The following is a 247720-nucleotide window of genomic DNA, read 5'->3' as shown; positions in this document are numbered from 1 at the left end:
GACTCAATTCGAAGCAAAAACACGTTGAATATGATTGGTCAATCTACCTCTCCCAGTGAAAGATGTTTTAAGTATTACCTTTAATAATGTTTTCAACTAATTAACAACTATTATCCCCCTCTACAACTCATCCTTTCTTAAACTCTTCTCATCTTTGCTTTTCTTTCAGTGTAATACAATTGGAGAGCGCAATATATATACATATATATATATATATATATATATATATATATATATATATATATATATATATATATATAAATATTTATATATATATATATATATGTATATATATATATATATATATATATATATATATATATATATATATATATATATATATATATATATATATATATATATATATATATATATATATATATATATATATATACATATATATATATATATATAAATATTATATATATATATATATATATATATATATATATATATATATATATATATATATATATATATATATATATATATATATATATATGTATATATATTGCGCTCTCCAATTGTATTACACTGAAAGAAAAGCAAAGATGAGAAGAGTTTAAGAAAGGATGAGTTGTAGAGGGGGATAATAGTTGTTAATTAGTTGAAAACATTATTAAAGGTAATACTTAAAACATCTTTCACTGGGAGAGGTAGATTGACCAATCATATTCAACGTGTTTTTGCTTCGAATTGAGTCTGTTGGGATTGATTTTGAAAACTTTTATTGCGCACTTTTTTGGGAGGCTCATAGTTGTGTACTTGCATACAACTCCAGAGTTGGTTTCCCCAAATACTATAAAAGAGTCCTTTCCAGTTGAAGTAACATAATTCACCTTCTTCAGTATGCGTTTCATCAAAAATTGGTTGAGGGAAAAACGAGTCGTCTCATCAATTTCCAAATCTAAAAGCTCTTTATTTCTCCAATTGAGATGTTGAATTTTAATAGATGGCTTCGGGTGTAACTTTGTTGTAGTATTAGAGGGTTTTTTTTTGTTTAGCACTTTTATATCTCGTTTCTTGCGTGGAAATACATTGCCAAACAGCAAATCTTCACAGTCAGTCTCTTCATATTCTTCAAGTGATTCATTGTGGACAAAATTATATTTATATAGACCACTTTGTTTATTTTTGTTTATTGTATTTTTAATCTGGTTTTCCTGATCCATTTGTTCTTGTAGAAGTTGGGCAATAGCGAAGTCCGAATCACATGTTTCTGACAGCCTCTTTGCTGTCGAATTTAACATTCCATTACAAGATGAAATACTGGCGTCCATTATTAGAGTATGTTAAAAACTTTTATTTTTACTGGAATGACAATATTACTTGTAGTGTTATTCAGTAGTTGCTAAAAAAAGATAATGACAAAACTAAAACATTGGTTTTAGTTAAAGTTCACACAGCTATTTACTTGCAAATAGATAACACATATGGATTTATATAAATAGATAACGATGTTATCATCACTAAGGCATACTAATATAACAAGATTAAATCTGATATTATTGTGACTTATTTCTTGTCAAGTTTTGGATTTCGATATTGCATCAGATTGTGTAACACAGGGTTTGGAATTCCGCACATTTTGCTTGACACATAGATATGTTTTCATGTTACCTATTCTGTCACGCATTTCACAATAAACCGTGTTTTTTTCCTTGAGTATGATTTTTCCCATATTTTATCATTTTTTTTAATGAATACATACAGTACTCTACAGATGTGAGAGTTTTCCTCTTACAGTTTCAAAAGCAGTTTTGTCCGCCTCCGTAGTGTAATGGTCAGCATGCTCGGCTACCTTTCTAGAGGTCCCGGGTTCGATTCCCAGGGGGGGTGAAACACATAAAAGTGAATATAATTTATATTTGAAGTACTAACTTCGTGATTTTCCATTAAATAATTTAAATTTTAATTATAAATACAAGTGATTTTTTCACTCCAATATTTATTCAATATTACCACGGACTGGTACCTGAAACGGAGGGCTGATCACTTTTCCTTCATAAGTTAACTATCAAGATAACACTGCGTTTATATGTAGCAGTGCCGTATGTACCAATGGGGTGCGGATAAGGGTTTAAAGTGGAGTTTCAAAAGCATGTATTCTGCACAAAAACTTCGTACCAAGCGCACACTCATCTTCAACATTGGGAATGTTTGCATGGATTAAATGAAGAAAGAGGAAACCCCGGCAGAAGGGTAACCTTTGAGACAAATGGTTATTGTTTTTAATATATACTAGCATTATATAGGTGTTTGTATTGTATATCAATTAGGCATAAGGGGTATACTCAATATACAAGACTTGTTTACTCAATATACAACACTTAGTGTTACACCTGTGTTAGCACTATGTTCAGATCAACTGACCTGTACATCACTCAAAACAGAAGCCAGTTTTGATGAATAAAGTTTTTAATAATTACCAAATAAAGAACCCTTACAGCTTTTTAATATGGATTAAATTATGTTTAATAGGGCCAAGAAAAAGTAAGAACTCAATAGTTGCTTTAAGAAGTTTTATATTTTAAATTTTTATATATTCACATACTTAATTTATAATTAGATTAAAACCAATATTTTTAGCTTTTCCACTTTTTTTATTTGACCAGTGACCGGGTTTCGTCGTTACCGACATCATCAGACTGGTCTGATGATGTCGGTAACGACGAAACCCGGTAGCTGGTCAAATAAAAAAGTGGAAAAGCTAAAAATATTGGTTTTAATCTAATAATAAATTAAAAATGCAATTCCATCACGAAGTGTCAGTGGATAATATAAATCTATTCACATACTAATTAATACATTATATTATTTTGATTTAGACTGTAATATTAATATAAAAATAAGTGCTATGATTAATAAATACTTAATTAATTGCATTTTTTAAATAAATAAAAATAATAAGAACAGAACAAAGTTTATTTATATATTTTACGACTTTCAATTCCAGTTATATTTTCAAACAACTGCTCGGCTGTACCAATTTGCATGTTTTTCTTCATAAAAAAGGTGGTAATTCTGACACAGTCTCTTAGCAGGAAATATAAAGAATCAGGATGTTCTGGTCCCACTAGTTGTGCAAAATTTAAGAACCAAAAGTCCCCTTTGTGAAGTTTCAAAAGCATGTATTCTGCACAAAAACTTCGTACCAAGCGCGCACTCATCTTCAACATTGGGAATGCTTGCATGGATTAAATGAAGAAAGAGGAAAATCCGGCAGAAGGGTAACCTTAGACAAATTATTATTGTTTTTAATATATACTAGCATTATATAGGTGTTTGTATTGTATATCAATTAGGCATAAGGGGTATACTCAATATACAAGACTTGTTTATTCAATATACAACACTTAGTGTTACACCTGTGTTAGCAATATGTTCAGATCAACTGACCTGTACATCACTCAAAACAGAAGCCAGTTTTGATGAATAAAGTTTTTAATAAATACCAAATAAAGAACCCTTACAGCTTTTTATTATGGATTTAATTATGTTTAATAGGGCCGAGAAAGAGTAAGAACTCAATAGTTGCTGTAAGAAGTTTTATATTTTAAATATATATATATATATTTATATATATATATATATATATATATATATATATATATATATATATATATATATATATATATTTATATTTATATATATATATATATATATATATATATATATATATATTTATATATATATGTATATATATATATATATATATATATATATATATATATATATATATATATATATATATATATATATATATATATATATATATATATATATTTACATACTTATTAATACATTATATTATTTTGATTTAGACTGTAATGTTAATATTAAAATAAATGCTATGATTAATAAATACATACTTGATTAATTGCATTTTTTAAATAAATAAAAATAATAAGAACACAAAGTTTATTTATATATTTTACGACTTTCAATTCCAGTTATACTTTCAAACAACTGCTCGGCTGTATCAATTTGCATATTTTTCTTCATAAAAAAGGTGGTAATTCTGACACAGTCTCTTAGCAGAAAATGTAAAGAATTAGGATGTTCTGGTCCCACAAGTTGTGCAAAATTTAAGAACCAAAAGTCCCCTTCGTGATACAATATGTTGTCTTCAGAGAGGTCTCCATGAACTAGTCCGCCTTTCTTGTACAAAGCATTTAAGAATCGGACAATTTTCCTGTAAGCCTCTTTCCAATTCCATGGCCAGGTGATTTGTTTCAAAGTTTGGGCTGGCGTTCCATAAAAACCTATAAAAGACATGACAACAATATGGTGCCTAATATAAATGACGTCGGGACAATTCAATCCCAGGTTTCTTACTCTGATCAAGTTGCTTTTTTCTTTTTCAGCCCACATTTGTGTAATTTTTGTATAATTCGATGCGGAAATACATTGCTGAAATGTAGGATCAAATTTAACATATTTTTCTTTCGTTTTAAAAGTGTTGGGTGTGAACTTAAATATTTTTATAGCACCTTCTTCATGGAGGCTCTTATTTAGAGAGAACTTAAATGCAGGGTTAATATACCCATGTACTATAAAAGATTCCTTTCCACTAATAACACCAGTTGCCTTCTTTAGAATTCCTTTGTTTTTTAAATCGTTAAGTGAAATTTCACTTGGCTTATCAATTTCTAAAAGTGAAAGTGCTGTCATTTCTCTGTTTTATTTCATTTATATCCTTTAGGTCCAAATGTACCCTGGAAGGATTGGAAATGTATTTCTCATTTAAGGCAATCACACCTTGTTGCGTATGTGGAAGTACACCACTACACTCAAATTCTTTCTTTTCACTTTCAATTACTGTTGTAATGCGTGTAAACAATTGTTTGGCTGTCTCGACCTGTGAAAGCTTCTTTTTGAAGAAAGCTGTAATATTAGTGCAGTCTCTAAGTAAGAAATCTAATGAATGAGGATGTTCTGGTCCTACGAGTTGAGGGAAGTCTATAAACCAGCAGTCCCCGCTGTGCCACAGTATATTCTCTTCCGAGAGATCTGCATGAACTAGTCCTCCATTCTTGTACAAAGTACTCAGGAAATTAACGACTTGTTTATAAGCAAAGTTCCACTGGTCTGTTTTCCAGACCATCTGACTTAAAGGTGGTGCCCGTTTTCCATTTTTACCTATAAAAGACATAATAACAATGTGATTCTTTATACTTATGAAATGGGGACACTTCAATCCGAGCTTTTTTACCATGACCAAGTTGTCTTTTTCTTTGGCAGCCCACATTTGTATCACTTTTGGAAAATTCAAAGCAGAAATACATCGCTGAAATGTGTATTCGACATACTTTTGTTTTGTTTTAAATTTGTCGAGTGTGGTGTTGAAGACTTTGATTGCACATTCTTGAGTTAGCTCCCTAGTTCCGTACATATGACGGACCTCCCCGTGCACTACAAATGATTCAAATCCTGTCGCAATAATGGAATTCACTTTCTTCAGAATCCCTTTTCTCATAAATTCATTGAGTGAAAAACGAGTTGCCTCATCAATATTCAACACTGAAGCAACTTTTTTCCCATCTCTTCCATAATTATTTTTTATTTCAATAGATTCTTTAGGTTTCTGATTTACTTTAGAATTCCTGGTTCTTTTGGTTAAAACTTTTATATCTCGTTCCTTGAGTGGGAATACTTTGTCATCTAATTCTTCATAATCTTCTTCATACTCAGACTCTTCAAACTCTTGAAGAGATTCATTATGAACAAAATTATATTTGTATACATCGGATTGCTCGATTTCCTCTGTTTGATTTTTGTTCCGGAGTTCCTGGTCCAATTCCTCTTGTAAAAGTTGTACATTAGTAAAATCTGAACTGCATGTTTCAGGGAGTCCTTCATTTACTAAATTTGAAATATCACTACAAGATGGACCACTCGCGTCCACTTTATGAATAAATCGACATTTTCCTTTTATCTTGAACGACATTACTGATAGACGACGAAAATTATTGAAATGTCGAATATGGAAATTTTCTAGCTACTTTGTTGACGATCGAATCAAACTTCACTTACAATTACGTACTTTGTCTTACAGATCACAGACTACTTATTATATGTTACAGATAACGACGATGCAGTCAGTGCAACTCCAAAGATTATATACTAGGATTATATGGCATGCCCACAGACTAACTAATTTACATGCCCCCTATCTTCTTATAAAGAGTGCTGGATTTACAATCTTGATATCATTTTGACATTCGTTATTGTTTTCATAATGTCACAGACTAACTATTTTATAATGTTGCGTAGCCTGTAGTGAATTTCACAACAAATCGCAATATTATTGCAAGATTTTTTATAACGCTAGGGATGGGAAGATTTTTTCCGATATTACACGAAATGTGCAAATCGTATTAGATAGATAGATAGGTACTGCTAAAGTTTGACTCGGTTCTACAAGTTTTTTTGGTAAAATATATTTATCTTATCACCGTTTATTTTTTGGTTTCGTGTCATAAAACCATTGAGTTCAAAAGAGTTGTATCAATAGAAGAATATAGGTTATACACAACTACGTGAATATTTATAAAACTTTTAAATAACAACCTTCCTACAGATATTAAAATTAAATGTTAAAATGCTTTTTACAAAAATTAACCGAAAAAAACACAATAAATAATACAAAAAACAACTATTATATCATTCATAAGTATAAACTATGAGTGTAAGTCCTTATCCAAGCACAAGAATCTAATCTCTTTTTTGGAGAGGATCAGAGTAACAAATTTTAGGATATGTTAAAATTAGAAATGTCTAGCAAATAAATAAAATTATAATATTATTTGTAACTATGTATATTAAATAAAAAAACTGAATGACAAAGTGGGTTTTTTTCTCACATGCAATATGTTAAACTTAATAAATTTGTTTTTGGTTGGTCGGAAGATATTGCTTTTTAGCAATAAGCCCGCCAATGTACTTATTTCTTTTCTGTACATGTAGTTTATCCCTTTGAACGCGTTAAGCAAAAAATAAAAGTTGATTTGAAAAAAGCAAATTTTCCATTAAAAATAAAGTATTCTATAAAATTCCTTTTATTTGTTTACTTTAGTCCATGGCATATAAAAGCCATTGACTATAGTCCATGACTTTTACAAGCCATGGACTATAGTCGATTTACATGTTAAAGGGTTCAATAAATAAATATATAATTAGATCATGGACAAGTTTTCAAAGAAAGTAATAGGTGCTTATAATACAGTAACCCAGGGAAAATAAAATTTTTTGTTGCATTAGCCATAGGCACATTTTATTAATTTTTTGACATCTCAGCATATATTTTGAGTTTTTAAAAAAACTCCTAAGTGGAGAAAACCCAGGTTTGTGAACACACTCAAAATGAGATTTTATTTACTCCACTTTTAGTAAAAAAAAAAATGTGATCATAATTATTGCAAAACGAAATTAAAACATAAAGACTTCTAAAATATGCTTTGTATTATTCTACTCTCCATTAAATACTGAAATGTATTTTGTAGTCCGAGCATCTTTTACGGCAAGAGTAAAATAAAAAGTGTTGTTTACATTACTCGGTACCTCTAAATATAATATTATTATTTACTATGAAATAATAATAAAATAAAACAAAACTATACTTTCAGATAACGATTTCAAATTTAGTTAGCGCATGGCTTTTTTTTAAATTACCTAACATTCAATTTACTCTGATATCTCCTATCTCTGTTATAAAGAGTGCAAGATTTTTATTTTTATTTTGACACTCGGTTTAATGTTGCTTATCCTGTAACAAATTTCACAACAAATTGCAATATTCTTGAAGGATCTTTTATGACAAGAGTAAAATAATGTGTGATGTTTGCATTGCATGGTTCCTGTAATTATTATTATTTGCTGTAAAATAATAACACATTAAACAATAGTTTTCATTAATTAAATAAATTACTAAGTGTAAACAAATTCATTATTTATTTTAAAGGCATTTTGGGAATGAAATAAAAGAAAACAACAATACAAAGTTATAAATGTTTAATATTTATCAGAGAACCATCTCTATATAATCCGCCAACATATGTGGATTTGGTCTTTACAGTTTGGCATTTATATTCGTGGAAGATTTTTCCAACATTTTATTCTTTTATATACATGATTAAATACATTATACATATGTATATTAGTGAGTATTTTGGCTTGTAACTCATAGCCTAGATCGGGGGTGGGGAATCTGCGACCCTAAGGGCGCATTCGGCCTCTTGATACAAATTAGTTAGTCTTTGGCTTCTTGGTTACTTTGGTACGACCTTTTGACTTGTGCCAAATTTTTATGAAAAATAAATCTGAATTTATTTATGTATAGAAATTCGACTTCCATATGTTTGTGTCCGCAAGTCAAAAGTAGTTGAAGAATTGATTGGAATTTTTTACAAACCCATCCCTATATTGAATCAGATAAATGTATTTGGGTTTTAAAGACTTCCTAAACTTACTAGATACTTACATGTTCAATTTGATCACAAATATAATACCACCAGATTATTGTTTAAAATAGGTACAACAAATAGCAATAGTTACATTTGAAAAAAATGAAGATAACAATAGAATAAAGAAATGTACATTAAATATAAATTCATGTCCAATAATAATTAAATTTTAAGTTACAAAAAAACTTTTGCGTCGATTTAAAAAAAATATATTAAAAATTACACAATAACAATATTGCTTGGTAATTCCAATTAAATATTACCGTAATCTATGTATTCCGTGAATTAATCGGAAAGAAGGGCGAGTCATTAGCAGAGATTGTAAAAACCAATATTCGCAGTATTGCAACGTTTCCTGGGAATGTAACTTCTGTAAGTATGGATTTACAATATGAAAATTTAACATTATTTTTCAAAGGTCTCTGAAAAACCTAAAAGTACAGCTTTCCCACTTTACCTAAGTGATTCCACTGCAATATTTATACACATAATAATATATTCTGGGCTGGTACCTGTCCAGTACTGATTACCTTGGCTTCCTAATATTGAAGATCATGTTAACAGTGTGTTAATCTGGCACAGTACCTTATTCACTATCGAGTATAGTAAAGGTCAGAAGGAAGATAAGTTTGCAAATATTGATTTTCATTACCATTTTCAACATGGGAAATGATAGTACGAAGGATGGGAAGTGCAATTTGTACAGTAGTTCCAAGTAAACATCTCTACATCGGTAAATGATAAAAATATTTATGGTAATTAAAATGATTCATAAAAAATCAGATGGGTACAAGGATTTGGGATATGAAAATGATAATCAAATAGTTTACCGATAAAATATTGTTAATGCCAGTTAGCTAAAGATTTTTTCCTGTAAATCTGCTTTTAGCAAATATGAGCAAGACCTGGAAAAACTTTATGCTTTGGAGCAATCCAAGGACACTCCATTTTTTTAGATCAAAAATAGTTTGCTGCGGGTCGGGTCAATATTTTGTCCATGACATTTACAATAAACTAAAACTAATTATTCGATTTATTTTTCATTTACATATCTTATGACTTTCCATTCCAGTTATATTAGCAAACAATTGTTCAGCTGTGTCTATATTTGAGATCTTCTTTTTGAAGAAGTTTGTAACATTGATGCAATCTCTAAATAAGAACTGTAAGGAATGGGGATGTTCAGGTCCTACAAGTTGAGAAAAGTTTATAAAGTAACAAAACCGGTCCTGTATTAGTACATTCTTTTCAGAGAAATTCCCATAAACTAGTCCTCCATTTCTATACAAAGCACTTAGGAAATTAGCAACTTGTCCGTAAGCAATGTTCCACTGGTCTCTTCTCCAGGCCATTTTACTTAAAGATTGTGCCACATATCCATTATTTCCTAAAAATGACATAATCACAACATTGTTCCTCATACATAAATAGTTGGGGCATCTCAATCCTAGGTTTCTTACTCTGATCAAGTTCCTTTTTTCCTTTTCAGCCCACATTTGTGTTATTTTTGAGAAATTCGATGTGGAAAAATATTGCTGAAACTCAGGATCAAATTCAACATACTTTTGTATTGTTTTGAAATTGTTGGGTGTGATTTTAAAAACTTTTATTGCACACTCATCATTAAAATAACTCCTAGTTGTGTTTGTAGGCTTAATTTCCCCGTGTAATACGAAAGATTCCTTTCCAGTTGCAATGATGCGATTTGCCTTCATTAGTTTGCTTGTCTTTTTTAATTTGTAAAGTGAAAAACGAGTCGCATCATCAATTTCCAAAATTTTGTTAACTATCAAGGTATTTTTTTGAATTTGAGTAGATTCCTTTACTTCCGGTTGTTTCTTGGCAGTATTATAAAGGATTTTTTTGGTTAAAACTTTTACATCTCGTTCCATGTATGGAAATAGTTTACCATAGTCAAATGATTCATAATCTTCTTCGCAGCTAAATTCATTATCATTATTATAAACGAAATCATATTTATGTAGTCTGATTTGTTTGATTTCATCCCTTTCATTTTTATACGAATGTTTCTGATATTCTCGGAGGATTTTTTTAATTGATTTTATTTTGTCAATCCATTCTATGGGGGATGATTCCCCTTGTAGAATTCGCGAGATCGTAATATCTGTATCACACGATTCTAGGTCTTCATTCGACAAAGTACATATATCATTACAAGGTGAACCACTGGTGTCCACTATATGAGTGTGTCGGAAGATTTCTTTTCTCTGGCATGCCATTGCGAGTCACAAAAATGATTAAATTAAATTTAAATTTCTCGATATAAATTTTAATTTTGTTTGGTTAATTCACAACTATTTACTTGGAATAAGAGGCAATATCCACTATAAAAAACAATGCTGTTATCGTCTGTCGCAAGTTTCACCACAATTTTGAAATACTGTCAAGCCGGAGTTTGTTTTTGTTGACACATCGAGTGGTGTCAACGTTCCGTAATGTTGCCTATTCTGCTAGATATTTCACAACGTCTAGAACAAAGATTATATTGGTCCAGAAATTATTCGCAACTGACGGCTGTAAAAATTTTGAATCGTCGGACATTGGTAAGAAGTAGGTAATTCAAAAACACCAAAGAAAAAATATTACATAAACTACTACTACCATCACGCCGTTTCCCAGCAGGGGTAGGCAGAAAGGATACCTGACATACACTCCTCGCCTCCTTCACATCCATACATCTAGTCATACATGCCCTCCGGTTACGCAGACTTTTGACACCGCCAGATTTTAGGTTCTGATTGATCTGATCGTGCCAAGTCTTTTTCGGTCGTCGGCGTTCTGTTTTCCCTTTCACATTCGCCACATATATTTTATTACATTACTTACATTTCAAATATTACATAAATATTACAGCAAATAATAAACATAATAAAATATATGAGATTATTTACCTTTAAGCAGCTCGATATCAAGTGTCAAACTTTTCGTCCTGTGCTGGATTATTTTACATTACAATATTTTTGACAAAAAAAACATGTTTTTGCCTATTTTCTGAAGTGAAACTTTCGGAAGTCGCTCGGATATCTATTATAGATGTTCACAGTACACAATTCAGCTTACTTTTTATGTTTTTAAAGTGTATTTACACCAAAATATTAGCATTAACGGACTCGCGGCAGAAAATTTGGCAGTTGTGACTTATCATGAAATACCAAGGTGCTCTATATAAATTCCTTTTTAGTAACTTTGGCGAAGTTTATAATAAATGCATATTTATCCCGGAAGCTGCGGATCGCAACTATTGTCGTTTTTTTATAAAGGTACCGTCATATATAATCTTTGGGTACCGTTGACTGCGGATCGCATGCATAGTCGTTTTTCAACTTTACGTACTTATATCAACACCTATGGATATTTTTTTGCACTTAAATTTGGTTTGAGGCATAGATCAATTAGTTCTCTTTGATTTGGTGTCATAAAATATCAAAATTATGTTCATTTAGTGTCAACTTTATCGTGAATACTTCCGGTCGGCTCGTGCTCGGCGCGTGGTCTTAGTATCGTTTAGTCTGTTCAATCAGTTTAGGCGATCTAAATTATCATAAACTTTTTTCATTATAATTATATTTATTAACTGTGTGGAACGAGAAGGGTATTATAATAAACTAACAAGTGATTGTGTAACACGGTGTTTTGTGATATTTTGTACTATTTTTTTTATATTTATTATCGTGCAATGCTTCGAATACTGGAAGCATTTTTTTTATGTTATAACTTTTATCGTCATAAATATGTCTCTACGTATTAAAATTTATACGACAATAACGAAAATATCATATTTTTCTAAGAAACAACGATTCTGAAAACAAAAATGGTGAAAGCGATCATTACCAATACGCGAGAAAAGGCATAAAGTCTCATAATTTTGGTATCCCACATGCAAAATGCATTTTTGTTCTATTCCCTGTTTTGAAGATTTTCACAAAATTCATTTCCGTTTTTTAATGTAAACTTTAATTTAAAATATTTTTCTAAATTTCATTTTAATTTACAGTTATTTTTTAAAATAACGTATTAAAAAAAAAACTGCGCGCACGCAACGAATGGACTATACGACAGCCGCGTCTTCTATACAACAGCCAAATTTTCTGCCGCGAGTCCGTTAATGTTAATCTTTTGGTGTAAATACACTATAAAAACATAATAAGTAAACTGAATTGTGTACTGTGAACATGTATAATAGATATCCGAGCGACTTCCGAAAGTTTCACTACAAAAAATATGCTCTTTTGTCAAAAATATTGTAATGTAGTAAATATTGTAAAATAATCCAGCAGGGGACGAAAAGTTTGACACTCGAAATCGAGCAGCCTAGAGGTCATCTGGCAACACACATCGTTCTGTCAATGTCAGAAAAGTTTAGAGTATATAATCTTTGATTTGGTCTGTGGAACAATTTACAAGCAATACAATTCGTAAGCCTTTGCAAGCATGGCTGATGAGGTGTCAACTGGTTCTATCGAAGTTCCCGGAGATGGGCAGCCCAAGACGGCGAAACAGCTGGAAAAGGAAGCTAAAAAGGCAGCAAAGCTTGAAAAGCTTCAACAGAAATTAGAAAAGAAAGTTGCCAGTCCAGCTGTTCCCAAAGAAAAATCGGAAGTAAGTGCTAACCTAAAATTATGGTGAAAGTAAAAATACCTTTGTCTATTTTCTAATAACTGTTGCGTCAGTTTATATCGGATTTAAGACATTCATTTACTAATTATTTTATGCAATATGGGGATATTATCATTTACAATTACGAACTTCTATGATTATCAGTGATTATGATTTACGATTTTAGGTAGGTACATGTGTGGGACATGTAATGTTCCTAATATTTGTGCAATTAGTGATGATACAATTGTGAAAAAGAGATTAAGTTTTCACAACAGTAATAATGACTATTTTTTCAAATATAATAATTTTAAGTATTGTAAATATAAACATATATTTACAAAAAAATAACCATTACTTTACGTCCGTTGTTATTTTCACTAAATTTTATCCAAATTTCGATTTATTTATTGACAATTTAAATATTGCAATTTATATATTGCATTGGACAATTTATATATTGCTGTTTTCCTTAAAAAAAAAATCACCTCAAGGGCGCTTTACAAAAAACAGGATGAACTCAGTGAATTATTTAATTATTTTAATATGTTATTTTAACATACAAATAGTATATTTTAAATTGATCAACAAAGTGACTGAATTTCTCGTTAAAAATACAAAATTTACCACACTTTATACGTTTGAGAAATTTTACTAACATAATGAAGATATTGCATACTTGATTATTTTAATTATTAACACATTTTGTGAAGGGTATTTCTACCTGACAGGTGCTTATCTATTGGATGGTTAATTGTGTGTATTTTTAATTATTATTATGTTGAATAATTTGATGTAATTCTTGTCGAATATTATTTATTTATTTATTGATGAATGTATATTTGAATAGATTTCGAAATGTTTTTTTTTTAGAAAAAGGCAAAACCTGTGAAAGAGAATGCTTTGTACTCTAGCAACACTGCCGAAGGAGAAAAAAAAGATGTCGTCAGCCAGATGCCAGATGCGTACAGTCCCCAGTATGTTGAGGCAGCATGGTACAGCTGGTGGGACAAACAAGGATTCTTCAAACCAGAATATGGGGTAAGTTGTTATTCTTCTTTTTAAAAAAAAATCTAAATTAAAATGTAACAAAAATGCTTTTGTTAATCTTACAAACGATGCGACGGCAAAGAACAAAACCATTCAATCTATTTATAGTGATCATTTATAAATAAATATCATGATGTATATTAAGATTGTAAATTTTTTGGGGGACCTATTTTTTTGATGTCAGGACTGAATTTTTATTACTCATCATTATTTATTGTGATACATGGGTACCATTTTTTTCCATGCATAGTTAACCTTTCCGTGAGTACAATAATTGATGTCCGACTTTCTCTGGGGAGTGGGTTCTTTTTACATGATTTTAATTTTTTTTTCATTAAATAAATTTTTTCATTATGAAGATAGAAATTATGTTAAAATAATTTTTCAAAAAAAACGCTTCTTCGAAATATTTTTCAATTATAACAAAATTACACACAAATATCCACAGATGTCTTTGCGATACAAGTTACATCATACTAACTGACAGACGGACTTCGACGTTCATTAACGTCGATACTCCTTTAAGGAAAATTCGCAGTGACATTCATTTATGTCCATACTCCCGGACAGGTTAAATACGAGCCATATATATCTTTTTCCTTGGTAATATTTGTTTCTTTTTTCTTAGAGAAAATCGGTGCTGGATAAAAATCCAAAAGGCACATTCATGATGGTGATTCCTCCTCCAAATGTGACCGGCAGCCTCCATCTGGGGCATGCCCTGACTAACGCTGTGCAGGATGCCATTACACGATGGCATCGCATGAGTGGACGTACCACGCTGTGGAATCCGGGATGTGATCACGCCGGAATCGCCACGCAGGTGGTTGTGGAGAAGAAGATTTGGAGGGAGGAACAGAAGACGAGGCACGATTTGGGCAGAGAAGCATTTGTTAAGCGGATCTGGGATTGGAAGAATGAGTGAGCTACATTTTTTACTGTTTAGGCAAATATCACTAGCTAACAAACAATAGTGACGGCACAACAATATATTTAAAAATAAAAATAAAAGTATTTGTGTGTTTAAAAAAAATACTTTCATACTATTTCTGTGAGCCTAAGCAGCTCATTAGAAATAGATGACAAATTGTAGTAGAGTGGGTTCGAACATAGAAACTCTGACTCAAGAGTCCGGGACACTAGCCACGTGAACACAACCCGACACATTATAACATCTTTATCTTTTCCATTGCAGTTATATTTACAATATGTTTATATTTTGAGCAGAATAGTAGTGATCGGTTGATTACTTTTTTTCTTAAAATAAATATTTTGAAATGCCTATTGTTAAAATAATTGAATACAATACCCTGATTTGATCAAATATTGTTTACAAAAATTTGAAGATTAAGTAAAATTTAACATTTATTTTTCGGTAAAATGTTTTCAGAAAGGGTGGACGGATTTACGAGCAGCTCAGATCTCTCGGTTCATCGTACGACTGGTCCCGCGCTCGGTTTACGATGGAACCATCAATGTGTAAAGCCGTGACCGAGGCGTTTGTCCGACTTCACGAGAGTGGAGACATTTACCGAGCCAATAGACTCGTCAACTGGTCCTGTACACTGAAGTCAGCCATTTCGGATATCGAAGTAGACAAAATGGAGCTTTCTGGAAGGACAATGCTGTCTATCCCAGGATATAAGAATAAGGTATTTTCTTTTGACTAGTATTATAGACTAAAAGAGCCAGTGTTTTTGCCTAGAATTTTCACTCATGAATTACATGAAATTGTAGTAACTTAAACATAAAGAGTAAATCCACACGAGAAAGCATAGGCTGTAAAACTTAAAAGGTACTGAGTAGAGTCATGATAAGCGGTGTTGCATAAGCCGTAGATAGATTTCGGAGTCACTTGGATGTTAGGTAATTAAAAATAGACTAAAAGAGAATCGATATCTAATCATTTGATTTTCTTATAATAATAAAAAAATGCATATGGAAAATTAAATATAGTAATCTAACATCACTCCACTTTTTTTTCATGACAGTGTTTAAATATTTGTAATGTTTTATTTTATTAGTGAATGATTTATGAATCATCTTTCAATAAATGTGTCAATTTGGTTTATTTGACCAACTGAAGAGAGGCCTTGATTATTGTTTATATATGTAGAAGAAATCAAATCTGTGATTTCCAATTTTATAACCCGACTTTATCCATTTTTAAATTTTACCTATTCAATAATCAGTATTTTAATTACAAAGCATAATGGATGTTTAATTTTTGTAATTTAATTTCGTACCTACTTTCTCACGTATTTCCTTGCTTATGATGTGTACGGCTTCTTCTTCTTCATCTTATTCCTCATTGCTGAGGGTTGTGACCCTTGCAGAAGCAATGACTCTTCTCCAGTTATCCCTTGACTGTGCTGCACATAGCGCTCCAACCACTGAGGTGCCTGCTGCTGCCTTAAAATAATGCGTGTACGGTAATGCGTGTAGGGCTTATATTCAGTAAAATAACTTTTATTCCATCTAAGTAACTGTGAGGACCGAATATGATAGTTGGCCATGAATTATTTACGGGAAGTTCTATGCATTTCCTTTAGTGATGAGAAAACCATAGAAAATTCAACAATAGAAGATGGACTGTCACTTGCTTTGTAATGCAATATCAGACTTTCCGATCCACTTCTAAACTTTCACTACTTTCTTTTTGTGTTTGATTTATATTTTTTACAGCCTTTATCAACTTTATCCCGAATACTAACATTTCTCTTGACAAGTCCCTTTGACTTACAGATTTGATATCATTAATTTTATTAATTGATTCGGCAGTCACTTTGTCTTAAAAATATATCCATTTTTAATTTACGTTTAAACTGCTGTGTACTAACCAAAATTATTTTATTTTCAATAGTAAAATATATGTCCAATCCAATAGTTTACCTATGGGATCTCCTCTGTCCCCAATTCTTGCTGATATTTTTGTAGATAACTTGGAAAAATCTTTCATTGTAAACATCCCCTACTCAAATTTGTTAGCTCCTACCCCCTCTTCAACCTTCAACGTCGTAAGGACCCAAAATTTGGAATTAGCTTCACATACGGTGTTTGAAAATGATGCGGAATGCATCGAAACACGTGTAACAGTAGATTTTAAGAAAAAGTGGTATTTACTAAGTAAAACATAAATTAAAAATTGATATCATTATTCTGATTTCTGCCTCGCGCCTCATATCGTTGTCTTTTTCTCCTAAAAAATTGACTCTTCAATAACTAGGTGGAATTCGGAGTCCTGGTGACCTTCGCCTATAAGGTGGAGGGTAGCGACGAGGAGATTGTGGTGGCCACCACGCGTGTGGAGACCATGCTCGGGGACACGGCCGTGGCAGTGCATCCCCAGGACGAGCGCTACAAGCATCTGCACGGGAAGTTTGTAGTCCATCCCTTCTGCAAGAGGAAACTCCCCATCCTGTGTGATGACTTTGTAGAGCTTGGATTTGGAACCGGTAATGTGTTGATAATCTAGCATTGATAAATAATTAAAAATAGTCAATACGAACTACTTTTTATATTCCTTTGAAAAGAAAAAAAAAATTATACATTGTATCTATACATATTACAATGGAGTTTCATTAAGAAATATTTATAAAAAAATATAAATAATATAATTAATAAATAAATAATACGATGTATGTATCTTTATTTTAGGTGCCGTAAAAATAACCCCAGCGCATGATCCTAATGATTACGAAGTCGGCAAGAGGCACAATCTTCCGTTTATTACAATATTCGATGGAGAAGGTCGCGTCATTGGAGACTGTGGTCAATTCACGGTACAGTTTTCAATTTTTATAATACATGAAGATTTAGAGTATATTTTATTTAACAATATTTCACTGATGATATAAATATATGTAAAAATCTAAGGTATTCAACTCAATTATTCATTTTTAAAAATACATGGAGGTGAAATAATAACCATTTATTTGGTATGGGTTGCAGGGTATGCTTCGGTTTGACTGTCGCCGTGAGCTAACAAAGGAGTTGCAAAAGTTAGGCTTGTACAAGGATACCAAGGATAATCCCATGGTGGTGCCGTTGTGTAATCGCTCCAAGGATGTAGTGGAACCTCTCATGAAACCACAGTGGTGAGTGTGACATCTCTAAATATTTTTAAGCCTAAAAAGACAAATGGCCTCATGAACACATTTCAGACGGGTGTTTTATACGCCAGCGGACTGCTGGCAACGGGATTTGATAATTATGTACATTTAGTTAAGACCTTTAAAAAAAACAAAGAAACTGTTATATAATATTCATATAAAAACATTGGATAATTCCTTCTTTTCTGCCTTTGAAATGAGGTTGGCGCAGTCTTACCTTGTAGTCATCCCGTCTTTATGCATAAATTGGCCGAACGAGTAGAAATATCTTTCCCGCCCGAAGTGTGTTGATATTTGGCCAATTTTTATAATGCCATTTTTACAAAATAATAACTTGAATAGCTTAATTATTTTTTTACTCCCTATGTGGAACATAAAATGTCCACCAACTATCTATAGACTCTTCTGTCAGCGTCCAGCTCCTTGACATCCTCACAAGCCAGACCCGCATCTTGTAGTTCAGACTAGAACTGCCGACGAATTATCAGCATCATGGTCATCCTGAGCTGCGGGTAACTGGAAAGAGCCAAGTTTAATTATGGTTGTCAGGAGGCATTTGGAGTACATGGCCTAGCCAACTGAATCACCTTTTCTTGGCAATAGCTGTAATCATAGATTGCTACGTTTTACGCCTTATCCCCTTATTCCTCGCAATGTCAAAACACCCCACACCTTAAATTTGTCACATACATCTATTCTTAAGGCGCCATGTTTCACAGCCGTATAAGAAAATACGAATAATGCAGACATTGATATTTTACTGTTAGTAATTTTTAGAGCAAGTCCTTCAGATTGATTATTACTTAAACTTAAATTTATCAAATAAATTTAATATAAAACCAGGTATGCTTTAAATGCGCAGGGGCGAAATAGAAGGAATATTTTCGATTAGTAGAAGGCAACTGTCTTGGCTTGGCAATGTGTATGACTGGTCTAAGATCGGAGGAGTTCAAAGCTGTTTCAGACCGCAGAACAAGAGGCTAAAGTCCTTGTGATTTTCAATACTTGAGGGATCAGACGGGGCACACAATGCAGAAGATAATATATTTTATATACAATTCCAGGTACGTAAAATGCGACAATATGGCCGCATCTGCTGTGAAGGCGGTGAAGAGTGGAGAACTCAAGATCATCCCGGAGACTCACGAGAGGACATGGTACCATTGGATGGACGGCATACGGGATTGGTGCGTGTCTCGCCAGCTATGGTGGGGACACCGCATTCCCGCCTACCAAGTCACCGTACTCACTCCTGAGGGACAACCTATGGTACACTTGGATTTTTTTTTAGCTTACGTCAAATTCAATAACTTTCATCAACTATATAAAATAACCCCAAGAATAGTGATTTTCATTTTGGTTTCTAGTCACATCATTGTTTCTTCAATTAATGTATTCGCTACTTATTATTTGAGAATAATGTAAGTCAATACTTAGCTTTACATACATTAAGAATATCTTGTTTGTATGTTTATTGTTGGGTGATAAAATAATTTATATATTGATTTTCCAGACTTATTAGTAATATGTTTGTCCTATAATAATATGTAATAATAAATTTGGAGAATTTATATAGCGCCATTTTCGTAAAATATTACCTCAAGGGCCTATATATTGAGCTTTTGAAAGGTTGGACTTTTATATATTGTTTGTTCCTTTGTATACTCAAGGGCCTATATTTTGACCTTATGAAAGATTGTACTCTTTTAAACATATTATTCGTTCCTTTTTATACTATAAAAAGTACGCAACATACAATGGGAATGTATTAGATAATATAACTTAATTACAAATTACTTGTAATGTTTCTGGTAGACAAATCCCACGGCAGTTGTTAAAGTGATCCGTCCAAGGAAGAGGAGACATAGGAATATGAGGAAAGCAGCTCCTAAAACTAAAGCAGTATGTTGTAGTTTACTCCTACGTATTGGTAGTAGTTCTCTACTCGCATGGTGTGTGCCTTTGAAATGTGTTTGGCCATTATTATTGTGAAATATTTACGCATAATTTTATCTTAATCAAATATGTATAGAAATATTTATTAGCATACTATTTTTGTGGAATATTATTTATCATTGTTGGTAAAGTTGTGAATAGATTTAATGCGCACATTAAGTGCTTATTCACTTGCTTTCACTAGGCTTAAAGCTATTCACCACTTGGATAAAGTTTTTTGTGAATATACAGAGTAGAACTGTGTGTTTGTATGTGCTAGTGAAACAATTTTTATATATATATTTATATTCTGTTGTTACTATTAACTTACTATTAATCCCATGAGCTTAACATTCAAATGAACATTGCAAAAAATGCGCAATTGCTATTCAGGTATTTCCGATGTTTAATTCATTAGAAGTACAGGTTTTGTTTATGGATGTATACTAATATTTTTTTAAAGCACGGTTGATTTAAAATTTACAAATCCGTAATCCTTTCCTCTGCGGCTTTTGCAATTTGTACTTTTTTTTTTGGAAATACACCTGGTTAACAGGTTAAATGTACCTATATCTGGAATAACAAATTTCCCTTTAAGTGGAACGAACGAGTGAGGAAAGAACGGTAAAATAAATTTATGAGGCGAATGTAATTGGAAAAAGGAGCAGAGAAAGACCGAGAAAAACTTGGCACAATCAGGTATGCCAAATACCAAAGCGGTCAGGTTAGGAGTCAAAACAATCAGCGGGTATGTATGAGAAGATGCATGAACGTGGAAGAGGCAAAGAATGTTTGTAAAGACAGAGTGGTGTGGCGTTCTATTCTCTCTGCCTACCCCAGTGGTGAAGCGGCGTGATGGTTACCTAGTTTTTTTTTTCAAATTTCCTTCGGGCCAAATGTCCGGCAATGACGCATTTTCCCAATAAAAATTATTGATTCTTTTTAATCGTTCGTAAATGCATAAAAAAAATATTCAAATGCATATACAAAATAGATTGGGAATTAGAATTTTAGAATTTTTCATGACTTATAACAATTACAATTATAAAATATATTTAAAAAGCAGTTTCAATATTAAGTATAAGTATTTATTCAATGATCTGATTATGTATTTGTTCAATAATTATAGATAGTAAAAAATACATAAAAAAATCATGTAAAATTTTTTAGCATGTAAAGGAATTATTTAAAAACATTATTTAAGATTGAGTGGAATAATTAGTAATGTTTAAGTAGGCAGGAGTTATTAACAATATATGTAGTGAAAATATGCAAAGAATTATAATAAAAATGAGAAAAAACATAATAGTATAAGATAACATAATATCTTAAAAAATTAATGTGAAACCTATGAAAAGAAGATTTACAAAGAAACATCCTATATTATTTTATAAACCTGTGTAGCTTTGTTTTGCTACTTAAATACTTTTTGCATATTTTGTGCACAATTTTTTTTTCAAATCTGTGTAAAAGTGATAGCCTTTTTTGCATGCAGAATTTTTGTTATAGAGAAATGTAAATGAAAAATAACTCAATTTACATTACTGGAAAATTTATCCTTTCCAATTAAATAATACAATGAATAATTTCAGACCAGCGATGAAGATAATTGGGTCTCAGCCAGATCCGAGGAAGAAGCTCTGAAGAAAGCAGTCGCCAAATACAATGTGAATCCATCGCAGATCAGACTACAGCAGGACCAGGATGTACTGGACACGTGGTTCTCCTCAGGACTGTTTCCCTTCTCAATATTCGGCTGGCCGGATCAAACTGATGACTTGAAGGTAACAGGAAAAAAATAATTTCAATTAAACTTGGTGCATAATTTGGCTACAATTAACAATAATTGGATTTTTTTAATTTTAATGTTAAGGTACCCTACTCTCGGGTGATTTTCTGAGTTAATTCTGTAGAAAAAATCATATTTTTTGTACAGAATTATGAAAACAATGTTAGTTGTATTCATACCTGATTTTTTTTGCCATAATAGGTGCTTTTAGGATGGAACTGATGTACTTTTTCATTAGTGTGTTCCCTCTCTCTGTCTCGCATGAAATATTTTTGGCACTGGGTTAGCGCAATGGTGCGGAAAAAAGACACGTATCACGTACGCTCATATGTGTGGGGCGGTTAATTATGTTTGTTAGGCACAAAATCTTTGATAGAAGGAGCCATGTGAACTTATTTCCATTGCTCACTGTTTGTGAGTTATCACTGTGGTAGACACACAAATTTCCACTTTATAGTTACAAAGATTTTAACTGGACGTGTGCTATTTGTATACTTTGCACCGGTACCACATTTTTGCTAAGCCATTATTGGTGTCGTGTTGGCAGAATGTACCTCCTGCAAATAATGAATAATTTATTTCAATTTAAAGTTTTATAAAATATATTATTTTGATTATTGATTTAAGTTTTACTGGGTAAATACCAAAATCTATTGTGACACGTGTTTCGATTCATTCGGAATCATTTTCAAACACTATAAATACGGTGTTTGAAAATGATGCAGTATGCATCGAAACACGTGTCATAATAGATTTGAAGAAATTGTGGTATTTAAGAAATATTTACCAAGCAAAACTCAAATTAAAAATGGATAGATATTACTACAAAGCGATTGCCGAATCAATTAATGAAAGTATTTCTATGAACTTGAATTTTAGGCATTCTACCCCGGTTCGCTTCTGGAGACGGGCCATGATATCTTGTTCTTCTGGGTGGCGAGAATGGTATTCCTCGGGCAGAAACTTCTCGGGAGGCTTCCATTCAAGTAAGCTACACAACACAGTGTTTAGTGTACAGTATTTCGTCTAGTAAGCTGGTGTTAACCTTTCCGGGAGTACAATAATTGATGTCCGAGTTTCTCTGGGGAGTGGGTTCTTTATACATATTTTTTTTTCATTAAATCTATGGATATTATTTTTTGACATCTCTACATAGATGAAGAAGAATATGGATGTCTGGGCATTTACGCGGCTTACGACCGTCATAGGCTGGTTAAAGTGATCACACACATGTAACATTCACCAATTCTACCCATGATTGACAATCACTTGAGACATCTATGGCGGGATAAAAGCCCTGTAAATGCCCAGACTTTTTACCATTATCATTACCATATTCTTCTTCATCTTCGTTGAAAAAAATAATAAAAAAATAACTCCAGATTTGTGAAGTATTTGGTCACACTCAAAATGTTGTAAATTAATGTTAATAAATAATATGAATCATGAGAATTTACTAAGCAACAAGGCTTGTTTTGATTCCAGAGAGGTGTACCTCCATCCCATGGTGCGCGACGCCCATGGCAGGAAGATGTCCAAGTCCCTGGGGAACGTGATAGACCCGGTGGACGTGATCCGAGGCATCTCCCTGGAGGCGCTCCACTCGCAGTTGGCGGACTCCAACCTGGACCCCAGGGAGGTGGACAGAGCCAAGCAGGGCCAGAAGCAGGACTATCCCAACGGCATTCCCGAGTGCGGGACGGACGCCCTGAGGTACGTAATGTCATATGCCCGCTGTGGAGCAGTGTGTAGAGCTAGGATGGCGAACCAGAGACCCTCATGATAAATCATATAACCCCAACAAACTTTTAGAAAAGATTATTTTTTATTTATCCTCTCTCTAGCTTGAACTTTTAGATAAGATTATTTTTTACTTATCCTTTCTCAAATCAATATTAATATTCCCCATTACATTACTCGAACGAACTAATACTGGCTTCTTTTCCCCTTAAATCAGTGGTTCTTAACCATATTGGAGATACCAAACCCCACCAGTTTCATATGCGCCTTCACCGAACCCTTAATGGGAAAAATTTATTGCTAGATTGATGTATTCCTTTCAAATAATACACTAGATCCTTGGATAAATTAATAAATTGTATGTCATATCAAATACTTTTCATAATATCGTACAATAAGTCGGGTGTGTGTTTTGAGCTCCGCCGAACCCTGGAGACTGTCTCACCGAACCCCTGGGGTTCGTACGAACCCAGGTTAAGAACCACTACCTTAAATGATCAGAGAATGTAACGCAGTATCAAAAGGCTGCTCGCTAGATGTGTTTCTACAGCAATGACAGCTATACAACACATTATCCCCTCACTCCTTGACATATGTAACTAACTTGCTAACAATGCCTAATTAACCACTTCTGTAATCAACCTCTTGGAAAAAAGTGGGTCAAAAAAGCCACCTTTTTTCACTATTATGTTTTTTTTTATCATATTTTGAAATATAATAAATCAGTATAAAGCAGAAATAAACAATATTAGAAAGAAAAAAAAAACAAAGGAAGACTGGATATATCTAGACTGGTGGAGGAATGACCCGAGCTGGATTTGGGCAAATCACTATAAAAAGTTTTGTGTACGGTGTGCCCGAACTGAATTCGGGCAAAACACTGTGTCAGCAAAATACCTACCCGAATTGTATTCGGGAAAATCACACAAGGGGTTAATAATTATTATAATTATGTGAATATAATCCTGGATTCAGAACTCACATACAAATGAAAGAGTCTCTGCTTAATAAAAACTTTCCTTATCCCACCATAGATATCTCTAGTGAACTCGGGCATGCTGTGTTTTGAGTTTGATCAATATATCTAGAAGTTTCAAGAATTTGAGTAGTGTGATTGTCAATAAGCATAAGTAGCCCAAAGAGACAGATAGAAGTGCTAAGAATTAAGATACATATATATTTTTATTCATTCCCTTTCTATAATGGGACATTCTGGCGATTTTATTTTCCACTTTGACGAGAAATTTTGATTGGGGGGCGCCAGACTAAAAATGTTTGGGAACCTGTGATGTACAGGAAAGTATCTTTTTGATTAGTTTATATAAAATCATAATATTATTATGAAATATATTATAAATATTAAATATATTTGTCCGCCTCTGTAGTGTAATGGTCAGCACGCTCCGCTACCGTTCTGGAGGTCCCGGGTTCGATTCCCAGGGGTGCATCAAAAGTGATTTTTTCACTGAAATATTTATTCAATATTACCCTGGACTGGTACCAAGCGGAGGGCTGATCGCCTTTCCTCCATATGTTAACGATCAAGATAAGACTGCGTTTATATGATGCAGTGCTCTATTCACCATTGGGGTGCGGATAAGGGTTTGAAGAAGATGAAGATATAAAATTATTGATATTCTTTAGATTTGCACTCTGCGCCATGACTCAAGGGCGCGACCTGAACTTGGACATCCAGCGCGTCCAGGGATATCGCTTCTTCTGCAACAAGCTGTGGAATGCCACCAAGTTTGCCATGATGTACCTCGGGGAAGGAGAAGTATTCCAGGTCAGACATCTACCAGACTTCAAAGAAAGAAGATAGTCATACCTCATACCCTTTCAGACAGGTCACTGACTAACAATCGCTATCTTGATATTTTCCATTGCATATTAGTCACTTGTGTTTATGTTTTTTTTAAAATGGTTTTTGTACCTTGAAGTGACTCAGTGTCACAGTGAAACCACCTTGACAAGTTCTTAAGCCAAAAGATACGGTGTTTCTCTTATAATGTTATATGTACGCCGTGGCGTAGTTGAGTAGACGCTCAACTGTGAAACTAGCATTGCGGCTTCGATTCCCGACAATAGCAAAATAAATTCAAGAAAGATTTATTTTCAATTGGTCCGGGTGTTTGTGATGTATTTTTCACATTTACCTTTCCTATCCTTATTATCCTACCTGCAGACAAGCCTCTAAAATAGAAGCTTTGCGGGTTATTCCTTTAAATAAATAAAAAACTAAAATTTTAAATCTCTCTCCTCTTATTAAAAGACCAAAGTACTCTAGCTTTCTTTTTGTTGTTCTTGAAGAGTATTGTTTATAATTTACCTCTATTTCTCCATATGTCTTACAAAATTGCCAACATTCTCAACCCATTATATTTTGGCCACTCTTATAGCACCACATTTAAAATGATTCAATCTGCTTTTTGTTATAATTGTATATTTTTTATTATTACAGGTGATTGAGCCCACAGTGCCTAGCAGTTTATCTTTGATGGATAAATGGATGCTGTCCCGAGTGTCGAATGCCGTGTCTACAGCTGGAAATGGTTTTAAAAACTATGATTTTCCATCAATCACCACAGCTTGCTATAATCTGTGGCTGTACGAACTCTGTGATGTGTATTTGGTGAGCATATTTTATATACTATAAGAGAGATTGTACTTGAGAGTTTTGCAATGCCATCCATGAAGAATCCACCAAATAAAAAATTGAAAACTATTTTTTTTTGAGTTTCTTGTATTTACGCATTGTTTGCGGGAAACGCTTAAAAGGATCCTTAACATACTGTTGGTAGAGAGCGAGAGACGCTTATAAGCGTTCTATTTGCTTACTTTTGGTATAGCGAGAGATACCTAAAAACATTGTACAGATCGGAGTTAGGTTTGTGGTTACTTGTGATTAGTATACAAACCTAATTAGTATACTAATTATGGTTGGGGCTGATAAAAACCGTCCGCCAACAATGTGTTAAGCTTAGTGATTTTAATTTTGATAAAAAAAATTATGATGTTTGAATGTTATCTTTCAAAAGTACATTATGTTTAAAGATCATCCATCATTGCCAAAAATAATCATATTTAAGTCACTTTTCAAAATTCAGATCATTGATGTTAATTTCCTTTTTTTAATTACAGGAATATCTAAAACCCGTGTTTGCGAGTGGCAGCGAAGTGGATATAAAGAATGCAAAGAGAACGCTGTTCACGTGTTTGGAGTTTGGGCTGCGACTGCTTAGTCCATTCATGCCTTTCATCACAGAGGAACTTTACCAGAGGCTGCCCAGAAAGGACACTTCCGTACCCTCAATATGTGTGGCCCCATACCCGGAAGTAAGAAATTAACGATGATTAAGTAAAAATATGTTTTATATTTAGATAATTATATATTAAAAAAAAGTAATGCATCTCAGGTTGTGAAAATACATACATACTACAAGAAATTGGTTAAAGTTATGCAATAATTGAAAAACATCCAGTTACTAACCCCCTAATAAAATTATTTTCATTTAAAGTAGAACCATTGATAATCACATATGATTTTTTATTATAATTGACATAATAATTTTGTTTGACACATGGCAAATTAACCTGTTTTACTAAATCAGTATGTAAAGTTAAACATTAAATTAAAACATTGTTGTCGGGCAGTTTTTTCATCAACCCCGACCCTAACTATACTCAGACAGTCTGCCGCCGGACCCTCAGTATACTAATCACAAATAACCAAGAACGCGTTTAAGCGTCTCCTGCTCTCTACCAACAGTATGTAAAAGATAGTTTTAAGCGTGTCCCTCAAACAATGTATTAATATAAAATAATATACAGTCAAGGAAAAACTCATGGGCATATGTTAACTCAACTAACAGAAACATCTAGATATCGTCATTGCAGATGGAGGCAGTTTTTTCATAGTATAAAATGTATATTGTTTTTATCAGGACAAGGACTGCAACTGGCGCAATGAGTCGATAGAACGCGATGTGGAGGTGGTCATGAAGATGGTGCATTCCATCCGCTCCACCCGCTCCATGTACAGTCTGACCAACAAGCAGCGCACCGCCGCGCACGTCAAGTTCTCCGGCGGAGACTGTCCCGAGCTGGTCAGCATCATGGCCGGGCTGGCTCCTCTGGCATACAGCGACCTGGGCAGCGGAGACGCGCCTCCGGGGTGCGCCATCCTGACCATATCCGACAAGATCGACGTGCATCTCGTCTTGCAGGTGAGATACTCATTCTTAACCACTTAATGCTAGGGTTTTTTTATAAAAAGTGTTTAAAAACGTCACTTTTTTTCAAAATGTTTCATTAACAGTTTATTCACTTTTCAAATAAAATATAACAATTTAAGCATTTTTAATTTACAATTACGTCTACAATATTTTGTACTAATTCATCGTTAAAAAAGGGATTGAAAATTTTGTAATTAGAACGCATTTGGCATACGAGCGTGACTCGCTCAAAAGTATGAAGCGGTTTATACATACATCCCTATTCTGGGTGTTATTTGGTGCAATGCTTCTACTCTTGCCACTCGTCCTTCCATCTTGCCAGTGAACACTAATTTCTCTTCTAACAACATATCTTTATAAATTTTAAAGGTATCTCAACTTGATTTGAAACATGTATTAAACTTCCCTTTTTTATGAAAGAAGATAGAAGTCTGAGCATCCCAGGGCTTACGACCTGGCATTCGGCTGACTCAAGCGATCACTTTATACACTTGTGTAACATTCACCTTTCTGCAGTGAAGCCACATTTTAAACTATTTCAATTCGATTCATCGTATTCAACTTTAGGGTCCAGGTCTCAGAGCCATATAGCAATACTGACCACACATATTTATCACAAATAATTTTTTTTTAATAACACAAAAATTAAAACAATATACCTGATAATAGGCGGCCTTCACTGAGTGTAAGACATTGATTTTTTTTCCAGGGCCTGATTGATCCATTGAAAGAAATAGCCAAGATGCAGAAGAGCTGCGAGCAACTCAACCAAACTATCTCCAAACTGGAGCAGGCCATGAAGGTCCCGGATTATGCTACCAAAGTTCCTGCGGAAGTCCAAAATAATAATAGTGAGAAGATGAACCAATCCAAAGGAGAGCTAGAAAGATTACACGCCGCTATGGAGTCCCTTAAATTGATGTAAACTTATATTAGAATCATAGTTAACCATGTCCTTTATTTATTTTTCTAGGTTGTGAACCAATTAAAAATTAAATTATATTTAAATATAACATGTATTTTATTTATTATTTTCTCTTTCTATTAAGCGTATCCATAAAAGCAGTAAAAAGGAGAAAAATTTACGCATTCGAAAAGTGGTGCTGTAGGCGCATGCTCCGAATTCCATGGACAGCTAGACGCCCCAACAAGTCTATTCGTCAGGAATTGCACTTGGATAGCTTGACTCTGGCCATTGTATGTACATGACGGATTCTTCAGTTTATTGGATACGTTGCCACTGGCAATGAGGATAGCCTGGAACGATTGGTAGCCTACAGGGGATGAAAGGGGGAGAAAGATCCCCCACACGATGGACCGATCAAGTTAAGACAGCAGTAGTCACCTCGGTGGTTGGAGCGCTATGTGCAGCACAGTCAGGGAATAACTGGAAAAGAGTCATTACTTCGACAAGGGTCACAACCTTCAGTAATGACGAGTAATACAGAGAAGAACATAATGTTTGTAAATCAATCTCTCATGGCTAAGAATGAATTACACATCCTACTCGCTTGTGACATTCTGGAATGTCTTCTTCTCGAAGGGGGTTATCCTGTTAGCTTCGAGACCAGAAGGCTCCATCTGATTGATCATCGTCCATGCGAGTTCTCAGTATCTTCGACATGTCCCATCACAGCAGTCTTTTCCTTCAACATGTTCCCAAAAAAATTTGGAGGATTCACAACATTGGGTTGTCCAAATCCTTGTTCACTAATCTGGGCTTCTCCACTTTTCTTTACTCCACAGTATTTTTACAAAAATATAAAAATAACTACCAAAAAGAATAACTAAATTGGAGAAACCTAAATTTGTGAACAAGGATTTGATTACACCCAAAAATATTGTGAATAAATAATTTGGTCAAATTATAAGCTGCATAAAAATTTAAAATCATGTTTTCGGGCGTGTTCCATTATGTAAAATAATCCGGTTAGGATCTTGCATGGATCTAAATTAAAGGGTCTCTGCTACATAAAGAGCCTCTTCAAACCATCCATAGATAACTCCAGTGGACTTAAACATAAAAGCAACATGATATTTATGATATATGTAAGAATTTTTTTGAGTAATGTAGTTGTCAATCATGAGTAGAATGGTGAATATTACATGTGTGTAAAGTGATCCCTTGACCAGCCTATGATAGGTCATAAGCCCTGTAAATACACAGACTACCATATTTTTCTTCATCTATGTTGAGATATCAAAAATGTAAATTGGAGGATTATAATAATAATATATCAAAAACATAAACAAAAACTATGATCCGTATAAAATAAACAATTAAGCAGAATAATGAAACACATTTAGTCAAAAAAAAACTTCTGAAAAAAGAACATCACAAATCGCTCACTCCTTTCAAGAACGTCATAAATCAAAAATCGTCAATTTTCAGTTGTGCACGTTTTCAAAATGCCCAGAAAATGTACTATATGTACTATGCAAAAGCGGCATATTTTTAACTTAATATTTACCCGCTACAGGGCAGAAAGTGTTGTTTTTGCATTTTGAAGAAAAGGTATTGTTTAATTATTTTTGTAAATATACTAAATAATTTTCAAATAGAGAAAAAACCTTCAGGTTTTACCTAAAAAGATCTGTTGCACAGTAAAAAGATCGATACGTGGATTGATATTTATTTTTGATATATTGTATTATATTTTAAAACTTTAAAAACGTTCTCCTGAGAAATCAAGTTTTTTGATTTATGACGTTCTTGAAAGGAGTGAGCGAAATGTCAAATAAATTAATAAACCCTACATGCAACATTTCTGACAAAGACAATTAATCATTAAAAGTAATATCAAATACCCAATATTACGTTATGATTTATTTGATTTGGGAACGCCAAACAAAAGTAATGAAAAAACAATGGTGGATCGGTTTTCAAGAATCAGGAAGAACCAGATTCAATTTTCAATAATCAATTTATTTAAATCTCTGAGATGAAAACTCTCCGATCTATAACCAGAAACACGTTGCGAGACCGCGTAAGAAACACTGATATCCGGAGAATGTGTAAGACGGAAGATATCGTGAAGTGGGGACGACAACGAAGGCGATACTGGAATGAACATGTAAACAGAATGTCAGAAAACAGACTTCCACGTATCGCCCTTCAAGGAAACCCTGAAGGATGTAGACCCCCAGGCAGACCTCCAAAAAGGTGGAGAGATAGCTGGCAGTCAACATCCCAAGAAGCAGTCAACATCCCATCCGAAATAACCAATGAATTTAGCAAGCAGAACCTTTTGTGATTATTTATCTGCCTCTATAACGCAGTAGTTAGCGCGTTTGGGTACCGTTCAAAGGTCCCAGGTTCCATTTTCAGGGGGGAAAAAATCAATGTCGGTATTTTCTTTTCCAAATTGTATTGATGGCTTATTTAACTCGTACCTGAAGCTAGAAACTGATGACCTCGCCTTAAAATAATTTATGATCAAGATAACACTGTAGAGGCAGTGTAATACCCTATTCACCATTGTGTGCAGATAAGGGTTAAAAGAACAACCAGTGTGGGGATGGGATTGCACATGCTATGAAGTGCTTCCTACTACCACATGTTCCTTCTCAGAAGAGCGTTAAAAAAACGGGGATAATTAAGTAAAATAATTTACTTACTGACTTGTTTTACATTTTATTCCACTAACGTTTGACAAGGATCAAATACTTTATCTCCGAGTTAGATTTTAAAATACTAGAAGAAATCTAAAAATGTTATTTCATGATTTACAATATTTTGAGTGTGTCCAAATGCTTGTTCTTAAATCTGGATTATCTCCATTTTGTTATTTTTTACACTTTTGACATTTCAGCATAAATGAAGAAGAATATGCATGTCTGGGCATTTACAGGGCTTACGACCGTCATAAGCTTAGCTAATCAATCCTATGACGGTCGTAAACCCTGTAAATGCCCAGACTTCCATATTCTTTTCCATGTTGAGATGTCATAAATGTTATTTTATACAATTTTCATGAATGTGTCGAGGATCGATGCGTTAATATAATATGTATTGTATTTTTCTTTGTGACAAAATTATTATTTTCTAAATTTGCACGCATCATAAAATGATCAAATACCACGGCATCGAGAATATACGAAAGTTAACTGCGTATTGAAGATAATGTTAACATTACATATTTCTGAAATTTTATTTCTAACGACTTCGGCGTTTTTAAACCAGGTGTCGGTCAGTATTGTTTAAAAATTCAAGTTATACAATAAACTAACATTTGCTTTAAGGGGGTACTCGCAAACACACAATTCAGTAAACGATCGGCTGCGCGAGAAGCTAGATGTGTCAGATGAAACCAGATGATATAAAAAAATTATTTTGTTTAGAATATATAATGAGAAAATAATTTTTAAAAAAATATTCTACCTTTCAATAACTCTTCTTTTTAAAACCATAAATTAATTTCAAAGAAAATTTTGTTTTTTCAATACAAAAACTGTGCTTTAAAAAAAAACAATTACTTTAAAAGTTGCAGGCTATCGAATATCCCGCCTTAATAAACTAATATGAAATATATTATAAAATGTATATGTATTACATAAAAGTAGAAGTGTGCGTAATAACGAAATCAATAAATTAATATGGTATTTGAGATCTCCTTATTCGCGCAGAACAATATGCGGAGAAATGCAGGAATTGTAGGAATTTATCGGGAAGGCCGGAGAAGCCGCTTTATTACATTCCTGGGCGGGAAAAGCATTCTAACGTCTCCATTATGGATTACAGCGATGGCGTCGTCAAATGAAAAATCCTATATACTTACCTACATTTCTTCAAATTATATCTAGCCGTCTTCTCGAATACCTATATAGAAGGACGGGGTATAAAAGTGGCGGATTACCAAACAGACGCCTCAAAATAAAATAACACAATGTAAAAACACTTTTTATTTAAAAAATTTTAACTTTAAAAATAGCCTGTTTGTCACATTTTACCAAAAACATTTAAAAATAGAGCAACTTGTCTTTTGAGAACTTCATATAAAATACGAACATAAAATACCGGTAAAAAAACTAAGATAGTGTAACAACGTGCGTAGTAAAACTACGTGCTAGTTGCCATTCCATTCTTTACATGTCTTGCCTCGGTGATCCCCATATATTGGATGTCTGTCGTAAATTTTACGAATGTCTTATAATCTAGGATTAAACGAAAAACCCGCAATGCTTATATTAGAGCCTATTTTAGAGCCTTCTCTGCAGGTAGGATAGTAAGGATAGGGAAGGTGAACATGAAAAATACATCACAAATGACTGTTCTCAATCGAGAGCCTGTCTCGAACTACGAGTATATGAAAATACGAACGATGGAAACATTACATAATATTCACTAAACCCTACGTCAAAATTAATGAACTTCAATTATCGAATACTTACGCACACATTCAAATTATTTCCGTATACCTACCTACATAAAAAGTATTACATTTCCCCTAGGTGTCATTTACTTATGAATAGATAATAAAAAATGCGATAATTTCAACACAATATTGAAAAATTTCAAAAATTTATTTTATAAATAATAAATTCCGATACGCCTCTGCTCCGTAGTATAAATAGGAAGTACTTGGAACGAATGCTTTCAGTCAACCACGAACCATGTTTGGGAAATTTCGAAAAACTAAATAAGGCAAAAATATATTATGATCGATACACTTTTATGGATTGAATATCACTTTTAAATATAAATTTTACAGTACTGTAAGCTACGACAAATTAAAAATAAAATGGCGTCTTATAAATTTAGTGCGGTTTTAATTTTGAGTTTTGGCTTCCTGGCAGCTTCATCGATGAATAATTTGGCATGGAATAACGTTAAAGATGAATATGGAATTATTAAACGCCAATATTCAGGTATGTTTTAGAATATATTTAGAGGTTTTTTTTGGTTGAATAGGCCTGAAAAATACAGCATGTCCATAAAATAAGAATTTACAACTTCTTCTAAACCTTATTTGCATCCAATGATGTATAGGGCACTGTATAGTGTAGAAGTAGTGTTATCTTGATTGTTAAATACGCGAAGAGAAGGTGACCAATCTTGCGTTGCAGGTACCAGTCCAGGGTAACATAAAATAAATTTAAGGGTAAATAATCACTTATATATTTTTTACCCCTCCCCCTGGGAATCGAACCCGGGATCTTCAGCACAGTAGCCAAATGCGCTGACCACTACACTATTGAGGTGGATGAATATATAACTATGTAGCTTTATATATTTTAAAAAAAATCGGTATCTTTTACAAAAGTTTTATATCAAAAAGTGTTTTATAATATTTTCTGGAAAGGTTTGAAAACAATATTTCTCTAAAGTCTATAAAACATATGCTTTGTTTAGCTCCGTAATGTAGTGGTTAGCTCGTTCGTATAGCCAATAAAAATAAAGTAAAAATGCTTTAAAAAAATAAGATATTCAATAAAAATAAAGTATAAGCCATTTTGTTTAAAAAAATAACATTGTCGAGATTTTCAGAATCTGACAAAATAAAACATAATAAAGGTTAAAAGAATTTCAGAAAAAAAGTGAACTCTCAACAAAATAAAAGTGAACTGTAAGCAATTAAAAATGCAAAAGTTATTTTATACCACAAATCGGTAGTGTAAAAGCAAAGGGGTCTGTCAATTTTTTTATTTTCTAAGTTTGTTCCACAAAATGTCTAAAATAGTATATTCCAAAATCGAATATGGCTGTAGTTGCAATATTTATTTAGTTTTATTATGATATGTATATGCAAAAATACATAAAATAAATGAGTAGATTTCACTAGTTTGTTTTTGCTCTCCTGTAAAATTTGGTCTGAGACAGATATACCCCTTTGCCTTTCCACTACCGAAATAATCAAAGTTTTTTTTCAATATTAAATTCAGGTCGGGCGGTACAGATTCCAACCCCAGTGGCAACTATGGGAGAAGGCGATGAACCAAAGGGAATTCAGCACCATGGTTCCATGGCTTGGATTGGCGGGTCTGGAATAAACGCAAATGCCGCTCATGATCACGATTCGAAATCTGGGGAAGTTATATGTAAGTTCATAAACGATCATTGCACGTCTAAAATAAAAATAAAAATGAAAAATGTTGTGCGTATTGCTCGGCACGGTATCTCCTTGCGCGTAATACATTAAAAATTAAATCAGATTTATTACCTTTTCAAAAATCTATATAAATTAAAACGTAAATATTTGTTCAAAATCTAAAATATCCTAAAATAATTCACCGATTGCTGTGAAATATTAAGACAACGTTGCATTAAAATACGCGCTTGTTTTTATAGGCTGAGACTAGTGTTTTTTTTTTAAACTTCATTGGCAGCGCCATCTGTTGTACGTAACAGCAATAACGCATTACTAAACATTGCTCATGACGGACAGCGTGCTTCTTGACAGCCACTGAAATATTATGTAGCCAAAAGCATTGTAAAATTAAACGTATCGTAGTCGTACAGGAGAAATTGACCAATTAACAAAACGTAAATTGTTCAGGAGGGCCATTTAAGTCACTTTTGCTTGGCAAGAAAATAGACATCCATGCAGTTAGTCATCTTTAACAAGTCAATATATTATACTTCCAAGTTATCAAATAGTCAATGATCACGTGTTTGTAAAAAATGCACTTGGTCACTTTCTCCTGTATGACTACGGTATTAGAAATGTGTGTTCGTTCCGATGAGAAAAAAAACCCTGTCTATAACTTTTTCAAATTTCTGTATTTTTTCAGCTGACTCTCTGTACACAAGTCCCTCTATGCCATACTTCGTACCTTTGGACGTGGACAGTGACATCATTCTCTCCTGGGGAGTGAGCTACAAGGAGAGGAAGGTGTCTTTCAGGGTCAGCTTCTCCAAAAACGTTCCCAAGTTTGACTGGTTCGCTATAGGCTGGTCGGACTATGGGGACTTGGAGTCGGCTGACTTCTGCCTGCTGTGGTTCAGCTGGGACGGCCACGCCTTCCTTCAGGTAACAATCTAACCGAAATGCGTAGATAACATCTTCTGATGAATAGTTCAGCCCACCTTTATATTGAAATTAGTTAGGTATCATCTATCTATAGCAGGGATAACGAACCTTTTTCGCATGTGGGTAAATTTGATTTAAAAAAATCCTTTTCGTGGGTCACATAGGTTGAGTCATTAAAACATAGCCTACAACTTTTGAGTTAGCTTTGAAGTTCACAAGCAATGGTGTGCGTGGCCACCACCAAAACGTGGTGTAATGGTTACCGTGTTTAGCTACCGTGCTGGAGGTCCCGGGTTCGATTCCCAGGGGGGGGGGTGAAAATAAATATTAGTGATTTTACACTCTTATATTTATTTAATATTACCTGGACTTGTCCCTGAAGCGCAGGAGAGATCACACATCAAGATAACACTGCCTATATACGATGCAGTGCCCTATGCACCTTTGGGTGCGGATAAGGGTTCGAAGAAATATAGTTATTATTGTGGTTAATAGTTGCTGGTGTTTAATATTTTGATCGCTTTTAATTTTTTTTTATTAAATAAAAGCTTAAATAAAAGTAATATAATCTAAAAGATTTGATGATTTTTCACGCGGATCCTTCATTCGCCATCCCTGATCTATAGTTAGGATAATAGGGTTGACTCTTAATATCTTAATTCAGAAACTATACGAAAATACCGTTTATTCTTCTCGGTAATTGAAATAACAAATGAAACTAAATAGATAGTAACTTTTTTTCTTATGTTAATTGGTCGATGTTTATGTACAGGATACCTTTACTGACGAGGAAGGGATTTTACGTAAAGACAAGCACAACGACTGCCTGGAGTCGAGTTGGAGTAAACCGCAAAGGATATTCAAGTTTTCTAGATACTTCGATACGTGTGATAATGAGGATTATGTAATTGATGTAAGTACACATTACTACAATTGTTTCGCCTTGTTAGGGCATTATCAAACTACTGTCGTATGATAATGTCCTAACGTCACGTCCTATTGTCACGAATTTTTTTTTTAATATCAAAATATACAGCTAAATAAACTGAAATCAGTTTTTTGAGTTTAAAATTTAAAATATAATATGTAGTTTTACAAACTAAACGCCAAATTGAGAAATAAATTTAAATGATATAAATATGTACTAAAAAAACTAACTAACCATCACGCCGCTTCCCCGCAGGGGTAGGCAGAGAGAAACGAACACCACACCACTCTGTCTTTGCAAACATTCTTTGCCTCTTCTTTATTCATGCATCTCCTCATACATACCCATATTATTATTTTTATATTACCTATTATTATTATTATTATTATTATTATTATATGTACTAGCACCTATTTATAAAATATCTTCTACATTCATGCATCTCCTCATACATACTCATATTATTATTTTTATATTACATATTATTATTATTATTATTATTATTATTATATACTAGCACCTATTTATAAAAGGCGTAGGACGCAGCTAATCTTGGTCACAACTGTCGTCAAGAAAAGGTGATTCAGTTGGCTTGGCCATGGACTCCGCATGCCTCTCGTGATCCTTAATCAAGCTTGCATCTTTTATATACAAGGCATCAGGTTCGCGCCGCCCAGGACGACCACTGCTGACAATTCGTCAGCAGTTCTCATCTGAATTTCGGGACGCGGACCTGACTTGGGAGGATGCAAGGGAGCTGGCGACCAACAGAAAGCCTGGAGACAGTTGGTGGACTCCATATGCTCCATATAGGGAGCGGATATGGTAAAAAAGACGAATAAGTATTTTTTTACTTTTTGTACATTTATTGTGTTTTTAACAATATTCCTGTTTCAGCAGATCCGATTTAATTAATTTCTTTTTTTTTTAAATTGAGCACCCCATATTAAAAAATGTTGTGGTATATTGTCAGGTACATTTCTATTTCTAAACACGAAAAACGGATTTGGATATTTTTTTAATGGACGATAGTCGGAAGATTGGATACAAGGAACCAATGGTGATAGTATTGGCTAAAAATTCAGAATGGAATGTTGGGAAGCTATGATACAAACGATGGCCATTGACGAAGTGGCCAAATTCATAGTTCAAAATGTTATTTAAAAAAGGTCATTATTTAAAAAAAATATTTTTAAAATACCAGGGTGGCACGACGCACTTGGTGTGGGCTCGCGGCGTGGGGCGCCTGACGTCTCCAGCGCAGGCGGCGCCCGGCGCGCGCGGTATGGTGCGCGCGCAGCTGCTGAAGGGCGCGCGCGCGCCGCCAGCACTGCCGCCCGCCGCGCGCGCGCTGCCCGTGCTCGCCAGCGCCGTGCGCGTGCCCTCCGCCGACACGACCTACTGGTGCCACGTGCACGAGATGCCCGCCTGGCTGCAAGAGAGGCCCCACCACATCATACGAGTAAGTACACATGAATGTGTCCAATCTTTTGTTTTTACAAATGCTGGATTAGCTCATTTTCTTTGCTAATTCTTTGTTAGCCTTCTGTCCTCCACTGCTGGATATAGGCCTCATCCGTATCTTTATAAAATAAAACAACTTTGTTTTTGACCACTTTTTATTGGTACATTTTTTTTCTCCAACCGGTTTCAACAAGAACCTTGTCATCATCAGGGTTTAACATGTACGGTTTAACAAACCGGTTAGAGAAAAAATGTACTAATAAAAAGTGGTTAAAAACAAAGTTGTTTTATTTTAAAAAGTTTATAAAATGTGCCACAAAGTATCTGCGAAAAACATTCAAGAAACTCATCCGTGTCATTTCATTTTTTCGGTCTGTTGCTGTTTGCAGCAAGTTTCTATCCCCCCACTGCGGCTATGTCGTCGGACCATCTTTTTATGGTCTTCCGACACTTATATTATTTTCCCAAGGTCTCCATATCACAATTTTAGGGGTCCATCTTGTTGGACCCTGTCTCGCAACATGTCCAGCTCATTGCCACTTGAGTCTTGCCGCGCGACCCATCATATCCGCTATTTTGGTTCTGTTCCTTCAGCTTTACTTTGGAGTTATTTATATCAACATTTTTTATTGATATCTTGACATAGATTAAGAAGTCTATTGAGGTGGGAATATGGGAGTCTGGTAATTTGCAGGGCTGTTAGGTCGTAAGCCCTGTAGATGGCCAGACTTCCATATTCCCACATCAAAAGACATATTTTTCTATGTTGAGATATCAATAAAAATCTAAAAGTCTTGCCATGCCATCAATCACGAAAAAAAAAGTCACGAAGGACATTTTTGGTGCTCTGCTACCATATGACGTTACATAGATAAATTGAAGATTTCCATTTAACGAGTGTTTTTGCTTATAATAATTCTCAATTAATTACATGACATAATTAAGTTCGATTTCATCGTGAATTTATGATGTTAACTTGAAAATTTATTACTATTTCAATGATTACAGTAGGTATTTCAATGATTACAGTTTTCTTGAAAATTTTATTTTCAGTTTGAATCCCAAGTAACTAAAGGGAACGAAGGTCTGGTCCACCACATGGAAGTATTCTACTGCGACGCTCCGCGAGACACGATCATTTCCAGCTACCGGGGTTCCTGCTTCTCTCCAGATAGACCGGAAGATACCAAGGTGCTAACAAAAATACCCTACCTACATTTTCAAATCATATTATATTTCAAAAACACTTGGAAAAGTGAAAATAAAATTCAGATTTCAAACACCATTGTTTCCCTCCAACGCAAAGGAAAACCCTAGACATACACAATAAATACATGCAGATATATTTTTGTTTATGGTTCACCGTTAAAGGCGATTCTCAACCTTTAACACTATAAACATTTTGTTATGATAATACAATATGATTAGGAAAAAAAATGCACAAAGCATTTGAATTTTACCCATATTTTTTGTGTACATGTGAAAAAAAACTTACTATATTGTGATTATTTAGGTATGCACTAAAGTCCGCGCCGCTTGGGCCATGGGGGCCGGTCCATTTGTATATCCTGAGGAAGCTGGGCTTCCTATTGGTGGGCCAAAATCCAACAGGTTCTTTATGCTGGAAGTCCATTACAACAATCCAGAAATGAGATCAGGTAAAATATTTCACAGTTTTTGACATAATTGTAACTTATTTCAATAATAAATTAACAAATGTCGCGCTTTGTCGTACCAGAACTGAATGTTGAATGAAATTAGTCTTGGCTATCTTTTCAATCTAAATTGTTTTCGATGATATCATTTATCACGTATAAATGTTATATATAATACATATCATGATAAGTAGGATGATTTTTTTTAGTGGGAGAATAATTATTTGATGAATGTAGGTACTATCTACCTGGAAAGTAGAAAAAAAACGTTACTTGTATTTTTCTTCTTACCAGGGTGGGTGGACAGTTCGGGTATTCTAATCCACTTGACACCAGAGTTGAGAAGGTATGACGCTGCTATCATGGAATTAGGTCTGGAATATATAGACAAGATGGCCATTCCACCAGGACAAATAAAGTTTCCACTTTCTGGATACTGTACCGCGGACTGCACCAATATTGTAAGTATGGTAAATATATTGCATCGGCATTGTTGGTATCTAGTTAGTTTCTAGTGAGATTATACTATGAATACAAATTTGACCAAGATAAATTTGGAGTATGTACCATATTTACAACTTATCGCTTCTTGGCGATTATTTATTATTTATTTATTGTTTATTTAAACTTGATAATTTCAGGGTTTGCCTTCTGGTGGAATATATGTATTTGGCTCTCAACTCCATACTCACCTTACGGGAAATAAGGTGGTAACTCGACACTTCAGACATGGAAAGGAGTTGCTAAATCTCAACAGAGACAACCACTACAGCACTCACTTTCAAGAGATCAGACTGCTGAAGAATCAGGTTAAAATCGAACCGGTAAGACTTTTAATTGTTTTATTTATTTCTCATTCAAATTCTAAATTACAGACTATTTGTATTAATACCACCATTGAAACTTAATTTTCAGGGTGATGTCCTCATTACAACTTGTGACTATAATACTACTGGTCGTGACAAAATGACTTTTGGGGGTCACTCCATTCTAGATGAAATGTGTGTTAACTACATGCACTACTATCCTGCTAGTCCACTTGAAGTTTGTAAGAGCTCTGTTGGGACGAAAGCTCTCGCTAATTATTTCAAGTATTTAAAGAAGTAAGGCTTTTTTTAATATCTCTATTTTATATGCATTAAGTAGGTGACATAATATAACATTAACATTATTTTAGATGGGAAAACATGAATATTAATTTGAATGGGACGGTAAGAGAAAAGTACGGCAGCGTTGATAAATGGCCCCCAGCAAGAGTTGAATTGTTGAGATCTCTGTATGAAGAATCTCCCATCAGTATGCAGTGCAACTCTTCCGACGGCTCGAGGTTTCCGGGAGAATGGGATAATGTTCCACAAGATGCTATTCTTACACCTCTTCCCGTAAAGCCAAGAATTTGCCCAGATGACGATTAACATGCTTTGAGTATCTAAGACACGAGTACACCTGAAATTCTGATAAAATAGTATATATATTAAAGAAGGTACTAGGAAAGTTCTGTCGTATTAGATAGTGTAGGTAACATTAATTTATTTAAGATGTTTCATTTTCAATTTCCAACTTTGCATTTTTAAACCATGTCTTTCCATATGTTTAACTTTCGTATGAAATCCAAGCATACGTAAATATTAGGGTAAAAGAATATACTCAATTTCTTCTGCTGAACTAACTGACCAAATAAAATATGACAGGTCTTTCTGAATAACCTATTATTTTATACAATGCAAATTGTTATACTAAATTTAGTGATTGGAAAAAAATAAATATGAATACATGTAGCCAAAGCTGTTTCTGAAAATTTCCCCGACGATTACGATTATGAATATGAAAACGATTAATAAAATCTTTCTAGCAATTCATGAATAAACAACAAAATTCAATAATACATATTTAGTATTCCTTAAAAATGTAAAACTGTTCGAATTACTTTTATTACATTAAAATAGTAAGTGAATAAATATAGTATTTTAAATACCAATATTATACACGTATCAAATGCAACATATCCATTTTTAAATCGTCAAGACCCAATAAAAATATGAATATAATATTATAACATATGCTTTGATCGACGAACAAAGTGTTTACTTATTGAAATTAACTAACTGTTGTGTGAACAATAATATTGAAGTATAAAAATGGTATATAATATTGAATATTTATAACACATTATATCAAATACACGTATTATAAACATTCGAGTTTTTTCAATGAATACATGTTTATTTTTTGTTTTATATTTAATTTATATAAATCACATACGTATTTGAGAAACAATATTTGTTCACACATTTGGCAAACTGAGATACTGGCGTCACATTTTTCTTTGTTTATCGATAGACCTACAGATTTTACTCATAAAACATAATTTATCCCATTTTCACAATGAATCTGTGTTTTAAAATAAATTCGCATTTTCAGTTTATTTAATAAACGACACTTGTTGGGAACTCTTGTCAATCATTCTTGTCATGCAACAAATAATAATAAAATAAATAATATTCGATAGTGGATTGAATTTATAAATAACATCTTAACTATTAACAAAAATAATACACCCTAAAAAGATGCTTTAAAAAAAAGTCAGAAATTTCTGACGAGTACCAATAATTAATAAATTTGTGACGAATTAACTGAGTAGCTAAGTGGCCAATGAGATAACAAATGCTGTGTGATAATTTTGAAGTAAAATAATTACGTGATATTTTTTATGTTAATTTTTTGAAATCATAATAAACGATATATATTTTTTAATTTATCAAAATAAAATTTTAAACCTTCAACTTTTTTTCAAAAGCTCATGTGAAAAACGTTAAATATATTTGTCAGATTCTATTTTATTTAAAAAAATATATATATACGAGTACATGCTAATAAATAGCTTCCCCTTCTTACTTTGTTCGGTGAAAAAGTGCCGTTTCTCACATAAATAATTCATTTATTTTCACATTGTATATTTACTAGTTCGCATGGAAATAAGAAGTATAATATTCCAAATTACTTAAATATTCTCAGATTGAAATTATTTGAGAAAAAGGAGTAAATTACTAGGATAAAGAAAATAATTGTAAAGTGGTTAAAACTCATTCAGATTATGAAATAAAGGTAAAGTCTGAACGTTTTTTTTAAAAAGAAATTTACAGTGATCTAGGAATTTGGATTTATTTCAAATTACCAATGAATGTTTCGCTTCACATAATTATAGAGATGGTTTCATTTGGATTTTCAACACTTAATACAAGTATGTATATATTCTTTATAGTTTACCGAGTAAAGATAAAAACTAACTAAATTCAGAATTACTTTTTTTTAATGTTTTTGTCAAAGAATTTATAAAATTCACGATTTAGTCAATGATAAAAACAAATGAAATTACATAACGAATACAAAGAGCGTAGTGCTATTTAAAAAAAAATGATTAAAAAAAATCTACATAAGTAGGTACCCACTGAATTTTTTATTTGTTTCTGTAGTCTATGGATATCTTCAGCCTGTGATATCTCGCGGCCATCTTTGATTCCTGCGGTAGGAAGGGTATGAAGGGGAAAAAAATAAATTTTTCGATAGACCTTGCGCAGTAGCTATTTACCGAATGACGTATCCGAGGACCTGAATGGGCTAATTTATGACGTCATGCGCAGAACAAGACGAGTTTAAAAATACCTTCTATCATTTCAACTGTGGTTTACCCCCTCCCCAACCATCAAAACATATGATTTCGGTAGGTAAACAAAACTTCACCAAGATGGCCGTTTTCCCGTCGGCTATATAAATAGTTAGTCTGTGCCGTCGGCTTGCGGACCATTCCATTATCACGGGTATTTTTTTTGGAATCATTTGAAATAAAATGGTTTATACAAATATTATTAGTTTATATCATCTCTGTTTTGTTTCAGGTGTAAGATTTCAACTAGGCATTCTATATCAATCCAAAAGGAATCAATGTTTCACTGCCAAACATATATTGTGCAAGAAACGTAAGTTTAAATTATTTGCTGATGTTTATCATTTCTGCATTATCACTTTCATTATGTTGTGTAACGTTAAACTAATGTTTTTTTAAAATTATTATTTATAGTTTGTATGTAACTCAGAACTTCGTATATTTAATCTTGAATTCAACCGAATTTAGACGGCCATTTTACTACGCACTTGTTTTCTCCGGTTAATTTTAAAATTATTCAAAATATTACATATTCACGTTATTATATTTTAATTGTAATGGTTTTTACAAATCTCTATTTTGTTTCAGGGTGTATGGATAAGATTTCAATCAGGCATTATATACCAAAACGAATCTTCGTTTTTGTTTTTGAGTTTCGAGAATCCAAATCAAGAATTGATGTTTGAGATATACATTTTCCCTGTGAACGAACGAACGAAGGGATGTTATTTAATATCAATGCGCTAGATTTAAATTTATCACTAATTGGATCCTTCCTCGACCTGCCTCTGCTAAACGAGTATTCTTTAGCAACGAAATACGACGTAAGTTAATTATCTGTTGATGTTTATTATGCTTATTTTATTAGCTATTTTTTTGTACTATGTTACACGCAATATATATATACAATGACAGATTTAGAAGGGTTTGAATATCCTGATTTCTATAGGACAATACATAACAATGCTGAAGTGGTGAGGAGGATGTTTTACAATGGGTAGTTGCAGTCATCAAGAAGTACTTCTCCTTGTATCATGATTGAAAGTGAAATAGCAGAAAAAGGGAACCTTAGAAGAGAGGATAAAAGCGAAGATAGCAAAGAAGAAACAACACTGCAAAAAATTAAGTTTTCAGTGTTAAGATCGCATCTCGATGATCTAATAACATTTATCAACTACTCGTCAGATAACGAAGTTCTACTATATTGTACGCATTTTCGTAAATTTAGAGGGTTGATTGAAAAAAATTTGTTGTTTTTTGAAAGAGTGCAAACAAAACATTTCAAAGCAGGATTACTGAAAGCGTATCGATATCAAACAGCAACATCACTTCACGACGAGTGTTCGAAGACAATATTTTTTTTTAGTTTTGCATTGTTTATTTATATCTAAATACAGTGTTCATATTTTGAACAAGAAAAAAATGTTTATTTTAAACCTATTTTCTAACCTATTCTCTCCAATTAGTCCATTTTATCGAGGTTTTATTTCTCATATACATGTATATAGATTCTTGTGGCTCTACATATTACATACCCAATATTAATTTAATTATATTCTTACAGCTCTCCGTTCCGAGTTATCTAGTGCTAGCGGAGCACTCTAATTATTATGAGCAGCTAGCAGAGCCTCTTTGTTTACTCTTGAACCCCGGTGTATGTATCTTTTTCTTTTGTGGAATCATTTATTTTACTTCAATAATATTTTAAAATCAATATATTATGTCTTGGTATTAATTAAGTTAAATTTTTCAGCTCTTTATTCCGTGTTACCGAGTACTAGCAGAGCTATCCAATGGAATCAGCAGCTAGCAGACCATTTTATTAGCTACTGAACCATGTGGTATGTATCTTCCCATTAATGTAATTATCAAATTTCTTATTCATTCGTTCTCATACACACCTTTTAATATTATACACGTTTCTGTGGAATTCTATGTTAAAATATATTACTACTTTACATTTGATGCAATATAATTTATTTTAGGAGTACAGCCACCCGTTTTGTCAATTTTATTGGAGAATCGAGAGTTTCTAATCTGACTCCAAGGAATCAAAAGCTGAACATGGGCGATGAAGACGAAGAAGCAACTTCGATATGTTCAAAAGAAATCGACAACATTTGAACCATGGCACATGGCTGCTCGTAGATATAAAGAGGGGAAAGTATTAGTACAATACCTTTCGTTGTTAAATCTGATTCCTTATAGATTTATTTAATGTCAGATCAAACAATCGCATCGCCGTAAAAGGTAAATGATATACCTGAAAATATAAAGCTCTTGCTATCGCTTTATATACAGAAGGACCTAAGGGCTACAGGTTACTGGCTAAACTCTGCTTTGCCTTCTCCAGTAACCATTGAAAAATAACTATACTTAATTAGGCTGAAACCCGGCATTAATGACATATTATTTACCAATTTAAAAACAAAAGAATATAAAATTATATATTATTATTATGATATATCATAATAATGATAGATCAGTAAAAACTTGTACATAATTGTTATATTTTATGAAATGAGTCCTCATGTAAATTTCAATTTACGAAATGGATTTATCGAATTGCAATGTTTTTCGATCACACATTAACTATTAGGATAAAAGGGCTTTACACACCTTACAAGCAACCTCAATAATTTTCTTTTTTTGAAAGTGGTGCTAAACATGCAGATCTGAAGGGTATTGTTCTAACTACAAAGAAATTTATTTTATTTGGCCTTAAGCCTATAGCTATTGTATGTGATCAGGGTACCACTGTGTTATTCTAAAATTGTTTAAATGAGGCCGATCTTATTTATTTATATCTAAAAGTACATTTCTATAATATATAGGTCCAAGAAAACTCTTCAGTATTCCTGGTGACTTTACAATTCGATATATGTATTTAACAATATTTCTTTATTGATATGAAACATAAATACAATATTTGGTAATGCCTTAAGCACTTTCGTTTAAAGTAATGCACATTAGTTGTAAACAAGAAGGCTTTTTGGGACCTAGTTTAAGCGTTTGAGCACTACACTGAATTTTACTGTCCGGCAGTCGGGTTAGCATGAAAAAACGGATGATTGGCTTGTGCACTTGTCCGTCTTTCTCCGGATCGGTGCGCTCGATCGGTGCACGATCATGGTTAGCATGAACTCGATCACTAAAGCTAAACCATTGAAATCATTTTTATTTGCAATAACCGGACTGCCGAACAGTAAAATTCCGTGTAGTGCACAAGCGCCCTTAGGGCGTTTGTCCACTACACGGCATTTTACCGTCCGGCACGTCAGTTAGCGTTTTTAAACGACGATTGGCTTGTGCTTTACTCCATCTTTCTTCGGATCGGAGCTCTTGATAGGTGCGTGAACACGTTGCGCGTAAATTCGATCACGCTACACTGTCGTAGTCGCTTTCACTTTTCAAAACCTGACTGTCGGAGGGTAAAATTCCGGGTAGTGGACAAGCGCCCTTTGTGTGTGTAATTTTAAGTACAATAATAATTTTATATATTCCTGTAATATTGTAATTTTCTTTGATTTGATCCAGAAGGTTATATATAGGTTTAAGAGAACTAAGAGTTCTTCTAACAACTCGAGTATGTGATTGGTTCACCTTCTGGTTCAGTCAAAGTATGGATATAATAAACCTTTTTACCAGCTAAATGATTTTTTCATTTTTCAATTTCATTGAATAATGTCAAAATCAATATAGCCTAAATATGTCATCAACATAAAACTCTGTAAAATGCGTATTTTGCCATTTTCCTGAAAAGGCGGGAAAATGACGAAACGCATTTTACAGAGTTTCATGTCGATGGCATTTTTAGGTTATTTTGATTTTGACATTTGAGCTTCTTCTTTCTTTTTGTCTCTATAAGGTTGTCGAGTGCATCGATCAGCTGATTTTTCTGCGTAGGTTATTTTTTAGTGTGAATAGTGAGAATATTTAATTTTCTTGATTTTTTTCAACATGTATAATCATTTACCATACTAATTTGACTGAGATATCAATCTTTACTAGTATATAATCTTTGGATATCTTTATCCCGTTCGCTTATCACTTGTCAGTTGTCAAACTCACATCCGGAGTATACAATTAGTTATTTTGCAAGGAATATCAAAACAAGACCTCAACAGGCTCTTGACTAGAGGCGCAAATTTTCAAACTTGTGTTTGTTATTAATATTAACTTTTGAAAATGGATTCAGAAGTAGAAAGTATTATTATAAAGAAAGAAATTCTGCATCCAGGGAAAAAATATACGCCGCTTCGAGATGGTTGTAAGGTAAATATAATAACACATTAAAATTCTTATGGCGAGGTTTAGTATCATTATTGTTAAACATTAACTACTTAATTATAATATTCACGTTGCTATTATTAAAATCATTGTTCATTGTGAGGATAAAGATAACCAACCTTTATCTATTAGGTTATTGAATTTTCCGCCTCCGTAGTGTAATGGTCAGCACGTTCGGCTACCGTTCTGGAGGTCCCGGGTTCGATTCCCAGGGGAAGTCAAATAAATATAAGTGATTTTTTCACTCTAATATTTATTCAATATTACCCTGGACTGGTACCTGAAGCGGAGGGCTGATCACCTTTCCTTTGTGTGTTAACGATCAAAATAACACTGTTTTTATATAATGCAGTGCCCTATGCACCATTGTGGTGCGGATAAGGGTTTTATTATTTATTATTATTATTGAATTTTTATTTTCCATACAGTGAATCATAGTTCCAGTGTAATCTGGAGACATAAATATGTTAAAATGGAGTCACCTTTAAAAAAAATATAATCAGGACATGTCAAATTTGATCAGGCTGGCAGTCGAATAAAATAGATTTGATTTTTTAATTTTATCATATTATTTCTCATACTTTCGCAACAGAATTGGGCGGTTTTTGTTGCGACCGATCGCTCAAAGCTGATTGATCTTTTGATAAATAAATCATGTTTGATTTGGTTGCCCTATACTGCCTGCGTCCGTGGCGTAACGGTTAGCGTATTTAGCTACCGTGCCAGGGGTCCCATGTTCGAATCTCAGGGGATGGATGAATTTTTTTTAAAATTGAATTTAGACCTTAATATTTATTTAATTTTACCCTGGACTGGTCCCTGAAGCGCAGGAGTGATCACCTTGCCTTCATGTAAGTAATGATCAAGATAACATTGCGTAAATACGATGCAGTGCCATATGCACCATTGAATGCGGATAAAGAATTAGATTCTGTCCTAGTAAACCCTATGAAAAATCAGGTTTGTATAGGTAAAACCGGTACAAATAGTCACTTTATGTTAAACTCAAATATGTTAATACATACAAAACGTTAAAAAAAAACAATATTGTATGTTGGTTGCAGGTGGTCAATACATTGATTTCAGTGTTTAACACCGACTTCAGAAAATAAATATTTGAACCATGTTTCTTCCATTGAGCCACCCATATCAAACATTGTAAATTTGTTGTAAACCTTGTATTGGTATATTTTCAGGTACATTTCCATTTCCAAACCCGAAAAACGGATTCGGATAATTCTCTAGTAGACGACAGTCGGAAGATTGGAAACAAGGAACCAATGGTGATAGTATTGGGTAAAAAATTCAAAATGGAATGTTGGGAAGCAATGGTACAAAAGATGGCCATTGACGAAGTGGCCAAATTCACAGTTGATAAAAGTGTAAGGAATTTTTATAACATTTCTAATTAAAATTAGCCATTAATAAATCAATAAATTGATTGCATAAAAATTATTGCCCTATTTAATTATTTGTAAAGAAGTCTCTTATATAGATACTTATTATAACTTATTATTTGATTAACAGGACTTATCGCATTGTCTTCCAGTGATCAAAAATTATTTTTTAACATCACATCAAAGATGAAGAAGAATATGGAAGTCTGGGCATTTACAGGGCTGACGACCGTCATGGGCTGGTTTAAGTGATCACTTTACACACTTGTAACATTCACCAATTCTACCCATTATTGACAACCACACTACTAGTAGTGTGGTGAATGTTACACGCGTGTAAAGTGATCACTTAAACCAGCCCATGACGGTCGTCAGCCCTGTAAATGCCCAGACTTCCATATTCTTCTTCATCTTTGATGTGATGTTAAAAAATAATTTTTGATCACTGGAAGACAATGCGATAAGTCCTGTTAATCAAATAATAAGTTAATAATATATATATATATATATATATATATATATATATATATATATATATATATATATATATATATATATATATATATATATATATATATATATATATATTTATTTATATATATGTGTATATATATATATATATATATATATATATATATATATATATATATATATATATATATATATATATATATATATATATATATATATATATATATATATATATATATATATATATATATATATATATATATATATATATATATATATATATATATATATATATATGTTACACGTGTGTAAAGTGATCACTTAAACCAGCCTATGACGGTCGTCAGCCCTGTAAATGCCCAGACTTCCATATTCTTCTTCATCTTTGATGAGATGTTAAAAAATAATATGAAAATTACTCCTGTAATTGGAGATAATCCAGATTTTTTGAACAAGTATTTGGACACACTCAAAATGTTGTAAATCAACAATTAAGTAAATATCAGCACTTTAAAAATATATATTTGTTAGTTGCCTTGGAAAATTCTCCTTGCCTATTATGTACAAGGATTTATAGCATATTAATTGATAGGTCTTCAAAATGATAGTGGATGTGTATATTAATTTATTAATAAATGAATAAGGTTGATCCTTAAAAACAATACAATAGATTCAGCAATACAATGGACACAATTGATTCAATGTCTTATATATATTGGGTTGATGCAAAAGTTATGACCGTTTTTTATGATCCCAGGTAAAAAAAAAATTTTTTCTTAAATTATGAAAAATATCTTCTTTTTATGATTCCATTGTATAAAGGATGCTTTTCCTCTACTTTCTATTCAGTTTTGGCCTAGCCAGAGTACAGTAATGACCCCTTGTATTTTTTCAAAATGTCGCTCGATAAAGTGCATTTACGTCATTGTTTACTTTATGAATTCCATAAAGACAATACCGCGAGTGTGGCAACCAAAAACATTTGTGAAGTGTACGGAGCAGATGTCATCAAAGTTCGACAGGTACGAAGATGGTTTACAAAATTCCGATCTGGAGATTTTTCACTCATTGATAAACCACGTACCGGGCGGCCATTGAAGTCTGATGACGACAAGTTGAAAGTCATAATTGACACCAATCCACGTCTAATCATCAGGGAGATTGTGTCGATGATGGGAGTCAACCAAACAACCGTATTAAGACATTTGAAGCGTATGGAAATGGTTTCGCGGTACGACGTTTGGAAACCTCATCAATTGGCGACTGCCAATTTATTGGATCGTGTTTCAACGTGCGTTGCTTTGAGTGCGAGACAAAAACATGAACTTTTTTTGCATCGTTTAGTGACGGGAGATGATTAGTGGGTCGTGTACAACAACGTGACAAGAAAAAGACATTGGGCTATACCTGGACAAGCCCCATTAACAACTTCGAAGGCCGAAATCCATAAAAAAAGTTAAACTTTGTGTTTGGTGGGATGATAAGGGTATTGTGTATTTTGAACTCTTGGAACACGATCAGACAAGTACAACAGAACGATATTGTCAGCAATTATCCAAATTGAACATGGACCTTCAAAAGGATAGACCAGAATTGGTAAAAAGAAAAGGGGTAGTGTTTCATCACGACAACGCGAGACCACATGTGGCTATGATGATCCAGCACAAGCTAAATGAGTTAAATTGGGATGTTATCAAGCATCCACCGTATTCTTCAGATTTTGTTCTTTCTGATTTTCATTTATTCCGATCACTGCAAAAAAAATTAAATGATAAAAAAAAATTATACCATAGAGCAGGTAAAAACATCCCTTACTTCATTTTTCGCATCAAAATCCACGGAATTGTTTACTACTGGTATTAATAAGCTGATAGAAAGATGGGAGAAGGTTATAAGAGTTGATGGAAATGAAATAATTTATTAAATAAATAATACATATTAAAAAAAAAATTAAAAAAATTATATGTAAAAAACGGTCAAAACTTTTGCATCAACCCAATATATTAATCAAGATTTATCGCATGGCTCATTGATTTGTCGTATTCCTCTTGTCATATTTTCTAAATAAGACACCACATAATCAGAAAGATCGTTATGTCCTATTGCCTCATCAATTTTTGTCAACTGCATACCTTCTTTTGCACATTTTGTTTCCAATTTAATTTTTTTCTTCAATTATTCGGTGAATCCTATGCAGCAACTTATGCACAATGATAGTTATGATAAAGGGCTAAAGATGAAGAAATTCTTGAATAATATGATTATTTTCATTATTTATTTTCAGTTGGTAATTCAATACCCATTTGTGTCAAAAACTTTGAGAGACTTAAGTAAAGATGCTTGCGATAGGAGAAATCATTTTTGTGGCGTGTCTCTACAAAATGAGGGAATCGGCTACAAAGACTTAAATGAGCTTATTGCGAAACCGTGTGACCTGACATTTATAATAGGTAATTTAAAACTTAAATATCTTTAAAACTCAGTTACCTTTAAAACAGTAATACCAGATGGCGGCGGTACACAAAATGGCGTCATATATAAATCAGTAAACTTTTTAAAATCCTTCCCCAAATAAAAGCTTGCAGTTTTCGTATAATATCTGGCTGATCAAAAACCATTAAGCTCTGCTGCGTACCTGTTGCTATTACAGAAACATTGCTCCATCAGTTAAACCAATCGGATGGAGCAAAAATCTGCATATATGTTAATGTGCTAGAAAGAGACAGAAGCATGCTAGAAAGACAAAGCTCAACTCTATAAGGACCATTTTTGCAAAAAAGTCTTACACATAACAAAAAAAATAGCACTAAAATGTTTAAACCGACCACATATTTTGTCATGCTTTAATTCTAATTTCAGAATTATTAAAAATAGAATTTCCTGAAGATTATGAGAAAGATGCTTGGCAGTTGAGTGACTCGGAAAAATTGGATAGTATTCCCGTACTTAAAGAAAAGGGAAATGTTTTTTTTGGGAAAAAATCCTATAAAGAAGCAGCTGAAATGTACCATGAAGCAATAGCCCTTTTGGAACAACTCATTTTAAAGTAAGTTATTTAAATTAGATAAGGAATACACAACATTTTGGTCAGTGTGCATTACCGCCCATCAACTTTTTGGACGAAATGACATTTTCTATACTTCATCTTTTTAATTTAACTATCTTTTTATTATATTATACGATATCAAATTATATTTTTGTTGAAAATGATTTTACTTGAATGTCAGATACTTTATTTCATACATCTAATTCGCGAATGAATAAATGGGATAACTAAAAGATCCATCATTTAATTGATCTGGTCTTAATGAACAGATCACAATGCGTATCTTCTGAATCACCGGATTGTACACATCTCTAATGACTGATAATATATTAACCCTTCACTGCATGACTTTTTTTGCATGACTGCATTGACAGTTTGTCTTCGAGAGACAAGTGAAGTTATTATTTTGGCATTCAAAGCGCATCTTTTGGCTAAATTATGAACTATATCCTTGAGTTATGAATGTATCTAATCAGTAATAACAAAGAATGGTTGCTTATATTTTTAAAGGACGTTTTAACACTAACTTTTGGGTATGTAACAAATTTGATACACTATGCAGTGAAGGGTTAAACAATGCCTGTAGCATCAAGACATAACCTCCGTGAATACGGAGGTTATGTATCTTTGCTGATTGATTTATATTCTGATAGAATTATCAAAAAAATGGGTTTTTATTGTTTTATTTTTATTACTTATAAATTTCTGTTTTATAATTTGAACAATAATGTTGATTACAATATGTAATTAGATTTTCAGCTCCTTGGAATCGTATATAATGTTAATATTTTTTTTTAGAGAAAAACCACATGATACAGAATGGCAAAAACTTGAAGATATGAAAATGCCGCTTTTGTTAAATTATTCCCAATGCAAGCTGTATGAGGGAGATTACTATGCGGTTATTGAACATTGCACTACTGTACTCAAGTCTCAACCAGGTATAATACTTTTGCCGTCTGTAACTATTTAATTATATATTTTGTCTGCTTTTAAACTTTAAAATTGACAATTTATTGTCTCAATGGTTTGAATTTTCTTACATGTCTGTTATTGTAATGAAAAATTAATGCTTCTCAAGAAAATTACATAACTACGCCGCATGGTGTAAATATTAAAACTGATTTGAAACGAGGTGATCGGTTTAATGAATCTTTTTTATTAATTAAATATGCATGTATATATCACCCTTACAATAAGAAATTATTACATTTTTAAAGATATTTTTGTTATTATTATTGAAATATTTTTTTAGATAATGTTAAGGCTCTCTACAAAAGAGCAAAAGCAAATATGGCAGCCTGGAGTCCAAGTGCGGCCATTTCAGATTTTAAAAAAGTTATGGAGTTGGATCCAACACTCACAGCAGCAGTCACTAAAGACCTGAAGGCCATACAAGATATGCAAAAAGTCAGGGACTCCGAAGATAAACAGAAGTTAAAAGGATTATTTGGATAACATCTTCCTTGCATAAACAAAGACAAAAAAAAAAACGAAATGTCATACATTCCTAGCCATCCATACATCTAGTCACACATGTTGTCCGGTCACATAGACTCTTAATATGATTAGATCATTTAATATATTACCAATATGTAATGTAAAATATATTTTAAAATTGTAATCTATATATGTACTAACTATATACTATACGTATTGTAACTTTTTTATTTTGTAAATTTACTAAACTAAATTACAATATACCTACCTGCTACTATTTTGTAAAATGCAGTAAAGATGTACTAAATACATATTTATGATAATATTTAAAAAAAATTATAGGTTATTTATGTTATCTAAGACAGAGTTTATATAATTGAATTTTACCAACATGCATTACTATTTTAACTGAGATGACCATTTAAAACTGATTATGTATAATAATTATGTAATTACTCATTGCTATTAAAATTGTAAATTGTTTGAGGCTTGAGTAAATAAATTTTTCTTTTTACAAATTATGATCTAGTGATGTTAACTGAGTTGATTTAAAAAAAAATGTGTATATTTGTGGTTCCTGATTAAATTATTTTTCATCATCTTTAAAAATTTAAATGGTTGAACTATGTTTATATATAGTATGGTTTAGTTATAAATGTTTATTATTATCTGTTATGTTTTGTTTTATTACATTAGATGATTTAATATACTTTATTTATGCTCATAGGTGTTTTCCAGAAAATAAAAGCATGCATAATATGTATATGTACTAGTATGACACAAACATAAGTATGACTTGACTAAAGTACATGTAATCAATTACAGCGAATGCTCCATGGCAAGTTAGATTAGCAAATACAAATATCTACATTGTATCTGACGTATGCCGCTAGTGGCGAGAGACTTAATATAAAAATAGAAATAGTTTGTACTTCAGTATTTGTAAGCAACGTACTACCCCCTCAATAAAGACCGCAAGTCACATTCGGGGGGTCTCTGCTCATACTGAGGTAGAATAACATAGGATTATTACGAATAATGAAAATAGTATAATTATAAATGTAAATCTTGTATAATACTTATGTAAATCTTGTGTAATGCTCTGTGATGCGCACTGGACTGTGACGAAGTAGCGGAGTGGGGGTGTCCTTATATGTTCTAGAGGCATACGGCAAGTGATGCCCTCACTCCTTCTACACCGTGATTGGTCTGCATATTCCGATCTGCTATTGGTCGGGCGCAGCTGGCGATGCACACAGGGACGGTATATATAGGGGGTCAACCGCCATAATTAAATCAGAATATTTCTCAATCACATCGCTGCGCTTCTCTCTCTCCTCCTCCTGACTTCACCCACTGGACTATTCGACCGCCGCTACATCCTGGCCTTGGATTTTCTTTGGAGCTGTTTCATTCGGATTGTAATGATAACGCCGCTACCACAGACGGAGCGATACCGACTTTACAATCCGGTTGCCTTTTTCAGGTTGCAGTTGCCGGTACTATGTACATACTGGCGACACAAGGGGTCTCTTGGCAGCGATAAATCATCTCACTGGTAGATTTACCGTTGGCAGCCACGGATTTGATGACACCCGACTTGCGGTGACACCAGCACCTGCTGTATACAGTACCTTGTGGGAACGCGTGATTTGCCGCATCTCATACAAACAAACATATGACTTATGTTTATTGTTTTATTTTTTAATGAAATTATAAAATAATCTTCTATAGTATATATTTGTAATAAACAGGTTTATACAGCAACATTTTTAAATTATTAAATTAATTATTTAATAATATGATACTCGTATCATTATGGAATGCATATGATCAATAAGAAAAACAATTCAAAATATCAATAGTGCTTACAATATTCTTTCATTAAACATTAGAGAAGAAAAAAAACATATTAAACATCAGATCAGATATTTATTAAAAATTGTATTTACATTTATGTCAATAATACATAATTAATTAATAATTTTAAACAACTGCTTCCATTGTCTCGCCGGAATGTTTTTCTTCACAACTTGTTGAGACTGGTGAAGGCTTCGCTTCAGGACATTCTGCAGTTTCCATACTAGGCATTGTATTACTCTCTTGGTCAGCCATAGATGATAAATCCTAGAAATAAATATAATATGTATCTGTAAATACAATATCTTGGACTTGGTGGTCGAATGATACAATATGATAAAAATACCTCTTCTGGTAATCTTTGAAACAGCATGACCAGCTCTGTGTGCTTGGTGTAGGGGAACATATCCACGGGTATGGCCTTGGTGGCGATGAAGGGGTCGCCGTGCATGGTCTTGGAACTGGCGCGACCGAGGTCCACAAAGTTTTTCATGGCGGCTGTCGGATCACACGACAGGAATACCAACTTCTTTACCTGCTTCATCCGACGCAGTTGTGTGATAGCGCGCATGTCTGGAAAAGATACACGCATATTAATTTTGTAATTTCACAGCCTGTTTTTTTTAAATCCTCTTCATGACTGAGGATGCAGACTGCCATATTTTAATGCCCACTTTTATCTATATCTTATTGAGTGATATCATCTCGTAGTAGGAGCTTATATGCATTTATTTGGGTTTGAAAAAAAAATACTCTAGGTTTTGTATATTTGAAACATCAAAATTTACGCAATACTCACGTAAACCAGCTCTGGGAGGGTCCACAATGGCTATAACATCGTTGTTAGTAGCTCGCGTCACCACACTGGAAAGAATATCTTCCGCCCGACCAGCAAAGAAATCAGTGTTGGTAATATTATTCAAAACAGCATTGAACTTGGCATCGGTGATTGCCTGGGGGATTAATTCCAGCCCCAAGACTTGTCCACAGTGCTGAAAGTAATATAATATGTAGATGACTGGAAAAGAAGTGACTTTGCGAATGGAGGAAGAAAATTTTATCACAGTAAGAGCTCATTAATTAAAATGTATTTTTTTTAAAATATATAACAGACTAATTTAGAGGAAGAAGTGTCTGTTAAAGCTGAAAGTCCATTATATTAAAATAGGTTTAAAACTAAGCAAAAAATGTTAGAAAATAATATAACACTATTTAGATTTAAAAAACGATACAAAACACAAACAAAATTCCTAACCTATGCATTGTAACAGGGAGTCCCCTAATATACTATAGCTTTGGTTAGATGCAGTCAAGCAGCACGGCATTATCTGTCAAATAGTGCTCGACGTATGACGTGATTACCATGGCCGCATTTTTTTTATATGCGGCAATACTTGAATTTAATCATGTATAATATAAACAGGACGTTCATAATTTTTTTTTTTCATTTAACCGGATTTTTTGTCCGCTATATCTGAAGTTTGTTAAAAATACAGGTCTGTTAGATTGAGGTTTTACTGCACTATTTATGGTTTAATTTAGTGGTCGACATGCGCTTGCTTGAATAAAGATTAAAAAATGAATTTATTTTAATCGTAATACAAATATAAATTACCTTTGCAAAGCAGAGTCCAATAGTGCCGGTGCCGCAACAAATATCCACCACAGTGGAGTAGGATTTCGGTTCCGCTAACTCAATGGCTGTCTGATATAGTTTCTCTGCGCCGGCTGTGTTTATCTACAACGCAAAATACTGCATCAGAGCATAATTCGCACAACATTTCTACAGAAACAACAATATGTATATACATATAATGCGATTAGTTTATATATGTAATTTGAAAATCTAAAAAGTACCTACCTGAAAAAAGGCCATAGGAGAAATTCTGAAGTTGAGTCCTAGAATTGTGTCATAGATATGTGTATCACCCCAGAGGTACTCTGGGTCCGGTAATGGTTCTCTTCCTTGCCTTGAAATTCAGATTAATCAAAATGTATTGTTATTATGTATATAAATACAAATTATGATTGATTGAATAATAATGAAATAAACATATGCATGTGTTAGGGTATTTATCACCTCCGAGGAATATCAGATTTGTCTTTAAATAAAGGGATGTTTTTAGATTCCCTTAAAAATAAACCAACAATTTGATTCTTTTTTTCATTTTTATTTAAAAAAATTCACTTATTGAAAAAAAGGTTTGAAAAGGGGGTTTTTTATACATGAGGAAAATATGAATATCTGAGCATTTACATGACTTGTGACATGTTATTGGCTGGCTCAAGTAGTTACTCTAAGCACTTGTGTATATTAGCTAGCTTAAGTGATCACTTTTTAAACTTTTATTAAGTTCACCATTAATATCCCCATATTGCCTGGATTTTTGGAAGTTGTATATTGTAACTGCTTTCAAACGTCAGCTGGAAATGCCAGATGGAGTTGCCATCTATTGAGAGCTTTTTGAAGCACATAGCATTACCCTTTTTACTATTATAATAAAAGGTTGTAATCCCTGTAAATGCTCATACTCCCATATTACCTTTATATAAAAATATACTTAGACTCTGTTGAGATATCTATAAAATTATATTAATTACCTGCGAACAATTGCTTGGAAGTACAATGATTTGATATTGCCTTGTCTCGTTTCATTTAAAGTGAAATATTCCACTAACGATTTCTTTACATCTCCCACAATCTCCTCAGATAAATCCTGAAAGTAATTTTCAAAGGTTAGTTGCTAACATATGTTATTCCTGTTTAATCAATGAAGATTAACATACACAAAATGTTTCATTTATTAGTTTTATTATTACATACCTTAGGATTCAGTCCGATGACCAGCATAAGATCTCCAGAGCTGGCAGACTGTCGCACCATGAGCTGGGACCAGTTGCCGCTGTGATCTTCCGGGTTGTATGCCTTGAGGGAACTAGCTCGCACATAATCTTGGAAAACCTAACAAAAAAAAATATTTCAAAATTTAATGTTAACTTACCATACAAAACATCTTATTATAACACCGTTTCCAAAACTCGCCTAAATTTAAGATTTGTGTCTTTGGGACGTTAAAGGATGAGGAGGAGGTAACAGTCTTTACACATTTTTTAGCAATGGGAACAAGGACAACAGAGGGGAGGCTTTAGCCATTGTCCCATTTTTAACTATAGATTTATTGTGTATTATGGATTTCTAATGTTTCAAAATGTCGAGAGTTTAATAGGTTTATCCCATAAAAGTTGAGAACTATAACTAACAAAACAAAAAAATGGTAAAAAAGTGCAAACCTGCTATGTCATTGAACTTCCATGTATACATAATCGTACTATATATTTTCACAATTCTTAGCATAGATATCGCCTGTTTAAGACATTTTCAGTGAATAAAATTATTTCCATCTAATATTGATCAGGAATCATTTAAAAAAAAATATTTATTTGAATATTTGTTACCAGAACGGCTTTTTTCATAGCGTCAGATATGTGCACAAGTCGGTCTACCGGAGCCACTCCTGTAACACCAGTCACATAACTGCCAATCCTAAATCCGACAGTTGTCAACTTGGTCTCTGCATCGATGCCGACGGTGAATTCACATTTATTCCTGTAGCCGTCGATGGTCTCTGCAGTTCTGAGGGCCCCAAAGTCACACATCAAACCGTCGTACAGCTTTCTTTTTGCCTCGATGTACGGGCGGATGTTTTGGTTAGCTTTCCACAACTCATTGCCCATTTTGAGAATGACAGAGCGAACTGCCCTGTGTTTGAACTCGATCTAAAAACAAAGGTTACACAATGATAAATGGCGAATATAACGAAGAAATCTATTTTTGAGGTGAAAAGGTCAAAGAAAATCTGTTAAAAAGGTGGTAACTGCTTAAAATTATATTACCTAAAACAGAGATAAAACCTGAGGATGATAAGACATTTTGTTAATAAAAACATACAAAAACAAAAATCAGAAATGTGAACTATTTAGTATGCTTATGTGTATATTTGCTCACCTGTTTATCATAAGGAACATTCCAATATGGTGTGGTACTATCTTTAATCTGTTCTTCTTGATTTTTGTAATCCTTTTTACTATTCTTCGCTTCTCCTTCACCTTCTGCCTCAAGCTTCCGCTTCTTAACCAGAGGATCAGGTGTTGGCTGAGCTATCTTTAAAAATTCAAGAATATGCTTAGTAAATATTTTTGAAAACAATAATAATTTATTATATAACACTTTAAAATATGTATTTTAACACATTATTTGCAGGAAACGCTTAAAAGCGTCTTTTACATACTGTTAGTAGGGAGCGGAAGACACTTACGAGTGTTCTATTTGATTACTTTTAGTAGAGCACGAGAGATGGCATAAAACATTGTACAGATGGAAATTGGGTTTGCGGTTACTTATACTTAGTATACTGGGGGTCAGGCGGCAGATTGTGTGAGTTGATGAAAAAATTGCCCTACAATAATGTGCTAACTAGGATTGATAATTAATAATCATATATATAGTGACTTTCTTGGTCTGATAATTTATCTTAAACAGATGCACAATACATTCAGTTTACACTATCCACAGATGGTCTACATTTCCCTTGATTACATGTGGTGTTGGTATAGCTTAGTAGGAAATAAATTTGATTAATTTAGTATAGTGGGCAGGCAGGGCCCAATTTATGTGACTAATGGCGACTAATGGATAAATTAAAATCTTCTTCCACATTTTTGTTTACAGCGACACTATACTTTTTACTTTTCAGTATCCACATTATTCTTCTAATGGCATGTTGATGTCATTAAATAAATTAAAGAGTTGTGGTAAGAAATCTAACTATAGTTACTTTGATGGATGGTTCGGTCAGATGAACAACTGTGTGGACGATAAAAATAAAAGTTTGAGAAACGACAAATTTATAGAGTTAATTTGGAAGGTTTTTTTAAAAAAGGGTCTATTCTTTGCTGTACAATATGGATGATAAATGCCAAAAAGTGACTGCAGTGTTAAAGTTCAGTGGTCAGTTACCTCTTCCGAAAGTTCCTTATGGTCAAAAAAAATTTCACCCAGTCAGAATAGCAAAAATAAAGAATAAAAAAACGTAAAATACCTGAGCAGTCAACTCTTTTCCCTTCCATTTAAAACCATTTAGAGTTTCAATAGCCTTTTTCCTATCTTCTTCATTGCGGAAACAAACATACAACCAACTGCTTCCCCGACGAGGTGGTTTGATCTTTCCAGGATTCAATTGAAGTTTAATATTCAAAAGTTTTTTCAATTCCTATAAAATAAGTTCACAATATGGTGTACCCAAAACATTATTAAAGGACAAAAATAAATAATCAAACTTACACCTATTCCGTAAAACTTGGGCATGTTTTTCATTTCAATTTTGAAAAGTTCAGAGGAGAAACCTCCAGTTTCAAGGTAAGAAAATTCGTTCAGTTCCTTGTTTTCAGCATTATCCGCCTTAGGCGATGTACTCGGAGGGTCCACAACTATTGGTTCCTCCATTGTAGGAATTTTCAATTTATTATTGAATTTATATAAAACAAAATATTTTTCAATAAAAAACAAAACCACGCTATAAATGTAAACAAGCCGGTTTGACAGGTGTGAGGTTAGATTCACAATTGGCAATTGGATATTGACATACGGTGACCATAGACACATCATTTTTCCAAATAAGATTTGTAGTAGGTACCTACCTACGTTAGTACATTGTCTATTTTCATGAATGTACAACTTCTTTCGTTTTATATGGATGAGGTAAATTGGTAAAGGATATCCAATAGCCCGCAACTTAATTTTCTTCAAGCCTTGGTAACATTTAAAGTAATTGAGTTATTGATAGGTAAGGAGTTAAAAAAAATTACAAAAATATTTTATCGATGCATATTCTTTAAAAATTAAATTCCATTATATATTAAATTTCAATAAACACTAAAAAAAAAACATGCTCGGAGACACGACTGGCCCTTCACGCAGCTGGTCGCTTTGTGAATTGAATGATTTTGTGAAAAGTTTTTGGTACAAGTCTGGACAGCTGTTATTTACTACGCGATGTGTTGCTGCTTGGAAAACACTGCATACGTAGCACAATACAAAGCAGATAGGTATTTTCGATGTTTAAATGTTTGAGTATTTAAAAGTATTATGTAAAGACAATATGTTTTGGGTGTAATATACGACATTTAGAGTAGTGCTCCTCAACCTTTTTTCACTTACGACACATTAAAATTGATGCCTCAACGGAGCGAGCCGCGTATGTAACCCTGATATATTACAAAACATAAGTGTTGATATGTATATCTATTCCAAACCTCTTATTTTATTTATCTTTTTGAGATAACTCCATAATAACATAAGGTCAATGTTTACGTGCTGGTTGAGGTACGTACTACGTTTGTATTAGACTCTAATCCCCTATCATGTATACATGTTTTAATTTACTCAGACTTTGATCAAACAGTAGGTTTGATGAACACTGATTTTGTTAATTTAATTCATGAAAACATTCCATTAATGATATTTTTGTTGTTGTTGTAGTTTTCGATACAATAATAAAATAATTAAAAAAATATTTTATCATTTAGTAAGATGCTTATGTAAGATCAAACGCGAATACTCATTTAATTCCGTAAGGAAAATTGCTTTGAAAAGCTCTCAGAATTGGATTGAAGGGTCCGCTAATTTCAAGGACTTTGTACATGTTTTTTTATGTACATACGCTCGTATAATTTAAAATAAGCATGTTTGTATGGCTGTTTTTGTGAAAAATCACCTGTATTTATAAATCCTTTTGAGAGCGAACGTCCATAAAAATTAACATGAACTTCGTCATTTATTTGGCTTCCAATGCATCTAAAAATGGGACATCCTTACGTTTTCTTTAATTACTATTTTTAAACATTTACTGCGACTTGATCGATGATCTTTCTGAAGCGTGTTTTTCGATGATAGGTAGCTTTTATTTTCTGATCTATAAATAGATACGATGTAGTGATACGAGTAAGTCCATAATTTAGTTTAGCTGGATAGTACGTTAGCTACAATGTTTACAGAAGTGCTCTGTGCGATTTTGGGACTTTTGGTAGCATTTTACTTTTATTTTTCCCGGGATGATGGTTACTGGAAAGAAAGAGGTGTTCCTTTTGTGAAACCAGCCTTCCTTTTTGGGAACTACAAAGAGGTAGTACTGGGAAAGAAGCACATAGGAGTCGTTCAAACTGAATTATACAAGTGAGTATAAATAGGCTAAATGAATATTTACTTTTTATAATTTCCTCATGGGCATGATTAATATTCCGAGAAATAGTCTTTTTACTTTTTTATAACTTCATTTTTTACACTTTAATTGATGTAGATGACTTTTGTCTTTTTCAGCCAGGCAAAAATCGTTTTAGAGCAAATCTTTTGTTTTTTATCGATTTAATATTTTAATTAAATATTAATATTGTTTTTAGTGTAGGTACCTATTTTATGAAATTTTCCAAAAGATTTCATGTCTTTATTTTCTAATAAAATAAACGTTATTCAATTCCTTTATTTTTCATATTTTATGGGTATTAATTAAGTAATATTTAAAGGTATTTAAAAAAATTTAGGTACATATAATGAAAATGAAAACCACAAGAAAGTTGTTTTGCAGAGTATATTGCTACTGTTTTTTAGTCAACAAGACGTAAACAATTTAACAATCGGACAGCTCTGATAATAAAATAAATAATGTAATGAACTTAATCAGCTCAATTGGAAGAAATGAAGTAACCGCACACGATTACCATCCTGACATTGGCATAAGCAATGGACCCAGTTTAGACAATGTTTCATTCAAAGAACAATAATCCTGTTTTGTTATTGAAATCGGTAATGCGTACTAATTTTATGAATGTTACAAATTTCACATTTTTTATGTACAAAGAGATATTTGATAAACAAAAATTATTTAATATCCACTTATCAGTAAATTCTAGATTTGACAGCAAGTGGTTTTTTAAACTCCAATCTTGTCAAAATAATGATTAATTAATTATACAATGAATGAAATAATATAACTTTATTGATTTGGCGTTTGATTTGTAGAAATCCATATTTATGTTGTAAGTATTAAAATAAAACCCTGATTTGAGTCTACTAAGTTGTGGGTATTATCATACTACAGTAGTAAGTGGTAATGCCCTAACAAGGCGAAACAATTGTCACGGGTTTATTTTATTTATGTTAAAAAAAATATATACAACTTAGTAGACTCAAATCAGTGTTTGATTTTATACGAGTATATTATGTATATGTATATATCGTAGATCTATAATATAAATTACCGTTAATCACAATTGTGGTTGATTTATATTATTATAAAGTATTAAACGGTAATTTCCGGTCCATTTAAAAAAGTAAAATACTCTTACTATGTCATGTATATATGCTTTCCTGATCATTTTCCATCTTGAGCCATTCTTATTCAATAATTTCATGGATATTTTTTTTACAAAAAATATTTTATTGTTTATCTCTTTAAATATCATGGTTATTTATTTATGGTAATTACTGGTTTATTTTTTTTTTCGCTAATAAAGAGTAATATTTTGCAGTGAGTTTCCGAACGCTCGTTATGCAGGATACTTCAAGTTAAATGTTCCCGCTATAATATTACGAGATCCAGAACTTATCAAGGACGTTCTTGTCAAAGATTTTTACTCTTTCCCCGGGAATGAATTCCAAGTAAGTAATTGGTACAAATATTTTTACAATGATAACCCGAACAATAACTTTACATCCATCTAAAAAGAAGTACAATTTGAATTTAATGAAAAAAATGAAACTTCAATTACGATATTTGGATACAAACCATACTGTTTTTGCTAATGGATTATTCAAAAACGTTTTTCATAATCATTTGATCTTAACTTCAATATTTAGTTTTGTACAGTAGCCTTAAAATTTAAATGCTTACGAGGGAATTAAATATGACACCGATTTAAAAAATATTTTTTAACACAAGTTAAAAAAAAAAAAAATGGTACATTTTATTAAGCATAATCATCGGATTTCTGAAGCAATTTTTTGAAGCAAAGAAACGATTTTTTCATACAAATATGTGTGATGTTTAGTTTGCTTGTTTCATGGTTAGTCCCTACCCGCCTCTCTATCTTCCGCTTGTCTCTTCAACTCGGCGTATCCGCTACAACGCATGTCGGAGATTTAACGACGAGGAATCTGTTGAACAGATATTGGCGCCATGCTTACTCGTATCTTATTTTTTAAACAAGATACGAGTAAGCAAGATAAAAAAACATTAATTTCATAATCAAAAATTTGTTCTTAAATTAGGAAACTGTATAGTAATATAACATGTATGTATGTACATCCATGGGCGCTCACAGGTGGGGGGGGGCACCTGCCCCTCCTAGATTGACTGAAAATATTCAAATAATGTTACTTTTATTTATGTGTTAATTAAAAAAATTTGTTGCTACAGTATGCCCTTCATTACTACAGTGTCCTGTCCGTTCGTTCATCATATAAATACGCTACAGTAAATAAAAACTACATTAAAACATTACTAAAAATATTTTGCCCCTCTCCCTAGAAAAATTTCTGCGGGCGCCCATGTGTACATCACAGTTTTTTTTTTAAATATTTTTTTTGAAATCCGGGTCTTATCTGATTCACCCTAGTATTTATTTTTTTATTATTTTATTATATTTATTTCAAAACATATTACATACATAAGTCATATACACATATAATATTCCCGATGAGTAATTTCTATTTATCATTTTGGGACATGGGATTAAGGTTAACAAGACTGGAACACAAATAATAAAGTAGCAAAAAAATTTTTTTTTTAAATAACCAAAACTAAAACAAATACATGGCAAAATATAAAAACAATAAATAAGCATTAGAAAAATATAATAAATAGGCATAAGAAGCATATTTAAAAGAAATAAATGAGAAAAATTAAAGGTAAGAAGATAGTCGACACAAATACATATATGTATTTTCTTTGAATAAGCTCGGTTTTTCATGATTTTCACGATCTATTCCAATTTCCATAAAGGTCGACCCCTCCTGTGATCCATTGTTCGCCTCCAACCCTTTCGGCAAGCAAGACGAGGAATGGAAGAAGACCAGAGGACAGTGGTCGACCAGTTTAACAGTGAGCAAGGTGAAAGCCATGTACGAGGTTATGTGGGTAAAGGGAAAAATCATGGACGACTATATCAAGGAACATATCAAGCGCAGTCCCAATCAGCCCTTGGAAGGAAGAGAGGTCAGTGATATGATAACAATAATAAAAATAATAATCGTAATATATTTTTAAGATCAATGGTTTTTTTGTCCTCAACTGCGTCTTTTTCTACTTTAAAGAGCGAATATATCATAATGAGTCGAAATGTGATCCCTCAGACGAATGTGTGGCAAAACGTTGTCTGATAGATGTTCGAATGGTGAAAAAGGAAAGAATGCAAGGCAGAAATAAGTATTTTCTATATAATTAAGAAAGGTGTGTTGAGATGGTTTGGACATGTGGAACGTATGAGTCAGGAAAGAACGGTTAACCAAATTTATGAGGCAAATGTAATTTGAAAAAGAAGCAGAGGAAGACCGAGGAAAACTTAGCACAATCAGGTATGATTCAAATACTTGAAAGCGGCAGGGTCAGGAGTCGAAATATTCGGCGGGTAAGTATGAGGAGATGCACGAATGTGGAAGAGGCGAAGAATGTTTACAACGACAGGGAGGTATGGCGTTCTAGTCTCTCTACCTACCGTTTCGAAGAAGCAGTGTGATGGTTAGTTAGTTAATTAATATATCCTAAAAAACTACGGCAACAAAAAAAAAACAGTTTTTCGTAATATAATATCATATATTGTTTTGTTGTTTTTCCAGATCTCCGCTACTTTTTTCACGGACGTGGTTGTTTCAGCAATTTTTGGTTTGCATATAGATTCTTGGAAGGTAAAAGATAATCCATTCAGAAATATAACAAGGTCGATTTTCCAAGGCACATTTCTTGACGGATTTATTAATCTCTCCCTGATCATCGCTCCCTGGTTGAGCAAAATATTTAAACTGAGGTTAGACATTTCACTGTCTATACATTAACAGTTAACATGGAGGGCTAAATATTTGACACTGTATTAAATGTTTTTATATATTTCCTTTATAGATTTGTACCTAAACACATCGAGGATATGACAAAGAAAATAGCCAAGGATATAATGGCTTGCAGTAACGATACCAGTATGCTTAAAAATGATATTTACGAAGTAATGAAGAAATATAATGACCTAGATGCGAAAAATGGTAAAAGTGAAATATTTAAATAATTCATACTTTCTCGGCTGTAACTTATTAATTTTAGGCAGTGTTGAAAGCATTTGATTTCATTTTGTCGTAATATATTGCTTTTAAACGTGAATTCTTTAATGAACTAAAAAAATATTTCTGAACAAATATATAAGTACTTGAATTATTTTTCTTTCAGAAATTTCTGTTATGGAATTAGCTGGTCGTGTTTTTGGATTCTTACTAGATGGTACAGAAACTTCAAGTGGAATTTTCGGACTCATGATATTTGAAGTATGTTTATTCCTATTTAAAAATTGGTTATATTGTTAATAAAAACACACATAATGTATTTTTAAAATTTACGTAATATATTTTTATTCCTACAGCTTGCGTCCAATCTGGAAATTCAGAAAAAACTTCGGGCTGAATTAGACGCAGCCGCTCCAAAAGACGAAAATATCCCATTTGATGTATTGATCAATCTGCCCTATTTGGAGATGGTGTTTTCTGGTATGTAATCTCAGACTATTTCATAGATACGTTTTATTTGGTTGATTTAAAGGTGTTGCTTTGTAGAAGTAGCAGCCAGTATGTTTCAGATTATAATAACTATAAGAACTTAGGAGATCAAAGCTAGGAGGATGTGGGAAAACGAACAATGTCACCGCTTTTACATAAAAACGTTTTACAACCGGTTTTTCACGGAAAACCCATGTCTACTGTCAATTGACGATCATGAATGATGTTTTACTGATTGGAACAGATTTCGCCATTTGTTTTGCGAATATTTTTTTATATGTGGTATACTTAACTCTAGATCATATATCTTTGGATTATTTTTCACAATGACCCGATTGATCAAGAAAACTGTACTTTAGGGGTTAAGGCCCGGTATTCGTTAAGTCGTAACTTAAGTTTCTCTAAATCCAGGTAACATTTTACATCATTGATCTTTTTCTTAAAATAACGTTTTTGCATTGAAAAAATAAGTTTTTCTTCGAAATAATTATATTGTTTTGAAAAGAAAAGAGTTATTGAAAGGTCATGAGTTAAAAAAATCCATGCATTTTCAATCCATACAAAAACAAAAAAATATCCAATATAGATTCTTTAAAAAAATCGGGCGTTCTTTAAAAAAACTCGTGCAGCGCTGACTGCGGCTGAACGGATTCTGATTTGAATGTTTTAAATAAGTTTTTTTTAATTACCTAACGTCCAAGTGACTCTGAAATCTAGCTACGGCTTATGCAACACCGCTTATCATGTCCCTACTCAGGCTTCAACTTTATACGTTTCATAGCCTATGCCTACTCGTGAGTGGATTTACTCTTTATATTTAAAGTTACTATAATTTCATGTAATTCATGAGTGAAAATTCTAGGCAAAAACACTCGCCTATGACGCTTGAGATAAGCTCGAGATCTCAGCCTTAAATACACGTATGTTTGTCGTTGTAGAAACCCTTCGGTTGCATGGTGCTCTGCTCTCCATAAACCGAGTATGCAGTAAGGAGTACGAGCTGCCTCCCGCTACGCCAGCAGGGCAGCCGGTGAGGGTTCCAGTCGGGATGACCGTCACGATCCCAACATACGCCCTGCAGAAGGACCCGCAGTACTTCCCGAACCCAGAAACCTTCGACCCGGAAAGGTTCTCCCAGGAGAACAAGGATAGCATTAACAAATTCGCTTACTTGCCTTTTGGAGGGGGGCCGAGGATTTGCATCGGTCAGTTGCTGATTTTACTTATCTTACTATACGATTATTTTAAATTTTACACAAAATAATCGTACATCTTATTATACAATTATTTTAAATTTTACTTTTCGATTCTTCCACCTTTTATCCTGATTCATCCGAGGTATCCCTTCTTTCTCAAATTGGTCTTAATTCACCGGAGGTTTTACTAACCCTTAATTACTTGCACGAAGAAAATACACAACTGCTTATTATTTATTATATAAGATAGTAAAACTTGCTTATTATTAAAGTGCTTTATTGATTTTATCATATATAAAAGAAATAACATGAACTAAATATCAAATGCGAAGCAGAAAATGCTTCATTTTTTTTATGCGAAATTGCTTTGACCCCATGCGAGTAATTAAGGGTTAACAGATAAAAATATTTACAGGTGTTTTGTTTCTTTAATCCGTTTTCGCTTGGAAATAGTGCAAAGGACACTGTATCGGATAGAAGCCAATCATATGAAGGCAAGGTGATCAGTCCTGCGCTCCAGATCTGAGAAAGTAGTGGAATATGTATTATATATTTGAAGGCATAAAGATATCGTATACGAAGGACATTACTATGAAGGTATATCCTTCTTATCCGCACCCAATGGCGCATAGGACACTGAATCTTATCGACCCAGTGTAATCTTGATCGTTAATCGTTACTTACATGAAGGCAAGGTGATCACTCCTGCGTTTCAGGAACCAGTCCAGGGTAATATTAAATAAATATTAGAGTGTAAAATCACCGATATTTATTTTTACTCCCACCTGGGATTCGAACCCGGGACCTCCAGCATGGTAGCTATATTTGTAGGCGGACAAAAGGTAAATATAAAAGGAAATGAAGGAGGAATACTTTAAAACAAGATGACAGCAATCGTGTTTCGTAGTTGCATACTCGTAGCTTGTGTCACTCGGTCAATTCTGATTTTTACAATCCCTTAGGGGGGGGTCTTCAAATAGTTGGATGTAATTATTTTAATGGAATTTTTCGTTTTTCTTCCAGGGATACGGTTTGCTACAACACAGACTAAGGTGTGCATGGCCAAACTTATTCGTAATTACGAATTCACTCTCTCTCCAGAAGGACAACAGAAACCGGTCACGCCAGACCCCACGGTGTTTGTTTACAGAGCTTCAAAAAAACTATTGATCAATTTTAAGCTGCGGAAGCAGTAAATTTATAAAAAAATGTACAGCTGAAGTGGAAAATCTTGTAATAAAGATTTAAAATTGATTTTAATTTGTTTATTCGAATTGCCAATCATGGGTAGAATGGTGAATGTTACACGTGTGTGTAAAGTGATCACTTAATCAGGCCTGTGATAGGCCGTAAGCCTTGTTAATGTCCAGACTTCTATATTCTTCTTCATCCATGTTGAGTTGTCAAAAAATGAATACGAACGATTATCACTAGCCGAACTTCACAAGCGGCCAATCGATTTTTCATTAAAGGCATTATTCGCAATAATATAATTCATTAAGCGTCCGGTTGCCCTGAAAGCCGGTCGTCACATCACACCCGATTAAATAAAAATGTATTTGTTGGATTTTTTGTTGTTGTATTTATATATTTTTTATTTGTTTTTCAACTCCTTACCTTTCAATGACTCTTTTCTTTTCAAAGCCATGTAATTATTTTGAAGAAAAACTTCAGACTTATACTTGTTCTCCAAACTCAAAAGACCTTTGAAAGGAAAAAGATTTGAGACGATTCCCGGGATTAAGGTAAATGCAACGAAGAAGCTGAAGGACTCCACTAAAGAGGCGTTCAAGGATTGTTTCCAAAAGTGGAAACACCGTTGGAATACGTGTGTGCGTCGGGGAGGTGAATACTTTGAAAGGGATCCAGACATATGTATACGTAACTTCTAAATAAAGTTTATGACTAAACATTTTGTTTTATGACGTCAGTCTACGTATTTATTCAACAGGCCAAGTATATACAATAGGTATTAATGGAATTAGTAAGTTTCCTCATACCATATTCACATATTATATGGTTATATTATTGATACATCAATTAGATGATTTATTTTCTCCGTCATCCATTAGGGAGCACGTTCGCGGGTTCCTGTTGTGCACAAGGTCATATTCATCAGGTCATAGTGACATCCTAATATATCCATCATATACCTCGTATGCAAATTGCCACGGCTTAAGTGTTTTATTTTCGTAGCTCAATAAAAGGTGCACATAATAATTCATCGTTCGTTTTAAAAAGGTATATTAACTATTGACTGCAAAAATCGACTACAGTTTTACACTTTTGACATTAGCGTATTCGTTAACTAAAGATATTTGTTTTTAATTGAAGTGTAACTTAGCCAAAAGTGTTATTTACTAAGTAAAACTTAAATTAAAATGAATAGACTTTACCACAAAGTGACTGCCGAATTGATTAATGAAATTAAAGATGTTTGACCTAAAATAGCATCCAATGCAGATTTATTTGTTTTATTTGGTTTATTGAACTCCTCAAGTACTCGTTTTATTAATTTTAATAAACACAACTTCTTTCTCCAGTAGCCACAGTGACACGAGTGTTATTAAAATTGTCAGGGCTACAAAAAAACATATACCACCAACTAAGGCCCAGTGATCAATAGCCCGCAACTTAATTTTCTTCTTACTCAGGTAATATTTAACGTAGTTGATTTTTTGTTCAAAACACTGTTTTTTCGTAGCCAGTACTCACTTGTTAGAGAGTAAGTTAGCGGTTCTCGTATCATTTTATTTTTTAGAGAATTGGAGTAAAGTTATATCCAGTACGTAGTTATCGCAATATCGACCAAGGGTGAGTATTAATATCCGTAAGGGAGTATACCTTTTAATTTTGTTAATTTAAAGTTTGAGGTATGGAAACATTGTATCCCACTATGGTAATAATTGTATTGTTTTTAAAACTTATCGTGAATGAGATTTGGCCAAAATCTAGTGCATTGATTTATATTGAATACAAACATTTCGTATCGTTCATAATTACTTTATTTGAAGCATGAGAACAACAAAAATATTCGTGAATAGTAAGTTTTATTCATGATTTTTTTTAATCTATAATTATTATTACGATCTAAGAAATTGTATGGAAAGTCAGCCAGAGATCTCCGACGGCTCGAGTGACAAGAACGGATGGATCTACAGGGAGTGGTCGTGGCAACGTTTTAGGGGAAAGTCTCAGTTCGAAGCTTCTGACTATGGAAGATATGGCCACCTTTGAATTCATGAGACCCAGCCTCGAACCTAGAACAATATTTAAACATAAATAATTTAAAAATCATACTTTTTATAGATTTATCCCCCTTCTTAGTGCAGTGGTTAGAGCGTTGGCTACTATTTCGATTTTCAAGGGGGCCAAAACAAATATAAGAGTTTTTCACCCCATTTTTTTTCCTTGACTGGAACCTGAAGTGCATGAATCAACTTAACATTGCGTCAATTTGATACAGCCCCCTATGTAGTATCGAGTGCGGATGAGAGTTAGAGAAAAACAATAAATCATTTGATTGGAGTTTGCGTAAGTGATATGTCTGCATCAATGCTCTAATGTTAACAAAAATGAACTTATATTTTAGGCTGGTATGTAAAATTTAGTTAGGGTAAGTCGAGTCAGATTTATATCGATTCAGATCTGATTTGATCTGATACAAAATAGAGATACAAGTTTTACCAGTAATTGGAAAATAGCGCGGCGATTCTACAGAGCACGATGACTCGGAAAAATTTGAGTCAGAAAAGAATTCGAGGGAAACTGATGCTGATGTAACTGAGAAGAAGGGGCTGACAAGATATGATAGATGGTTCGTTGGACCATGCACTCATCTCTCGCGAAAGTTCAGGGACTGACTTATACACCACGGAAATCAGATTAAATAGCAGTTCAATGCATTGGATATGTACTTAAATTAATCTAAATTTACGTGTCTACTTTATACTCACCAACGCAAATCCTCGGCCCTTCTCCAAAAGGCAGAAACGCGAATTTGGGAATCTTGTCCTCATCTCGGAATCTCTCGGGATCAAAGGTTTCTGGGTCCGGGAAGTAGGCGGGATCGTGATGTGTTGCGTAGTTGCATATAGTGACGGGCATTCCAAGGGGTATTCTGAAAGGCTTTCCTCCAGCTACTGCCGGAGGCAGATCATACTCGCTGGTGCAGACTCTGTTGATTGTCAGCACCGCGGGGTATATCCTCATCACCTCTGCAAACAAAAGATTTGAGATATGTATAGCTAACTGATGTAAACACGATGTTTCGATCATTCAATATCATTATAGTTCAAATGTTTTTGAAATAAAGACGAGGCAGTGTTAAGACCGATGAAGAACTTGATTTGAAAATATGTATATGGGTATTATCTCAATAAAAACAATACACAGAAGGCTGACTCTTCTAGGTCTCCTTAAGAGTTAAAGAAAATGTGTGTATTAAAAATATTTTCCGATGTAAATACATTTGGTTAATGTCAAATAGAATATATTTTATGTCATAATACCATTAGTAATCATATCCAAATATTTATTTCCTTGAATTTCTTCAAATGATAACTGTCCCCCGTTGGCTGCTGCAGCACTGTTTAACTCATCGCGTAACTTCTTTTGGATTTGTGGATTAGCTGCCATCTGCAAAACAGTTGATTTTTAAAGATTTTTTTTTGGGATTCAATCACATATATTTTCAGTTTAATAAACAATTCGAAATAAAGATTCTATGTATTGAATTCGAACAACAGTTGTTATCTATTCAATACATCTTAAACATTGTATATCGAAGAGTCTTTTCCTGTTTTTTTCTCTTGAATACATATGTAATCCATTTTTATCAGACCTTTAACACTATTTAAAACATCTTAAGTGTTCGGTAAAGTAAAAAATAATTTAAAAATATTCGAGTGATTGGTTCTAATTATCACAATAAGATAACAATTTTAAATGATTGCTATAATTTAATTCACTAGTCGAAAACAAGTTGAAATATTACCTCATAAAGGAAAAAAGATATCAGACCGCTGGATGTTTCAACCCCTTCAGAAAGGAAACCGAGGACTCTTCCTGATACTTCAATGTAATTGGCTAAAAAAATACCATAATTATTGACAGTTAATTTATCTACATACAGTTTGATTTTGTAATATAACTATGGGTACATAACATTAATTTGATTTAAAAAAAGAGCATATTATTAAGGACGATTGTGGATGAAAATTTTTGAAATTTCAGAAAAACAAAAAATTAATATACAACAACAAGGGTCGCATCTAGGTCCAAGAACGTTTATTTTTTCATTAATTGATTCGGCAGTCACTTTGTGGTAAAGCCTATCCATTTTTAATTGAAGTTTTACATAGTGGTATTTAATATTTACTTTATTTATATTTCACGAAGTCAATTTTTTTAAAGCAGTAAACAATTTTATAAAATAAGAAAGAGTGAGCAAAGGTTTAACTTACCATCGCCATCTCTCATTAAGCTTTCGAAAAAGTCATTCGGTAAAAAGCCATGTTCCTTTCTTATGGCCACAATATTTTTAGCTATGTCAATGCACTCTTTCTCCACCCACGGCTTTACAAATCTGTGAATTAACATTAACACCATTATTTAAAATACATAACAAGTTGCATGCTTTTGAATAAAAACGTAATTTAGAAAGGCCTGGAATGAAAAAAACTACTTGGGGAGTGTAACAGAAAGAAGATGAATGTTTAGTAGTTTTCATAATATGTTATATTGGCTCCACGTAAAAGATTAAGTAATCGATTTTATTTATTACTTTATTTTCTTTGGGTAAAATAAGTCACATTTTGTATGTAAAACTCTTCATAAGAAAAGAATACGTTTTATTCATTTTCTGAATAGAGTTTAAAACAAAGTAAATGAAATAAGTAAACATTAATTGAGTAAGGATATTGTAAAATGACAAATCAGTGTAAAGCATTAAATATTATTAAGATATTTCTTATAATATTATATTTTAAATAATATTAAATATTAATAAATATTTTTATGATTATGTAATCTTATAAATTTAAATAGTGAGAGGTAAAATTTAAACAAGTTTAAAATAGTTGAAACAGTAGGAACTATAGAAAACTAAACAAGATAACAACAAATTAAAAGAAAAAAAGTAGAGCAAAAAACATATAAGTAAGTACATATTTAATATAGATAGAAGTCAGAGTTCTGTCGGTATTACAAGAATAAACCATGGTTTCTAGAAAATCATCCTTACACTTGAAATACAGGACATATTAACCATATATAGACAAAATAAAGGAGAAGAGTTAATTCTATGAAAATTGTAAAAAAGTTTTTTTCTTTTCTGTATTTGTGTGTATATTAATTAGGTTGAAATAGATAAAAACAATAAAAAACAATGTAAAAAGAACTCCACCGACAAGACACATAAGGTGGCTTGGTAGGTCCCATAAAAAGTGTTAATTATGTTTATGAATTTTTGAATTAATGTATATAGTATATGTATTTATATAAATATTTATATATGTATTTATATATGTATATATATATATATATATATATATATATATATATATATATATATATATATATATATATATATATATATATATACATATATATTATTCTTATATAGAGCAGTGATAAGATATAACCTCTTACCCAGTGCTAAAGTAAGAGTGAATCCACGGGGCAATGATGTAAGTGAGGATGCTCAATCCTTCCCAGAAGTCAGACTGGAAGAAAGAGAGCGCTATCCTCTTGAAGACGTTGTTTTCGTCTTCGAAAGTGTTAATTTGCAGCCCCAGCACTCCCGACACCATCACGTCTGTCAAGTATTTTACAGCAAGCTGAAATAATTCCAAGACATCCCATAAAAAATTAATATTAGTAACTGAGGTGAAAATTTCCAAAACAAAATAAAGAATAAAAATGAGTCTTGAAAATAGTGATTTTTCAATGAGGAAAATTGTTTTCATCGATTAAACGAATATAAACGGTCCTTAGAACCAATAAAGGGTCGACGATCAGCAAATCGAAAATAGAGTACCTGGCGTACCCATCACTTGAGAGTAACTTGAAAGAAAAAATATTAGGTCAGTTTCAATGAGTTCGTTGGGCGCCTCTACGATGTGGTTTTTTGAGGGGAAAAAATTCGAAACAAAATTTGGCATTGCTTCTAAGGGTCTTAAAAGAAAATGCTTTTAAACGATCAAACGAACAACTGTCCTTATAACCAATAAAGAGTGATATCGACGATCAGCAAATCGAAACTGGAGTAGGTATCTGCTTTACGCACCACTTAGTTGATAGTAGCTTGAAAGAAAAAGTATTACTTGTCTTGCTTCAATGGGTTCGTTGGGCGTCTCCACGATGTGGTTTTTCAAGTACTGGACCATTCTGGAGCTCTTCTCTTCCATCATTCCATACATCCCCTTCACCCGACTCGGGGTCAGCAGGGAGGACCATTGGGCTCTCCTCGTCTTCCACGCGTCTCCCATGTGGAAGAATGGGTTTACAGCAAGAAGTGGATCCTTCTCTGTATCGGTCTAGAAACAAAAACAACAAAGTGTGGCGGGTTGTGGTCCCGTGGTTAGTGTCGCGGACTCTTAAGTCAGAGTTTCTCAGTTCGAACCCACTCTACTACAATTTGATACCTATTTCTAATAATGAGCCGCTTAGGCTCACAGAAATAGTGTGAAATTGAAATATTTTTGTAAATAATAAAAACAAAAATATTACTCTTTTTATAAAAAAGGTTTATTTTATTGGAAGGTTTAAGGCCTGCTTAGTTATAGCATTAGAAAGTTAGAAAACAAACAGCATTTTAGATGTGTCGTTGACAGGAATAAATATCTACTCTAAGCCTCGAACCTGGATAACTACTTCTGATTGAGAAAGTCATCATCCACCCGGCTGTATAGAGTTCTGTGGGGATAAAAGCAAGACAAAATTGTACATGCAATGTGGGCTATATACAACGCAAGTACGTTTGCATTTTAAACAAATAAGTGACTCCCCCGACGTCTATGCGTGTTAATTTGGTTTAGAAGAAAATGTATCTGTGTACATTTTCTTCTAAACCAAATTAAAAACTAACTAACTAACTAACCATCACGCAGAGGAAGGCAGAGAGAATCGAACGCCACACCACTCTGTCTGTGCAAACATTCTTCGCCTCTTCTACATTCATGCATCTCCTCATACATACCCGACGATTATTACGACTCCTGACCCGGCCACTTTCAAGTATTTGACATTCCTGATTGTGCCAAGTTTTCCTCGGTCTTCCCCTTCTTCTTTTTTTTAAACATATTTTATAATCTAACAAGTAGAACCCTTTTTATTAAAAACGTATCAGTTTTAAAATAACTACTACTACTACTACTACAATCACGCCGTTCCCCCGCAGGGGAATGGCAGTTCCATCCATCCTCTCTGCCTACGGCAGAAAGGATGGATGGAACGCCACACTCTTCTGTCCTGACATACACTCCTCGCCTCCTTCACATCCATACATCTAGTCATACATGCCCTCCGATTACGCAGACTTTTGACACCGCCAGATTTTAGGTTCTGATTGATCTGATCGTGCCAAGTCTTTTTCGGTCGTCCACGTTCTGTTTTCCCTCTCACATTCGCCACATATATTTTCTTAGTCATTCTCTCGTTATTTCCATTCCATTTCCATCGTCCTTAGCCATTCGATCCACATGTCCATACCACCGCAAAGAACTCTTCCTAATATTTTCAATTATTCCTCGTTCAGCCTTACATTCCTTTCTTACATCGTCGTTTTTAATTCTGTCATACAATGATTTTCCACACATTCGTCTGAGGGAGCGCATTTCAACAGCGTTCACTCTGCTTTCATCCTTCTTTTGCCAGTTCCATGTTTCACATTAGTGTCGGTACTAGCAAATATGTATGTAATAAATAAGTAATAATACTAATAGAGAATAAAAAGAAAAAGAGGAAACAGGGTAACCCACTCCTTTGGGAGAGAACAATACAAAATTAGAGTGTTCCGATCGAATGTTGACAGAGCCAAGACCGAGTCAACACCCACTTCCACCGCGACACTTATGTCTCGATAAGCCATTGGAAGTTTCTGAAACTATCTTCTTTTGACGTTCAACCGTTAAACATCCAGTTACGGTGGTTGTAAAAGTAATGGAAGCATATCAAATAATGACCTCTCTACATTTATTATATGCAAAAAAACTATTAGATGCCTGTCGATAGTGCGAACAACATTTGTTCAATAATTTACATATGTATTTGTATATCGCTAGAGTTTTGTGAAAAGCTCGCTTGTTCTTACATGGAAATCATTCTCGGCGAAGTGGTTGTAATCCTTGACTAGCACAGCCTTGATGATATTCACGTCTCTGATGACTAAAGTTGGAGTCCTCAACTTGTAAAATCCGAAGTATGCAGCATTGTTGAATTTTCTGGAAAACCAAGAAAATGTTAAATGTATTTATGTATATATATATATATATATATATATATATATATATATATATATATATATATATATATATATATATATATATATATATATATATATATATATATATATATATATATATATATATATATATATATATATATATATATATATATATATATATATATATATATATATATATTATATATATTTCATGTAAAATATTATTTTGTCGTTTTTAGCATTTCTTTTTTTGGCGTTGGATTTGGAAAAATATATTCTGCAATCTGGCTTAAGTCAGTCTGGCTTAAACCAACTTTACACAAAACCATTTTTTGTGTGAAAATCTTGGCCGAAAGGTTGGTTGATATTGTTATTATTGTTTTGATGTATATATTTTTTTTACTGTATTTCTTAATAAATATCTTAACTGATATGAAAATTGCCCTAAACCGTTTTGAGTTTTTGGCATCTGTCATTTTATACTGTCCTTTTTCGTTCTAAAATGCAATTTATAGAAGTCGCTAACAAACACTCGTGTTTCTGTGTTAAATCTCAAATAATTCGTTTTCACCCGTAGCCCCAGTAAATTCCTCGACTTCTATATTCTTCTTCATCCATGTTGAGATTTAAAAATATCAATATTAACATTTTTATTTATATAGGTGTGTTATCGTAGACATCCTTGTGTAGCGTATATAGTTATAGATTAAAACATCGAAGGTTTAATCTATCAGATGTTCAAAGATAATATAAATAGGAAAAATAGTGTTGATAGCATCGGGCTTTTTTAGTTGTTTTCTGATATAATAAACATATCTCCGTTTTACAAAAATATACAACTTGTAGTTGTGTAATAAGTAGGCGCTTGGTGAGTAGAGTGACCAGCCATTAAATTCCGGAGTTTCCGAATTGGAATACTGTCAGACCTCAGATTTTTATTTGCATATTTTTTAAGGGAAGAACAAAAACGTTCACAAAATTTTTAGTGTGTCCAAATACTTGTTCACAAATCTGAGTTTTCTCTAATTAGGCGTTATTTTTACACTTGAACATCTCAACATAGAAGAATAATACGGAAGCCTAGGTACCTATTTAATAAAGTGATCACATTACATGCGTATTTGGAAACCAATTCTCCATTTATCTACATACATGTGGGCGTTTACTGGTCACCCTACAAATACAGATAATTTAATCGTAATATATTTTTTGCTACTATAAAGTCCATGACCTTTCATCAACTACCAAATAATTAAGAGTACATATATTTCATATCAATATGGCAAAATGAGTCTCACGTTTATACAGGAACTTAAATGGTGGCACATAAAGATGTAACAAATTGAGGTCTTGGGATCTCAAAACACTTTATTTATTTATTAAAAAGGATGTTAGTTTATGCGTAAATCCTGAAAAAATTAAAATGTAATTTTGTGAAAAACTACCTTGTTCTTCATATAAAATTGTACGAAAGTTTGAACTTTTCCTTGCCTCGAAAAACTTTGCTAAAGGGCGCAAAGAAGATACGAAGGCCGCGGAACTACGAATACGTAGTTCATAATAATGTACGTAATACATTTTTAATTCTTTTATGCTTGTCTTGTTTATTTTATAGTTCTATGCAAGCTGTGTGTTTCCATCTAGATGAGAAATCGATTGATAAGATTCTTACTTGTATAAGTCGTTATATATAAGCCCGAAATGCTTTTGTCCGGTTAGAGCCTCTTTGAAATTTCCGAAGAAAAATTTAGGAGGTTCGTTGGGGACTCCATGTTGCTTCCAGAATCCGTAGTTCCACGTCGCGTATAAATATATTCCAATTACGATAGCACCAATAATACCTAAAGTTATCACAAGAAACATCTCGAATTAGCGTAGAGCGATCAGAGAGAACGAATGGTAACTGAAAACAAAAACAGTTCCAATATAATACGATCGCCACTTGAGGCAATTGAGGGAGATACGTATATTATTATGGAAGATATTTTTATATATATCCGCATATAGGTTACACCTCGAGTTATGTAACGTACGACATACGTAAATTCGCAGCTACGTTAATGAACGTAAATTGGGGAAATCAATGAAAAATCTACGATCAGACTCATGGGATTCGGCGTATCTGCATACGTACCATCTATATTTTTTGCTTCCATCTTTTCTCTTCTTCATTTTTTATTGATTTTTAAATCTCGAGAATATTTTCGCCACACGTTTGTATAATATGAGTCCATATTACTTTTTTTTAATCCCGATACCCTTTTAAATAATTGTAAACCTGATATTTTTATTCAGTATTCACCCGGATTTATTTAATTTACCTCTGTTCTTGGTACCCTTTTACTCCATTCGGCAATACTCATAATGTAAAAAATCGATAATAATAAAAAAATAAAAAAGCGTGGTAAAATATAAACAAACAGTTTCAACGATATAAAAATACAAACCTATTAAAATAACACATTTTGTTTTTGATATACGGTTAGTGAAATATTTAATTTTCTTATAAACGTTACTCCTTTCATGTGGAATCTCCAAGCTCAATACAGCATTGGATGGCCATGAGCGAGGTCTATGTCTGGAATTGGACCACCAAAGGCCGATGTAGAAAATAGATTCGACTTATAAAACGGATTCTAAAAAGTAACCTACACGTAAGTCAAAGTATGTATTGGCGTAGTATGAATATTAATTTTATTAGTACCGCGCAATTTGGGTTATTCGTTCGTCGATTTTTAAATAATGTAATATATAAGGTAGCGCAGCAAAAAATACGATTGTACAATTTTTTGAAAAAATATAAGAACATGGGCAATGGAAATGTCATTTGAACAGATTAGTTCATGTAATAGAGGATAATTAATTTAACTACGTTTGCAATAACAGATTTTAATAAACGGATATCTACTTACGTACACACTGTGACAATCTGATGCGGTGCCCTGGACTCATCAGACGCAGATATGGCCCGTACGAAGAAGAATGCTTATTAAAGGGAAGGAATTTGAGATGGAGAGAATGAAAGAAAATTCCTCTAGCCAAATGATAATATTTATTTTGAATTTCATACAACATTATAAATTACAAAACTATGTTAACATATTACTAGATTTGACGTTTAATTTGTAGAACTTCAAATCAAACACCGATTTTTAGAGTCGACTAAATTGTATTTTATTATTAAAAACACATAAAAATAAAAACTGTAGTAATTTTTTCGCCTTGTTATGGAATTTTCAAACTTATGTTTAAAAACACCATTTCAAATTTTCAAATTTTATTTTCATACACATGAAACGAACCAAAAATGTTATTAATAAAAAAAAAACAAAAAATGTTATAAAAAAAACACCTTTGAAAATAAAATATAATAAAGTTGACTTAAAAAATCAGTGTTTGATTCTAATGTTTACTATGTTATGATATTTATATTTTTACATATTTGCAAGTATTAATTGATATCATTATCATTAACATGCACTTAAGAGCTACAGGAAACAAAAAAATAAGAGTACTTTCCTGTCGTAGAATTTTGTGATTACTATGTTTATTTTTCTTACACCATATCTCACTCCTCATCCTATAGTGCAATAGTTCGGTGAAGCTTGATAATTAATCATATGACGTCAAGATGACCAGTACTGCCTTATTCTTGTATATAGGAGTGGAGTACATTTGAAGGGATACATATATGAGAAAGGAAATTGAGAACGAATGGGAAAACTAAAATTATAACAAAAGGCTAGGCCATTGGTGTTGCATAAAGGTATTTGTACTACTTTGTGTAACTATGCCCTTCAAATGTGTACGAGTCCCTTGAGGTTATATGTTTCGTCCAAACATTTCTTCATAATGTGTAAAAAATATTTAAAAAAAACATTATTAATGATTTTCAAAAGCTTGTTACTCATTTTTTCAAATACATTTTCAAATAAATAAATTTTTCATCTCACCAACAGATGTCTCAAGTGAATTTCTAGTGATTTTTAATTAATGTTTTACTTAGTAAATACCACTATTTCTTAAAATCTACTGTGACACGTGTTTCGATGCATTCCGCATCATTTTCAAACACCGTGCTAGTGACTGCCGAATCAATTAATGGAATTTCTAGTAATTCAAGAATAATGTTTCAAAATTGGTTCATATATAGAACTTCCAAGAATTTGAGTGGTTGTCAATAATGGGTAGAATTGGTGAATGTTACATGTGTGTAAAGAGATCACTTAAACCAGCCTATGACGGTCGTCAGCCCCGTAAATGCCCAGACTTCCATATTCTTCTTCATCTTTGATGAATGTCAAAAAATAACATTTTTAAATATATTTTTGAGGAACTCTGCAGCCATATTTTTAATAAGTTAAAGATTTTTCATTTAAAATAAGATTTTATGAATTCCTAAAATTTCTTTCTGACAAGCAAATTTACAGAAAATATTAATTTATTTTGTATTTTAAAAAGCATTGTTAGCTTTATGGTATAGTAATATAACACTCTCCTTATCGTTCACTTTGTGTAATACCACTTAATTTTTAGTTGTGAATGATGAATGATAAGGAAACTGTTAAAATGTTATATAAATATTTTATTTGGAGAGCTGAGGTTGCAAACGTCGTATTCAAATGGTTGTATTTTGCAGTTTATGGAAGGTGAGCCAGATATCTCCAACAGCTCTGTTCATCATGACGTTAGGATCCACAGGTAAGGGACTAGGTTTAGTCCTGCTCGCTACTCTCAGTTCGAAATTCCTGACAATGTTCACAATACAAGTTTTTACGTTAGTCAAGCCGAGTCGCATTCCTGAAAACAAAGTTATAAATATAATAATAATGAGAAAAAAATATTCAGGGAAAACATCTGTGATTTTCACCAGTTTCAGGCACACCTTGACAAGCAAAGTCAAAAAACGAAAACAAAAAAATATGTTCGGTAATTCATCTAACAAAAAGCTTGCTAATATTTATGTTTGAAACTATGCGTACTTATTGAAAGCTGTCCCACCGCATGCCCAGATCTGATACAGAAGCATCTAGGCTTCCTGACAGATCTGCTCTTGCTAAGCATTTTTTTTAAAAAACTACGTTGCGAAATTTATTGAAAATGTGAAACAATATATAATTGTATCCCGATTTTACTGTGAATTTACATTTAAAAGCTTTCAATATACCTGTCACTGCCATTCTAAATAAATAAAAGATTGTAAGTCCATCACCAAATTTTCTAAAAGTTCCCCATTGTAGGCAGTGAAAGGGATTAGTGTTTAGTTAAATTAGTCAGCTAGATCCAATTCCGACTCGACGTTGGCCGGTACACAGACGCCCACAAACCCGACCAGCACAGCAGACAGACACGGAACAGTGCAAAGACATTTACAGAAAATGGACTGTACTTCACAGGATCATTTCTGTAGTACTTCCTCCCTCGTAAACTGTTCATACTATTAATTTGAAAGTCAGTCATAATCTAACTAACAAACTAACCATCACGCTGCTTCTCCACAGGGGTAGGCAGAGAGGATAGAACGCCATAACACTATGTCTTTTCAAACATTCTTCGCCACTCCACATTCAGGTATCTCATACATATCCGCCGATTATACCGATTCTTGACCTGACCTCTATCAAGTAATTGAAACCCTTGATCATGCCAAGTTTTCCTCGGTATTCCTCTGCCTTTATTTAAAACAACATTTGACATCATAAATTTATTTTACTGTTCTTTCTTCACTCATTCGATTCACATGCTCATACTATCACAACATAAAATTTTCAATTTTTATCGATAATGCATATCTCAGCCTTGTATTCTTTCCTTATATTAAACATGTATCATACATCGCTTACCGCATATAATTTAATTCATTTTCTAGACCCTTCAACGATCTTAAAATTAGTTACGCTGTTCTCTCCAATAAAGTGACTAAGCTCTTGTGTTTGGAGAGGGACTTACACTTATTATTTTTTGTTTATGTTTATTATTATTATTATTATTATTATATATATATATATATATATATATATATATATATATATATATATATATATATATATATATATATATATATATATATATTTATATATAAACACGGAGAGTAAGTTAAATCCGATATTTTTCCGAACTCACATACTCTATTAATATTTACAGAATTAAAAAATAATCGAATCACATACATTTTTGAAAATCTGGATCTTTCTGTTAACGTATCTCGGAGTTGACGCAACTCGGGGTGATGCTGCTATGTCACGAATTCAATTGTCATTCTTACCCACGCAAATCCTGGGACCTTCTCCGAAGGGCATGAACGCGTACTTGGGGTAGGCGTCCTTGGCTCCCTCGCTGAAGCGGTCGGGGTCGAACACGTCCGGGTCGGGGAAGTACTGGGGGTCCACCTGCGTGGCGTAGTACGGGACGGTGACGGGCATGCCCACGGGCACCTCGAACGGGGCCGAGCCGGGCACGGCGGGTGGAAGGGTGAACGGCTTGGTGCACACCTTGTGCAGGGTGAACACGGGCGGGTGGGTCCGCAGCACCTCTGCATGCAACAACATCAAAATGACAATTATATTTTTAAATAAACAGGGTTTTTTAAAAACACACCGTTTCACCCGACTGGTGGTGTTCGGCGGGAAGGGTAATTTTACCTTTACACTCGACTGTTTTAAGTTATTAAGTTATTTTTACGCATGAGTTTTGCGGCATCTTATGATTTCATATTGATGTATACAGTATGGTGAAATGTTATCACTTCTTTTCAGAGATGTTTATCTCTATTATGAGCTAATTAAGCCCACTGGTGGAGTGATATTTCGAATGCGTAGTTTATTTCGAGCTTGAAGACGACAGCAGTAATCGTTGATTCCTTAAGACCTTACTCTCAAACATAGAATTCATTAGGTGTCCGGCTGCGCTGAAAACCGGACATCACTTCACGCCTGATTTTTTTTACAGCATATTTACTGGATTTTTTGTTTTTGTTTTATTGAATATGTAATATGTTGAAAAAGTATTTTTATATTTTTTTGAACTCTATACCTTTCATTAATTTTTGTTTTCAAAACCATATATTTATTTCGAATATAAAAATATTTTTATAATATTAAAACCATGTTTTAGGAAAGAAAAAAAAAGCGTTAAATGTTACCTGGGTTTATCGCACGTAGGGCCTTAAAGTTAGCTATGGCTGCAAATGTGACATATTAAATCGTAACATTAAAAACAACAGTTTAACTGTTTTTTTTTTTAATAACATGGAATTAGTGAGTTTAGAAGTCCATAATATTCATCGGTTTTGTTCATATGTCGCTCACTCCTTTCAACAACGTCATATATCAAAAATCGTCAATTTTTTGTTGTGCATGTTTTCGGAATGCTCAGAAAATGTACTATATCCCAGCAAAAGCGGCATATTTTTAACTTACCCGCTACAGGGCAGAAAGTGTTGTTTTTGCATTTTGAAGAAAAGGTGTCGTTTAATCATTTTTTTTGAATACACTAAATATTTTTCAAATGGAAAAAAATCCTTCAGGTTTTGCCTAAAAAGATCTGTTGCACAGTAAAACGTTCAATAAGTGGCTTGATATTTATTTTTAATACACTTTATTTTATTTTTAAACTTTAAAAACGAACTCCTGAAAAATCAAGCTTTTTATATATGATGTTGAAAGGAGTGAGCGATGTAGTACCGATAGTTCTTATGTCGAAAAAATATATAAGGTTTTGGTTTTTACCTAAAACAACCATATCCAAATATGGCATGGAGCTTATGTGTTCGAAAGTAAGTTGACCATTATTAGTAGCGGCAACTTGTTCCAATTCCTCTCTCAATTTGGTTTGGATATGCGGGTTATACGCCAGCTAAAAGTGAAAACATAATTTTTATAAAATAGATCAGTGTGTAAAAATAAATACAAGTATTCAAAATGGAAGCCCGAGCTTTGAAAGCATATAATTTATATTAACCTCATATAATGTGAAGGATATGAGTCCACTTGAAGTTTCAATTCCATCCGAAAGGAACCCAAAAGTTCGACCAGCAACCTCCACTTCATCAACTAAATGCACAATAAATCTAATCAATTGTTTTATTCACTTTATATTCACTCATATTTCCCACTTCTATTTGAGTTAAAAATATAGATGAAAACATTATTTACATATTCAATTTGCTTATTAAAATACTTTTCATTTACGAGAATGGTTCTCAGCCACTTATGAAGCCTCTTTTTTTTTACCATAATCCGTATAGTTATCGTTTAATTTCATATGGTTTCCTGTTTTTAGTGGTTCACTTTAAAAAAGTATTATGATTAAGAAAAGTCTTAATTTATGTAATAATAATTAAGAATCGAAATATCTCAATGATTGAAAAAAACTGGACAAAACAAAAACACAGTTTGGCAAAAAAATAAGAAAATTTGTTGGACATGTTACACACCTGTTTCTTCCTTCATAAGGTTTTCGAAGAAGTCGTTTTTCACAAATCCATTTTTCTTTCTGATCTCGATGATATTTCTTGCGATGTTCAACAATTCTTTTTCGTGTTCTTTCTTTACAAACCTACGAAATAACAAACAATATATCACCTATTTTGTTATATGATTTTCTCATATTTTTATTTATTTTTTCTCTTTAGCATCTAAATAAACAGAAATATTACAAACTTGATACTCACCCAATTTTGAAAAAGGAATGCACCCATGGAGCAAGCATATAGGAGAGATTCAGCAGACCTTCCCAGAAGTCGGAAACAAAGAGTGACGTAGCAATTTTCTTGAAGATATTTTGGCCATCTTCGAATGAGTTTAACTGGAGTCCCAAAACTGACGTCACGATAACATCAGTGAGGTATTTCAAGGCAAGCTACGAAAACAATATTTAAAAAATGTAAATTCAGCTAAAAATGTGGAGGTATAGGCAACTGGTCGACTGCAATCGTCTGGTAAATCGGAAATATCTTTTTGGTCGATCGGATGGTTTTTGTATTTAAAAAATGGATGTAGATAGTAAGTACAGTATCTTCAAACCCTTATCCCCAATGGTGCATAGGGCACTGCTCATATAAACGCACTGTTATCTTGTTCGTTAAATACACGAAGGAAAGGTGATCAGCCCTCCGCTCCAGGGTTGAATAAATAAGTACAGCATACTCATTGATAATTACTTTATTCCTTGTGCAGTTATCCGTTGGTATAATTACTCTAAATGCAATTAAGTTTCTATCAATTTTTAATGTATGGATGTATTTTCAGCAAATTCTGGTGAAATTTTCTTTTTCCCATTTTTGTTTTTACATTTTATGTATAATAATATTACATTTTTCGCGATTTTAATAAGTACCTACGTAGTTTTTTCTAAGAATTTTCACTCAAAATTCAAATAAGTTGGCCACCCCTAATATGCAAATACTAGCAGTTGTCAATCGACGGTTCGTACAGCGGTGCTAGTTCCTTTATTAATTCTGTCATGCAATGATTTTCCACACATTCGTTTGATATGGATATTATTAAAAATATAAAATACCTCTCTGGCTTCTAACGGCTCTCCAGGATTCTCCGCAATGTGAGTATCGAGGTGTTTGACCATAATCTCACATCTGTCCAGCATGCCCCCGTACATCAACTTCACTTTGTTCATAGTCATCCCACTGGACCACTGTGACCTTTTTATCTTCCATTCCTCGCCACACAGAGCGAATGGATTAGCAGCCAAAATTGGATCTTGTTCTTTATTAACCTGTTAAAAAGGAGTTAGTTGCGAAAAGATGGAACAAAAGTAATTTAAAAGTCCGTAAATGAATTTAACTATTTTATGTATGCAATAACAATTCGGCTATCCAAACTTAAAACACAGTAAGGGACATTTTTTTGTAGTACGTTTTTTTTGCATTTTTGGACTTTTTAAGTAGAATCTACTTAGTCCTAAAATGCAAAAAAAAACGTACTACAAAAAAATGTCCCTTACTGTGTTTTGAGTTTGGACAGCCGAATTCCTCATGGGTTAAATATACCTACATGTATTTATGAATTTTTGAATTTTGTTGGATATATTGAAAATATTGGTAATTAATTGGTAGTTATTTTATTGGTTAAGAAAAAAACTTTATTTATTGATTTGGCGTTTAATTTGTAGAACTCCATAATTTCTATTTTAAATATTAAAATCAAACACTGATTCTCATAGTCTACTAAGTTGCATATTTAATTTTGAATTTTTTTTAAAATGTAAAAAAAAATAATGAAAATCGTGACAATTGTTTCGTCTTTTTAGGGCATCAAACTGTTTTATCAAACTGCTATAGTTTGATAATGCCCTAACAAGGCAAATCAATTGTCAATAATTTGTATTATTTACTATACGTCGTGAATTTTGATTTTCATATTTATAATATTAAAAAAAAAAACTTTATGAGAAATTAAAAACTGTCAACAAAAAAACTTAGTTCATTATTTATTAGGGGTTCAAAAACCGTAGTTATAAGATAATACAAAAATAAATCTAGCTCATATAATATTTCATTAGAAATTAGATCCAATTGGTACGTTTTTGTGAAATATGTGCTTATAGCTAAATATTTCAGCGTGTAATATACATTTTTATATAAAATTTGAGTGTATTGTTTGAAAATATGAAACAATTTGTAATAGAGTGATGATTTCTGGCTTGACATTCACACCGCTACTACGGATCAGATGCAGACATAAATATGAAATATCCATTTAACATATCGCTCACTCCTTTCAAGAACGTCATAAATCAAAAATCGTCAATTTTCAGTTGTGCATGTTTTCGGAATGCCCAGAAAATGTACTATATCCCAGCAAAAGAGGCATATTTTTTACATAATATTTACCCGCTACAGGGCAGAAAGCGTTGTTTTTGCATTTCGAAGAAAAGGTATTGTTTAATTATTTTTTTAAAATATTCTAAATATTTTTCAAATGCAGAAAAAACCTTCAGGTTTACCTTAAAAGATCTGTTGTACAGTAAAAAGTTCAAGAAGTGGCTTGATATTTATTTTTAATACATTGTATAATATTTTTAAACTTTAAAAACGTTCTCCTGAAAAATCAAGTTTTTTGATTTATGACGTTCTTGAAAGGAGTGAGTGATATCGCTCACTCCTTTCAAGAACGTTCTCCTGAAAAATCAAAAAACTTGATTTTTCAGGAGAACGTTTTTAAAGTTTAACAGTATAACACAATGTTTAAAAAATAAATATCAAGCCACTAACTGAACTTTTTACTGTGCAATAGATCTTTTTAGGTAAAACCTGAAGGTTTTTTCTCCATTTGAAAAATATTAGGTTTATTTAAAAAAAAAATTAAACAATACCTTTTCTTCAATATGCAAAAACAACACTTTCTGCCCTGTAGCGCGTAAATATTAAGTTAAAAATATGCCTCTTTTACTGGGATATAGTAGATTTTCTGGGCATTCCGAAAACACGCACAACTGAAAATTGACGATTTTTGATTTATGACGTTCTTGAAAGGAGTGAGCGATATTTGTAATGAGATTGAAAACCACTGATGCCGAATATTTTCTACCAAATTTAAGTTTCAAAGACAGTTTGTCAACAACAAACCAAAAGATAAGTATATTTTATGTTAACTTAGTAATTTATAAGACTTACATGAAAATCGTTGCCCGCAAACGAGTTGAATTCTTTAACCATAACATCCTTGATGATATCCAGATCCCTTATTACGAGTGTTGGGGTTCGTAACTTGTAGAATCCAAAATATGCCGCATTATCAAATTTTCTAGAAAACAATATTATATTGCATTATTAACTTTGTAGTTAGACATTTTACTTAACACGACCTACGCGATTTTTATAATTTTGACAATTAATATTTTTTTACAGATCTAAGTATGTCCGTCTCCGTGGTGTAGTGGTCAGCACGTTTGGCTACTGCGCTGGAGGTTAGGGGGTTCGATTCCCAGGGGGGTCTTAATAAATGTAAATGATTTTTCACTCTAATATTTATTTTATATTACGTGAATCGAAGGACTGATTACCTTTCTTATATGTGTTTGGCAATCAAGATAACACTCCTTCTACACATTGGAGTGGCCTTTGCACTATTGGGTGTAGGTAAGGGTTAGAAATAAAGGTATGTAAGTAGTACAATGATAGTGGTGTAAAGTGTTATTTGCATACTGGTGTACTGATCGTCCTGACGAAGAGACGGGTTCGTCTCGACACCGGTGAACTAAAATTTCGGAGAGTGATTTTATACTTGCATAATTCACATTTTGTTAAACAATATTATATATAATGCTTTAAAATACATCAAGGTAAATATATGTATTATATCAGTAAGTATAATTAATTATCATTTAATCTAAATACTTTTTAATCCACTTATCGCACATTATCACATATTACTCACTCACAAACAAACATATGGATTTTCTTACTTTATTAAGTAATTAGTGTAATGGGTGTATGGTATAGGCGAAAGAAAAAGCGTCGAGTCATGATCAAAACATAAGAAATGCCATGGGATAAAACAAGTGATTTTTAAAGATAAGTTATATTCAATTTCTTCCTATCTTTGTGAGGTTTGTCCCGTTTATTTACTTTGTGGAATCCTATAATCGATTCAATAATATCATACATCGTAAGTTACCGTGAATCAAAACACAATTCATTTCAATTCATTTATTTTTGCGACAAAATACATGGTTTTAAAACAAAAATAGCGCCTAAGCTAGGTAACTTGAGTAGCTGTGTGCATATACATCTACGAGTATGTACCAGTTAATGTAAATAGGCGCGGTCAATAAATCAGTGTTATATTGGGTTACATCTATTTTTAATTTTACTCATCCCATGAATCGGAAATTCGTTGTAACGTAATACCCAAACCGTAACTTCTGATGTATTAAAAAATATATTACCGCCTTTTTTATTATTACGTTTTTTTATTATTATTATAATACTAAAGATTTTATCATATATTAATACAAGTTATTATAGATTCACGTAAAAAATCATAGTAAATATTTATATGGGGGTTGCTATGATCAAAAATCGACAAAGATGAAATTCGAATGCAGCCTTATAAATAAATCAAAATGAAAAAAAATTCGAAAACCTAAACGATATTTTATTTATTTATAAAATGGAAAAACGCGTTAATCATGAGAAAAAGTTTGTATTAGACAAGTGAAAATTGCTCAAAAATTAATGTATGTACATATTAACATACGTTAGAAAAATACTTACTTGTACAAATCACAGTAAATTAGCCCAAAATGCTTTCGTGCAGTAAACGCTTCCTTAAAATTTCCAAAGAAAAACTTTGGTTCTTCATAAGGAATTCCGAGTTTTTTCCAGTAACTGTTGTTCCAAGTAAAGAATAAATATAACGTCAACCCAAAAAGAAATACTGTTCCTAGCACAATCCAAAACATCTCGGTGACCACTTAGATAGGCAAGGAATACAAATTATTATACTGTGGACCTTATTTCTATCAGTTTTATTCTTTAAAGCTGCAGATTAGAGGTTGCAGAGCCGACGATGCGAATACATTGAGAGCCAAACTCGACTGAGGCTTGTTAATCATTTCATAAAACGATCGCGAAAACAAATGCTTGTTGTATGTATATATGTATACATATACGGATTCTATTATTAGAATAGTCAAAATATTAAGGTATTGCGGGCCGCATTAAAACACAACAATGATAGATTTGACTCGGTGCAAATAATATACAGTTTGTCCCCAACCCACTAATATACACACACTCAACTATAATAATTTGTATTTCGGTAGTAATATAATGAGTATATTTTTACTCCCCTAGACTTCGAAATGTTCCTAACCTTAATCCTTTTAGGAATGTGAGGAGTATGTTTTTAAAAAATCCCCAAATCCCACTTTTCAATGCCTCTAAAGAAATTATGGAAAACCAGTGAGGAGGGAATAAAAATTCATTATTCAGCTACGCATCATACATATATCAGCAAGAATGGAAACAGTCATATTTTCAAAAGGTGAAAAATTACATATTTGCTGTATTTTTGAAAATCTGAAACTCCAGGATTAGGGAAATATGCGAGATCGAAGATGTCATTAGGTGTGGAAGGCAACGAAGGAGACAATGGTATACGCATGTTAGGAGAATGGAACTATCCAGACTCCCCCCCCCCACATCGCACTTCACGGCCAACCCCATGGTAGAGACTCCCGGGCAGACCACCAAAGATGGATCGAAAACTGGGAATCGACATCGCAGGAGGCTAATCCCTTTTAAAAACAGACCACAACGCCTACACCAAGAAGAAGAAGAAGAAGAAGAAGATAACTTATTTACATTTTACTTATATAAAACATTAAATGAGCATTTTAAATACTTGTGATGACTTATGGGTAGTACTATATGTAGTGACCTATCCTCTTTTATTTTATTGTAAGGTCGAATTCATCATGGATCCTTCATAAATATTTATTTTTTAGCGCATGTTACAACTTACCCTGGTTATTTATGTTTAGTTACCTGACCGTACAAACACTACTCAGTAGCCATAAATATAGACACATTATATACCATTTTTGAATGTGACAACTCACAAATCACGAATAAAAACATGGCAGAAAAGAAGAAAGGCAAGAAACGCAAGGAGGCGAGTTTATTTGTATATTTATTGTGTTAAATTACCTCTATACACTTTTAATTGAATTATTTAAGATTGTTTTACGAAGTGTTATTGATTTTGGTGATATAATAGTGTGTCCCGGACTCATAATTGTAATTGCGTATGACCACTGACGTAGATGACGTTGCGCACATTTAGAGATAATTTTCAGTTTACTCCATTGTCCATTCTTTTCGGCGTGAAATATTAATTTAGAATCATTTTCTTTTAAAAAACAAACATATTATCGGTTTTCGTAACATTATAAATAAAACATATTACAGGAATATCCTGGTTCGAAAGAAGAGGTTGACAAGCCAGCAAAAGTTGAATATGATGTAGCCAAATGGCTTCGCTCCAATGTTCCGACAAAGAAAACGAAATTCCTTAATCATCATGTCGAATATTTCACCGGTAAGTACATTTTCTGCGTAATTACTAACAGAAGAAATTCATGTAAAACAGAAAAATAAAGTGATGGCAATTTGATTTGAATTGCTCCGCAATATCTCACGAAACAAAGTGAACCACAAATGAACGTTAATCATGAAAATTTAACACGGTAAAAAATGGTTATTATAGTGTATGCAACGTTTGTTTCTATTTGTGAAATCCAAATTGATCAAACTGACAATATTTATGTTTAGCCTTATTTGAAAACCAAATGTGAGCTAGATGTTTTTAATATAATCATACCAATGGAAATCAATAAAAACAATGGCGATTTTGAAAAACAGAATATTATTTGCTTGTTTATAGTTGTCTGCTACTTTTTTTTCAATGACGGCTGTAGTCACCAATCAAATATTCTATGGAAAACATGGTTATGACTGATGGAAAAGCTTGAACAATTACAGGCTTTGGACTTCCGCACATAATCATTTCCTGAAAGTGTGTGCGAATGTTAGATGTTTCAAAGTAGAAAGACGTAAATTTATAAATGTATTTTTACCTTCTGCGCCAGCGTCATTTCAAAGACAGAAAAGAAGGAATTATCAGATGTTTATACTACTCTTTGTTAAGGTCTCAACTATATGTACATAATAATCAAATCACGTCACCAGCAGTCCGCAGGCATAAAAAATACCCGTCCGAAATATTTTAATTTGATGTTCCCATTTCGATCAGTCGAAATGGGAACTCTCAGATGAATTTGCAGCAAATTTATATTTGAATGAATAAGGAAAGAGCGTAAGGCACGAAATTAAGAAAGGTGTGTTGAAATGCTTCGGGCATGTGAATCGAACGAGTGAAGAAGGAATGTTAAAACAATTTTATGAGTCGAATCTAGATGAAAATAAAAGCAGAGGAAGACCAAGGAAAACTTGGCATGATCAAGTATTTCAAATACTTGGAAGTGGTCAGAAGTTAAAATAATCGGTGGGTATGTATGAGGAGATGTATGAATATGGAAGTGGAGAAGTTTGTTTGAAAAGGCGTATTGGTATGGCGTTCTGTTCTCTCTGCTCACCCTTGCGGAGAAGCGGCGTGATGGTTGCTCAGTTATTAACCTTTTAAATGCCAGTATGTAGGAGTGTAGCTGTGCACAGCAGGCCGTGAATTTTTAATCAAAATAAATAATTTTTAAATCTTATTTTTATAACTTAAAAACATTACACCTTGAAAGGATATTTAAATAACTTACCAAATTTATTCAATGTGCGATGTATTTGCTTCCCTTTACTTAGATAAACATATTTTAATTTTTCAGAAAATGTCAGGGTTGTCACAACTTGTCACATATGTATTAAGATCGATTGTTTTTTTTTTATTGTAAACAAATTTTTTTTTTGGTGAAAATAGAATTATAACTAATGTATTGTATTGTTCGAAACACGTAAATCAAAAAACACAAACAAGTTAAAAAATTGATAATTGCTCCGCACAAGTATCAAAAACTAACAAAAATCAATAAATCATAGTAAAATTATTGACGCGCGACAGATATCAGCAATATACGCGCGAAAATTGACAACCCTATTTTAGTGACTCTATTGTCTGTCAAACGAAGCTCGTGGGTGGATCTCTGTAAAATCGATAATATCAGAAAACTGTAATTTCATCTGTTTAGTGAAGTACTACAAAATCATCCCAATAGATATCTCTGTGTGTTCCATATTTTAAATTAATAAAAACACGGGACATATGTATGATACAGAGGCTCATAGACAAGCGAGAAAACTCGCTATTTTTCTATGGCTGGCCTGCTGGGCACGGCCAAGAATGCGAGATATCTCGCTCTTGACACAGAAGCGGTTAATGATGTTTAATTGTATTTCAGGAACCAAGGCAGTGGACGCTCTCCTGGCCTCCAAGTGGGGAATCAGTGAGACTCCACTCTTCGTGGAGAGAAATGATGTGGTCAACTTCCTTAATGAAATGCTTGTGCATAAATTCTTCCACCGAGCTAAGAAAGTGAGTTATTTGATGGACATGAATGCTATAAATAACCGTACATATAAATTTGTTCGCCTCTGTGATGTAATACTTAGCGTGTTTACCTACCCGGCTGTCCAAACTCAAAACACAGAAAGGGACATTTTTTTGTAGTACGTTTTTTTGCGTTTCTACTTGGTCCAAAATGCAAAAAAAAAGTACTACAAAAAAAATGTCCCTTACTGTGTTTTGAGTTTGGATAGCCGTACCGTGCTGGAGGTCCCGAATTCGATTCCCAGGGGGGGTGAAAATAAATATTGGTGATTCTACACTCTAATATTTATTTAATATTACTCTGGACTGGTCCGTGAAGCGCAGGAATGTCTTCCTTGAAAAACCTTGCCTTCATGTAAGTAATGATCAAGATAATACTGCATCAATATGATGCAGTACCCCATGCACCATTGCGTGCAGATAAGGGTTAGAAGAAGAAATATAGAGATACGAATTTTGGTATATGTAGTACATATAGCAAAATCATTGTTTTTGATATGGATATTTTTAGTCCATTTCCACAGCGATATATACCTTAAAAACTTGTTGAATATATTGAAAAGACTGTGTTTTGAGTGTTCATTTTATTTATTGTTTGGTAAAATAGTTGAGAATATATTATGCTAATATTTGTACATTGGGCTATCTCTTTATAGGTGCCAGTAAGTGAGCAGGAATTAAAAGGAAGGAGCAAAAAGAGTGATAAATCTGAGAAGGAGGAACCAAAGAAAAAAGATGAGGGAACAGCTGAAAGTCAAAATGAGGGAAAGGTAATTTTTGTCAAATCACATTTATTAGCTGGGCCAAACAAATGCATTATTTACTCACTATTGATAAAAAGTAACATAGGAAAAAAGTGTGTAAAATTTTTTAGATCTCCCAACAACAATAAAAATTAATAACAGTACTGTTTGCAGTTTAAAAAAGGGTTTCTATCATATTATTTAATCATTTAAAATGAAAAAAGATTTGATAAACAGTATTGCATGCAGAAAAATTAATTTTCTGATGTTTATTTGGAATTTCTCTATATTTTTGGCCATCTCCAACTTTTATGTACGTTATGCATAGTTAACCTCCTCTTCCTCTCTTGTCTGCTATTTTCCCCTCCTTTCCCACTTTTCAAGCATTGTGCTTCTAATCTTTTTCTTTGTTGCCAGAACTATATTTCTCAATGTTTTTTTCTTTATTTTTGTATTGTATTTGTTTTCTTTTATCAGGAGAGTAAGGGTGACACCAAAGAAAAGGATCAGCAGAAGAAAAAGCGTAAGATCCGTCTGGAAATGCACAACGACCAGGTGTTTGTGGACGGGCCCGAGGCGTACGTGTGGATATACGACCCCATCCCCTTCTACTATTGGATAATCGGAGCGGCACTCGTACTCGGCGCTATCGGGGTCTGCATGTTCCCCCTGTGGCCGCCTGGTGTCAGGTAAATAACTCATTACCAGTTAAATTTTAAACTCTTTTTCTTTCAATAACTCTTTTCTTTTCAAAATATTATAATTATTTTGAAGAAAAACTTTTTTCAATGCAAAAACGGTGTTTTAAGAAAGAGAAAAACAATTACATAAAAGGTTACGTGGATTTAGAAAAAAATTAAGTTGCGACTTAACGAATACTGAGCCTTAAGTCATTGTTTGTGGTAAACGCTTGTAAGCGTCTTTTACATACTGTTGGTAGAGAGCGGGAGACGTTTATAAGCGTTCTTTTGGTTACTTTTGGTAGAGCGTGAGAGATGCCAAAAAACATTTTACTGATCGGAATTGGGTTTGCGGTTACTTGTGATTAGTATATTGGGGGTCGGGCGGCAGACTGAGTATAATTTGGGTTGGGACTGATGAACAAAACCACCCGACAACAATGTGTTAATAATTCTATGTTTTAACTTAACTATACGTAATATTTGATACCCCATTCCTCAATCTCATGATTATGTGATGACACTAAAATCAATTCCTTTAGCGAGTTATTTGATAGGCAGCATATGAAAATCAAAAATTCATATTTACAAGTTTTTTAAATTCATTGTTTTGCTAAATAATGCAGATGGTGATAAAACTGTTGTTCCATGTTAGTAAAATATACCTTTTGTCAATAAAGTACATCTTTTGGTGATTTCAATGACACCTGAATAAATCTTAGAACCATGTACATAGCAACAAAACACATTGCACGTTACTTTGGAACAAATCATGATTATGTACATACTTTCTGTCACTGAATTATGCTTTTAAAAGAGAGAATGAGTATTACATATGTTGATTATAAATGGTAATGGATGATGAATTGAGTAATTGTGGAATAAATTGATGCCTGTTTATCGTTTTCGTTTTAGAGATTTCTCAAATCATAACAAATGTATTGCAATCAAAAATCAAACATTGAAAATACCCTTATGAGGCAAAATAACTGTTATTGAAATAAAAATCTCTAAGAGTCACAATAGCAGTACATATAATTTTCGTTTATTTCTATTATGAGCGTGTATTGACAGTTTTTATTTTTTTAAATTACCTAAATTCAATTTAAATTTTTGATTTTTTTTAATAGGTCAACAACGTGTTTCTTCAATTTAGTGATGTTGAATGTTACTTGTTTTAATTTTTATTCATTTCATTTAATGGTTGATATATTTAATATTCAATTTATTATATTTTAACCATCACTCAATTTATCAAGTCGTTTGCAAATTTGCACATTTTCCTCCAGTACATTTGTTTAAAAAAAATGTTGTTGAAATGGTATGCCAGTTCAATCAATAAGAACTGGTATGTAATATCTCAGTTGAAATTCTGTTTGAAACACTTTTGTGGTTGGTTACCGATTACAGATGAACATGTCACCTGTTTACATGAGAAAATGATTCCATCTGATTCATGGAATAAGAAAATTTGTAATCAAACATCTATGAATAATTATATGTTCACAAAATGTGATTTCTGCAAATACACACCTTAAGTTATTGAAGTTGAATTTATTTGACAAAGATGTAAGTTAACTTAGTCGTAATAATAATTATACTATTCCAAAATGTACGATGTCCTCAAAGGGACTATGAATTGTAACTGGTGCAAATTTGAAAGTGTGCTGATTCCAATGATTATATATTTAGTGTATATATCCTGACAGGAAACGCTGTTTAAAAATTATTGTATAAAACACATTAGAAAATATTTTTTCTCGTTTGTTGATTATATTTGACTGAAAAAAGGTAAAAACAGATATTTTCAAAAACTACAATAAATTAGTGGAAGCATGGCTTTTTTCAGTTATCAATACAATCACCTTTTTTGAAAGACTGGTATTAACACATTTAGATGGGTATTTTTTACTCCTGCGGACCGCTGGCGACGGGATTTGATAATGTACATATAGTTAAGACCTTAACAAAGATAATATTCATAAAAAAAATGGATAATTCCTTCTTTTCTGTTTTTGAAATAAGGCCAGCGCAGAAGATGAAAATACCCTTCCCATCCTTAAGCATCAATCAACCGTACAAGTAGAAATACCTTTCCCGTCCAAACTGTGTTCAGTAGTCTGGTGTAATGGTGGAACTAATAATCCCAACTGATGGAGGTATTTCAATACTGAAATATTCTTGATCTCCAGGAAGGGTGTTTACTACCTGAGCGTGGCGGCTGTCGGCTTCCTGGTGCTGATCATCGCGCTCACCACGCTCCGCCTGGTGGTATTCTGCCTGGTGTGGGCGCTGTCTCTCTCCCGTCACCACCTGTGGCTGCTGCCCAATCTCACCGAGGATGTCGGATTCTTCGCTTCCTTCTGGCCCCTCTACCAGGTTAACTAATTACCCATCTAACCAGATTCCTCACCTTCAATTCTTTACTTAGTCCTTATTTGAGCTTGTACTAGTATGTAAAGGCATGCAATGTCAAGTGCCCTAGTTATTGCTGCTATTTTCCTTTCCTTCTTTATTAATTTCAAATAAGTTTTGCTTGGTAAATACCACTATTTCTTGAAATCTATTGTGACACGTGTGTATGCATTCCGCATCATTTTCAAACACCGTAAATGATGCGGAATGCATTGAAACACGTGTCACAAAGATATTAAGAAATAGTGAAATTTACCAAGTAAAACTTAAATTAAAAATGAATAAATATTACTATAAAGTGACTGAATCAATAGTTGAAATAAATTATAATGTTCATAATTTTTGTGATCACAAGATTTATGTACGCAATTAATTAATTCACATATTTTTTGAGGATATGATAAAATGTATACGAAATATCCTATAATAAAGTACTATTTAACAATTGCAAACAATGCGCATTAGTTGAGAATAATATACCTAGAAAATTTATTTGATAAATTTAGTTGAGTTTTTTTTTTGTGCAGTATGAATACAAGGGTGATGGAGCAAAGAAAACAGAGAAAGGCAAAAAGAAAAAGAAAAAAGAGAAGTGCTCAGATGATGAGGGAGAAGGAGAAACAGAACCACTGCTCCCCACAAAGGAATCTAAAGGTCAACTTAAAGAAGAGGAAAATGACAGGTAAAATTTTCTAGCAGCTCTCAACTAATGGAATGGTGCTGTAACTAACCTCTCCACGGGTGACATTATCTGTAGATGAACTCTATGGATGGCTCTCATCATGCTGCAATTGTAAAACTGGCATCTGTGTTTTTGACACCTATTGTAAAAAGATCTGAGTAAAATATTTTTGTTATGTTATTAATCTGAGTTTTCTGATTTTTCCTATCCATTTTATCTTCTTCCAAATATTCCCTCAAAAATATTTCTAAATAAAATTCATGTCACATAATATGGCGACATCTAAATTGCTTATGGCATTCAATAATACAGTAAAAAAAAAGAGTAGAAAATAATTGAGGGCGCTGGTACACCAGCGCTACGGTTCTTAGAACTATAGTTCAGAACTACAGTACTAATGGAAACTCTGTGGCAACACTAAAATGTTAAGAAGATAATGTAAAAAAAAGACTAGAAAATAATTTAATTCATCTATCATTTCTTGAATTGAAACACTCAAATTAACACATAAAATAGTCACATACCCAAATGGCATTCCAATTTCAATGGGAATAATGCAAGGATAACTCAATTTGGTGTGGCCATTGTAAATATTGCCCATAGTACTTATTTATTTCATTTTTATTATTATCACCGTGAATTTTAGCCTCACAGTGATAATATGTTTGTAGTAATTATAATATTTAAATAATAATAAAATTATTAGTTTTGATAAAATAATTGAATTCAGTAATAATAATTGGAATTTCAAACTAATAAAATGAATAAACAATTTCTTGGACTTTACTCTCCACACCGTAAGCGGATTGTTCAAAATATGTTGATATTACGAGGTGATTACAAAGCTACAATGATATTTGTATTGTCTAGGGGTGAGAAAGGTGAGTCGCAGAATGAAGAAGCTCCCGGCTGTCCTCAGGACAACACGGAGAGCGAGTCGGAAGGAAGCCAGCGCTCCTCCACCGGGAAGGACTTTGAGATAGTCGACGCACAAGACGTAGACACTTCATAATAATCTCCCCACATGCATCCGTACCTAGCTGCCGCCCATCACTCCCCACACACTGCACACTGCACACTGCACACTTCTCTGCCAATCCCGTAATCATGTATATACGCAAACGACTTTGGAAACTTATTCTCGCTGTTCTGTGTCTATGTAAAAAACAAATACTGTACATATTTTCATGTACATACATAATTTGAAAACTCCATCGATAGCCGTTGATATTAGTATTAAGTATATATGTAAAATTAGGCAACTGTATGTACACTTATTCCTCCATTTACGCTTTTTTATACGCCGTCACTCTTTGATTCGTTATTTTAAAAAGCTATAGTCTACACAATATCTGATATTTATATCCAGTTGAACTATAGTTCACGCATAGGCATGCCTATAGGGCAAGGAGAAATATATGGTGCGGAGGACTGAAAAGTTGTTCACAAAGAATTTTAAGTAATATTTAGATTTTCAGAGCTTTATTGTTTTATATGGTCAAATCGGTATTATATTAAATAGTACCTATGGAGATATTGATAAATAACATGCTCAACGATAAATAAATAAATTATGCCATTTAAAAATTTCTATTGGATTAGTAAAATGGTTTACTGATTTGTTTTTTTTTATTATTCAATATTTATAGTAGATTTGAGCCCGTTTCAGAAAATTGAATGTTTCAGAATAAATGTAATTTATTATTTACATATTATTAAAATAACTCCTGTAATTGGAGATAATCCAGATTTTGCGAACAAGTATTTGGACACACTCAAAATGTTGTATTATTCACATAATTTTGCTTTCAATAACTTCTTTCTTAAACTGGGTAAGTGGAGAAATAAGTGTTTAGACTTAGATCTATCTCAGTGTGTTACAAATTATGTACTTTGTTTTGAACTTATTTGCAGCTGGTTTACAATAGATTGTTCGAACAACGGATTTAAATATTTAAAAGTCAATGACCATGTTATTGATTTTTATAAAATATAAGGAAGCTTTGTGAAATAAAATTCCTTTATAAGTATTATATGTAGAGTATATATGATTATATATTCATCTGTACATCTCAGATTACAAGGCTTTAAAAATCAATGTACACAAATTTATTAATAAAATATAAATTTTAATCGCCTCTTGCAATAAAAGCAATAATAGTAATATTTTGGAATAGTTTTGTGTATTCACCATTAAACTTGGCTAATTATAACACCACTTTTAAAAGATATATTGAATACATATACATTTTATTAAATCACTTATTAGATTCGCAAATATTAAAATATATCAAACACAAATCTAGCAGATTATAATATTTTCATTTGGTCTCAAACCCAAGTCTTACTTTCACGTTTCTACTAAAGTATAATGGGATTTTTATCTATGGACGAGCATCATTGATGATGGAAATATATTTTTTCCAAAGTATGGTTGAATAGTACTAAAACAATTCGCAAGTATTTTTAACTTATGGGTTAATTTTTATTGAATTGAAAATTATCTGCCGTCAAAATTAGTTACGTGAGGAAATGGCGGTTATTGGTAAAGTATCTAAAATCTTTTCTCTGGAATATTTAAAATGTGGCTAGGGACGGATGATCTTGTCATAAATAGAGAAATTATTTTAGACAAAATTATGAATAAGTTTAGTTTAAATAAAAACTCAACTCGCATATAATAGTCTGGATTTACCAGAAGGTGCTTTTTAATTCATTATTTATTGACGGTATTTATTTAATAGTATTGATGTTTATTTGCATTTAGTTTTATATTCATGTTTTCTTGGCAAATATACATTCAGGTGTTGATATAATAAACTAAAAACACATGTTTCTTCTGTTGTAAAGGTAACGAGCGGAACGTGTCGAGTTTTTCCGAGAAATTGTGGCCTTTATTTGTATTTTTTACAAAATGTCCAAACTCGGTATGATGGTATATTTTTTATAATTTTATAATATGTGTTTATGCTTTTTGTGTATCAATTGTGAAAGTCAATAAAATATCTAGTTACTGTTTCAATCTATGATTTTCTTATTTTGACATTCCGATTAATATGACCGATTACATGAAAATATGTATGATTAGAAAACTGAATTGCGCCATAGATGTGATTTGGTATTGTTTGAAATTTTTATTTCCTTGTAAATATGTGCCCTATAAAAAAAATATTTCAATCAATCTTCATGTCGGTGTCTGATGTTAAAAATAAATGTAAATTAACATTTTGTGCCTACCTTCTTTACTTTCCTGCAAAATACATAATTATACTTTTATACAGGAATGCCTCATTTAGTTCTACTTAAGTTAATCTGATTCAGTTAAATATTATTATTAGACTTATTCAAAAGTTACTTTTCTTCTGCCAAATATCATTGGCTAAATGAGATAAGCTGTCTGATAAGTTGTCCGCCTCCGTAGTGTAATGGTCAGCACGCTCAGCTACCGCTCTGTAGGTCCCGGGTTCGATTCCCAAGGGGGGTAAAATAAATATTAGTGATTTTTTCACTGTCATATTTATTCAATATTACCCTGGACTGGTACCTGAAGCGGAGGGCTGATCACCTTTCCTTCATGTGTAAACGATCAAGATAACACTGCGTTTATATGACGCAGTGCCCTATGCACCATTCGGGTGCGGATAAAGGTTTAAAAAAAAAAAAAAAAAATGAGATAACAGATTGCAATATCGATGACCACGAACTCCCAGCAAACATAAGGACAGTATAGAAACCTACACCGCTGCACTGTTCTGATATTTAATTAGTTTAATATGAGGTCACAATTCATTTTTAGTAATGCATATAAAAAATCTAGTAGGCATAGGGCGTTTGTGCACTACACGGAATTTTACCGTCCGGCACTTCAGTTAGCGTAATAAAACGATGATTGGCTTGTGTTTTTGTCCATCATTCTTCGGATCGGTGCGTGAACACGTTGCGCGTAAATTCGATCACGCTAAACTGTCGTCGCTTTTATTTTTTAAAACTGGACTGCCGGACGGTGAAATTCTGTGTAGTGCACAAACGCCCTATGCCTACTAGAGCTTGTGAGAAGCTTGTTAGAATGACTAAAGAAATGACTACTTAGTATTCTGTATCCCACTTGGAATCCAGAATACCGGATGCAGGAAGAACAAAAACAGGAGTATTTTTACAGTTATTTATTCTGTAAATGTCATGTAAATAACAATAGAAAAATATTAATATATTTAAGGTTATCATATGAATTTAATAATATATTTTTCTCAAACATATTAATTGGTCCTTACATAGTATTTATACTTACAAAAATATCAAGGAATCACATAAATGCTTATTACAAGATTTGTACATATGATTTTCATAAAAATGAACATATGGTAATTTTTCTTAATCTAATCAAACAACCAAAATGTCAGGTCAACAAGAAATTTCTCTTTCATTAAAATTAATAAATTGTCATTAAAAGTTACACACTTTTCCTTTTTTAATTGAGAAATCTTACTCAAAATCGCAACAAGCATTGTCAGATATTAAATCTATAGTTTATTGCATAAAAAGTTAAGCTTAACGATTTCAAAAACATCACATAGGACTTCCTTATAAACACTTATATTTAATAATTAACAATCCCGTAAAATCAATATTATGTATAAACATCTCATTGGCAGGAAGGCGTCTCAGAAAAAAATAGTAGTAGGCTTTTTTCAGAAATGTTACTATCCTAACAATTGTACAATACCTAACAGAGAGGATTTGTTTAAAAGTGAAAATCATATTCAACTGCTAAATTTATTATCTATGTGGATTGGTTAAACTGGATGAACCAGTTTTCATAAGATAAAGTAAAATGTTTCTTTAGTGTGCTGAACTGCAGTGAACTGAAGTAAAAATAAAGTCTCAACCACTGTGAGTACATTCTCAACGCTAGATAAATTGTACCATAAATGTAAATAGACCATAGAAAATGTAGTTTAGATAGGGGTTTTAAATATGATTTTTGTGAAGTGTATTGCCATCTCACAATTACCACAAACTGATAAATTAATCATTGGCGTCACTGAATTTATTTTTTACTTAGCAAGTGTTGCCACTGCCGTCAGATCTAAATTGAGATTGATTTGAATTGTTAAAAATATTCATCATCTTCAAGCCATCTACCTGTATAAGAAACTTGTCAAAAATATGGCACAAACTTAATTGTTAACAGACAGCTTATCTTAACTAACCTTTTGGACCCAAAATGCTTATTACCAAAACTGATTTCAATGTAGGTACTATTAAAATATTTAAAATGAAATAAAAAATATAAAATCATATTTATGTCACATTCTTCAATCCAATGTTAGTTCACATAAAATTATCAACACCAAATATTTTTATTCAGTTTGATTTTTCTGCATTACATGCACCTATTTTTATGCTCTTGAGCACGAATTTAACTTAAACTAAATAAATTTGAAATTTCATACACTTTTAATGTACTCCAAAGTCTCATTTATAAAATCAGCTATTTAAAACAGCATTTTTTTTCGAAATTCAACAAGACACTACATACAATAAAATCTTGTAAATTGAAATGACGAAATTTCTGGTTCCTCCTACACTGTTTTCATAAAAAAATTCCAATGAAAAAAAAAAGTTTGATGATTTACAATTCGAAACAATAATCCGTCTGAAATTCTAAATAAAATGATGACAATTTGTAAAAATATATATAAACTCGTAACAAAGATTATTGATAGGTGAACTATCATTTTAACCCGCTTTTTAAAATTTAATATGACCAAGTTTATTAACTGCTTGAAAACATTGCGACGCATTAGTATATGGAAAACGAATAAATAATTTTTTCTTAAATTTGTTAATTTGTAACTAATTTTAATTTTAAATTTTGATTACATCGATTTTGAATTAACAAGCCTTTAATATATGCATATTTATAATGATTTTTTTCCTCCCTTGAGATATCAGTTAAGATCTGTTAAGATGACTTATCTGTCAATGACAAAATATCATTACGGCACAATATTATTTGTCGGCATGGTAATGAATTAGTTTAGTATATGTGTATGAGCCGATTGTCCGGCCCCAAACGGACCCTTCCGCTGGCCAGCAGGCGCAGGGCGCGGGGGTATGCTCGGTACTCCGCCTGGTGGATCCTCTCGGTGAGGGTGTCCACCGTGTCGTCCGAGTGCACGGCCACCTTCTCTTGCACTAAGACGGCACCATCGTCAACACCGTCCTGGAAATTGCGGGATAAACAGTTCAGTTTGCGATTGGTTATGTACGATAGTCAGTGTAATCTGGCCAGTGAGCATCGGATATCTGCAAACTACTAGACTCCTGTTTTTTTACTACTAAAACAGATTACTGTTTATTAACACATTGTTTGCGGGAAACGCTTAAAAGCATTTACATACTATTGGTAGAGAGCTGGAGGCGCTTATAAGCGCTCTATTTGCTTACTTTTGGTGGCGCGGGAGATGTAAAAAAACACATACAGATCGGAAATGAATTTAGGGTTACTTGTGATTAATATACTAATTAGGGTCGGGGTTGATAAAAAAAAACCGCCTGACAACAAGTGTTTATATTATTTATTGATTCGGCATTAACTTTATGGAGTGACATGTTGATTATTTAAAAAAAATTAAACACTTGTATAATACTTGAGTTTTACTATTCACCTGTAGATGAAAACAATTGTTGTTTTTAAAACTAGTCGTGTGTAATGAAATGAAAACTCATTAAGTGGTATCAATGTGTTAATATGTCACACAATACATATTCGGGTCTATTAGTAATGCTCCAAGAGTAGTACTGTCCATAGTAGAGTGTGGAGTCTATGGGCGTTTGTCCACTACACGGAATTACACAGAATTTTACCGTCCGGCACGTCAGTTAGCGTTTTAAAACGACGATTGGCTTGGCTTCTGTCCATCTTTTTTCGGATCGGTGCGTGAACACGTTGCGCGTAAATTTGATCACGCTAAACTGTCGTAGTCGCTTTCATTTTTCAAAACCGGACCGCCGGACGGTCAAATTCCGGGTAGTGGACAATCGCCCTATGACTCCATGTGTTACGACTAGTACCGGATCTACTCACATCCACAAAGTGCACGCTGCAGCCGGCCTCCTGGTCCCCGGCCTCGAGCGCCTGTCGCTGCGCGTGCAGCCCCTTGTGTCGGGGCAGCAGGGAGGGGTGGATGTTGATGAGGCGGCCGCGCCAGCGCGCCACCAGCCGCGCGCCCAGCACGCGCATGAAGCCGGCCAGCAGGACCAGCTCCACGCGAGACTCCTCCAGCGCCACCATCAACTGCCGGTCAAACTCCTCGCGGACCTTGTAGTCCTTGTGCGATATCACCTGGACAGACAAAATACTAATCAGTCCCGTTTATGGACACTGCAATGAGCAAAGCGTTAACACGCTTCGAACGGGAAAGGTATTTCTATTTGTTGGTCGATTGATGCTTAACATATTTCGGATGGGTGCTTTTTAAGCCCGTGGACCACTGACGACGGGATTTGATAATTGTGTACATAAAAAACGACGGGACGATCATCTTCAAACCCTTATCCGCACCCTGAGTTTTTTATGTCAAATTTTCAAATTTATGATTTTAGCTTTAAATAATCGAATCCAAAAATCGAATAAGTCTTATAAGTCCATCCCAATGTGTTGTGTGGCTTCAGCCAACATACCACTCGCTCTACAATGTAGGCGTATCTTCACGAGGGCCCTGTATCCATAATTCCAACATGTTTATAAAAAATAAAAACATAACTTTGAAGCTCTCAAAAAAATAAATATTAAAAAATAGGAGGGTATTACAAATAGTAACGCAAAAGTATCACTGAGTAAGCTCTCTGAGCAAAGTTTTAGACCAAAACAAAGAGAAGAGGCCGGCGCAGAAGGTAAAAATACTATTCCCGTCCTTAAGCATCAATCGACCGAATGGGTAGAAATACATTTTTCGTCCTTAGTGTGTTAAAGGCGGGAAGGGTATTTTTACCTTTATTTTTATATAAATATTACATACCAATCTCTTTATTAAGGTCTTAACTATATGTAAGCATAAAAATACCTGTCTGAAATGTGTTAGTAAACTCATAAAAATACTACCAAACAAATTGTTTTTTTCTTTGTCCTGTTCTTTATGACTGTTAAAAGAAATATCCCAAAAAGTCTCCATTTTAGTGCTTTTCTACAGGTAGGAATTTAAGGATGAGAAAGGAAGACTTAATTTTGTAAAAATTGTTCACAATCATTGAGTTTAACATTGCGCAATTACGGCATATTTTATTTCTAATTCAAAACACTTTCTTTAGAACCGCGTTTCTTAGTTTAAGGTATTGCAGACTTTAATATGGTTTGTACATACCACAGATAAACAGTTAAAGGCAATGAGTAAATCAGTACGGGCATCATTATCACGGAAGTGACATGATTTACAGAATTTTTTTATTACATAATGACAAACAAGTATTTTTTGTTATATTACCTCCGTGCTTTAAAAATGTTATAAATGTAATAATTGACTGCTGATAAAAAAAGGCGAAACTTTGCCTGATATCAGATGTGCGGTACATCACGGCACCTATACTTTTATAACTATCCACCATTGACAAATACATACATGGATAATTCTATAATGTTACGCGGTGGAACGGCATTCCGGCACCTTTTTTAATGAATATATATATTTAAAAATTTTAAATTGAATTAGACGAAACAATGTTTGTGCTGTGTAATTACAATCCATATTTATAAACTTCGTTGAAATGATTTCAACGAAATTCAAATTTCGATATTCAAATATTCTTTACAATAGTAAAGAATATTTGAATTTTTTTTTTTTAGTAAAAAGCTTTAAATGAAGTGAGCTTCGGGACCTTTTTTGTTTAAAAGAAACCCTGGATAATTTTGTCTGGTATCCACTCTTCGTAGCCGAGTCCTGGTATCTGACGATGGTTGATACTCACCTTGGTGGCGATGCCAGCCTCCTGCGCCCTCTGCAGCCCTCGTGCATCAGCCTTGTTGCTGATGACCAGCACAATGTCGGCACAGATTCCCTGGTGTGGGTCACGTGTGGCGTCGATGAGCGCCTGCAAATTGGTACCGCTTCCTGATATCAAGACGCCCACCTGAAATCAAACAAATTAGTAACTTTTTTTTAAACCCTCATCCGCACCTGATGGTGCATCATATTTATAGGCAGTTTGATCTTGATCATTGAAGGAGAGTTGATCAGCCCTCCATTTCGGGTACCAGTCCAGAGTAATATATAATAAATACTAGAGTTAACAAAATCACTTATATTTATTTGTAATGCTCAGCACGCTCGGCTACCGTACTGGAGGTCCTAGGTTCAATTCCCAGGGTTGGTACAAGAAGCGCAAGGCTGATCACCTTGCTTTTGTGTAATTAACGATCAAGATAACACTGCGTCTGTACGATGCAGTGCCCTATGCACCGTTGAGTGCGGATATGGGTTTGAAAATTCATTAAAAAAACCCTGGACTGATACCTGAAGCGGAGGGCAGATCATCTTTCCTTCACGTGTTCATGATCAAGATGACACTGCATTTATATGATGCAGTGCCGGATGTACTATCAGGTGCGGATAAAGGTTCAAAAATAAAAAATAAAATATATTTCGCTCACTCCTTTCAAGAACGTCATAAATCAGAAATCATCAATTTTCAGTTGTGCATGTTTTCGGAATGCCCAGAAAATGTACTATATCCCAGAAAAAGCGGCACATTTTTAACTTAATATTTACGCGCTACAGGGCAGAAAGTGTTGTTTTTGCATTTTGAAGAAAAGGTATTATGTATTTAATAATTTTTTTAAATATACATACAAAATATTTTTCAAATGGATAAAAAAACCTTCAGGTTTTACCTAAAAAGATCTGTTGCATAGTAACAAGTTCAATAAGTGGCTTGAGTTTATTTTTAATACATTGTATTATATTTTTAAACTTTAAAAACATTCTCCTGAAAAATCAAGTTTTTTTATTTATGACGTTCTTGAAAGGAGTGAGCTAGGAGTGTTAGGTCACTCTTTCTATTGAATAGGGCGGCAAGAATAAATAGTCACCCTCTTTCTGGGCAGCATGGGCAGGCGCCGCACGTAGTCGAGCGCCTCGCCGAAGCCGCTGACGAGCGCGCGGGGCGCGTGGGGCCCGGGGCGCGCCTGCAGGGAGCCCACCACCATGGCGCCGTGCGCCCGCAGCAGGTTCATCACGCTGGCCTGCTCCTCGGGGGCCACCACGCACACCATGCCCAGGCCGCAGTTGAACGTGCGCAGCATCTCCGCGTCCTCCACGTTGCCGGCGTCCGCTATCCACGCAAACACCTGCAATCAACTGGAATCTTCAAGCTGGAATCTTCATATGAAAAAATAGTGAAAGACATTTGTACCATAAACCAAGCTAGGATTCGGAATTTTACGTGGTTTCCTCCCAGCAATTAACTAATGCTGAGAAGTTCCTGATTGGCCTACACTAGATTATCACACAATTAAGAGCCATATACTATATAGGGCAGTGCCCTATACACCATTGAGTGTGGATAAGGGTTAGAAGAAGAAGAAATAATAAATGTAACTCCTATCTACAAAAAAAAGGAAACTTCAAATAAACTGACAGAGTTCCCGACTTCTTGTAGAACATGTTTTTTTTCTTAACCACCCTACCTTCGGGTTATTTTCAGGCATATTTTTTATAAACAAGCAAAAAAATCACAACCTTTGTTGTCACAAAATATTGTCAGGTATGAAACCTGACAAAAATTTGTCAGTGTATCCGGTACGCATGAAATATTTTTGGAACAGATATCTTTTCTCGTGCATAAGTCATACGGGTTAGCGCGGAATGGTGAAGAAAAACCGCGCGTATCACGTACTTTCATATGCGTAGGGTTGTTAATTACATACTCTGTGGAGAGGCCATAACAATTGAAAATTCTACAGTTATAGCCTTATTACACGGTTATGGAACAACGCCATAACATGATTATGGAACACAGTGCAGTAGATAGATAGATTAGCCTTACAGCAGTGTTCATTAAGAATTTGCTGTCTTTTTTGTTGAGTTATCGTTGTTGGAATTAATAAGATTATATGTACTATGGAATTAATAAGATTATATTGAGATAAACCGATTTGCCAGCAAATATCGAAATGTCCGAATGCAGTAGATAGATAGCCTTACAACAGTGTTCATTAAGAATTTGCTATGAAAAAAACCTTTTTTTCTTCACATTTTGGGTAAATTATTAAAATTTTGGACCCAATTTGTGTCTTTTTTTGTTGAGTTATTGTTGTTGGAATTAATAAGATTATATGTACTTTTGAATTAATAAGATTATGTTTAGATAAACCGATTTGCCAGCAAATATCGAAATGTCCGAAGTTCATTAATCTTTTGTAAGAAGTATCTTTTTTGAATTATCGAAAGTTAAAAAAATCACTGAAGGGACCAGAATTTTGTGACTTATAATTATGGCAGAATTTAAATTGTTGGTAATGATTTTTGAAGAGTGATAATTAATGATAACTATTAGATAGATCTACTGACAGGGTGCACATTCCAGTAGTCCGCATTGAGACGGGCCTTCAAGTTTTCGGGTATGATGCGTGGAATGTTGTCTAGTAGACCTCCTCCCGTTATGTGTGCGATCGCCTTTATCTTGTTCATACGGATGGCTGGCAGAACGCACTGGGCGTATATCTTGGCTGGACGCAAGAACTCCTCAGCTAAAATTCAAAGGTAAGGTATCAATACATTAAAATCTTTCCCATTGCTAGTCTGTTATCTAAAATTTTACATGAAAAAGTTTTCACTTTACATCGTTAACCTAGCTGGATCTAACAGGGGGATCGAAATCCCCCATATATGAATTTTAATTTGATAATTTTAATATTATAAAGGCGGGGCCTGACCGGAGTCATTTCGCCGTAATGTAACACGTTACGATGTGAGCATTCATATATATAGTCAGTACGGCGTTCTGAGTGCAGCGTCCGAAGTCGGATGCTCGCAGCGATCGGCATTACGACAAAATGCTCCAGTCAGTCCCCACCTTAAAGCTACTTCTTATTTTTGTAATCTTAAAAAAAAATTTCCCTCATTTACTTTTTTAATTTAAAATCGTTAAATGTTTCAAATTATTGTTTTTAATAAACAGCACAATCAGTCAGTGCCGCGAGATCTACGTACTTATATATCATCATGTTAGTTTTTTGTGTGCTAGCGACATGGTATTCCTTTCACTCTAATGAATGTGTTACTATGAGAGAGCAAGACAACTAGTCGACTTTCGTTTGATTCGATTTCTGGCCTCTCATTCAGTCGCTACCTACCGTCTATGACTCAGTTGGCGGCTAGTTACTACTTGCTGCGAGCATACTACGATTTCCATACAAATATGAAATAGGATCATTTGGTACCCCGCTTCAGATCATGTGTAATTTTTGGACGATCAGTACAGGAAAGGTTAACATGGTAATTATAATGAAAAAATTATTAATCCAACCTAACCTTGCCTTCAAGTTAATTCGGACTCATGGAAATGCAGTGCCCTATTCACTAGTCAATATGGGTAAGAAAATTAATAAATACATTTTTTGTCGATGACTCACCAAATGTCAAACCTTCCTCACTAAATGGCGCAGGATCACTCAGAGAGTAATTATGCTTTTCCATTATTTTATGAATCAAGCTGAACCCGTTGCTGTGTATACCGTTGGAAGGCAGTCCTATAATGGAATCCCCCACCTACAACCAGACAAACGGTCCGAAAAAATTACAATGAATTAGAATAATTGACAAGCGCACAGATATTGCTTATGACAGTACATACATTGATATCATTAAGTTTAGGGAGGATTTGAGACTTTTCCACAACGCCCAGGGCGAATCCTGCTATATCGTACACTCCTGGGCTATACATTCCCGGCATCTCAGCTGTCTCACCTCCTGCAATTAAACAAAAAAATATATATATTTTTCAAAATATCAATTATTTTATTTTAACATAAATAATAAACAAACATAATTTTAAAAAAGTGTTATTACTTGTAACACAAGGTTGATTAGATTTCTTTAAGAACGTTATATCAGTGGTTTTTGGCAATACATTTCTTTTTGTTATTCCTAATTTAATTTTTTTTTTTGTTTTGTTCTGAAATTCTTCATTCTTAAGATAAAATATTGCAAATTAATTTAAATACAAAAAAGTATGCAGGGCTAACAACTTGGTAGGTTTACCAGTGCGAGCAACATGGGGGTTCGCTTGTTTTTTAGGTACCTACTCGTGACTAAGTAAGATATGAGTCACCGCACTAGTAATTGTTTGAGGTTTTGTAATTTTATTTCCTTATTATTTTTTTTATGGTAAAATCCTCACTATATTAAATTTTAAATTGAACATTATGTGACCAAAATGATTTTTATGTATAAATTATCTCTTGCATTGCCTTGGATAGGGTTGCAGATACACCATTTTCTTTTTCTGTGAGTGCCATGTCCGTTTTTAGGCATTGGCGCCCATCATGGCATTATACTAGTGCTTATACCTGGCGACACGAAGCAGCTATAAATTATTATAGTAACTCGTTGAATAAGTACCAACCCAAGAGAGCGCACTTAGCTTCCTGGCAGCCCCTGGCGATACCAGCGATGACCTCTCTGGCAACGCCCACGTCCAGCGCGCCACACGCAAAGTAGTCCAGGAAGGTGAGCGGTTCGGCGCCGTTGCACACAATGTCGTTGACGCACATGGCCACCAGGTCCACGCCCACGCCGCCGTGGCGTCCGCTCTCCTGCGCCATCTTCAGCTTGGTGCCCACCCCGTCGGCCGCCATCACTAGCACCGGGTCCCGGTAGGAGCCCTCCACCCCGCGCAGGCGGAACAAGCCGCCGAAGCCGCCCAATCCGCCGAGAACCCCCTCGCGAGTCGTGGACCTATAATTTTATGTTATTTATTGTTTCAGCATCCAAGACACGGTTGAATTATAAATAAAACAATTGTTTTTTACCACTTGAGTATTATATTGTAACAACTAGTTTAGGAAGCTACAGATGCTTCCATGTAAAGTTTATATTCAAACAGCTTTCATTGACTCGATGTCACTGTATTTCTTGTGACCTTATTTGTTTTGTAGCAGTGTGTAAATTCAATTAAACAATAGTCATAACAGCAATGCATTTTCATTCTAAATATTAGAGAGTCTGCAAAAATAATTGTTTGTTTCGGGATTATCTCTAATACAATGAACCCTTCTGACATGACATTTGAAATACACAAACGTCTCTATCCTTCACGAGCTAGCAGTGATGTAAAATTTGATTGAAAACTTACGAATGAAAGATTCTTTTCTATTATGGAAAACCGGTGGTAACAAAAGCATTTCATTTTATTTATTTAAAACTCATAAGGGTATATGGCATATGGAGATAACTCCACCTGATGGTGCATAGGGCACTGCATCACATAAATGCAGTGTTATCTTGATCATTAACTTATGAAGGAAAGGTGATCAGCCCTCTGCTATAGGTACCAGTCCAGGGAAATATTGAATAAATATTAGAGTGAAAAAATCACTTATATCACAAAAGCATACAAACTTCTTCTTCTTATTCTTCTTCTTTTTAATGGCTTTTCGCCCATCTTGGGTGTTATAGCCAGTGTCGAGTTATTTTTTATTTACACTTTTTACATTTGACAAACTACTAAACAAACTTAGATTACTAATAAAACTAACCCCACTAACAGGAATACTAACACTTGAAAGCATATATACATATAATTTGAAGATAAAATGGCGCTGAAAGAATATACCTGGCCAGTGGTTTGATGAGTTTGACCAGCGAGTCTCCTGCCTCGATGTCCACACCACTGTCCTTGTAGGAGAGGCCGCGGGCGGGGCGCGGGGTGCACGCTGCGGCACTGTGCGGGGCCATCAGGGGTCCCATGGCCGCACCAAAGTTCTCCACTATTACCTGATGGCTGCCTGTAGATACAAAAGACATTTGTATTAAACTTTTTATTTAATTGGAAAAAGGATACTGAACATACTTACACAAACATATAATAATAATAATCAAACTGTTATCCGCACCCCAATGGTGCATAGGGCACTGTGTCATATAAACGCAGTGTTATCTTGAGCGTTTACACATGATGGAAAGGTGATCAGCCCTCTGCTACGGGTACCAGTGAATAAAGGTATTGAATAAGTATTACAGTGAAATCACTTCCATTTATTTTACCCTCCTTGGGAATCGAACCCGGGACCTCCAGAACGGAAGCCGAGCGTGCTGACCATTACACTACGGAGGCGGACAAAACACAAACATAGATCTCCACTTCCTTAATCTGTGGCAGTTTATACTTGCAAACACATCACGATAATATACGATTAAGGCAGTGTTCTATACATATTTGGTTAGTTTCATACGGCCCTACAAAATTACGATTCTCATAAGGCAGGCGCTGTGGCGTAGTTGGGTAGACGCTTGACTGCAAAACCGGCGTCGCGGGCTCGATTCCCGCCAATTGCAAAACGAATTCAAGAAAGATTTATTTTCAATTGGTCTGGGTATTTGTGATGTATTTTTCACATTTAACTTCCCTATCCTTACTATCCTACCTGCAGACAAGCATCTAAAATAGACGCTTTGCGAGTTATTCCTTTTAAAAAAAAACAATCTTGATTCAGTTCTAAATAAGTACCTTAAGGTCACATAAAAGTAAATAGGTGACATTTTTGGAGATGTATGTAACGCCACATGGTTAAATATCATCATAATTATTGATTAGTCTACCGAGAGTTATTAAAAACACTAATTGGTGGAGTAGATTTCATACCATTGATTCTGTTTTCCACTTGGCCAATGACGTTGACAGGGATACTGGTAATAAGGCTCATCACGTTATCCACATCAGCTGCCGATACTACGGCCACCATCCCGACTCCGCAGTTGAATGTTCGAAGCATCTCAAACTCGGATATTCCACCTAAAAATTTGTATTCTTTAAACATCATACTAGCAACTTTGATGACTCTTCTACGGTAGTAAAAAATCTAGATAAAAAGGCTGAATATTTTAACTTTATTTATAATAAGAAATCATTAATACCTATGCGTCAATCAAAAATTAAAATTCAAAATAACATTTTCAAAATGTGATTCTGCTCTTGATTTTAGCCTATAGAATTTTGAATGTTACAGTGTATGAAGTGATCATTTTAAGCACTAAAAGACTAATTGTGAGCCCTGTTAAAGCTCTTAAGACGCAGATAAAGAAAATATGGTGTCTGGGTATTTACTTACGAACTGTATATACCCAGACTTTCATATTCTTCTTCATTTTGTTGAGATGTCAAAAATGTAAAAGTAACTCCTAAGAGGAGAAACCCAGACTTGAGACATAAAAGAATTGATATTCTATTTATTTTTGATAGACAATAATAAAGAATTAGGATCTAGCTTACAATCATTACATTATTTTTGACATCTCAACATAGATGAAGAAGTCTGGGCATTTACAGGGCTTGCGACCATCATAGGCTGGTTTAAGTGATCACTTTACACATGTGCATTCACCAATTGTACCCATGATTGACACTACTCTAATTCTTGAAACTTCTAGATATATTGATCAAACCTGTAACAGTTTGCACTGAGATCTCAAAAATAATATAAAAAGTAACTCCTAATTGGAGATAATTCAGATTTGTGAACAAGTATTAGGACACACTCAAAATGTTATATACAAACATAACGTTAACTGGCAATTGAGATAACGACTGCCTCTATAAATTACCCATAGCCGCGAGCCATCCGAACACGGGGTTTATGGTGAACTTCAAGGCGTCCAGTCTGACGATGACTCCGGGTGGCAGGACCCTGGGGATGTTCTCCAGTACCCCTCCTCCGGTGATGTGCGCCAGCGCCTTGACCTTTCCGCTGCGAACTGCGCCCAACAAAGGTTTCACATACAGTCCGGTCGGAGTCAGAAGCTCCTCACCAAAGGTCTTCCCATCAAGGCTGAAGGGGGCTATATCTTCGTACCTGCGTTTTTACGAAGAAGAGGATAAATCAACATAAAATATAACAAGGGCTAAGGTTGGGACAGCTTTTATTTAAATTTGATATAAGTACAGGAATAAACATTCAATATTCTTAATCCAGCGAAATGACTGGAATAAAATGACGGTACATCAGCTTTAAAAAACTATTTTTTCAAAACAAAGAAAAAAGAGAAACATTTGTGTTTTTATTATTAACACAAAAATATAAATTTCATACTATTTATGTGAGTCTAAGCGGTTCATTATTAGAAACAAGTATCAAATTGTGGTATACTGGGTTCAAACCGAGAAACTCTGACTTAAGAGTCCGCGACAATAACCACGGGACCACAATACGACTCTTCATTGTTAACATATTGTTTGCGGGAAACGCTTAAAAGTATATTTTACATACTGTTTGTTGTTTGAAAGCGGGAGACGCTTATAAGCATTCAATTTGCTTACTTTTGGTAAAGCGTGAGATGCCAAAAAACATTGTACAGATCGGAATGGGGTTTGCGGTTACTTGTGATTAGTATACTGAGGGTCGGGCAGCATACTGTTTGAGTATAATTAGGGTCGGGGTTGATGGAAAAATTGTCCAACAACAATGTGTAAATAGCTTTGAAAATGATATAATTAATAATGCAATGAGTCTTCAAAAAAATTTCTTTATTTGCAAAATACCTGTTAAAACAATAACTAAATGTCAAGAAAGTACTCACAGCGCCATCAAGTTATAAAAGGCTGACTTAATTCTAACAGTTGACAGTTGATAGTTCTTATTCACAACTTATACGTACAAAATTTGGCATCGGTAAGAGTTGATAATTTCCTCTCAGAGTCATTTCAAGTACAAAAAGGCGTGAGACAAGGGTGTATACTGTCTCCTGATCTCTTTAATATATATGGAGAATATATAATGAGGAAAGTACTAGACGGGTGGGAAGGTGGCGTATCAGTAGGGGGCAAAAAGATCTCCAATATAAGGTTTGCAGACGACACAACGCTAATAGCCAACAATGAGGACGAAATGGCTGAACTCCTCCATAGAGTCGAAATAGAAAGCCAGCATTTAGGACTTCAAATAAACAAAAGTAAAACCAAGGTTCTTGTCATCGACCGATTCGGCACCCTGATAAGGAACAATTCTTTAAGGGATTATGAAGAAGTCGACGACTTTATCTATTTAGGTGCACTCATTTCTAAAGACGGAGGCTGTGAAGCAGAAATCCGGAGAAGAATTGGAATGGCAAAATCAGCAATGTCTAGTCTGGCGAAGATATGGAAAAATCGGTCCATACTGAGGAGAACGAAAACCCGACTAGTGAAATCTCTTGTATTCTCCATTGCGCTGTATGGAGTGGAAACATGGACACTGAGGAAAAAGGAAAGACATATGCTGGATGTGTTTGAAATGTGGTGCTGGAGGAGGATGCTGCGCATTCCTTGGACTGCAAGACGCACAAACGTCTCCATTCTCCGCGAACTGTCAGTGACAGAAAGACTCTCCACTACTTGCAGGAAAAGGATTCTGTCTTACTTTGGGCATATCGCCAGAAAGAACGAGAAGAGTCTTGAAAAACTGGTAGTAACAGGTACAGTTGAAGGCAAGCGGGCAAGAGGACGGTCTCCAACAAGATGGACAGACCAAATAAAGGAATTAACCGGATCCTCGCTAAACGCTGCCATCAAGTTGGCCCAGGACCGGGAAGAATGGAGAGGACTTGTGCACCAAGTGCCTGACATTCCAGAAGACCACGACGCTCAGCATTGAGCAAGAAGATGAAGAAGAATTCTAACACCTAGGTGTGCGATGAATATGCAACACTGTGAATTATAACAATTCCAGGCAACTAAAGGATGTTTCGACTGATGTGAAATTGTTGTTGCAGAATTGCAACGGTAGGGTTAAATCTGATATTTCTTCTGGTGATAAAAACCTATTGTTTTATTGCGCAAGATTCTTAAGTTAAAATTAGTTACCTGGTGTTGGAATCGGTGACAACTCTCTGCACGAGGCTGTACCCGTTGCTGTGGACTCCAGTAGAGGCGAACCCGAGGATAATGTCTCCAGGGACTATGTTGGTGATTCGAGGGAGTTGGAGGTCATTTTCCACTATTCCAACTGCAAACCCGGCAAGGTCGTATTTGCCAATATCATACATCGCAGGCATCTCGGCAGTTTCTCCTCCTGTTCAAATGTAAAATACCCAAAAATTATAATTATATGATAAAATAAATAAATAAAATTTAAAATTAAATTCGTTAATACCTAAATATTGGACTCAAACATTAGAAATATTGAAAATCACAAAATAAAAAAGTAAATTTTTACTGTGGATAGAGGGTATTTTGTACACTTTAATGGATTTTTTTTATCATTAATATTCTGGTATTCTAAAATTTTTAAAATAAATTACACAAGCAAACATGATTAGATTATGGCTAAAACAATAAAATTGTTAAAAATTAGGTATTTTGTACACTTTAATGGATATTTTTATCATTAATATTCTGGTATTCTAAAAATTGTTAAATAAATTACACAAGCAAACATGATTAGATTTTGGCTATAACAACAAAATTGTTAAAAATTAGAAGCTGCAGCCCACCTCCCCTCACGGTTCGATGACATCAGGGTGATAAGATTATGTGTAAAGCATGAAGTCTATGATCTATGCAATTATATATGTATTTACATTTAACGCACTGTTTATTCTTAGAGAGCAATGACAAACACCTAAATTATAAAGTGCTCACATAACATTTTTTCAACATGATGGCCCTATTTAAATACTACATAACCCTAACAACACTCGAAAACTAGTTACACCATTGAATTTAGAAAGGAATAGAATCAGATGCAAAAAAGGTTGCTGAAGTTGATTTAAGTTTAAGATAATGACAAACCTAAAAGAGCACAGCCAGAGTCCTTGCAGGCTTGAGCGATTCCTTCCACAATCTTGGCAGCCACTGCGACATTGAGCTTGCCACAAGCGATATAGTCCAGGAAGGCAAAAGGTTCTGCTCCGGCACACAGTATATCGTTAACACACATGGCCACCAAGTCCACTCCAATTGTGTCATATTTTTTGAGGATCTCAGCTATCTGGAAATATAAATATTATATATATATATATATATATATATATATATATATATATATATATATATATATATATATATTTATAGTATTTATAGTGTATATATATATATATATATATATATATATATATATATATATATATATATATATATATATATATATATATATATATATATATATATATATATAATATATATATATATATATATATATATATATATATATCTATATATATATATATATATATATATATATATATATATATATATATATATATATATATATATATATATATATATATATATATATATATATATATATATATATATATATATATATATATATATATATATATATATATATATATATATATATATATATATATATATATATATATATATATATATATATATATATATATATATATATATATATATATATATATATATATATATATATATATATATATATATATATATATATATATATATATATATATATATATATATATATATATATATATAAATATATATTGGGTAAAATAAAATCTTGTTTTAAGATCAAAGTATGGATTTGAAACTGATTGACACATTTCAAATAAGTGGTGATATTTACACCTTTGTAATAAAAATTTATTTGTCATTTTAAACACTTATTTTCTTCAGAACCAAGGTTTTTTTAACTGCAATAACAGATACAGGAATAAGTTTCAGAAACCATTTACATCAATCCAGTTTCATATTTTAAAGTGTTATAAACGAATTTTTTTAAACAAAAAGAAAAAGTATTTGATACACGTGTTTATATCAGTTTTATAAAAATTAGATATTTAAAACAGGTTACTCTCTCTCCTAAAAAGCTTAGTTTTAGCAATTATAGACACATTTGTACAATGGAAGTATCAGCCTAGATTATGGATGCTGAATGTGGTAACAACAGCACAATGACTAATAAAATATCAGCATCATAACAAGACATTCGAAAACTTCGCCATTGCCAGTCTGAAGCCCGGATGAGAAAGGGGGAGGGTTGGTATGCAAAGTCAGCAGCCTACAGTCCTTAAAAAAAAAAGCAACGCTCATAGTAAAGAGAATTAAGCCTCGGGATGGATTGACAGCTGGAAATCAACATCGCAGGAGGCTAATCCCTCTTAAAAACAGGCTACAAGGTATACCCCAAGCAGAAGAAGAAGAACAAGACATGTGATTCTCCTACCTTAAGCTTGGTTCCCACTCCGTCGGTCCCCTCCACTAGTACGGGGTCCTTGTAGGGCTTTCTTTGGCCGTCGGGCCCCACGCAGGACTCCTTGGCCAGCTGGAACAGGCCCCCGTAGCAGCCCAGCCGGCCGAGCACGCCCGCGCGGTGCGATGCGCGTGCCGCGGGCTCGATGGCGCGTACCAGCGCTGCGCCCGCCTCTATGTCTACTCCACTGTCCAGGTATGAGAGATTGCCACACCTGGGGACATTTCATAGCTCGGTTCATCCTCATTTGAAAACTTGTGTTTACGACTAAATTATCAGGTTTTCTAAAATAAGTTGTAAAATTCATAAAACCATTTTTACCACATTCTGCTGTATGACTTTTGGGCACATGTGTATTATTTTTTAGCTGTTTTTTTTTCCCTCATTTCACATAATTAGTGAGAAAATTGGATAGTATGCATTTTCTTAATATAATTATTTCTTAACCTTTCCGGGAGTATGGACATAAATGAACTTCGGTTGAATTTCCCTCAAAAGAATATCAACGTTAATGAACGTCGAAGTCCGTCTGTCAGTTGGTATGATGTATCTTGTATAGTAATATGTGGATATTTATATTTAATTTTGTCATAATATTAAACCTAGAGATGGTGAATTTTATTTTTTTACATAATTTCTTTCTTCGTAATACATAGATTTTGTGAAAAGAATTAAAATAAAAATGAATTTAAAAATAATCCACTCCATAGAGAAAGTCAGACATCAATTATTGTCACTCCCGGAAAGGTTAACAATTATTAATAATAATAATAAATAAATAAAACCCTTACCGCACTCCAATGGTGCATAGGGCACTGCTTCATATAAACGCAGTGTTATATAAATCGTTTTACACATGAAGGAAAGGTGATCAGCCCTCCACTTCAGGTACCGTCCAGTATAATATTGAATAAATATTAGAGTGAAAAAATCAGTTATTTTTATTAAACCCCCCTGGGAATCGAACCCGGGACCTCCAGAACGGTAGCCGAGCACCATTACACTACGGAGGTGGACAATTATTAATAATCTTAATTTTAATTAAAGCTTCACCGTGTTGCCGGTCAGATTGTACTAGAAAAAATATATCTACTTTACTTACAAATATATATGTATGTTTTTAATTCATTAACTACATATTTAATTGGACACATTAAAAGTTGAGCTGTTTCATTCCACAACAAGAATCCTTACAAAAATATGTATTTTTTTGTCTATAAATTTTCACCACACTCATATTATTGAAATAGAATAAACAACAATATATAGAAGCAAATGGGAAAAAGACAGCACACATATTATGATTTTTTAAAAAAGGATTTTATTTTATAGTATGAGAAACATGCGTTTTATAAATTGTATTACTGACAATGGAAATGGATGGGGGTAGTTGTAACAAAAACATGATTGAAAATAAAAATATTATTTTATTAAATGATAAGAAAAGCATTCAGTTATGGTTACAAAAAAATGGATGAATGAGTAAAAATAGACACATAATACTTACTATGAAATATTTAAATTTTCTTTTGTTTGATAAAATAATATATATTTGCATATGTTTATACATAAATATGTTAGAGGTAATTGGAAAAGCAAAAATTGTAATGTTTTGGGATACTTTTATTGGGAATTTGAAAATCAACATTGTTACAATGTTAAGAAAATTAGACAAAGTTGTAAAAATTGGGTAGTAAAAAAAAACCTCTTACTTAAAAAGGCAAGCTCTTAAATCTGGGGATTTCTGAAATAGGAACGAGAAACAATTCATGTAGAAAACAAAAACAAGGAAATACATATCGTAGGGTTGTTAGAAGTCATTCTAATTGGAAAAAAAAGTTTAGTATTTGTGTGTATTTTAGTGATTTTATATTTGAAATTTTATATGTTTTAATGATAGTATGTATCTTGATCAATGATGATGTACGTATTTATATGTATTTATCATAATTATAAAGCGTATGAACATGTTTAATATTTGTTCTTGATGTGAACAACAACAAGGAGGATAAAAAATGAAACACAAAACAAATGCATATTACGATTAACACAGAATGGAATAAACATATTTTTGCAAAAAGTTGAATACCAGTGGAAAACTAATGTTTATATTATTTCAGATATAACTTTGAGCGCTGTGATACATCAGTAAAAGTGATAATTACTCAGATATACGTCATAATAATCCAGAAAACAAATTAATGGTCAACAAGTGAATGGTCATAAAAATCAAAGAATTAATAAACACTTAAAGTTTATAATAAACATAAATATGAAGATTTTATATTGCGAGAGAAGAGTTAATTATTGCATGACTTTCTTTTCTTTTAAGTTTTTTTCAAAGCAGATTGATTTTCTGCACTAGTACAGAAAGATAGAAAAATGTGTTATTTTTTTAAATATGCATTCTCGGTCCCTTCAAAGAGGTTATAACTAAATATCATAATATTGACTGTTGCCATCCAAAAGCTGACGGAGTGAAAAATGGCAGTTTTCAAGAGATGCATTTGAAGCGTTATGACTTTGTTAAGCAGTTATGTTGCTACACTATGTACTAATAGCAATTAGATGAAGTCTTGGCAATGTGTTAATGTAACTCCTAACAAAGTTATGGCACTGGGGATGTGTGTCCTGGGATGTAGCCATTTGTCTGGCTGGCAACAGTCAGTATTAATGTAGCGATCTAAAATTACACCAGTTACATACATGAAAAGCCATGCAATGAATTATTTCTGACATTATTTTTAAAATATGTGTATGGGTTAGCAGCCAATAGGAAATTATCGCTAAAGAAGAATATTGGATCTAACTTACTCTAAAAGTAAAGGGATTTTTCAAATTCCATTCTCTTTGCATTTATAAAAATTAATATATTTTTTCATTAACCATTTCCATTTACCAAACATGCTTATCAAAAAACGCAATTTTAGTATGTTGAGGATATACTCTATCATATTTCGTCTAAACTTGCCTAGAGAATCAATCACTCACGCGTCTCTACAAGATATAAATGCAATTTAATTCAATTCAAATCATTTTAATAGGAGCTACTGTCTATTTGAACTTTGGTATTAACTTTTATTCAAATATTATTTGAAAACTGATAAATAGATTTAGAGTTTCTTTAAAAAAAATCTTATTCAATACATGTAAGAATTTGAGTTTTAGACAATTTTTTATTTTCTTACCTAATATGTAATAGTCTTGTGTTTTTTTTTTGTTTTAATCAATGACATATTATGCAATATATAGAACCAACACCAGACGCTTGCAAATGGCTCTAATTTTTATTTATTTTTAAAATGAGAAGAAAAATATTTGTGTTTTTATTATTTACAAAAATACTTCAATTTCATACTATGTATAATATTTCTGTAAGCCTAAGCGGTTCATTATTAAAAATAGGTATCAAGTTATGGTAGAGTGGGTCCGAACCCAGAAATTCAAGAGTCCACGACACTAACCATGGGACCACGACCCGACAATTTTTTTGCTTTTTGTCTCTAATTACGTATATTGTCTAACTCTGTCTGATTCACAGATTATTGCTGAAACTGACTGAAACAGGATGCAGTATTGCTCCCCCTTTTACCCTCCCGTGAATCCAATATATATTTTCGATGGTTTTGTATCGAGTATTTTCTCTATATATAATATTCAATTACCTGAACACATTATTTGCAGGAAACGCTTAAAAGCGTCTTTAACATGCTGTTGGTAGAGAGTGGGAGACGCTTATAAGCATTCTGTTTGCTTACTTTTGGTACAGAGAGACACAAAAAAAAACAGTGTACAGATTGGAGTTGAGTTTGCGGTTACTTGTGATTAGTATAGTAATTAAGATCGGGGTTGATGAAAAAAAAACCGCGAGCCAACAATGTGTTTATTTATTTTTAAATCCGAAATAATTATGATAATACCCCATTTCAAAATCCAGTAATGGCTTTTTGCGGATGTTGAAGTGGTGAAATTTCAACAGAAATACATAAAAAAGAGTATCAAGTAAAGATATACAGTTTATTTATAATATAAGGCAGGTTGATTGGACCTACTTGGAGAAGGCCTTGTGCGCGATGTCCTTGCGGAAGTGCGCCCCCGGGAAGGTGAGGTGCTTGCAGGCGGCGGTGGCCAGCGAGGCGGCACCCCGCAAGGTGGGAGACATGGCCCCCACTAGCAGTACGCGCCCTCCGTTAGTGACCAGTGCCCCGTTGGAGGAGCGAGCCGTGCCACTGTGGAAGATCAGGTGAGAGGGAAGTCCCGACACCAGACTTATACCTGGGAACCAACAAATAAACGGTAAGATACAGGAATTATAACTGATTGTCTTCAAATAGCAATCCAATCTGCAGCACAAGCTAATATTACAGTACAGTCCCAATAATCCAAACTAATTGGGACCGGAACTTGTTCGGATTAGCCGAAATAACCATAATAATGCAGTTGGAAGCAAAAGAACGAGTCTCTTGTGTTATAATAATGGCATATAGTATGTAGGTATACGTTTATTACTCTTCTTTATGGATTTAATAATACAATAATACACTAATACAGTTCACACCGAACAGTTCTTACACTACAGTACTTATACAACTCACTGCTTTTTGCGTTGAGCATCTATTGCTAATAGAACACTAGTGCTATGTTCTAATGCTGCAGGGAATCAAAACTTCCATGAATGCTAATAGGCAAATCTTTAATTTACAATTTTTTAACCAACGTTTTAGCCTAAATTTTTACATTGTTTTGCTAGCCTCGTTACATTGTACTGTACGTAATGTGCTGTTAAACCTTTGTATTAAATAAATACGTTTATGGTATTTAATAAATATTTCATTTGTTTTTTAATTGATTTGACAACAAGCACTTATTTTCCCCCCCCATTTTAGGATTAGTTACGGGGCATATTCGGATTAACCAATCATTTGGATTATGCGTATTCGGATTAGCGGGATTATTCGGAAGTATTCGGATTAACTGTACTTATTAAAAGAGATAATGATTAATGAAGAGTATTATTAAGAAAAGTCAACCATTAATTTTTTATTTTATTTATTGTTTCGGTATTAACTTTGTAGTAAGACATGTTACAATGATTAAAGAAAACACTTCGTTTTTTACCACTCTCTATGAGAAAAATGATAAGCCAGAAACATCTCGGCCTTTAGCAGATACATTTGCTGAGTATGTTTAGCTTTCAGGTATTTAAAAAATTAATGATTAAAGAAAACACTTCGTTTTTTACCACTCAAGTGGTAAAAAACGAAGTGTTTTCTTTAATCATTAATTTTTTAAATACCTGAAAGCTAAACATACTCAGCAAATGTATCTGCTAAAGGCCGAGATGTTTCTGGCTTATCATTTTTCTCATAGAATTTTGGTCAAGAATCGAAGAAAAAAAGGTAGATACATGTAATAACGGATATCATATCATAATGATAATCAGGGTGAAAACTATTTTTATATGACATGTCCTTCTTAACATACTACTGGCTACCCTGATAAAAGGCTATCCTGATAAGCTTTAAGGACTACACTGCATGTTTAAAGTAACATTTTTATAGTAAAATCATTTACTTTTCTTACCACTAATGACACATCCCTTGGTAGATGTTTCTGGATAACCTTTGGAAGCCATGACCACTCCGACATTATGTACACCAGTCTTCCAACATATTTCTGCAGAAGACAATGTGCCAGAACAACAAGCCTTTAAACAAAAGTTTAATATACCGTGTTATTAATGATTTTATAACCAATATCTAAATTGCAAACATAACTAAATTATTTATAAAAAATAAAAACATAAATGAATAAATTTCAACAAGAAAATCTATCAAACACGCACAACCTTCGCTTTATTATGTCTTCTAATAGTTAAATTGAAGTTTATCACATTATTTCAATTTCCACTCATTTTTTAATAACCATTCCCTTTTGAATTACCCAAGTTAGCCGCGTTAACTTGTCACACTGATATGTGTGGATGTGTGTACTGTCCGTATTAGTAGCGCAAACATTTTACATTACTTTTATTAAATTCCATAATGCATTGCTTACGCATCACATGCTTAAAGTGACTTATCACCAAGGCACTTTTACGCATGTGCTGGTAATGCAACAGAGAAACATTATCTTCACTATTTTAACGCACAATTGCCCCTACGAGCTTAGTATGTCTCACTCATGTCACCGTCCCAAGGAATGGAAGGATTTTCATATCATATACTACAAAATTACGTGCAAACTAAAATGTGCATGGTAACTCATTTGCGCATGTGCAGATGTATAGAAGATAGTTTGATAATAGTTCTAGCGAGAACCTTTATACAAAAAATCTTCTACATCTCCAAACCCTCATCTGCACCTGATGGTGCATAAGGCAATGCATAATATAAACGCAGTGTTATTTTGATCGCGAACACATGAAGGAAGGGTGATCAGCCCTTCGCTTCACGTACCAGTCTAGGGTACTATTGAATAAATATTAGAGTGAAAAAAATCACTTATATTTATTTGACCCCCCCTGAGAATCGACCCGAGTTCTCAAGTACGGTAGCCGAGCGAGCTGACCGTTAAACTACGGAGGTAGACAAACAAAAATTACTGAAGTTAAATATTTTAAAACTGATTCACAGATATTAGCAAATTCAAATGTGTGAGACAAGTATGTAGTGCATTGCAAATATGTGCATGTTGAGAGACCATGTGTAATGGAGGATGGTGCATGTTGAGAGACCATGTGTAATGGAGCATGGTGCATGTTGAGAGACCATGTGTAATGGAGGATGGTGCATGTTGAGAGACCATGCGTAATGGAGGATGGTGCATGTTGAGAGACCATGCGTAATGGAGGATGGTGCATGTTGAGAGACCATGTGTAATGGAGGATGGTGCATGTTGAGAGACCATGTGTAATGGAGGATGGTGCATGTTGAGAGACCATGTGTACTGGAGGATGGTGCATGTTGAGAGACCGTGTAATGGAGCATGGTGCATGTTGAGAGACCATGTCTACTGGAGAATGGTGCAGAATCGATTCAGATGGAGAGAGGCATCCTGAGATTTGAAATATTTCTCATAAAAAACCTGGTAAATTGAGTCATTCTTACCTCCATGATCGGAAATAGATCAGATTCCAGGAGTGGCAGTATAACTTGTGTCTCTGGATCACCAAAACGGCAGTTGAACTCCAGAGTCTTGGGTCCATTTGGTGTCAGCATCATGCCGGCATACAGCACACCTAAATAGTCATAAACCAAAATAGGTTATGTGCACACCATAATAACTTATGTCTCTACCTGATACATATTACCTACATATGAATTTATATTACTTAAGCGCCAGTTATTGAATATTTAACTTTGCGGCTATTTATTGTGTGTCTAAAATACCATTTGGAGATAAACAAATTTGATTTCTTTAATGTCTTTCGCATGTACTTTGTGGCACATTTTATAAAATTTTTAAAATAAAACAAAGTAGTTCTATTTTATTTTATGGTTGAAATATCAAGTTCAAACAGATTTGATATTCAAATTGTTCTTTTCAATCCATAAATTTGTATACTAGACTAGTATTTTATGAGTTGCACGTCTTGATATATAAGAAATAGCCAGGTGTTCAGATGAAATGTGCATATATCATGTGATATTCGCTTGTTACGTGTATGGCGGAAAAAAACAAAGAAATCAGCATGCAAACATATATTTTATACTAAAGATTAAAAAGAAAGACTTGATTCAAATAAAAGATAATAGATTTTAAAAGTCTTATTCATGCCTTACTTAGGTTCCGACGCTTTGACAATAAATAAAAAATGAGTGAATATATTATAACGAAAGATTTACGTGTCGTCGGGCGATGAATATATCCCTAACTGCTCTTAAAACAGCAAATGAAAAAAACTTTTACCAACGTAATGTATTCCTTCAGCCTTCAGTCCAGCTATGGCTCTTTCCAGAACATTCTTGGTGACAAATTCTATCTCGTCTGGAGAAATCAGTGGACACGGGCAGTAGGCACCCATTCCCCCCGTATTGGGCCCGGTGTCGCCGTCACCTACTCTCTTGTGGTCTTGAGCCGGCAACATTACACGGACAGTGTCGCCATCTGTGAAAGCGAGTACCTAAAAAAATAGTAGCACAAAGTTTTGAATATGGCACAATTTTACTATGGGATTTTTGTTGTTGCCAGTGTTGGCATCTGTGAAAACCTGCGAAGGGGAAGTAAGAATTTTTTTAAACAACCACACTGGGGAAGTTTGTCCCCATCATTGGTTTAATGAAAATGAAAGCATGCTAAAATTTTATAAGCACTTAATCTAAACATCTGAAATTTTGTGAAAAAATCATATACATTGCACAAACTTTACCTATTTTAAAAGGTTTATCAATCAATATAAGATTTAAAAATCCTTGGCTAGATGTCATTAATCTTCACAGGATTATGAACATTGTACATATTACATTAGTCTTCAAAAATGATTTATTTACGATTGTGGAAGTTCTATTGTGTTTGGAATCATTCGTTCAGTATATATTTTTTAAATATATGTTATACTTATATCATTTAAAAAAATATATAAATTGTAATATTAAAATTATTTTTGTCAAAAAACTATTTCTCCTGGCATTTTAGCTCACTCCTAAAAAGATAATTTCAGGGATAATGTAAAAATACAGTTATAAAATCATAGTGGAATAATATGACGCTTCAAAATCTTTCCTACAGAATTTTGAAGATATTTTTTCAATTAATCTAATGAATTTTAAACAGTTACTGTCTGCTTTGGATATTTGCCTTGCAATAAGATAAATATTTTCAATGAATCCATGTGTAAAGTTGAAACAGTGCATTGAAAACAGTCTTATCTTCCAATGTGTAGTGTTGCATGACTTAACTTCAGCGTTATTGCTAAACCTTTAACCCTAATAACATACTAATAAGTAAATAGATTGCATAGTGCTGATTGCACTCCGCCACTTTTGTGATGCACTGCGTTTCATTTCAAATTAAAGGAATATTTATGTTGCTATAGATTTTTTTTAGGTGTTTTTAATAATAAAATTTTCATTTTTTTTTTTTCATTCAAACCCTTATCCGCACCCCAATGGTGCATAGGGCACTGCATCATATAATCGCAGTGTTATCTTGATCATTAACACATGAAGGAAAGGTGATCAGCCCTCCGCTTCAGGTACCAGTCCAGGGTAATATTGAATAAATATTACAGTGAAAAAATCACTTATATTTATTCGACCCTCCCTGGGAATCGAACCCGGGACCTCCAGTACGGTAGCCGAGCGTGCTGACCATTACACTACGGAGGCGGACAAAATTTAGTACTCTAAAAATCATTGTTTGATTTTAATATTAAATACAGTGGAAGCTTTTATAATGAGCACCTCTCATAACGCGTAATTTGCATAGTGAGCAAAAACAAGTGAAAAAGTTGCCTCCTTAACAAGTGACATTTCACATAATGAGTCACCGTAGAACGGGGCTACTTGAACTTTGATGTGTTACTTGAGCCCAGTACAATAAAAAATACTTAGATCTGTATTTGGTCTACAATAATGAACTTATCGACATGATTCATTGTTTCCCTGACAGGTGAAACTTATTGTCACGATACATTCATTATTGTAGACGAAATACAGATTTAAATCTCTTTTTTGTACTGGGCTCAAGTAACACATCAAAGTTCAAGTAGCCCCATTCTACAGTACAGAGAAAGGGCAAGTCCCTTTTTCACAATATTCACTTGTGAGCCGAGACTTCTGGGCTAGTCAAAATAAAATCAAAAATCGCTTAACAGGTAAGATACTGGAACAGATTATCCTCGTTATGAGAGGTTCCACTGTATATAAATCTAATAAAGGTATTGACATTGTCCACCGACATTTGAGTCAGTGTAAATCAAAAGGGGAAAAATCCATACAGGTGGCGAAAATGGATGTTTACACCCGATATTTAAAAGTTTTAAAATATATTCATTATTGAAATACTTACAGACACTTCTTCTCCCTCAAGCAGTTCCTCGATAACTACAGTGGATCCGGCGGCACCAAATTTCTTGTCAACCAACATCTCATCGACAGCTTGACAGGCAGCTATCTTGTTTTCAGCGACCACCACTCCCTTACCGGCTGCTAGCCCGGATGCCTTTACAACCAAGGCTGGGAATGTTGCACTATCCAACAATAACAAACAAAACAATTATGATACATACAATCTTTATAAAGGAAAAAATTAATATCCTATCTTTCTATCAATATGTAAAGTAAATTCACTACCCTCAAATTTACGTATGAAATTATTTTATTTGAAAAAAATACGATCATATACACATATGTAAATACATCGAGTCCGAGTTAAAGTAAAAAAAAATTGATAAATTTAATGAATATAAGAAATTTCTATCTCCTGACAAACATTTCATCATACGGGTATTTTAAACCTATTTAGTTAGGTTAAAATTCAAATTCGTGCTTAGATTTCAAATTCGGCATCATAATAGTAAGTGAGCTGACTTCGACACACAGTTATTATAGGTTCAACCTACAGTGCGATTAGTTTTAACCCCAGTACACAATGTCAGATTTTAATTGCGAGAACAGCGATGATGGAAAACGAAAGTTTTGAAACGACTAGCTTTTTGAATGCAAACAAATCAAACTTTTTATAAAGTTCTAGGAATAGAACTTGGCCGTGTGTATGTGTTTTACTTTGCTCATTTAAAGTAGTAGTACCAAACTCATTAGATTTGCATGGTCCTTCAACCAATAATGGTGTACTCCCGGCTTTACAGACATTGCACTCGAAAATGGTTGGAACTAATTGGTACTTTTAGAAACTCAGAATAACTTTGTATCTGCCGTTGATTATGGACGAGGAGAGATATATTCATTACTGTTTTCAGATAAAACTAGATATTGCCTGTAGTACAATGCTCCAAAGTTTATTTTGCATAAACAAATGACAAAATCAAAAGTAGAAATTTATTTCTGTCAAACATCCTTTATGCATTTAAAAAAAATACCGGTTGAAAAGTTATTCATGTTATTAAAACTATATGCCGACATATTATTTAGGTATTTAGAGAGTGCGTAACAGATCTGCAAATATAACTTATTATCTAGTAAATACTAGTCCTATCCGGATAAAATGAGCTAAGACAATGCTTCTAAATTATGAATAAATGTAGCTGGAGACTAATAATAATAAATTCGGACATTTCAACAGCGAAAAATAAAATTTTGAGAACATTTTTTTTAAAAAGGAATAACACGCAAAGCCTCTATTCCTAAAAGCTTGTCTGCTTGAATACAGCAAGTGAGATAAAAACTGCCTTTACATAAACGCAATCGCATTTTTTACAGCATGATTAGTGTTGTGCACTATATCGCCGGGATAAACCGCACTATTGCTGGTTCGGTGCGTATAGTTTAGGACATGGCAACATTTGGTAATGTGGACTTTCCTGCATTAGACTCGCAGCCCTATTTGTGTGGTAAAGGCAGTCTTAGTAGAAATTGTTAAAATTACCTGTTTATAAAGTCTTTAGCGGTTTTTGGATCCGTGAAGGACTGGTATTTGGCTGTGGGGATATCGTGGCGGGCCATAAAGGCCTTTGCCCAGTCCTTGTCAGCCTCAATTATGGCACCGGCCTTACGAGGGCCGAAGCAGGAGATCCCTGATGCATTGAGGACATCGGCCAATCCATTTACAAGAGGGTCTTCAGGTCCGACAATTACAAGGGAGATAGTATTTGCTTTGCACCAGTTTGAAATAGCCTGAAAAAGAAAAAATATTTACATTATATTTTGTCGGGTTGTGGTCCCGTGGTTAGTGTCGCAGACTCTAGAGTCAGAGTTTCTCGGTTCGAACCAACTCTACCACAATTTGATACCTTATAATGAGCCACTTAGATTCATAGAAATAATATGAAATTGAAGTATTTTTGTAAAAACACAAATATTTTTTTTTTAAATTATGAATTTCACTGAAATTTCTTCATAACAAAAAAATGAGTTACAACAGTTATGTAGAACTTTTTTTTGTAAATATGGGTGAACAATTATGGGTTAAATAATCATTCTAACATACAATTCAATTTTTAATATTCATTCTAAATTTTCAAATAAAATTTAACAATATTTTGGCAAGTCTAAACTGTGATACACAAATCTGGATTCGATCCCCGAGGGATTGTAATGAAGATTTTTATAATCTCAAGAGACAAATAACTTTTTTACTAATGGAATATGGATATCTGGAGATTTACAGAGAAACAAATTATTATTGGCTAATTTGAGTAAGGAATTTCATATAATGCGTTCCACAGATGGGAAATTCTTCAAACTTAAGAAAATCTTACAAATATATTCTTCACTTTCACCTACCACGATTTTATAGGTTTCACGTATGATTTTATGCTTTAAATAATTTTATAAATATATGTTACTTTTTTCTGCATTGTGGAACACAAAAAAAAACTTTTTCGCACAGTTAAGCGTTTATTTTATGTACTAAAGTATTAACTTCACAAGTTCTGAAATTATTTCTATGTTGTATGTTTTTTATGGAAAATTTTTCACCGTTTGCAATGGTGCCAAACATAATGGTGATTATCAACTAGTTCTTACCTGAAAATCATCTGGTTTGAAGTTCGTAACAAGAGAAACTTTAGGAGTTTTTTCGATGCCAACACTTCCCGGAGCACAGAAAATGTTTTTGAGGAGAGGCGACTGGGATAACTTCCAACATATTGCATGTTCTCGACCACCACTTCCAATAACAAGAACATTTTTCTGATTGTCCATTATGTATTTTTATACCTACGACAAAATGTACAAATTGATACTAGTAAAAGTGGCCTTTCAAGGGCAAACCTAATAAATGTTTTAAAATGTTATAAGTGAAAAAAAAACAATTCATATAAATATTGTAAGTCCAACATATTAAACGCTACACTAAATAAATAAAACCAATTTAAAATATTTTTACTTTCACAATCTTTTTGGCCAAAAGGTCAATATTTTATTATAAAACCAGATTGGAAAAATGACTCTCACTTCATATATAAAGTATATTGTAGACAAATAGAATCTAATGAGAAACTAGCATTATTGAAATTCATGTATTATTTTTAAGATGAATTATACAAATAATACATTTTAGCTCCCGACTTCAGGGTTTATAGATACGAGTTATTACAAATTAGAAATAATACCCAATATTTTAGCCGTAACACCTTTTTCCTACAAGGAATATGTAATTAATTTTACATAATATTCTTTTTAATTTAAAATATTATTATATTACTTTAATTTTAAATATCATGAATTGTACGTATACCTAAATTTGAACGTAGTTTAGACTCTTTTATGCGAGTTGAATATCAGGTTGTGACAATATTCACATTAAATATTATAGTCCTCTCATTAGATACGAATTGAATTTATTATGTGTATTATCAATGACACCAAAAGTTGACCTCATTTAAAATATAAAATAAAAATGTTATATGAAATTCAGAAAACATTGAAGTTAAAAAAAATTATGTTTTATATTTAAAAAAAAACACTGTTCGAAATGAGATTTATTTTTGAAAACAACTAAAATGTTTGTAGGTATGCCGTACTTTTTATATCCCAAATAACACTAAAATATGTTGTCAACTGTTCACTTCCGTATAGAATTAAACAAACTGGATAAACAAATATTATTTATACAGTCAAATTGCAAATGCGTATTGAATTTAGATTAACTCGACAATATTTATAGCTTTTACGAGGTTATAAATCTTCAAAAGGTCAATTCAATCAAGATAATGCAGACGCGTCTCCAACTTTAGCATCTTTGAACAAGTAAAAAAACTTAACAGTTAAAACAACAATTTTTTATTGTTATTATTTATTACCAAATTGTTAGGAAACTATTTCTCAAATCCGTAATCGTCAAGAAAACAGTCAAATTGACACCTCGGCAACTCGTTTGACTCCGCGGCGGAAAACAAACAACGCGTGTTTGTAGATTGCAAGCTTAGAAAATATATGGCACAGATATATGGCTCCGGCATACGAAATCGTATAATTTCCTGACCACATACATGTATATGATTTTTAGTCCTAAAGAGGAAGATAGCGCACTAAAAGACATGCTTTATCTCTTTCTAATGCGATTTTTTTTTGTTAAACATGCTACATAGTTACGATTATTATCATCGTTTCCAACTTACATCAGGGTATCAAGAATATCATGATTCCTAATCGCTACCCTTATATTAAGCTTGGAGTACCTGGTGCAGCCGTAAAGTATAAAAAAGGTACCTACGTTATAACGTTCTAACGATTTCACTGATAAAATATATTTAGTAAATAATATTGATTTGATTTTGAAACAGACAATTTTCAATATGATTTAACTGTTGGAGCACTAATTCCCATTGTATTGTTGGTAAATAAATACATTCAATATTTGTATCACGGTAGCTTACATATATATTACACACACACACACACACACACATGTATATATAGATATATATATATATATATATATATATATATATATATATATATATATATATATATATATATATATATACACATTAAAATAAGTCCATCTTTTCTGTGACGTCATTCATTACCAACTTACGAAAACAACGTTTTTTACGAAGGCGAATTTTCCAAAAGAAAATGATGAATGAAAATATTGATTATATCGGCTGTTATAAACATTTCACAAGTCTAATACAATCCTTTATAGGTTGAGTATGTCCCGTCTGACAATGATCCATTATTTACTTTAATTTTATATATATATATATATATATATATATATATATATATATATATATATATATATATATATATATATATATATATATATATATATATATATATATATATATATATATATATATATATATATATACGATTATGTGGAGCAGATGTGTGTTGCCATTAAACTAAAATGTTTAATATTTTTTGTCTATGAGAATTTGTAAACGCGGCTCCGTTGTCAATGGATTTTACGTTTGTCTAGTTTTGTCAAAATTAAAATTTTTGTGTTAGATTTTTCAGTTCATCATAAAATAATTCTATCAGTTGCGCGCTAATAAATATAAAATGGCAGATGTCGTAGAATTGCGTATGAATGTGGCCGCATTAAAGAGGTTCGATCCGTACGCCCGCGATATTGTGGATAGTGCGACGCATGTAGCTTTATACACATTCGAAGACAACGAATGGGAGAAAACTAGTATCGAAGGGGCATTATTTGTATACAACCGGAACGGCAAACCATTCCACAGTATGCTAATCATGAATAGATTAAATACCAATAACCTCATAGAACCCGTGACAGACGGCCTGGAACTCCAAGTCCAGGAACCCTTCCTACTATATCGAAATTCCAAGAGACGTATATACGGTATCTGGTTTTACGACAAAGAAGAATGCGTCAGAGTAGCGGCTAGAATAAACTCTCTCTCAAAAGAGACTTGTAACAATAGCAGTTCCGTCAGCACGAGCGTCACGGCAGCGGCGGCCGGCCCCGCAGACGATAAGGCGCAACAGAAACCCGAGTACAGGAACCAGTTCGGCGGCCCTCTCGACATATTCAGCATGCTGAGCAAGGCGCAAGACGACTACAACTCGACCAAGGGGCTCGGCGCCGCGGGCGGCGGCAAGCCGGAGCCGCAACTGCCCAGGGCTCCGGACGGAACGTCGCAGAGCGTCATGGACTTCTTCGCAAAGGCGGGCAGCAGCGGGGCGCAGCTCCCCGCGGGCCCCCCCGCGCAGGCTGCCGCCCTGTTCCGGCCCCCCGCGGCCGACGCACGCGACGGGCCCCTGCTGCTGCAGCGCCTCATGAGCAACCCCGCGCACACCGTGGAGCACATCGAAAAGCAGCAGCGGTCCGTGACGCCCGGCGAGGTCGCGGCGGAGAGCGCCGCCAAGCGTAACGGGGCCTTCAAGCCCAAGCCCTCTCCGGCGGACTCCAAGCGCAAGAGCAGCCAGGGCGGTGGGAAGGCGGACGCCAAGCCGCAGGCCAGCAGGGTCCCGGGCGGCAAGACGCGGCCGGAGCAGAACGGGCAGACGGAGGCAGAGGGCGGCGCGTCCCCGCTGGCGTGCTTCCTGGGCCAGGTGGAGGAGCGCGCGCCGTGCGAGACGCCGCAGAAGCCGGCGCTCATGCCGCCCACCATGTTCACGTCCTCGGCCAGCAAGGCGGAGCGGCCGCTGCTGGAGGCGCCGCTCACGCCCATCCGGGCGCAGGAGCCTCGCCCCGAGCCGCTCACGAGGAACCAGCTCCTGCAGGCCTTCAACTATCTGGTGAAGAACGACGCGGACTTTGTGAACAAGCTGCACGAGGCGTACGTTAAATCGTTTTCCGAACTGGTTTCGTAGGATGGCCGACTGGGGCCGCCCGTACTCTGTACAGTCCTAACAATAGTTACGGAGCGAGGCTCCGTAGGCGTCGTGCCGGCGGCGGTGCCCGGCCCGGTGCCCGCCGCGTCGTGAAGTCGGCTGCCGAACTTGCGGTGTCAGTGTTTATCTTGTGATATATTTACTTAAGTTGTTGTATACAATGTTTAAGTTATTTCCCTCAGGCTGCCCAGTTTGTAGATCTTTATTTTCGGATTACAAATTTCGTTGACAAATGATACGTAGTAATAAATGTTACTTGATTTTATTTATCTAGTTTTATTTCGTACGTGACGTTTGTATTATAATGATTATCAGGTACTTGAAAGAAAGATAAAATGATGTATCTCGTAATCCTAAGCTTTGAGAAACTATCCAATCGCATTCGGGGTCGCGTGTGCGTTATTTGTTTTTCCCATTGTGAACTTTTCTCAGTATTTTTTCAATATCGTACAGTGCGAATACACTTGAATTATCTTCGGATAAAGATGCGAATAGAGGAGCAATGATGCAATTCACTAATAAAATAGATTTTTCTAAAAGTATGTTAGTTTTATTTCTCCGAGTTAAAATTAAATATGTAGGTATGTATTTCACTTCTTCGAGTCTGAGATTTCAAGAAGACGTTATCCAGCCAATATTCAGGGAAATTCTTCTGCGTTCACTCGTGAGGAATTAGCGATTCATGTAAATATTGCATTTGTACCAGTTAGAAACCCTCTTACATAATATTCAAGAATTATGATTAATACTCATAATTATTAATGAATATAATTTGACTTTTTACTGTCCAAATGTCACTTACATATTAAATTTGGTTTTGATCACTGGAAATGTAATGAAAATAAATAAATTATTAATTGATTGTTTCTAGTTACATAAATTCATTACTTTGTTTTGCTGTTTAACAGTACTACTGGTTTATGCAGAATTAGCTTTCCCAAATGAAGCGAGTGTTTTTGCCTAGAATTTTCACTCATGAATTACATGAAATTATAGTTACTTTAAACATAAAGAGTAAATCCACTCGCAAGTAGGCTTAGGCTATGAAACTTATAAAGTTGAAGCCTGAATAGGGACATGATAAGCGGTGTTGCATAAGCCGTAGCTAGATTTCAGAGTCACTTGGACGATAGGTAATTCAAAAATTTCCCAAATGAATGTTATTTTTTTAAATCATACATCGAAGTATGAACAGGTTATTCAAATGTATTTAATTTATTGGATCATCCAGCAGGAAGACATAAATAAAAGGTAAGAAAAAAGTTACAAGTTTTGTACAATTATAGGATCTTGCAGTAATGTTCAATTATTGTAATCAGTTATATAACAAAAAAGTTGGTAAAAATATAAGAACAAAAAAAACTCAAGTTTAACATTTTCTAGGCCTAATTCCTGCTGATGCTCTAATTTTCTATACGTCAGTGGGTATATCGACGCTGGTGTACTGCCATCTCTTAGTGAAAAGCAACACTACCAACTGAGGGGATATTATGTATAGCAAAACATTGTTTTGAATATTTTCGTTTTGCATTTGGATAGAGTATAAAGGAATAAAAAGAAACCGCTATGGAAATACGAACTCACCTTTTTTGTAGTATTCGTCATTACAAATATTTTAAATGTCGTATTACTGAAATAAAAGTTTAAAAAATATATATTTTTTATATGCGTTTAATCTATTGGATAATAGATGTCACTAGTTCACAAAACAAATATTTATTATCATCGTCACACGCGAAAATTTATTATATTTAGTAGATGACACTAGTAGTCTTATTTCTTTTCTTTTCATACATATCGACTGAATGCAGAATTATCCTAACTGCAAGTAAGGAAATTTTGCAAGGGATGAAATCAAACTTTCGAGAGGGAGTTCTCTCAATAATTTTGAGGTATTATGTATTGATTTTTCACATTTATGAATTACTTTTTATCTAAGAATTTTCTGCACAGTAAAATCAGTAGCATGGACAACAAAATACTTGAATAAAATCGAAATTGACTTGTGTACGACGAAGGATAGTTCTGCATTCAGGTGACAATATGTAATAATAATAATAAATTTGCATAATTTATACAACGCCCTTTTCGTAAAATACTACCTCAAGGGCGCTTCACTGTGAATGAATTGGGGAAAAGAAAATAGTGGAAATAAGTTTGCAAACAAATGTGTTTTTAGTTTTTTTCTAAAGATCATCTCACTCACACTATTTCTAACTACTGGTGGAAGAGCATTTCGCGCCATCGGCCTGCAACAGCAAAGGCACGCTTGCCAAATTTAGTAACATCTTATGTTCTTCATAAGATTCTAAATTGAATATGTAATAAAGTTTGTGACGGGTTTATCTATTTGTTTCTTTGCTATTTGGATTAATAAATTTGAATTTCACAAATTTCAACTTATCATTTTTACACAATGTTAAAAATATTTAAAAAAAATGTTTTGATAGGGATTCTCCAACACTCCATATCCATATAAACGAACTTCTTTTCAATAATTAATTTCTTTATTGGGATAAGTTTAAAGGGTGGGAAAAAATTAAAATGAATCCATATTTTTACATAGCTTTTATTCACAATAATAAATTGTATAAATAGTTCAGAGACAACTCTTCATTCTTCGGTAGAAAAAAAATATTTTGTTCACCGATACAATAGACTAAATAGCGTATTGTATCTTAATTACTTACATAATAGTTATATACAAATAGTTCAACATCACTCATCATCATAACAATAAACTTGGAACAGTTATTAGAATATCTCTCCATACATAATAAGTTTAAGTCACTTGTTTAGGTAAGTATTGAGGGGAAGGTAGTTTTACTTTACTAGCACCTTGTTTTCAAACAACTATTTAATACAGATCAATCAAATACTTTAACATATTAATATGTGAAACGTATTTGGTTTTGTATGAAAGTTCATACAAAACCATCTATCCGTCAAAATAGATCTATAGGTCGGTTTTCCTGCCAAGTGTTAATTGTTGTGGGTATACTTTACAATTGAACATCTCATGTTGAATTTTGATTTCCAATACTCTTTTACAGCAATATAATGATGCGCTTCAAACAAAGCCGACTGCAATTAGCAGTTTATATTCCATCCAAAGATGTCGGGCAGAGATGTTTAATAGTTTTTGCAATGTTTCTCATATTAACATATTAAAATAGTTTGTTCGATACTAGGAGCCAGTTTTATATAATATTAATGTGTAATCAGTATGTTTATGTATATTGTAATAGTTATTAACTCATAGAGAGGCTATAAAAATATCAAATTACTCAAAAAAACATTGATTTTTCTTGCTTAGACAGTTTCTTGATTTTAATCAATGAAGAAACAAGATCAATGTATCCATTTTTAAATAGAGCAAAAGTACTGTAACATTTTGTGGCTAAGAAGATTTTAAATTTCTAAAGCATTCAATATCAGTACTTTCATTACACAAATTCATCTATTTCAAATTTATTAACTTTGAAATAGCTGAATTGAATAATTAACCAAATTAGACATAATGTCGTATATTATGCATCATAAATGTGTTATCCCATGCCAATATATTATTTTAGTATTATAATGAGTATACGTCAATATATATTATCAAAAGCATATAAATAACATTCTTTATTATGAAATATTAGGCACTGCAATTATCAATTGGCAATTATTCATAAGACGGGCTACACATCAATTGTATGTACTAATTGTATGTACTTTTAACAATCCATAATTATCATTAGAGGAATATTAATTTCGAAATGTTTATAAAATTTTACAGTAAGTACAATAACATTTTATTATTACATTTAATGCTTGTTTGTCTAATAGACCATTTACTCAAAATATAAAAGTTTGGCTTAAGAATTTTTGTTTTTCTATTTCAAATGCATTTTAAAACACTTGTTTATAAATAGAATCAATTATATATATATATATATATATATCAGTTTAAGACAATATTTAAATTGAATGTTAAAAAAAAACCTTTTGCAATATTTTTGAATGTTTAATCTATAGTGACGATAATAATTTGCTGGGAATTGGTAGACAAATCTGTTTTACATGTATCACACTGTTTTTGGATTTTAGCAAATATTATTTACAGTATAAAAATATTTTCAGAATAAGTAGCTCGGAATATATCAGGAAGGATGAATAATATTAGTAGGAAAGCAATATTTAGATTTGCTTTTTTTTATAAAGGGCAGCGACAGAGTCATTACATGAAAATTGACAAAGTTTTAGTAAACCAAATTGAGATCATTTTGGACCACTAATAATTAGAGATTCTCGCACGGACACAAACACCTTAAGCACGAGGATAAAAATACTATCTCGAATATATTATAAATTGTAACAACCAACAGTTATATCTACTTTTAAAATGCGTATAAAAATACATGCAATCTCATTGGAATCTCAACACGTAATACATATGTAGTATGTTCATACTTAACGAGTGAAGATTACATATTATTGTCAGTTTGTTTGAAGGCAGTCGGTAAGTGTTGTGAAATTATAAATAATATTTAGTTAAAATTCGGCACATTCACGGATCGAAAAACATTTTTAAGGAAGTTCTCGTTTTATAACTATCGAAGGCGCGTATTTATAAAATCTTCTTGTGTGTTTTTATTTCTATAAGATGTCATTAGTGGTACATTCGATAATAATAATAATAAACTTATCAGTAAATATATACAGCACAAAGATAAATATGTTAAAAAATATCTCATACAAGCTCATTTTTGAAAATGGAGCTTATCAATTTTATTTTTATATATATATACAATCAAAATTTCACATTATTTACAATAAAATAAAAGTTATAAATGTGTGGTAGGCATCACAAATATCAGTCAATTTATGTTTCTTATTCTTTCATGTAACTGTGTTAGGAAAGAAACGCTCGTATAAGACTCGCCGTCCATATTTGGCTGGAGGAAGGCAACAAATGAGAAGATTGCTCCGACTTTACTTAGAACTACACCGACTCCGATGTCTCTGCACAATCAGATCCTTCCTGGGAACTACTTAGCTGCGCTCGAGCCACAGGCATATTCCATCAATGGAATAAGTCATATAATATAAAGTGGACGCGGAAATTTCAGCGCAACCTCGCATCTTTAAATCGGTAACTTTTCTATTAGCGGGTTTTCATATTTAAAGAAAAACAAATCCTTTAACAAAGGTATTTTCATGCATTATAGATCCTCTTTAACTTAAAAAAGGTTAAATTTATCACTTTACGAGGTCATTACTTTCTGAAGTCCCTCAAAATCACAGATCGCGAATGAATCTCACATTCCTGCGTAAATAGCCAGGTGTAAACCAACATCGCCTTATCGTGGAAAATGATGGGCATTGGACCCTGTCTGACCCCAATTTCGAATGGTCTCTTTGGTGTAGAGTTTATCGTCGGGAGGCAAGCGTTGCTTTTCGTAAAGTTTAGTATTACAAGAGGAGGAATCGCTATCGGATCGCGAGTGGGTGATGTTAATATTGATGTTAGTTTGTTCCGTGTTGGTGGGCTTGTGCGCAGGACTAGGTTGCGGCAGGTGCGGCATGGCGATGTACGTGTCCTCGGGTGGCGACGCGGCGAGGTTGAGTTTGGCGTTCTCCTCGTTCTTGGGCTGGCTGACCAGCAGCAGGGGGTGGTGCGCGGGGGGTAGACCGCCGGGGGGGGAGGCGCTTCTTTGGAGAGGTGCCTTTTTCATTAAGGGCTGCTCTAATGGGCCTTGTGTGGAGCTTTGATGAACGCTGTAAACAAAAAGGTTACATTGATAATTTGATACGCAATGATACAGGAACTTGATACATTGCAACTGGCATAGTTGACCGCAGATTTTAGGTCATTTTCTATCAAATAAAGTTACAATAATTTTTTTTATTTTTATAATTGAATTGTTTTTCTAGACATTTTTACTTTATATATCTGAAAAATTCAAAACGCTGTTCTCTCCAATACAGAGAATAAGCTCTTGTGATTGAAAGTACTTGTGTCATGAAAGTAAATTTATGATATTTTTTCCTTCTAATTATTATAGAACAATTAATTAATTTAATTGTAATCTTGAAGTGACATATGCATGTTAAATTTTAGAATGGTAAAAAGTAGTAATTATTTTATTAAGTAAAATTTTGAAATGAATGAAAATAAGATTAAACATTGTTACATCAGAATAGCCGTAGTTGTCTGCCAAGATACTCCATTCCAAAGGATTTTATATTTTTTTACATCCTAGGCAATGAGACAACTCTTGACATGCGTAATTCGTAATGTATTGTAGGTTACCTTAGTTTGTGAGAGGCGTCCAGCGTATCGGTGCGCAGGATCTTGATAGCCACTGCGATGAGGAAGAACAGGATGAGTGCTCCGCAGATGGGGACGAGGATGGTGGCCACTCGGAACCATCGCTCTCCGGCGTCATCCGCCGAGTCGTCCGAGTTCGGGGCACCCACCCCTGGACTCAGGCCGCCCTGGTTATTGGCACCTGCAAAATGAATATTATTTCTAATTAATATTGATGAAAGTAGACTGAATGCAGTCGAAATGCGATCTCTTAGAAGAATGTGCGACAAAACGATGTGTGATAGATGTTCGAATAGTGAAATAAGGAAGGAATACAAAGCTGAGATAAACATCATTGATCATTGACTATTTGATATCTTACTAGCTTAATATTGCTCTGAAAAAACCTCAAAGAGATTTTAAACATGGAAGTATAGTATATTGACTTGTTAAAAATGACTAACTGCATTGATGTTTATTTTCTTGCCAAGCAAAAGTGACTTAAATGGCCTCCTGAACATTTTACATTGTACGACTACGATATGATAATTCATGGATAATTCGAACCCAAAATCTCTCTGACAAATGTGCGGAAAAACGATGTACGATAGATGGTTAGATGGTTACATGTCCAAACCATCTCAACACACCTTTTTTAATTTTATCGATAATGCTTATCTCAGCCTTGCATTCTTTCCTTATTTCACCATTCGAACATCTATCAAACATCGTTTAAGTATTCTTATTATTATGAGTACAGTGAAACCTCTATCTATCGTTCCTCGAATAATCGTTTTCCCGGATGTGTCGTTTATTTCTTCTACCCCGAATTCATTTCATACAAAAATAGATTGCATCGATCGTTTCTATCCACCATTTTACCGCATTCATCGTTTGAATTATGCTACATATTTGATTTGTCTGTTTTTTTACTTTTTTTTTTAATTTTCTGAATTTTGTTACATTTGACGACAATATTTCAACGTGTGGGATAAAGACTATCGAAAGCTTGTGTGATGGATACAGCAGAAGAAGTCTGAAGATCTTTTCTGGTTCTGTTCAACTTTGTATTTTTTTTTTTTAATAAATACATTTATTAACATCTAAAACTTTTATTCTTGAAATTTCCACCTACTAATGGTTATGCAGATTGGGAGGACGGTATCTTTACTCGATCGTATCTCCTTGTGTATTGACTTCTTTGTACCGCATTCATTGTTTCCCGCATTCATAGTTTGTATAATAGGTCCCTTGAAAAACGATAGATAGAGGTTTCACTGTATTTGATTTGTTTAATGCAATTGAATTGACTGTTACCTGACAGGGAGTCGTTGATGCGGACCCTGGCGAGAGGGTTGTCCACGTGGTTGCACAGGTCGCTGAAGCAGCACAGCATGAGGGAGGAGCCCCACGCCCCCGCCAGCTTCCCGGGACTGTTCATGCACTTGCTGGTCAGATCTCTGCAAACAAAAACAAAAAATATTATAAAATTTTTAAGGTTCACAGTGTGGAAACCTGTACAGTAAAAAGAAGCATTGTACTTGAAATTAAGAAAAATATATCGCTCACTTCTTTCAAGAACGTCATAAATCAAAAAACTTGATTTTTCAGGAGAAGGTTTTTTAAGTTTAAAAATGTAATACAATGTATTAAAAATAAATATCAAGCCACTTATTGAACTTTTTACTGTGCAACAGACCTTTTTAAGTAAAACCTGAAGTTTTTTCTCCATTTGAAAAATATTTAGTATATTTAAAAAAATAATAATTAAATATACCCTTTCTTCAAAATGCAAAAACAACACTTTCTGCCCTGTATCGGGTAAATATTAAGTTAAAATTATGCCGCTTTTGCTGGGATATAGTACATTTTCTGGGCATTCCGAAAACATGCACAGCTGAAAATTGACGATTTTTGATTTATGACGTTCTTGAAAGGAGTGAGCGGTATGTTTAATACATTTTTTTTAATTCTAAACTAAGATGAAGAAGAATATGGAACTATGGGCATTTACGGGGCTTACGACCATCATAGGCTGGTTTAAGTGATCACTTTACACACGTGTAACATTTACTTCATCTTTGTCGAGATGTCCAAAAATAACTCCCATAATTGGAGATAAACCAGATTTGTGAACAAATATTTGGACACACTCAAAATGTTGTAAAAAAAAATGTTTAATATTTATTCGTAGTAATTTGCATTCAAAGTAAATTAATAAATTCTTAATTGTATGAAAAATATGCAAAACAGATGTTTTGTTGTGTTAAGGCCTAATATACGATAAATCGCTATTTAATTTTCTCTAAACCCAGGTAACATTTGATGTAATTGATTTTTTTTAAACACCGTTTTTGTGTTGAAAAAATGAGTTTATCTTCGAAATTAATATATGATTTTGAAAAGAAAAGAGTTATTGAAAGGTAAGGAAGGAGTTTAAACCATAAAGAAAACAAAAAAGCTATAAGTATGTATTTTTTAAAAACTCGGGCGTGAAGTGATGTCTGATTTAAGGATTTTAAAAAGTAAGGACCAACCGGAAAATTTAGTGTAATATTTATTAAGGCTTGTTTGCATGTAGTAAATACAGGATGGAGAAGAGAGGTAACAACACAACACCCAGAAGACTTTCTGAAGAAGTTCTTTTAAAATATGAATTTAATATGCCTGGGGGTCTGCGTCCTTCAAGGCAACCCTGAGGGACGCTGACCCCCAGGCAGATCTCCGAAAAGATGGAAAGACAGCTGGGAGTCAACATCCCAAGAGCGACATGCGGAGGCACAAACAGATCCCTAGGATCTACAAAAAGAAGAAGAAGAATAATAATTTAATTTGCACTTGACGAGACTCAAACCTGCGCCGATAAACTATGCCAGCTATAAATAATAACGAATGAGATACATAAAATCCGGATAGCAACAGATTATTGCGATTACCGAATTCGTGTCGACGAATGCAATGTCAGCAGTAATTGATTGGGGAGGTACTTATCGATTACATACGTAATTTGTGCTCCAAAATGGAAATATATTTGGTATCTGTTGTGCTCGTCGCGCGCCGTCAGCCGTGACAAGGCGCCGAGATTACGCGCACTATCGCCGCTTGTCACCAGTTCGCGAGAGATGCGTAACAAGCACTTAGGGCAGAGGTTCCCAAAATGTGCGCCGCGGCGCCCTGGTGCGCCGTAGAAAGTAAAGAGGGGCGCCGTGAGTCAATCTCTATCATTATCCGAAACCACAAATATTCTCGGGTACCTATAAAGCAAACATTTCTATTTTGAGCACTTGCATCTTTCTACCCAACTATCATAATTGTAGGCACCTATTTCTTTCGACTATAATATATATATATATATATATATATATATATATATATATATATATATATATATATATATATATATATATATATATATATATATATATATATATATATATATATATATATATATATATATATATATATATATATATATATATATATATATATATATATATATATATATATATATATATATATATATATATATATATATATATATATATAAATATAAATATAAATATTTATTTAAAAGAGAGCATTGGAGATGTTCTTGGAAAAGAAAGAATATATATCTGACTATTGAAATAAATTATTTTACGTTTATCTCAATTATCGCGCGGCTACTCTTTTGTCCAATTTTATCGTTTTTTTTTATTTATTATTGTTATTATTACAATTAAAACTGTTTAATTAGTAGGAAATGGCCGGCTGTAAATGTGTCTTTGATAACTAGAGTACTGACAAAAGTATAACTGATAATGAAATCAGTCAGGGTTCAAGACCTCGTGTCTCCTGAATCGTTTATCTTGTCTATTGTGCCGCTTCTCTGTATTTACTCAACTGTCTTATTTTATTCTTTTTATTCATCTTATCGATCTTTCTCTTCAATTTATTTCATTTTGCTGTCGAGCTTTTTGATGAGTTAACTCCAACATTTTTTGCGTAATTAACGTATTATACTATACTGGCAGCAGGTTTTAAGCCGAAAGTCTTCTTTTGGCAAAATTTGTATAAACAGTAACCCCCCTACAACGTTGAGATAGGTACCGCTTTATCGGAGGAGACGTTATTAGGGGTTATTGTTTTAAATAATATTTTTACGTTTCAACTAGCGGAGATAACTGAAATGAGTCATTTAAAATGGATATTATTTTTTGACATCTCATCAAAGATGAAGAAGAATATGGAAGTCTGGGCATTTGCGGGGCTGACGATCGTCATAGGCTGATTTAATTGATCACTTTACACACGTGTAACATTCACCAACTCTGCCCATTATTGACAACCACACTATTCAAATTCTTGGAAGTTCTATAAATATGAACCAATTTAGAAACCTTGTTCTTGAATCACTAGAACTTTACTAGAGACATCTATTGTTGAGAAAATGTTGTATTTAAAATACAATTTAAAACATTAACACCTGTTAATTAAAACATGTTCCCTCCGATAACGCGGTACCTATCTCAACTTTATAGGGGGGTTTACAAAGGTACAAACTTAGACGTCTCCGCTGAAGGAGATATGGAAATAATCACGATCGACTATCAACCACACTATGTTTAATGTTGTTTTAATTTTTCCATTATTCAAAAAAAATAGTTATAGGCAAAATTACTTGTTACTTTAAGAAAACGATGTATTATAATATTGTACTCTATTAGCGATATTATTTATAACACTCTCCTTATCATTCAAAGTTCACTTTGTGTAATACCACTTAAAAACTATACTTCAGGATTACCGGTTTCAGAATAACCATTCTATCATGAGGTCAACTTAAGACGATGGATAATTATTCCTAAACCGGTAGTAGTGAAGTTTTAAGTGTGAGTGAGCTTTTAAGTGGTAGGTATTATACACAGTGAACGATGAACGATAAGCAGAGTATTATATTACAATACCACACACACAGTTAAAAATTCTTTTAAAATACAAAATATATTATTTATATCTTTAAATATTGATTTGTAACTATTTAGCGTGCAAGTAAAAGCTTACTTGCAAATTTCAGGCATGCAAAATGTTCATGAAACTCGTATCTTGCACGCTCGTGCTTGCAAACTTGATAAAAATATATGACGTGTTTATTTTAACTTCATATTTATTACGCGGTATAGACGTTGAGCGGTGTAAAAGCTTGTTCAATATTATATTAAGAAGTAATTATATATTTAAAAAATATTTTTAAATGAATTATAAATATCGTGATAGTATTCTAGCTTGAACTCATTTTAACTTTCATCCACGGGAATGATAAAGTTAATTAATTGACTTGTCTTGAAATGAAATAATGGAGGTCAAACGACAAGATAAGGGGTCAGTAAAAATATCTAAGCTAAACATACCTAAAAGCGTAAATTTATACTTACCTACCTACCTATTAATGTTCGTCTTCATTAAAAAGGTACTTGAAGGAAACTATTTAATGGGGAAGCGCCCTGGAGCTATTTAAGTTTTTTTTTAAATTATTTGTTTGGCAGTCACCCAGTGAAAGGATGTTTCTGCCAGTGTCAGGTATTATTTTTATTTATAAACAAATAAATAATACAAAATAATAATAACAATTAATACAAAAGTTCACAGTTTAAATGCATTTAGCTTTATCATTTTAGAAATTATGCCCGCGGTTATAGAATTAGGTTAAAAAAGAAGGGTGGGGAGTACTTGTATAAGTTATCCAAATTTATTATTATTATTATTATTATTAACATTGATAGTCGTAATGAAAAATACAATTGCTTATACTGATCTACTACAACCAGACGTTCGCTCGCTTAGAAAGACATACGAGGTGTGTTCATAAAGAAACGTTTTATTTTTTATTTTTAAAATTTATTTATTCATCTACATTAATGTTGTCGCCTTCAAAGAAGTCTCTATTAGATATTATGCACTTATGCCAGCGCTGCTTCAAATCCTCGAAACATTTCTCAAACTCAATATTTGGGATAGCCTTTATTAGCTCATTCAGCGATGTCCTTTTATCAACCCTTAAATTACGGGACATTCGTAAAATACCATACGACATACGTATAGAAGTGGTGAATGTTGCACGTGTGTAAGTGTCACTTAGCAAGCCTATGACAGGTCATAAGCCCCGTAAATACCCATACTGTCCAAATCCTTCTTCACCAATGTTGAGATGTCAAAAATGTTAATAATTCCTAAGTGGAGATAATTCAGATTTGTGAAGAAGAATTTGGATATGCTCAAAATCTTGTTAATGCGGCTAGATCAGCGGACGGAAAACTTTTTTGACCATTAGCCCAAAATATATTTGCGTAAGTCGATATTACCCCCTTCCCCATTTTGAAAATACGTCAATCAATGTATGTTTTAAATAAATATTGTATAATAGACAAACAAAATAAAATTCTCAATTTGGATCAAACGAAAATTTAGCTTTTCAGGTTTCCTTTTCAGTTTTTGGAGAAATGATGTTGCTTCATGTTTGATACAATTACTTCAAAATTGGGATTTTTTATGTCAGCGCGATTAGAATACAGTTTTTGGCGTTTAATCGATATCTGTCGCACAGACCTGAATTGTTTAAGTGTGTAAAAATACTAACACGTTTATGAAATAGCAAACTAGAAAATTTCCTTATCACCCCAGAAAAAAATCATTTTTACCCCATTTGGGGTAATTTACCCCGCCGGGCTAGATGAACGGTTAGGTATAAGTTCTACTCACACGTTAGGGTCCTCGTCCACGCAGCCGTGTCGCGCCCAGCGGACGTCCTGCACCAGCTCCGAGTAGCAGCCGCCCTTGGGGGACTTGCACATGTAGCCGGTGGTGACGCACGACGGCAGGTTGCAGTAGCAGCGCACGTGCCGCTCGCCGCTCTCCGTACCTGCGCACACAATCACCGGATTACTCAAACTGTCATCATATCCTAAAGAAACTCTTCGTGGCTGTCGGAAGTCCGCGTGCTCTCGCGTCTGGGAGAGCACGCGGCAATGGTACGTGCCGACAAGATTTTCATACAACTTCTTCTATTTTAAAAAATGGCTTTTCGCCCTTCTAGAGTGTTCTAGGTATTTCATACAACACGAGTCTCTTGTAGGTACTAGTTCAGGGTTGGGGAATCTGCGACCTTTTGGTTATTGTCTACTAACCATCACGCCGTTGCCCGCAGAGATAGGCAGAGAGAATAGAACGCCACACTAATCTGTCATGCATCTCCTCATATACCCGCCGATTATACCGATTTCCGACCTGACCACTTTTAAGTATTTGACATACCTACCTGATCATACCAAGTTTTCCTTGGTCTTCCTTTGCTCTCTTTTCCGACATGCATTCGCTTAATAAATTAGTTTTACCGTTCTTTCCTCACTCATTCGTTCAACGTGTCCAAACCATCTCAGCACACCTTTCGTAATTTTATCGATAGTGCTTATCTCAGCCTTGCATTCTTTTCTTATTTCACCATTCAAACATCTAAATTACCTCGTTTTTCCGCACATGCGTATGAGGTATCGCATTTCGACTGCATTCAGTCTGCTTTCATCCTTCTTTTGCCTGTACTAGCTGGTGCGGTGACAGCAAGTGTAAAATGACACTTAATCTCTCCTAGGAACATTATTGATTCCCAACTCATATCGATGAGTTATTTTCAGTAACGAGAGATAGCTGACGTAAGTACCCAATATTTAATTTACGCAATTTTATCGCGTTGGGACGCCGCTATTTTATTTATTTTAGAAAATATTAACTGAGGCGATCCTAGTTCATAATTTACGAGATTATTCCCTGTCAAATAGCATGGTAATCTTCAAATCCTGTCCGTGTTCAACGATTAAATCACACTAGCATGTAAATTATTTTACGTTTTACAGGTTTTTCTTAAATAAACATATTTAATCTTCATAACTTACTATCTGAGAACAGTAATAACAATAATTCCATTGTTTATAGGAAGATTTTCCGATTAGTGTTCAAATATCGTAAGCAAGGCATTAATTTTAGAATTGAAACAGAGAATATCTGTTTTATATTCCTGGTGATTACAATACAAAAATACCTGAGTGTGTTACGAATACATAAGTTAAAGAGTAAAGCTATAAAAAAAGTTACAACTATATCATCAACAATTAAAATAACTAAAAAATATAGGAATGTATCGCATTGTTTCGGAATAATATTCGGACTTAATAATTCAGAGGTCGGCCTCTAAAATATGGTGTCCGTTAAGCATACATACATACTTATAAGTATTTTTTTTGCTTTGCAGCGTACATTGTATTCAACGAATACGTGCATATGAGAAGAATTATATCATGCTGACATAGTAACATTTAAATGTTGACAAATTACTCGGTCTGATGACCCATGACGCCGAAAGCGGGAATTTCTAAGAACTACATATTTCCAAATTGACTTTTAAGCGAATGAACATATTCGCCAACTCGACAATGGACGTTTCGAGATTAGAAAATTCACACGAATGTCCAATTTAAGCTAATGACAGCCAAGAAACGAAAAGAGAAGAAAAACAAAAAAGCAACAACGCGGATCGGAATGCTTTTGTTTTACCGGTCCGCCAAAAGCGCGGGAATTTGGGTCGTCTATATTCGGCAAAAGGAAAAAAGGGCTAAAGGATGTTTGTATTTGGAAATGCGGACGGGTGAAAAACGAAGAAGCCGAACTAATCGAGCCATCGGGATGCAGGACGGAAGATGGATGATTGGAGAACAGGAAAAAGAAAAAGAAAATATAAGAATGGAACGGAGAATACCAGTTTTTACTTATCTGGGATCAGACAATAAATGTCGCTAATAGACGTTCTCCTTCGTCTGCAGTGCGCTGAGCGTCCACCGTCCGCGAATAGAGAATGGAAATATTTATTTGTTGAATAATAATCATTATTGCCGTAGAAGTCGAATTACCGATTGCATTTTATTGTATACAATTAGGTATAATCAAGGGTTAGATTAGATAAATTTCACTTTACTTATAAGTTTTTATTTCAACTTACTTAGGCATTTTGAAACCGGTTGTCGATCAGTATTGTCAGGATGCCGAAAAGAAGGTTTATAACTATTATTACCGAGTAGAAGTAACGTTTAAGTTTTCCAAAATTGCGTAGTTATCGCGTTATCTTTTCACTGAAATTCCAGCCCCTTTTATTAAACTTTAATTGATGAATTACTCGACCGACGACTGTTTCTTTGTAACCTGCATCGTCGATTCATCAATTGGTATGAAGTTAGACATTTTTTGGTTTTACGCAATATATAGCGCTGACAACCATGATTTTTAAAGGTTTCCCAACTTGATATGAAACATGTATCATTCTTCTATTTTTTATGAAAGAAGATGGAAGTCTGAGCATCCCAGGGCATGCGATCTGGCATTTGGCTGGCTTAACCGACCACTTTATACACTTGTGTAACGTTCATCATTCTGTCCATTATTAAACACCCATATTACATTTATTCTTGAAACATGCATTTGTGCAATGGCCTTAGATCGTTCCGCATATCGGGAAGGTTTATAAATGTTTCATATAAAGTTTAGACACCTTTAAAATTAACATCTCATCCGTAGGGCTTTTGTGCACTACCCGTAATTTTACCGTCCGGCAGTCCGTTTTGAAAAATGAAAGCGACTACGACAGTTTAGCGTGATCGAATTTACGCGCAGCGTGTTCACGCACCGATCAAGAGCACCGATCCGAAGAAAGATGGACAAAATCACAAGCCAATCCAAGCCTAACTGACGTGTCGGACGGTAAAATTCCGTGTGATTCCGTGTAGTGCACAAACGCCCGTAGGGCGAATAATCCAGTGTCCGATTGTTAATACTGTTAACCGTGATGTTATTGAAGAAACGAATTTTAGTTCAATTAATTGCGTATGCGTATAATGTGGGTCTGAAACACACATACGCGGGTGGTTCATTCGACCATAGATAATATTAACGACACTCATAAGAAACACCGCTTGAAAAGAGAGATTTATTCGATATCCTTTTTTAAACACAAGACAAAATAGTGGGTATTCGAAATTCGGCACAACGGTGAAATAATAATGAATTATTTTCTATTTAAAAAATAAATAATAGATCAATTCATGAGATCAGTTGTTGTCATAGAAAAACCATTAAATATAAATTAGTACCGATTAAGAACCAGATGAATTTATTTGACAATTTAGTTTTCTATGACTTGAAACTCAACATAGCTACATATCGAGGCAAAAAACATCGATTAGTGTCATATAAATTGGATAGTTAAGATAAAATGTATGTAAGTATTATTCAAATGTGAACTAAATAGTGTAGTAATGAAAAGAAAAAACAACAATCCGTTTTATAGATTTACTACGAATTTACAACTCGTACAAATTGTAATATGCTTGTACGAGTATGGATATGCACCCCCAAGTGTCACAGAAGAAATGTTTAAGTCCATCTTTGGGTGTTTAGAGACAATCAGGGGATTTAACATGGTTAAGGTAAGGCCCGGTATTCGTTGAGAAGCAACTTAATTTTCTCTAAATCCAGGTAACATTTTACATGATTAATTTTTTTAAACACCGTTTTTGTATTGAAAAAATAAGTTTTTCTTCAAAATGATTACATGATTTTGAAAAGAAAAGAGTTATTGAAAAGTAAGGAGTTAAAAAATATATTTAGGTAAATATATTTTTCTATAGGTATTCTAAAAAAACAAAAACAAAAAATCCAACATACATTCTTTTAAAAAATTGGGCATGAACGGACATGTGACCTCTTCGGTGGTTTCCGGTGGAATGAATGGTGTCTTTGCGAATATACCCTAAACTTATCCGGCTTAATCTTTCATTGGAACATCCATAAATCGATTGCAAATTAAACTGATGGGTTTATATGACTATGGATGCACATACCTGTACATAAGTTAGTGAAATTAATGGTGTGACATCATAACAATGTCGTTTCATCAAAATAATGTGAAATCAGAATTCCAAGGTTCGCTTAACATTTGAAGACATGTAATAAAGCATGGTGACAACATAGTATTAACATTTTCTGGCGCCATTTTTATGCAAATGAGCATAACCACAAGAAAATCACACAAACTATATTTCTACGACAAACCTAAGGATTTTATTTTTTACATATTAAATAATATTCAATATTAATTAATTGTTGAGTTTTATTTCATTACACACGACTAGTTTCGAAAACTACAGTTGTTTTCATCTACAGGTGATTAAAAAAAACTAATGTAGCGTGTAATATAATAAAACTCAATAAGTGGGTAAAACCACTTTAGGCAAGTATTTAATTTTTAAAATACACTAAAATTAATTGTATTATTAAAACATTACTAAACAGACTCGTTCATTTCTCAAGGAACTCGTGCATATTGGAAGTTTATAGCGTAAGAGTACGGGTATGCAACCCACAGTGCCACAGTCATTTATGCCATTATAAAACCTTATATTCTTTTTTCAATTCCCTTCCCTAATATATTCCAGCTGATCTGGCAAGGTTGCTTTCATATAATCAACAATCGGCTTAGCACCGCATCGTTCGGATGCAGTACCCTATGCACCACTTGTGTGCGAACAGGGACGAGAAGAACAAAGAAAAACTAGTAGTAAAAAATCTTAATTTTCCTTTACATGAGAGGAATCTTGGAATATCAAATAAATATTCACATACGATGTCCTGCCGGGAGCGAGTCGATAATGACAAAATTTGTTTAATTATGAAGACAATTTATTTTTATTTTTATAAGCGTAATGTAGAAAAATATCGCAAAAAAATAACTAATTAAGAATCAAATTTATCTCCAATCGAATACGAGTATCAGAGACAGGTCCATAAGATATAAACAATCCTTAATAAAATACACAAAGCTAATAAGAGTTAAAAAATAAATCAAAGGACCGCATAACCCATTTCCCGGCGGGTGGGCTTTATAAATTTCGATCGTTCAATTCGGGACGTTCGGAATCAATCAGCGGCGAAACTTATACCGCGGACCGAAGGAGGCTGTATAAATTTCTCCCCACTGTTATCTTGACATTTCTTACATACGGCGTATGGAAATCCAAGCCGCGGCCGGCCGTATCCCGCGGAGAGCTTTCCGGCCAAAGACAAAAACTTGGCTTGTAATTTACTGTACAGCTTGTTGAAATATACTTTTTAGTGGCTTTGTGTAGTTTCAATTTTAAATATCGATTTCAGTGGCTCTGAGGATGTCCTCCGTAGCGCAGTGGATAGCACGTTGAACTGACATGCCCATGTATCTTAGCCGAAGTCAACCATTCCGGGAGTACAAAAATTGATGTCCGACTTTCTCCGGGGAGTGGGTTCTTTTTACATGGAAAAAAAAGTCTTCATTAATTGATTCGGCAGCCTCTTTGTGGTAAAATCTATCCATTTTTAATTGATGTTTTACTTAATAAATACCACTCTTTCTTAAAATCTACTGTGACACGTGTTTCGATGCATTCCGCATCATTTTCACGGTGTTTGAAAATGATGCGGAATGCATCGAAACACGTGTCACAGTAGATTTTAAGAAAAAGTGGTATTTACTTAGTAAAACATTGATTTAAAAAAATCTTCATTGAATTGATGTATTATGAAGATAGAAATTATGTTAAAATAATTAATAAAAAAACACCTATTCGAAATATTTTTCAATTATGACAAAATTACGCTATTATATGTCATTGCTATACATACTATATAGTTATATCTGACAGACGGACTTCGACGTTCATTAACGTCGTTACTCCTTTAAGGAAAATACGCACTGACGTTCATTTACGTCCATAGTCCCGGACAGGTTAAGGCCTAATATACGATAAATCTAACTATGTAACTATTTTTTTTAACATATCAACATAGATGAAGAAGAATATGGAAGTCTGGGCATTTACAGGGCTTACGACCGTCACAAGCTAGTTTAATTGATCACTTTACACACGTGTAACATTCACCAATCCTACCCATGATTGACAACCACACTACTCAATTTTCGGAACCCTTAGATATATTGATAAAACTCGTGACACAGTTCATGTGAGTTCACTACCAACATCTATGTTGGAATAGGAGAAACTTTTATTAAGCAAAGACTTTTTCTATTCGTATATAAGGTCCGATATAAATTATTATTATTATAAATTATTTATTTATTTAAAATGAATTTTTGATATTAATTTTCCATCATGACGACTTTGTGAATACAGTCGCACGAAGGCGCCACAAAGAAGGCACGATTTCTGAAATCATCCCTTTCGCACTAACTGTAAATTGTATACGTCTGTCACTTTCTCTCCAATGGCAAGTGCACATTCTCTTGCAGCCTCTCTATCTCTTTTTTATACATGTCAAATTCGGTACTATGTTTGTCTCGTTCCCGCGCGTGAGAGCGTCGAACCAATTTGGTGTTGCAGGGAAGCACATTGTTTATTCCTTCAATAATCGGCTTTGCGAACAATAGCAATAGAGGCCATTATGTCGTGCCGCCGGCGCCCAACAAGTTTCTTTGTATACAAATATTTGAACGGACGAATTCTTAACCTTTTCACGAGGGCTGCCGTTAATTTTGTGAATTATAAAATAAGTAAATATTACATCCATGTCATATTTAATTTTACGATAACATAAATTCGTCAATTATAATTTGAAATAATGAAGAAATGCCAATGAGTTGGTGTTTTACAAAAAAATACGATACATACATTATTAAAATTTATTATGATTATTGTTATTATAAATCCCATAGTTAATTTATTTTCTTATACGTCTTGTCATATTTCTCATAGAAGTTATTATAATTAAAGGTAATGTAAGTAATGGTAATCAATAATAATTTTCGGTTCCCAGTTAGCTAAAAAGGCATATAGACATTGAGCTTAAAATTCACCCGTCAATTTTATATCCATGGTAGATTTCCAGCAAGAAAATAGAAAACGAAACTTTTGGTTACTATTTCCATAATATGTAAAAGTGATTTCATATTTATTTTTTAGACGAATGAAGATGAGATCATTTTAAATTCTTGTATTCAGATGCTTTCTACTGATGAACATTACATTAGTCATTTAATTTTAATGTTAAATACTTACTTGAGAAAAAAAGTCATGCTTGCTATTTCATGAACATTTTATTTTTGTTTCTAGAATGAAGATATTTATAATGATAAAATGATGAGAAAAAACATAATTTTTTAGCATTATTTTGGGAAATAATCGAATAAAGACATCCTTATTTATAAAAAAAAGTTTCTTCTACACCAGACAATGAAATAAACCGTAGTAGACGCGATCGGGTTGGTGGTATGACAGAGACAGCAACAAAATAAAACAGTAGGAGCGAGCGAGTCAAAATAAGTGAATGCACATGAAGGGGAAAGGTTATACGACCGGAGCACGTGTTAGAGCGAGACAGAGGAGGTAGGTAAAAGAGATATTCGGACCATACAACAGGTGGACGTTCCTTTTCAGGACCGCACGAGTCAATTGGACCGCTATTTTATTTCGTATTTCATATATAACACTTTTAATGTCCCTTTTGTTGGCATTGTAATGGCGTCTATCAATGCGGTCATCTTCTTAGCGGTCAGGACACGCGACAAACATCCTGTAATAACAGTTTCTCATTTTTATTTTGGTGTGATTAAATACACATTATAAGGTGCACTGCGTGAATCCTGTTCATTACAATAAAAAACAACAATTTAATTATTTTTTACTTTGAAAACTAACAAACGCCGCTTCACAGCAGGGGTAGACCAAGAGAATAGAACGCGACACCAATCTGTCTTTGCACACAATCTTCGCCTCTCCCACATTCATATATCTTCTTATACATACACGCCGATTATTTTGGCAGCTGACCCTGACCACTTTAAAGTATTTGAAATACTTGATCATGCCAAGTTTTCCACGGTCTTCCTCTGTTTCTATTACCAACCACATTTGGATCATAAATTTATTTAAAAAAAAACGGTTCTTATTGGTTGAGTCGTAGCTCATTTTGACGGATTGAATGGTTTTTCTTTTGGGAATATAAACTATGAAAACAAAAACGGAGCTCGGGATCAATCAAATTTTTGGAATAAATGGTATCTGAGAAGACAAAAATTTTAACCATTATTTTATAATTAAACAGCAAAATAAATTTACAATGTTTAATTTTCTAAATGAGACATATACTCGTAAAACGCGTCAAAGATATGCAAATATAAATATATTGCATTTAGATTTTCCAAAATATTTGCTAGGCTTCCTTCACCAGAATTTTATCTGCAACCGTTTTGTTCCAGGTATTTTACCTGGACTTTACTTATAATAGCCTTAAAATGATTCCTCTTTTGCTTTTAGTTGAGAAACCATACGTTTCAAATTGACGGAATTTTAATACACTTAATAATTTGCTTCCATTTGCCATTTAGGTAAGTCAGTAAACAAAAGGTTAACTAGGTATAACATACCTGTAACATTTTTAAAAACTAACTAACCATCACGCCACTTCCCGCAGGGGTAGGCGGAGAGAATAGAAAGCCACACCACTCTGTCTTTGCAAACATTCTTCGCCTCTCCCACGTACATGCATCTCCTCATACATACCTGCCGATTATTTCGACTCTTAAACCTAACCACTTTTAAGTATTTGGCATACCTGATCGTGCCAAGTTTTTCTCGGTCTTATGTTAACTACATTCGCCTCATAAATTTGTTTAACCTCACGCATTCGTTCCACATGTCCAAACCATCATAACTCACATTTCCTAATTTTATCGATAGTGATTATCTCAGCTTCGCATTCCTTCCTTATTTCACCATTCGACATCTATCGTACATCGTTTTCCGGCACACTCTTCTGAGAGATCGCATTTCGACTGCATTCAGTCTTCATTCATCATCAAATAAAAACATTACAGTTTTTATTGGCGATAAAAGAAAATCAACAAAGCTGTCCGCTCCCGTTCGTCCTGTGTAGCAGGGAGCCATTTGTCATCTTTCAAAAGACGGTAAAGGTCGCCAACAGCGGGTCGAATTTATTACGTTAGGAAGGATTAAATAATATTAAATGGTGTATAATGGTTCGGTCATGGCTTGTCAACGGTAAAGGATTATACGCCGTCCTTTTAGGCGATTGTATTTTTAGATATCCTTTACATTTTATGGCCGAGTGTAAGCATTCGAGAGTAATTTACATTTGACTATACAATTGGTCATTCGTACCTCATTACGTGACCGCGTCAATATAACCCGACGAATTTGCAATCTAAATTAGAATACTTATACTCATTATTTTCAATGCTAAACGGTGATATTAATTTTACATTGTAGTAATGGGGCGAGTTAGTTACAAGGACCGTGATAACGCTGCAAAAATATAGTGCCATACGAATGTATATTTTTTTACATTTTGAGTGTGTCAAAATAATTGTTTACAAATCTGGATTATCTCCAATTAGGAATTATTTTAATGACTAGAAGGAATGTCTTTTTGATTACGAATTTTTATCGATTGTTGCGCGGTATGATCGATAATCCTGAAATTATCATGTCTGTATGTTCCCAATACAGCGTCGACATAGATTGTTTCACATCCCTATATATACAGGACCAACCTGCCAATGGTTATGTGTGTATGAAGAGCTACCGGTTGAACATGATCACATTGGATATTGATCTGTTCCATGTGTCCGAAGGAGTTTTCCGAAGCGGGATTCTTGTACACCTTTAAGTCTTTTTTTTAAATAAAATTGAATTGAATTGAATTTTTTACATTATTTTTTCACAACTCAACATAGATGGAGAAGAATATGCAAGTCTGGGCATTTACAGGGTTCACGACCGTTATGAGTTTGGTTAAGTGATCACTTTGCACACGTGTAACATTCACCAATTTCCCTTCTTCACAAAAATTTCACTCCTGAAATTTTTGAAGTCATACTTATATGATCCATCTCATGACATTTTCTTCAAGTTAATTTAGCTTGTGATTTGACCAGTTAATTTACTTACATCATTTTGCGGATATTTGGGGATATTTTTTATTCAAAAATCTACATAGAAACAATTAAAGGCGATTTAGTTTAGTGTGAACAGGAATATTGCTAATGATTGCTATTTGAAGTACTTACTTCGTGATTTACCATTTTATAATTTAAAATAACTTTTTTCGAACGAGAAACAGAGAATCAATTATAAGAAGAGAGAGAAAGAAAATGAGAAAAAAATTATTCGGATAAATTTTGTGTACAATTCGTTAGTTACTTGGTACAAATTATTACAAACAATTTTATATTTCTTAATTGTCCATGCGTTTTGATACTAATGACAAAATAGATTAATTTATTTGGACATATAATTTAGGCTGTAAAATTAAAGCTTCTTTGAGGTAGATTTGAAGTATCTTCCATAATTTTAGTTTTTTTATCCATACTTTTGAAAAAATTTAACTTTTTTGAATTTTAACGTTTTTGTTGACAGTTCTAGTTTAGATACATCCGACATGGGTAACTTCGAATACTACATGTATGGTTTTTAAAATTGAATATGTTTTATTATGAAAGTTGTATCATGTTGAGGTTTTCTTAGATTTTTTAACGAATTTTACATCAAATACAGATTCGTTATTAAAGTTATTCGCTGTATCGTGTTAGATTATGCCATTGATGATCTTAATAAAAAAGTATAGTTAAAATAATATAGTTAATAATGTAACCCATGACGTGGCTTACGGCTAACAAGAGTGTTCATCGTTATAACCATTAATTTAATAGAAAATGTAAATTATGCACCCGGGAGCCAAATTTAATTTTAAATGTAATATTTAATTATTTAACGAATATTTGAAAAGTTCTTAAATCATTGATAAATTTTTAAATGTGTGTTAAGTGTTAAAATGTATTAGCACGTGTACGCTAATAAAATATTGTACTGTTCCGCAAAATGTAAGTTACGACAGTTAGTCAGGAGAGCGACGATAAAACTTTTTGAATTAAAACAGATGATTTTTTATACATTCTGAGTTTTTTTTTTCAAAACAGAAAGAATTCGGGTTGTAACTAATAATAACAGAAACGCATTAAAAAATTGATGCAGCAAAATCTCCAAGTATTTCGATTCTGTTCAAAGTTACTTAGATTGGTTATATTTAAATAGTTTATAATAAAAATAATAGAGTAGTAGCAATTAATTATAGGATATTTTAAATTCACAATAAACTGCAAAAGTTATTAATGTCCTATTAATAGTTATTTTGTATTAATCACAATGATGGTTGAAATTCTATTTTTAAAGCTGACTGAATTCACTTGTTGCGTTTGACATATTCTTGATAAGTTTACAGCAATTAAGCATTTAAAAAAATATCCAATCAACATGCTAAAATACTTCATAGTCTTACAAAGTGAAGAAGAAATAATGCGGCATAACTTATGAAGATAATACAATTAAAATGTTATTTATTACTCAAATGTATAAAAATATTTTTGTAATACCCAAATGCAACACAAAACAGTACCAACGAAATAACATATACTTAGGAATAAAAAAAATCAACATTCTCCCTTTAGAAATTAAAAAGTTAAAAGACAAACATTCTAAAAAAGAAACTTAACAAACACTATAAACATATACAGACTAAACAATAGAAAACTAAACATGATAACTACCTCGTACCGCTCAAATATATACTCGTATGTTCCCCTGTAATATATATTTTCAAAAGTGTATAACATGAAACTATAAACTAAAAAAGAAGAAAATATCCCTCTCCAAGCACAAGAGCTCAGTCTCATTTTTGGAGAGGCTCAGCGCAACTAAAATTATTATTTTGTATTAAGTAGAAATGTATAGAAATTGTATTAAATAAATAAAAAACATAATACGATACAATTTAATGTTGTGATTAATAGCCGATGAGAATGTAAGGTTGGAAATAAATGGGCAATAAATTACAGCATGATTCAGGAAGTTGAACAGAATGAACGTCGATGCAGTCAGCAAATTTCAAGTACCGAGCGGGAAAGATGTCGGCGCCAGGTGCATGTGGCGCCTAAATTCTGTCCGAGCTACTGAACCGTAATAATGTATGCGTAACTAACGCCGGCCTTCTGCGGCTAATGAATATTATAATATTCATTTCATAGACAAGTACCTACCGCATGGAATAACCGAATAACATTTTGAATTAATTGTATCACTGGCAATTCTCTGGAAAATTGAAATTAGGAATGCGATGCGCGTCTTTTCTGAGCGTGAGTCAACTTTTAAAAATACTTTTGTATTTTGTTATGCTCTTCATCGCTTTAATATTTGTATACTGTATTAAAGTTTAAAACAAAACATGATTATTAACACAATTTAACGAATAAATACATCAAAACAATCTTGTTTATTTACCTGGGACGACTATAGGATACATTTTCCGTTTGGCAATTTTTTCCACTGTTAGATAAATGATCACAAAGAAAACAAATCACTTTTTAACTTTTCGTTCACTGTTAACTTCCCATCCGTACAAAAACAAGAAACAAATCCCAAAAAACTGTTCCATTACAACATAACGTAGCGCTTTTTTTTCAAAATATTTTTTACAAGTTTCGACACTAATAAAATAACGAGTTCACAATTTTTTTTAACTACGCAACGACACTCAATTAATTTGATCTATTTAAATCGACTGTCAAAGTCGCCATAAAGTCGGGACGAGCCAAAATGTGATTCTGTTGCAAAGTTCTTGACAGAAATAAAGTTACGCGAGCTCCGCAGACACTAGCTTCCGCGGCGACTCCTGGCGGCGAACTGAAGACTAGAACGGGAACAGAACGGAAAAGCGGCTGTTCGTGGTCGACTTACACACACATAAAAGTACCTGCATTCGTAAACACACATACACAAGCGTACCGAAGTGAATCATTGAACATGCCGCTGAAAAAATGATAGGGTCATTTTCAGTAAATTGGTCAATATTTTTTTATGCCCGTAATAAACGCAATATTTAAAAGTTATTATTTATATGTATTTAGACGAGTTTTCGTTATTTAATTTTTTAAAAAATCTATTGCGAAAATTTTCTAGTCACCTACACAGATGGCATACTTAATCATAATGGTCTAAACATTTTTACGGGAAAAAAGTTTTGTCTAATTGAATATATAGAGTACGTTACATAATTTTACATGCGTTATCTATCACGCTCTGCTATGTATGGTAAGTTTTACAGAACGCATGGCTGATACATTTAATTCCTTTTAAAGTTTAATAAATTAGCATTAGTTTGATCCAAAGTCGAGAGAAGGAAATAATGTATGAGAGCTTTTTTCTTATATTCCAAATTATAAGACTTAATGGTAAAAAAGGTACGAAATAATATTAGGTGAATCGTGAATTATTATTATGAATATCTATACATTTTCTATATAAATAAAAAAGTATTTTTACCTTTGTTTGTTCAAAATCATAAATTTTCTCAAGTTATACAGCGATTGCTTTGAAATTCTTACGCAACTTCGCATTTGAACATACGAGTGTTTTTATATGCGGCAGGTTAAAAAAGCATTTTGAGAAAAAATAAGTTTTTTTACAGCAATGGCAGCGCCATCTGTTGCGAGTAACAGAAACACGCAATTCTTAACATTGCCCATGGCGGGCAGTGTATTTATTGACAGCTGCTGAAAGATTTCATACCCAAAAGCATTTTAAAGTTAAACGTATTAGAAATGTCTTCTAACTCTTTTCTTTCTTTTCTATTTCATCAACTCAGCCACAACAACGCATTGTCCAGTACCTACATAAAAGTTTCTTTTAAAAAATGTTTGGCCGTCATAATCTCGGAGCTTTCAGTATGTCACAAGATGAATTTTACCTACAAATCTGAATCCTGAATTTCCAGTCCTAAATTCTCTATATCAGTGGTCCTTAACCTTTTTATCGCCGTAGATCAAGCAACGTTTGATATTGATTTACCTCGGCTCGCTGAGGTAGGGACATTGATTGTTTATGTTTTACATTGTTTTGATTTTGTACTTTTAATTTAATTGTATTCAAGCATGCCTTAAAAATAAAATACAGTCACACCAAAAAATGGAATTAAGCGATTTCACAATTTAATTAAGTAACTAGAACGCTAAATCTGCCATTATTTTATACGTCACTGCGTTTGAAATAATGTGATAGGGATAAACTTAAATTCGCGAATATTTGAAAACCCATACCTTTAATCAAATTCTACATTATATTTAAATATCGTAAATAAGTTTAAACGAACACGCCTCAACAGTGTAATGGTTAGGTTAGGTTAGGTTAGGTTTAGCTTCCGTGCGGGAGGTCTCGGGTTCGATTCTCAGGGATCTTAATTTTAAATGACTGAAATGAGTCTTTTAAAATTAAGATACAATTTTATTTTCGTTATTTCGTATATTTACTTTCCCTCCGATAACGCATTACCTACCTCAACGTTATAGGGGGGTTAACTGTATTAGATAATATCGTATGTGAGTCGTAAGAATATGTTAAAAAAAACTAACTAACTAACCATCACGCCGCTTCTTCGCAGGGGTAGGTAGAGAGAATAGAACGCCACACCACTCTGTCCTTGCAAACATTCTTCGTCTCTTCCACGTTCATGCATCTCCTCATACATACCCGCCGATTGTTTCGACTCCTTACCTGACCACTTTCAAGTATTTAGCATACTTAATCGTGCCAACGAACATGTCTAAAATTCTCTGAATTAAAAAAAGAGGGACCAAGCACAGTCCCTATCGCACATTTTGCATTGATCTGCGAGAGATAGCGATAATTCTTTCTATCGAAAATTGTCAGCAATTGGCGGGCGACAGGCGGGAGCCACGGCGAGTGACGTACGGATGCTCCGAGTCCAATCATATTGATAAGACCTGTCAAATTCTTGGAGATTAAATTAGTACAAATATGTAGATTTCTGGCGATAGGGCAAGTAGGTACTTGCCCGCGTGGAATTCCGTATCAATTTTTGTTTGCATGTATGAACGATGACTATTGCAATACGTACTGTTGGTGCGTATTACGATAATTTAAATATGATTGTGCAACCAAGAAAACGCTGGAATATCTCTAAACGTATATTGAACGATATAACATTTTCCCGTATGTAGAAGGATTATATAAAACTTCGTGTATTTTAGGGTATATGTCCAATTTACAGCCATCTGACAGTTACTCACCCCTATTTTTTTGGTCAATATCAAAATAATTCTGTCTTCTGAATGACGAGCCGATTTTTTTTATTATATACATGTAAAGATTATCCATCTTCTGTTTTAAAAACATATATTTGTAAAACAACAGTTTTTTCCAGTTTAAAAATATTATTGATGAATTTTAACGTTATCGTTTAGGGGAGACGCCATTTATGGTAATTTTTAATATCTGTGAAGAATTTATGTTTATTTCGTGATTTCATTCAATTAAAAAAAAATTATTTAATTTTTAATACTTATGATTATTATTCAGATGTTTTTAATCCATTTCTAGTTTAAGATCAGTATAAGTATAATATATAACATTCTAGGTAAAAAATGTATTTAATGTTTTGTAAAGATTTCAAACGAATAATATGAATAAAACTTTGTTATTTACTAGTAAATGTAATGTTTATCCTATCTACTGTATCTCGAAAAAATATGGCTTTTGTGATTGTCATTTTTTTAGTTTCTGTTAGATGTAAAATTTTCTAAAAAGTTACCAAATTAAAACAGTTCCGTTAGTAAAATTTTTGGTTTTGTGAAAATTATTGTTTGCTATTTATTTTTATATCAGGTACTATCTCATTTTCGCATGCTGTTGACGATTCGATACCGGTTTTTCTTTATCATATCTACATTTTTTGATAATGAATCGTGAGTCCTCTTTGACGTCAATATTTTATTTTTAAATCTAGTATTGGGTATGAACTACAAACATTGTCCATGATTTATATAATAACTAGCTGTACGCATTGCTGTCGCTCAATCTAGTAATATGAAAAAAATGGATGCATTTATGTCATTTCATAATTCTAATGAAGCAATTATAATACTGAAAATCTATGAAACAACAATGCAATTGATAGCACATGTCAAGAAACACGCTTTCCTCCATGAACAATGCTTATTATTTGTATTTTTTCTGTTATGTAAAAATGTGACGCTGTCATTTCTGTATAAACAGATTTTTTTTCTCAAAAAGCACGATAAACGAACGAAAGTTTACATTTCTATCCAAAATCGAATTATGTATGTATAAATAATTCTTACGTGGATCATATTCATAATTTATGAACAAAATTTTGGACAAAACATTCTGAAATAATTTGTAACTTGAGTCAATTCCTATACAAAATTACCAATTTCGATTTTTTCCATTTTTCATCTGTTTCTATGGGTTTTAGAAGGAAATGAAGCATGGAGTTAACAAAAAAAGGATGTACGTAGACTGAATGCGGTCGTAATGCAATGCTTGATATAAGGAAATAATGCAAGAGACAAGCATTATCGATAAAATTAAGAAAAGGGTGTTGAGATGGTTTGGGCACGTGAATTGAATGAGTGACGAAAGTACAGTAAAACAAATTTCTGGGGCGAATGTAGTTAGTAATAGAAGCAGAGGAAGAACAAGGAAAACTTTGAATAGTAAAGTCAAATACTTGAAAGCGGTCAGGCCAGGAGTTGGAATGATTGGCAGGTATGTTTAAGGAGATGCATGAATGTGGAGCAGGCGAAGATTGTTGGAAAATACCGATTGGTATGGCGTTCTTTTCTCTCTTCCAACTCCTGTCTGGAAGAAGCGTGATGATTAGTTGGTTAGTTTTAGAAGCAATAAATAGGGCTTCCGGGGATGAATATTCGTACTCGTAAAAGCTTGTAAGTTAAACATATGTAGTAATGTGTAGGTCCTTGTGTAATTTTACAACTTATTTGGATTTTTCAAAAAATTTCCCGGATATCTCAGTTACTCCTCTTCAATTTGTTTTTGTAATTACAGTACCTAATTACTTCTCTCCAAATACCCCTTTTATTTGTTTTTGTAATTACAGTACCTAAGATACAAGAAATAATAAAATTCCATACTTTCACCCATTAACGGGCGTCTTCCAAGTCAAGGAGCCAGCTAATAGGTGTAGTACTAATTGGTCAAATAAACAAGCAAATGCATCTATCTACACATATATGATTGTATATGTACATATACCTCGTATATTACAACACAGAAGCTAATTAACGTGGAATTCCATTAGTAAATATTATCAATATTTTTGTTTATTTTCACTCTTTTACCTTTATTTCTGCTATCCACTCTTGATCTTTTATTAAAAAATTCAAATTATGAGAGGTATGTATAAGTTATTGTTTCTTTGTTTGAATTCTTTGATGTACTTTTTACTGGAGTGTATTTCATTTTGTTAACCGATTATTAAGAAAAGAAAATCTGTCGTTGATGTTTGTCTAAAAAAATAAGTACTTACTTTATATTGTAAAATGATTATTATCTATTTATTGAAATATGTAAGTGTTTAGTAATGAATTAATAAAATAATGGCAAATGAATTTTAAATGATAAAATAAACGTTAGTTAAGTATGATTTATAACTTTTGGGTAGTCGAAGACAAAAAATGTCATACGATCGTTTCAAGCTTTCTCTCATTTTTGTGGTTTTCAAGATTTTTAAGGACCTAAAAATAATGGCTTAAATTTTTTTTAACTGGCGGCATTTTATTTTTTCCTCAAATTAAGCGCGAGGCCCTGTGCGGCTGAACATGTCGCACATCGCAGTCCTAGCTAAGAGTATTCTACTCTATTGGACTCGAAACACCGAAAGCAAACCCGCTAAAAATATTGTGCGCCAATAGAAGCTGGCAAGGTAACTTTATCCGTGGTAGTTGTAGCTTCTAATTTATAGAAGCATGAGGTTTTTATCGCTTCAGATATTTTTTCATCCAGAGTATTAGCTCCTTTTAAATCAGCTGAAACCACCAGAAAATAAACACCAACCTTACGTAGACTTGCGTATAAAACAGCGGTTAATCAATCTGGAATGCACAGCTGAAAATTATTCTGAGCTAATGTATGTAATGTATGTATTGGTTTACACATGAGCAAACGGTAGCTTACCGCTTACCGCAGATCTGGTCACCTATTTACGCAAAGCGCCAATATGGCGTCCGGTTATTTTTTGAAAATTTTGGAATTTTCTTATTTTAAATCGGCCGAAACCACTCGAAAATAAACAGCAGCCTTGCATAGTCTTGCAAGTAAAACAGTGGTTATTATTGCTGTCTGGAATGCACAGCTGAAAATTATTCTCAACCCGTATAATGCATCGGCTTACACATAAGCAAACAGTAGCTTACCGCTTACCGCGGATCTGGTCACCTATTTATGCAAAGCGCCAATATGGCGTCTGGTTCTTTTTTTAAGTGCGCGGCGCTGTTTACAATAAAACTAAGCATCCGCTGATTGGCCAGATAATGTTACAGTAGTCGGCCATTACAGATCTGCATTGAGATATCAGCCTCTTGCCTAGCTGCCTAGCCGGACTCATTAACGGCAATTGAGACGCTTCATCTCGAATTCCAGAACGTCCATTTTGACATATGAGTAGGTTAAAGGGCATCGTAACGCAGTATTTTAACAGATAGAACCACAAATCTTAATCGTAAAAAAAATTGTCTTCATTATTTATTAATGTGTTACTCCGCCTCCACCTCCGTAGTGTAATGGTCAACACGCCCGGCTACCGTTCTGGATGTCCCGGGTTCGATTCCCAGGGTGGGTCAAATAAATATTTGATTTGATTTAAATTGAAAATATTAAAAGTGATTTTTCCACTCTGATATTTATTCAATTTTACCCTGGACTGGTACCTGAAGCGGAGGGCTGATCACCTTTCCTTCGTGTGTTAACGATCAAGATAACACTGCGTTTGTATAATGCAGTGTCCTATGCACCATTGGGGTGCGGATAAGGGTTTGAATGAATGAATGAATGTGTCACTATTAACATGTAATGTTATTAGTGATTTTACACTCTAATAGTCTAATATTTATTTAATACGAGTATTACCCTGGACTGGTCCTTGAAGCCTATGTGTGATCACTATGCATGGGGTGTAGACGAGGGTTAAAATAAGTTTTTTTGCGTTTGATGTAAATATCGCTCTTTTGACGCAACAATGGCGTAATTACACTTTTAGAAATATTATAGGAGATGCCGTTCAGACGTTGTAGCAACAGAAATGGCGTCATTTTACTCAATTGTACAATGACGCGCTATATCGCAGCATTTTACCACAAAATCAATTATGTCGATGTTTCTCCCGATGTAAATAGTCGTTCTGCACATTTTGACAAATTTAACTTGTTTTTAAAACAAAGTGTAATAATGTCATGGTTGCACCAAATGAGCGATTTATATCTTAAAAATAATTTGTTTAGATACTACCATGCTTACCCTTAATTCGTTGTCTATAAACATATTTAGATACACACCTAGTTGCATAAATTAAATAAAATTATTTGCTTGGGAAAAATCAATAAATAGTGTCTTTATTTGCTTGGGAAGCTGGTAAATTAAAATAACAGTAGAGGTTGATTAGAATATCTATTTGCATAAAACACATATAATTGTCATGTTAATTATGTGTATGTTCGGATAATCATTTTCCCTTTTATATTTCCACCTGTGTTGATGAATCTGCTAACCAAAGTTAATTATTTAAATTTTAAAAATACCACATCCGCTTTGAGGAGGTAGTCCACACGTGTGATTATGAAATACATGTGTTTTTTCTAAGGGAAATCAAACTTAGTATGCTTACAAAAATGCATGTGTTTTTTTTAAAATCAGTACGTATGATACGATTACGTGTTCATCAGGTATATATAAATAAAAATAAGTAAAAAAAATACTGAAGATATAATTGAATTTGGGGAAAAACGAGCGTAGAGAGTAGCCAAAAGGAATAATAGAGTAGAAATTGATATTAAAATAAATAAATGTAAACTTCCTGTGAATTTCAGTCGCAAACCTTCAATAAAACGTGTTTTAGCACTGAAAGATAAATGTGAAACATGCAATAATATTATTTATGTTTTTTTTTACATTATACATTGAAATTAAACTTTTTAAAGAATATTTAATGATTTATTTTTTAAACTCCCTGTCTTTCAATAACTCTTGCTTATCAAACCAATTTATTTATTTCTAAGAAAAACATTTTAGTTTTTAAATACAAAAACGGTATTTTTTGCAAAAAAAAATATTGTGCCAAATGTTACCAGGGTTCAAAGAAAATTAGGTGTCAATTTATCGTATATTGGGCCTTAATAGTTGGAGAATTGCTAATATATATATATATATATATATATATATATATATATATATATATATATATATATATATATATATATATATATATATATATATATATATATATATATATATATTTATTTTTAATGGTTTCTACATGATAAATAAAAATAATAATTTATACATCGCCATTTTAGTAAAATAGCGATGTATATATTATTAAGCGCAAGCGCGCTAATACAGTTGTGGATTATGATATAAAAAGGATATTGATGGATAAAAACATATATTAATGAAAAACGTGGTAAATCCGCTGACTCTGAAGGGGAAAAGTGGAACCGCCGTGCCTTCTTCTCGGTCACCTTTGGCTGAAGCATGGCCAAGATGTTGAGTACGATGCCTCACTGAGCGATGGCCATGCCGGATAGCAGCTTATTGAGCTCCCGTCATTGTGGATAGTCAACTGCAGATGGCGGGGGGTGATGCTGGTCTTCTTGTTGTCTCTGGTGGCGTTGCCGGACATCTCCAACACCTTGGCAGCCAGGTTCTCCATGACGGCGGCGAGGTATAGCCCCAACCTTCTCAGCGCAGTAGATGCGAGCTGGCGTGTTTAGTTAAGACGTTTCGTTTCCTCCCGACTCCTGTGTACAGAACACACAGCACACAACACACGCACATACCGCTGTCGGCTCCGGGACCATAGTTTTAATGCGGATTATATTTGTTTAGTCTCTAGTTGTTAATAGATTTTATATGTTTTGTTTACCCTCGCTCTCAGGTGGGCCGGTAATAATGGAGCCACATAAACAAACATTTAATAACCAAACAAGTGAACGCGGAATACATTTGTTTACCTTTGTGTCGAGTGGATGTTTGCCGACGCCGACCGACGGTTGCGTGCAGCTGCCTCCAAAGCTAAAACCGAAGCCGATTTCAAAATAATTACCGACTATTAAATTACCGATCGCTTTGGATCTAATTTCGACTTTCATTGATCATGAAAATATCGATTTCTATTATTAAAATTAACTTCAATTTCATATTATTTTTTGACATCTCAACAAAGAAGAAGAAGAATATGGAAGTCTGGGCATTTCCGGGGCTTACATATGTAATCATAAATTATAAATTATGATAATGTGTCATCAGTAAGATTTCCCATGCCGAAGGCACATTTTACAATTTACAACATTTTGAGTGTGTCCAAATACTTGTTCAGAAATCTGGATTATGTCCAATTATAGGAGTCATTTTTCATATTATTTTTGACATCTCATCAAAGATGAAGAAAAATATGGAAATCTGGGCATTTACGGGGCTTACGACCGTCATAGGCTGGTTTAAATGACTCCCATATTCCTCTTCACCTTTTTGAGATGTCAAAAAATAATATGAAAAATAACTCCTATAATTGGAGATAATCCAGATTTATGAAGTATTTGGACACACTCAAAATGTTGTGACTTCAATTTCATTTCGTCGCAGAAGCATAATTATTATTTTTTGACTTAACTCACGTGTAACATTCTACCCATGATTCCTCAATCCAACATAGATATAGATGGCTGTTGTGAACTCGCACATACTGTGTCACGAGTTTGATCAATATATCTATCAATGTTCCAACAGTTTGAGTAGTGTGTTTGTCAATCATATGTATAATTGGTGAATGTAACACGTGTGTGAAGAGATCACTAAACCAAGCCTATGACGGTCGTAAGCCCTGTAAATAACCAGACTTCCATGTTGTTTTTCATCTCTGATGTCAAAATGCATGCATCAATTAAAACGTTATAATATCATACCAGAATGTAAAAAAAACAGTTAACTTAAATACCATTATAAATGAATCACTTGTTTTTAACCACTTGAGTATTAAATTGTTATGATTAGTTTCGGAAGCTACAGATGCTTTTGAAACTAGTCGCAACAATGTAATACTCAAGTGGCAAAAAACAAGTGTTCTATTCATAATTTAACCATGCCTTACTACAAAGTGAATGCCGAAACAATAAATAACATGTACATACACCACAATATAAATTTTTCTTAATTCTTTCGGAATTCACTTTGAGGTAAGACATGATGAAATCGTAAAAGAAAAACACTTGTTTTTACCACTTTAGTTTATTTTATTATAACGACAGTTCCTGAAGATGAAAGCGTTACTTCCGAAACTAGTCGTTATAATAGAACAAATTCAAGTGGTAAAAAACAAGTGGTTTTCTTTTCCAATTTTATAAATTTCTCCATAAAAAATCATTTTCGATATTGTTGTTAACTTATTATTTTTGACATCTCATTAAAGATGAAGAAGAATATGGAAGTCTGGGCATTTACGCCGCTGACGACCGTCATAGGCTGGTTTAAGTGTTTAAAGTTTATCACTTTACACACGTGTAACATTCACCAATTCTACCCATTATTGACAACTACACTACTCAAGTTCTTAGAAGTTCTATATAAATGAACCAATTTTGAAACATTATTCTTGAATCACTAGAACTTCACTAGAAAATAATATGAAAATAACTCCTGTAATTGGAGATAATCTAGATTTTGTGAACAAGTATTTGGACACACTCAAAATGTTATTGTTAACTTGTTTTGACAGTAAGGAATTGATATGGTGTAAATGCTCTATCCGCCCCTGTAGTTACAAGTTACAAGGAATTCGCGTGTATGTACTTAATGACTTGGTAACTATTACATCGCATATCCTGGTTGAAGTTACTCAAACAGCCAGAATGGTGCATCAGCAGTTGAACGCTCTCGAGTGCAACAGTGCATTTCTTTGTGTAAGTGCATAATGCCATTATGATTTACCAGAGCAATGGCGGTTTATAACAAAAGGGATTTTTAAATAAAACCTACGATTACTTCTGCCATTCTGCACGAGAAAGAAGACGCTTCTCGCTTTCTTGAAATTTTCTACGTCTAGGCACGCAATAATACGAGTAACTGGAATTTGTGCCTAGAAATATACCGGGTACAAAAAATGTAATAAAGAAAATACAAAATGACGTAAATTAATTTATCATGTACAACATTTTGAGTGTGTCCAAATATTTGTCAAATCTGGATTATCTCCAATTATAGGAGTTATATTTACATTTTTTTTTTGACATTTTCTTTATCTCACCAATAGATACCTCTAGTGAAATTCTAGTGATTCAAGTACAATGTTTCGCAATTGGATTATATATATATATATATATATATATATATATATATATATATATATATATATATATATATATATATATATATATATATATATATATATATATATATATATATATATATATATATATATATATATATATATATATTGAATTTCCAAGAATTCGAGTAATGTGGTTGTCAATCATGGGTAGAATAGGTGAATGTTACACGTTAAGTGATCACTTAAACCAGCCTATGACGGTCGTCAGCCCCGTAAATGCCCAGACTTCCATATTCTTCTTCATCTTTGATGAAATGTCAAAAAATAATATGAAAATAAATAACCATTGATTATTTCGACCGTATTAATTACAACTATTATAGACACTTGATCATGTCAAGCTTTTCTCAGTCTTCCTTTGCTTCTTTTTTCAACTGCATTTGGCTGACATAATCTTGTTTTACCGATCTTTCCTAACTCGTTCGTTGCATTATTTATTCTCCATATATTCCAATTTTCATTTTCGTTTTTAAATTATCTGTCATCGATAAACGGATTTTATTTAACACAAATACGTATTTGTCAGATGGTGCCTTACAGCATAACTTTACTTCATTTCGGTCATGACTAACGAAATATAAACTTGGATTTTTTTTGGACTTTTAGAAATAAAAAGTGGAATGTGTATGATTGATATATTACTAAGCTGTAATTATCGCGAAGGTTGTTTAGGGATGCATTCGAGTTGGCATTTTTCATCTCAATTATCCCACACGAGTGGCCTCTCTACGAGGAATTCGTAAGGGCTCCTCATCGGTGAAATCGCGGCAGAACTTAAGTAGAGTAGTTATTTAAACCGATATGGGTAAAAATTCTCAATATCTCTACCTGATTTTTCATTCTTCGTCATTTTGAGACGACTCCTCCCATATTTTTGTGCATTCCCATTAAAAAAGCAAGTTTAACAAGAACTCACTCTTAAGATGAAAAAAAATCAACATTATCTATAAACATATCGCTTACTCCTTTCAAGAACGTCATAAATCAAAAATCGTCAATTTTCAGTTGTGCATGTTTTCGGAATGCCTAGAAAATGTACTATATCCCAGCAAAAGAAACATATTTTAAACTTAATATTTACCCGCTACAGGGCAGAAAGTGATGTTTTTGCATATTGAAGAAAAGGTATTGTTTAATTATTTTTTTAAAAATACTAAATATTTTTCAAATGGAGAAATAACCTCCAGGTTTTACCTAAAAAGATCTGTTGCAAAGTAAAAAGTTCAGTAAGTAGCTTGATATTTATTTTTAATACATTGTATTATATTTTTAAACTTTAAAAACGTTCTCCTGAAAAATCAAGTTTTTCGATTTATGACGTTCTTGAAAGGAGTGAGCGATATGCAGATACTCACGTATTGAAGTCAAAGTATAAAAAAATACTCTACATGCAGTAGGTATATGAAACCTATACCTACCTTAAAATAACAGTAAAAAAAACTTATATATTAGATGGGCATTTCTTTCTTAGAAAGTTGTACGAATAGCGAAATCCTACAGTTTTTAATTAAAGATTCACATCCTAATTAGGACAATTTCTTAAAATCTATTGTGACACTTGATTCGCTGCATTTCGCATTTATATAACAACACGTATTTGAAAATGATGCGGAATGTATCGAAACACGTATCACAATAGATTTTAAGAAATAGTGGTATTTACAGTGGCGTGCCTAGGGTTTACCAGTAAGGCAAACCCACTATTTTTCACATTCGTGAATACATGATGTACCTATAATTCCTTCACCTCATATCATTCCCAGTATATAGTAAGCACCCAGAAAGTATTATAAATATAAACAATGTATTGTAATCATTGTGAAAATATGCATACATGTAACTTTTGTAAGGTATAGCCATCACCTTTAAACAAAGAAAATGTTCACTATAATAAAATATCTTCCTCAGATATCAACCATTATCAATAAGTACCATCACCATATAATGACATGCGTAGTGTTTAATAATCATATAAGCGCACGATAATTTAAAAACAGTCACACATTAATTATGTATTTTTAATCATTTGGTCTAGATTTAGTCATTTTTATTTGGAGTTTTCGGGCTTTTGGGCTTCTAGGGAAGTACCGCCACTGGGTATTTACTAAGTTAAACTTAAATTAAAAATGGAAAGTTTTTACCAGAAAGTGACAAACATAAATTACCACAAATACTAAGAAATTTCATTAAACAATTTTTTCTTAAAAAGTTGTTAAAATAAAGAGGTAGATGAATAGCGGAATTCTATCGTATTTCATTTACTTTGAGAAGTAGATTTGCTAAGGTATTGCAGTACGAACATTGATATGTGCTATTTCTGACAGGATCTATTATGAAACGCATTTAAATTCCTTTAAAATCAATTACACGCCGTCAATTCGCATTTCCACCCCTGTTACTACGAGCAACATCACTGCGCTAGGCGAAGATGAATTATAACAAGAGGGAATTTATACACATATCGACGCTGAATAGCTAAAACACTTGAAGCGACATGAAATAATTAAATAGCGAGTTAATTTAACAAAATTCACCATCTTTTGCAATGTTAATCACTATACACCTTAATTTCAGAAAGAAACCATTTTTTTTGTTATATTTACAAAGTTATCAAAATAATTAGAGTCATATGGATTTTTGGTTCCTTGGCTTCTAATAACAGAGCAACGCAACCCAGCATTTTTAACACATTTATTCAATAAAGTCTTTACTAATGAAAAGATTTATAAAGTAAGAAGTAAAATGAAGGATCAAGGAATTAAAAAGGTTAAAAGTGGAAGGATTCTAGAATAATCAGCGGGTATTCACGAAAATATACTTATTTGTTTTTTCCGTTGTAAGATTTTGTTACTGATATTTTTTGATGAAGAATGTCGTTTAAAAACCATAACATATTGTTTATGTCGAGACTTGATGTATTCATATTATTTGCTTATATTTATTTTGCCAAATTTTCAAAGTATAAGGTGAGTTTGAACACTTTAATTACTCCAAAATAATCAGAAACAGAAATGTACAAAGCAGAATACTTTACAATCCATATATCACTCTTTAATAATTCATTATCTTACATTTTGAGTGTGTCCAAATTTGAGTCCATTGAGTGTGTACTTTTCACGAATCTGAATTTTCTCCACGAAAGAGTTTTTTTTAACGTTTTAACATCTCAGCACAGATGAAGAAGAATATGAAACTCTAGGTATTTACAGGGCTTATCTTATAACCTGTCGTAGGCTGGTTAAATGATCACTTAACAAACGTTTCACATTCACCAATTCTACACATAATTGACAACCTCACTACTCCAACTTAGGAACTCCTAACAATTGGGGAATATTGCACTGTGTAAAGTGATCACTTAACCAGCTTATGGCAGGTCATAAGTCTTGTAAATACGCAGACCTCCATATTCTTCTTCATCTATTTTAAGATGTCAAAATGTAATTCCTTTTCTGTTCAAGCTGACAGATACTGTAATAATTTCCTCATCATATTTTACATATTAAAAGCATTGTTAACTTTGTGGTATGGTAATATAACACTCTCCTTATCATTCATTCTTCATCGTGTGAAAAGTGCACCCCTTCACATTCGAGAAACGCCAGAAAATTCTGAATCATTTCTTGGAACCCTTACAAAAAATCTTTCTTCTTCCTCTTCTTCTTCTTATTATAGGCCTTGCGGCCTGTTTTTAAGAGGGATTAGCCTCCTGCGACGTCGATTCCCAGCTATCGGCCCATCTCTTTGGTGGTCTGCCCGGGAGTCGTCTACCATGGGGTTGGCCGTACAATGCGATGTGGGGGAGTCTGGATGGTTCCGTTCTCCTTACATGCGCATACCATTGTCTTCTTCGTTGCCTTCCCCACCTAACGACATCTTCGATCTCGCATATTTCCCTGATCTTGGCATTTCTCAATCTATCTCGAAGACTCTTGCCTGTTATGCTTCCCAGAGTCTTCATTTCTGACACTCTAAAAAATCTTTACGTTTTATAAATATTTTCTCCTAATAAATGAATATTTTAGAAGTTGCTGACTTTTGCCTAAACGGTGAAAATGTATAAAACGGCGTTTATGAGGAATTAAAAAGCGACTTAAATTATGCATTAGGAATATTAAATTAATAAACTACTTAAAAGCTTTTATGTTTTACGACTTTTACGGTATGTTTCTTTTATAATATTTCTCGAGCGTATGAATTATTAACCATAAAAATAAAAATAAAATAAAAAATTACACCGAAGCGTTTTTTTATGATTCGCGGGTAAATAATATAAGTATTGATATTGGGACTTGCATACATTATGTTAGGTAATGTTAAGGATTTATCGGTCAATGGGTATAAGTCTATGAGGGTCTATTATACTTTTGATAATGTATTGCAACTATGTAGACAAGTGTATTATTTAAAAAAAGGTTTTATTGATAAATATCATATCTATATAACTTATAATGAAAATATTCGTGTAAAATATCAAATCTCATAAAGTTCACCGATAGCTTTGAAATTTTGATATAAAGGTGCATTCGAATACGCGCAGTTTTTAATGTAAATATATATAAGCATATAAGTATTTACACAAAAAATTGCGCGTTTTTTTTAAAGCTTTATTTCAATACAATTTAAACATAACAGCAATACACGCAATTATAATCAGTGCTCATGGTGAACAGCGTGCTTCTTGTCAGCTGCTAAAACATTATATATCCACAGGCATTGTAAAATTAAACATTAAAAATAAGTGCCTTTTCTTCTCTTTATTTTCCATTTGACTAGACTGAGCCACAGCAAAGTCTAACCCAGTCTAGGTTGTCAATCATGGGTAGAATTGGTGAATGTAGCACGTGTGTAAAGTGATCACTTAACCACCCTATGAAAAGTCGTAATCCCTGTAAATACTCAGCTACATAAGAAGATATTCGTCTTCATCTATGATGAGATGTCAAATGGATAATCCAGATTTCAGAACAAGTATTTTGACACACTTAAAATGTTGTAAATATATGTTTTTGGTTGGTTGGAAGATACTGCTTTTTAGCAATAAGCCCGCCTTTGTACTTATTTATTTTCTGTACATGAAGTTCAAATAAATAAATAAATATTAAAATTTTGCATCATTTTTTAAACCAAGTAGCAAAGCCTTGTACACCTTGCACTTTGGCTACTGAAAGATAGTTTATTTTCCTTTGTGTGTCATAATGGAAAAGTGGCTTACACAGATTTACCTCTGAGCCCTCCATATTAAATTTGTTAATATGAATAGATGCGTATATTTCAAAACAGATACGATTTACCGGGACCGGTTCCTGACCGGGATGCGAACTAACCGGGTTTTGCTTTTGTAAACAAGTAACATCGTGAAATTTATGTGAAAAACGAGATATTTGATTCCGCAGTAAATCAAAGGTTTCTCATAATGATTATGTTTAACTTATGGTTCTATAGCCGCTTTACAAATATCTAAAAAAACAATAAAACAGGGTATTATCTGGTATTATTACCATAATATATCGTTTATAATATTCGAAACTACATTTAAACGAGCTATTTTAATATAACAGATATTTGAAAAATTCCAAACGTCTTTCATAAATTTTATTTATACAACGAAAACTATGAAATGCAATTACATAATGTATTTATTTTATTTCGTGAGTCGTTCTCTAAAAATGCCATTTTATCAATTAATCCATTTTTTCATACGATATAAATCATTTCTTTCTTTATTTTTTTGAAGTAGGTATACTTATACAGATCGTAGTCGTCAGCTCCGTAAATACCCAGACTTCCATATTCTTCTTCATCTTTGATGAGATATCAAAAAAATAGTAGTTAATTAAATAGTTATACTTTTATGTACATGACAGTTTATTTTTAGATTACTTAAGTGAATGTTATTTTTTTAATTTTTTTATACTATGTTATTTTTGTTTAATATTCTGTTGGGTTTTCCAATAAAAAAATAATAAAAAAATAAAAAAATTAAAGACCACCTAGAAGATTTTCAAAGCTATGGCGTGACAGCTGGCAGTCACGTCACACAGATAGACAGGTCCGAGGATCTATAAGACGGGAGAAGAAGAAGTCAACATCACGTTGGTTTGATGTTGTGCCCTGTGGACTATTTGGGTGCGGAAAGGCGACCGAGAAAAGACAATATTTATAAATAACCTAATGTTAACGAAATATTAATATATTATTTTTCGACATCTCATCTAAGATGAAGAAGAATATGGAAATCTGGGCATTTACGGGGCTGACGACCAATAGATGTCTCTAGTGAAGTTCTAGTAATTCAAGAATAATGTTTAAAAATTGGTTCATACCATATATATAAAACATCCAAGAATTTGAGTAGTGTGGTTGTCAATAATGGGTAGAATTGGTGAATGTTACACATGTGTAAAGTGATCGCTTAAACCAGCCTATGACGGTCGTCAGCCCCGTAAATACCCAGACTTCCATATTCTTCTTCATCTTTGATGAGATGTCAAAAAATAATATGAAAATAACTCGTGTAATTGTAGATAATCCAGATTTTATGAACAAGTATTGGGACATACTCAAAATGTTGTAAATATTTATATTATGCAGGTGAAAGTTTTACTTTTTACGTTTACAATATGTGCATGTTTTTTATATTTGATGTATTTTAAGAGTATGTCAACAATTATTTTGTTATTAACTTTATGGAAAAACATGATTATTTCAATATAAAAATAAATCATTTGTATAAGACTACTTTTTGAGTTTATTAATATAAAGACGACTGGTTTCGAGAACTACATTGAAAGCTCCAACCGCATTCTCGTATCTGATACAGAAGCATCTAGGCTTCCTGACAGACTTCTCTTGCAAATAAATTTTATATTATGAACCAAGTTGTAAGAAATATTAAAAAAATGTGAAACAAAAAAGTATTCCGATTTTACTGTGAATTGGCATTGAATAACTTTCAATGTTCCTACCACTACCAATCTAAATAAACACAAATTTGTAAAACCACCAACAAGTTTCTAAATTTTTGCACTGTTTACCTCAAGGTAATAAATATGAAATATGAATAAATTTTAAATGATTATTAATAATAATAATTGAGCGGAAAATCTTAAAGTTTTTTATTTTATAATTACAAAATTATAAAACAGGTATTCTTTCGCAATTCGTTATACGGGGACCAACAAACGTCGCGTCAAAGTCAACAAAACGTGAATTTGAACAAAAGTGTTCATGTAATAGAAACAAGTAGTCTATAATTTGATATCTTTAAGAGATGTTGTCGAAGATCTGACAGTAATTATCAGGGGAGATCAATACTTTTAATTTAAATAGGTTTGTATCATTATTTTTAACCTCATATAAACTATAAATGTAAAATTTCACCCCTTCCGCCTTTCGGTTCTACCGAAAAATGTAATATATAAATAAATAAAAGTGAACAGCTACTGGAGCGGCCAAGTGTGCGTTGTCACAGCAGCTAGAAAAAAATCTTTGATTCTACATAGGTTCTACAGGAATATTAACTTGCGAACAAAATGAAAAGGTCATCTATCCCCATTACAAAATTAAATACGTTATTTTTGAGAATTGTGTGGTAAGATTTTATTTCGAATAAATTTATTTGTTTAATTATCTACTACTACTACTACTACTACTACTACTACATCACGCCGTTTCCCCGCAGGGGTAGGCAGAAAGGATGGAACGCCACACTCTGCTGTCCTGACATACACTCCTCGCCTCCTTCACATCCATACATCTAGTCATACATGCCCTCCGATTACGCAGATTTTTGACACCGCCAGATTTATGGTTCTGATTGATCTGATCGTGCCAAGTCTTTTTCGATTGTCCTCGTTCTGTTTTCCCTCTCACATAAGTCATTTATATTTTGTTAGTCATTTTCTCGTTATCCATTCGCTCCACTGTCCATACCACCGTAAAGAAATCAAGTAAAATTCAAATAAAAAATGTATGGATATTGCTACAAAAGACTGCTGAATAAATAAGTAAAATTATTTATGTTAAATTATAATTAGTTTTGAGTAAAATCCGGCATTTGTGACAAAAGATTTGGTCACACTAAAAATATGGAGAAAACAATAATTGGTATAAATTGTTGAGTTTAAAGTAATTGGAAATTTATGTTTTCAGTCGCTTCCTAGTATCTAAAATAATTCAGTAGAATCTCATATCCATACAAATTGAAAGTCTCTGCTAATCTTACCAATTTCTAACATCACAGATGAATATTTTTTCTCGGTAATAGGAATTCTTTTTAATTGAAGCATTTAAGATCATAGGTAGAATAGTTCAAATTACATTTTGTACCAAGTGATTACTTAAACAAACCAGTGACATATTGCTGTAAATGCCTTATATTTTGTATTAAAACTTCAATGAAAACTTCTTCATATAGGTTGTCATATCAATGATATTTTTTTTATAGATTAAACATATTCATAACATATTTATTTTAGATTTTATAAAAATTGTGTATTTTGTCAAAAAAAAATACATAAAAATTAATTCAAATAATGATTGTTTTGTTTAAAATAATAGCAATAATAAATCAATAATTTTACATTTTTGGGTAAAATCATAAAAATCACGGCTTGAATTGAATATCCCTGTCATTGGCGGTGATCAAAAAAGCGTGTTATTTATATTACGTATAGAAAACCAATAACATCATCACATCTTATGGTCATTTTCAATAAATACTCGTGTTTATCGAGTCGGCCAAATCAAAAAAGAAAAATGTTTGATATTGAAATATAAAACGACCAATTTCGATTGTTTTACATCGATAATTACAAAATAAGATCCAAAGAATTAACATGATCGTGTTAAAATCGCTTTTTATTTTAAAGCATTGGAATTTTTGCTTGTATAGTTATTTAATTGTTGTTTTTTTATGTGTTATACGGGTGTTATTCTTTTCTTCTAACTTACGTTTCCAATAATGCATAAGGCACTGAATTATATCGATGGAATGTCATCTTGATCGCTAATCACGTGATAGTAAGGTGGTCAGTTCTGCGCTTCAGATATTAAATAGATGCTACATAGAGTGAAAATTAAGTTGCTTCAGTAAAGACACGACGAGACATAACGTAAAAATGGATTTTTAGTGTTGATATTATTATTATTATTATTATTAAGTATTGATATTTTTACATCAAGTATTGATATCACAGAGTAATGTTTGGATCAGAGGTGGGTAAGATCCGATCATTTAGAAATTAAGAAGGTCTACATGAGTAAATCCGTAGTCTAATACCGAAATAATGGATCTTTCGTCGGATAAATCGCACCGACAAGGCCGGAGAAATTTTATCACAGTATAAAAAAGGTAATTAAGGCATTTTACAAATATTTTAAGCCATAAACATCACATGAAAATGTTATGCTGTCATTCATCACTGCGGACAAAAAAAGAGTTCTACCCTCAATACGTGTTTCGACATTAAGTAATATTGTTAAATATAAAGTGGTTGCATCATTAATTAGCAGTAAATTGTTATTAATGATTTTTTTCTTTCTCATTTTTAAAAAAGATTTATATATCTACTTTATGTTCAAGCACCATCTACCCTCTGATTACAAACAGCTATATAAGGTATCAAACGTTTTGACCAATATCTATCTGTTTGAAGATATTGCTTCTTAGCAATAAGCGTGCCAATGTGCATTTTTTTGTATATGAAGTTATAAATAAATAAAAAATAATTGAAATATGTTTATTTTTATAAAATATTTTTTCAATGACTCAAGTGTTCCGGATTATCCGCTCCCTGGTTAACCCGACCCAGGAAAATCGGTAGTGTATTGTATATTGTGTGAGTGGCACACTGTAAATGTAAATACGCCGTTTAAACATGCACGAGTAAGATTATCGGTAAAATACATGTTGAAACTTGAATTTGTTGAACTGAAACCATTATATCATAATTCAACTGACTAACTAGACGTGACACACGATAACGACTCAATATGAGGCCACAGTTTCATCTTTCATAAAATGAGGCATAACTTAAAACAACATACAGTGAACCCCAGATTAAACGCCCCCGGATTTAACATTTTCCCGCCAATTGCGTGAAATTATTTCAGTTCCGATATATTTTCGTACATTTACTACCCGCACTAACGTATTTTTCCCTGGTAAAGGTCGAAAATATCCTGTCTGATTTTTGACTCGATCTGTAACGCTTCTTTTTTTGACATTATTCGCAATCATCGTTTACATGCAGTTTTTACGTTTTTAGTTTGTTTTGTTCGTTACAATTTTTACAATTTTAAAGTCATTACAATTTTTACAAAAAATGAAATTTGATTTTTTTTCAATACCCCCGATTTGTACGTCCCCTCCATTTACGTCTTTGTATGCAAAAATCTCATCTACGTGATTTTCACAAAAAAAAATAATTACAATATTTCTTTTTTATCAATGCCCCTCATTTCCATTTTCCCTCCATTTAGATTTTTATATACAAAAAAAAATCATCTACATGATTGTCACAATAAAAAAAAAAGGTTTTTGTTACCCATATAAGTTTTTTCCCTTAAAAAAAACGTAAAACGGGGGTTTTACTGTATGCATACTATATATTACCGTCAAACGAAAAATTCTGGGAGAACGAGCTTGCAAGGCGCCACAAAGATAAGACTATAAACAAATAATAGGAACAATACACAAGGATTTGGTTGGTTATCAATAGACCGGTACATCTCCACTAAAAATTATCTACCACAGTTGTTTCAGGAATACCAAGCGTCAGGTAAAATACCTGATTACATTATTGTATTGTATTATATTGTTTTCCGAGAATATAGGTGTTTGACTTCCCAGTAGGTCGAACTTCTACCTCCATAATTGTTATATTGCTCCAACATTTTAAAATTTCCCATTTTGCTATCTTAACTTTATTCTCGCTATAAATTAGTCTAAACGCCGCGACTTTTCTTTGAGAATCATTAATAGTTTGGAAATTCCCTATCCCTTACACCTTCTTAGTATTTTCCCAGACTTTTACTTGACTAGGTACACTTCACTCAAACTACTGTAAAACCATTATCTTGATTTCGATGATTTTAAGTATTATATTTTATCATTTTAAGCATAAAATCTTTCAATGATTAAAGAAAACACTTGTTTTTTACCACTTGAGTTTTATTATAGACTACATGTTTCAGAAGTTAAACTTCCATCATTCAGGTCTGTATAATAACTAAAATATATAATATAAAATATAAATATAAATATAAAATATAAAAGTCTTTTCTTTAATCATTGTAACATGTCTTACCACAAAGTTAATGCGGAAATAATAAATAAAACATAAAATCGTAAGTATGTGTATAGTTAGTTAGTTATATTCCTAGGGTTCAAGTAAAAGTAGATTAAATACAGTCGAAATGCAATCTTCCCGATGAATGTGCGGCAAAACGATGTATGATAGATCTTTAAATGGTGAAATAAGGAAACAATTCAACGCTGAGATAAGGATTATAGATAAAATTAATAAATGTTTGCTGCGAAGGTTTGGACGCGTGGAACGAATGAGTGAAAAAAGATAATTAAATAAATTTATTAGGTGGATAAAGCTGGAAATAGAAGCAGAGGAAAACTTGGCATGATCAAGTATTTCACACAGTGAAAGTAGTCAGGTTAGGAGTTGAAATGATCCGTGGGTATGTATAAGGAGATGCATGAATGTAGAATAGGTGAAGAATTTATGCGAAGACAGAGTGGTGTGGCGTACAATAGTAGAATATCTCTGCCTACCCCTGCGAGTAAGTGGCTTGATGGTTAGTTAGTTACTTTAAGGGTTTAAGTGAGAAACGATTAAAAAAAGTGTTTTAGAAATTTATTGACTTTTCTCGTTGTTCTGTATGTGTACAAACAAATTTTCCAAAAATATGGAAAACAGGACACAGTTTTAAGTTAAAACTGATTATTTTGGCAAATATAAGGTGAATCCATAAAATTAAATGAGATAATAAATACAAGATTTAATTTTGTTAGGTTGTGAATGAGATATAACGTTTGTCCACGTAATGTATGCCTTCGATATTATTCTGTCACTTACAAAGCTATTAGCGTCTGATAAGGGAATTCTTAATATTCTCGGATAACCGGTTCTTTCACTTGTTATCATGCTTCTCCTTCGGACATTAAAACTGCATTTAGCTGTGAGAAATCCAAATGGGTTTTTTCTACTACCTCGAAGAACTCCATTCAATGTTATTTAATTTAATTTAAAAATATATTTTAATTTTAGTACAATATTTTTAATTGTGCCCAAATACTTGTTCACAAATCTGGATTATCTCAAATTATAGGAGTTATTTTTCATATTATTATTTGACAACTCAACATAGATAAGAAAAATATGGAAGTCAGGGCATTTACGGGGCTTACGACCGTCATAGGTTAGTTTTAGTGATCACTTTACACACGTGTAACATTCATCAATTCTTACCATGTTAGACAACCACACTACTCAAATTCTTGGAAGTTCTATATATGTATGTGATCCAATTTTGAAATATTGTGTATGAATAACAAGAACTTCACTAGAGACATCTATTGTGAGATGAAAGAAACCCCGACGGTCGTAAGCCCCGTAAATCCCCAGACTTCCTTATTCTTCTTCGTCTATGTTGAGATGTCAAAAAATAATAGGAAAATTTTAGTAATCATCTTAACATTCACATTCATCTAATTTTTCATAAAATAATATAGTTTTCGCACAAGTCTGTTGAGCGTACATTAAGGCCCAGCATTCGTTAAGTCGCAATTAATTTTTCTCTAAATCCAGGTAGCATTTTACGTCATATTTTTATTCTTAAAACACCATTTTTGCATTAAAATAGCTTTTCCTTGAAACAATTATTCGGTTTTGAAAAGAAAAGAGCTATTGAAAGGTAAGGAGTTAAAAAATTTAAAAAACAAAAAATATCCAATATACATTCTTTAAAAATCGAGACATGTGACCTCACCGGTGGTCTCCAGTTAAGTGTAATGAATGAGACTTAACGGATGCTGGGCCTTAATTATTCGCAGGATCGATCAGTGATCATAATTCATTCAAGTACACGCAATTCAAATAACAACTCCTTGACAGCTGACATAATTTTATGACAATTTTGTAGAAATACAAGTGATAATTGTTTTTTGTTATTTACACAAAGTAATTTAGGACTTGATAAAACAATCTTGTTTATGGTCTTTATATGATTTATGGGTTTAGGTATTCGCTTTTTCCCGCCACTTAATAAATCAACCGTGATAGAAGACGACTATTATTTTCATCTGTAGAGGTGGGGGGTGAATCAAACATTACACAGTTTGGTCTAGAATAGGAGCAAGGAATATTTTCATTTCTAAAGGCCAGATTTATTTATCTGACAAAACATAAGGCTGCGTTTGTAAAAAAAGGTCAATCCACGAAATACTTTTTAAGTGGACACAAAAATTCGGAAGCTGAATTTTCATACACAAGGTATTCAGATTTTTTTAAATTGACACAAGCCAAAAGGACATATCGGAGTAGTTAAGCGGACGTATGCGGTATTGAGACCAAATATGGTACAATTCTTTTAATTTCTGTCTGATTGTGTAACCAGATATGAAATGTATTGGTGATTTGTTTAGTCTTGTTGTTTTTTTTTTCATATTCTATGGAATATATACCATAAACTTTATTTTTCCGTTTTATTATGTATAATTTTCCTATTAGGTATGTACTATATGTACATTGTAATTAACTAATGTATATACACATATGTACTTATATATGAAGACAAGGAGTTAATATACAAATATAATAAAACCACGATTACTTACCCTTAAGAAAGGATAGAGTTAGATGGGGATGAATTGATGAGTGTCTTCGTCTTACCTGAAAATAATAAAAATAATTTTATCGGTTTAAAAATACAAATATTTTACACTGAAAACTGAACAAAAAACTTGCCAAGAATCCAACTTTATTAAAAATTGATCCAATAAAAATATTTATGAGTGATTTACATATCGCTCACTCCTTTCAAGAACGTCATAAATAAAAAATCGTCAATTTTCAGTTGTGCATGTTTTCGGAATGCCCAGAAAATGTACTATATCCCAGCAAAAGAGGCATATTTTTAACTTAATATTTACCCGCCACAGGGCAGAAAGTGTTGTTTTTGCATTTTGAAGAAAAGGTATTGTCTAACTATTTTTTTAAACATACTGAATATTTTTCAAATGGAGAAAAAACCTTCAGGTTTTACCTAAAAAGATCTGTTGCACAGTAAAAAGTTCAATAAGTGGCTTGATATTTATTTTTAATTTTATTATAATAACATTGTATTATATTTTGAAACTTTAAAAACGTTCTCCTGAAAAATCAAGTTTTTTTTATTTATGACGTTCTTGAAAGGAGTGAGCGATATATGTATGTGCAACTTTATATGTCATTTCATCTCTTCTTTATTTACTTTCGAATTTTTCCCCTCAATTCCTTCTTAGTCCTAATTCCTTGTTTTCCTTCATCAGTTTTGCGAATACTACAATATTCAATTGAAGAAGATATATAACTATTTAAAATCGTGTGTTTTACCTACTACAAGTGTATTGCCTGACACTTGTTTTTTTGTTTTTTATTTTGGAAAAAATAGTGTTTTGGTTTATCATCCTAAGTTATTTATTTGAGACAAATTGACATAATTTGATACATATTTTTAAAACCTTTTCGAGTTTTATCTTACTGGAATTTTTTTTATTTGCCCGTAATCAAAGTTAATCAAATTAAAATGCTGGGAATTATAAGTTACGATCTATTTTATATCCCTATTAAAAAGCTTTTACTGCGAGACTTTATGGCTAAGTCCTGTACTGGGTATAACAAAATTCGTGGTACTAACGAAATTCATAGACTATGTATTTAACTTAATCTTTGATAACTCTACTATATATATTGATAAATATAATATAATTTTAGATGTACTCAACATCATTATAAAACTTTTAATTGGGAAATTGTGAAAATTTGCAATTGAGAGTGTTTTGTTTTTGATGAAAAATAAGAAATAAGAATACACCATTGTTAAATATTTCGAAACATGCGTCATATTAGATGTAATTAAACTTGTAACGTAATTGTGTAATTTAAATTATGTATGTATACATTATGGACCTGACTTTATGGAAGAGTATGCAAGAGAGCTGGCGGCCGACAGAAAAACCTGGAGATAGTTTGTGGACTCCATATACTCCACATCGGGAGCGAATATGGCAAAAGAAGATAATAGATGACCCTTTTTCTTCTAATTAAAAAAAACCTTTATCCGCACCCGATGGTGCATAGGGCACTGCATCATATAAACGCAGTGATTTTCATTATTAATATCTTCTAAAGTAGTTCTAGATTGTCCTTAGGTTTTCCGGTGTTAGTGACAACTTTGATGATATTACTCCAAGGACTTAAAGGAAAATACCAAATGGCACCCCATACAATGGATACACCATAAGTAATAAAGATTCGAAAAAATTGCTACATTCACCTTTTTACCTTTTCGGGAGTACAAAAATTGATGTCCGTCTTTCTCTGGGGAGTGGGTTCTTTTTACATGAAAATATTTTTTTTCTTCATTAAATCGATGTATTATGAAAATATAAATTATGTTAAAATATTTAAAAAAAGCCTATTCGAAATATCTTTAATTATGACAAAATTACGCACAAATATCCACAGATGTTATTGCTATACAAGTAACATCATACTTACTGACAGACGGACTTCGACGTTCATTTACGTCCATACTCCCGGACAGGTTAAATTATCCGGCGAAATGTGCACGGTCCACGTTTTTGTCGTACCCAATTCTTCGCGTTGTATCAAAACCAGTATCCATAATTTGAAGATAAGACTGAAAAAAGGCTATAGTCCGGAGGTAGATAGCGGGTAAAATGACTCGAAAATCCTTTTAACGGGTTCCCTCTAATCAGCGACCCTCTCCGCGGCCAGAGACAAGACGGACTCTAATTATGCGCCATTGTTTTACCTTATTTTCAGGGCTATCTGCACTTGAGTGCCGAGACGGGGAACGCGGTTCCGTACATCTTTATCGCTTCGGATATTTTTATGTGTTGATTGCATATGCTAATGAGTGAGGCGAACGGAAACATATACACACGTTATCAAATAGAAAAGTATCACACGGCACCTGTAATAGATAGTCAGGTACCAATAAACAATTAAAAATATTTTTATTTACTACGAAGATCTTTATATGAACTATAATAGACGTCCGCCCGCATAGTGTAATGGTCACTACGCTTGGCTATCGTACTGGAGGTCCCGGGTTCGATTCCAATGGTGAGGTTCAAATATTTTTTATTAATCACTGTAATATTTTTTCAATATTACCCTAGACTAGTTGTCCGCCTCCGTAGTGTAATGGTCAGCACGCTCGGCTACCGTTCTGGAGGTCCCGGGTTCGATTCCCAAGGGGGGTAAAATAAATATTAGTGATTTTTTCACTGTCATATTTATTCAATATTACCCTGGACTGGTACCTGAAGCGGAGGGCTGATCACCTTTCCTTCATGTGTAAACCATCAAGATGACACTGCGTTTATATGACGCAGTGCCCTATGCACCATTGGGGTGCGGATAAGAGTTTTATTATTATTATTAGTACCTAAAGCGGAGGGCTGATCACCTTTCCTTCGTGTATTAAATATCGAGATAACACTGCGTTTATATGATGCAGTGCCATATGCACCATCGGGGTGCGGATAAGGGTCAAAGTTGAAGATCTTTATATAAACTATAATAGACGTACGCCTCCCTCGTGGAAAGGTTTAAAATTATTTTAGTTTTTTATTAATGTTACAACTGTATAGCTGTATAGCAGGACACTCCTTAGATGCTCCTTAGAGTCTTCTTATATGACATTCTTAATGCGTTTTTTTGTAATTGCGGTGTCTGCTCTGCATTCGATCCCATATCGCTCACTCCTTTCAACAACGCCATATATCAAAAATCTTTCAGGTTTCAAAAACCTTCAGGTTTTACCTAAAAAGATATGATGCACGGTTAAAAGTTCAATAAGTGGCTTGATATTTATTTTTTTATATATATTTTTATATTCTTAAACTTTAAAACCGATCTCCTGAAAAATCAGGTTTTTTTAATTTATAAATGACGTTGTTGAAAGGAGTGAGCGATATATGTACCTGTTGTAGGTACCTTTATTTATTCAAATCCTTATCCTCACCCCAATGGTGCATAGGGCACTGCATCATACAAACGCAGTGTTATCTTAATCGTTAACACATGAAGGAAAGGTGATCAGCCCTCCACTTCAGGTACCAGTCCAGGGTAATATGGAATAAATTTAAGAGTGAAAAAATCACTTGTATTTATTTGAACCGCCTGGGAATCGAACTCGGGACCTCCAGAGCGGTAGCCGAGCGTGCTGACCATTACATTACGGAGGCGGACAAAAACCGAACCCGGGACCTCTATTTATACGTTACTAAAACATTTATTTTTTTCTAACAAAATTCGCAGGCCGCGATAATTTCCAATGTTGTCATAATATTGTTCTATAATGGCCCACGAAGTCTCAGAATGTTTGTTTTGTTATGTTATTTGCTTTAAGGTCTGTGTAGGCTTTGGGTTCTAGGCGGGATGCCTCCGGTCTACAAGTAACCCAATACGAAATTGAAGGCGCTTTGTGTTTTTACATCGAAATGGTGACTTCTTAAATTTGGCCACTTGAAGTGATCTGAGGATGAACCACTTGATAAAAGGAGAGCGAGTCAATATGTCTTTACAATTTGCTAGGGTTGTCAATAAGGCGTTTTGTATTTTTTTGCATCACATAGTTAGTTTACAAAATTTTTCCCGCATTTAATATCCAGTGGAGACAGCAAAAAAAAGGTGATTAAATTGTCATTCGTGAAGTAGATTTTCGACTACGAATCATACATACGTTGCAAGTTTTTTCAATTAATTTAAAAAATATATTCATCATATATTTTTGGCGAGTTTTTTGATATTTTCTTTCTTAGCAAAAACTGATCATTTACAGTGTCTAAAGTGATCATTTAAACCAGCTAATGACAGGTTGTAGGCCCTGTAAATATCCAAACTTCCATGTTTTTTACAATACATCTATGTTGGGATATCAACAAAATATCTTGATATAAATAACTCCTAATTGGATTAAATCCAGTATTTGTGAACCAAAAATTTGACATTTCTAATTGAAAAAACGATTCTAGGTGAAATGAAAGAATAAACAAAATAAAATAACTTTAAAAGACAAAATATGTATTGTTTAATTGACGAATAATTTAATACAGTCTTTAATTGTACCAAACATGAAATAATAACATGTTTTATTATTATTTTATATTCTACTCCTATTGTTTAAAATTTACATAAATAAGCTTTGACGAGTCTAAATATTCAATTAAGCCTTTGATTTTAGCTTTGAAATACGTATTGACATAACCAGTTGGATTAAAATTCTTCCAACATTTATTTATGTGTACTCTTCACCATTTATGACCAATAATCTACTAATGATAATAAAAACTACATAGTAAGTCAGTGGTTCTCAACCGGTGCTCCGCGAGCTTGTTGCAAGTGCTCCGCGAAATTATGAAAACCAAAACGTAATGTTGGCTCATTAAGTGTGCGATTTGAGTTGCAAATATAATGGCTAGATGGCAGCACCCATGCAAAATGAAGTTGTGTGCGCTCACCTTACAACAGCTCTCAAGATATCTTTGATTTTATATTATCATACTTAGAACAATTGAAAATATCATGGGAGTTGTGTGTAGCAATTTATACAGATGGTGATTTATCAATGATGGGTTCAGTGGAATGACTTGTGACCCTTGGCTTAGAAATGAGAATAGCTATATCAATATTCGATCTAATATCGTTGAAATTTGTGAAAGCTTAGGTGTCACATTAAAAATTTTCGCCGCAAAAACTATTATTGGAATATTTATATTTTTGATTATTTTTTAATCAGTGGAATTTTAAGCTTCTCTGTAACAAAATAATCAGTTTTTTTAAATGTTTTCTTTGTATGTTTTTTGGATCTCTAGTTTTGGTGCGTCGCGAATTTTCTTACGGTTAAAAGTGCTCCCTGACTTCGAAAATGTTCGGAGCCACTATTGTTAAGAGTAACGTAAGCTTCCATGAATACGAATATTAAAATATTACACGGTTTAGAAGGATACGTAACGGGATATCCAATAAATTAAGCTATAATATATTATACTTGTTTGTTCTTAGAAATTAATATGTAAATATTCAAAACATAATGTTTATAGTAGATTAGTGAAAATATTTATCGAGATAATAAAAATATTCCACTAAATAAAAATGTATTTATAAGATGTCTTCTGATTTTTTTGACAGTTCGTGTCATTAGCAAATTTATATCCATTCATGTTTCAGATATATATAAGTATACACACACATAAATGTGGATCGATGTGTTAACTTAATCATCAATTATATGATCAGTCCAGCGCTCGTGATTCTCGAATATAGGAATAGAATATTTCTGAAGGGATACCCCATATGTAGATGTAAAAGTTAATGCGTTTGGCTATTATGCTAGAGGTTCTGGGTTCGAAGTTTTATTAAAGAACTTCACAATTGCATAATGAAATGAACTCATTTCAGTGTAGATAATATAAATAGGACGTTAACATGATGAAAAGATTCAAATAAAAGAATATTCTTAAAAATACACGACGATCGATATCATTATTATAGCAATCTATATAGAAATAAGCGAGATACCTATACCGGATTTTACTGTATGTTTTTAAATATTTTCCAGCCATTGTCCTTTGCTTCACATTTACAAAAGAAAACATAGCATCAAAGTGTTCTCAAAATGTATCATTTTCAGAGGAAAAAGAATTTTCTGTTTTTTCAGATCATCATCTGAAATAACGGAAAATTCGTGATGTCATCAAAAAGGAAATGTAGAATGTGTTAAATCCGATATTCCTCATGATCAAAATAGGTTATAGGTGGCAACCCTGCTACCCTATCTTCTAGTTCTAAAAGCTTTTTCATGTACCTACCCATCTCAGCGGGCGGGCTTTCGGGAGTATTTCGGGCTCACACACACGAGCTCACGCGCGGTCGTGCAGACGGCCAGACACACACCAACACACGCCCAGGTATCTACACTTACCATTATCTCTGCTTCATCTCGCGCGGGTCCAGTCCTGGGTCCTTTGTTGGCCGAAGTTCCGAAGATAATGACTAATTGGCCGAGTGCTTTTGTTTGTTCAAGACGACATTTTTGTATTGTTTTTTGTTTTATGGTTTTGAGTGATTCCGTGAACAGGTAAGGAAGGCGGGAGATAAAATTAGAGCTCTCAAGAATTCCGAAGTTGAATTTATTATGGGCTAAGTATACGGCGAGATTATTTCTGTATACATTAGGCATGAATTTGTGCTACGCAATACATTACTCACAATTCTTGTGAGAATCCGTTAAAACCACGTTCTTTTTTCAGATTAAATTATAAAAAACGGAATTTGGTTAGCATTAATTTGGTTACCAAGCAAATTTTTATTGGTTGATCACTTTGAACATTCATTTTCAAAAAAAACTTTTGTCAAAAAAGTCAATAATTATTTAATATATTTTTTTCGATAAAACAGACTATTTGAATTATGATAAAAATAGTAACAACAGCTGTTTAAAATATTAAATAATACATAAAAAAAAACATCAAAGTTAAAGTAAACATTAAATTTAACGCAATTAAATTAATACAATGTATCATAATGTAAATTAATCAAAATGATGCAAAATGCATCGAAACACGTGTCGCAATAGATTTTAAGAAATAATAGTATTTACTAAGTAAAATTTAAATAAAAAATAGATGGATTTTACCACAAAGTGAATTAATGAAAGTAATTAAGTTACTAAGAAGATATGAATTCAACAACACACATGATTTTTGTTTTTTTCAATTTTATTTCAACTGATGAAAATACTGTTTTGTCTGGATTGATCTGTGATCGAAAGGATCAGTGTTCAGAATAATCAGTGTCTTCGGAAATCAATGGACATAAGAAACTGTCCAGGGCTAGCATTCCGTACGAAAATTAACATTTTTACTTGGTAGTGAAAATAACTTTACTTACATTCAGTAAAAGAAAACAAATTAATTTTCCTTAATTTTCTTTTTGTACCATTACCATCCTAACAAGTGAATTAAAAAAGCTCATATTTTTAGAAATAAAAAAATCAGAAGGGTTATGCTACGAAATTAAAGCGTTAACTTAATCATGTACCTAACAAACCTTCTCATTTTTATTAATTGTTATTGAATTGATCTTCTTCAAATCCTTATCCGCGCCCGATGGTGAATAGGGCACTGCATCATATAAACGCAGTTTTATCTTGATTGTTAACACATGCAGGGAAGGTGATCAGCCTCCGCTTCAGGTACCAGACCAGGGTAATATTGAATAAATATTACAGTTGAAAATCACTAATATTTATTTGATACTCCCCCTGGGAGTCGAACCCGGGACCTCCAGTACGGTAACCGAGAGTTCTGACCTTAACACTACAGAGGCGGGCGAATTGTATTGTTAAATGTTACGTAAACAACCCTTGTACAAAATTATCAAGGAAAAAATAAAAGATCAATTAAAAAAACCTTGAATATGTAATCCCAGTCCAAAACCACTTCAGCACTAAGACCTGTGGTATTTTTATTACATAAAAAAAAGACTGACTTTTTTTTTAAAAATATCTGTATAAGCGTATTGAGCACGTAATAATGTGGGATTAAAATTGAGGACATTTACATTGAATTTACTTGTTGATTAACCAGTTAGGTGGATAAGCAGTTAACCTTTTGGTGGCGGCCGCCGATGCGCCGCCAGATCCATCACGACTGTCACAATCTGTCATAATTTAGGATTAGTGATCGAAAAAAATGTCAAGTCCACCTTGCGCATGCGCACAGGTCAAATTAATTATGTCACGTGTGTTGCAATTGCTCTCCATTTCTTCCACTCGTATAGCATCGTATGGCTACCGTATTGGAGGACTCGGGTTCGATTCCCAGGGGGGGGGGGAAATAAATAAGTGAACTGATTTTTCATTTTAATATTTATTCAATATTATCTTCGACTGTTACCTGAAGTGGACGACTGATGCCTTTCCTTCATGTGTTAACGATCAATATGAAACTGCGTTTATATTATGCCGTGCCCTATGCACCATCGGGTGCGGATAAGAGATTGAAGAAGAAGAAGTGATGTAATTGTTCTCCAATTAATTTTGTTGCTTGTTTAGCATTGTGCATACTAACTTACTTTTGAATTAGTTAGTAATTTAGGATTGGCTTCTTGAAAAATATACATGTAAATATATATTTATATATATATATATATATATATATATATATATATATATATATATATATATATATAGATATATATATATATATATATATATATATATATATATATATATATATATATATATACATATATATATATATATATATATATATATATATATATATATATATATATATATATATATATATATATATATATATATATATATATATATATATATAATATAAATAAACATATATTTATAAACTCTATATACAGTGGCAGTTTGCTAATAAAATAAGTGATAATACCCTATTTGAAAGATTTAGTGCCATAACTAGTAAAAGGTCGTCTTTGTCGCATTAATAAGGAAGATAATTAGCGAATCGGCGCGGATGACTGTCAGATTATTCTTGACAGCTGACTCAACCTATTCAGTACTACGGACAATATCGAGTGAATAAGCTTACTGTTTATGAAGTAAACAACACTTTAATAAAGTTATTTATTTTCTCAGCGACTCCCACTTCTGTTAAATATGTACACAATAAATATTAAATATAATTTTTATTAGTAAAATATTTTGACTATCATCATCTTATGTAAAATTCTCATTATTTAATGTACCAGTATTTTCAAAGATTAAGTATTTCAACTCGACTTCGAACCTCTGAGATGAAAACTCTCCGATCTATAACCGGAAACACGTTGCGAGACCGCATAAAAAATACTGATATCCGGAGCATGTGTAAGACGGAAGATATCGTGAGGTGGGGACGACAACGAAGGCGATACTGGAATGAACATGTAAACAGAATGTCAGAAGACAGACTTCCACGTATCGCCCTCCAAGGAAACCCTGAAGGGCGTAGACCCCCAGGCAGACCACCAAAAAGGTGGAGAGATAGCTGGCAGTCAACATTCCAAGAGTAAAGGTCGGCGGCACAGATAGATCCCGAGGATCTATAAAAAGAAGAAGAAGAAGAAGAAGAAGTATTTCATTTCCACTCCTGAAAAATTAATATCAAAAAATGTCCTGTGTTTACACGTTGCAACATGCATTTGCGCTGAAATTTATTACATTACGTTTAGTGTGTCGTAATTTTCTTCGCAAATGCTGGGTTTTCTGGCTGCTAGCTTCACTTAATAAAGGAGTTATAATACTTCATATCAAGATTAATGAGTAATGTGGTTGTCAATCATTGGTAGAATGGTGAATATTACACAACTAATAAAGTGATCAGTTAAACCAGCGTATTTATTTGATGGTTCACAACAACAAAATCCGTACCTATGTATAATGTATACTTCACTAGACATAACACTCATCGCATTCATATATAATATTTAGATTATGCTTATCAATGGCAGATCGTAAGTCTTGTAAATCTCCAGACATTCATAACTGTATTCTCATCTCAATAGAGTTCTTCATTTATGTTGCTTTTACGTATTCATAGTAATTTTACTTGGGAATTCACATTCGATTTTTATTGATTTACCTACTTGTCTTTAAGTTATGGGGAATTTCATTCTTATATGTTTAAAAAAATACATACTTTTCCTTATAAATTATTTCATGTATTGAAATTAGGTAAATGTATTTAATTTCTAAGAAAAGGCAATTGACCAAAAGTGTATGTAGGTACTGCATTTTTTGGAAATAATAATCCTTTAATGATGCATAAAAAAGACTACAAGGATCTACACAATGATATTCTATTATAACGAAAATGAACATTTTTTTATTGATAATTTCTCATGCCACAATAGACCAACAAGTAATACAAAGGAATTCTAGTCTTTGAGCCGACTACCTGTCAGTGCTTCTCAAACTGCACCAAAATTATTGCTCATTCTCATTATTTATAAAATTATACAATATTTTTAGCTAAAATAAATTAACAATACGAATTTGGAATTCAATTGGCAAGTGATATATCGAGAGAAATGTCATTTATTTTGAAGGATTTTTTTTTGTATATTACAATTACCGAGTTGTTAATACGTGTGTATAATACTTCTATTTTTCAGAGCTTTATATTTAATTTAGAACATTCATTAATGTTCTAAATTAAATTAAATTTAAACTTTCATTAAAGTGTTAAAAGATAATTTCTTATTCCCAGAATACGGTTCATACTTGCGAGTCAGAACTTCATCGAGCCCCATTTTTACACATTGATGACTCAATGTCACTATTTATAATGTCTAGATAATAACTATATTCCCATTTAATTATTTGCTTATAAAATGTGCGCTTGTATAACAAGCATCCCCTTTTCACGATTGTAAAATCTACAATATACAATGTACTCGTACGTTTGTTTCACATATGACGAGATTTTTATGAAGGTTTATTTACTTTTGAAATACCTTGTTTTGCGGACTAAATTGAACAAAAATGCACCTTCGTTCGAATTGCATGAATGATATATAAATTTTAAAGTGAGTATTATATATACTTTTTTGTTAACTGGATTAAACCACCAGTATTAGTTTATAAGAAGCATTGTATAAGCGGCTTGAGGTAGTATTTAACGAAAATGGCGCTATACAAACAATCCACTTTTTTAAAATTAAATTTTACTACAAATATCTCAAGAGAAAATGATTTTTTTTATTTCCGTTTTATTGGTGTTGCATATGTACAATTTAAAAATTCAAGTAATATGCATAGTAAATCATGCACAATATGTTGAATTTTACAGTGTATAAAGCGACCACTTGAACTAGCCGATGACAAATTAATAATAATAATAATTTTGGTTAATTTGTAAAGCACCATTTTCGTAAAACACTCCCTCAAGGCCTCCTATAGACGTGGATTATGACATGTTATACGCCCTGTAATTCTCCACTCCTTTGAAAATATTTTTAGTAGGCACAGTTTTAGAACAGCTGCCACCATGTCAGAATTGCAGGATGCTCTCCCATCAGGAATATTTGCCACGTCATTGGTCTGTAATCAACTGAGGAGATTAATTTATTTTTCGAAATGACCATCATAACATGCGAGACTTTTTACTTGCAGTGGATGGCCGCGGACGGATGGTATTTAGGGAGGCATCGGATCTATAATTTCAAATTGAAAATAATGTACATAATGATGCCGTAGCATTTTAAATAAATGTTTATCAATTTATCTCAGCTAAAGTGCACTAATGAATTATAAAACTATAATTCATTAGTGCACTTTAGCTGAGATAAATTGATAAACTAGAAAAATGGATTAAGCGCTTTTATCAAGACAACTTCGGTAAATGACTGGCAAAAAAAATGGCAATATAAAGAAATTATGGAAAAATTGGAAAGAAAAGAAGCCACGGACAGGTAAGATATTTAGTGTCACATGAAGCTCTGTATAAATGGCCTGCAATCAAAATTTGTTTTAGGTGAAGTTGTAAATTTAGGAATGATGTTTGTAAAATCAAATTACATATGCGGCCGTATTTGAAACTACTTACCAAACTAACAGTATAATTCGTTTATTTGACAGCTTGCTATTAGTAAATTTGATTGAGAGCTTTTGATAGATTAGTATATCATAGTGTAGGTACTAATTGATTAATAAATATATGAATAAAAATATTTTCGATACTTTATTGTTTCGATTTTTAGCTTGATATTTTTTGATTTCTGTTGAATTCCATGTATACATTACCATTTAGAAAACAAGCTATATAAAAAGAAAATTGCAAAAATGATGGATTTTTGTCTAGTTATTGCAATCAAAGAAATGTTTCTCACTAGCGAGTCATTGGAAAAGGTTAAAAATAGATTTTTTCGTATTTAAGTACTTATTTATGTAATATTATTTGACATTATTTTGCAGTGATGGGCAATTCAATTTAAAAATGACTTCTTTGAAATAAGTTTTTATTAAATTCGGTTATCGGATTCAATCACAAAAGCTAAAAATACCCTCGTTAATCAATGCACAAATTTGATTGCATATTGGGTATTTCTAACTCTTGATATATTTAACAATTTGTCATTAAAAACTTAAGTTGGACAGAAATATGAACCGAGGAAAAGTAACGTTTACCATTCCAATCGAGGAACCGAAAAAGTAACAGTTATAATCGTATATTAGGCACATATATTACTTATTAACAGTCATTTATTGATCACATTTCTATAATATCCTTATAAATACTGAATCTATTGTTTACTGATTCGTCATTAACTTTGTGGATGTGTTTTTTTTAGTGTTTTTTTTTGTATTTAAAAAAAAACATTTAGTGTTTTTTTTGTATTTAAAAAAAAAACACTTGTAAAATACCACTTAATGAGTTTTATTTCATTACACACAAATAGTTTCGAAAACTACAGATGATTTCATTTACAGGTGTAAAGTTCTACTTTTCAAGTACTCGTAATATAAATAGCCAGGGATCCAAAGTGAATGATCTGAAAAAGTTCTTTATGGAAAGATGTTTGTGTTAGTTATTAGTTATAATTTCTCATATGTTTCTTACCTTACTTTTTTATATGCCTATTTATGTACTATGCCCGCTTATTATTTTATATTTTATATTTTGCCTTGCGTTAGTTTTGTTTAATTTTTTATCTTTTGTTATTTGTGTTACAGTCTTGTTAACCCTAATCCCAAAACGAGTAATGTTAATTACTAATCGGGAATATTATGTACGTGACTTACGCATGTAATATGTTTAAAAAAATAAAAACTATGCAATATGATTTTACTTTGATCAAAAATGCAAATTTTTAACTAATTTGTAATTTTTTTTCCTGGAGTTCATATAAAAATATTTCATCGGTATACTTAAGCGCGAGAGCTACTACAAACTACAAGAAAAAATATAATATATGTACGTTAGTTTCTACGGCCTGTTCGGTAGAATGTGCAGAGTCACTCGGTCTAAACAAAAAATAAATGAGAAAATAAACAAAGGCTGGAATATTCAATTCCCCTTTGGTAATGATTTTCAAATATTCCTGAACCGATTCTAATATTATAACAACTACACGTGTTGTTCATGTGTATTTACATAAAAAAACATATACAATATGGGTGAAGTGTTCAGGATAATAATAACAATAATAATTTTGGATTTACACAGCGAAATTTTCACAGTAGAGGTAGTAGTAAGGTAAGCTAGGTGCTACTTAGTAAGGTAGGGTAGGTACTGGTTGCGTTTTTATATGTCACGCGGGCACTGTTTTCTGCCTATATATACTTTCAATTGGTTAGGGTGTTTGAGATGTATTTTTCACATTTATTAACATACTTGCAGACAAGCCGCTAAAAGTAAGAGCATTGCGGGCTTTTCCTTTTAAAAATGTTAAAGAAGTGATCCATGTCCATAAAGCTAAATATTACTCGGGTCAAATCCAGACTTTTCATACAAATTTTTTTTGTGTATTAGATGTTAAATGAAACACTGATTTTTTGAGTCTTCTTTATTGTATTTTCTTGTTAAAAACATTAAAAAATAAATTGTGTGACAATTGTTTCGCCTAGTTATAGCATTTTCAAACGACATTAGTTTTAAAATGCCATAATTAGGCAAAACACTTGTCAAAAAATTGATTTTTTATGTATTTCTTTAACAATAAAATACAACTTAGTAGACTGAAAAAATTAGTGTTTCATTTAACATTTTAAACATAAATTAAAACGGAGTTCTACAAATTAAACGCCAAATCTATAAATACACATTGGTACTGATCATGAGTAAATTTTTAGTAATGTTTAGTACTAAGATTTTTTGCGCCTTTGAGAGTTGAAGTCGAAAGTCTGAATGTGAGATTGTCTGGTATGTATCTCTCCGGCTATCCGCGGGGGACCTCCTCTCGGAGAGTTATTTACGACTCCAGTCGGCCAGGGCCCGAGGCCCCGAGGCCTTCATTAAACCGGCTGGAATATCGTAATTAAAACAAATCACAACCTTACGAGCTTTTGTTCTCGAAAAATAATTGAATACGTTAGACAAACATAATATATGCATTACATATTAATTTGCATATTATAAGATAAGGCTTCTTAAGTTTCAAGTAATGAGGTATAAGCTGTTTTTATTAGCATTTAAATTAATACGACGAAATCGCAGGATGTTTCAAATCGATCGCTTCTTATATTAAATCTATATATCGTGCGTAAGTGTTTACTGTGAAGGAAATATGTGTGCTTAAATATGCTAATATAATATTTGTAAGTAACGATTTCGTTTTAAAAAGCTATACTTAATACATTATAGTCATATCTAAATTACATATCTTTTGACATTTCTATGTGGAACTGAATTCTTCTAAGTGAAAAATATATGGTAAGAAAAATGCGCCTTGTAAATGACTTATAATAAAAAATTGAATAGAGATTACAAAATAGAAAGAGATATAATAAGGAACACCAGGATAAGTGAAATATGGCGTTAGGTGGGGAAGGCAACGAAGAATGTTATGCGCATGTGAGGAGAAAGGAACCATCCAGACATCCTACATCGCAGTGCACGGCCAACCCGAACGTCGACAACTCCCGGGCAGACCACCAAATATATGAATTGACAGCTGGAAATCGACATCGCATGAGTCTAATCCCTCTTAAAAACAGGCAACAAGACCTACACTAATAATAATAAGAAGAAGAGAATATACAATAAAAAAAGTTTATTTTGCAAGACAATATAATGTGTTATTAACATTTAAAAAAATAATATACGTATACATTGCTACATTCTAATTGTAGAAATAATAGTATTAGTGTTGCAATGCCTTAAATTTAAAATTAAAATTATTTGCACAACATTTAAGGAATTTTGGGTAATTTTTCTAGAACTACTATTTTCTTTCTATCATTTAGGTATTTTCAGAGTTTCGTAAATTATATTATTTAACAATTAAATGTGATGTTGGTAACTGTTTTATACGAAGAAACAACGGTGGTTTTTATCATTGGATTTCATTTTTTGGATATGACTGTTGTTGAAATCTATGGACACAATTAAAATATTTCAAGTATGTATAGTGTTTAGAACGTACCGCAAGAAAAAAACAAGGTATTTATGAATAAGCGTATATTATGAGTACTAGTAAGATTAATAAATAATAATAAATGTCTACTGACTGCAAAAATAGCATCGAGAATGGACCGTTTTTCTTATCTTCTATGTCCCATCTCCGCCTTGATACAGTTATGAAACCGCTAACAATAAAGTATTGATCACCCGCGGCCACTCGTGGGTTTAGTAACACCCAAATTGAACGAGATTACTCGATAAGCAAGTACCCAATGCTCACAAACAGTTACAGCATTTTAAATTGAGCCTCCCATCAACGCCATTCCGAAAAGTAAAACACCGTGGTGGGCAACCGTTCCAAAGCTGTGGGTCGCGTGTATTAAAAATCCTTAGACGTAAACAGTAGTATTTACATACTTTGAGTGTGCGTTGTTACTACACTAAATCAATAAAAACGAGGTAAAAATAAAAGTAAAATAAAAAAGTCGATACTCTTTCTAGTATTTTTTTCTATTTATTTTTAATTCATACGATTTTTTTTATGTATTTAAGAAACGAACTGTAAATAAGGTGCGTGTTATTTAAAAAAAAAAAACAGAGACAACAAGAAGACCAATGTCACCCTTCGCCATCTGCAGTTGACTATCCACAATGACGTCAGGAGGCGTCCTGCCCAACATCTTGGCCATGCTCCAGCCCAAGAAGACCAAGAAGAAGGAGCAATACTGTAATACGTCGGCTCCACGTTCCCCCCTTCAGATTCAGCCGATTGACGACGTTTTTCTTTAATATATTTTTTATCTATCAATATCAATTTTATATCATAATTCGCATCTCTATAAGCGCTCTTGAGGTATAGAGAGTATATCTTGAGGTATATGTAGTATTTTACGAAAATGGCGCTACATAAATTATCCAAAATTGTTATTATTTTTAATATGTTATTAGATTAAAACCAATATTTTTAGCTTTTCCACTTTATTTTTATTTGACCAGCGACCGGGTTTCGTCGTTACCAACATCATCAGACTGGTGACTTAAAAATAAAGTGGAAAAGCTAAAAATATTTATTTTAATCTAATAACATATTAAAAATGCAATTCCATCACGAAGTGTCAGTGGATAGTATAAATCTATTAAAAAGTTATTATTTCATGGTATTTAGTGATTATTCGCGGACTTGCAATAGTTATTAATTACAAAATATATAAGCGGCCTAGGGTAGTATTTTACGAGAAAAGCCGTCTATAAATTATCAAAAAATATTAATATTACTATACAACTATCTCAAAAACATAAAACTAATTAAAAAACGATATGTTTTCACATGGTTAAGTTTCTCTACGTCTTAGTGATTATTTGAATATTATATTGCCAAAGCTCCATGAAGCTTTGCGAACCAAAGTTTTAGAGCCGGCGTATTATAAAGCAATAACTTAAATTATTTTTAGAACTGTCAGATGATCCTATTGTGTTTTTTTTGTTGCATAAATAAACTTTCATATTTTTTCTTACTGATTGACATTTGCACAAAATATTTATAATAGCGATAAAATAAATGATTGCGGACGCTGGCGCTGGTTTATTTCATTGATTGAGTTTAAATTTTGTACCGACATTTCTTGGTGACACTGTATTTTATATAATAAAAAACAGCTACATGTATAGTTTTTGTTTAATTATATAATTTATTGAGATTTATAAATAAATAAAATACAATATAACATGTACTCATGTAAGCGAAAAAGGACAGTATGTTATAATCAAAATAACATATATTAACTTATTTTCTCTAAACTTAACATTTTTACTGATTTTAAGAATGTAATCTTTCAATAAAATCTTAATACCTTACCTGTATGTATTTATTTCACTACATCACACAGTCTCGCCCACAGGGTTAGGTGGAGAGGATGGAACGCCACACTCTTCTGTCCTGACATACACTCCTAACATTCTTCACGTCCATACATCTAGTCATACATGCCCTCCGATTATGCAGACTTTTGGCACCACCAGATTTTAGGTTCTGATTGAACTGATCATGCCAAGTCTTTTTCGGCTATCCTCGTTGTGCTCACATTTGCCAAATTAACATTCTCTCTCATTCTCTCGCTATCCATTCGCTCCACATGTCCATACCACCTTAGAGAACTCATTTTTTTAATGCATTAAAAAAAAAAAAAAAATTTCGAAACGTAATAAAAAATAGCTAGAATAATAAACTTTTTATGATGAATTTCCACCTAGTTTGTATATACAGGGGATTGATGCATTTTATATGCGTAAGTACATACGAGACTGTCGTTATTTAAAAACGATTCTATTCCATATTTGAACCCTCTTGGCGCCAATGGTTGCGCTGAATGCGCCCTGACCAGACGATATCCGGTCGCTGGTGGAGTGGGCACTTCCGTTTATGCGCCCTTTTATAATATGTATCATTATCATGGAGCCGCGAACACAATGCAAACAGGTACGGGTAGGTACTTATTTACATACGTAGGAACTTTTACTTCTATTCCATATTTTAATTTTTATTTGTACAACAATCGAACGCCAGTCGTTCTAAAAGGTCAATAGCATTATTTATGTATTTGTCTTTGATTATTATTGATTGAATTGTAACTTGATTTGTGTGCAGTAATTTCATTAAAAATTTTGACACTCATTGATAGGAATTTTAACAGAAGTAAATACATACTTTTCCTTAAGAACTACAACAATATAATCGAATTACCTATTTAACAAAAACTATTGATACTCAAAAATCATCATGAATGATCTTCTTTTCGTTTCTCTCTATGTGGAGCGAATGGATATCGAGGGAATGATAAAGAAATTATATTTGGCGAATGTGAACGGGAGAACAGAACGAGAACAGCCGAAAAATACTTGGCACGATCAGATCAATCAGAACCTAAAATCTGGTGGTGTCAAAAGTCTACGTAATCGGAAGGCATGTATGACTAGATGTATGGATGTGAAGGAAGGTAGGAGTGCATGTCAGGACAGAGGAGTGTGGCGTTCCATCCTCTGGCAGCCCTTGCAGTAAAACGGCGTGATGGTAGTAGTAGTAGTACTATTAGTAATACAATGAATATGTTTTATTGCAATAAAATTGACTTAAAAAATACTTAACATAAAACTTATAAAATCAAGAATATAATAGTACTTATTTAAAAAAAATCTAAACAAAAGCGTAACAACTTTTGATTAACTATTATAATATTTATTGATTCGGCATTAATTTTGTGGAATGACATGTTGATTATTTAAAAAAAAATTAAACACTTGAATATACTTAAAAACTAAATTCATTAAATTGGTATATTTAAGTGTTTAATTAAAAAAAACTATAATAAAAATTATCTATGATATTAATGTTTTATAAAATATGGCAAATAGTAGGCTGCTTGATACAACACTTGAAGAACATCAATTCAGATTGATCTAAATCCGAACTAATTAAAAAGACTTTTCCAACAAGTGTTCGCGGGCATTGTACTTTGGGAACCAGTTCAAGTGCAAATGAACAAGTGTTTTATCAAAACGTAGGGAATGCAAAGAATTGAATGTAATTTTCACAGTCACTGCCGTAACGGATATTTCCGTAATTAACCGGGAGCAGATAACACGCGTGACAACCCTTCGGCTATCAGAGCATTACATCAACGTGTAATTTATTTCTGTACCTCATTTCAAAGGACACCATGTCCATTTTTGACTGCCCCGTGTACCTACTTGATGCTCTAATATAAATAGCAAGAATTTTAATAACGGTTATTTCTATAGTCCTATTTTCAAAACAATTTGCTTTATTTTAACTACACGGTTAGACATGTGGATTTATTTCATCAATCGATAACTCTATTTGACGAACAGAGAGCTTTTGTGATTGTGTCCTTTTGCTGTATAGTATATCCAGGTTGTAGATTACGGGTTACAAGTTATCTCATTGCAATTTTTATTTTTTTGTACGTAAGTATATAGCTTGTTAAATTTGGTTGAGAAAGAGAATCTTTACGTTTTTATTAAATTTTTTCATCACTTTTTTGTATGAATAAAAATGTAATTAATGTACAAAAATCTACATTAGTGAAAATGATTGTCTGTCTTCAATATTTTAAAAAATTATTTAAAAGTTTTCGTTGGAAATAATACATTTTATTAGTGCCTAAAAGGTTTAGGTTTGAGAGTTGAGAGAGTTGAGAGGTTGAGAGTAGTTTAAATGAATCCAATACATGTGTATGAAACTGTTGGTATAACGTTTTAAAATTAGTATGAAAAATATAAATTTTATTGTGGATTTATATTTAAAAGCGTTCAATGTCCCTATCATTTTCGATATAAATATTGTAAATACAATACAACTAATTCTAACCATCACGCCGCTTCCCCGCAGGGGTAGGCAGAGAGAATAGAACGCCACACCACTCTGTCTTTGCACTCTTCGCCTCAACTTCGTCCTAACAAGAGCAAAATGTATTCAATGCATATCAATTCCAGGAAAAAAACTAAAGGATTGCTGTCTTCGGTCGTAACAATATCGAGCAGTATGTAACTAACCATCACGCCGCTTCTCCGTAGGGGTAGGCAGAGAGAATAGAACGCCACACCACTCTGTCTGCAAACATTCTTCGCCTCTTCCAGGTTTATGAATCTCCTCATACATAACCGCCGATCATTTCGACTCTTAACTGCTTTCAAGTATTTGACATACCTATCATCATAAAAAAAACATCATTCAGCTTCTAGAATTGTCCCAGATTTGGCAGAGATAGGGATTGGTAGCTACTAAGAATTATTCACTTGTAGATTCTGACCTCTTTGTTTGAATACCCAATACAAAAGGTGATCTAACGATATATGCCGAAAATGGGTTTGCGGGATAAGTAACGAATGTATAACGAGTATTTACGAATATGTTGTTGTTGCAAAAACACTGATTTTCCATTTCCTCCTTATATTATTAATTCCCGGAAGTATTTTCGTCGCTTTGATTAGCGAAACGGCAGCTGATGATTCGTTCTCTCTTCCCGTGGCAAGTCCCGTCTCCCATTATTACAGGCGATAGATGAGTCGGATATTAAATCTCCTTAGGAGATATAAATCAGCTTTCAGAATGAATATACGTAGGGTACTGAAAACAGTCTAGATGGCTGCGGGTGACGTCTGTCAGAGGGCGGAAAAGCAGCTTCTAAAGATGATTTAAAAATATATAATATATTGAACCCCTTGGTAAATCTGTAACCGGAAATTAAAAGATTATTTTTTCTTTTTTTCATTTCGTAGTCATACAGGAGAAAGTGACCAAGTGCATTGTTTTACAACAACGTGATCATTGATTATTTGATTTCTTACTAGCTAAATATTGCCCTGAAAAAATCCCAAAGGATTTTAAACTTGGAAGTATAATATATTGACTTGTTAAAAATGACTGGTGTTTATTTTCTTGCCATTCATTGACTGACAATGGTGTTTATTTTCTTGCCAAGCAAAAGTGACTTAATTGGCCCTCCTGAACATTTTACGTTTTGGTAGATGGTCACTTTCTCCTGTACGACTACGATTTATGTATTTTAGTTTATGGATTTCATAGTGAAACTGTTGAATAAAATTCTAACTGTAGGTTCGTACAATGGTACAATTATACAGTATGTTTAAAATTGGGGTCCAAATGGAAACCAAGAGTTTCCATACTGGACCTGCGAATATGGTGGGAGCTTTCAGAACTTTCAGCTTTTATATTTAACAGGTTCACGTTTTTTTTAAATACTTTATTTTGGATAGAACGTTTTTTTTGGCTTACTCATTGGATATGATGTTTTCTAGTTGTTTAAATAAAAAAATATAAATAATTATGACCAAATCTTATCTTCATTATCGTTAGTATTTGATGACGTTTTAAGATCTGTTACGCGAAATGGGTCCTAATTAAGGATGACCACAAGTTCCCATGTCCTGAGACATGTCCCACAGAAAGCAGGACGGTAAATTTGTCAGCCTGACACTAAGTGCTCTGCAGTTTGCGAGACGTGCTAAGGTAACCATGATTTAAAAAAAACTAATTAGTTTATTTGTTAGAAGACGTATAGCTTCTTAGCAATATTCTTATCATTCCATAAATTTATCAAAGTTATAAAAATATTTTAACTATCTCAAATACACACACATATATTTTTTAAATAAAATTTAAATCAGATGTCGTTTTTCAGATCGACAAAGATTAAGTTTTTGGACACGATGTTTATTTTGTAGCAACCAATTTGACTAATTTAGTTTATGGTATTATAAGTATATGGGCGTTTTGAGTCGTGCGAATTTGTATCCAAAATCATTCGCAAACAAGTTAAGACATACAAAAGTTAGATTTTTCTATAAATAATTTTGGATATATATATATATATATATAATATATATATATATATATATATATATATATATATATATATATATATATATATATATATATATATATATATATATATATATATATATATATATATATATATATATCGATATTTATGCAAATTTTGCATATCTCTACAACCAATATTCAGTTTTAGGCCTTTTTTTGAAAAAAAAATATGTATAAAATCGTTAAATTACTAAACCCATATACATCCGTGCTTCGTTATATTTAAAAAAAAAATATTTCTTTAATATGGTGTATTTTTTGTTATCAGTGAATGTGTGGTCACCCGATTCGTGATTGGCCACCTGTGGTATCAAAATATGCGCAGAAATACGGCCCTACATAACCAGGACAGGACGGAACGTAAAAAGAGTATTCCGATCTACTGACATGGGATGAATCCTGGAAGCCTTCCAGAATGTTCCAGTTATCTATAATATGGTAAAATTATTCAAAATAAACTTCACTTTTTCGTTTTTTGGTAAATAGTACGCGGGAAGTGAAAATAGACCACGCAGGGATACATATCTGTTCTGACGAAAAACGTGTGTAATTTGTATACAGTAATTTTTATGATTCCCTTAAGAGATTAAGTAATTCTTCTAACCCTTATCCGCACCCAATTGTGCATAGGGCACTGCATCGTATTGACGTAGTGTTACTTATGTACATGAAGGCAAGATGATCACTCCTGCGCTTCAGGGACCAGTTCAGGGTAATATTAAATAAATATTAAAGTGTAAATCACTCATTTATTTTCACCCCCTCCTGGGAATCGAACCCGGGACCTCCAGCACGGTAGCTAAACACGCTAACCATTACACCAAGGAGGCGGACTTAAGTAATACTCCCCCAAAAACGCAAATGACAGCATACACATTACAATGTGTTTTTTACAAAAAAGTAACAGGTGTATAAAATGGACGAATTGGATCATCATTTAATTTTTTCAATCCGATGTATATGCCGAGGAACCATTCAGAAAATCGCAAACTTGTTTTTGAAATTTTGTTTCGAAGGTAGTCAATTCGATACAGGTTTCATAATTGATTTGGCAGTCATTTTGTGGTAAAATCTATCCATTTTTATATAATGTATTACTTAGTAAATACCAATTTTTCTTAAAATCTACCGTGACACGTGTTTCGATGTATTCCACATCATTTTCAAACACCGTATGTGAAGCTAATTCCAAATTTTAAAATTGGGTCCGTTGAAGGTTGAAGAGGGGGTAGTAGCTGTTTCTTATTTTTATTTATTTATTTAATTTAATTATTTTTTAATCAGTGGGAACATAGACAATAGGGAGGAGGCTTTAGTCATTGTCATATTGTTAATTATGGGTTTACTGTCATTTATATTTTTATGAATTTCTATTGTTTCAAAATGTTACAGTTTATGGCTTTTCGTATTAATTATTTTAAGAATTTCTACATTATTGTGGTTAAATTTGTGATTACTTTCTATTATATGGTTAGCGGATTCCAAAAAATATTGTTTCTTAAACATAATGTGATTGTTCATGTTCCCTGATTTTTTGAATTTTCTGGAAATCATACCAATATACGAACTTCCACAGTCGCAGTTTAATTTATATATGCCACTATTGTCTTATATATTTCCAGGATTACTTTGTAAGGATGCAGGGACACGTGGAACGAATGAGTGAAGAATGAACGGTAAAAAAATATTTCATTAAAAAATTATTTATTCTGCTAATGAGATTGGTGTGAGAACTTTCAAAGTATTGGTAACATTGAAAACGTTACATAATAATATGAATAGAACCCAAAAATAGAATTGTATAATTACATATTAAATTTTATATCGAGCAAATGGCAAATTTTTGCAGGCACACGCGAGGAGCCTCGATCCTGCATACCCTGGGAGATATTTCTTTATTTATATATCCTCGGAGATAAAAGATACAACAGGACTCTAGCTACTCCGTTACATTCCGGAGCGGGCCTTGTACAGGCACAGTGTACTCTGGCCGCGTATCGTGGTGTGCAGTGTATGGCCACCATTGTCTGCGCAACGACCGAACCTGATGAATAAACAAAACCCTTCATTAGCAATAAACGAGGACCCGTGGCGATCCGCGAGACTAATAAAAATGCCCACATTTAGAGGCATTTAAAGAAGCTACGTAAAGCTAAAAAGATAAACGAAAACTGACTATACCATATAGTATGCAAAATATGATAATTTAATCATCTTCTGAAGATGCATTTGATTTTTTTATTATTTAAGTTTCACTTTGTACATACCGCTATTTGCTATGATGTGATATGTATGAAATAATGAAAAATAGTAAAATAATATGCCTGTATTTTTTAAGAAAGACAATATATCATTTGTTTATTTTTTACATAAAATAAAATATATGTATTTACTTAAGTGTGAATTAAATAATATTAATTTCAAATGGAAAGCTTTACCTAACATTTATTTAGTGTGTCCAAATACTTTTTTTAGTGTTCAAAAATCTGGGTTTCTCCAGTTTTCACATTTTTGACATCTCAACATAGATGAAGAAAAATATGGATGTCTGGGTGTTTACAGGGTTTATGACCTCAAAACCTTGGTCATGAGGTCTGTAAATACCCAGACTTACATATTCTTCTTCATCTATGTTGAGATCTTAACATCTCTTACAACTTAACAATTTTATATTTTTTGTAACTTGAACTTTACTAGTAAAAGACCTCCAGGCGTTTGTGTGAATAAAATGACAATGAAAAATATCTTATATGTTGCGACTAGTCCAATTAGAAAATATTTGGGCACGTAGAAGGGAAAAGAAGAGAAGAGAAGATATGACAGTTAAGTTCAATGTGAATTGTTTATGATTTCATTAAATAATTATTATCGTCCAGTCACAAATCTTTTCTGATAACCCCATACGCCATGTATGGTCGGCTGGAGAGCCAGACGTACGGATTTGCACGGACTTCGGACGCGTCCTGAATTTGGTATTCGGATATTGTGCATTGAAATATTGTGATGATTACAATTATAGATTCCGCAGAGTCGCCACTGTCAGACATAAAAATATACGGCGACTGAGAGATACGTGAGGAATTAGTTAATTCCCTATTGAAAAGTAGTTGATATTCATCGGTTCAATCACGACTTGCTGGCGAATATCGGATTTGTACTTAAAACACCCGAATCATGCTAATTGCATGTTAATTTGATTGTTCTTCCACCCAGTTCTGTTCTTGATAAAAGGACACAAGAAGAAAAAAAACAATTGGCATAATCCAGAAATGTGATTGTATTCCTATGGAAATATGACTTATATTACTTTTTGACATCTCATCAAAGATGATAAAAAATATGGAAGTCTGTGCATTTACAGGGCTGACGACCATCGTAGGCTGGTTTGAGTAATCACTTTATACACGTGCAACATTCACCAATTCTACCCATTATTGACAACCACACTACTCGAATTCTTGAAAGTTCTATATATATGAACCAATTTAGAAACACTGTTCTTGGATCATTAGAACTTCACTAGAGACATCTATTGGTGAGGTAAAGAAAAGAAGGGGTAACTCCTGTAATTGGAGATAATCCAGATTTGTGGACAAGTATTTGGACATACTCAAAATGTTGTAAAAAAAGAATTGTGACTTTATGAGAAATTTTGTAACTTCACCTTTCTACCCACGATTGACTTTTTTGATTGAAGGATTTGGAAACACAAGAAATTTTGTGAATTCTAAAAATCTTTGTTGGCTTATGTGTTAATCTTTATTATAACACGCTGTAGAACAGAGGTGTCAAGGGCCGAATAAGGTATTTTAGTTACGCCGGCGGGTCACATAAAAAAATAAAAAAATCTCATGTTTATTTAACTTTAAGTGAATAATTTATGATCAAAGACAGTCACGTGAGGTACATTAGATCAAGCTTAATGATTTTAAAAAATAATATCACATGTTCCCTTACAAAAAAAATGATTTCAATGAAAAATTAAAATAAATTAAAAATGTTACCGCGGGTATCCGCGAGCCGCAAAACAAATGCCCGCGGGCCATGAGTTTGACATGCCTGCTGTACGAACATCATATTATACACATCAAATATAAAAAAATAATCTGTATGGAAGGATTGATATCAATTTTACGATTTACGAAATCTTGTGGAAATATGTGCTTTGGATACCATTAAGCGCAAATAAATAAGAGTATAAATAAGATACGTTAGGTAATAAAAATATATGCATAAGAATATACTGCTCGATATCGTTACGACCGAAGAGAGGAACCCTTTAGTTTAATCTTCGAATTGATATGCATTGAATATATTTTGCTCTTGTTAGGACTCGAACATGTGATCGCCAAGAGGGGAGGCGGAGGATCGCGGGTGCAACACGGTTTTTGCATTTCGCCAGAGCCAACTGTATGTTGCAACTTCTTTCCCAGTCACGCCTATATGCATTCGATGCACATTTTTAGTATATTTTTAAAGCGTACAAGTATGCATATGACTGTTACAATACGCGTAGAGTCGTGCATTTTTAAAAGGTCTGGACCCGTGGTTAGTGTCGCGGATTCGGAGTCTAAGTTTCTGGGTTCGAAGTTCTTGATACCTATTTTTAATAACAGTCTGCTTAGCCCTACGAAAATAGTATGATATTGAAATATTTGTGTATTTAATAAGAGCAGAAATATTTAGTTTTCTTTTAAACCCTTTGTCATGTCTTTTCAAATGTGACTCCTTCATAAACAGTTTCCCATATTCAGTTACATAAAAAAGAAATACTAGCTGCAAATAAAATCCTGCCTTGAAATAAAAAGTTAAATGTTTTCCGCAGATACTTTGTTATACGGAGTGTGTGGAAGTTTTTGGTGAGAGTATTTTAATGTTTTTGAATTAAAATAAACCTTGATGGTGACAAGGTTCTTGTCGAAACCGGTAGGTTAAATTGTATTAATAAAAAAGTGGTGAAAACAAAGTTAATTAATTTTATAAAGTTTGAAGAGTTAAATATTCGCACATTGAATTAGGGATTATATATATTTTTAAAATTAAGACGAAACAAGGACCAATTTATTTAAAAGGCTGATCATGAAATTATTATTAGTAAATTAATTTCGAATATCCACCTGAAAATATGGACAAATTTAATTGATTATTGGGTAGACATTAGTTTTATACACATATTGTTAACATAAAAATAAATCATTGTTTGTTACCGTAGACTAGGTTTAATTGACTTTTCCATTGAAAATGATAGGTTTAGGGTTTAGATTATCTTATGCTTGTTAAATAATTTCTCAGGGCATCAATATCCTTTTATTTAGACATACTTGTATGTAGACACTAATTGTACGACGTGACTTGATTTCTATACAAAAGAGGGCTGTTAATTTGTACATTGTTTTGGTTTTTTCTGCCTTGCTTTTGATCCTGCGCTTCATTACCGCCCATCGTCCTCGTTAGCCGCCCTCACCATTGCTTGCGGCCTAATTTTTTTACAATATTATTATAGTTTTATATAATCTATTAAAATATATGTTTTTATATTAACGTGAATCTACCTACGAAGGAACCTGCATGAAATAAAATGACAAACCACTATACAAAAAGTCAATTAGCAGAAATATCCTTTTCATGTGCAGTGTCCAGTTCATAAGCAAAATTCCTTGAAATGGACAACTTACCCGACTATCGTCATTGCTTATTATCAGAAATGGTTTCTTCTATTAATGCAGCAAGCAGCAACGTAACAAACTCACTTAACTCTTGACTTGAAGTCGACTATCATTGGAGTAGTTTTTGAGTTCACGAATATATCCAGTTCATGATGGTTTTCGCCTACATATCGCTCACTCCTTTCAAGAACGTCATAAATAAAAAATTGTCAATTTTCAGTTGTGCATGTTTTCGAAATGCCCAGAAAATGTACTATATCCCAGCAAAAGAGCCATATCTTTAACATAATATTTACTAGCTACAGGGCAGAAAGTGTTGTTTTTGCATTATGAAGAAAAGGTATTGTTTAATTATTTTTTAAATATAGTAAATATTTTTCAAATGGAGAAAAAACCTTCAAGTTTTACCTAAAAAGATCTGTTTCACTGTAAAAAGTTCAGTAAGTAGCTTGATATTAATTTTTAATATATTGTATTATATTTTTAAACTTTAAAAAGGTTCTCCTGAAAAATCTAGTTTTTTGATTTATGACGTTCTTGAAAGGAGTGCGCGATATATTGTTTCAGTACAAATATTAAATACAATTACGAAATCGTGAATGTAATTTTTAATGCTGTGTATGTTTCAATACGCATTAAGTAAGCGTTACATAAATGGCATTTAATATTTTCCTGATACAGCTGCATTAACTAAAAATAGATAAAATCTTGAAATGTGTATTATGATACGAGAATAAATCATATTTCAACACATGCACATATGTCCGAGAATGCAGTCATTTTACAGCGAAATATTATGAACAAGATATGTTGTACTGCATTCCTCAATATTCGTGCACTTTGAATTAATATCGTTGGTCTCCTAGCTAACTGTTACCAACATTTTTACAGGAGAGATTTTTTATGTGCATATACCTACGTTATATATATGCATATACGTTACCAACATTTTTACAGGAGAGATTTTTTGTGATTGCTATCATTATCATTAATTTTATTTATAATTTTTACTTTATTTATTGTTTTTATGCACTTCGCATCATTTTCTTTTCATAAATTCACTTTTTTTTCATAAATTAGTCATAAATTAAACCCTGAAGAGGGCAACAGGTTGTTGCCGAAACTAGTTGGTCAATAAAAATGTGAGTGGATCAAAACACAAAGTATTTTTATTCCTCGATATAATATATCAATATGATCCACAAAGTTAATTAGTTGGTTAATAAAAATGTGAGTGGATCAAAACACAAAGTATTTTTATTCCTCGATATAATATATCAATATGATCCACAAAGTTAATTAGTTGGTTAATAAAAATGTGAGTGGATCAAAACACCAAGTATTTTTATTCCTCGATATAATATATCAATATGATCCACAAAGTTAATTAGTTGGTTAATAAAAATGTGAGTGGATCAAAACACAAAGTATTTTTATTCCTCGATATAATATATCAATATGATCCACAAAGTTAATTAGTTGGTTAATAAAAATGTGAGTGGATCAAAACACAAAGTATTTTTATTCCTCGATATAATATATCAATATGATCCACAAAGTTAATTAGTTGGTTAATAAAAATGTGAGTGGATCAAAACACAAAGTATTTTTATTCCTCGATATAATATATCAATATGATCCACAAAGTTAATTAGTTGGTTAGTAAAAATGTGAGTGGATCAAAACACAAAGTATTTTTATTTCTCAAAACAATATATCAATATGATCCACAAAGTTAATGCTTTCAATATTCAAAACACTTTTTTTGTTTGCAAAGATTACTTTGGACCCAGGGGCTTGTAGTATGTTTTTCAAGATAGTTGTATGGAAACATGTCAAACTTACCAGCAGATACTTAATTCGGCACACCTTGCAACGTAATGATTGTTTTTTGTTGCTTAATTATTTGCTAATATTTTGATTGCCTAAAAACAAGTATAGAGCGCTTAGTTCACTGTGCATGGCAAAAGACTATTGATTTTAAAAAATTAAACATTTGTTTTAGACCAATACTTGAGTTTTATTCAAATGTCTAGTTTCGAAAACTGCAGATGTTTTCGAAACTAGTCGTGAGAAATAAAAGTTAGTGGTCTACAATACAAAGGTGCTTAATTTTTAATATTCAATTCGTCATTCCACAAAGGTAATGCCAAATCAATAAGCAATGTAAACTAAATTAATAGTATAATTAAAATATAACTTTGTTTTACAATCACTTTAAATATTTTATTAAAACTTAATTATAATGTCTATCGGTTAGCTTTGAAACCGGTAGACATTATATTTACGTTATAATAAAATATTTATATTGATTTTAAAACAAAGTTAAATTTTAATTATAAAATGGAAATTCACAAAGTTAGTTGCTTCAAATATAAATTATAAATTAATAGTCTCCTATGAAGATTGCATTGAAAAAATATGGATAAGGGAAGATTACTTTTTTCTTCTTCTAAGTATCAAAGTAAGGTTTATCAAAAATCGGGAATATTAAGTTCGTAATACATAAACGGTCGTCAATTTTATATGAAGAATCTAATAAGTTTCATAAAAACGGGAGTTAAAACTAATCTAAGAAACTTTTTGAATCCCCTTCTTACATTTATAAAATAATGGGTTTATATGTAGATCTATAATTTCAAAACGATAACTTATTTACGATAAAATAGTGTAATATGTTGCGGGCTTTCTCGGAAAGCCAGCCGTTTGGCGAAATGTCCGGCATTGCGACATACGAAGGTAAGTGCTCGCAGTTTATCGGCGGTATTAATGAAATCAAGTTTGCATGGCGTCGGCGCTGCATGCCCTCTCGTATTCTAAAAGTCAGATCGTTTAATATATTGTTGGCGCCATTAACTATAGAACCTATGGGAATTTGTAACCAGATAGCTCTAAAATATATAAATGCTGTGGAACCTCGGATTATGAACCTGAAACTGTAATCCAAAACAAGTTTTAGAGAAACAGTGTAAAAAAATTACCCTTCATAACTAGATTATTTTTATATTCTTTTTTGACATCTCATCAGATGAATAAGAATATGGAAGTGTGGGCATTTACGGGGCTTATGAACGTCATAGGCTGGTTTAAGTGATCACTTTACACGCGTGTAACATTCACATATTCTACCCACGATTAACAACAACACTACTCAAATTCTTGGAATTTCTATATAGCTATGTATATTGCTTTAAAATCGAAAAATTTCACTAGAGACGATGGTGAGATGAAAGAATAATGTAAAAATAACTCCTAATTGGAGATAAATCAGATTTGTGAACAAGTATTTGTAACTACATATGTAAGTTGTTACTACATATATTATTTTTTGATTCGGCAATAACTTTGTGGTATAACATGTTGATCAAACACCTATGTTATACCACTTATTGAGTTTTATTTCATTACACACGACTAGTTTCGAAACCTATCGACAGGTGATTAGAAAAACTGACGAGCAAAAAAAATTTGGTATATAGAGATGGGTGCGGTAATAAATAATAATAATTAAAATAGCTGTTTTCACCGGCGATGAAAACAAGTGTAGTTTTCGAAACTAGTCGTGTGTAATGAAAAGAAAATCAATAAGTGGTATTATACAAGAGTTTAATTTTTAAAATAACCCTGCATTGACAGTACTTCTGATCCTTATCCGCATCTAATGGAGCATAGGGCACTGTATCGAATGGATACAATGTTCATTAGATCGTTTGTTAAATGAAGGTAAGGTGATTAGTCCAACGCTTCAAGTATCAGTCCAGGGTAGTATTAAATAAATATTAGAATGAAAAACACATATATTTAAGTTTCATACTGGCATTTCATGGTAGAATTGCATTTTATATAATAAAATAACAACAATAATTTTTTCTTCTTTTGTAAAAGTGGAGAAATTATTAATTTGTTTTATTATTACACATGTATTTATTTCCACCCCCCCCCCTATTATCGAATCTGGGACCTTCAGCACGATAGCCAGTATTCTAACCACTACACTACGAAGGGGGAAACAGTACTTGATGGTGTATATATTACATAGAATAACATAAATTCATGACAAATTAGAATTCTTATTTAAAATTAATTATTAACGATCTGGTCACTATTTGGTGTGTGAATGGAGGTGAAAAAATAAGAAGGAAAAGAATCTACTGAATTAAGGTCTCCTTTCATGAAATGCTGATACTTTTTTTACGAATTATTTCCCGGATCATCCTACAGTTGTTTACATGTTTGACTGAATACGCTCTTCGAACGCCTACATTAATTTTGAAGTTCTGCATTACTCACTCGTGTTTAACATTTATTTCATCCGTGTGATACGTTACATAAATGAGTAATCGAGTTATTATGGCTGTAAATTAGTGTTCACTGTGTGTTTTTACCGGCAACCTTCACTGAAGGAAAGCGAGACACCGCACTATTAGTCGGCCAGGACGGCAGAGAGCAGAACTACAATACACGATGTTGCGGTCAGGCGGCGAGCTGATGTCTTGCGGAGAAAGGAAATGCCAGGATAATGGAATAATTTCCCGGAATAACGCAATTGCAACAACGCTGTCAACCGCACAGATTGGATGTTATAAACAATATGTAGTGATAAGTAATATTTTCTAATTTTGTTTTTACCTTATGTTTTTTACATTTTCTCATTTGTTATATTTTCTCATTTTTTATATTTTCTCATTTGTTTATTTTAAATATGCTTCTTACCTTATGTTTTCTGATTTATTTCTTTTAAATATGCTTCTTGTGCCTATTTATTAAACCTGTTTATTGTTTTTATATTTTGCCATGTATTGGTATTAGTTTTGGTTATTGAAAAAAAATTGTTACTTTATTATTTGTGTTCCAGTCTTGTTAACCTTAATCCCATGTCCCAAAATGAGAAATAGAAATCACTCATCGGGAATATTATATGTTTATATGATTTATGTATGTAATATGTTTTGAAATAAATATAAATATTTTCAGTGGTTTTGACTCGGATGTTTTTGATAAATTAATATTTTTTTTTCTTTATTTAAAATTCTTTTGCATTACATAAATTCAAAAACAAAAAATATTTATAAAAAATAAAAATAAATACAAAAAAAGATCCCACAAAGGCATGGCCTGTGTGTGGGTATACAAAATAAATAGTCATAGTACAGGGTATAAGGGTATAGGTTTCTAAGTATAATTAGTTAATACAAAATACAAAAAACTTAAATTAAATACAAAAAAAAAAAATAAAAATAAAAATACTTGACTCTCAGTGAGCAATTTTTTATTTTATTTTTTTTTTAATTAAAACTTAAACATAAAAAGATGACAAAGTAAAAAAGTAAAAAGCTAGCGATCATGTTCTAAATGAAAAAGGAACTTAAATCTGTCTCTTTTATAAATAATCCAAGCAAATTTTTTAATTTACACGAACTTAGGGAATTAACATCTAACAAATAGTGTTTGTGGAATAAGTTGAACAGTTTTGGAGCTATGAAAAATGAGTGTCTTTGCGCAAGTCTGGATTTACAAAAAGGGATTTTTAATAAATTATTAATTCGTTGGCTAGATCTATTATTATTTTTAGGAAATAAATGTTGGCGCAAATAAACATATTTTAGACACTGTTGGCAATAGATTTCTCGTAGCTCCAAAAGTTCGGCTTCCTGAAATAATTGGTTGGAAGGAAAAGTAGAATTTTTTTTAAGCATGATTTTAATAATAAGTTTTTGGACTGTTTCTAAAGGCTTTAAATGAATATTGAATGCTCCCCCCCATCCAATTATTCCATAACAAAGATTGCATAACAAAATTGCTTACGATAATTTATTTTTATAACTCTTGTTCACCCAAGAATGCTTGAAATCATTGAAAGCTGTCCCACCGCATTCCCAGATCTGATACACAAGCATCTAGGCTTCCTGACAGACCTGCTCTTGTAAAGCTTTTTTTTTGTTGAACTAAGTTGCGAAATTTATTAAAAATGTTAAACAACATAAAATTGTATCCCGATTTTACTGTGAATTTACATTTAAAAGCTTATTGAAGAAAGCTTTTAATGTTTGAAATCAGTGTAAACTTGCTATTTTTGCAAACTTACTATACTAAGTAACCATTATGCCGTTTCTTCGTAGGGATACGCAGAGAAAATAGAGCGCCACACCACTCTGTATTTGAAAACATTATTCTCTTGTACCACTATCATACATCTCCTCATAAATACCCGCCGAACATTTCAAGTATTTGACATACTTGATCACGCCAAGTTTTCCTCGATCTTCCTCTGCTCCCTTTTCCGACTATTTTGCCTCATAAAATTGTTTTACCGTTTATTCCTCACTCATTCATTCCACATGTCCAAACCATTTAACACACCTTTCTTAATTTTATCGATAATGATTATCTCAGCCTTGCATTCTTTCTTTATATTACCGTTGGAAAATAATAATATTTACCGCAAGAAAAATGATTTTCCACGGCCTATTCATATATAAGAGAGTATTAACATGTAAAATCACATCTCATTAAATCGATATCATTCGGTTATCTTAGTCTTGCAATATTTCCTTATTTCAACATTTGAACATGTATCATACATCGTTTTGCGACATATTCGTCTCATTTCGACTGCATTCAGTCTACTTTGATCCTTCTTTTGCCATCTCAATGCTTCACTTCCATTTATTACGGTTGTATTGCCATATTAGAATTTTTATTTTTTATTAGTGTTAAATGCGTTTTCAGTTAAATTCATTTCAAATTTAACCTTGTACCCCAAATCTTGGGTTTGTTAAAAACTTTACGGAGGGAAAATATTGAAAACGTTTTGAAAAAATACCAAAATACAAAATTTTGGATTTTTATTTTTGGGACTTATTATTTTTAAATCAGAACGACCAATAAATTGTTGAACATTGTTTTTCTATGTACATTATAGATTTTAATGTTAAATTTTAAATTTATTTCTGATGATTAGAATAATATAACAATTTACCACACAAGCCGGTTTTTATATATTTTTTCATTAGGTGTTTATAGGAGTAAAAATATTTTATGCCTTGTAATAAAACTTATACATTTTTTTGGATTAAAAATAAACACGATGGTTTGTCGAAACGCACTAGTATTAATGTTAATGGCCTTTTTTTTATTAAATGTTTAAGTGTTTTTAGGAAGTTCAATGACACGTACTGGTTTCACTCGGCTCTCTGCCTACCTCTGCGGGAGGTATGGCATGCCGGAATGTAAACATGAGGGCATTTCTGTTGTAATTTACCTCATAATTTCATTCAGTTGTCTAATAAAAATCCCAAACAAGCGATGATTCAAAAACTGAGACCCCCTGATGGGGCGCTTTGGGGATATTTTAATGTTTGCTTTGGATAACTAGTTGGGTCCAAGATTTTATATTCGAGCTTTGTATTTGAAAATTATTCGGCAAGCATATATTAAAAAGAGTTAAAACAGATGAGAAGAACTTAATGCAACGAGATGTTGAGGTAATATTTTACGAAAATTCGCCTACGTAGTTTAATGGTCAGCACGCTCGGCTACCGTATTGGAGGTTCCGGGTTCGATTCCCGGGGGGGGGGGGGGGCAATATTTGTTCGATCACCTTTCCTTTATGTGTTGACGACCAGGAAAACACTGCGTTTTTATGATACAGTGCCCTATGCACCATCGAGTGCGAATGACGGTAAGAATAAGTTTTTACAAAATGGTGCTCATAAATTATCAAATTTTTATTAATGTTATTTTAAGAGTATACCATGATTATGATTTGTATCCCAAACTATAAATACTATTTAATAAAAAAAAATCAATTATAAAGTGAAGATAAATTAATATGATAAAAAATATGGGTAAGTATATAAATAAAACTTTTTTTTGCGTATTCTTTCAATTATATTCTCGTATACAAAACAGGGATTGATAAATCATCCAAGCTCCAACGGTTCTGTGGGATGTGTATATGTAAAAACCAAATTTCAAATAATATTTGAACAAACTATTGTGCTTTACTTTCTTCATTAGGTACACAATTTCAGTCCTACAGAGCTTTGAAAATACCCTCTACCAACAGTGGCCGATACGTCGACAATAAGTAATAACCAAATTATATTCTAGAAAAGTGAAGTGATCATTCGTATGTATAACAATATAAATATTATTTTTACTATATCGGACTTCCATATGCATGTTTCACATGAAATTGAGATACGTATTTATATGTCCAGAAATTGAAAGATCAAAATAAAATTTGAAACCAATGCCGCTATGATCTAACAAATGATAAAAATATCAATTTTATCTGAACTATGGCTAAAAAACATGGCCATTGTTTGGATAAGCTTATTCCTGTTTTGTTCCATTATTAATCCAAGCGCACATTATTTTTTTATATTTTATTATTAATAATCTGAGGGCTATAACTTTATATCTGGATGTAATTAATTGATGATTTTGATTGTGGTATTTTGGATAAAGTAGCGTGCTGTCAATGAACACCGATAAATCAACCAAAAACTGTTTTGATCATTTGAAGTTCAAATGTAATAAAAAGCTCGCAGCCGGTCGAGCTAAGAAGGATTTTAGGAAAATCCAGATGTTAAATGAGTTATTAAAGATAATATATAGTATGCGCTGAATTCAAACAATTTAACTAACAAAAAAACCTGTATATTAAGGTTTTTTAGATAATTAATTTTCTTTCATGTCCTTTATAATTAAAACGTTTTGCCAAATTAATACACCAAAACACGTGCCACAATTATCAAATTGTATATTAAGTACAAAATTATTGCAAATTACAAATTTATTGTTAATTTGAACAGATTGTTAAAAGATTTTCAATTTTGACATCAATAAATATGTACCGACAGCGACAGAATGACTAAGAAAAAATATGTGGCGAATGTGAGCGGGAGAACAGAACGAGGACGGACGATAAAGACTTGGCATGATCATATCAATCAGAACTTAAAATCCGGAGGTGTCAAAAGTCAGCGAAAAGCCCATGTATGACAAGATGTATGGATGTGAAGGAAGCGAATAGTGTGCCTATGTTAGGACATAAGAGTGTGTCGTTCCATCCTCTTTGCTTACCCCTGCGGGGAAACGGCGTGATGGTAGTAGAAGTAATACAGTATTTTATTTAGCCTGGGAGCGGACGAGGTAAAAAGCGTTTAAAATGCCGCATTACTGTGTTATTAAGTGTTGGCAATTTGACCATGGGATGTGTGCGAGCGCGCTAACAAGGCGCCGTGGGCGCTCGGGCCCCGCGAATTCTAGAGCCGGTCCTGCCAGGTACTTAACATGCCGCCGAACACGTTAAATAACAATATCGTAATAAAACGAAAACGTGCAAAAGTTAGCGATATGATTATCTTTCGGCGCCAGTGAAAAGATTCCTAGCAAATCGTTAAGTTGCATTCGGTATTATGAACGACAATAAATAATCGAGTACGGATTATGGTCACGCATCCATAAACAAACATGTCTGGAGGATAGACTATAGGCCAGAGATCGAAAACCTTGTAATCGAAACCTCCACCAACAGCTTAGCTCCTAATGCTTAACCGTTTTTTCATTAATTGCTTTGGCAGTCACTTTGTGGTAAAAACTATTCATTTTTAATTTAATTTACTTGGTAAATACCACTATTTCTAAAAATCTATTGTAAAACGTGTTTCAATGCATTCCGCATCATCGAAACACGTGTCACAATAGATTGTAAGAAAGAGTGGTATTTACAGGGTAAAAGTTTAAATAAAAAACTTAACAATCATTTTTATTTAGAATAAAACAACATGTTATAATACTGGGTGATTAGAAAGTACTCACAGGTCTTATACCACCCAAAGTGATTTTATACGGTTTTATTTTATTGTTTGTTTATATGATGCAGTGCTCTATGCATCATTGGGGTGCGGATAAGGTTTAAGGAAGAAGAAGTTTTTAAACTATTAGGTTGAAATGTATACGCTTGAGCGAGCAGAGGGTGAAGCTGATTGGAGCTTGTTTTTCCTCCACTTTATATATATATTCTCATGATGGAAAAGAAGCAAAGAGCTGATAAACCTTAGCTAAATGAAAGGTCACGATCCTCAACCAAGAGGCATACAACCAAGAAGAAGGTTCACCCTTCACCAGTACAAACGTAAAAAAAAACATTACGCTATAATCGTGTTTGTAGAAGTGGAAGTTTTAGGTTATTGCCAACATAGATTATGCAGTCACACAATTTTGCATTAGAAATGATAAATATAGCAACAATCAGGCCTATTTGCTAATTTTACAATCATCGAATCATTTGTCGCAGGTCTTTGTATGTAGGTAAATTCAATTTGTGATATTTTTTTTATATTTGATATTCGAATCGTTTGTCGCAGGTCTTTGTATGTAGGTAAATTTAATTTGTGATATTTTTTTAATATTTGATATTATCATAGCTGTTAAATAGGTTTTTTTCGTTATAAAGCAATCGTACACCTATTTAACACCAAAAATGTAGTGTCTGGCTCGCGAGTAATATGTTCGCGATTCCTTGTTGGCGGTATTGACGGCCGCTGGCCGATAACGAAGCGCCCTGTAATTTGAATAGTTACCGACGCGGCTCGGCAGGAAGAGCAGATCACGACCGAGCAATTACCGACTGGGCAAAGTAAATGGAGAGCCGAGATATCGGCGGACCCATCGATTTAGATAAAAGATTTCCACATGCTGGACGAGAAGAGATAAAATAATAATCTAGAATGAAGTAATTGGATACGAGAAGCTAGGAAAGGGAGGGAAATTAATAAATTGACTGGGTGTAAAAGAAACAGAAAAAAGTTTCTTAAACTTGTGTGCTATAAAATTTTAAAGTGGTTATTACATATAAATTTTTTGTACGTGAAGTATGCTTAGAAAGTAATGCAGGCATTCTTCTTGTAGCTCTTGTCCATACCCAATGGTGCGTAGGGCACTGCATCGAATATAAGCAGTATAATCTCGATTGTTAAGTACAGGAAGAAAATATACCCGCCTGGGAATCGAACCCAAGACCTCCAGCACGGTAGCCGAACGCGCTGATCATTACACTACGGAGGATGACTTAATGTATTCTTAGAAAGATTAAAAACAATAAATAATGCATATATGGACATACATATAGGTGCATTAAATTAGTAAATATTAAAAAAATAATAATAAAACTCACGGGTACCGTACTATACGAGTACTTGTATATCCGAATAAAATCTAATAACTGCAAATCCTACGACCACGAACGTACGGCGAATTTAATACCCATACTTTAGTAGGTAGGTACTATATCTAATTTTATTATAATGTTACCAATACACACTGGAGACGTTTAAAAAATATGTACCCACCCAGGACCGTTTTTAAGTTTCCTACAGCTGCGGTTACACAGGGCTTCGCGCTAAAAACAACCACCACCCCCACCCCATGACACATCTTTCATATGGTTTTTAAAGAATGAAGATCAAGGCAGTGAATAGAGGATCTTCCTGTATCTTTTTTGACCTCCGAAACCAGTTTTATTAAGCTTTCTTCTATCCCTATAGATGGACAAATATTTGCAGGAAAATAATAACTTAATTTAACAAGTAGAACTATTAAGATGAAATAATCTTCTTCTTCTTCTTCTTGGTAGGCCTTGTGGCCAGTTTTTAAGAGGGATTAGCCTCCTGCGATGTCGATTCCCTGCTACCAATCCATCTTTTTGGTAGTCTGCTCGGTAGTCTACTTTGAAGTTGATCCGTTGGTCGTGCAATGCAATGTGGGGGAGTCTGGATGGCTCTATTCTATTCACATGTGAATACCATTGTCATCTTTGTTGCCTTTTCTCTAATGGACTCTTGTCAGATATGTTCCTTAGTGTCTTCATTTCCGACACAATTTTGTTGCTAATTAAGTTAGGCACTATTTTCATCGCATAAAGAAGGGACACAAGAGACAATTTCAACGTGTCCAATATCAGATAATATTCACACATGAAATCAGCAGTGTCAATAACTAGAGAGGTGTCAACAATACGCCAGTTTACCCTACTTTTTAAATAGAAAGATCGAACGTGCGAAACTGGAATTTCGTGTCCACAAGTGCGCAAACTGACAAGCATCCGTCTTTTTACTTCTTTAAAAAGAGGTTTTCTTCTTACGTGAGCACATAATGCATAACTCATATAATTTCACATCCGCAATAAATATGTAAAGCTTCCAATGTTTAATACATTACTTATGGGATTACAAAAACCAGACGATACCAACTCAACTTGTCCGTGGATCAAGCAGGAAGCTACTATAGTTTTTTGTAATAAAAATATATAACGTACATTCCAAATTAATATAATAAAATATTATGATACATTGAAATGTTTCTTTGGGTATTATAAAGTAGTATATCTATATTTTAGCGTAATAAATTATAATTAAATAATATCTGGATATCATGTATGTCCGTAAATAAAGGTAATTATTTTATTTAATCAATGGTTTTATGAATTTATTGAAATATGAAATAAATCGTGTTGAAAAATACACAAACAAAATCATCACGCCGCCTCTCCACAGGGATAGGCAGAGAGAATGAAGCGCTACACCAATCTGTCTTTGCAAATATTCTTCGCCTCTTCCCTATTCATGCGTCTCCTCATACATACCCGCCGATTAGTCCGCTTTCAAGTATTTGACATATTTGATTAGGCCTCAAATTTTCTCGATCTTCCTCTGCTCCTATTTCTAACTACATTTGCCTCATAAATTTGTTTTACCGTTCTTTCCTTACTCATTCGTTCCACATGTCCAAACCACCTCAACACACCTTTCTTAATTTGATCGATAATACTTATTTCAGCCTTGCATTCTTTCCTTATTTCACCATTTAAAAAATTAACATAAAAAAAGGAAAAAATAAAAGTGATTTTTTCACTCTAATATTTATGCAATATCACCCTGGACTGGTACCTGAAGCGGAGGGCTGATCACCCTTCCTTCATGTGTAAACGATCAAGATGCATTTATAATATGCAGTGCCCAATGCACCATTGGGGTGCGGATAGGGTTTGAAGTAGAAGAATTATATTGTATTTGGTAAATGCGATTTTTTCAAATTTTCTTTATTTATTTACAAGGAATCAGTCCGTCCCCATATATTTATAATGTATTACAGATGTAGATATACATATATTATATATACCATGTATTTGCAAGAAAGTTGCAAACCGAAATACTGTAACGTAGCAGGCGGAAGTGGCCCTTACATTTTATATTCTGCATTTTTTCTTGCAATATACCGCATGTAATGATTTCCGTAATTATTATTCTTCTCAGCCTTTTTACTACAATCGAACCAGTTTTCGGCAAATTTAATTCCATTGAAGAAATGCGTTCCGTTCGGAGCACTGACTCCTGCAGTACTTGATACAGATACATATAACCAGCAATGCACTCGTGCAAACATACAGTAAATCCTTGATATAACGGACTAATTTGGGGGTAGAGGATGTCCGTTAAAGCCGATAGTCCGTTATATAAAAATAGGTTTCAAACAAAATTGTTTTGAAAATATGAACATTGTAGATATTAAGTTATAAATAAACAATACAAAACACAAACAAAATCCTATTTATTGTCTCCGGACCCTCGATGATAGTACATAGAATATCGAATGCTTTCGGTAATCCTGCTATGAAAAAGGAATAAAGTTTTGTGTGCACTTTTAAAGTTTGCTGTTTTTTTATACATACTTATTTATAATCAACACTTTAAAATTACGTAAATACGTATAATAAACAACATTTTGAGTGTATCCAAATACTTAAATATAAAAAATGTAAAGTGATACTTATGTGTAAAGTGATCACTTAAACCAGCCGATGACGGTCGTCAGCCCCGTAAATGCCCAGACTTCCATATTCTTCTTCATCTTTGATGAGATGTCAAAAAATAATACGTATAATAAAGTTGAACTTCGTTATCTGACGAATAGTTAATAAAAGTTATTAGATCGTCGAGATGTGATCTTATCACTGATAACATAATTTTGGTAGTGTTGTTGTTGCTCTGGCTCATGTCTCAAATTTTAGTTCTAGACGTATGATATAATTATCATGGTAGCATTTTTTTTTTACATGCGGCGACACTTGAATTAAAGCACGTAAAATATTAACAGGACGTTTTTCATATGTTTACATTTGATCGTCTTTTCGTCCGTTATATCCGTCATAAAATCAGTTTAAAAATCAGTCCGTTATATCGAGGCTATACGGTACTTACATAGTTCATGGTGAATGCATTATTCATCGCGGAAACGGCCCTTAAAAAAACCGCTTCCTAGGACCAGTGTGCACTTGGAAAGAAATACACTGTCAATGGGTAAGGATATGATAATTCAAGGATAATTTGAACCCAAAACGGGATATAAAATTTGCTTTAAAAAAACTTAATGCATACATGTATCTGGTTACCTATAATCCTAGAACACGCGTAGGCCTATTGGCTACCTGATACGGCCTTCGACTTGTGCCAATTAAAAACATAAATATATCTACAACATTGTGTCTAAATTCTTGTTCACAAATCTGGGTTTCTCCACTTAGGAGTTATCTCAACGTAGATGAAGAAGAATATGAAAGTCTGGATATTTAAAGAGATTGCGACCTGTCATAGGCTGGTTTAAGCGATACACGTGTATATTTACCATTTCACCCATTTATATTTATATGTTAGTTACATATACTAACATAAATATAAATGTAAAAGACACAAACACTCTAAAAAAGAAACTTAACGAACAATATAAACGTATACAAACTTTACAATAGAAAACTAAACAAGATAACTTCCTCCAATGGCACAACAATATATGTTCCTTAGTAATATTTTTTTGAATGTATAACATGATACTATAAAAAAAAAGAAAAAAAGTAAAAGTCCCTCTCCAAGCACAAGAGCTTAGTATCTTTTTTGGAGAAGCTCAGCGCAACTAAAATTATAAGTTTATTTATTAATTTTTAAATCAAACAGACTTTTTTAGTCTACTAAGTTGTATTTTGTAAAAAAAACACATAAAAAAAATAATATTGTGACAATTGTTTCGCCTAGTTATGGCATTTTCAAACGAATATTTAACTCAAAAATATGTGTTTGATTTAAAAAATTACTACATAAATTAAAATGTAATTCTACAAATTAAATACCAAATCAATAAATAAAATTATAAGATCGTATTAAGTAGAAATGTATAGAAATTGTATTAAATTGCATAAAAATGTAACATTACTAAATAATAACAATAAAAAAAATTATGAGGCGAATGTTATTGGGAAAAGAAGCAGAGAAAGACCGAGAAAAACATGGCACGATCAGGTATGTCAAATACTTGAAAGTTGTCAGGTTAGGAGTCGTAACAATCGGCGGGTATGTATGAGGAGATGCATCAACGTGGAAGAGGCGAAGAATGTTTGCAAGGACAGAGTGGTGTGGCGCTCTATTCTCTCTGCCTACCCCTGCGGGGAAGCGGCGTGATGGTTAGTTAGTTAGTTAGTTAGTTGAAAAACGTATGAAGTAAATAATATTCCTTTATAGATATTTGGTATTGAATTTTGTATATAGATATTCACCTGACAATGCTCACGTTCCAGCAACTCTGACGCGTCGATTAAAAATAAATAAATTTACAGGATGCACTTTGCTTATCAAATGATATGCAAAATATCGCAGTGTTAGAGTACGATGCAGGTATGCGTCAATCCTTGTTGCTGTTGGCGCCACCAAAGTGCATTTTGCGCATAAACCGTCTGTGGATATAAAGGATATAAAGTTGATATTTAGCATCCAAAGTACTTGACAAAGCGGATAAATTACTTAAGTATTCACGCGGTATGTCGATTGTGGCAGCAACATTTGTTGAGCTTATCGCAAAATGTTATTATGTGAATCTTTGCATTGTGAATACATATTAACAATCGAAAATATAATTTATAAAATATTATTAATATTTAAAGCATTTAAATATTGTGGTTAGTCATTTTTGCTTTTATATTTTTGTCACAAAAATGTTAGTAATGTTAGTATTTAACCACTCACCGAGATTTTTATGTCTACCAGTTTCGAGACGTACTCGTCTCTTCGTCAGGACAATCACTATCACAGCATGCAAACAATACTACCTTTTACTGCCATAGCACTATTTACACACTTAAAACTACACAAAATATTTAACGGTAACAAAAGATGTTAAAAACATACAAATATACGCGAATACTCGAATACAACGTTGTGTCAATTTCAATGTAATAGGTGAATAACTTTAGCAGATTTAAGATATTGAATAAATAAACATAAACTAATTAACTAATTGACCACAACGCCTCTTTTCCACAGGACTATTCAGAGAGAATAGAAAGCAAAACCAATCTTTATTTGCAAACAATCTTCGTCTCTTCCACATTAGTGCGTTTCCTCATATCCGCCGATTATTCCGACTCCTGACCTGACCGCTTCCAAGTATTTCAAATACTAGATCATTTCAAATCTTCCTTGATCTTCCTCTGGTTCTATTACAACCACATTCGCCTCATAAAATTGTTTTACTATTCTTGCCCAAACCATCTGATTCTAAACGAACTTTAATATATTTTTATTAATAAAGGTAACCTGAATTCTTTATTGTCGAAGTGATATTAATTTTACACTGCTAAGTAAGTCCACTATTCGTTAATGGAGCAGTCGAAGACAAGCCTGAAATTGGTCTCATTACCTGCGTGGATAATTATGCCGTACCGCGCTACGGCGGCGGTGTTTCAGGGTCCACCAGCGATTACCTTTAATTCGACTTTTTACGAAAGACTTCATAATGTTTCCGTAATTACAATAATGCGCCCCCATCTTTTAAAAGAAAAGTGCGCGTAATGAAAAGGCGCTGGAAATATTCGTGACTGAAGATCGTTCAAAATTATTATTATTAGTTCGTGTAATGCTTCATTTCCTAATAGGAAAAGGCGGGGCATCCGCCGAGGCGACGGTGACTGAAATTGTCAGCAGTGCATCAATTCTATATGGAAAATCCTGATATGATATCGGTAGCAAAATTAAAATATATAAACCTGTGTACAACTCATCATGACATATCGCTCACTCCTTTCAACAACGTCATATAAAAAAAAAGATTTTCAGGAGATCGTTTTTAATGTTTAAAAATATAATAAAATGTTTTAAAAATAAATATCAAGCCACGTATTGAACTTTTTACTGTGCAACAGATCTTTTTAGGTAAAACTTGAATGTTTTTTCTCCATTTGAAAAATATTTAGCATATTTAAAAAAAAAATCAAACAATACCTTTTCTTCAAAATGCAAAAACAACATTTTCTGCCCTGTAGCAGGTAAATATTAAGTTTAAAATATGCCTCTTATGCTGGGATATAGTACATTTTCTGGGCATTCCGAAAACATGACCAACTGAAAATTTACGATTTTTGATATATGGCGTTGTTGAAAGGAGTGAGCGATATGGGATCGAATGCAGAGCAGACACCACAATTACAAAAAAACGCATTAAGAATGTCATATAAGAAGACTCTAAGAAGCATATCTGGCAAGAGTATACGATGAGGAATACCAGGATAAGAGAAATATGCGAGATCAAAGATGTCGTTAGGTAGGGAAGGCAACGAAGAAGACGATGATATGCACACACGTCAAGAGAATGGAACTATTTGGAGTCCAAACACATAACCCACATTACATTGCAGACTACTCCCGGGCAGACCACCAAAGAGATGGTGGATGATCGCAGGAGGCTTATTCCTCTTAAATACAGGCCTCAAGGCCAACACGAAGAGGTAGAAGAGAAGAAGTATTTTTTTTTACTATTTTTACATTTCATAGTTCCTGATGGGACACTTCATAGATTAAGTTTACGAGTAACTGCGCTATGCGCATCAGCTCCATTTAGAAGTTGAATTTAAATTAAAAACTATACTGATGAAATATCAAAACAACTGTTGTAGGAAAAGTGGCACGTTAAAAACCCTACTCGAAATCAAAGGGGAAAAACACTGCTCGAATTAAAATACATATTTTACACTCATCACTTTTCATTATCGCTTCAATAAACTACACCTAATTGCTGAAAATACATTATATCAGCTGTGAATTCAGCAGTCTGCTGACTAAGATAACACTACGTCGATGCAATACATTGCCACATGCACCATTGGGCACATATGAGGATTAGAAGAAATATTTCGTGATTGCACTCAGTCTCAATATTTGAGAATGTGCTGGAGGTCCTGGTTTCAATTCCCAAGGGGGAGGGAATAAATGTAAGCGTTTTTTTACTTAAATATTTATTTATTTTTATCCTGGATTGGTAACTGAAGCGTAGGACTGATCACCTTGCCTTAATATATTTAAAAAATATCAAATTGCATCAAATTAATGAAGTGCCTATGCACCGCTGGGGGCGGATAGTGGTAGTAGTATTCTATAAAAATAGAGAAAAAATAGGTACGTTAATTTATTTATGCCAATTTCCTTTATGGCAATTGGCAGATTATTTCTATTAGTAACGACAAACTATCGTTAGTAAAACGAGGAAGAAAATCCATGCTTAACTTTTACCCATCAATTTTCTTAGAAGGTAGGTATATTGTTCTTGTGCCCATATAAAATATATACAATACTCAAAGGAAAACATAAATTATATTTTAAATATAAGTCACCTTCAAGGAAGAGTGTATAAACCCCAAACCCTCGTAAAATTAAGTAATCCTCGGTCAAACGATATTTGATAAAATTTTCTGTGAAATAGTTCACTTAAAATAATCCAATCACAATAGTATCAGTTGAAATGACACTAAACGTTATCGCAATGTTCAATTATGTGGGTCCAATACTCGAGATATAGCGCCCCTTAAACTATGCATATCCATTCAAAAAATCCAAAGCACCTAAATGACAATCAACGAACTCATTAATAGTTTTAGTAGGTATAAATAAATAAAAAATTGTTTTCTTTGACAACATAGGTTTGTCTTAATATTTTTATTTTGACTTACTGACGATTTAGTAAAATTTCAGGCGTCTTATAGAATTAAAAATGAAAGTTAAAAAAGCAGTGAGTATATTATTTATTTATTTATCGGACAATATATATAGTCGTTTCCGTGAGAAATCATCTCAAGGTGCTTTACAATTTACAATATTTTTGGTATTCAAAAACGATAAAACTAAATATTTTTTTGCACTTTCATATAAAAAATTATAATATATAAATATTCATACACATACACACACGACATTGAATCGTATTAAAAATAACTATGTTTGGGGTAATGTTGTAAGTAAAACATATTACATTTAATTTGATTTTGCTTTAAATCAACTAATTAAAAAAAATATATGACATACGCAAGTTACATATATAATATTTCCGATAAGTTATTTTCATTACTCAAATAAGAAAGTCAAAAAAAGACAACAAATTCAACAAAACTATTTTAGGGCAAAATATAAAGCAATAAAAGGGGAAACATTAAAATATCATAAAAAATTCAGTTAAATATTTGAGCCTCACGAAGAGAAAAAAAATTGGAAAGATGAAAAAAAATAAAGTGGAAAAATTCAGTTATTGCACTTAGTAAAAATAATATCGTGATAGATATACACTTCAGCATTGGGAACATTCTCAGTTGTTATGTGAATGTTCTGTTTATGTGCAGAATAAAAAACAAATAAATAAATAAATAAATAGATTTATATTATCCACTGACACTTCGTGATGGAATTGCATTTTTAATTTATTATTAGATTAAAACCAATATTTTTAGCTTTTCCACTTTTTTATTTGACCAGCGACCGGGTTTCGTCGTTACCGACATCATCAGACTGGTACCGACGTCGTTACCGACATCATCAGACCGACATCATCAGACCAGTCTGATGATGTCGGTAACGACGAAACCCGGTCGCTGGTCAAATAAAAAAGTGGAAAAGCTAAAAATATTGGTTTTAATCTAATAATAAAATAAATAAATATTAATAAATTAAAAACTGCTTATGGTTTATATGTAGTAATTGTTTAAAAAAGGTCTAACGAAACAAAATAGGCGATAGACCTCGAGTACGGGGCTCGGAACTTCAGGTTATTTATATTACCAATATAATCTTGCAATAATTGGCCTACCTATAATTTACAGCAGTAATCGGTTTTGCCGGCTAACCAATTACCATTAAACCAGGCGACAAGATAGCAGAAAATGGTTGCCGGTCGTATTTCATTACGCTCGAATCCTGGCAATTTCGGGACCGAAACTGTCGCACTTATTAGACACAAAGGTGCACCTCAAATGCCGGTAATTGTGACAGGTAAAAATGGCAGATATTCGAAAACTATTAGGTGTTTTTTTGCCCCGACAATAGGAGAGTCATTCCTGGAATATTGTCTGAGTCGGGATGGCGGTGGCGACTGGCAAATTGGTTTGCCGACTCAACAAATTTCACGAGGGAAGGATGTCATTTTTAGCATTGTTTCAAAGGCATCTAGGGGCCATTCTGGTGCATAGAGATGTTTTATTTTTCAGGCTGATAAAATTAAGAGTGGGTTTTTTTGTTTGTATTTTCCGGTAAATGACTGGGGGGTATTTTTTGACAAGAATTTTGGAAAGACTAATGGCATTTAACACGACCACCCTTGTCGATATGATTATATAAGTACATATTAAAAAATGTAATTTGAAATGTATGCGTTCTTTATGTATATAAAACTAATTAACTAACCATCATGTCGCTTCGCCGCAGAAGTAAGCAGAGAGAATAGAACGTCACACTAGTGTAAACAATCTTCGCCTCATTCACATTCATACATCCATCTCCTCATAAATATCATTTTCAAGTATTTGAAGTATTTGATCTTGCCAAGTTTTCCACGGTCTTCCTCTGCTCTTATGTCTAACATTATTCACCTCAATTTTTTTACTGATATTTCTTTAATCATTCGATTCACATGCCCAAACCATCTCAACACACCGTACTTAATTTTATCAATAATGGTTTTCTCACATTTTCATTCCTTTTGCCTCTCGTTTTGCCTCGCATTCGCCTGACAGATCGCATTTCGACTTCGTTTAGTCTACTTTCATCCTTCTCTTCCCAACTCCATGCTTCACGTTCATACATTAATATGTTTTAAAATGAAAAATAAAATCATGAATTTGTAAAATAAATAACGTAAGAATTCTGAAACTTATAGAATTATAAATCTTATTGGATTACGCACATTATTAACGAGTTCAAACAAATCATTGATTACGTCAAAACGAATAATGATAAAATAATACAAAAAAATGTGCAATTCATTGTGAACGGATAAAAGAAAAACGTGGCACTTTCAGTAAGATAAGGTATGAGATAATTTTTTTATGAATCAATGTATTGTATTTAAATAAAAATATTATTTACGATGTCATATTTTACATCAATCTAGAAAATATAGATAATATTGAATACGTAAAATGACGTGAATGCTTTTTTATTAATGGATCTGTAGGAGAACATATTAAAGAATCCAAATTACTCAAGCTTGTAGGAGTACGGGCATGCAATCCTGAGTACCAAAGCCATTACTGTTATTTTCCCATTCCTGCATTCCCATGTAAAAGTAATGTCCCTTCAAACATATTCCACTCCTAAATCCAAAAACATGGAGCGTAGGAATGATCATCACCTTATTTGCGTATTGAGTATAAAATTAATGTTTAATGGTCGTGCCCTATGTACCATAAGATGTGGTACAAAATTTACATGGCCATATATAAAACCTTGAGTCGTAAGTATTCAATGGTTGATTAAAATACTAATGCTTAAAAATGTCATATTTGCTCATGTAAAGAATTTCTTCTTAAGATAACCACGTTAATCAGTTAATGTGTTTATAACAATTTTTCCTTCAACGATTAGAGGAGATGTTAAAAGATTTTTTTATTACATAAATTGGATTATCAAATTACAAAAAAAAGTTTTGTTTTTTTGTATCGTTTCTTTTTATAGTCCCACAATATCGAAAAATTTCTCAATAACAAAAAAATCCTACTGATTTCCGAATATTTTTTAAATTTAAGTTTTACTTGGTAAATACCACTGTTTCCTAAAATCGATAGTGTCACGTGTTTCGATGCTTTCAGTACCATTTTCAAACGCCGTATAATGAAAATGATGCGAAATTAATCGAAATACGTGTCACATGGATTTTAATAAATAGTGGTATTTACCACGTAAAACTTCAATTGGATAGATTCAATGAATCAATTAATGAAAATACCTGTATCTTATTTATTCATTTTAGTGCTAAAGAGCGCGATTGCGCTTTTCGATATGTATGGCACTAAAACGTGAATAAATTATATCTAGCACGCTCTTTTTATTGAATGTTAATGGTCTAACGAGGTGCTTCTGTCACTTGAAAGAGGACATTTTGAAAATAGATTTTTTCCGTTGAGAGGTCCCAATCTTCACCAAAGTGGTTCTCCATATGAGCATTATCAGTGTACTATATTATGTAGATACAGTGGACCCATAATTTATAATGCACTCTCGGAGATCGGAGTTTAGGGCCTCTCATCTCGCTGGGAATTCATTCAAGGCAGTCCTTAATAGATGGCAGATCCGGTATGGGGCAATAATTAAAAATTAAGTGTTAATTTTTTTATGTAGATGGTATGTATGAAATTTGCGCTCACATATTAAATTGTACAATTATAATGAGTCGGATGTGGTCCTGTGGTTAGTGTCGCGGACTCTTGAGTCAGGGTGTCTTAGTTTGAACCCACTCTACCAAAATTTGATACCTATATCGAATAACGAGCCGCTTAGGCTCACAGAAATAGTATTTTTGTTAATAAAAAAAAAAAAACAAATAATTTTCTTTAAAAAAAAATTCTTTAAAAAATAAAAATATTTTGATATTTATCTAAACAGCCATGTCAAAACACGTTTGTTCATGTCTCAATTTAATGATGAAACGATAATTTAATTCAAATGTTTTTAATTAAACTAATTGTCATTTCAAAGTGTTTTTTGTTGTTGTTTCTTTTACTATAGTTTATGTTAAGTTCTTTTTCAAAAATTGTATAAATATATTAATATGCTTAATTTATTATACAGCAAATTTTTAATTTAAAATCTCACTCATAAATGCAATTAAATAGAAATCTCATCATTAAAGGATATGCGGATTTAACAGTTATGATGTTATGATAAGCACTAGACTTGTAGTGACAGACTTGTGGTTAATATTCGATTATGAATTATTTTAAACAAAGTTTATTTTTTAATTTAATCGGTTATAAAAGTAATTTTTCAAGTCCATCCCTGAGTCGGCCTGTCGTCGTGTGCATACATAATAATTCATGCACGTTAAGTATGGTGAAGGCCCGCGGCACAATACCCCAACCTTTGTTTAAGAGTTCGGGGTTTGTTCTTAAGGGCCCTTTAATATCAGGACTTGACCAAACATGTCTAACTCAGATACGTAGGTAGGTCAATTCATTTCAAACTTTTGCTTACCTTTTTACTTGACCAAGTTTCATTGTTACAATCATCAGTTTGATGATGAAAAATTAATTTTATTTGGCTAGTGACCAAGTTCCATCGTCACAAACATCGGCTTGATGATGAAAAATTAATTTTATTTGGCTAGTGACCAAGTTCCATCGTCAGAAACTTCGGCTTAATGATGAAAAAAACTAGGTAGTTGTTGTTTCATTATAAAATATAAAATGCAGGTCCACCAAGAAATGTCAGTACAAAACAATATCAGCAATTTATTAACATTTTTAACATCTCAACTTAGATGAAGAAGAATATGGAAGTCTGGGCATTTACAGGTCTTAAGACCGTCTAAGGCTTAGTTAAGTGACCACTTTATACACGTGTAACATTCACTAATTCTACACATGATTGACAACCACACCACTCATCACTTAACCAAGCGTAAGACGTACGTAAGCCCTGTAAATGCCCAGACTTCCATATTCTTCTTCATCTTTGACGAAAGGTCAAAAAATAATGTAAAAATAACTCCCAATTGGAGATTATCCAGATTTGTGAACAAGTAGGAACAAGGACACACTTAAAATCTAATTTTATTGACGCTGAAAAAATGAATTATATTTGATTAGTTTTATTTCTCGCACTACACAGTTCGACGTTAAATAATGGACCATAATAAAGCTTTTTAGGTTTTTGGTTATTTCAACACACATGTCTCAGAGATTAGGAATCTACGACAAAAGATTAAATGTAAGTATATATATTTTATTAATATTGTAGATTTGGCGTTTTATTTGTAGAACTCTATTTTGTATTAAATGTTAAATCAAACACTGATTTCATAAGTCTACTAAGTTGTATTTTATTGTTAATAAACACATAATTTTTTTGTGACAATTGTTTGTCTATTGTCTATTGTCAATTGTGTTTGTTTGATTGTCACAAAATCGATTTTTATGTGTTTTTTTAAACAATAAAATACAACTTCATAGAATAAAAAAATCAGTGTCTGATTTAACATTTATTACATTAAATAAAAAATTATGTTTTAAAAATGCATTTTTGATCCCAGTTTCTGCCAAAATTAAGAGATTTTATTTTTACGCGTAGCAGAAATCTATTACGAAATATTCTCGGATGAAAACAGTCCCCAACGGGCTAGAAAAGAAGCAAAAGGTTACCGACTCATCCCCTGACGCCAGGCGCCGTAAGAAGGGTAGAAACACCATTTATCACAAAACATCCCAGTGTGGAGGAGGGATGCACAAAAAACGCAGACGGACCGCGACAAAATACCCCACAACAACTAATAGTCGTGTTTGCTCTGAGCCAAAAAGCATATCAAGGTTTTATATATATGTAATACAGTATTGTCAGCATACAAGTAGGACGCTCAATATAATATGAAACAGAAGGTGTGGACCTTATATTTTAGTATGTTTTATTTATATGGCGTTTTGGTCACTAAGTCAAATAAGATGTCAAAAATATTCTCTTCTTTCTCTTCTTGGTATAGGCCTTGTGGCTTGTTTTTAAGATTGATTATCCTTCTGCGATGTCGAATTCCAGCTGTCAATCCATCTCCTTGGTGGTCTCCCCGAGAGTCATCTATCTACCTTGGGGTTGGCCGTGCAATGTAATGTCGGGGAGTCTTGATGGTCTTATTAACCTCATATGCGCATACCATTGTCTTCTTCATTGCCTTCCCCACCTAACGACATCTTCGATCTCGCATATTTCACTTATCCTGGTGTTCCTTATTCTATCTCGTAGACTCTTGCCAGATATGTTCTTTAGAGTCTTCATTTCTGACACACTTAGCGCGTTTTTGTTATTGCGATGTTCGCTCTGCATTCGATCCCATATCCAAAATATTATGATAGTTATTATTGTTATAAGACTTTTTATTATAGGTGTTTCAATTTGAGATGAATCATCTATCGTTTTTATACGAAAGAAGATGGAAGTTTGGGCATCCCAGAGTTTACGACATGGCATTTGGCTGGCTTAAGTGATCACATTATGTACTTGTGTAACGTTTACCATTCTGCCCATTGTTGAACATCCATATCGCATTAATTTTTTAAAGAAAGATATATGCACTGTTGTTGGATTTCTTTAGTATGTTAGTTTTTATTTGATGGATTTGGAATTTTGGATGACGGTGGCGCCTCAATTAAGAAATTTGTGAAGTACGAGTATATAGCTTACTTTAACTGAGGTCGCGAATCCTGGGATGCTCAGATTTCCATCTTCTTTCGTATAAAAACGATAGATGCTTCATCTCAACTTGAGACACCTATAATATTGATGTATATATCATCCGCAAGATGAATAATGCAGAGTCTGATAAAATAAATATAAAAATATTCATAATTTTTATTCTTTGCTACATAAGTACTTGCTTAGGTCACCACTTTATTTTAGCGTTAAATAAATAGGGAAAATTTCAAATATTTAAAACAAAAAGAGTTTTATTGATATTTTTGTGTAATTAATTTCAATAGTGATCATTTTGCCTTCACGTAATTTAAGAATCCTCGTATCTCTGTATACTTGTAAAGAACATACAAGATTTGCAATAAAAGCCTTTAGTACCCATTGCTTGCTTGCTCGTAAAAAGCTTTGCACAGACGTCTGCTTCAATTAAATATGTTAATTGCATTAATAAAACACGTTTACGACGTTAATCTTCCTGTATCCTCAAGGAATCTTTATCAGAATAAACTTATTTTACAATCGTAAATATTTACCGCATTTTTAATACACTGTACGCCGAAATTAATGATTCCTGCTCGTATTTCATCCTATACTATTAATTTATGGGCAATCTCAATTATTCTACATATATTTCAAAAACACTAAATTAACGAATTTCCATATTAATTAGACATATAAATCGATTTACTGAAATAAAAATATAGTAAAAACGTCTACCGGATCAGAAAGACATTTAGGATTAATGATTAATTTGTTTAAATATGTTTTTTTATCATTAAAAGTCATGTATAAATAGGTATTTTTAAATAGTGGTCATTCCGTCAATCGAAACGTATTTTGGCATTACTACCAAAAACTGTGATTACTTTTTACCAGTAATTAGAAACAGAAAAAAATACCTGGTCAGTTTATGATTCATGCTACTGGTAGGTAATCCAATTTTTATCTCTCAATAAATAAATCAAAATGCCTGCCAAAAATTTGAATATAATTTCCCCCAAAAACACATACATCTGTTTATCGATTTTTTTGTTAAGGTTTTGGTGTAATTTAGTCATTCTATTTAAATTGATTTATTTTGAATAATTTAGATGGTATGGGTACATAGGACGTAGAGAATCTGATCATATTGTGAGCCAGGCAATCGCATAGTTCTTCCTCGAAAGACACAATGAGGAAGACCAAAAAATTCATGGATGCTTCAGAAAAAAATATGGTTCGAAGGCATGGCCTGGGTGACGTCCATAAAAGAAGGATTTACAACCTGAGGATGAGGAGATCTGACCTCAACCGTCCACAAAGACGATAAGTAATAATTTACTAAACAATACTATAAAGGAAAAATCCGGCAAACTACGATACCTTACGCGGCTTTTCAGTAGATTTTTCAAAAACTTTATTCATATATACGTATAACACAAAGATAATCAAAATACAAAATACCCATAAAAAGTCCACCATGATTCGTCATTTGATCAACAGGTATAGATAAAAACTATAGATCATCAAATCATTCCGTTTTTGATTAGATATTTCGCTTCGCTTTTAGATATTAGCAGAATTTATGTGACTTATCCTATACCCACTTTCATTTAAATGTTTGGTGTATCTTATCATGCCTTGTCTTCTAGAGCCTTCCTAGGCTTTTACGTGGAGGTTCCTCATAAATGAAAACGTCTTGTAAAACACTTGAGTATATTTTAAGGCGTAATATGTATACAGCGCGTAGAAAGAGGAACGTACTCCAAAAATAAGTAAAAAAAATACAGAAAAATAAAATGCATCGTCATTTTTGGTAACTATCAAATAATTTGGGATTAAAAGCGCAATTTTCTCACAATCATAGGTAGGCCAATCAGAATCATCAATTTAAAACAAATAATTGACGTTACTCTAAAAAAAACAATGGTCATTTCAGGTTACATCCTTGGAAAAGCATCCGATGTATTATTGATAGATTTTATTTATTACTCTGTCTTTTTTTATCTACTGTATTTTACAATCACGAAAAATCAAGTGATAAATTCGAAGCTCGATTAAAAAGAATTAAAATAAGTGTGCGGTGCATATGAAGTGTTTGAAAATACGTTGGACTTTTTTACATTGTACCTTAAAATATAATCGAAATTTGACTCGGAGTGTTTGAATCCCTTTGATGATCCTGACTTAAACACCATTCAGTGCAGTTTTGGTACAATGATCAAAAAGTTCCGCTTCTTTTATTGAGTCTATATTTTTATTCTATACAAATGTTTCGTGTTTTTAGTGATGTGATTGGAATTTACCTGGACGCGATTAGGGTATTTTTTTAAGACAGATTTTGCCTTCCGTTATAACCTATCATTATAGACCCATTGGTTCTTGGAAGGTCTGACGAAACCAAGATCGGAATAGTTGTAAAATTCTCGATAATTGTCGGGGCTCTGTTTTACCGGTAAGGGACCAAAGGAAAGGGGCCACTTAGACACGAAGGTAGATTGCAATTTGATGAGGAGACAAAATATGGTCAGGGTTACCACCTACTTAAATATTCTTTTGGGTCAGGATTGCGTCGATTATATGTACCTACCTAGAATCCAATTAGTAATTACTGTTTTCGCCAAAATGTGGGCATTTTGAAGACAACGCGGTAAACCGTCGGCAATAATTTGTTTACGGGTAAAATTGAGATAAAAATTGTAAACGCTTGTTTAGAGACATTTTTTGTTAAAAAAAAAAACATTAACAATGTGAACAGGATGAAATATGTTGATTGAGAACTGCTAGTTTGAATCTATGTGTGGGGAAGTTATTGCTTAGTTATATTGCTTTTACATAGATATTAATATGCCTGAAAAACTTTTACTTGAAGTACATAACTACAGTGCGCAGATAGTAAAACATTTGTCTGGTGTTTCAAAAGTTTGATTCGCCAAATAATATGTTCTCTTGTTTTTTTTGTTGTTTAAATAACACTTTTTGTAGTCGTTTTATTTGGATAAAACCTGTCTAGATCATCGTTCATAAATAATTTCATGTTATAATATAAAAATGTTTGCGATCCTTTCCCTAATTTTTCATAAACTGCAGTTGAGTAAAATCGTTTTATTTTAGTATTTTAGTAAAATTGTATATTGAATAAAATTATAAATTTTGGAGCCAACAGCCCCAAAGCTTGGTGCAAAGTGGTGTTTATGATCTTGTGGAGGGAAAGGGTTGATATATCTAAAATAAATATTAAATGTTTTATGAAAAAATAATGTTTTTGGATTACGTAAGAAGGTACACAAGTACGTAATATATAATAAAGCTTTGGTGGATTATTTAAAAAATATATTTGAAAAAAACCACACGAATTATTTTCACCTGTTTTATATTTATATATCATCACGTTATGCACGTAATCGATTTACCGACAGGGAAAAATATGACTCTATCGTTTAGGAAAGCATTGTCTACCCAGTATGGTGGATTTTTTGCTCAATCGGAAAGGAATTAACTGAGGGTTTTGAATTTAAACGGTCCCAAGATAAATGGCAGAGTTAAAGGGAGGAGCTTTTGTGCAGTTATAAATATACATGAAAGAGAAAGATATTGTTTCTGAACCTCGCGGTCGAAGGATCTAAAGGATCTCGGGTTCTAAAAAAATGCCCCGGGCCCAGTGAAGGGTCCTGCGAATTTTGTCTTGGAAGGATTTAGTGTGAGACCCACAATGTCCGTGTTTAAACCTGATTCTTAGGGTGACCATTGATCATGCCTGAGAAGGTTGAAAAATGAAATACAAATGTAACAGAGAATAGTCGGAACTGTGCTGTCACTATACTTTCATTTTTGCTGATTGTACTTATGTTTTTTATTAGATGGGAGTTGCATTTATTATTTACCTATTATATACACGGTTTATAGATCATTCAGTGGATTTTTGTTACTCCTAACTAAAAAAAGATGCTTTATTTAAATCTGTGTTGGGAACAGGAGGAATAATCTAGTGTGAGCCAATCAGGAACTTTTCACCATTTGCTCATTGCTGGGAGGAAACCACGTTAAACTCCTGAACTCATATGTTAAAACTACAGTTTGATTGTGAATAGTATTTCAACCTAATTCATTTCTTTAATACATAGACTTCTTATCAATACATTCAAATCTTTATGCGCAAATACTAGATTAAACTTAGGAGTTTTTAGCCAGATGGATATGTAACTTGATATCTTAACAGAGTCGACGAAGTTATTTAGATTGGCATATGAATGTCTAAGCCAGGGTAACTTAAACTTGAGTTCTGGACTTTAATTTAGATTTATAATGGCTTTGGCTTTTTTAAATCAGTTGTCAATCTGTATCGTCTGGAAGTAATGAAAATTCTTTTTATTAGCGAATCGAAGTTAATGTTATTTTCGATAAGTAGTGAAATCGCAATCTTCCGTATGTAATAGATGCCTCGAGTACATGACGATTAGTATCTACGATTGTTTAGTTCGTAAGTAAAGATTTTATGATTGGTCACCCTAGCAATTTAAAAATGGGATACCAATCAGAAATTGGGGTCATTTTTAAGACGCATCTAATGACATTTAATATATTTTAAAATACTCTGATTGCTGGAATTAGGCTAAGTAATAAAACGTAGAAGAAAATTATACAGTTTTTGCCGCTATGGCTGACGAATTTATTCGTGAAAAGTATCCCAAATTATAATTTTGTTGTGTCTCATGAGAAATATTCCGTTGTCTGGTTATTATTCAAACCGATGTCAATAATTAACCTAATTTTACGTCTAGACCCGAATTTTTGGATCGAAATAATAATAAAATTGTGAATCACGCTGTTTTGATGATATTTTATTATAAAACATGACTGCAGGCAAAATGGATGACGGCAACAGTAATATTCTAGTGAGAGCCAAAAAACGAGATGGCTATTTAGATTGTAGTGGAAAATCCAGATTCTCAGCATTTATTAATGTATCCAAGAGGTTTAATGAAACTACACTTGTAGTTTTTTCTCACCTAAATTAAGTCCTCAATGCAAAATATTTATATCAATACGTTTGGTCTTGAGATACCTAAATCAATAAATGCTGACAATCTGGAAAAGACTTACGGTTTTACTACTACTACTACTACTACCATCACGCCGTTTCCCCGCAGGGGTAGGCAGAGAGGATGGAACGCCACACTCTTCTGTCCTGACATACACTCCTCGCCTCCTTCACATCCATACACTAGTCATACATGCCCTCCGATTACGCAGACTTTTGACACCGCCAGATTTTAGGTTCTGATTGATCTGATCGTGCCAAGTCTTTTTCGGTCGTCCACGTTCTGTTTTCCCTCTCACATTCGCCACATATATTTTCTTAGTCATTCTCTCGCTATCCATTCGCTCCATATGTCCATACCACCGCAAAGAACTCTTCCTTTTACAATTAATAATAAATAGATACATAATTTTCGAATGGCTTATTTCTTAAAGAGGGAACAAGCTCTTGTATTTGCCGTAGTATAGGTCAACTAGTCATGTTAGCAGAAAAAATAAACGAAAACAAAAAATCACGAACGGTTTTGGAACATGAACGGAATTTTACTTCGGTAAAAT

General features: G+C 33.0%; 12 protein-coding genes and 2 long non-coding RNA genes across 18 annotated transcripts; 7 read left to right on the top strand and 7 right to left on the bottom strand.

Annotated features, from left to right (window-relative positions):
• Positions 1–4440: 4440 nt before the first annotated feature.
• On the bottom strand, positions 4441–6253 carry LOC148303494 (uncharacterized). Of its 2 annotated transcripts, none has more exons than XR_015838481.1 (3): positions 6203–6253; positions 5216–6126; positions 4441–5142 (listed from the first exon to the last, which is right to left on the bottom strand). XR_015838481.1 is itself a non-coding variant. In XM_088269885.1 (3 exons), exons 2-3 carry the CDS (start codon positions 5948–5950, stop codon positions 5113–5115), a joined length of 384 nt encoding a protein of 127 aa, XP_088126011.1. In that variant the 5' UTR covers positions 5951–6126; positions 6203–6253; the 3' UTR covers positions 4441–5112. The 2 variants fall into 2 exon arrangements, 1 of the variants encoding a protein (XP_088126011.1); XM_088269885.1 differs by having other exon boundaries at positions 5597–6126.
• Positions 6254–9290: 3037 nt separating this feature from the next.
• Positions 9291–10895, bottom strand: LOC148303493 (uncharacterized). Its single transcript, XR_015838479.1, has 2 exons — positions 9926–10895; positions 9291–9852 (listed from the first exon to the last, which is right to left on the bottom strand). It is a non-coding gene; the product is annotated as an uncharacterized LOC148303493 (long non-coding RNA).
• Positions 10896–12907: 2012 nt separating this feature from the next.
• ValRS (Valyl-tRNA synthetase) lies at positions 12908–28956 on the top strand. 2 transcript variants are annotated; one of them, XM_088269866.1, is made up of 17 exons: positions 12908–13085; positions 13956–14123; positions 14761–15053; positions 15523–15784; positions 17359–17587; positions 17790–17914; positions 18084–18229; positions 19309–19513; positions 20060–20146; positions 21772–21963; positions 22848–22954; positions 23454–23681; positions 25353–25494; positions 26170–26340; positions 26850–27044; positions 27653–27934; positions 28653–28956. In XM_088269866.1, the coding sequence occupies exons 1-17, from the start codon at positions 12918–12920 to the stop codon at positions 28866–28868; spliced, it is 3216 nt and encodes a 1071-aa protein (XP_088125992.1). In that variant the 5' UTR covers positions 12908–12917; the 3' UTR covers positions 28869–28956. The 2 variants fall into 2 exon arrangements, with proteins under 2 accessions (XP_088125992.1, XP_088125993.1); XM_088269867.1 differs by lacking the exon at positions 20060–20146.
• Positions 28957–33539: 4583 nt separating this feature from the next.
• Positions 33540–42158, top strand: Tbh (Tyramine beta hydroxylase). The gene is made up of 11 exons (XM_088269869.1): positions 33540–33811; positions 34826–34981; positions 35675–35913; positions 36686–36826; positions 38046–38303; positions 39359–39496; positions 39819–39963; positions 40255–40421; positions 40602–40784; positions 40876–41063; positions 41138–42158. Exons 1-11 carry the CDS (start codon positions 33685–33687, stop codon positions 41373–41375), a joined length of 1980 nt encoding a protein of 659 aa, XP_088125995.1. The 5' UTR covers positions 33540–33684; the 3' UTR covers positions 41376–42158.
• Positions 42159–43711: 1553 nt separating this feature from the next.
• On the top strand, positions 43712–46067 carry LOC148303490 (uncharacterized). The gene is made up of 6 exons (XR_015838480.1): positions 43712–43778; positions 43857–43937; positions 44213–44448; positions 45189–45278; positions 45378–45465; positions 45610–46067. It is a non-coding gene; the product is annotated as an uncharacterized LOC148303490 (long non-coding RNA).
• A 1603-nt stretch (positions 46068–47670) lies between these two features.
• Positions 47671–54990, top strand: LOC148303489 (AH receptor-interacting protein-like). Its single transcript, XM_088269891.1, has 6 exons — positions 47671–47899; positions 49111–49296; positions 52067–52232; positions 52642–52828; positions 53627–53769; positions 54084–54990. The coding sequence occupies exons 1-6, from the start codon at positions 47813–47815 to the stop codon at positions 54284–54286; spliced, it is 972 nt and encodes a 323-aa protein (XP_088126017.1). The 5' UTR covers positions 47671–47812; the 3' UTR covers positions 54287–54990.
• A 1190-nt stretch (positions 54991–56180) lies between these two features.
• Positions 56181–61725, bottom strand: LOC148303488 (tRNA (uracil-5-)-methyltransferase homolog A). Its single transcript, XM_088269889.1, has 11 exons — positions 61470–61725; positions 61228–61398; positions 60135–60290; positions 59585–59905; positions 58953–59090; positions 58730–58845; positions 57990–58098; positions 57744–57866; positions 56928–57120; positions 56475–56701; positions 56181–56395 (listed from the first exon to the last, which is right to left on the bottom strand). Exons 1-11 carry the CDS (start codon positions 61629–61631, stop codon positions 56255–56257), a joined length of 1857 nt encoding a protein of 618 aa, XP_088126015.1. The 5' UTR covers positions 61632–61725; the 3' UTR covers positions 56181–56254.
• Positions 61726–63143: 1418 nt separating this feature from the next.
• On the top strand, positions 63144–70387 carry LOC148303487 (cytochrome P450 6j1-like). Its single transcript, XM_088269890.1, has 9 exons — positions 63144–63359; positions 64712–64841; positions 66184–66396; positions 67017–67204; positions 67297–67433; positions 67615–67709; positions 67805–67928; positions 68876–69142; positions 70157–70387. Exons 1-9 carry the CDS (start codon positions 63172–63174, stop codon positions 70327–70329), a joined length of 1515 nt encoding a protein of 504 aa, XP_088126016.1. The 5' UTR covers positions 63144–63171; the 3' UTR covers positions 70330–70387.
• Positions 70388–72120: 1733 nt separating this feature from the next.
• LOC148303486 (cytochrome P450 6j1-like) lies at positions 72121–80483 on the bottom strand. Its single transcript, XM_088269870.1, has 9 exons — positions 80251–80483; positions 78447–78576; positions 76459–76671; positions 75785–75972; positions 74599–74720; positions 74130–74221; positions 73645–73771; positions 73090–73350; positions 72121–72393 (listed from the first exon to the last, which is right to left on the bottom strand). Exons 1-9 carry the CDS (start codon positions 80439–80441, stop codon positions 72224–72226), a joined length of 1494 nt encoding a protein of 497 aa, XP_088125996.1. The 5' UTR covers positions 80442–80483; the 3' UTR covers positions 72121–72223.
• A 1130-nt stretch (positions 80484–81613) lies between these two features.
• On the bottom strand, positions 81614–92137 carry LOC148303485 (cytochrome P450 6j1-like). Its single transcript, XM_088269882.1, has 9 exons — positions 91813–92137; positions 90211–90340; positions 88098–88310; positions 87250–87437; positions 87013–87134; positions 86538–86629; positions 86306–86432; positions 84844–85110; positions 81614–83378 (listed from the first exon to the last, which is right to left on the bottom strand). The coding sequence occupies exons 1-9, from the start codon at positions 91998–92000 to the stop codon at positions 83197–83199; spliced, it is 1509 nt and encodes a 502-aa protein (XP_088126008.1). The 5' UTR covers positions 92001–92137; the 3' UTR covers positions 81614–83196.
• A 1031-nt stretch (positions 92138–93168) lies between these two features.
• On the top strand, positions 93169–103198 carry Trp1 (translocation protein 1). Its single transcript, XM_088269884.1, has 8 exons — positions 93169–93214; positions 93511–93640; positions 95508–95641; positions 96313–96426; positions 96877–97088; positions 99272–99458; positions 100022–100176; positions 101047–103198. The coding sequence occupies exons 1-8, from the start codon at positions 93179–93181 to the stop codon at positions 101186–101188; spliced, it is 1110 nt and encodes a 369-aa protein (XP_088126010.1). The 5' UTR covers positions 93169–93178; the 3' UTR covers positions 101189–103198.
• Positions 103199–106049: 2851 nt separating this feature from the next.
• Positions 106050–135656, bottom strand: Gart (trifunctional purine biosynthetic protein adenosine-3 Gart). Of its 3 annotated transcripts, none has more exons than XM_088269879.1 (22): positions 135519–135656; positions 134242–134433; positions 133142–133389; positions 131606–131786; positions 129506–129719; positions 128704–128834; positions 127178–127301; positions 125647–125869; positions 121568–121808; positions 120157–120355; positions 119230–119437; positions 116997–117244; positions 116038–116187; positions 115009–115180; positions 113800–114131; positions 113029–113144; positions 112808–112943; positions 111744–111922; positions 110264–110521; positions 109144–109305; positions 107267–107524; positions 106050–106402 (listed from the first exon to the last, which is right to left on the bottom strand). In XM_088269879.1, exons 2-22 carry the CDS (start codon positions 134416–134418, stop codon positions 106217–106219), a joined length of 4143 nt encoding a protein of 1380 aa, XP_088126005.1. In that variant the 5' UTR covers positions 134419–134433; positions 135519–135656; the 3' UTR covers positions 106050–106216. The 3 variants fall into 3 exon arrangements, with proteins under 3 accessions (XP_088126005.1, XP_088126006.1, XP_088126007.1); XM_088269880.1 differs by lacking the exon at positions 135519–135656 and adding an exon at positions 135240–135327; XM_088269881.1 differs by lacking the exon at positions 135519–135656 and adding an exon at positions 134954–134972.
• Positions 135657–136585: 929 nt separating this feature from the next.
• On the top strand, positions 136586–138561 carry DCP1 (decapping mRNA 1). The gene has a single exon (XM_088269876.1). The coding sequence runs from the start codon at positions 136729–136731 to the stop codon at positions 138004–138006; it is 1278 nt and encodes a 425-aa protein (XP_088126002.1). The 5' UTR covers positions 136586–136728; the 3' UTR covers positions 138007–138561.
• A 3467-nt stretch (positions 138562–142028) lies between these two features.
• On the bottom strand, positions 142029–164147 carry LOC148303481 (uncharacterized). The gene is made up of 5 exons (XM_088269886.1): positions 163744–164147; positions 151064–151223; positions 145643–145785; positions 144329–144527; positions 142029–143793 (listed from the first exon to the last, which is right to left on the bottom strand). Exons 1-5 carry the CDS (start codon positions 163763–163765, stop codon positions 143376–143378), a joined length of 942 nt encoding a protein of 313 aa, XP_088126012.1. The 5' UTR covers positions 163766–164147; the 3' UTR covers positions 142029–143375.
• Between the last annotated feature and the right edge of the window lie 83573 nt (positions 164148–247720).

This window comes from Brachycentrus maculatus, unplaced genomic scaffold, assembly GCF_059751285.1.
Source record: "Brachycentrus maculatus isolate JH-2025_06_01 unplaced genomic scaffold, ASM5975128v1 h1tg000367l, whole genome shotgun sequence".
Classification (NCBI taxonomy): Eukaryota; Metazoa; Arthropoda; class Insecta; order Trichoptera; family Brachycentridae; genus Brachycentrus; species Brachycentrus maculatus.
This window is presented reverse-complemented; position numbering and strand designations above follow the sequence as displayed.

What these genes read in the sequence shown, in the direction of transcription:
- LOC148303489 (XM_088269891.1), top strand. Translation starts at nt 47,813, where the DNA reads ATGGATTCAGAAGTAGAAAGTATTATTATAAAGAAAGAAATTCTGCAT. An exon ending in TGACCTGACATTTATAATAG is followed by an intron (nt 52,233 to 52,641) that starts GTAATTTAAAAC and finishes TTCTAATTTCAG; the next exon opens with AATTATTAAAAATAGAATTT. An exon ending in TTGGAACAACTCATTTTAAA is followed by an intron (nt 52,829 to 53,626) that starts GTAAGTTATTTA and finishes ATTTTTTTTTAG; the next exon opens with AGAAAAACCACATGATACAG.
- Tbh (XM_088269869.1), top strand. Translation starts at nt 33,685, where the DNA reads ATGGCGTCTTATAAATTTAGTGCGGTTTTAATTTTGAGTTTTGGCTTC. An exon ending in CCGCGGACTGCACCAATATT is followed by an intron (nt 40,422 to 40,601) that starts GTAAGTATGGTA and finishes TGATAATTTCAG; the next exon opens with GGTTTGCCTTCTGGTGGAAT. An exon ending in ATCAGGTTAAAATCGAACCG is followed by an intron (nt 40,785 to 40,875) that starts GTAAGACTTTTA and finishes CTTAATTTTCAG; the next exon opens with GGTGATGTCCTCATTACAAC.
- LOC148303494 (XM_088269885.1), bottom strand. Translation starts at nt 5,950, where the DNA reads ATGTCGTTCAAGATAAAAGGAAAATGTCGATTTATTCATAAAGTGGAC. An exon ending in AAAGAACCAGGAATTCTAAA is followed by an intron (nt 5,143 to 5,596) that starts GTAAATCAGAAA and finishes TGTCTTTTATAG; the next exon opens with GTAAAAATGGAAAACGGGCA.
- LOC148303486 (XM_088269870.1), bottom strand. Translation starts at nt 80,441, where the DNA reads ATGTTTCTTGTGATAACTTTAGGTATTATTGGTGCTATCGTAATTGGA. An exon ending in ATATATAACGACTTATACAA is followed by an intron (nt 78,577 to 80,250) that starts GTAAGAATCTTA and finishes TTGGTTTTCCAG; the next exon opens with AAAATTCAACAATGCTGCAT. An exon ending in TCGCCGAGAATGATTTCCAT is followed by an intron (nt 76,672 to 78,446) that starts GTAAGAACAAGC and finishes TTTTGTTTCTAG; the next exon opens with ACCGATACAGAGAAGGATCC.
- Trp1 (XM_088269884.1), top strand. Translation starts at nt 93,179, where the DNA reads ATGGCAGAAAAGAAGAAAGGCAAGAAACGCAAGGAG. An exon ending in TCATGTCGAATATTTCACCG is followed by an intron (nt 93,641 to 95,507) that starts GTAAGTACATTT and finishes ATTGTATTTCAG; the next exon opens with GAACCAAGGCAGTGGACGCT. An exon ending in AAAGTCAAAATGAGGGAAAG is followed by an intron (nt 96,427 to 96,876) that starts GTAATTTTTGTC and finishes TTCTTTTATCAG; the next exon opens with GAGAGTAAGGGTGACACCAA.
- ValRS (XM_088269866.1), top strand. Translation starts at nt 12,918, where the DNA reads ATGGCTGATGAGGTGTCAACTGGTTCTATCGAAGTTCCCGGAGATGGG. An exon ending in GGGAAGGAGAAGTATTCCAG is followed by an intron (nt 25,495 to 26,169) that starts GTCAGACATCTA and finishes TTATTATTACAG; the next exon opens with GTGATTGAGCCCACAGTGCC. An exon ending in AACTCTGTGATGTGTATTTG is followed by an intron (nt 26,341 to 26,849) that starts GTGAGCATATTT and finishes TTTTAATTACAG; the next exon opens with GAATATCTAAAACCCGTGTT.
- LOC148303487 (XM_088269890.1), top strand. Translation starts at nt 63,172, where the DNA reads ATGTTTACAGAAGTGCTCTGTGCGATTTTGGGACTTTTGGTAGCATTT. An exon ending in GTTCAAACTGAATTATACAA is followed by an intron (nt 63,360 to 64,711) that starts GTGAGTATAAAT and finishes AATATTTTGCAG; the next exon opens with TGAGTTTCCGAACGCTCGTT. An exon ending in AGCAAAATATTTAAACTGAG is followed by an intron (nt 67,205 to 67,296) that starts GTTAGACATTTC and finishes TTTCCTTTATAG; the next exon opens with ATTTGTACCTAAACACATCG.
- DCP1 (XM_088269876.1), top strand. Translation starts at nt 136,729, where the DNA reads ATGGCAGATGTCGTAGAATTGCGTATGAATGTGGCCGCATTAAAGAGG.
- LOC148303488 (XM_088269889.1), bottom strand. Translation starts at nt 61,631, where the DNA reads ATGGAGGAACCAATAGTTGTGGACCCTCCGAGTACATCGCCTAAGGCG. An exon ending in CTATGAAAAAAGCCGTTCTG is followed by an intron (nt 59,091 to 59,584) that starts GTAACAAATATT and finishes TTTTTTTGTTAG; the next exon opens with GTTTTCCAAGATTATGTGCG. An exon ending in TTCAAAGATTACCAGAAGAG is followed by an intron (nt 56,396 to 56,474) that starts GTATTTTTATCA and finishes ATTTATTTCTAG; the next exon opens with GATTTATCATCTATGGCTGA.
- LOC148303481 (XM_088269886.1), bottom strand. Translation starts at nt 163,765, where the DNA reads ATGTATCCTATAGTCGTCCCAG. An exon ending in CATCAACGACTCCCTGTCAG is followed by an intron (nt 144,528 to 145,642) that starts GTAACAGTCAAT and finishes TTCATTTTGCAG; the next exon opens with GTGCCAATAACCAGGGCGGC. An exon ending in GACGCCTCTCACAAACTAAG is followed by an intron (nt 143,794 to 144,328) that starts GTAACCTACAAT and finishes TTTTGTTTACAG; the next exon opens with CGTTCATCAAAGCTCCACAC.
- Gart (XM_088269879.1), bottom strand. Translation starts at nt 134,418, where the DNA reads ATGGACAATCAGAAAAATGTTCTTGTTATTGGAAGTGGTGGTCGAGAA. An exon ending in GTCACCGATTCCAACACCAG is followed by an intron (nt 117,245 to 119,229) that starts GTAACTAATTTT and finishes GTAAAAACGCAG; the next exon opens with GTACGAAGATATAGCCCCCT. An exon ending in CCATGCTGCCCAGAAAGAGG is followed by an intron (nt 109,306 to 110,263) that starts GTGACTATTTAT and finishes GTTTGATTTCAG; the next exon opens with GTGGGCGTCTTGATATCAGG.
- LOC148303485 (XM_088269882.1), bottom strand. Translation starts at nt 92,000, where the DNA reads ATGTTTTGGATTGTGCTAGGAACAGTATTTCTTTTTGGGTTGACGTTA. An exon ending in TTGCGGGCAACGATTTTCAT is followed by an intron (nt 88,311 to 90,210) that starts GTAAGTCTTATA and finishes CCTTTTTAACAG; the next exon opens with GTTAATAAAGAACAAGATCC. An exon ending in TTTGGATATGGTTGTTTTAG is followed by an intron (nt 85,111 to 86,305) that starts GTAAAAACCAAA and finishes TGTTGCATGCAG; the next exon opens with AGGTGCTGCGGACCCACCCG.